General features: G+C 38.2%; 2 protein-coding genes across 4 annotated transcripts; both read left to right on the forward strand.

Annotated features, from left to right (window-relative positions):
• Positions 1–20,846: 20,846 nt before the first annotated feature.
• On the forward strand, positions 20,847–26,205 carry ARL14EPL (ARF like GTPase 14 effector protein like). Of its 2 annotated transcripts, none has more exons than XM_081232003.1 (4): positions 20,847–20,990; positions 21,244–21,361; positions 23,151–23,290; positions 25,597–26,205. In XM_081232003.1, the coding sequence occupies exons 2-4, from the start codon at positions 21,266–21,268 to the stop codon at positions 25,817–25,819; spliced, it is 459 nt and encodes a 152-aa protein (XP_081088129.1). In that variant the 5' UTR covers positions 20,847–20,990; positions 21,244–21,265; the 3' UTR covers positions 25,820–26,205. The 2 variants fall into 2 exon arrangements, with proteins under 2 accessions (XP_081088129.1, XP_081088130.1); XM_081232004.1 differs by having other exon boundaries at positions 23,154–23,290.
• Positions 26,206–41,389: 15,184 nt separating this feature from the next.
• Positions 41,390–217,477, forward strand: COMMD10 (COMM domain containing 10). 2 transcript variants are annotated; one of them, XM_081233749.1, is made up of 7 exons: positions 41,390–41,474; positions 42,882–42,972; positions 51,760–51,870; positions 54,129–54,284; positions 72,546–72,656; positions 210,665–210,724; positions 211,447–217,477. In XM_081233749.1, the coding sequence occupies exons 1-7, from the start codon at positions 41,434–41,436 to the stop codon at positions 211,483–211,485; spliced, it is 609 nt and encodes a 202-aa protein (XP_081089875.1). In that variant the 5' UTR covers positions 41,390–41,433; the 3' UTR covers positions 211,486–217,477. The 2 variants fall into 2 exon arrangements, with proteins under 2 accessions (XP_081089875.1, XP_081089876.1); XM_081233750.1 differs by lacking the exons at positions 210,665–210,724; positions 211,447–217,477 and adding an exon at positions 72,969–73,961.
• Positions 217,478–288,358: the final 70,881 nt, after the last annotated feature.

Consider the following 288,358-nt stretch of genomic DNA (forward strand, 5'->3'; position numbering starts at 1 on the left):
ACCAGAGCATAATCTTTATAGCTTTGCACTCCACAGATTAAGTTTGAAATGTGGTTTCATTTGGCCAAATTGACCCTGCTTGTAGTTTGGACAACTTTAAACATTTTCATCAACCACAATGTACGGAATTAGCTTAGTTTTGTTGCCCCTGATTTAATCAGGACAGCTAAGGCAAATCATCCTACTCTAGATTTTGTGTGTATACCATTTAATTCTTGTTTTCATTTTAATTTTGTTTTTACAGAATGGGGGTAAAACTACAGATCTTCTATCTACCTCAAAGTGGTACTGTAAAGATTAAGGATGATATCAATGAAAAGCCTTTAAATATGTCATATAAACTCAAGGCAGTGTGATCTAAGGGTTTTTTCCTATTTCTTCTGTAAGTTAATGTACCCACAAATTAAAATGCAAGACAAAAGTTCACTTTCATATTTGCTTCACAAGAAGATACTCCCTGAGAGGGAATGGGAGGACAGACCAAAGCACAGCCTGCACAGACTTGACCATGGGTCATAGGTCAGAGAGATTTTTCTTTAAATTTAGCAATTTAAAATATAAGCAATAAAACGTCTCCATGTCTTCAAATTGTTATGTGTGCAGTATCGTCCTGTGTTTTCATAAACGTGCGTTCTCTGTTGCCTGTATCTCCTCCAATCATCCATCTCATCTTTTGATAACCATGTCACGTGTCCTCTCAACTGCTTTCTCCTCCTTTCTTTCTCTCCTCCACTTCCACTCCCTCCCCCTCCCTTGTGTTCCCCTGTCTTCCTTCTCCCTTTCCAGTAACCTCTGCCTTCCTTCTGCCTGGTTGTCCATGTCCCCTCTCCTTGATCTTCCTCCCCTCCTGTGCTCTCATTCGACCAAGTGTGCTTGGAGGCTGGCATTTGGGATGCTGAGCGGACTCTGATGCCTGTTATTGGGTGATGCCAAGCCCTGATCCTACGAAAGGAGCACATTGGGCTCTTCAGACCATTTGTTGACAATTAAATTTCCATTATATCTTAGCTTCTGTAGTAATTAAACAGCACCAAAAATGTTTATCCAAAATCAAAAGCCCAAATATTTGGTTAATAGTCCTTCCTCTAAATACGAACAAGAATTTTGAATAATGTACATTTTTTCTTACTTGGATGAAGCCAGTTACTCCAGATAAGCATTATATTTTATTATATTGTACCTTATACTTAGTATAAAAAGAAGTAATTATTGATTGATTACTGTGATAACAATAAGTCAGGGAGTGATACTGAGTCAGATTTGTCTAAGTGGTATAAATACTTTATTAACCAATAAACCGGCTTATTTATTAGCATGCCAACTGTAACACAATATTTTCGATCCATCTAGTTTATACTGTTCATCCTAAAGCAGGTTAACAAGATATACAATGTATTCATGATTTTTTAAATTTGATAATTAGAAATTAAAGTTTTCCTTATAATCTTATGCTTTTTTCCTCCTCAGACCTATTCAGTAACTTTTCATTGTTGACCTTAAGTGAGAGAACAAATGCCTTAGTCTTGAACACTCTAGATGCTTTGTAATTCAGAGCTCTGGGACCAATCTGTACAGCAATTTATTCTGAAGAATGAATGAAGAAGCAAAATGAGCTTTAAAAAGGATTTCTACTTGATTACTTTTCTTGTTTACTCCACTGAATGCTTTTTTTCCATCCAAACTCTAGCAGATTAACATGTCCAATCCCAAGCCTTAAGGGAGGTTTACAAGTGAATGTAACTGCTTCCCCAGATACAAAGAATTACATAGCATAGTCAGAAGCATTTGAAACTACACGTATATTGCCTCCAGCTCAATCTTCTCACCAATTCAACAACATTCAGCAAATATGTTCTTCACAGCACAACTCTTATGTAAGAGTTATTTGGACTCTTCCTCTTCCCTTCCCTTTATAAACAGGTCGGTCCTAAAGGTGAGGCAGAGCAAGGTAAGCGTCTACACCAGTGGGAGCTGAGGGGCAGCTGAGGAGGCCCAGGACCTGGAACGAGGTGTAAGAGCTTGAGTGGGTGAAGAGGGAGTCCACACACCAGGGAGCAGCTTGGCACAGGATGTCAGAGCCCATGAAGGGTGAGTAGAGTGGCCCTACAGTGCAAGGAGGGAGCTTACGACATGGACAGTCAGAGCCCAAACAGGGTGAGAATGGGCAGTCCCATAGTGGGGTGGAGAGGAGGCTCAGACTGGATGAGGGTTCAACATAAGGTATCAGAGCCTGAGGCAGGAGAGGACGACATCCACATAGGGTGGGGGAGAGGCAGAGATGGGAGCTTGGTTACCACAGGGGGTATGGTTCAAATAAGAAAATTTACAAATGATAATAAGATTCAGGTTTCTCACTGCTGGAGAAGGGAGTTGCAAATATTCAAAAAGAAAAACTAGAATGAACCCTTTTTTGTTGGATTGGAATTAGAGGTATTGATGTTAGCAGTTCTCACTGTTCTCAATACATGGATAGATTTATACATATAGATGTAAATGTGTGTTTGTAAACATATCTTGCACTTTCTCTCTAGATATATATAGACATAGATGCAAACACAAATATAGATATAGATGTAGATTATAGATATAGATATATACTTTAACTTTCTTTTTTTTTTTTGCGATATACGGGCCTCTCACTGTTGTGGGCTCTCTTCATTTCTTTTTCATTTATTTCTGATCTGATCTTTATGATTTCTTTCCTTCTGCTAACTTTGGGGTTTTTTTGTTCTTCTTTCTCTAATTGCTTTAGGTGCAGGGTCAGGTTGTTTACTCGAGATGTTTCCTGTTTCTTAAGGTGGGATTGTATTGCTATAAACTTCCCCATTAGAACTGCTTTTGCTTCGTCCCATAGGTTTTGGGTCGTGGTGTCTCCATTGTCATTTGTTTCTAGGTATTTTTTAATTTCCTCTTTGATTTCTTCAGTGATCACTTCGTTATTGAGTAGTGTATTGTTTAGCCTCCATGTGTTTGTATTTTTTACAGATCTTTTCCTGTAATTGATGTCTAGTCTCATAGCATTGTGGTCGGAAAAGATACTTGATACAATTTCAATTTTCTTAAATTTACCAAGGCTTGATTTGTGACCCAAGATATGATCTATCCTGGAGAATGTTCCATGAGCACTTGAGAAAAATGTGTATTCTGTTGTTTCTGGATGGAATGTCCTATAAATATCAATTAAGTCCATCTTGTTTAATGTATCATTTAAAGCTAGTGTTTCCTTATTTATTTTCATTTTGGATGATCTGTCCATTGGTGAAAATGGGGTGTTAAAGTCCCCTACTATAAGTGTGTTACTGTCGATTTCCCCTTTTATGGCTGTTAGTATTTGCCTTATGTATTGAGGTGCTCCTATGTTGGGTGCATAAATATTTACAATTGTTATATCTTCTTGGATCGATCCCTTTATCATTATGTAGTGTCCTTTGTCTCTTCTAATAGTCTTTATTTTAAAGTCTATTTTGTCTGATATAAGAATTGCAACTCCAGCTTTCTTTTGATTTCCATTTGCATGGAATATCTTTTTCCATCCCCTTACTTTCAGTCTGTATGTGTCTCTAGGTCTGAAGTGGGTCTCTTGTAGACAGCATATATATGGGTCTTGTTTTTGTATCCATTCAGCCAATCTGTGTCTTTTGGTGGGAGCATTTAGTCCATTTACATTTAAGGTAATTATTGATATGTATGTTCCTAGTCCCATTTCCTTAATTGTTTGGGGTTCGTTATTGTAGGTATTTTCCTTCTGTTGTGTTTCTTGCCTAAAGGAGTTCTTTTAGCATTTGTTGTAAAGCTGGTTTGGTGGTGTTGAACTCTCTCAGCTTTGCTTGTCTGTAAAGGTTTTAATTTCTCCATCAAATCTGAATGAGATCCTTGCTGGGTAGAGTAGTCTTGGTTGCAGGTTTTTCTCCTTCATCACTTTAATTATGTCCTGCCACTCCCTTCTGGCTTGTAGAGTTTCTGCTGAGAGATCAGCTGTTAACCTGATGGGGATTCCCTTGTGTGTTATTTGTTGTTTTTCCCTTGCTGCTTTTAATATGATTTCTTTGTGTTTAATTTTTGACAGTTTGATTAATATGTGTCTTGGTGTATTTCTCCTTGGATTTATTCTGTATGGGACTCTCTGTGCCTTCTGGACTTAATTAACTATTTCCTTTCCTATATTAGGGAAGTTTTCAACTATAATCTCTTCAAATATTTTCTCAGTCCCTTTCTTTTTCTCTTCTTCTTCTGGAACCCCTATAATTCGAATGTTGGTGCGTTTAATGTTGTCCCTGAGGTCTCTGAGACTGTCCTCTGTTCTTTTCATTCTTTTTTCTTTATTTTGCTCTGCATCAGTTATTTCCACTATTTTATCTTCCACCTCACTTATCCGTTCTTCTGCCTCAGTTATTCTGCTATTGATCCCATCTAGAGTACTTTTCATTTCATTTATTGTGTTTTTAATCAATGCTTGATTCAGCTTTATTTCTTCTAGGTCCTTGTTAACTGTTTCTTGCATTTTGTCTATTCTATTTCCAAGATTTTGGATCTTGGAAATAGAATCTTGGATCAGCTTTACTATCATTATTCTGAATTCTTTTTCAGGCAGACTGCCTATTTCCTCTTCATTTGTTAGGTCTGGTGGATTTTTATCTTGCTCCTTCTCCTGCTGTGTGTTTTTCTGTCTTCTCATTTTGCTTATCTTACTGTGTTTGGGGTCTCCTTTTTGCAGGCTGCAGGTTCGTAGTTCCCATTGTTTTTGGTGTCTGTCCCCAGTGGCTAAGGTTGGTTCAGTGGGTTGTGTAGGCTTCCTGGTGGGGGGGACTAGTGCCTGTGTTCTGGTGGATGAGGCTGGATCTTGTCTTTCTGGTGGACAGGTCCACGTCTGGTGGTGTATTTTGGGGTGTCTGTGGACTTTTTATGATTTTAGGTAGCCTCTCTGCTAATGGGTGGCCTTGTGTTCCTGTCTTGCTAGTTGTTTGGCATAGGCTGTCCAGCACTGTAGCTTGCTGGTCGTTGAGTGAAGCTGGGTGCTGGTGTTGAGATGGAGATCTCTGGAAGATTTTCGCCGTTTGATATTATGTGGAGCTGGGAGGTCTCTTGTGGACCAGTGTCCTGAAGTTGGCTCTCCCACCTCAGAGGCACAGCACTGCCTCCTGGGTCCTCAATTTGGGATGATTCGTTGTCTATTCATGTATTCCAGAGATGCAGGGTACATCAAGTTGATTGTGGAGCTTTAATCCGCTGCTTCTGAGTCTGCTGGGAGAGATTTCCCTTTCTCTTCTTTGTTCTCACAGCTCCCGGGTCTCAGCTTTGGATTTGGCCGCACCTCTCCGTGTAGGTCGCCGGAGGGCATCTGTTTTTCGCTCAGACAGGACAGGGTTAAAGGAGCAGCCGCTTCGGGGACTCTGGCTCACTCAGGCGGGGCAGGGAGGGGCACGGAGTGTGGGTGGAGCCTGCAGCGGCAGAGGCCGGCGTGACGTTGCACCAGCCCGAGGCGCGCCGTGCGTTCTCCCAGGGAAGCCGTCCCTGGATCCCGGGACCCCGGCCGTGACGGGCTGCACAGGCTCCCCGGAAGGGGGGCGTGGACAGTGACCTGCGCTTGTACACAAGCCTTGCGGCGGCGGCAGCAACTCCAGCGTCCCACGCCCGTCTCTGGGGTCCGCGCGCCGTGGCTCGCGCCCGTCTCTGGAGCTCCTCCAAGCAGCGCTCTTAATCCCCTCTCCTCGCGCACCAGGAAACAAAGAGGGAAGAAAAAGTCTCTTGCCTCTTCGGCAGGTCCAAACTTTTTCCCGGACTCCCTCCCGGCTAGCTGTGGCGCATTAGCCCCTTCAGGCTGTGTTCACGCCGCCAACCCCAGTCCTCTCCGTGCGCTCCGACTGAAGCCCGAGCCTCAGCTCCCAGCGCCGCAGACAAGCCTCTCGGGCTGGTGAGTGACGGTTGGCACCGATCCTCTGGGCGGGAATCTCTCCGCTTTGCCCTACCCAGGTATGTGGGGAGTTTCTTGCCTTTTGGGAGGTCTGAGGTGTTCTGCCAGCGTACAGTAGGTGTTCTGTAGGAGTTGTTTCACGTGTAGCTGTATTTCTGGTGTATCTGTGGGGAGGAAGGTGATCTCCGCGTCTCACTCTTCCGCCATCTTCCCCGGAAGTCTCTATTTAGACAGATTTTTATGGAATTGCAAATGTTCTAAAAAAACTGGCTTCATGCTGTCAAGTCACTATTTGTTATGGTTTATAATTGCATTTTGAAATATAGACTGTAAAGGAAGTACAGCTTAAGGATACTTTATTGATATAAGTAAACTTTATTGATACAAATGAATATGCTTATATTACCCAAGAATATGCTATATTACTCATGAAAGCTAGCTTTAGCTGAAATGCTGAGTTCCTATAGTTTGCATAAACCATAAAAAAGATTGAAAAGGATTTTTAAATCATAAAAAGGATTTAAGTGAATCCTAAGTTAAATATATCAGAAATTTAATTCAACATAAATTCTAATTGCAGATGTCAAATGTGTGGAATCTATTAGTGTTGAATTTATTGATGCATTTTGAATGTCCTTATTGATGTTTTTCTTTTAAAAGCAATTAATGACTTTTTTTGTTGGCTTTATATATGTTCTCATTTCATATTGGAAACTCTCCTCCTCTGAGCATCCCTTTTCTCAGCAGCAAAGTGAAAGTATTGCACTGCATTAGTGGTTTTCTCTAGGGCTTCTTAGAATTATTTTATGGATTGCATAGCTGTTGATTAAGTACAGCCAATTCTCGATTATGTCAGCCACGGGTGAGGGTGTGGGTGAGGGTTGGAGAAGCTTGGACAAAGAGAATGTTTGGGATGGCTCTTGTCCCCAATCCCCACTTCAATTAGGATAGCTCCAGTTTTGTTGGCTTCATATATTAGGGTTTATTTAGAGAAAAATCTAAAAAGCAGTGTGTGAAAACTGATGGACTCTATGATCTGCAAAGCCCTTTGCAGGTGCGACATCACGTTGACACTACATAAATCATCCTGGGCTGCAGCCTCCACACGTCCCCTCTTCAGAGTCCCCTTATTTACCTCTGAAATGACTCACCTTTGACTGTAGAAGTAAAACAAATTACATTCGATGAACACAAAAATTCTAGAGCCAGTGTGCATTTTGACTAATCCTTGGTCACTAAGAAACATCCCCTCTGCGTGGCATTTTTGCAGTAGTAAGGGTTATTGTTTTTTAAAACTATTTTCATTCTAGATTAAGGTTTTGCGCCATCTGCTGGAAGTATTTATTTTTGCAATACTACGAGAGAACTGTACATTTATTCTCAGAAGTATCTTTAAAAATATTAATACTTTAAAAAATTGTAAAGTACATGTTTATTACAGGAAATGGATAAGTGTAGAAAATAATAAAGTGTAAGACAAAAATCCGGAGGTACCTACTGTCAATAGCTAGCGTTTTTTCTTTATACATACAAGAATATGTTATCCTGAGGTTTGGTTTGTGTTTTGTGTTTGGGTTTTTTTTTTGCTGAAGTATAGTTGGCTTACAATGTTGTGGTAGTTTCAGGTGTACAGCAAAGTGATTCAGTTATACATGTGAGATATATATATATATATATATTCTTTTTCAGACTCTTTTCCATTATAGTTTATTATAAGATATTGAATATAGTTCCCTGTGCTATACGGTAGTTCCTTGTTGTTTATCTATTTTATATACAGTAGTGTGTATCTGTTAATCCCATACTCCCAACTTATCCCTCCCCCCCCAGTTTCCCCTTTGGTAACCATAAGTTTGTTTTCTATGTCTGTGAGTCTGTTTCTGTTTTTTAAATAAGAAAAACACAAGTTTGAGATCAACACTATGCTGATTTAGGTTACAGCAGTAGTAAAAAGAGAGGACACATTACAGATATGAGATTCTTTGGGAGGGAGTGCTCTCAGGCCCTGTTGTGTGTGAACCTTAAGGTTTGCTTTGCCAATTATGCAAGGCTGGGATCTTACCCTCCAACTTAACTGGGCAGGGTGGGATAGAGATAGGGTTGAGGGAGTGGGTTAGACCCTAGGAAAAGTGCGTTATATTGTTCAGATTCCCAGGAAACAGATCCCCAGATTACTATTTCCAGCAGTAAATGTGGCATTGCTCCTTTCTGTAGTGTCCATGTATTGAACACCAGTGTGCTAGTTGCTGTGACACATGCTATAGAATGAAGAAGTCTTATAGATGCTGATTTGAAATGAGAGAAGTCTATCATGAGAGATAAGTATGTAGATAATTAACTACAACACAAGCTTGGAGACATAGAAGCGGGGTGCTTACCCTCATTGGGCAGGGAAACTGGGAGGAAAGCATAAAGTGGGTCCTGGAGGTGGGAACATTCCTGTCATTTAGTGTTAGGTTAATGAAGGATGCAGTGACAATGAGGCTGGGAAAGTAGACGTAGGTTATGTCATCAAAGGCTGAGGATCACAAAGCACCACCAAGTTGTTGGAGGAGGAAAGTGACACAGTGTAAGAGGATTTTAGGAGGACAACCGTGGTAGCAACATGTGGAGATACGAAGAAGGACAGAAGGCAGAGAAACCAGGTTAGGATCCCAAGTTGACCTGCTAACTGTGGGGGGTCTGGAACAGAGATAAAAATTCCTTATTCGGTGTACTTAGGAGACAGAGCACAGTCAGAAAACCACATCCCATGAATAATTACTGCTAAATAAAGTAAAATTTGGACCCAATTGTGAAAGCAATCCGAGAGCGAATATATGTTTCTGTGGATCACTAACAATAGGCAGAGCCTTCCAAAGTGAAGTAGCAGACCCTGAGGGAAACTAGAAGCACTGTCCTTGGAATTGAAAGCCTCAGACAGGCTTCCAGCGCGTCCCTGGGGCCTGAGTGACAGAGAAAATGGGGCAGAGTTTGGTGACACACAGACAAGCTACACTTGCTGTTGGAGTGGTAGGATGGGGGAGACAGGGTGGGTGGCAATCAGCCCTGCCGGTACTAGTATTGATCAGTAAAAGAACCAGGGACATTCCAAGCTGAATCGCAAGTCAGGAGCACATGTGAAGCCAGAAAGAATGGCCTCCATGTAAAGACCAGAGATAATCAGGAAGGATCAGAATGGAACCTCTGCAAAGACACTAGGAAGAAAGCAAAACCAAATAACTGATAAAAAATACATAGCAGAACAAATACACCATAAAGCAGAAGAAAATATGAACAAAGTTCTCCGTGGAATAAAAAAAATTAGGAAACATTTCCTCTTTGAAACAAGAAATAAAATCAGAGATAGGATTCAGAAGAGATATGATAAAAGTGAGGTGAAGAGAAAAAGTAAACTGAGCTGGCTGAGACAAACCTACTGAGATTTATGTCCAAAAATGCTTATATTAGAAAAACAAGGAATCAAAATAAATGAGCTAAGCATACATCTTAAGACAATGGAAAAATAAAATTAAAATATACCCAAAATAGAAGGACATGAAATAGAAAAGAAAGAAAGAAAGAGAGAGAGAAAGGAAGAAAGACAGACAGAAAGAAAGAAAGAAGAGAGAGCTTTTCTTTGACAAGATGAGAAGTGTTTGAGAAGTAGTAAAACACTAGTACTAGGAATAAAAAGGGAGAGATAACTACAGATGCTGCAGACATAAAAGAAAACTGGATGCTATTATGAAAAAATTTATGTCAATAAGTTTGAAAACTTTGGAGAAATGGTTAAAGTTAAGGTCCTAGAAATATGTGACCTACTAAAACTGTCTCAAGAAGGAGAAAAAAAAATTCTTCTAGATTCTCATTTGGAATCTACTTCTTTAACAGTAAAGTATGTGTATCTTCTGTCTTATTAACAAATACAGTTCCATAATATCATTTTAATGGCTACATTGTATTATATAATTTTGTTTGATAATTAAGTCATTCAATTTTTACTCTCCCAACCTAGGAACTCTATAATCTAGCAGTTATACAAATGTGAACTTTTGCAAAGAGCTTTGTCTATTCTTAGAAGAAATTCCCCAAAGAGGAATTGCTGGGTCAAAGATGCCTGTTTTAAAGCTTTTGTTACACAACAAATGTCTATAATTTTTTTAAGGTGTGATGGGAAGGCATTCCTGGAAGAAAGAGTAACAGGAACAAATTTAGGTACAGCAAATATGAAATGTGTTCTGAGAATGAAAGAGTTCACGAAGTGCCCTATGATGTTAGTAAATCAATTTAGTAGAGCAATATTAGCATAATATTAATTATGTTCTAGTAATACCAAATAAAATGCTAATAACAAATAATAGTAAATATATAATAATAGTAGTAAATATAATAGTAATATGGTAAAACAATTCAATGTTTTTAAAAAGAAAATTGTTCACCTGTACAACATGTGCACTTATACTGATCTCTGTTCAGGTAAGAAATTGTGTAAAACCATCTTTCCAAAACGGAGCTGCTGGGGGTCCTGAAGTTGCATAACTCTGCTAATTCTCCTCTCCCTTGCCTTATTTCATCTGCCCACCAACCACCCTATTTTTGTCATTGGGAATGACATTCATTAGAGTCTATCTAAATACACAGATGCTATTGCAGTGCACTTGGAGTTCAGCCTTACCGTAGCCAGGACAACCCCTCCCACCTCCCACTAGTCTCTTCTCCTCCTACATACAGCTTTTGCTTGGAGCAGCTCCATCCTCCTAGAATACACACCCCACTCCCTCTCTACCTGAGTTTTCCCTGTCCATTTTTTTAAGATTAACTCAATTGCCACCTCTCCTTGGGAGCCCTTCTTGATACCTCTCTTTCCAGGGAAAACCAGCTGTTCCTCCACTCCCTCCACTGGCCCTGGCAGTGTCCTGAGCACGTGTGATGCACATCTTGTATGTATGTGTTTACATATCTCCTTCTACTAGACTTTAAGGAAAAGAACCATGTCTTATTTGTCATTTTATTAGTGCCTACCAATAGAGGTATTTAATCAATGCTTGCTAAGTGAATGATTTGAAGAGTAGTCGTAATAGATCCCAGTGAGCACCTCCAGTGATGGAGCCACTGGTCCTAGTTCAGATTACCAGCTTCATTCACTTCTGACCCTTCATGGTGTTTCCCAGTAGGAAGTTTGTCCTTTCAAAAGTACAACTCACTAGAGCTTCACAATGTAACAGTACCTTAATCAAAAACCCCAGTGAACCTGTAATTCACCAGACAGTAAGGATTTGTCTCTTTGAGATCTTTCCAGTAGAGGGCTGGATAAGCCCAGTGAGAGCCTGTTCAGTAGCTGCTTAGAAGGCTGCTAATGCATTTAAGAAGTTAAACTAGAGAGCTTCCTACCACAGCCCCTCCCTAGATTTTCATGACTCTCAAAGTCAGTGACTTTTTAATTATTTTATAAGCCACACCCTACATCACATTAAGTTTATTAAGATTATTTGGCTACAAGTAACAAATTTTCTTATATCCCCTTCTTTCTTACATGAGGGTAGTATACTTTCTTACATGAAGGCTAAATACTCTTTTTACTATGTTATTTTCATTTAATAGTATACTCTGGAAATCACTCTATATCATTTCATAGAGATCTTCCTTATTCTTTTTTCACAGCTGTAAAGTACTCTATGTTTATGGTACATGTGGATGTCCCGTACTTTATTCAACCACTCCCCTGTGTCTGGGCATTCCAATATTTCACAGTTTAAAAAATACTACAATAAATAAGCTTATGAGTAGTGTTATTTTTAAAGTAACAGTTGACCCTTGAACAATGTGGGGTTTGGGGCGCTGACCCACTATGACAGCAAAAATCCAAGTATAACTTGTAGTCAGCCCTCCATATCCAGAGTTCCTCTGTGTCTGAGGTTTTTCACAATCCACAGATTCAACCATCAGCAGATTTAACCATCTGTCGCTGGTGTAGTACTGTAGTATTTAATATTGAAAAAAAATTCCGTGTATAAGTGGACCTGTGCAGTTCAAACCCATGTTGTTCAAGGGTCAACCACACAGTATGTTATAAATTCATATACAGATAGCTACAAACTGACAAATTAAATTATATAACTCATGAGCATAAAGAATTTTACTTTCCCGGAATTAACAGGTAACTGAGGAATGTTTTAGTATGTGAATCCTTAATTTTTAAAGAAGCAACCAATTTTTTTGTGGTACGTGGGCCTCTCACGGTTGTGGCCTCTCCCGTTGCGGAGCACAGGCTCTGGATGCGCAGGCTCAGCAGCCATGACTCACGGGCCCAGCCACTTCGCGGCATGTGGGATCTTCCCGGACCGGGGCACGAACCCGTGTCTTCTGCTTCAGTAGGCGGACTGTCAACCACTACGCCACCAGGGAAGCCCTAAGAAGCAACCAATTTTAAATTACATCAACTTAAGGTCTAGAAAACCTGAGAACATCTGAAGAGGAAAAAAAATTTTTTTTCTTAGTCAAAGTCATGTCAAAGTGCAATAAATTCAGCATTAGCAAATTTAGCAAGGTATTATTAACTTTAAAAAATACACTTTTGGGCTTCCCTGGTAGCACAGTGGTTGGGAGTCCGCCTGCCGATGCAGAGGACGCAGGTTCGTGCCCCAGTCCGGGAGGATCCCACATGCCGCAGAGCAGCTGGGCCCGTGAGCCATGGCCACTGGGCCTGCACGTCCGGAGTCAAAAACTCTTACATCTCTTAAAATTATACTGTTATCTTTTTAAAAAATGATGTAAAGTTCCTCTGAAGATTTGCTACTTAAATCATTAGTTTGAAAAGCTATTAGATTTTTTTTTTTTTAGCCAGGTCTCTCCTTTATTTTTTTTTAATTGAGATATAGTTAACTTACAATGTTGTGTTAGTTTCAAGTGTACAGCAAAGTGATTCAGTGATGCATGTATATATATATATGTTGTTTTTCAGATTCTTTTCCATTACAGGTTATTACAAGATATTGAATATAGTTCCCTGTGCTATAAAAAAAAAAAGGCCATTAGATTTTACTTGAGAAACTTGGAAATAACACAGGAAATTATTTTGCATAATGTATATTCTTTTTTTCTTTTTTTGGCCGTGCTGGGTGGCATGCAGCATCTTAGTTCCCCAACCAGGGATTGAACCCGTGTCCCCTGCATTGGGAGCGCAGAGTCTTAACTGCTGGACAGCCAGGGAAATCCCCTATATTCTTTTCTAAATTGAAGAAATAAGAGGAAGTAATAACTTTCGAACTTGTGGCACATTTATTTCTTAGCACTCAAATTTTTTAAAAAGGTTTTCAGTTGGAACTTTTCTTGGCTGGTCACAATTCTTATCCTTTAGAAGATTTTCCTCCAGTTTTAAGAGGATTACTGCCTTGTATTTGGCCCTTGATATGTTTGTTCTTTCTGTAGCATCTTGTGTGGTAAGATCCGTGAAAAGTACCTTCTCCTGTTAAGTGTGTAACAATATTATTCAGCCATAAAAAGGAACGAAATTGGGTCATTTGTAGAGACATGGATGGACCTAGAGACTGTCATACGGAGTAAAGTAAGTCAGAAAGAGAAAAAATATCATATATTAACGTATATATGTGGAATCTAGAAAAATGGTACAGATGAACCAGTATGCAAGGCAGAAATAGAGACAGATGTAGAGAACAAATGTATGGACACCAAGTGGGGAAAGTGGGCGGTGGTGGGATAAATTGGGAGATTGGGATTGACATATATACACAAATATGTATAAAATGGATGACTAATAAGAACCTCCTGTATAAAAAAATAAATTAATTTTTTTAAAAAAGAAAAAGAATAAAGCTAAACATTGGCCAAAGCATGTATTTTTGTAAGGTGTGATTGTGGAAAAAGTCTGGTAGGTTTTTTACTTGATTTGAGGTTTATCAGTCCTTACTTGGCAAGATGGAATTGGCAATTCTTAAATGGCAAGATGACAAATTTTTGATGAGTAGAATTTACTGTGTAATCTCAAAAATATAGCCTTTGCCTAATGGTTATAAAGTTCAGGTCAAACATACTTAATTCTGGTATCCCCTTAAGGTTTTGCATCACTGCCAGATGGATTGCAAGCTCTTAAAACTGAAGGTTTTGTTTCCTTTCCTTGTTTTTGCTGCAAAAGTAATTAGGAGTGAAATGGCGGTTTTTACCCTATAATTCACAAATGAATGAGGTGGGTATTAACCTGCCTGGGACGTGGTTTTAATGGCTCACAGCACAATAGCTGAGTCCTGGTGGCAGAGGACAATGATTGGAGGGCTGTAATTTAGAGATTAATATGTCTTAGTCACAGCTTATAAACGTGGTTTAGTTTTCTCCTGGGACAACCCAGTTTTTTCCTAAATGGTTTTTAGTTTAAATATATATATGCAATATCATATATATGCAATATCGTGTATATTTTTTATATGCAGAACTTACAGTGTAATCTCAAAAACATAGCAGTTACTTAACAGATATAAAGTTCAGGTCAAATATATTTAATTCCGGCACCACCTTCAGGTTTTCTATCACTGCCTGATGGGTTGGAAGCTCTTGTAACTGACGATTTTGTTTCCTTTCCTTGTTCTTTGCAAGAATACTACATATATGTATCTATAATGTGTGTGTGAGTGTGAGTGTATATATACTGGGCTATTTACACTGAAGTATAAAAATAGCCAGGCAGCAATTGGCTGTTAACATTAGTTGAATATCTGAAGTCGAGATATGACACCGAGCAGTACAGTCAAATCGTAAACTCTAGATTCATTGCTTATTGCAGATGAAAGATGGATGAGCAGACGAATGATCATTCCCTGATTTCATATGATTTTAGATAGACTCATGGTGGAAGAGAGAGTTAACAATTACACCCACCTCCTACCCCCTCCGTTTTTCCACCTCTCCTCCTCTCAGCCACTATTACAAGAGTTAAGGAGCACCTTAGGGGCCTTCTGACTTCTCCTCCGGAGGGTTCTATGGTTTCTCAGCAAAACAAAGGAAACAAGGCACTACAGTTTCTCTTTTTGTCCAGTATTCTTCCCTTCTTTGTCAACCGACTTAAAGGTATGTGTACTTTCTCTTTACAGCCCACCACTTCAGCTTGGCAAGGCAAGTCTCATTAAGAAGTAGGCACTAACAAAACTGTGAAAATCATCATTGGAAAGACGCTCCTTTTCAAAGGATGCACTTAAACTTGATTTCCTCTGAGGCTGGTAGAGAGAGAAGAGGCAAAAGCAGGTCACGGAATGTTGACTCTGAATGATATTGCCATATTAATGTGTTGTAGTTAAGAGCAGAAGAAAGTTGAGGTTCTTTTTGTTGCAGGCATGAAACTGAAAACTAAGAACTGAGCATAAAAAGACGTTAGGGATCTAGAAAAAAGGACCTCCACACTTGAAATATGGGATGAGTGGTTCTGAAGTATATTTATCAGGACAATGCTAAATGTATATTTATCAGCATAAGGCTGAAATGGCCCAGGCTGCCGTCTCATAAAAGAATTTTCTTCCTTCTCTGCTTTCCATCGATGGGGCAGAGTAAGCAGACAGGTTTCTGTTTTTCATAATCCTTAAAGCTGCAAGGAAGAATTTAAATGTATAATTCAAGAGATCCAGATTATAAGTGAGGTGTGAGTAGAGAGGCCCTCGGGGATGCTGATCTGTAACTGACCCAGAAGAGCCCTGCAGGTGCTTTGGTTTCAGAGCGATCCCAGACTGTAGCCTTCCTGGCGTTAGCAAAAAAAAAAAAAAAAAAAAAAAGCAATGATATGGTTGCATAGCTTATCAGATTCTCTGCTGAGTGCATTTCAAATTATTTTAAATCTATGATAGTGTTTTCACATTATTTTACATTGAGCCACAGAAGGCTGTGTGTGTGTGTGTGTTTTGGCAAATCCAGCAATAAAAGTATTCCTAGGAATCTTTACACACTGCAAATAAGTTGTTTCTAAAGCATTAACATTGTTTATCTAAAAACACTCTCAAAGGCTTGGATCAAAATTACTTTTAATTCTCACAGACAAATGGCAGTGGAGATTTTGTTGGAGGTTACGGAGTTTTGTGGCTTTGAAAACAGTTGAATCATCTGGGAGGGAGCCGCAAGGGAATGATTTAACTGATCACCAGCACAGCAGTTGTTTCTCTTCTAAATATGTCCCTGGTGGGATTTTGCTCACCTGCCAATTATCTCAGTGATCTGTCATTTTTACCAAGGATGGGAACTGAGGCTAGAGACAGAATGAGATTGAAATAGCTTGACTCTCTACTGCAAGGGCTTTGAACGAAAATATGTGTGTGTGTTTTACTTCTAAATATTTTCTGAGGGGTGTCTGACAGGTAGTGTCTCTGAATAAACCCCTTTATCTGCTACTGAGTAAAAGTGGAGACCAACTTTTGAGCAAGAGTTTAAACTGAACGCTTTTCCTGTTTTGATAGTTTGCTAGCGTCCTTAGGGATAAAAGTAGAAAAAACACTCCACCTTGTGCAAGATACCATCAGCTTACATAAATTCAACCTTACGGTGCTGGAGGCATCCTGAAGATAAGGGTAAGTGCTTACAGTGTGAGTCATTTTTACTGCATTTCCCTGGATGACCTGTGCCTCAGAATGAGCAGGAAGGTGGGGTTCTGGACCCAGTGCTGTTTCTACGGTGACCTAGTTCCTGAGGCCTCATAGAGCATGGAACTTGCCAGGGTGTATAGATCTGGGGTTTAAAGATAAACATAATTCAACCATGCTGGCTCCTCTATGTGTGTAAGTAAGTCAACTACTTCATCCAATTCCTAACCTGAGAAACTGGAGAAAGGCCTGACTGTATAGGGCCTTTCCCAGGCAGCATTTTCTGAAGGCATTTTCAAGGGTGACTTTGTCTATGTGTGACTTTGTTCTTTCCAGCTGACTTCCAAATCCAATCCTGAGGTCAGATGTGGCTCATGTGTCTGAGCTGGGAACCTTTTTCCCAGCGCACTTTGGAGGTGTGTGCTATGACAGAGGAACTGGACGAGGCAAACTTGAGATGATCATCTAAATGCATCTTCCCCTGTTCCTAGTCCAGGCTTCATTTTGAACAAGCTCTGTGTGGCTCGGGTTGATTATATCCCGTCACTTAGCAACAGCCTATGTAGAGATGGTGGTCATCATTAAAATCAGTCTTGAAGCAGTGTAACATCCCCAAAACAGCTTAGTTTGGGAGGTCAGACAAGTCTGGATTTTAAACCCCTGTGGCCTAAATGATCTTTCTGGGCCTCAGTTTTCTCGTCTGTAAAATATTCAATAGAAATAACAGTACCTAGTTCAGAGTGTTGCAGTGGAATTAAATGAAATAATATATGTAGAATAGTTAACAAAGTATTTGGCACATAGTAGGTGCCTAATTAGCATTATTAGCATAATATTTATGAGATATGAATTGAGTACTAACAAAGTAGTAGTTCTAGGGGGAGATAAAGAAAGGTATAAGACTGCTTCCAGAGCTAAATTTCTAATAGAGGTAGGAACTTGCACGTGAAAGTTGAACTAACCACAGAAGGAAGATGAGTGTCACAGCCGAAATGTACTCCAGTGCTACTCAAAGTTCCTGTTCATGGTGAATCAAGGTTGGGCCAGAACGGAAATCAGTGAACTGCCTCCTCCAGATAGATAGTCTTGCTCTGGAGAAAAACATCAGCTAAACTATCCAATGTACCCAGTGAAGTGGCTGACATCCATTCTGGCCCAAGCCTGGTGTAAACTGTTGCCCCATCCTTGGGCCATACTTTAAGGATGGCTGCTCTTGGAGTCTGTGTTATGTCTGCCACTTGGGGGAGCTGCTTCTCTTTGGGCTAGACTATATCGTGGATTTTTACAGGCAATCTGACATGCGTTAGGACAAAACAGAGAGCTGGTTAATTCGATGTCATACACTTTGTGTTTCATTAAATGCAATTCCCCAGAATATACCATATTGCTTCCAGCCCTGTCCTTGAAAATGAACATCTTCTACAGCCAGGAGCTGTTGTTTCTCATCACCATGATCAATGAGGCGGCAGCAGTGGGTTCTCCCTGCCTCTTTGCAAGGGTTCTTAATCTTATTTTCGTGTGTCATGGACTCCTTTGGTCAGCTGTTATATCTATGGACCATTTCTCAGGATAATTTTTTTTTTCAGAATGATGGTTTTAATCATATAAAATAAAATCTGTAAGGTTACAAAGGAAACCAGTTATATTGAAATACACTTACCAAAATATTAAAAACAGGCTTCCCTGGTTGCGCAGTGGTTGAGAGTCCACCTGCCGATGCAAGGGACACGGGTTCATGCCCCAGTCCGGGAAGATCCCACATGCCGCGGAGCGGGTGGGCCCGTGAGCCATGGCCGCTGAGCCTGCGTGTCCGGAGCCTGTGCTCTGCAACGGGAGAGGCCGCGACAGTGAGAGGCCTGCGTACCGCAAAAAAAAAAAAAAAAAAAAAAAAAAATCGGTCAAAAGTGCTACTCAGACTATTGTGGTTTGTTGGTTGCCTTATAATAAAAGGCAATGCCAGAATTTCAGTTAGAGCTTAGTGAAAATAAATATGTGTTCTTTATTCATCCGAGTTCAAGGGCCCCCTGCTACTCCTTCTCTGGTTAAGAACCCCTGCCTGGGAAATGCCAAGCAGGGAAAAAAGGGAGTTCTGAACCATTTTATTACTTTTCCTGGGACAGATATTTTGGGTTCCTAATAAAATCCAATTACAGTTTCAGGCCCTGGTGAAATTCTATTATAATTTCCATTTGTTTTATTCAGAATATGAATAAATACGAGTAATTTTTCCCCCAAATCTATATTTGGAGACGTACATTTCATGAAGGACTTAACCAAAGGCATCTTGGGTGGAGGATTTGCATAAAATATTCATTTCTCCTAATGCAGTTAAATGGATGCTCTTTGAGAAGATTTTCTTGCTTGCAAAGATGATCATAAAGTCATATCTATTCCCATGTGGAAGAAAATTTGTTACATGAAGAAGCTAGAAGGTTTAGGGCCCCGCTGGGGGCAATTTTCTTGAGGAAGCTTCAAACAGAGCCCAAGAGAGAAAGGAATCTTCAAGGATCAGAGTGATGGGGAGGCTTCTTGGAGCAGAGAGATAAACCAGAGTTCAAAGGGGAAGGAATGAGTTAGGTAAGAGATGGGAGGGATGGTAACAGGAGTGGGGAGGTCAGTAGTTTTGGCCCAAGGTAAGGAATGCAGGGAGGTGAGCCTAGACACGTTGCCGGAGTCGGTTTTGATGGACCTTCACTGATACACCAGGGATGTGGGATGTTATTGGGAGAGGGGAGTCACGGAAGTCCTTTCATAGGAATAAGATAAAGACATTTCTGGTTTAGGAATATCAACATGACCACAATGTTTTGGATAAATTTGGGGTAGGAAGAAATTATGGGCAATAGTTTTAGGATCAGATGGCAAAACTGGATGAAGAAAATTATACCTATCCTAATATCTCCCATAATTGCCTAAGGATAGCATTCACCTGGAGAACTTATTAATTTTACAGATCACCACGATTTTCCTCTGCAAATGATAACTCCACTAGGGCTGGCATTTGACAGGGAATTTATCATTTTTAAAATAGCTCCATGTGATTTTATCTCCAGACAACTTGGAAAATGCTCCCTGGGAATGTTTGGCTGATGAGATGTGAAATTGCATGTGACAGTGTCCAAGCAAAAACTGCACCAGATCAAGTGAAACAGGCAAAGTAGATTTTATTCAAGGCTATCATAGGGAAGGAAAGCCAGAACTCAGTCTGAGCTCAACTCCACTGAAATAGAAGGTGGGAATAAAATACTAGAGGACTTTAGGGGAGAGATTGATCCCTGGGACGTGTGGGGCACATGGAGTAATTCCCGAGCTTGCAAATGTTTTTCTCTGTGATTAGGTCACCTGTGTTTGCTAATTGGCACTCACCAATCCACCAATTAGCAAGTTAGGCTTCTACCTTCCCACAGAGACTGGCAAATAGGAGCTCAGTCTTTCTGGCTGATTACATTTCAAAGGGATGGCTCCTAGCCCTTGAGAAAGACCTTCTGGGGTTATAAAACTGGCTGAGGCTGGGAGAAGATTTACATCTCAGTGGAGCAGAGAAAGAATTTACCGATGACATGTTTTCTGAAGTAAGGGATCTAAGAAAAGGGAGGTCAAGGCAAAGAGTCAGGAGAAGGCTGAAGTTTAGTCAAACTGAGGGGAGTGATAAGCCCATCTTGGTCAAGGGTAAGGTACTACTACTACTACTATGACTACTGCTATCTTTAGGGTGGCTTCTCCCTGATACAGAATGGAAAGGAAGAATCAATGCCAGGAATGTTAGGAAAGACAAACCAACACGTCTTCCTAACCTAATGTTGGGAACTGGAGCGGAAGATACAGAAGAGTGAACAATCCGTGTCTAGCGGCCCTAGACATAGGGAGAATGGAGAGGCATTGGTGGAATTGGAATTTCCAGTTGGCAGGCAGAGTGGCGGTGCCAGATGAACTGGTCAAGCCTAACGCCCTGGTCCTTTGGTAGAAACAGTGCCCTGCACTCAGCACAGGTAGTTGACAAGAGACGGGAGAGGCGGCAGGGCTGCGGAAGCCTCCTCTGGATCGTGGTCCTTTCTGCAGTGGCAGAGAAGCCTGGACTGTGCATTTGTGATTGTCAACCTGTGTTAGCTTCACCTGACATGTACGCATCTTGTATGTGTGTGTGTGTGTGTATACATATATAGAAGTATTTAAAAGTAAATTACAGACATTTAAGCAGCTGAGTTTTATGGGAAACTGATGACTTCCATTTAGCACAAGTTGTGTTAGAAATTTGTCAGAAAACTTGTTTGAGGAGGTTGGAGCTTTTAGAGGCATCCTGGGCAATGATTTCTGAAAAGGTTATAATGAAACCATGGGAGCGGAGAAGATTTTCACAAAGTTACTGGGGATGTACTACAACATTAACGTGTCTTATTCTCTTTCAAGGGACTAAGTGTAAAGGAGGAAGAACGGCGGTCTAAGAACTCCTAGTCCTCTTGGGCAGGAGTGGCTGGTCCCAGGGTTGTGTGCTCCAGTGAGGTCTCTGATGCTAAGAACTGTAAAAGGTACAGTTGACTTGCTCATGGAAGTTGATTTGCTCATGGAACACCAGGCTGAGAAGAGCATCAGTAAAGTGTTCTGGGGGAGTCAGATGCAGGATTTAAGAGTGAGTGGTTAAAAAAAATGAAGTCAGGGGAGCAAATGGCTTTTCTAGTAAGTCTGGTTTTCAAAGAAAGTAAGATGTAGGGAGAGAGCAGGAAAGTCACAGGATTAGGTTACTTGGGATATGTGATATTAATGTGTTTTACTTTTTTCCAGTTCCTTTTTTTAGTCATCAGAAATGAGTGAACAATCAGAAAAAAACAATTCCATGCAAGAGAGACATGCAGGTCAAAGTTCTCCTGAGAAAAACTGTCAAATCGGACGGAAGCAACTGGTATGGCTCGTGGATACTATGATTCCATGGTATTTGGGGAGTTTGCAACTTGGGGATCTCTGAGATGCCCCAGATTTGGGTGGGAAGGTAGGCCCCATCAGGAATCCACAGGAAGGATCTCTGCCGCTTAGTGCTAATGGGGCTTCTCCTCGTGTTCACCCCGCTTTCATGAAGCTGGTCTCATCTTACCTAGCTTCTGGTACCTCTCAGTCCCCAGCATCCTGTGCAATAAAATCCTACCCTTGGAGTCGAAAATTTGTAGAGAATATGGTCAAATTTTTTATTTTTTTTTTGCGGTACGCGGGCCTCTCACTGTCGTGGCCTCTCCCGTTGCGGAGCACAGGCTCCGGACGCGCAGGCTCAGCGGCCATGGCTCACGGGCCCAGGCACTCCGCGGCATGTGGGATCTTCCCGGACCGGGGCACGAACCCGTGTCCCCTGCATCGGCAGGCGGACTCTCAACCACTGTGCCACCAGGGAAGCCTGGTCAAATATTTTTATTTAACAAATCCTTGGGGTTTTTTTCCCCATGATATGCTAGTACCTGTTCTAAAGCTTGGTAAATGTTAATTCACCTAACCCTTATCCAAGACACTGTTGTTAACCCATTTTGCAAAAGAAGAAACTGCTTAGAAGAAGTAGGAACTTGCTCAAAGCACTCCAGTAACAAGTGGCAGAGCCAAGATCTGAACAGAGGCATCTAAACTCTTGCTTTGCTACTGAGAATAATAGTAGATCGTGCTAAGTTGTGTTTATTGCACAGCTATACCTGAATACAGAATCGTTTCATAAGGTTGTTTGTAAAACAAACTCATACACACAAACCAAAATGAAATTTTAAAGAAACATACCTATATTATTTTAGACTGACTAGACTGTTATTAAGCTAAAGAAACTGCAGAGAAGCCTGAGATTCTGTTACTAATTTGTTACCTTGAAATTCATACATTGAAAGTTTCCCTTTGGTTTCGAAATGTAGTATTTCATATATGTGTTAGCCTAAGTGTTTTGGGGCCACTCAGATTATTTTCTTCTAAAATCCTTCAGAGGAGCATTCCCTTCACTCCTGACATGTGCTGCATGTTCAAAATTAATTATCAGGACTGATTGAAGTATCTTTATTGCTTGTCTTTCCAATTAGGCCCCATTTAATTTCAAATTATAAATATCCCAAAACAGAGACTTGTGAAAATTTCCACTAACACGCTATTTTGTCATTCAAGCCAGATTTTCTTCTTGCAATCTGACTTTGACTGAGAGGGGATCCTTCAGGTGACTGCATTCTGCATCAGAGCCCTGATGGGGTCCACACTCCCAGGGCAGTGAGTGCTGAGATGCCCTAGAGCACTGAAGGGGAGGGTTGTGTGTATTGTGTGTTCTCACTGTGTTTAGAGATACTTTACCTGGGCAGAAGGGCTTTTACTCCCTTGTCATTATCCACCATAAAATGGTAATTCTGACTCATCCCCAGAAGATTTGAGAAGCCAGGGGGCGGTTTGCAGGTATAAAGGGAATTCTTCTGTTCCCCCTTGATTGTTTTTATTTTTTTATTATACATAGTTTTACACTATGTATTTGTTTATTCAGAAAGAATGACCTAATTTGAAAAGTTTTACATCATCTTTTGAAACTTAATCTGATTAAATTGTTTATTACTCTAGCTAAAACAACTAAGCTTTCATGCCGTTATGGTAAAAGTTACAGCAACTTCATTTTGATGCTGTGTAAAGCAGATAAAATTATCTGGTTCTTACTACTAATACATTTTATTTGTTTATTTGTTTCATAGCAGCAGATAGAGCGACAGTTAAAATGCTTGGCATTTCAAAATCCCGGACCACAAGTAGCAGACTTTAATCCTGAAACAAGGCAGCAGAAAAAGAAAGCACGAATGTCAGAGATGAATGAGTATTTTTCTGTAAAGTACAAGTAAGATCATGATTTATTATATTTAATCTGTGGGATTACAAAATGCATGAGTTCTCCTTGACAAAGCAATTAAATGTTGCCACTTTTATATTATTTAAAAATGTATTTTCTAAAGTACAGTATCACCCCTTATGTCTGGAAGTTAGCAATTTCAAGAAATAGACTATAATCTCCAACTAGACATCAGGTTTTTCTTTTTCTTTTTTTTTTTTTTGCGGTACGCGGGCCTCTCACTGCTGTGGCGCCTCCCGTTGTGGAGCACAGGCTCCGGACGCGCAGACTCAGAGGCCATGGCTCACGGGCCCAGCCGCTCCACGGCATGTGGGATCTTCCCGGACCAGGGCACGAACCCGTGTCCCCTGCATCGGCAGGCGGACCCTCAACCACTGCGCCACCAGGGAAGCCCTGTTTTAAAACAACTTGGCATTACCTATGTACCTTATGACCTAACATATTCACTTCTGGGTGTATATCCTGGAAAAACTCATACATGTACAATAGGAGACATGTTCAAGAAATTCACAGCATCCCTGCAATAGCAAAGAAAATAAAGTAGTAATAACCCAAACACCCACCCATAATGGAAAAGTTAAGTAGCTGGTATATTTGTACAGTGGAATACATATAGATATGAAAATATCTGAATACATCTACGTGTGCCACCATGGATGAATCTCAAATCATGATGTAGAATTAAAACAAATTACAGAAGGGAAAATGCGGTACGCTTGGAGATACATACACATATGGCATAATGAAAAGTAAAACAAGGAGATGATTTTTATGATATCAAGGTGTGTTTCCTTTTGGCCGAGTGGAGGGATACAGTGGATGGAGCGTGAAGAGGCTGTCAAAGGCACGACACCCCTTTATTAATCTGGGATACGTGGAAGTGTGTTTTATTCTTTATCTCTGCATGTATGTTTTGTACACTTTATGTACCTATGATAGCTCAGAACTATATAGCGTATAGCATCAGATGGGCAGGAAACTGTAAGATTTGTGTCTTGATGTCTGAGTAAAGACAGGGAGTATTTGGGTGAAGGCACAGGGAGAAGGACCGAGTCTGACCTAGGCTCTCTGTTGGCTACATGACTCCCCATTCCCATCATTCCCATAATAGATTTCACATCTCCTTGTCTGTTGACACCTGCATTTCCTGGTGGGTGTAGGAGCTCTCATGCTTCAGATGAAGTGCTTCAAATGTAAATCCTCATGGGAAAGGCTGTCCTGCTACAGTGAGATAATCAGGCAAGTCTGCATAATGATCCTTAACCTTCCCCGCTTTATTGGGAGAGGGAAGAGGATGGAATAGCATTACCTAACAGGAAGGGAAGGAGGTGTTATGCCTGCTTGGGGGCCAAGGGTGCAGAAGGTCATAACTTCACAGCCTTTTCTGACTTCAACTGGTCCTAATGGATACAGGCTCTGCACAGGTACTTTTGTCATTCTCAGGGTTTCAAGCAGCTCAGTACTGAAGGATTTATTTCAAGATGGTTTGGTTTTGAGAAGGTGGCAGAATCCTGGTGAAAGCCTTTCGCTTTCTGGACTTGTAGAGGCCGACGGGCAGTGTCGGGGCACAAAGCACGGTGTACTCATTGGTACAGAACTTCCTGCCGCCAGTCAGCGTTTATGACACCTTCTGCCCCCCACACTGGGTAAAAAAAATCAGAATCAGAAAGGGACAGAAGCAGTGGTCTGAGGAGACTGTCAGCAGAGGAATTTTCAGTTTGCTTGTTTTTGTTTTTAATGATGTTGGTATAGTAACGGACAGTTCCAATGCTTCTCTTGAGTCATTCAAAATGTGACTATATTCACTGTAGTGCTTCTTCTTTTCTCTCTTTTTTTTTAAAATTGAAGTATAGTTGATTTACAATGTTGTGTTAGCTTCAGCTGTATATAGTGCTTTTTCTTAAGAAAGGAAAAATGGATGTAATTTATCAGGGGAAATTCCATCAAGGATGGTTATATTTTTAAGTAAAAACTTGTAGAAGGAAATTTTAATAGCCTTTAATCAGCTATTCCTCAAACTTTGCTTAGGTGGGATATTACATTCCCCAGCATGATGGAAAAAATGAAGCCTTACTCTAGGTGACAACCCTGACTGCCTTGGTAATTGGTGTCTATTGACTGAATTTCCCAGGACATGTTGCCTTATAGCGTTCTGAAGTGTTGCTGGGTCATCTTTAGGGTGCTGCTTCCTCAGAGTAAAGGGAGCCTACTTGGGAAGATTGCTACACAAAAATCTATTCTCCATGTTAAGGAAAACTGCACTGTCCTGTCAGTGTCATTCTTTTCCTTTGCAGAGTTATGAAGAAGTATGACAAAAGCGGCAGGCTCATCTGCAACGACGCTGACCTGTGCGATTGCCTGGAGAAGAACTGCCTGGGCTGCTTCTATCCCTGCCCCAAGTGTAACTCCAACAAGTGTGGCCCTGAATGCCGCTGCAACCGCCGCTGGGTCTACGACGCCATCATCACTGAGTCGGGGGAGGTCATCAGCTCACTGCCCTTCCACGTTCCCGACTAGGAGCTGCCCTCGTGGTCTGATCGGTTTCTTCTTTACATTTAAGGCAACCTCTTTCTCTTGGGTGAATTTTAGGGCTGGGGGAAAATGTTTAAAAAAATGTACTTAAGACTCATGTTCTGCGAAGCCATAGAACAGTATGGAATGGGCCATCCTTCTCTCACCTTCCTGCTGTGACCTCTCAAATTCCTCTCCTTGTAACCCAAGAGAGTGCCCATAGATGGATATCAGCACCGACACCTCCATCACTACTTGGCTCTCAGATTAAAAGTCCCTTTCCTCTTTGCTGGTATCTTAGGAAATGGGGTCTGAAGATCTTCAGAATTCTGTAGCTGGCAGCTTGACATCGAACATAGAATCATACATTTATAATAGCTAGTTACCCTTAGAATCTTACACGTCACTAATTCTAAATCAGAATTGTTACTTGGCTTGAAAAAAACAAAACCTTATGACTTGGCATGCATACCCACAGTCTCCTTTTTTTATTGTTGATATTTTAATAATATTAAAATGTAATACTTGGCAATATTTTTATTAAAAACTTGTATTTTATTTATGAAATGGAAACATTAGGACTTGAATATCCTAAAACCCAGTGGTTTACATTGTTTTTTATTTCAGGATCAGTATTTCAGAATATATTTTCAAAAGGAGGAAACTTAAGTTATTATATGAAAGCACATTGTTGTGTATTGGCTAATTGAGTGCATTGATACCTAGCTGACTAGATACATGATGTGGTCTTTTTCAATTCTGATACATTGTAGGAGGTTTATAGAAACTTCCACTCAGCCTTCTTTGAATTTGTTTTTATGAGTCCTGTTTACCCTAACTCAGTGGTTCTCAACCTTCAGTGTACATCAGAATCACCTGGAAGACTGGTTGTATGGTAGATTTTTCTGCCCCACCCACAAGAGTTTCTGATTAGGTCTGGGGCAGGGGTCAAGAATTTTATTTCCCAGATGATGTTGATGCCACTGGTGTGGGGACTTGAAATGTTAGTTTTCAGAGTTTATTTTTCCTGCCTAATCAGTTTCAAAAGCACTTATTACTGCACAATCTGCATGCCGGGGAAGGTTCCTGATAATTCTAGACTTGTAACTTGACAGTATGTTTTGGGACTAAAGTAGCAAAAATCCTGCAAGGCATGCTATGACGGCACTATTCCTGTATGTGCAGCAGGAGAACTGACTCTGTTTTTCACAGAATTTACTGAGTTTTCCAGACTCAACTTTGTGCTACATGTTTCCAATTCACTACCTTTAACCATCACAGCCCTGGGAGGAAGAAATCAAATCACCCAAGTCAGATCCTTTGAAGTACTCATGAGGAGTGTGCAGCCCTAAACCCGTCCAAAGGAGTAGGAGCCTTTTTTCATTTATATTATGTTTTGTTTTAAGAATAATTGTTATTTTTTAAATGACTGACCAAGTGAATTCTTTACTTATTTATTTTAGAATCATATAATTTTAATGTTGAAAAGGAATCCTACAGGTTGTCTAACAACAAATAATAACCAAGAGGCTGTTCTGTGCCAGGCTCAGGGATGGAGCTGTGAGTAAAACTGAGCTGGTCCTGGTCTTCATGGGGTTTATAGACTAAAAACAGTCTTGTTGTTGTTGTTGTTGTTTTTTTTTTTTTTTTTTTTACAACTGAGGTAATTTGGACCCAGTGAGATTAAAATGACTCGGTTAAGGACAAGCAGAAGCCCTGGCAACCTTGGTGTTTTGAACCCTAAGACTAGGTCAGTGTTCTTTCCATGACACCAAGTATGTCCCTAATTGGCCTGATTGTAAAGCTCTTCCGGGTGCTTTTAATAATATGCATTGCTGAGCCCCATCCCAAACTTCAGAACCTCTAGGGATGAGGCCTGGGAATCCATACTTTAAAACAAACACCCCCAAGTAGGTCTCATGATCAGGTAAGTTTGAGAAACACTGCCTTATCATAGCTGTCTTATTTTCATATTAAAAAGCAATCAGACAAATTGACATTAAAGTGTATTTCCCTTTTGTCTCCTCCTACAGTCTTAAACATTAGATGAGAGGATCTGATTTTAAATGTTCTCATTTAAAACATGTGTTGGCAAATTACGTTGATAAGTTTTCCAAGTAAAGCAAAAAATAAAATAAATTCACCTATTTATTAAGCAGACACCTCATACTGCTTTTATGGAAGCCTAGTAAAACCTTTGATGACGTCCTTTTTTTATAAACCAGCGTATTTCATCTTGATCTACTGCCAATTCAATTCATTTTTAAAAAGCCTCCTGCACTAAAATGATTCTTGCAAAAATTAATTTATGTGAATTGTCAGAAACTTATTTTGTAAGTGTCTAGTTCTATCACAAAGTGAACAAAGCTCTTTAGTTATTTGAACTAAATTCAGATTAACAAGGAATATAGCTGTACTATCTGATTACATTAAGGAAATTGTCTTAGTGTAATCGGATTTTTTTCTCTTTCTGCGTGGCTATCTTTCTTTCAATGTTGACAGTGTGTCTTCATGAATATGTATAGAAATTGCAAGGAAAGCTATTTCACAGAAGGTTGTTTAAATATAAACTGTTATTTACTGAAGGATTTAAACAAGTCACTCAGTAATCCTTTACACAAGGATTTACAAGTGGAATGCTGTTTGACATCAATTTGCAGAATACTTTATCTGAGTCTAATTTGTAAGGGAAAGAATCCATACAGCGTCTGAGACAATCGTTAGGCACTTCCCACCCACCCCCCAATACAGTATCCTGGATCCATTACAGGTATGAACCTTGGGATGCTAACTCATAGAAAAATCATTTACGCTCTCCTTTATATATTTATTTGCTTTTCCTGGAAAGTGAACACTGCCAACTTGGATATTTTGTGGCTATCATGGATTGCAGTTCTATAATGCCTCAGAAACATAAACACTTACGTGAGCAGGACTGCAGTGTTTGGCTACGCAGGCTATTGGCTGCACCTGTCCAGGGGTGCCTTTCACATGGGCTACAATGCCACCAGTGCCCCCGGGAACACAGCAAAGTGACTCTGCTAGCAGGTGCCATTGATGTGTGGATTTCTTTCTTTTTTTACAACTTTATTGGAGTATAATTGCTTCACAATGGTGTGTTAGTTTCTGCTTTATAACAAAGTGAATCAGTTATACATATACATCTGTTCCCATATCCCTTCCCTCTTGCGTCTCCCTCCCTCCCACTCTCCCTATCCCACCCCTCTAGGTGGTCACAAAGCACCAATCTGATCTCCCTGTGCTATGCAGCTGCTTCCCACTAGCTATCTACCTTACATTTGGTAGTGTATATATGTTCATGCCTCTCTCTCACTTGATGTGTGGATTTCTTGATTGTCTAGTATTTATGGACACTTAGTATATGCTAGGCATTGAGTGCTTTACACTAGCTTATATCTTGTATAAAATGATTAAAAGAATATCCCTACATCTTGCTTTTTCCCCTTCTAGTGTTTCTTTTTCCTTCATTCTCTGTGGTGTCTATAACCGCAGACTACAATTTTCAGGTTAGTTCGAACAGTGCTCCAAATATATTATCTAGCCAAAGCAGTTTTCATACTTTGATTCTTTTTCATAATCTATATTTTAATCCTAGATTTGGAATATTCTTTTTCATATTCACAGATTTCCTGAAATTCTGCTTTTTCCATAATAATTTTTTTTTCACTCTGTGCAAGGGATATGACTCTCTTATCATCACTATTCATGTCTAACAAGTAGTTTATTTTGTGTTTATAGTTTGTAGTTTCGGAAGAATTTCCCTCCTCACTTTGTATGGTTCTTTTAAAATTGGCTGATGCTTAGGTCAGATATAATAAATTCAAAGAGATCAGAGACTGACTTTGTTTTTCCTTTGAAAGTGAATTCAATGGCCCTGAATGCTTAATAGATCTACTACTTAGTGACCATTCATTCGTTCATTCATTCATCAAGCACCTCCTATCTGCCAGCTACTTTACTAGGTGCCAAGGATACAATGAGTAAGAAAAAAAAATTTTTTTAACCTAGGATACATAAAGTAGAAAGAAAACCCAGGCTACTTAAACTGTGTCATTCCTCATATCCAAGGTCCCTATCCTGTCCGCCTTCCTCTCTCTATTTTTCAGAGTCATCTTGTGTATGTTTTATTTATCACGTCTAGCCTTTTAACCTGTACTTACCGAAATAAATGGAAAAAAGTACGTCTGAAACCACTAGGTGGCGCTCTGGGGGGGGGCGCTCCAAGGAGCTCCAGTCTCAGGGCAGAAAGAATTCAGCAAGAGGCAATGTGGTAAATAAGAACTGATTTATTAGAATAGGGACACTTGTGAGGCTCACAAGTGGGCGGGTGCGAGGGTGCCGCACCCCGAGAACTTAGTGAGCTACAGCTTTATAATCAAAGGAAAAGTAGGGAGACGGAAAAGGCCATCTTCCTCATTCTTGAGTAGATGTCATGCTTCCACCATCAAGTCCTCCTCCAGGTTGGGCAGGGGAGTTTTCTTCTCCTTACATCGTCAAGCCAGGACTGCCATGGCACTATGGAAAAATTATTTTAGGTTTCAGTACAATGAGAGTTTTTCACTTTGAAATATCACCTTTCAATAAATTATTGTTTTTTATGTGTGCAGAGAGCATGTCCTAGGGGTCATTAACTTACTGAGCTCACTGGGCAGGATGTGATTCTCATGCCACCATTGTTTTATTGTTTGGGAGCATGTCTGATGCTTCTGTTGGATGGTTTTGTTGCTAAGCAGACCTGCTTTCTTGAGTGATCATTAACTTACAGGGGTTTCCCACACTTGTTTCTTTACTTACAATCCCCTAGGGGGATTAACCACTTAATTACCTAATTTGTCCCTTTACTCTGTCCCTATCACATCTACCCCATCTTTCCGGAAGTGGAATCCCTTGTGGTCTTTGATATCAAGGTAATACTCGTCTCACAAAAGGAGTTGTGGGGCCTCCCTGGTGGCGCAGTGGTTGAGAGTCCGCCTGCGGATGCAGGGGATACGGGTTCGTGCCCCGGTCTGGGAGGATCCCATATGCCGCGGAGCGGCTGGGCCCGTGAGCCATGGCCGCTGGGCCTGCGCGTCCGGAGCCTGTGCTCCGCAACGGGAGAGGCCACGACAGTGAGAGGCCCGCATACCGCAAAAAGAAAAAAAAAAAAAAAAGGAGTTGTGGATTACTATCTCTTTTTTCGTCTCTGGAAGGCTTTGTTTCAGGTGACTTTGGTTTCCAGATATTCCTTAAATATTTGCTGGAACTTGCCAGTGAAGCCATCTGGGTCTGAGGCTGGTTGGTTGGTTGGTTGGTTGGTTTTTATAAGAAAGTGTTTAATAATACACGCATTTGTAAAAACAGTTATATTCTATTTTGTTCTATCCTAATGTCAGTTTTGGAGAGTTTATTTTTTCTAGGAATTATCCATTTAATCTAAATTTTCAAATTTGTGAACATAAGTTTGTTCAAAATAAACTCTTATTATCATTTTTCATTATAAACTATTTCCCCAAATTTTAGTTATAAACTATTCAAAGGATAGTATAAACCAGCATCCTTTCAATAAATTCCTTTCCCCACTAAGTTAGTCAGAATTGGATTTTCTTGCTTATAAAGAAGATACCCTAACACAGGTATCATGCAGAAAATGGAAAGACACTTCTATTTAGTGGCAGCAGTTTTTTAAACAGACTTCCACGAGAAATGCGTCCCTTCTCTTTCCTAAGTTATACCTGAAGCCTGACTTAAGAGGTCTGAGCCAGAGCTTCTTGTCCTGTTTCTTGTCAACACACCTGTAACAAGTATGCTCCCTGTAGCAGGAGCTGAACAAGTGTTGATGCAACTCACAGAAAGTTTCCACTGAAATAGAATACAAATGACCTAGCTTTGGGGAGTCACTACAAACCAGGCCCAGAGAGAAACAGAGAGAGGGATGGAGGGAGGAACGCTTCTTTTTTGAACTACTTGAGATTCAGAATCCCCTTGTAGCTTTGAAATTTTCTCTAATGTACTTGGCATCAGAGTAGCATTAAATTATATGATTTCTGTAATTTTTGCATACATTCTTGGAAGATGAGGTTCATTTGCATTTTCAGTTTTTAATAATCCACTTTCCTAAAAGCTTTGTAGAAAAGTTAGATGCATGGTTTTGGCTCCCTCAGCTGGCCATTCATATGTACTTTAAGTTTTAGAGAACAAAACCAAGACACCACTATTGAAATAGATTTGGGTTTTCCTCCCAAAGTTTATTGCAAATTTAATGCTTCCAAATTTATGACAATCTTTCAAGTTTCATAAGTACGTTTTTATTCCGGTGTTTTTTTCTTTAAAGTTATAACTGAAAGCAAAGGCTACATTTTAGCAAAAACATCAAGTTTAGAAAATATTTCAGATAATATGTGTAATTCCTTTATGTCTCTTTCTCAAGCTGTCTGTGGTGAAGGTACTAGTTAAGGAGACTGATGCTGCTGCCTGTTCCCATGGCAATGCCTCCTTTGGTCAAATGAGCTCCTCAGCTGTTCGCCACGGCAACCTTGTAACCTTTAGCCTTTTATTTATTTTGAAGTTTTGAATTTTATTTATTTTTTATACAGCAGGTTCTTATTAGTCATCTATTTTATACCTATTAGTGTATATATGTCAATCCCAGTCTCCCAGATCATCCCCCCCCCTTTCCCCACCTTTAGCCTTTTAAACTCACCACCTCTTCATCCTCTCAGCAATGTTTCCTCTTTCTTAGAAATGATAGAGGTTACCCAACACAAATAACTTTGACATCCTGATTACCTCCCCTGCCCCAAGTCTTCAGACAAATCTCTATCCTTTTCTTGCCTCCGTGTCTCTAGGTTCAGTGAAACAAGTTTCTCTCATGTCAAGGACCAGTCAGTTGGAATGACCTCTGGATCCCTTTTCCCCTGATTCTTCAGGAGCCTCACTCTATTCATCATTGTTATTTCTCCTCTTTCTTTTCTATATCTCTGCACTCTTAGTCGTTGTAGGCTTTTCATGATCAGCATACAGACATGCTTATGTCAGCTAAGGTTTTTCAACTGCAAGCAGTTCTGGCTAATTTAAGCCAAAAAAGGGCTCACCCCATGTAAGGAAATGTACAAGAGCCCACCTTGGGAAAAGCAGGTACCAGGACAGCTCTGTGGAGTGGGGAGCAATGCACGGTGGACCGTGTCCTCAGGACCGGTTGTCGGGAGCTTAGCTGAGTTGTCAGGTGTCACAGCAGCCGATTAAAGCAAAGAGCCAAAAAGGAAAGAGTTAAGTCTTTAATCACTTACTGCGATCATATAAGTAAGAGGCTAAAACCAAACGATGCACCACCACCCCCAGCCCCGTTCCTTTTTCCCCATGGTGGAGGGTCAGGTAGAGATCAGTGCAGTCATGGCGGGCATCTTACTGTTGACAAGCCCGGAACAAAATGCTCCTGCAGTTTTATGGACCCTGGGATGGGGAGGCCAGGGGTGAGGGCTAGGAATGGATGAGTACTGGGTATTGAGTCAGAGTGGGGAAAGATGTCTTCAGAATTCCCTCCTCTTCCTGATAAGGAGGGCTCAGCAGAGGTCTGCCCAAGGCCTCAGATAAAGACACCAAGGATTGATGAATGCAAATGTGCAAAATGCAGGTCTGAGAGGCCCAAATCCTTGACTGCAACACCTCTCAGAGATTACAGTGCCCTGGCTGTGGACCGGTGTGGGGAGGGCAGCCTTCCCATGAGGCGTCCAGGGAGACCTCTTGTAATGGCCCATGGTCAGGCCTGAAAAGTAACATGTAGGTTTTTTAACCAGGAGCCAGACTCTTCATCACTGTGGGGGTGAATCAACTCTAACCATTTTTTGTCCTGGTGAAAATCAGTCCCTGGGAAAGTGCTGAACGGTCCTATGGTAAGTCAGAACCCTCCCAGATTAGCAGTCTCACCAAGAGAGCATGGAGTGGGAGAAGGGGATTAGCCCAAATAAAATCAGGGGCTGTTACAAAGAAGGTGGAAGAGAAGTGAGGCAAGTCACCTCAACAGCCATGAACTACCCATGCTCCCTTCTTAGAAAAACCAAAGCAAAACCAATTGTAGAAAGGTCTCTCTTTAAACCTGTGTCTATTGACCCCTCCTCTTTTCCGAACAGCCAAGCTTCTAGAAATAATATTCAACACTCACTGTGTCCATTTCTGTCACTTATTTACTTATTTCTCAACTCACTGTGATCAGCTCCGCCTACCCCCTAGTCAACCAAAACTTCCCTTGCCAAGATCCCCAAGGACCGCACCGTGGTTAAAGCCCAAGGACCTTTACATCTTTATTTTGGTTGACCTTCTCTTGGTATTTGACTCTGCTGACCATGCTCTGCTTTTTGAAATCATCTCTACCCTTGTTTCTTTCCCCTCCTTCCTCTCTGAGTGTTTTTTCCCAGTCTCTTTTGTGGTCTCTTTGCTATTCTTTCATTACAGAGTTTCTGTTTTCAGCCCAATCACACACTCCTCGTTAGATTCAGTCATTCTCCATCCCTCAGCAGGACGGTGGTTAGGAGTTCTAGGTCTTGAGTTAGCACATGGGGTCCAAATCATGGCTCTACCCACCACTCGTTGAGTCACTGTGGGAAAGCCACTCAGACTCTCGTTGTGAGTTTTCTTATCTGTGAGAGTGGACCTGTCGACAGGATTGTTGTGGGATTTAATGAGACAATGCTTGCAAAGCATTTAAAACAATGCCAGGCACACAGTAAGCATAGCTTGATAAATGGTGGCTATCGTTGTGTATTCAGATCATCTACCCGGCCTTGTGCTCACATCAATCATGGCACTTTTTTGCTCTGTATTGTCCTTTTTCAGACCTCACATTAGTTAGTAACTTCCTTTTGGGGAGGACTGTGTTTTTTGGACACCAGATCCTTAGCACAGAGCTTGGCACAAAGAAGATGCTGGATAAAAGCACATTGGTTGAAGGTGAGTGACATCATGGATCACGTGTTGAGGGGAATGTGAAAGTAAAGTGGACGTGGTTATGAAAGGTCCTCTGGGTTTCCTAGATGGTAACATAAATTCTTTTCATTAAGATGTTTGGCTATCATTTTTATTTTTTCAGTCCCACCTGACAAATATCCTGAATCCTTGTTCAAGTAAAATTCAAGAGTCTATCAGACAAAAACTTTTCCTTTCCTTCGTCTTCCCATCACCATGACCACCTCTACCATCATCATCACCAACATAATTGTCTTCAAGTTCCTGAGGCAGTCATTGAGTAGTAATCTTTTTTTTTTTTTTTTGCGGTACGCGGGCCTCCCACTGCTGTGGCCTCTCCCGTTGCAGAGCACAGGCTCCGGACGCGCAGGCTCAGCGGCCATGGCTCATGCGCCCAGTTCGCTCCGCGGCATGTGGGATCCTCCCGGACCGGGGCACGAACCCGCGTCCCCTGCATCGGCAGGCGGACTCTCAACCACTGCGCCACCAGGGAAGCCCTGAGTAGTAATCTTGATCAGTTTGTCCAGTAAGAATCCCTGTTGCAACTTGGGTTCCCCAGTAAGTGGAATCTGAGTTGAAATTAGCATGCAGGAAGTTGGTTAAGGAGGGCTCTCCCTCTCCCCCTCCCCTTCCTCCTTCTTCTTCTTCCTACAGAAGCTAAAGTGAGGGAAGCGGGGACTGAGCACTTCTTGATGGATTTAATTTTCGCTGTCTCCACTCTGAGGTTCACTTAACTGTTCTGTATCAGGATTCACTCCACTTGGTAGGGACATGCCCAGTCCCTGAAGGGGGACAAACCTTCACTAACTGTGGTGCCACAGAGCCTCTGATTCCCCCTGAGTCAGCCCTGGTTGTTCACACCCCTATTTCAGTCTTTCATTTCCATGTAGTATGGGGGAAGGATTGGGGTGCCCATGGGTTTCACTCAGTGTTAACAGTGAGGTGGGGAGGTCGGGGTGGAAGAAAGGCTATTTTCACTGCACCTCTGATGTAACCTTTTCCACTGGCTTTTTCCCTTTTCTTATTTTCTCTTCAGATTTCCAGCTCCGCATTCATCATTTGGGATATTAGATATAGTCTTGCTTTTTCTGCCTTGTTCTACTTTTCCCCTCCCCCAGGGGCACCAAAAGATTGACTCTTGGAGGTTCCTCCACCCTCCGTGGCATCCTGCACCTGGCTTCACAGACATACATTCTCCAAGGATGTCCCATGACTCCCCTTGGGCTGACTATTTACACCCCCCCCAACTTCTGCTCCTCTTTAAGGTACGGGGTAGAAGGAGAATTCTCCTGGCTTTGTGGACGCCTTCTTTTCCTAGTACTGTTTCAGCAGTGCGGGGATCACCTTTAAGATACAGCTTAGCCAAAGCAGACATTCTTTTTTTCCTTGGCAGATGCTTTTTCAAGTGTGTTGTTAACCTATGCTTCTTCCTTTGTTTGCTGTCAACAGGTAGTTTTTTTTTTTTCCAGTTGCCTATTTGTGGTGTTTACTGTTTTTATTTCCTTTCCTAGTCATTGGGTAAAGGGGAATCTGCAATGGTGCCTCTGTGGACATGTCTATAAGGGAAGCACCATTTAATTCTTTTCAAACTCTGCTCACCGGTGAAAATTACTGAAGAAACCATTCAATGTTTCACACATCCTATGTGTAAATATCAGTCCTGTTAATGGCACGGGCCTCTGAGAGGTTGAGTGAAGGAAATTAGGTACAAATTAATATGGAAGGGTGATAATTGGAGATGGTTTTCAACTTTAAGTTAGAGAATAGATTAGAACAGAGATCTGTTCATATATCACAAAGTATTTTTGTTACATTTTAATAAAAGTTTCCCTCCCATTCCCTTCCCCACCCTCCATTCAGTTAAGGGTGGGTGAACATAAATACTGTTTGTATGGACAAATGTGGCCTGCACCCTTGATACCATCCCTTCTTTTCTTGTTTTCTAAGCTTCTTGCTTCCTTTCCACATCACAGCCTGGTATGCAAATACTCAGAGAAGACTTTATGTTTATGCTTTCTTGATTCCTAATGTATCTCACATTAAACAGGAACATTCACATAACCTACTCTTAAATTAGAATATGTGATTTTAAAACTTCATTCCCCTGAGAATCTGGGGAGAAAATGTGGAACAATTACACGTTTACCACGTAGAAGGCTGTTCTTCAGTTACACCCCAACTGATTCACTCACACTTACGAGGTAAGTGCTGACAACAGAGCTAAAAACAGGGCTGGAAAGTGTGACTGATGCTGGTGTGGAGACGGGGAGGTGGAGGGAAGGAGGAAAACTGGGCCAATGGCTTCTGCAAGCGAGTGTGACAAAGCAGCTGAGTGCGACTTTCGTATTTTCCAGTCATCTGGGTATAGGCCATGAGTGGCAGGCAGTTCTAGTCCTCTGCCCTGATGTGACTCTAAACTACCTTTGATAGCTCACCTGAGAAACTCAAGGTGAGTTGTAGGACTGCAGACTTTCATAGTGTTAGGGTCCTGGGCCTGACACTTAGCTAACCCATTGCCAGAATAATCTGGGTATGTAATAAAATCCTTTACACCCGGCCCCCCCCACCCCCCAATTTGACAGTATGTATCAAGAGCTTACTTAAAAGGTCATTTCAGCTGGACTAGGTTGCTGGGGCTCAGATACCATTCTGATGGCTGAGTAGGTGTTACCTTTCCTCCAAAGATAATCATTTACATTTGTGGCTGGAATGTTGAGGAATGGATTTGGGCTGGGTTCCTTGATGTACCCAGGGTTTTCTTAAGCGTTGGAGGAGACTTCTGGAAAAAATAGGCCCAGACTTTGGCTCTACTTCATTGAGTGTTAAAGATATAGATCATGCCTAGTAGGGAGAAGGCGGGTGCAGACGGAGGCCACATTGCTGGATACTGCCATGGGGCCCTTGGGAAGGAACCCATCAAAAAGGAGGGGCTCCAGGGACTTCCCTGGTGGTCCAGTGGATAAGACTTTGCCTTCCAATGCAGGGGGTGTGGGTTCGATCCCTGGTTGGGGAGGTAAGATCCCACATACCTCGCGGCCACAAAACCAAAACATAAAACAGAAACAATATTGTAAGTAATTCAGTAAAGACTTTAAAAGTGGTCCATATCAAAAAAACAACAAACAACAAACTTAAAAAAAAAAACACAAAAAGGAGGTGCTCCAAATGGGACAAAGTTCACACCTAGTTTTAAAGACAGAGGGGAGGGTGGTCACCAAACTCACTCCAACCTGTGTTCTGATAGACTTTGGTAAAACAACTAGGCACACGTGAATTGAAAAAGCTCCATCAATTAAGAGCTGAAGCATTCAGGGCCCAAGCAATTCTTGTGTTGAGATTCCACTTGAGGAGAAAAACTGTCTTCAGGCTATGTACCTCCCCAGATATGCTCACCCCACTGCATCCCAGGCTTCAGCCCGTTGCTTGACTTTCCCAGTAAAGTGACCCCTGGGAATGCTGAATTATTCCCATGGTCTTAAATTTCCTGTCACTTGCTGCCAGCCTTTGTGGGGCAGGGATTGGGGAGGAGACATCTGAGGTGGGTGCTGGCAGGGACTGAGCTGAGGGCTCTTTTTTTTACAGCTCCAGACTCAGTTCCTACTCTACCCGACTCATGGAAGCTCCGGATTTTCCAGTGGCTGCCTAGAGGTGCCAGGTGATATACCCCAGGAGTTCAGGGGAGGTGTGAACCATAGGACAAATTTGGACCAAAAAAAGACAGCATATTGGAAAGAGTTTGCAGACACAATTTTCCCCCGTACTGCTATCTCTTTGCTGTTGCAAGATACAGCAACTTGAAATAGTCTCTCTGAGAAATAAGCTGGGTTTTGAAGCTGTAACAATTTGGATAACATGCCACCTTTTATTTGCTTTCCTCCCTTCATTCCTCCTTTCCTTCCCTTTGCCCTCACTCCTACTTCCCTACAATTACAGCCCCCAATGAAACACCAGCATGCAACTCAGGTTGTTTTCTAGAGAACCCAGGCTAACACAGAATATAAAAAAAGGTGAATTTGGCAGAAGTTTGCAGTAAAGGCAAGGGTATGGAAGAAACTTCAGGGCACTGAGCATGTTTAGTAGTCCTAATAGATCAGGGGCAACAGATCTGGGCTCTGGATCTATCATAAAAATGGGTTGACAAGTTGGGGTGTAGGGGTAAAGTGTGGTTATGGAATTATGCCTCCAGGAGGTACATTTCCTGCCCTCCAGCAGGTGGCAACAGGAAGACAACTACAAGGACTTGTAGCTTTGGATAGGTATGTCTGTACTCCAGAGACTACAGAAATATTTGGGGTAATAGTCTCATTTAGGGGTTGAAAGTATTCACTGCATCAAGCCTTTATAGGAAAAAGTAGTAATAAGAAGGGATCACCCCGGGGCTTCCCTGGTGGCGCAGTGGTTGAGAATCCACCTGCCAATGCCGGGGACACGGGTTCGAGCCCTGGTCCGGGAAGATCCCACATGCCGCGGAGCAACGAGCCCTGTGCGCCACAACTACTGAACCTGAACTCTAGAGCCCGTGAGCCACAACTACTGAGGCCCGCGCACCTAGAGCCCGTGCTCCACAACGAAAGAAGCCACCGCAATGAGAAGCCTGCGCACTGCAATGAAGAGTAGCCCCCACTCGCCGCAACTAGAGGAAGCCTGTGTGCAGCAACGAAGACCGCAACACAGCCAAAAATAAATAAATAAATTTATTAAAGAAAAAGAAAAAGTGATCACCCCGTCAGTGAAAATGAAGAGAAATATAGTGAGAGGCCCTCTGTGTCCACTGGACACCGTTTTGATAAAATCTTGGAAGTCTGCGCTTTGCTTTATAAGGGAAGGTAGAGTGATTCTTGCACATACACATCAGGCTGTTTAATTCTCACCACAGCCCAGGGGAGCAGACATTATTCTCACCTCCATTTTGCAGATCAGGAAGAGGAAACTTGGTGAGGTAGAGTGCTTTGTTCCAGGTTACACAGATTCAGGGCTCAAACCACCCTGAGGTTCTTTGGCTCAAAATCCCAGCTATAGTTTTGAAGGGAACTGAAGAGGAGGTAAACTTCACCTCCTCCTCCTAGAGATTCAAAATAGTTCTACCTGGTTAGTGGCTCTACTTCAGGCAATGAGTCAAGACAAAAGGGAAATGATTCAAAAGTTGAGTGAACTGGGACTCTATTAATGTGCCAGGTAAGGTAATCTGTGTTTGTATCAGACGCCTATAATTTATGTAGATCCACATACATTTTTTTCAGATGCTGCACAAATTGGGAAATGTGTGGAGTGTTGTCGAACCATATGTATTTGTATATGTTCAATACACTGTATAATTGACTCAATTATCCATGTGGGGATTATTCACTTTTAATTTGCAATCTGGCTTCTCCGTTCAGTTAGGATGTTTCAGGGCTGCTCTAGGAATGCCAACTAATGTAAATAATAATTTAAGTAAAACATAATTGGGTACGAAAATTAAATCCAATCTTTTCTCAGCTCCTGAAGATTCTACAGCTGAAATGTAACTCTAATTCATCCACTATCTTTTCATTCTCCAATGCCATTTTACTACCAAGGATTTTATTGCTTTCCATAGATGATTGCAATAGCGCCCTATCTGGCTTTCCTGCTTACCTCTTTCCCATCCAATAATCATTCTGCTTACAGTAATCTTCAACAAACAAACACAGTTCTCACAAAAATTTCTTTGCTTGAAAACACTTAATGGCTCCCCATTTCTCACCAGACTAAATGTACATGCCACAACCTATCATTCAAGGCTTCTTCAGGCCACCTGTCTCAGGAAGTTTTCCTGATCCAACCTCGGATGCCTTATCACTGTTCCCAGCTCTGAATCCCCTTAATGCACTACATGCTTTTCTCTAAGTGAGACAAAGGTATTTCTGAACCCGCGTTGTCTGTCTATTCTCCTGAGATGTCCTTAATTGCAGTCTCTGCGGCGATTCATCTCCTCTACTCCGCAGTACCTAGCTCAGTGCCCGACCACAAAGAAAGGCACAACGCACATTTGCCCATTTACCTGCTGGAAAACCTCAAGGGCAGGAATTTTGGTCTTTTGTATCCCGAGTGTCTAGCACAGTGCCTGGCACACAGTAGGTGCTCAAAGAACACTACTGAACGAATAAAAGTACAAAGAGCCCAGGCTCCGCGTGGGGCACTGTAGAGCTCCAGGGATGTAGATACAGGAAGGGCTGGTGGCGCAGGGCACAGGGTGGAGCTGGCCCTGGGCTCCTTCGGGGAGCGCGTTCCACCGCCTGCCCATTTGCAGCGCAGGCCAGACACCGCGGGCACAGCTTAAATTTTTTCTTCCAAAAAAAATATGTGTATATGTACGCACGCGTAAATGTATATGTTTATACACACACACACTACCTACATAATACATAAAAATAGCCACACCATATCCAGGTATGCGTATATATATAAAATAGGCAAATATGTACATATAAACAAATTAATATATGTACAGCCTTAACTCGGAACGGCGGGAGTGGCGGGGAGGACGACGGGGACGCCCCTTCGCCCCTCCAGGATCGCAGGACCGGAGCGGCGCGACCCCTGCGCGGCTTGAGCCTTACGGCTTGCCGTCCGCCGCTGCCGCCGCCATTGGTTGGACTCCAGGCAGCTGATCCTGGCGGCGGGCTTAGGGAGCTTTGAGGATGGCGGCGTCCGCGGCGCTGATTCTGCGGGAGAGCCCCAGGTATCCCCGGCTGAGCACGGGGGCAACGCGGGCAGGGCAGGCGTAAGGATGCTGCTGTCTGTCGCCGAGGCGCGGGTGGGGGCCCGGGACGGAGGGGCGGGCGCGGGGCTGGCAGAGTCGCAGCGCGGGCCCCGCGGGATTGCGCGAGACTGCGGGTGCCTCAACCTGCACGGTAGTTCACCTGCGTGGGCTTACAGTGGGCCTGGGCAGCTGAGGTCAGTACGACAGGGTGTGGTCAGTGTCACCGTTCCCCGAGGCTGTATCTCAGGTACCCAAGCCAACCTGGAGTAACACTGAAATCACGTGGAAGGTATTCCGTTTCCGTTTTCAGTTCTCTTTCAGACCTCCTGAGTATGAGAAAGTCTCCCATTGGTCCCGGATGGTCTTTAATACCTAACACGCGTTAATACACCTTTTCAATCAAGATACACTAGGCCTCAGGCCAGGAGTTTTGGCTTGTAACAGTATCTAGCCAGAATTTAGTAACATTGCTTTTGTTTTCATTTGATTTCTTTTGAGTTCATTTGTTTATTTAGTTCATTTCTATTTATGATAGGTAAGTAAGGTCGGCTGTCTATGGTGGTGAGGTAAAGTTATGTTTTAAAATAAAATTATTTAAGTAAAAGTGACTCCATTTAATGAAAAATAATAGTGCAGGTGGTGTGTGGATGCAGAAAAGTGCGGAAGTATACAGGCAAATAATTGAGGCTGGAGAATAACTGTGTCTAGATTGGAAAGGAGCCTTTTTGAAGAAGAGAGTTGTCATTTTGAAGTTTTTCCTTTTTTGATTACTTGAGTTCTGACAGCCAGTTCCTTTTCTCACCCCAGTGTCCTGGGTAACACATCACATCAGTAAACCATATTCAACGTGGTGCAGTAGAATTGTTCTTATCACATAATTTAAGTTGATTATTACCATTGAAACAGGGTTTAAAAACAGCTGTGTACTTAGTGTCCCCAAATGATAATGTATGTAGTTGTTTTTTTTTTTTTTTAACTCCATTACCTGGCATGCAGCAGTCTTTTCTTTCTATTTTTGGTGTAATTGCCAATTCCCTCCTCCCACTCTTCTCAAAGTTCTGTTTTGAGTTAAGTGGATACATAAACTTTCACTCCTAAATTAATACCATTCCCCACAGAGTGCAAGCTTCTCCTAGTCGTTTGCCTTGCCCAGAAGAAAGAGAAAATTTGCCAGATAGACCTTTTCAACAGAAATACTTTTGGGGGTATCTTTTGGAAACGTCCTGCCTTTGCTGGTCATCATCTGTTTTTCTTTATTTTACTCAGACTTACCTTGTAGCAAGCAGAGTTGTCGAAATGAAAACTTACAGACAGTTGTACTTACAATAACTACAGTACCACTTGGGGAAAACTCATTTTAAAACTTTGTTTTATGAATTTATTTAGCATGAAAAAAGCAGTGTCGCTGATAAATGAAATAGATATAGGAAGATTTCCACGATTGCTCACCCGAATTCTTCAAAAACTTCACCTGAAGGTTTGTATGTTTGTACTTCTATAGATTATAATATATTCTCGTGATTCCACTGCAACTCTAGGTTTCTACTTGAAGTACTTTTTGCGAGCCATTGTTCTCCAGCAGGTCCTCAGGAACACCGGGTCTCTAGAAAATTTGATAATATCCCACGGTCAAAAGTTTGGGAACTTCTGTCTTCATTCAAATTAATTTTTTTAAATCATGGAACTTTTCAGAGTATATTTTATGGTAGTGTTAATAGTAAATATTTAAGCGTGAATGTTGTGTGCAAAATTTTCCAAATGTGTTTGACCAGGGAACTGTTTTATCATGGTATTTATTTTGGGACCAAGGCTCTGTGGAACACGCTTTAGCACAATTCTGATATCATGATTTCATTCTTTGTCTTAAAAATAACTGTAGTTTTGCTATCAACCAGTATGTAATTTTTCATTTAATCTTTCTCTTCCACTTTTATTTTCAGGGTGTGGTTATCTTGGATATATTGATGCTTAGTAATTCATTACTTGGTTAACTTGCTAACATTACTTAGTTAACGTCTTTATCAGGTTAATAAAATTAATTCCACTCAACATGTGTTTAAGGAGTGCCCATTAACTGCTCTGCCTGGTGCAAAGTATCACCATTAAATGAGAACCCAGACTCTTACCTCTTCTTTTTCCTGGCCAGAGGCCAGTCCCAAAGCCCTGCCCTTTCTCCCTCTGAAGTATCTCTCAAATCCAAGTTCTCTTCGTAATCCTAGTTCAGACCCTTATTATTTCTCCCTTGGACTACAACAGTTACCTTCAAACTGGTACTGCTGTCTATAGTCTTCTGCCTTCTTATCACTTCTTCATGGTGCTGTTCCATTTATCTTTACAAATATTTTTTTCCTAAAAAAAAAAAAAAGTTGATCATATCTTTACAGTGTTCAAAGCCGTCAATGACTTTCCATTGCTCATGGGAAAAAGTTCATATTCCTTAACATTGTATTATAATAACGTTACAATATAGGTACAGTCTGTGTTTTCCCCACTTTGCCAGTGTTTCAGTTACCCTGGACTATGCTCTTTTACTGGAACGTACTGTGAACTTTTTCGACTTGGTGTCTGTAATATACTCTTTTCCTTACCTGAAATATCTTCCCTTCTTTAGTGAATAAACTATTCATCTTTCAAGGATTTGGCAGTCCTACTCTCAGCAGCTCATCCTCTCTTCTTTGCTTCTAAAACAGTTGGTTCATCCTCACCTCACTTTAGTACTACATCATAAGTATTTGTTTCATGATTGCAGAGTCTTTCTCTGACCTCGAATACTTTAAGTATCATGTCTTACTCATCTTTATATTTCTCACACTTGTTACATTGATAGTTATGCAGTTGGCACTCAATAGCTATTCTTGGAGTTCATTCTTTTCCTTGCCATGGGAAGCACAAAATGAATATAGGTTCTCTGAATTCCTGCCTATAAGGAATTTGTGATGTAGAAGGAGAAACAGGAGGAACAACCACAAAAACAATAGCAGCTACATTCTGTGGTGTTTGCTATTCACAGTTCCATTGCTCCCTCTGTGACCAGTGCTGTTCTAATGGCTTTGTGGTATTAACTCATCTGATCCTCACAGCACCCTTAGGAAGTAAGTACTGTTGTCATCCTTATTTTATCCATGAAGAAACTGAGATAGAGACCAGTTAAGTAATTTGCCCAAGGTCACACAGCTAGCTAGTAAGGCAGTCTGGCTCCAGAATCCATCCCTCTGACCCATTACAGTAAAGCTCAGGAAAGAGTGTGAAACGGTATATAAATCAGTCCAAAAGTGAATGATGCAGGCAGTTGATACAGAGTTTCTTTGATTGTCTGAGTTGGTGGCTGCCTTCTTTTTTATTTTTATTTTGTTTATTTTATTGTATTTTTCAATTGAAGTATAGTTGATTTAGAGTGTTGTGGGTGGCTGCCTTCTTAAACACATACAAAGTGATATGGGACACAAAACTCTTACATACATCTTTTGTTCTTCATACTGAGGTAGGATGGAACATCTGCAGGAAGCTCGTGACCCTCTGGAGTTTGTCTTTGACCCTCTGGAGTTGAGAAAACATTAATATCTATCTTAGAGTAACTGAATGGCCAGAGCATTCCACAGAGGTGTTTGAATGCTGTGCCTTCAGAGGTGGGGAGTGGAGGTGAGACGGTGTGGTTGTTGAGAGCTGAAGCAGCTGAGGACAGAAACATCTGTATTTGGTTACTTGCCTGCAGAAAGTCAGGAGAGAAAGTCAGGAAAGGGGCAACCCATCCCCACTCCCCCAGCCCGCCCAGACAGTTTTAGGGAATGTTCTTCCAGAGGGACTCCAGTTGTGATAAGGGCTCTTATCAAAGAGTTTGCAGCGATATCTCAGATCTGCCAGCTTTCTTTTATGTACTCTTGGTCTGTCAAGTTGGCCTTTGCCTTGGGACAAGCAGAGTCCTGAGAGTGGCGAAACCGCATGCAGGTAAGTTGGTGAAGAGGTTTAGGGATTTGGTTGCTATTCTTAATGTTATCAGCTTGACACTTTGATTTTACCAAGTTTGATCTGGTAAAATGGGATTGTGGGCAGAGGGTATCTCTTTTTGTCCAGACTGGTTCCTTGAAATCTCTAGTAGAAATAAACATGGGGAGAATAAGCTTAGGTATAGAATATGGGCATGCCTAAGTATGGGTCTGGGAGTCCTCTTTGAACTGGCCCTATTCCTGAGCAATCGTGGCATATAGGAATACTTGGGAATTTTGGGTGGTTTGTTACCAATGTGTGGAGGGTGCTGGTGGCATTTAATGCCCAGGAACTTTGGTTTTTTTAACTTTTTATATTATATTGGAGTATAGTTGATTAACAACGTTGTGTTAGTTTCATGTGTACAGCAGAGTGATTCAGTTATACATATATACAGATCTATTCTTTTTCAAATTCTTTTCCCATTTCGGTTGTTACATAATATTGAGCAGAGTTCCCTGTGCTGTACAGTAGGTCCTTGTTGGTTATCCATTTTAAATATAGGAGTGTGTACGTGTCAATCCCAATCTCCCTAACTATCCCTTCCCCCCTGGTAACCGTAAGTTCGTTTTCTAAGTCTGTGAGTCTGTTTCTGTTTTGTAAATAAGTTCACTTATATCTTTTTTTTAGATTCCACATATAAGCGATATCATTTGATACTTGTCTTTCTCTGTCTGACTTACTTCACTCAGTTTGACAATCTCCAGGTCCATCCATGTTGCTGCAAATGGCATTATTTCGTTCTTTTTAATGGCTGAGTAATATTCCATTGTATATGTGTACCTTTAAGTGTCTTGCAGTGAGTAGGACAATCCTGCACAAAGAATTGTCTCATCCTGCATGCTAATAGAGCCTGCATTGGGAAACACTGAAGGAAATCATAGTAACTTCCTTATCTGTGAACTTAAAAACAAACATTTGTGGCCTCTAAGTTTTAAAAATAGCTGTCACAACTCATGCAATTAAAAAAAAAAACCCTCATATACCTTGCTCCAGAGACCCTTAGGCCCTCCCACAAAGCCTATTGATGTTACTATGTTATATGTCTAGTTCTGCGAGATGAGGTGTCTGGATTTCTGGCCATGGCCGACTAGCAACAGCAAACTGGGGGGTGAAGGCACTCCTGTGATGGGGCATGTAGGCAGTTTCAAGAATCGACTGCTGGGTATAGATTGAAATGGAAGAATTATGAAAATCAGACACAAGAAATACAAAAGCAAAGAAATCTGAGGGTTTTTTCTGAAGTGAAAAATCATCAGTGTATCTTAGCAGTTCTTTAGGAAAGTAACTGCAGCACAGAACTTGGATGCTCATAATTATGATCTGACTTATTGCAAGAATCTAGTGTAATCCAATATACTTTGTTTACAGAAGTCTAGAATGGGTGCCGTACATTTCAGAAAGATTGCTTTTAAAAGTTTAAAATAAAAGTTCTTTTATTTGATAGATTGACTTGTGGGTACCACCATATTTCCTCATTATGACAGATAGAGAAGTCTCATTATATTAATATAAAGGACAGTCACAGATGTAAACCCCAGCATACAGAAATGCCTGAGGATTTTGTTATTGTTGTTGTTACAGTGTATGGAGGGTGTTGCTGGCATTTAATGCCCTGGGACTTTAAATGTCCTAATGATGTGCAGCACAGTCCTGTTCAAAGAAGAATTGGTCTCTGCTATGTGGACAAAAAAAGAAAAGAGTAGCTTATCTCTGAAAATGCATTTATTTTGTACTTAATATAAGCTGGAGGGCTTCTTACAACTTAGTTTATAGGTTAAAATGATATATATATATACATTTTAAATTATGGCATATGCAGACTACTAGGACCATGTGTTCTTCCATTGTGGTGTTGGTGTGTGTATGCCTGTGTATGTGAGTCAGAGCTTGAATTCCGGACCACAGGCCTCTCTCGTCTCTAAAGCCGTGCTCTGAGTTTTTAAAACCTAGTTGCCTTCATAATTATTTAGATAGTATACTGTCTTCATAGAATAGAAGATCTGTATAACTTTCTGAGGAATGTGACCTGATTTCAACTATATGTGGAATTAAGATGAGTTCACTCATCGTGCATGTTAAGAAAATAAATTCTTCAAAAAAAGAAAAAGTTGGAAGAATGGATTTTTTGATTTGTTCTTTTTTATGCCCTTAAAGTTCAAAATAGAGTGCTTAAGTGAAGTGTTTCAGTAACATTTTAAATTTCACAAATAGTTTATGAGTAAGTTTTTGTTTTAAGACATTTAAACAACATGGACGAACTGAAATGCCCCCCTTGGCTAACTCTTGCCCCTTCCTCCATCTTGATTCTCTCCTGTGTGAGTTATTTATTGCTGAATTGCAAATTTCCTCCAAATTTAGCAGATTAAACCAACAATAAACGTTTATTATCTCTCACCCTTCCTGTAAGTCAGGAATTTAGCAGTGGTTTGGCTGGGTGGTCCTGGCTTGGGGTTCTCATGAAACTGCTCTCAGATGTTGGTTAGGGCAGCTGGTACCTGAAGTTTTGACTGGGGTAGAGGATTTCCTTTTAACATGGCTAGATGGTGGCACCAGTTAGTTCCTTGTCACATGGGCCTTTGCTCCTGACATGGAAGTTGTCTTCTTCCAGAATGAGTGGTCCAAGAGAGGGAGGTGCTGTCCTTTTTATGACCTAGGCTTGGATATCACATACCTTCACTTTTACTATATTCTGCTGGTTCACTTTCACTATATTCTACTGGTTCTACTGGTTAGAAGTAAGTCAGTTAAGTCTGGCTCATATTCAGGGGAGAGGAAACTAGGCTCCATCTTTTGAACAGAGGAGTGTTAAAAGAATTTGCAGATATGATAAAACCACCACACCTCCCTAGAAGTAGTCTTTGTTGTCGATTTGGTTTTCATCTTTCCAGGTCTTTTTTTCAAGTATTAATAAATACAGATGTGCAAACATGTGCACGCATATATAAATAGAAATTTTTGATTTTTATATAAATGCGTTTATAAGTGGCATTATACTGTTTACCTTTTTAACTTATCACTTGTATCAAAGATCTTTCCATGTCAAGCCATACAGCAGTTATTCTTTTTAAATACTGTTTTTCCTTTCTGCCTGTATATATATATTTATGGCATATGCTTTTTAAATACATAGAAAAAATTAACATCCATTTTCCATTTAAAATATAAGTTTCGGGCTTCCCTGGTGGCGCAGTGGTTGAGAGTCCGCCTGCTGATGCAGGGGACACGGGTTCGTGCCCTGGTCCGGGAAGATCCCACACGCCGCGGAGCGGCTGGGCCCGTGAGCCATGGCCGCTGAGCCTGTGCATCTGGAGCCTGTGCTCCGCAATAGGAGAGGCCACAACAGTGAGAGGCCCGTGTACCGCAAAAAAAAAAATAAATAAATAAAATTTAAGTTTCTTGGACACTTGCTCTCTAATTTTATAAACATGGGCCTTAAATTTTTCCCACTGAGAGGGTAAAAACGAATATATCTCCTTTACTTTCTCTTCAACACCCATATATGTGTGGGTTACTTTTGGTACCTAGGAAGAAGTTAACCTGCTGCTGTCTGGAAGCAAATAGAGTGACTTACATTTAATATTGATCTACCCAGGGTCGTTGCTGGAGCAAGATATTGACTATGGATTTGGAACTTTGTTTCATGGCTGTATTTTATTCTCCATTTGTTGTTCTGCTCACATATTTTAAGCGCCACCTTATTTTAAGGGTGCACGTTTCATGTACCAGTGTATGGGGGGAGATACATGTTCCCTTGTCCCCCTTCACTCCAAACCACTTAATTAATATGATGCCCTTGAAGATCTTGAGAATGTCCCTTTTCTTGCTTTTTTTTAAACAATGTCTCGGGACTTCCCTGGCGGTCCAGTGGTTAAGAATCTGCCTTCCAATGCAGGGGAAGTGGGTTCGATCCCTGGTCGGGGAGCTAAGATCCCACATGCCTCATGGCCAAAAAACCAAAACATAAAGCAGAAGCAGTATTGTAACAAATTCAATAAAGACTTTCAAAATTGTCCACATCAAAAAAAAAATCTTAAAAAAAAAAGAAGTCTCACTTTCTTGTACATATTGAGGACACTAAGTTTATTTTTCTATGTGCTCAATCACTATTTTTATTTTGTCAAAATATCTCATTGGTGTATATTTAAAGGAATCAGATCGACAAACTTGGAAGTTAAATTGTACATATCCATTGAATTTAGTGCAACATGTGGTTCATTGATTGTACATGAGTAATATTGTTATTCTCTCCCTCATATTGATAAAGTCTGGTACTGTAGGTCATTATTTCAAGAAGGTGTATGGTAGTCACAGAAATTCTGGAACTTTAAAATCAAAACATTGCTCTTGAGGTAAGTGATTGGCATTTTGGCCAAATTGGGTTCATGCTTTTCTCAGTCATAAAACAGGTAGTAGATGCTGGGAGTTCTGGTGACTAGCCTCCCCAAACCAAAAATATGCCAGCTTAGAGTTCTAATGCTGCTTCACTTGAGCAATTGTAAAGTTGTACCTCATCCTAAGCTGTTGAGGCATGGACTTCTGAAACTTCTCCATGTAGCAGTTGGGGAGAGGCAGCAACAGGGAAAGTTGTTTTTGGTATGTGTAGATAAAGTATTTTTATTTGAAAGCAGTTCTAATAGTGTATATTTTTCATACTTGAAAAACCAGTCTTTAGATCAAGGAGATTATTTTGAAAATGAAAGGAGACTAGCCAGAACTTATACTCAGATGGCTAACTTCTTTCTTTCATATATTGCTTATAAAAGTAATGTGTGTTATGTGTAAGTTTTGGAAAATATTAAAATTATCAAAAAGACTTAATTTCTCGCTTTATATATGCTTTTATAATAATCCATACTTTTGCAGAACTCATTAAAAAGGGAAGTTATTGGAACAGTTATTTGTTTTTAATTTGTCTTTCTAACTAGAGGATAGTACTCCTGAGGACATAAACTGTCTATGTAGCACATAATAAGTACTCAGTAAATATATATATATATGTGTATGTGTATATATATATATGTATATTTTTTGTACTTCTGCAGTATCAGTTGTGATTTCTCCTCTTTCATTTCTTATTTTGTTTATTTGGGTCTTCTCTCTTTTCTTCTTAGTGAGCCTGGCCAGAGGTTTGTCAATTTTGTTTACCCTTTCAAAGAACCAGCTCTTGGTTTTATTGATTTTTTTTCTATTGTTTTTTTAATCTCTATTTTATTTATTTCCTCTCTGACCTTTATTAGCTCTTTCCTTCTTCTGAATTTAGGTTTTGTTTGTTTTTCTTTTTCTAATTCTTTTAGGTGGTGGGTTAGATTGTTTGAGATTTTTTTTGTTTCTTAAAGAAAGCCTGTATCACTGTAAATTTCCCTCTAAGAATTGATTTTGCTGCATCCCATAACCCATTGACATTTAATAAAATAATCCTAAGGGTTAAACTAGTTGCCACCTCTCTATCTGATGGGAATCCTGGTGCTAGGTAATGGAGGATGTAGATAAAGGTTCTCAAGGTTAACAGTTTTTATCTGTTTAATGCTTCCAGGGTAGTCTCCCTCTTATTAAATGCCTACAGAGGCTTAGGGCTAGGTAAGGTCATATACTGGCAGAGGTTTTGGGGTGAGTTGGGGGGAGGAAAGAGCTACCAAAGGAAAGGAGCCCCCAGGTATTTTCTATCTTAAAATGCTGTTCTCTTAAATGGAGATTTTGCTTTGGGCTCTTAGAAGAGTTACTGGGGCCCGTTATAATTGGATAGTATTATTACAGAGAAGGTGTTCCCCCACCAATGTTTTTTTTTTATTTTCTTTCTTAATTTTTATTTTATACTGGAAAATAGTTGATTATAATGTTGTGAGTAAAGATGGAGATTACTATTAATTATTGTTAACATTTTGGGGTTTTACCTTGTAGTATTGTTTTTTCTAAATGTCCATTGTTAAAAAAATTTTTTTTATACAGCAGGTTCTTTTTAGTTATCCATTTTATACATAATAGTGTATATGTTAAATGTCCATCGTTTATGTTATTTACCATTATTTTCCACCTCCTATAAATCATAGAATTGAAAATACTGGGGTTTTTTAATGAAATTTATTTGGCAAGAGCCAGGTAATGAACTGTACTATGATTTTAAGATATTGAAATTTACAGACACATCAGTTTCTTTCTAGGATGGATTTACTTTCTTTCTTTCAAGTTCTCATTGTCATATGAATAAATGAATTTTCTGTTGAGTATCTGAGTTTTGAATACCTGAGTGTATGCTAATAGATTGCTTTCTGTGTTGTAGGTTGAGAATAGTTTCAGTGAAGAAGAGGAAGAAAAACTTCAAGCTGCATTTTCTCTGGAGAGACAAGATCTTCACCTAGTTCTTGAAACAATATCTTTTATTTTAGAACAGGTATTTTTATCGCCCCAAACTTCCTAACCATGGTTTGTTTACTACATGTTTGCATTGCTGTGATATCTATAACATTTTATCTTATTTTTCTCAAGTATACAGATGGAAGCTATGAATATGTTTTATCAAACAATTTTGATGTAGTAAAAAAATTTTGAATGTGTGATTTTTTTCCATGGTATTGCGTTCTACTAAAACAGTCTTAGTGTTGAGCAGCATGAGTAAAGTATTTGACAATATGAATCAAAATTTCGTTGACTTGAGACCGTTAAAAAAGATTCAAATTTATTGTTACTTGGTATAATAATTTGGAAAAATGATTTGGGAAAATGAACACATTTTATTTAAGAAATTTAATAAATGATTTTGGAGGATTTATTTGACTAGGTTGATAAATAAAACATTTAGAAAAGAAATATTTGTCAAAGGACCTTTTGTCATACTATTTCTTCCTACTGAGCTGTTCTTCTGCATCCCTTCTTTACATGTAAATTCAGTTCATTGTTCAAGTTCATTGTTCTGTTCAAATCACATCTCCTCCCACTGCAGCCTTGACCCCTTATACTTGCAATCCTCCCCTTATTTGGATTCCTTTTATGCTTGGCTCATCATGGTAGAGCACATTGTTAGTCTTTTCATTATTTCATGTATGTCAGTTGTGTCTCCTTCACTAGGTTTTGAATTTGTATGGGGCCAGGATCACATTTTCTGTGCATCTTATGTAAATGTAGCACATTGCTGGGCTAAAAATAAATTCTTTTTTTTAACATCTTTATCAGAGTGTAATTGCTTTACGATGTTGGGTTAGTTTCTGCTGTATAACAAAGTGAATCAGCTATACGTATACATACATCCCCATATCCCCTCCCTCTTGCGTCTCCCTCCCACCCTCCCTATCCCACCCCGCTAGGTGGTCACAAAGGACTGAGCTGATCTCCCTGTGCTATGCAGCTGCTTCCCACTAGCTATTTTACACTTGGTAGTGTATATATGTCAATGTTACTCTCTCACTTTGTCCCAGCTTACCCTTCCCCCTCCCCATGTCCTCGAGTCCATTCTCTATGTCTGCGTCTTTATTCCTGTCCTGCCCCTAGGTTCATCAGAACCTTTTTTTTTTTTTTAGATTCCATATATATGGGTTAGCATACGGTATTTGTTTTTCTCTTTCTGACTTACTTCGCTCTGTATGACAGACTCTAGGTCCATCCTCCTCACTACAAATAACTCAATTTTGTTTCTTTTTATGGCTGAGTAATAGTCCATTGTATGTATGTGCCACATCTTCTTTATCCATTCATCTGTCGATGGACACTTAGGTTGCTTCCATGTCCTGGCTATTGTAAATAGTGCTGCAATGAACATTGTGGTACATGACTCTTTTTGAATTACGGTTTTCTCAGGGTATGTGCCCAGTAGTGGGACTGCTGGGTCATATGGTAGTTCTATTTGTAGTTTTTTAAGGAACCTCCATACTGTTCTCCATAGTGGCTATGAAAATAGATTCTTAATAAATTCCTGTTGTTTGATTAAGTAGAATACTTGTGAAATAAAAGTTTATTTCACAATAAACAATACTGTAGGTTTCTGGGCATTCTAGTGAATAGATACCATTAGGAGGACAAGCTGCTAGGCATCTACTACATGCAGCCTTATACAGATTACAGATCATAAAGATGATTATGGTTCTTATCCTTGGTGAACCTTCAGTAGAAGAAAAGGATAACTGAATAGGGCAGAGCAGCCTGGGGTTTATGAGGAAGTTTTTTCAGAATAATGTAAAAAACAACAGGTATCACCATGAAAAAGGTTTTTCAATTTTTTATTATATATTATCTAGGAAGTTGGTAGATGAACGTGGTTTTGAGAAAGTGTTTCTTGGAAAAATGTTGATAGTTGGGAAACAAAACCACTGTGTACTTATTTGAAATAATGAAGTGAAATAAGGAAATGAACTTTTAATTAGGATACCATTTACATAGCCAAAGCAAAGAAGTTTTTCTGTTAAGTAGATTTAGTATTACTTAAACTACAGGCAAAAATGAAGCAGTTTAGCTTGAATAATTTAGGCCATTTAATTCTGAATCTTCCAGCCCTTGGTTGAGTATATTATTATTTGTAAAATAATAAAACAATCTCTGCAGCAGAAATATGAAATTTTCTAAATTTAAATCATTTAAAATAATGTTGTATTTGATTACAGTTCAAGGTCTCTGTATGAACAGTAGGGATATATATAATTTTTTTTTCTTCTTTTATAGGCAGTATATTACAGTGTGAAGCCAGCAGCTTTGCAGCAGCAATTAGAGAACATTCATCTTAGACAAGACAAAGCAGAAGCATTTGTCAATGCTTGGTCTTCTATGGGTCAAGAAACAATTGAAAAATTCAGGCAGAGGATTCTTGCACCCCACAAGGTATAGTGTATACTACTCAAAAGATATTTTTCAATATGTATGTATGGCATAAATTATTATATCTGAAAAAATCCACTCTCCTCTTCTATTTTCTGGAAATATTTGTGATTAGTGTTTTTTTGCATTTTCACCAGCATTATATGAGCGTTCCAGTAGTTCCAAATCCTTGTCAGCTCTTGGTATTGTCAGTTGTCTGTATTAAAGCTATTCTGTTAGGTTTTGTAATGATATCTTGTGTTTTTAATTTACATTTCCCTAATAACAGATTATGATGATTATCTTTTTATGTACTTACTTGCCATCCATATGTCTCCTTTGGTGAAGTGTCTGTTCAGATCTTTTGTCTAACTGTATTTCCACACTGTGACAGATAATTATAGTAATATAAAGGACAATTAGAAGTGTAAATCCCAGCATATAGAAATGCATGGGTTTTGTTTTTGTTCTTGTGTTTTTGGTTGTTAAAATTTATAGAAGGTGTTTGTTTTCTTTCTGTTGAGTTTTGTGAATCTTTTGAGTCCTTTGTCAGATATATGATTTGCAGATATTTTCTCTTAGTCTGTAGCTTTCCTTTTTAGTTTCTAACAGTGTCTTTTGCAAAGTAAAACCTTTAAAATCTGATCAAGTTTGATTTATCATTTTTTTCTTTTGTTGATACTGCCTTTGGTTTTGTATCTAAGAATTTGTAGCTTAATGCAATGTCACAAACTTTTGTTTTCTTCTAAGTGTTTTATAGTTTGTGTTTTACATGTAAGTCTAACATCCAGTTTGGGTTAATTTTATATAAGCCATGAGGTACAGGTCCAAGTTGGTTTTTTTTTTCTGATATGGATGTTCATTTGTTTCAGCATAATTATTGATAACATCCTTTTGTTATTGAATTGCCTTAGCCCCTTTGTCAAAAATCGTTTGACATATTTGTGTATCTCTTTCTAGATTCTCTTTTTGGTTTCATTTATCTATTTGTCTATCTTTATGCCAATATCATGCTGCTTTAATTACTGTAGCTTTGTAGTAAGTCTTAAAATCAAGTATTGTTAATCTGCTGACTTTGTTCTTTTTAATAACTGTTTTGGCTATTCTAGTTTCTTTACCTTTTAATACAAATTTGAAAACCAGGTTTCTTAATATCTGCAAAAAATCCTTTAATTTATAGGTCACTTTGTAGATAAATGACTTCTTAACAGTATTGAGTATATCTCCATTTATTTAGGTCTTGTTTGATTTCTTATATCAGTGTTTTTCATTTTTCAGCATATTTTGTTAGATTTGAACACTCTTAACCTAAGTTATTTTTTGTAGTTGTTGTAAATGGTACTGGTTTTAAAATTTTGGTTTCTAGTTGTTTACTGCTAGTATATAGAAACACAATTGATTTTTATATATTGATATTGTATTCAAGACCTTGGTAAACTCACTAATTAGTTATAGCAGTTTTTTTGGTGGTTTTCCTTGTGATTTTCTTTGTAGGAAGTCAGATTGTTCATGAATATAGAGATAGTTTTATTTCTTCCTTTTCAGTTTGTTCAGCTTTTGTTTTTCCTGCCTTACTATACTGACTAGAACTTCTAATATGATGTTGAATAAGATTGGTAAGTTTGAACATCACGCTTTGTTCCCAGTTTTAGAGAGGAGGCATTCAGTCTCTCATCATTAAGTAAGATGCTGGGGACTTCCCTGGTAGTCCAGTGGTTAAGACTCCTCGCTTCCACGGCAGGGGCACAGGTTCAATCCCTGGTCAGGGAGTTAAGATCCTGCATGCTGGGTGGTACGGCAAAAATATTAAAAAGAGAGTAGGATGGTGGTTACCAGGGGCTGGGGCTGGGGTAGGGAAATGGAGGCAATGTTGTTCAAAGAATACAAATTTCAAGTTATAAGATGAATAAATTCTGGGGATCTAATGTATAAAATAGAAACAAAAAGATGCTAGCTATGGGTTTTTAGAAAATGCCCCTGTATTGTTTTCATTTCTCTCTCTTTTTTTTAACTCTACATTCTAAGAGCTCTCAAGTGTCCTCCACATCACAGCTTCATTTTTCATTTTAATTTCTGCTTTTTCCTGTACCCTGTACAGATTTTAAGTTTTCCATTTATTTATCCCTAAAATTTTTTTAACCATCACCATTAAAAAAAAAAGTCTCCACTTGCCTTTGAATATTTGCCTATTTTTTATATTTATATAATTTTCTTCTGTTTTTTTCTTGCATTTATATAAGTACAGTATACTTGTATAGTTAAAAATATTTCTTTTTTCACCTCTAATAGTAAGTCATTTTTTATTGTTTTCTGGATGATAGTTTGTTGCTTTTTTAAAAGTAATATTTCTGGGGCTTCCCTGGTGGCGCAGTGGTTAAGAGTCTGCCTGCCAATGCAGGGGACCCGGGTTCAAGCCCTGGTCTGGGAAGATCCCACATGCCGCAGAGCAGCTAGACCCGTGCACCACAACTACTGAGCCTGCACTCTAGAGCCTGTGAGCCACAACTACTGAAGCCCGTGTGCCTAGAGCCCGTGCTTCGCAACAAGAGAAGCCACTGCAATGAGAAGCCCGTGCACCGCAACGAAGAGTAGTCCCCACTCGCCACAACTAGAGAAAGCCCACGCGTCGCGGTGAGGACCCAACGCAGCCAAAAATAAAATAAATAAATAAATAAATTTTAAAAAGTAATATTTCTTCCTTATGTTGTATTACATTAACTTCTGTTTAAGAAGTAGTTTGGGGCTTCCCTGGTGGCGCAGTGGTTGAGAGTCCGCCTGCCGATGCAGGGGACACGGGTTCGTGCCCCTATCCCGGAAGATCCCACATGCCGCGGAGCGGCTGGGCCCGCGAGCCATGGCCGCGGAGCCTGTGTGTCCGGAGCCTGTGCTCCGCAACGGGAGAGGCCACAGAAGTGAGAGGCCCGCGTACAGCAAAAAAAAAAAAAAAAAAAAAAAAAAAAAAAAAAAGAAGTAGTTTGATCAGTTGTCATATAAAATGCAAAAAAGTAGTTGGATATGATTAATTGGTCCCTACGACACTGGTTCCTTGAGAATGTAGGAAATTATCTTTTGCCAATACAGAGTATATGAGAGGGTAGCTAATACATTTTTATTTTTATTTATTTATTTATTTTTTGCGGTACGCAGGCCTCTCACTGCTGCGGCCTCTCCCGTTGCGGAGCACAGGCTCCGGACGCGCAGGCTCAGCGGCCATGGACCACGGGCCCAGCCGCTCTGCGGCATGCGGGATCCTCCCGGACCGGGGCACGAACCAGTGTCCCCTGCATCGGCAGGCGGACTCTCAACCACTGCGCCACCAGGGAAGCCCTAATACATTTTTAATACCTTAAATGCTAATTAAGATCATATAATAATAGCAAACATTTCTTGTGTTTACGGTGGGCCAAAAACTCTACTAAGTGCATTATATCTTGTAAGATCCATTAATAGTTCTAGTTTATATTTAAAATTAAACTGAGGATTAGAGAGATTAAATATCTGGTCCATGGTCATGCAGCTAAATAAGTGGTAGAGTTGGGATTTAACAAAGTAGTTACACTCCTAAGCCACTGTGCTATACTACCACCTAAATGTTAGCAGCAGAATTTTTCTGTGTCAGGCATTATGCATGGTGGTTTACATAGTTTGTGTGTGTGTGTATACGTGTGTGTGTGTTTTATATCTTTGAAAAAGAAATAAAACTTTCTAAAGTGTACCTTTACCGTGTTAACCCAAGTGGTCCATGATGAAGGTGAGGTGGGAATCAGATTGGGCTCTCTCTCTCTCTTTTTTTAAAAAATTTTATTTATTTATTTTTTGGCTGCATTGGGTCTTCGTTGCTACATGCAGGCTTTCTCTAGTTGTGGTGAGTGGGGGCTACTCTTCGTTGCGGTACGTGGGCTTCTCATTGAGGTGGCTTCTCGTTGCAGAGCACGGGGTCTAGGTGCGTGGGCTTCAGTAGTTGTGGCATGCAGGCTCAGTAGTTGTGGCACACGGTCTCTAGAGCGCAGGCTCAGTAGTTGTGGCACACGGGCTTTAGTTGCCCCGTGGCATGTGGGATCTTCCCAGACCAGGGCTTGAACCCGTGTCCCCTGCATTGGCAGGCAGATTCTCAACTGCTGCACCACTAGGGAAGTCCGAGATTGGTCTTTCTCTTAATTGAGCCTTGTTCCTTTTATGTCATGGTACCTCTGGCAACTATAATGTTATCTTCCTTTTTTGCCCTGATGACTGTTACAATATGGTGACTAAAATAGCTGTGGATGAAAATAGATCATGTCATTTAAATTGTAACAAAAATATATGGCAGTGATTTATTATATAATGAACAAAAGTTGTATTTGCAGTGACTGTTTTACAGTCATTTAGAGGTTAACATAAACTGTGTGGTGCTTGCAGTGGAACATCTGTGTAAGTAATTCTGAATTCAAAGAGGGTCAGATTCAATTAAATAACAAGTTAAAAAATCAGAAGGAACTTATTTTTAATTAAGTTTTTAAAAACACCTCTTTTTAATCTTCTATTATTTAAATCTAATAAGTGAGAGGCAGATTGAAAATTGATTGGATAGCTTTTTACAGGATATGATTGAAGGGATTTAAAAATTTTATCCTGTCTCACTTTTTCTTTTTTTAAATACACTTTATCTTAACCTCTTTGGACACTGAAATGTTACCACTGCTTATTAGAATTAGTAGTCTTCCCTCTTTTATCAGTGTTGACTGTTAGCAGTGTCCTTCTAACAGGGTTTTCTGTTTGATTTTTGTTAAAATGCCTGTGTGGTTACAACATTTATTAAATTATGAATACCCTTTCAGACAGACCTTGAATACTATGTTTAATTTTACTCCTAAAATTCTGGTTAGAGTTCCTTTATGTATATTCCTGCTATACAAAATGTAAAAACTTATATGTTAAATATTACTGACATATTGATAATCTCTTTTTTTCTGAGACCTTAAGGAAAAGAATTGTGTTTTTTTTATATGATATTTTTTCTAAAATATTTTTACATTTGAAGTTCACCCTATTCCTCAGTAACATATGATTATGAGAAATATACATAAGGCATATTTTTAGCACTCTGAGTAGCCTGCTCTTTAAAGGTTACTGATTCCTTTACTGATTCCTTTTCTTAAAATGTACTTGTATGTTTGTTAGGAAGATTTTAAAGATAAAGGTGACAGTTGTATTTGTTTTGAATGCTCAAAATGTGTGTATTGTGATTTCGTCCTATTAAGAGTGTTCTTAATTTTACCAGTTACATAGCAAATTTATTATTTCATTATGTAGTGAAAATTCATCATGTCTCATATGTTCTTGAGAAGCCTGCATTTAAAAATGGATGACTAACGTTCTTAAGATAATAATGTTCCTAAACAGTCTTTTAAAAAAATCCTCTTTAAGCCATTATAATAAGATTTACTTTATTGTTAAGTGTAACAACTAATTGTTTGCTTCATTAACTGTTAAATATCTGTCTTTTATATGTAATATAAGAAATTTAGATTTGACATTTTTAAACCTTAGTGTATTCTTTTGTTTTATTATTTTCTTTTATATTCTAATTTCATTTCTTTTGGAATTCTAAGGATGGATGAATGGCTTTATTAAAAAGAGAACAGAAAAAGCATACTTCATATAGATAAATCTAAATACGTAACTATGAATACATATCTGAGTGCTTTTTCAAGATTTAAACGCTTCTTAACATTATCATCTGCATTTATAGGAAAGGTATTTTGTTATAATTATATCCATATACAAGTCAAATTTCTGCCTCATTTGTTGCGTTAGTTGTTGGCATGTTAAGAATGAAGTGAAATGAAGATGGTATGTTAAGAATGAAGTGAAAGCCAAGTTTTTCCATATGCTGGAATTGACTGAATGTAAATGTTTGTGAGGTTTAAATGCTGTTATATTCATTTACTGTTTTTTTATTGAAATATAATTTACCTGCAGAAAATGCAGAGATTTTAAGTGTGCTCAGTTTGATGAATTTTAGAAATTATATATACCCATTTAATCATTCTCCTTAACAAAATAGAGAAAATTTTCATCACCTGGAAAGTGCCCAGTTTTAATTCCCTCCACCTTCATACTCAAATTTCCATCACTGTAGGTTGTTTTTTTTTCTGTTCGTAGAGTTAATATAAATGAACTCAAATAAAAGTGTCTGTCTACTGTCTCTCAACATAGTGTTTTTTTGGATTCATTCATGTTACTTGTATCAGCAATTCTTTTGTTGCTGAGTAATATTTCCTTGTATGAAAATAACACAATTTGTTTATCTGTACTCCTCTTGATAGACTTTTGGGTTGTTTCCAGTTTCTGGCTATTAGGAATAAGACTGCTATTTGACATTTGTGTACAAGTCTTTTTGTGGACATATGTTTTTATTTCCCTTGAGTAAGTGTCTAGCAATGGGATTGCTGACCCCTTAAGCCAAATCTTAGGCTTTGTATTTGAGTTTTAGCCAGTCCATGCTGCACGGATTGGGAAAAAGTCATATAAATGTAAAAAGTCATATAATTGTGAATCTGTCACCTTGTGTGGTTCCCTTCTTTTACGAATCTGTCACCTTGTGTGGATCCCTTCCCTTTAACTTCTTCTGCTTTTAGTCATTCTCCAATGCCTTCAAATCACTGTTTTTAAAATATTTTGTTTAGAGGTTATACTTTTTTTTTTTTTGCAGTACGTGGGCCTCTCACTGCTGTGGCCTCTCCCACTGTGGAGCACAGGCTCCGGACGTGCAGGCTCAGTGGCCATGGCTCACGGGCCCAGCTGCTCCGCGGCATGTGGGATCTTCCCGGACCGGGGCACGAACCCATGTCCCCTGCATCGGCAGGCAGACTCTCAACCACTGCGCTACCAGGGAAGCCCTAGAAATCATACTTTTTATTTGCAAGGGAAGTTGATGTGATATAAACTACTTCCTACCATCATCAGATTAGGAACTCTAAAAGTGCTTCTTTTAAATTGTAAGTCTTATTCTGTCCTTGCTCCAGATCCACCAAGTCTTTCCGTGTTGTTTATAATGGAAGTCAAAGTTCTTACAATTGCCTTTAAGACCCTACATGATCAGTAACCCCTTTTGGTCCACTATCTTGTTGACCTCGACCTGGCTCACTTTGGATAATTCTATTCTCTTTACCTCAGGAACTCTTGGATGTTCATGTGGTTGGCTTCCTTATCTTTTTCAGCTCTTTGTGCAAATATCATACTTATCAGTGAGCCTTGCTGTAATCATCATAGTGAAAAGTGCTTCCGCCTCTATGGTACATTCTTACTTCGTTTTTCTCTATAATACTTATTATTCTTATCTGGCTTTCTATATATTCTACATGTTCATTTTTTTAAATTGTCTGTCTCTACTACTAAACTATAAACTCCACAAGGGCAGGAATTTTTGTCTGTTTTGTTCACTACTATATTTTCACTACTTTAAATGGCCCCTGGTAGATAGTGTGTTCTCAAAAAATAGTTGTTGATTAAATAAATGCACAATATTCCTACTTTACTAATTGTGCTATTTTGAGGTTCAGTTTATAGGGTTTTCTTATAAAGAGGGATATTTGTGTTTATTGGTGTTAGAAACAAAAGTAAAGAGAGGAGGGTATGGATTATATTTTGTATTTCCTAGTGTTCTTTTGTGTTTTCATTTTGGTTGTACTTTAAGCCTTTTGAGGTTCATTTATTTCATGACTCGAGTTTTGCTGGAATACTAGATTCAGTCATTTACATTTTTCCTCTTTGAAAGTGGGAATATGTATAATAAGAATTGCTTTAGCTTGAAATGGAAATTCTCCAGGGGAAAAAAGGTGATGTCATTAGCTGTTGATGCAGCAATCAATTTAAAGAACTTTAGATCTTAGAGACCCTTAATCAATCTAATTTGAAGTAGAAATGTATTTTCTGCTTTATAAATAATTGACTAAAACCAGACCATTAACAAATTAAATAAAGATTTTACCAGTGCCAAAGAACTGTGCTGTTAGCATAATTACTCTTATGTCATAGTAGTCAAAGATGTGCACTTGCTAAATAGAATTGATGTACTTTTTCAGAGTGTTGTCAACTGTGAGAGCATTAGCTGAATGACATTTCGGTGTCCTCAAACTTGTACTATGGTCTTCATATATTCATGGTATGCAGAGGTGGTAAGGAGTCTGAAGGATGATTCATTGATGTTTTCCCTCATCACTTTATAACTTGGATATGAAGACCAATTAGGTATTTTGGCCAAGTCCGTGGGTCAAGGAGTATAATTTTAAGTTTCACGCCACCCTAGCAAGGACACTAGGTTGACTTTTGTGGCATCTAAACTTGAGGGTATAGGTTAGAGAGTATCCCTAAGTTGTGATATTTGTAATAAAGCATTTATACCTCTTGTAATGTGGATACTGTATTGCATAATAGTCATCTCTGAGATCCTGACCTTGTCTTTGTATACTTATAGATGTCACAGTATAGAATTCTTTCTCTGGGAGGCAAGTAGTAGTGTGGCTTGTTCCTTTGAGGCTTACTGCCTCCTGTTCTTGCCCATGACTAGAGGATGGCAAAGAGATTGAAGATGTTCTCTTATCGCACCTATACATTCCTCTGTTACAGCCTTTAATATATTGTATCTTTTTAAAAATAGCATTATTAAATTATAATTTACATAGTGTAATCTGTATCCTTTTAATTGTACTATTTGGTGAATTTTGATAGCGTTATATCTGTGAGATCATGGTCATAATCAAAACACAGAGCATTTTCATCGTGCTAAAAAGTTTCCTCATGGCCCCCTGGCAGTTCTTTCCTCCCTAAACTCTGGCTGCAGGAAACCACTGATCTGCTTTGTGTCACTATAGATTGTGTTTAGTAGGATTTTATATAGATGGAATTATACACATGTACTTTCCTCTGGCTTCTTCCACTGAGTGTGATTTTGAGGTTCATCTATGCTGTTGAATGTATTAATGGTTTGCTCCTTTTTATTGTGGGTTGGTATTCTTTTTTATTGCGTGGTGGTATTCTATCATACGGATGTGTCACAGTTTGTTTATCCATTCACTTGTTGATGGATAGTGGGGCTCTTTCCAGCTTTGGGCTATTTTGAATAAATTTGTTAACATTCATGTACACATCTTTTTATGGACATATATTTTTATTTTTCTTGAGTAATTTCTTAGGGGTGGATTGACTGGGTTGTAGGGTCAGTGTATATTTAACTATATGAGAAACTGCCAAACAGTTTTCCAAAGTGGTTATACTATTTTACATTCCAACCAGCAGTTTCTTCATATCCTGGCCAACACTTGGTGCTGCCATTCTTTAAAGTTTTAGCCATTCTAATGGGTATAAGGATGTTGAACATAAGGATTTTGAATATCTTTTTATGTGTTTATTGGCCATTTGTTTATCTTCTTTTGTGAATTATCTGTTCCAATCTTCGCCCTTTTTGTATAGATTTCATTTTCTTTTTTTTAATTTATTTTTCTTTTAACATCTTTATTGGAGTATAATTGCTTTACAGTGGGGTAGATTTCATTTTCTTATTGTGGTAAGAATTATTTATATAGTTTGGATACAAGTCCTTTGTCAGGTATATGTATTGTGAATATTAGTCCATGGCTTGCCTTTTTCTTAATGGTGACTTTTGAAGAACAGAATTTTTTATTTTGATGAAGTCTAGTTTATAATTTTTTTCTTTTATGGTTCATACTTTTTTTTTTTTTTTTTTGCGGTACGCAGGCCTCTCACTCTTGTGGCCTCTCCCGTTGTGGAGCATAGGCTCCGGACGCGCAGGCTCAGCGGCCATGGCTCACGGGCCTAGCCGCTCCGTGGCATGTGGGATCTTCCCAGACCGGGGCACGAACCCGTGTCCCCTGCGTCGGCAGGCAGACTCTAAACCACTGCGCCACCAGGGAAGCCCCTGTGGTTCATACTTTTATGGCTCTCTCTAAAATCTTTGCCTATCCTAAGATCACAAAGATTTCCTTTTATGTTTTCTTCTAGAAGTTTGATGGTTTTAGCACTTACATTTAGGTCTGTGATCCATTTTGAGTTCATTTTTGTGTTTGGTGTTAGGTAGAGGTTGTTTTTTATTTTGTTTCCATGTAGATATCTAGTTGTTCCAGCATCATTTACCTTGGTACCTTCATTAGAAGTCAATTGATGGGTCTTTATGTCTATCCTTTGCCAATGCCACATTGTCTTTATTGCCGTACTTTTATATTCTTCAAGTTAGGTAATATAGCTCCTCCAACTCTTTAAAAAAATTGGTTTGACACTTTCAGGTCATTTGCCTTTCCATTTAAATTTTAGAATCAGCCTGTCAGTTTCTGTTAAAAAATTCCTGCTGGGGATTTAATTAGATTGTCCTAAATTCTATAGATCATTTCTGGAAGAACTGACATCTTAATTATATTGAATCTTTAAATTCATGAGCATGGTATATCTCTCCATTTATTGATATCTTCTTCAATTTATTCCAATAATGTTTATAGTTTTTCCAGTGACCAGGATTTGCACAAATTTTGTTATCCTTATGCTATAGACTGAATGTTTGTGTCTCTTCAAGATTTGTATGTTGAAACCTCACCCCCATGGTGATGATATTAGGAGGTAGGACCTTTAGGGGGTGATTAGGTAATAAGGAAAGAACCCTAATGAATGGGATTAGTGCCCTTATAAAGAGGCCCTAGAGAACTCCCTTGCCTCCTTCTGCCATGTGAGGATACAAGAAGTCTGCAGTCTGGAAGAGGGCCCTCGCTCAGCCTTGCTGGCACCCTTATCTCAGACTTCCAATCTCCACAACTGTGAGAAATAAATGTTGTTATTACTAAGCTATGCAGTCTGCGGTATTTTGTTTTAGTGGCCTGAACAGACTAAGACTGTGTATTTGCATGATTTTGGTTGCTACTAAAAATGGAATTGCATTTTTGATATTTTCCAATTGTTTGTTTCTAGTATATTGAAAACTATTGATGTTTCATATTAATCTTTTGCCATAACTTTCTTAAAATTGGCCACTAGTTTTAGTAGTTTTTTTGCAGTTACTTAGGATTTTCTACATATGTGTTATATCAAAATTACTTTTGTATATGTTTGTCTTCATCACTAGACTTGGAGCTTTGGGGACAGAGATTGTAAGTTTATTGATTTTTATGTCCCCAGCATCTATGACGGTACAAAAGTCAAGGTCCGTGCTCTTCTGGTTTTTCTCCTTTCTGGCTGCTTCTTTTCGTCAGTCATATTTGCTACTTTCTTCTCATTTCTACAACCTCTAAATTTTGTATTGTGCCAGGAGTCAGTCCCTGATCCTCTTCTCTTTTCTTTTGTACTTCCCTGGCAATCACATCTAGGCTTCTGGGTTTAAAAACTATTTTCTAATAAAACATTTTTTCTCTAGCCTACTTGACAGTTTCATTGGATATAGGATAGGCATCTCAAGCTTAACATTAAAAAAATAAACTGATCCTTGGATCATTCCTCTTGAAACTGTTCCTGTAGTTTTCTCATCTCAGTTAATGGTAAACTTGTTTTTGTTTGTTTGTTTATTTTTGTTTTTTCATTTGCACAGGCCAGTCTTTATATCATTGTGCCATTATTATTTAAAAATGGATAGAAGACTAGGATGAAAGTCTGATTCTACTGATAAGAAGTGTAAGTTTCATCAGCATACAACTTGTGGTGTTTACATAAAGATGGGAATCATTAGTGTCCTGAAAGCAACAGGCTTTTTCTCAAATTATATGCTTGTTGAGTTAAGGCTGATATCTATTGTATATAATAGTTAAGAAAACCACATATATAAAATGCTGGAAATTGAAGATTTTTCTTAATGCCAAGGTATTATTTGTTTTTAGCCATTTAGGACTGGAATTTATTATTTTTTGAGTTTTAGATATTCCTCTAGTTAGGACATAAGTAGGGAACCACTTGCATTCCTTCTGTTAAATTACTTGGTAATTTAATCACCATTTATAATTTTATTATATTTGCAGATTTGTTCTAAGTCCCAAACAAATAGATTTTTTAGAATCTGATTTTATAAATTGGGCACTGCCAGCTTAAAAATGGGGAATAAAATTTGGCATCTCCCGGAGGGCCTCCAAATGACAGCCTGTTTAAATTTTTGCTGATTTGATTAATGAACCTATTTGAGCAAATTACAAATACCTTCTTCGTTTCTTCTACAGCATTTTCTTTCCAAAGGAAAAAGGTGAAAATTTGAGGTATAAGCATCAGTGCCTTTATTGTTCACTGGTAAATAGAATGTTTCCAATGAAATGTACTCTTAACTTGGTGCTGTCATCTTGTGTCCTTTGGCAAACTCTATAGATACATGTATTATTTAAGAAAATAGATCTCTGTACGTTATGGAAATAGTAGAAACTTCTCTATTTTAGACAAATGTAAAATTACTCTGAATCTATTATTTTAAAGATTTTATTATAACATATACACATGCAATAATTGAGGGATCATACGTATGACCTCTTATACATTCATGAATTGATTTTTCCAGCAGGTATTCCTTTCTTGGTGATACAGGGTTATAATGAGAAATGCTTCTAAAAGCTAACCTTATTAAGCAGATTACATTGAATTGAAAAATGCTCTTCTCCCCTGTATGAAAGATTTAGAAAAAGTTCTTATATCATGCTTTATTCTCTGTGTATAATTTTAGAAAACAAAGAATAAGCCAACTAGAATTTTTTTAAGTTGGGAATTTTCTATAATTAGTCAGTAGATTATATACGAAGAAATCATTGAAGTCAAGAGAAATGGTCAAGGAAATTATAGAGCAAGTGTTTAGCTAAGCCTTAAAAATAGGTAGGTTCATGCTCTTTTTGTATTAAATGTTTAGTTAACTTCCTAAGTTTTATATTTCATAGGCATAAATAGTAATGTATAGTTTGTGTAATAAGCCATATATATACAGAATTTCTGCTTATAGTATTTGCCAGTTACAAAATGAATGATGGATTATAGCAACAAAATATAGGTACTGTTTTCTCTTTTAGCAGTTATAGTTCTACTTTGTGTTTTCATGACATTATAATAAATAATAATTGTTTCATGAATATCCATACACATAATTCCTAAAACTCATTCAGTATTTCTGAGCAGTATTTTTTCTAACTATAGATAGATAGCTTGACCTATTAGTGGTTTAGTAGGTAATGAAATCAATTTGAAGGGTTTTGAATTAGTATTTTATTATTATTTTTAATTTTTAAATTGTTTAAATTTCATTTTGTTTTATTTTTAAAAGTATTTATTTATTTATTTTTATTTATTTATGGCTGTGTTGGGTCTTCGTTTCTGTGCGAGGGCTTTCTCTAGTTGTGGCAAGTGGGGGCCACTCCTCATCGCGGTGCGCGGGCCTCTCACTATCGCGGCCTCTCTTGTTGCGGAGCACAGGCTCCAGACGCGCAGGCTCAGTAATTGTGGCTCACGGGGCCAGCTGCTCCGTGGCATGTGGGATCTTCCCAGACCAGGACTCGAACCCGTGTGCCCTGCATTGGCAGGCGGACTCTCAACCACTGCGCCACCAGGGAAGCCCCTATTTTATTTTTAAAAGTATTTATTTATTTATTCGGCTGCACTGGGTCTTAGTTGCGGCATGCGAGATCTTTTATTTGCAGCATGTGAACTCTTAGTTGTGGCATGTGGAATCTAGTTCCCTGACCAGGAATCGAACCCGGGTCCCCTGAATTGGGAGCGCAGAGTCTTAGCCACTGGACCACTGGGGGAGTCCCTGAATTAGTATTTTAAAAGTGAAACATAGTAGAGATTCTGTATTACTGCTCTGGGTAAAAATTGTTTTGTGACACTTTTGTGTATGTATATCAGTTTGAAACATAAAAAAGTGTTTCTTACTATGTGATATGATCCAAGCAGAGGCTACTTTTGAGAGATCCAGTAGTTAAAGTATGGTGATTAACTTTACATTTTCTTTTTCATTTTAAAAGAGTTAATATTATTGTAATTTTGGCTAATTTTGCATATGCTTGGAACTGTGGTTTACAAAGCAATTACGAGAATTTAAGCTTATGCTGAATTTTTTTATGTGGAATTAGAGGGAGCATGAAGTCCTTATATTTTGACTGACATGTTAGTGACATTGTCAGGTAATAAGTAATGTAAGTGAGATGCCTAAGAACTATCATGTAAACAGTTTTGGCATGGGTTGGAAAACATTAAAAATATTAGTGGCTCATTTTCCTTGTGTTTCATGTTATTTTGATGATATTTAAACTTAAGATGTTGGTTAAGGTATAAACACCCTCAGATTTAAATTTGAATATGAGATATCAAAACAAATTATATTAAAATGGTTCCTGGTATTTTAATGTACAGATGCCTCATATACACTATACAGAATTTTCTTTTAAATAGAATCAAATGTAGTTTAGCTAACTTAAGTCAAAATTCTGTGCTAGATTTTGTTTCCTATGTAATTGAAATATTGATGACTATCATATTTGTTTCTTAGTTAGGAGTCTCAGAGGAATAATTAAATAGTATACTATAAGATTTTCACCTTGGCAAAGGGCCTTTGTTTTATTCATATTTGTATTACCAGTGCCTATTATAGACCCAGAAAATAATATATGTTCTAAGCAGTTTAAGGAATTCCTTCTTTCTTCAGCTTTTCTTTGTCTTTTAGGACATTGATGTTTTTCAAGTGTACCTTCCACTTGTTTTATATGTTTCTCTGTTTTTTCCTGTCATTTCTTCATGATCAAATTTAGTTATGATTCTTGGCTAGAAAGTTATGTAAATGATGTTGTGGTCTTCACAGGATATCATTTCTAGAGGCACCTGCTGTCCATTTGCTACTTTTTGGTGATGTTAATTTTGATCTCTTGATTAAGATGTTGCTTTTTTTTTTTTCTACTGCATAATTATTTTCTTCTTTTGCAACTAAAAAGGAATTGTGGGGGCCTCCCTGGTGGCGCAATGGTTGAGAGTCCGCCTGCCGATGCAGGGGATACGGGTTCGTGCCCCGGTCTGGGAGGATCCCATATGCCGCGGAGCGGCTGGGCCCGTGAGCCATGGCCGCTGGGCCTGCGCGTCCGGAGCCTGTGCTCCGCAACGGGAGAGGCCACAAGAGTGAGAGGCCCGCATACCGCAAAAAGAAAAAAAAAAAAAAAAAAAAAAGGAATTGTGGGCAGAAACTTTGTGACCGTTCATTTCAAATCAAACTTTCTCCACTTAAATTTAGTATCCATGGATGATTTTTACTTGAATCAATTTCTGTAACTTTTGATTTTGATATAATTTCAAACAGAGAAAAGTGGGAATAATAACATAAGGAATCTTCATATACTCTTTACTCCTATGCACCAGTTGTTTACATTTTACATATTTAATCTCTAGAATGGGGATAAGAGTACCTATCTCAAGTAGTTTTGCTGTTGTCTCCTAGTTTCACTGTAAATCTTTTGTTTTGTTTTTCTTACTACTCTGTGTAACTGCAAAGTACTTTTTAAAATAATTCTAGTTATCCTTTATTCCCTCTTCATTTAAGTTTTCTGAATACTGATCTTTTTCTATGAAATTTTATGTGTGGGTGTCTGTATGTGCATATACCTACATATGAGTTTAGCAATTTTTTGTTTTTACTTTTTTTTTTCTTTTTTTTTTGCGGTACGCGGGCCTCTCACTGTTGTGGCCTCTCCCGTTGTGGAGCACAGGCCCGGACGCGCAGGCCCAGCGGCCATGGCTCACGGGCCCAGCCGCTCCGCGGTGTGCGGGATCCTCCCGGACTGGGGCACGAACCCGTGTCCCCTGCATCGGCAGGCGGACTCTCAACCACTGTGCCACCAGGGAAGCCCTGTTTTTACTTTTTAAATTACTCTTTCATGGAGTCATGGGACAAATTTTTTTTTTTTTTTTTTTTTGGTGGTATGCGGGCCTCTCACTGTTGTGGCCTCTCCCGTTGCGGGGAACAGGCTCCGGACGCGCAGGCCCAGCGGCCATGGCTCACGGGCCCAGCCGCTCCGCGGCATGTGGGATCCTCCCGGACCGGGGCATGAACCCGGTCCCCTGCATCGGCAGGCGGACTCTCAACCACTGTGCCACCAGGGAAGCCCGGGACAAATATTTGTAAATCACAAAATTCAATAGAAAAGGCTCTAGAATTTAAGAACGTCAACCAACGAACTCTTTTTAGTTATGATGGTTTTAAAAATTTACCTTTCCTTGTATTTTTTTATTTGTTTCAATTCAGCAGATAGATATAGAGTACCAACTCTATTTAAAAGCTACTATTAAGAAAAGATACTGTAGGAAAAATTAGGCGGCCCAAATGCCTTATATTTATAATGCTTTGCAGTTTCCGAAACAATTTGAATATGCGTTTTCTTATTTGATATTATCAGTAACTCAGAAAAGTAGATAATTCGTGTAGATTTATTTCTATTTTTTATGAGGAAATTGAGACCTTGAAAGATTGTGACTTAACTATCAGGGTCACCTAGCTAGTGAGTGACAGCGTAAGCATGAACTAAAGCATAAGTTTTAAGTTCAGTGATCTCAATTCTCCCATTCTACCTCTGTGCAGTGACTGAGCATACATTAATTTATGCAAAGGCCTGACCATAGTGGGACCATATTTTAATTTATTCACTTAATATTTATCTTTATCATTTATCTTAAGTGCTTAAAGGACAGGGATAGGATTAGTTAAATGAGATCAAAACAGTGTCTTACAGGTCCATACAAATACCTAGAGGGTGCTTTTCAATTAAGATGGTGATGTGTATCAAAATGCTTGGATATATGAGAGTAGTTATGACATGTTCTTTCCCGTTATATTGGAGGGTCTATTGCAGGTGACTGTTGAAAAAGTAGTGGGCTGCTATTAGAGACTATGTTACTACTGTAATCAGTGTTAAAGATCAGTACATTACGGATCCTTAACATGTAGCATTAAATTGATTTCTTTACTTGTGATATTATGGAGTATGTCTCTGCAACATCTTCCCCCTTTTTACCCATAACCTCTAAAAGGTTCAGTGCCAGAAAGTACAGAATTGTATCTTTATTTTCTCATCACATCCTCTCTCGAATAGATAATACTTTCATTGCTCTCTTTCCAATTTGGCTTTGAGTCACTGCTGTGATTCTAGCTGTTGAACAGTCTTTCAAGTTAGCTATTAGTATTCCAGCTAAGTAAAAATTGTTGTGAGGCTGCCATTCTTACCAGTGTAGCTAAGGTAGTTTTACTAAATCAATTACTAGAGTCATCTTGTCAGAGGTATATGACAATTACATGTCACAAAACTTCCCTAAATATAGATACTTTAGATTTATTGGAAATTAGATTTAAAACTTCATAGTTTTGAGGCTGGAGAAACCAATAATCTGTCCTGTTCAGTAAAGCCACATTTATGCTGCTTAATATTTTGAAACTTAAGCTGTTTTAGTGTGTCTTTACTGTTTTTGCCTTCTGATTCAATTTTGCTGTTGTTAATTAATAAATTCAAAGGAAGTATTCTAATTAGTTTCTGTCATAACTGGGAACCATAGTAAGTTAGAATACTTTGGAAAGCATGATAACACCTGCTCACTAGTAGATATCAATTCTTTGCCTGGCTCTATTCCAGTCTCACTAACTGTGTCTAAATGTGTGAACCTCTTACCATCTGGGCACTTCAATTTCCCTTTAAAAAAAAAAAAAGTTCTACTGTGTTCTACTTACTGCAAAGAGTTTTGAAAGATAATAGGAGGTCATTAAAGTACTTATCACCAGTATATGCTATTTACTGGTTAAAATTGATAACTATTTAAAAACCATTGGCTTTAAAATATACTGTTTTTTGTTTTTGTTTTTTTGGCTGCACCGCGTGGCTTGTGGGATCCTAGTTCCGTGTCCAGGGAGGGATCAAATCCTGGCCCTCGGCAGTGAGTGCATGGAGTCCTAACCACTGGACGGCCAGGGAATTCCCTAAAATATACTGTTTTAAAATAGTAATTTACTATTTAAAAACCATTGACTCCTTTAGTGTAGTCCATCGCTTAGTCTCAGAACTTTTATTTTTAGAACAGAGTGTATTTAAAGACCAGTTTTACTGTTGAATTTGACAGGCATGGCACGTGGCCAATCTAATGAGCCCAAAGGGAGAATATGTACAGAGTGTGCAGGTTAAAGGAGCCCTGGAGCTGACTTTCCACAAAGTCCAGGCTATCCATGTTCATTCCTGCTGATTGGAGATTTGCTTAAAGTTGACTGTTTTCTTCCTTCTGTACCATCTGATTCCAATCTGTGCTTGTCTTTTGTAGCTGGAGACGGTTGGATGGCAGCTTAACCTTCAGATGGCTCACTCTGCCCAAGCAAAACTAAAATCTCCTCAAGCTGTGTTACAGCTAGGAGTGAGCAATGAGGATTCGAAGGTAAGAAACGGTATCCCATGGAAAGGATGTATTTTGTTTACTAGGTCTTGTACTTTATTGTTAGCAAGGTCGTTGTTCTCTGAATTGAAGATTTTAACATAATTTAATTAAACTTAAAGAAAGATGAACAAAATGACAGATCTTTGTGACAAGTTTTGATGTCAGATTTACATAGCACTTTGTTATTTATTTGAAAAAACAGGTTGTCTTACAAGGTACTTTTCTTGCGAATATGTTATAATGTCTTCTTTTAAATTCTGCAATGGAAAAAATTGGTAGTAGTCATATAAAATTATGATTTTAATGTTTTAGATAATTGTGGATGTTCCTGGGTGTTTTGTGTTTTAAGCTGCATACATATGGCAGAGGGAATAATGTTGTCCAGCCAATGCCTGAAATATGAAGGTGACCTGAGTTCTGTTTGTGTATGTATAGTATGTCTGTGTGTGTGTTTAAATCTCAGCTATTACAAAATAGAATTTTGGATTAGTTTTAAACTGCATGGTGATTTTTTCTTTAGTATTAATTTAAGAAAACTTGAACATGTTATCAAAGGTAAAAGAGTTGCTATGGAATAGTTTTTACTACAGCATATTGAGAAATGTGTATTTCAGTTGTCATTGAATGCTATTTTTATATATTTTTTTTTACTACAATTGAGTATCTTTAACAGAGAGAGAAGGGGGAGTGACTTTTTTTCCTTAAATAAATGAGACTGTCTCATTTTAAGACAAATGAAATAGAGGTGAGAATGAGGTAGGAAGACCTGAAGAAGAAGAGATTACTGTGGCTGTATGTGATCAGAGAATAATGGAAGAAATGTTATTATTTATAATGGGCATTGAAGGATGTGTATATTATTACTTCTTTGTTAGCACTTTCACTGTTTATTATGTCTTGTACATTTCTGTCTTCCATAAGAACTGGCATCAGTGCCTAGCTCAGGTTACATGTCCACAGAATTTTAGGCAATTGAATTGGATCTTAACATGTATAATTTATTAATTTATTACAGTGTTTGCAAAGAATCATTTCATTTCACACATTTTCACCAGAAAAGAACATAAACTTAGTGGTTAAGTGTCGAATTGACTGGTATATTATATATGCTCTGCAATTTAGTAGCGGTCTAACCTTGGGCAAGTTACTTAATCTTTATGAGTGTCAGTTTCTTCATGTGTAAAACAGGAATAATATCTGTCTCACAGGGCTTTTATGAAGATCAAATACTCAGTGTATGTAAAGTACATGATGCTCTATAAATGCTGGCTGCTGCCATCTTCATCATCATCAATAAAAGTTTTCTTGGGCTAATGAATAAATAAGTCTCTTTGTTTTAAAACAAAGCTGCCACTAACTTTATTTCTTGATGAAATTAACCTTTTCCCTTTTCTTTCATTCTTTCTTCCTTTAATTTTGGATCATATTTTTCATATGTATGCTTCTGAGAATAGGGGAGGGAAAGGATAGCCTGGAAAGTCCTTTATTTTTTTTTCTCCCCTTGAACTAGGGAAGGCATTCCTTTAGGTTTAGGATAATAACCTGGAACTCACTGGTGTGGACTGGGTCTATTCCATGAGGGAAAACGCACACCTATATACACACATACATATATGCGTTCTCCAGGTATATGTTCACTGCTTTATTTCTCGTGACTATCATATGTTAAGTCTGAGTAGCTAAATGGAATTTATAGCTTGGAAGGATACAATTTTGACTCTATATTTGATATACTTTAGGCATCATGACTTTGGCAGTGTTTAACTTTGGGATGCTTGAGTCCTCCCAGCTTCTTTATTATGTCTTCAAAACATGTCTCTGTGTCAGTTATGTCTTTAGGCAGTAGGAATGAATGAGTAATGCTTCAAGTAAAAGAGTCATGTTTTTAATTCATTCATATTATTCAGGAAATCTATACAGATGTGAGATCCAACTCATCTGAGATACAGGCTTGATTGAGTACATTTGTATTTTTCTGTCTGTTGCTATTTTAAAATTTTGAATGAACATTTGGTTACCCTTATGACTTGCAGAGCTAGAGAACCATTTTCATTAACATACACTTGGGAAGAGGAGCAGCAGCACACAAATGTAAAGGATATTTTCATTTCATATGCAGACTTAAGTGACCCTCTTTCTCTGTGTTGCCTATCTCCCCGGTGGCATTTTGTGGATTTGGTCCTTATTTCTTATATATTGTAAACAGCAGACATGTAATGGAATGTACAACCACGGTCAGCCTGGTTAGAAACATGCCCTCTCCAAGTGACGTGTGCCCTAGCTATAAAGGAACAGTTATCTACCATACCTCTGTTCCCCTCAGTGAACTGCTGCTGGGAAGCTTTACTTTTTCTCCATGTTTTTATGATCTGGTATTCTATTCTTTGTACTCTTGTTATATCTGATTCCTTGATGTTAATTTTTACATAACTTCTGTTATTAAGGACCACACACTACTCTTCCCCCAACCATTTGCTCTGTTCTGAATGAGAATTCGGGAATTCTAGACAGGTTAGAGTATTAGGTAAAAGGAACATGAGTATGGAACATGTTTTAAAAACCAAATTTGTTAAAGGAAGGGAGAAATTTTATTAAAAGGAAGATTAAAAGTTATCGCTGGTTAGCTTATGATGCAGAGTATCATAAAGTACAAAGTTGTCATGCTTAAGAAATTGACATTTGTTTAAAACAGGAAACAGGTAAAATTCTTTCAAATGTATGTTGTTGTTTTTTTTTTGTCAAATGTATGTTTTACAGTGTAGTTATCCTGAAAGTACACATATATTAAAATAATTCTGAGAGGATTAGAGTCAGTGCAAATTGTAAGAGAATATTTTGATAGTATTTACAATGCTTATGAGCTGCTGAACTGAAAACTTACAGTAATTCACTGAAAAGCATGGTTTCTAAGAACCTCTTTCTTCTCATTGCCTTCCAACATACACATGAAAAGTGTAGCCTGCAGTGAAGTTTTAATTGCTGTCACTTTAGATAACATTGTTGTACTGGCCTCCTTTCTGTTAGAACATTTCTGTCTCGAGGCTTTCCTGTTTTGCTACTAATTTTATCATGAAAACTGGATGATTCTAGCTTTTCCTATAGTATTTTGATAGATATTCTAGTTGTTTTCAGTTAATTTTCTTACTGTTTGTCTACTTCATTTAGCAAAGTAAGATTATTTTCCTGTTCCACACATACCTCAAAACAAGTTTTCTGAGTTTTTTGGCTTTTTTGTTTTTTTTGTTTTACTTCATTAGGGGGCAGTAGAGCTCTTTGCTTACCTAACCTCTGGCACTCACAGTGTTATTTGAAATAACATTCAAAATAATTTGTGAAGTCAGTAGTTGTGGGAAATGCTAAGTGTTTACATTTCTAATCTGTATATAACAATAGAGTTCTCTTGTTTCCATCAACAAAATTAGTGCCTATTAATCAGATATGTACAGAACAAATAAATAAAATCATTCTGATTTCAATATTTGCTAATTTGCATATGATCATTTGCCAAAATGAAATTTATTAAAAAGCCTTCTACACTGTTGATTTTTTTTGTTACATTCTGCCACCTGTGTTAACTTCTTTATGAGAAAAGAGAATACAATAATCCCAAAGATAGTTGAATGGCTGTGTTAGGTTAGAGCATAACTGGTTCCAGACTAGTCATAGACAGTTGAAATTTCTTTATAGAGAATAGCAATTTTATATGTAACAGATTTGGTAATTAGGATGGCATCAACACTTTAACTGAATATCCTAAAAACACTAAAATATTTGAATTTTACTACTAATCTTGCATTTTCCTCAATAAATTTGCTGTTCAAGACAATCATATTTTGTAAATGCAGTGATTCTAAATTCTTTTTGTTCATCCTTTAAGAAAGAATCCTTGTGTTTCATTCTTTTTTTCTTCTTCTTTTGAAACAACTGAGATAAAGTCACCTTGACAAGAGAACTTTCTAAACATTTATCTAAGTGTTCCATTGGATTGTGCTCAGGTTGCAGAAGGGTAATTATGGTCTTGAGTGAACTTAGGACTTCTAATAGCAATTTTTAAAATTAGAGGTCTTCATTCTTATTTTCAAAATGTATGACAAATTCTATTTAGATTGAGAAAAAGGGGGGGAAAAGCCTTTTTTAAATTGCTTACTCTATGTAGATATGGTATTACCTCCTTTGATATTTAAAACATCTCTTCCAGGTATGAATTCTTATTATTATCTGTATTTTATAGATAGATGGAGAAATGGAAACATGTAGTGGTTAGCTTATTTTCCTAGGTTATTCCTAACTAATAAACAGAGCTAGGATTTGAAGTCAGGCAATTTTATTTCAGAGACCTATGCTATATTTATTGCTAGGATACTGTATCATTTTGCTTATTTAATAACTTAGCAGTTATCCTGTAATATGTGTATATGTTTCAAGGTGTTGAAAGCTTTTCTAAAATGCAATGATTGTTTTATTATTGTTCTTCATAAAACTATAATTACGTGGATTCTAAATTTCCTTTTCTATTTCTTTGATTAAATTAAAACAATTTTACACTAAAGTCAATGAAAGACACTAATATATTCTTTTATGTGGTAAGTAAAGTTGTATGTTTTGATGTTGTCTCAGTTCAATAGACACTGCATTTATTAACAGAGCTTATTGTAAGGGCTATATGACATCATTGATGTTGATGTGTCGTGAACAAAGAAATAGGGTATATCATTAAAAACACATCCTTAGCTGTGTATATGACAGGTTTTTCAGTAAGAGAAAAACATACATATGCTGTTCAAATCATGAACTCTTTGTATTAGAAATTTAAAGTATTTTGATCTTCTTAAAGGTAATGTTTATATTGACTGATTCGGAAGGACCTTCAAATTTTTCTGAGCTGCTTTGATGAACAAGTCTAAAGTATACCAATGTTGTATTTTTATTAATCTATATAGTGAATATATTTCAGCATATTCTCTTGATAATTTAAATTTATTTTTCTGTGTTACAATATTTGTGTATATATTTATAATGGACATTTTGGAAAATATAGGGAAAAAAGCCAATTAAAATCAAGTGTAATTCTAGTACCCACAGCATTGTTATGTTTTGTTATATGACCTTCCAGTCATTTTTTTTCCTCTACCTCTGTTATAAGTGATTTTTTAAAAAACAGTGACGTTTGCATTTGGTTTAAGAAAAAGAATTGAAGTTTTGTTATTACTGTTCAGTACTAGATGTGGTATGAGAAGATAGTCTCATTCATCAGTCAGAACTTTTTTTTCTTTTTTGATAAATAGCAATTATTCATTTTCTAAAGTATACTATCTTATGATCTGAAAAGACATTCTATAAAGTCTTAGGCTTTCTTACTCACTGATTTTGATCAGAAATTTATAAAATTAGCTTTGTCTAATGAGCAGGTCTGTGTCAAGATACTTTTATTTGTGTCATTTGGGATGGTTTTATTCAGGGTTTAGAAGAATTTTAAGACAGGTCAGTGGTTTTTACTTTTGAAATGAAATGATTGATGAATATTGCTTGTCTTTTAAAGAAGATGTTTCTGGTTCTTTTTTTATTACCTAAGTTGTATACGTTTATTTTGAAAATTTTATAGATATGGAAAGAAAAACTCACAGATTTACCACCACTGTGCAGTCTTTTTTACTTCAGTGTTCGTTCAATAGCTACTTTTTTTTTTAATAGCTACTTTCTTTTGAAAGTCTTCTTTGATTTTCTATTTGATTTTCTATTCTGCTTTTTTCATTTAACTCTGTAACAGATCTTTTCCATATTCAGACTCATCATTAATATATTAAATGACTGACTGCATCACGTTTTGGCTATGACTTACTACAATTTCCTACCAGTTCCTCTGTTGTCAAATAATGAGTTTGCTTCCAGTATTTTCCTATTATATTGTGATAAACATCTTTGTTTATAAATACATGGTAGGTGTTCATTAAACACTTATTGAATGATGAATGAACAAATGAATGAATGAATAAAGCACCCTTGGAACTTATGGTTATTCTTCAGGAGTGTAATTACTGGGTGAAAGGGTGTAAACCAAAAAAAGGTCTTTACTATAGTTTGATAATTGGCTTTTCATAATCGTTTTAGGAGCACACACACTCAAAGGTGGCATTCAAAGGATACAAGAGCTTCTGGAGAAAGTGTAACATTACTATCTCAAAAGTAGGTTCTTTGATAACTAGTTAATTATTTTGGATAATTTTAGGAGACCAGTGAAAAGCCCTGGTATTTTTGTAAGATTATAGAGCCCTCTCATTTATAATTTCTTTATTCCATTAGTATACACATTAAAGAAGCTTTTGTTGTATGTGTTTTATTTTATTATAGAACATGTAGAAGCAATCTCATAAAATATTCTAGCAGTTAGAGTAAATAGAAACAGCCCTTATTTGGTAGACAATTGCCCATATACTTTGAAAAAAAAGCCTGGTTCTTTGCAATCAAATTTATTTATTTAAGTAATCCTAAGGCTTTGTGGCTCTAGTTTTCTGATTCTTAATTTTGTTTTGTATCCTTTTTCATTGTGATCAGTTTCTCAATGATAGTATCCTTTAAGGTGTCATGTTTTCTAAATGAGAGCAATACAAAACTGTCTTTCCTCAATTTAATGTGGTTTCTTTTTTTTTTTTAGTTTTGTGATCAGTATGACTTTCTGAAAGATCTTAGGTGTTCAAGTATATTGAAGTGTTCAGATCATACGTGTATAGCTCCTTGGTATCACAAAATGAACCGCCTTATATGCGTGTGAAGAGTATGAATGTATAAGTCTTTTTCTGTACTTTAGGTTACCTAATGGAAAGTCTGCATTTATCTATGGATAAGACTTTTAAGCTAGCAAAAATATTGTTTTAGACACTGTGTATCTTTGATGAGTAAAAACAAAATATTAATACACAGAGTGTGATGGAAGTTAGTATTCATGTGGAGAAAATGATAAAAATGACTTGGAGGAGAAAATCTTTAAAAAAAATACTCCATGTATTTCATAATTTAAAAAATCATCTTTTTACTAAAATTCTTTTCAAAAATTTTGTGAAATTTCGAAGTAGGGAAACAATATCACCCTCACTTGTCTTTCCTAGCTTCTGAACTTCTTTACTTTTTTGAAATCTGGAGGCAACTGATAATTGTAGAATTCCTCAAACATAATAGAATATGTTTAAAAGTACCTTTAAATTTTGTTTAATGTATTTTTATGGATTAGAAATGATAGTAATGTAAATGAGTGGCTTAGGTATTTTGAAATAAAAGTGTTAACAATGAATTAGACATCTGAACAAATAAAATTCAATAAATTAAAGTTCAATAAATTAAATAAGCAACAACTTTTAAAATAGCTCAAATTCAATTCAAGAAACATTTATTAAACCTTTACCATGCATGAGGTACTAGGCAAGGTATTTGTGGTATAGACGGGTTTTATTTTCCATCATGGAGCTTATGGTCTAAAAGGGAATACATACAATAAGCCGGTAAATATATTTAAGTTTAGTGACTGTTACAAAAGAGGAAATACATGGAACTGTGGAAACTGACAGCAAGGAGTTGGAGACTGCAACAGGCAGGGGAGTTTCAGGTGGAGGAAAGAACACATGAAAAAGGATAGGGACTTATCTTCTGAGCATGTTGAGTATGAGGTAGCTGAGATATCCAGGTGGAGATTGTTTGGATGGCAGTCGGTGAGGTGGGGAGTGGATTATAGACTAGAAATTGAGACTTGGAAATCATCGAGGTTTTGATTATCATTTTAGTTATGAGATGGAAGAGGTTAGTCACTTAGGGAGGAAGTATAGAAGCTGATGAACTCCCAAATTTAAAAGGCAAGTAGAGCTACAGGAGCTTATCACAGTGATTGGGAAAGGAGCAGCCAGTGACCAAAGCAAGAGAGCATTTCTTGGGGGGTGAATAATGTTACATAATGTAAGAGGTAAAAGAGAGAGAGAAAAAAAAAAGATACTAATTTAACCCTCACAGCTGTGAATTAAGTACTAGTATTTTCCCTAGCTTGTAGATTAAGAAGACTAGTCTCAGTGATTATGTATCTTTCCCTAGATTGAATATTAGAAAGTAATATGGGCAAGATTTGAACCCAGGTCCACCTGCCACAATAGCCTGAACTTATAATCACTATATAGAAGTTTAAAAAAAAAATGAACTTAGTGTCATGGAAGTCACTGATGATCACTCTGTGGGACAGGAGAAGGAGGTGTTTCAAGACGGAGGGCGGCATTGAATACTGTTGAGGGGCCAGGAAAGAGGAGAACAGACATATATATGATTGTTGGATTTGGTTAGATGGACTTCTCTGATAACCTTGGTAATTGTAGTCTCAATCACAATTTAGAGGCAGAAGAATCCTGATGGGAGTAAATTGAGGAAAGAAAACGAGGCAAAAAAGTGAAAGCAACCATATAACGTAACTCCTTTAAGAAACAGAAGCGGAATAGTCAGTGTAGGGGAATGTGGATTCAGTGACTGGAGATACTAGAGGAGGTTTGTATGCCAATTCCACATCCATTGGGGAGAAATTGACGCTGCAGGAGAGAGAGGGATATAAGTTCCATGAGAAAGAAGATAAGAGGGCCAGAGCACAAATGAAAGGGTTGGACTTTGATGAGAGTGGGAACACATTATTTGTTGTAACAGCAAAAAAGAAAGAGAATGGATTAGGTAGGTAGTTTGGGTGGTAGAAGAGGAAGCTGTGTCTGATTGCTTCTGTTTCTGAATGCAGTCATTAGTTGAGGGAGTGGGTAGGTCTAGAAAGTTTGAGAACAGGGGAGGAAGTATGAAACAGTTATTTTGGATATTGGGAAAATGAACAAACTAGTTATTTTAGGCTGTTTCACTGTTACTGACCAGTGCTTATTGCCCACTTGAGATTTGTGACCATGAATTTGAAATGAGAACTGTTGAAATGGTGTATATTTTCCTTTATCCATTTTTAGTTGCTCTGATGCAACTGTGAAGTAGGTAGATAATTGGGTTTAATCAGCATTTCATCTTTGTCAGGTGTATCAGGTGAAGGGAGAAAGGGACAAAGGATTGGCCTTGTGTACAAGGGAGTGATTTTAGTGATGGACCATAGATTCTAAATCAGATCAGTTGGAAAGTGAGGATATGGTGTATGTTGTGGGTGGCGTGATGGAGAGTGAGAATCTGGCTATAAAACTGGAACCCTAACCGCAGACTCCCTTGAGTCATTTGTGGTACAGAGGAACCTCAGACACATTAGTTCCACGGTCACTTGGGAATTTTTTATTTGAATCTTCTCCCTTCCTCTCTTCTTCCCTCTCTTTCCCCTTCTTCCTTTCTTTTTATAATCGAGCAAAAATGCAGTTTCTTTCAGCGTTATTCCATTTTATCTCAAGGAGTTCCAACCTATCCATCTTTAAAGGGCCATTTTATGCAAAGTTAAAATACTGCCACTTCCTTTGTAAGGGTAATATAATAATAACCCCAGAAATAACCCTTTTATAATTCTCAGCAGTAAAACAAGTAGAATTATTATTCATATACAACTTTATTTATGGAATGAGCAAAGGCTGATGGAATTTTCCAGCCAAAAGAGATCTTAGATGGATATGGCAATGGATTCTTAGATATAATATCAAAAGCACGAATGACAAAATAGATAAATTGGACTTCATCAGAATTAAAAACGTGCATCAAAGGACATTATGGGGCTTCCCTGGTGGCGCAGTGGTTGAGAGTACGCCTGCTGATGCAGGGGACACGGGTTCGTGCCCCGGTCCGGGAAGATCCCATATGCCATGGAGCGGCTGGGCCTGTGAGCTGGGCCTGCGCGTCTGGAGCCTGTGCTCCGCAACAGGAGAGGCCACAACAGTGAGAGGCCCGCGTACCACACACACACACAAAAAAAGGACATTATGAAGAAAAAGAAAAGGTAACCTAAAGAATGAGAGAAAATGTTTGCAAATTCCTGGTAAGGAATTGCTGTCTAGAATATGTAAAGAACTTCTACAACTGAACAACAAAAAGGCAAACAACTCAAATAAAAAATGGGTAAAGGAGGGCTTCCCTGGTGGCGCAGTGGTTGAGAGTCCGCCTGCCGATGCAGGGGGCGCGGGTTCGTGCCCCGGTCCGGGAGGATCCCACGTGCCGTGGAGCGGCTGGGCCCGTGAGCCATGGCCACTGGGCCTGCGCGTCCGTAACCTGTGCTCTGCGGCGGGAGAGGCCACAACAGTGCGAGGCCCGCGTACCACAAAAAAAAAAAAAAAAAATGGGTACAGGACTTGCATAGACATTTCTCTAAAGAAGATATAAAAATGGCCAACATGCACATGAAAAGATACTCAACATCATTAATCACTAGGGAAATGCAAATCAAAACAAGAGTGAGATACCACTTCACACCCATTAGGATGGCTATACTTAAAAACAAAAAAAAGTAAAATAACAAGTGTTGGTAAAGATGTGGAGAAATTAGGACCCTCATATATCGCTGGTGGAAATGTAAAGTGGTTCAGCCACTATGGGAAATAGTTTGTCATTTCCACAGAAATTCAAACATAGAATTATTGAATGACTCAGCAGTTTCACTCCTAGATATATACCCAGAAGAAGTGAGAACAAGGACTCAAATATGTACATCTGCATGCATGTTTATAGCAGTACATAACAGTAGCCAAAAGGTGGAAACAACTCAAATGCCCATGGATGAATGGATAAACAAATAGTAGTATACACATACAATGGAATATTGTTGAGCCATAAACAGAAATGAAGTCCTGATACATGCTACAATGTATATGAAGCTCAAAAATATTTTTCTTAGTAAAAGGAACCAGACACAAAAGGTCACATTGTATGGTCTCATTTATATAAAATATCCAGGTTAGGCAAATCCATAGAACCAACAAGCAGATTAGCAGTTGTCAGGACCTGAGGGAAGGAAAGAATGGGGACTGACAGCTTAAAGGTTATTGGTTTCTTTCTGGGGTGGTGAAAACGTTCTGAAATTAATGCACAACATTGTGAATGTATTGGAAGCCACTGAATTGTATACTTTAAAAGGATTAAAATAGTACATTTTAGAGACAGAGAGAATGAGAGAGAGAGAGAGAGAGAGAGGAGGATGAAGGAGACCAACTTAGGGAATATTTCAACCCTCTAAGTTTACTGAGAAAACTCAGGCCCAGTGAGGTTGAATGGTTTGTCAGTTGATTATTGGCATAGCCAGATGAGACCCCAGTCTGACAGAGTGAAGGGGGTACACTGGATTTAAAGTGTAAAAGTGAGATGACTTGAGTTTAAATTCTTAGACTGTGGGCAAGAATCTGAATCTTTCTGCAGCAAATTTCCCAATATGAAAATGTGGCTAGTAATACCCTTCTAGGATTATTGATAGAATTAAATATCTGTGAAGTGCCTATTATCGACAGAATGACTCTCACATAGTAGGCACTTAATGTTAATTGAATTTGAATTTGCAGTGCTATAGCTCAACGTTGTGTTAGGAACATAGGTTATTCTGGAAAATATTTTTAGGAATATATTATTTTGGAAGATAGTGGAGTACTGACTTGATGGCTTGTATAGTAGTTTGCCCTTACTAAAAAAATTGTTCAGTGTTACAGTATTCTCCTTTGTAACCAGGCTGTTGGAATTCAGATTGAATTTTCTGTAACCATCATTTTTAACAAATCACTGTTCCTTTTCTCTAATTAGTAGAAGTGATTCCCAAATGAATATAGAGGAAGAATACCACTTCCTTAATTACTAATATTGCATTGTAGGCTACTTGAACTCCCCGTGGGGTTTATTTTCACCCACAGTGACCTTTCCTAGAGTATGTACTCTGAAAGAACAAGTCCACAGGGGTAGTATGGCATTGTGCCACTTATAAATGTAATTTTCTATTATCTTAAGCCATCTTTGTTTTTATATCGCTATTCTTGATTATAATACTTTGTATTCACTCTTTTAGCCACAAATCTCAAAAATCTACAAATATTGAGTCTCAAAACACTCCAGTGAGGCAGGCATATTGCAATCATCCTTTTTAGTTAAGCAAGGAGGAGGAGGATATTATTTAATTGTTAATGTATAATAATAGAAGAAATAGTCTACCAAAAATCTGTTGCTAGTTTTACGATAGTCTTATTTTAAAATGAGAAATCAGAAGTTCTTCTGTCTCATGTAAATGATGCTCAGATTTTCATCCTCATTTTAATTTGGGTATTTTCTCTACATTTCAACTGATTTTTATGTATATTGACTTCTTTTGACTCTGAAGTACAAGAAAATATGAACATTGTAAGCATATACCTAAAGTAGCTTGAACGATTTAAATTTATCAAGCATTTTGCTGTACACAGATAAGTAATTTATAGATTTATATATAAATTTATATTTAGATATAATTTATAGATTTCTTAGCTTTGAGAGTGGGTATTGTGTATTCGTTTATAAGTTAAATTATAGTCACCTCCTCAGGTATTTTAGGTTGGCATGGTAATGACTAATAATAACACTGCTGCCATATAAGTGTATTTACACTTCTCTTTGATGGTACACATGTTATTTATGAATTAAGTACTACCTAATTCTATGTATTTCAGCTGTCTGCTTCTAAAGAGTAAGATCTTTGGAGATGAGGGGATATTATATAGGACAAGAACAAGTTTAAAAATAAAAACAAGTTTAAAAATACAGTCTAAAATGCGATCTAATTAATGGTAATTCCTAAAAACAGGTAAACATTTCTCATAATGAAATGTTGTTTATTTAAGAAATAAACCCACAAGTTGCCTTGGGTCAGTTCATATGGATTATGACCTATTTGGAGGCTGAGGGGACGTCTAATTTCTTCATAATATTATATGAAATATGCAGGTGGCTGAGATACCTCATTGTCTCTTTTGTAAGTGCTGCCACTCTGTCTTTTTCTGAATTCTAGTCAGCCTAGGTGGATGGAGCTCATTAAAGCTGAGTGTCTCGATAGCTGCAGTGCACAGAAAGTAACCACTATGCCTGATACTGCCACATTTAAACAATTAAGAAGGTAATGATAATAGATAACATTTATTGACCATTTAATATATGCCAGGTATCCTACGTGCTTTTATACTTTGTCTCATCGGACCCTTGAAATTAATAAACAATAAGTCACTTTTTTTTATTTGCCCAGAAGGACTGAAAATAATGTACAATTTAATAAAGTAACCACTGTGCTTCCACAGTGATTACTTTGCCATCTGTCTTTAGTGAGGTCCATGGCTAGTGCCTGTTCTCATAGTCTATATGGTTTTATCTTGCTCTTAAACATTTTGTTTTGATAGTCATGAAGCTCTCCGGAGGGTAGGTGATTTATTTCCATCTGCCAAGCATGAGGAGTGAGAGAATGACCTTGACAGACGATTGCACTGAGAGTTTTCCTATTCTTTTCTGGCAGGGCTGTCTGGGTGATGAAGTACTCATAGTACTAGAGAATCAGGGAGTTTCTGGTAGTAAAATAGAGTCTGTACTGGATTTTTCTAGATGATAGCTGCTCAGCTGAAGTGCAAGTAGGTAACAGGTTAGCTGAATTTTGACTGCCCTGTTCTGCCCTTGGGGCAGCCAAGCAGTGTCTGGGGGAACTGCAGGGCCCAGCCAGTCACCCAACCTCAGGCTGCCTTGTTGGTCAACCACATTGAAGTACAAACATGATCATTTTTTTTGTCAGCGCCAGATGTGAGTTAGGCTTAGGAAACATGATTTCCCTCAGAAGTGGGAAGAAGTAGAAATTGTAAAATATTTTATCTTTTTTTTTATACCTAATTCTCTCTATCCTGTTGTTTAATTGCTGGTGGGATGTTGAATTTGGAGCTTGAAATTTGTACTTAGCAGTTTAACCATAGCCACTTACATAGAAGTATAAACATTTCCTGACCAGAATGTGTCTACCAGTCAATTGTATATATTGACAGAGGGCAAACTTGACCTGTTTACTTGAGGGTGCTTTTCGCTTCCAATATTCTTTTTGGGGAAGTTTGGTTTACAAATAGTTTTAGGTAATTTTTGAAACTCTGATGTAAAAATTCTATCAGATAGTTTATAATTCATTAACTTACATTAAAAAATTCTGTCAGTTTATAATTCATTAACTTACATTAAATGATTCATATTGCAAATTGGCCCAAATCTACAAAGACTGCCTTTATTAGCCCACATAGTTTTCCCTAATTCTCATTTCTGCCAGCCTCTCCCATAAAACTACTTATTTTTCTTTTTGCACATTACTATTAAAAAGAGTGACGTCCTCTTTTTTTTTCTTTTACATATAAGGAATCTTATGGAGAGATGGGTTTTAGGGCCTCTAATGTCAGTGCAGAAGGTGATGATCTCATAGAGACAAGACTTATTCTTGGGAGGGAGAGGAAATCCCTTAGGAAAGTACCACATTGGATCCCATCATAGCATTTCTTATTAAGTCAATTTCAGCCGTATTATTTTTCTTCAGAAGTTTTTTGGAACAGTTTGCTGTTTCTTTAGTTGAACATTTAGATTTACAGTGCATGTATGTCTTTTAGCCCTAGAATCACCTTAGTACATGAGGCCTCAGCACGCATCGACTGAGGAAACAGAAGATTCACATTTTCCGTCTCACACTCACACTGACTCCAGTAGTTACACTCGTTCAGGGAATGGTGGGCCTCATTGCTTGTATTATTTAATTAGTATTCTTTCTCTGTGTGCAGAGTGTATAGTTGAAGTCCATATATATAGTTGAATTTAACTGAATCACAGTTAAATTCACATGAATTAAATATGTCACTTGTATTAAGGGATGACTTGTTTGTGCTTTGGTCCCTCTTATGTTTTACTAATTTATGCCTTCAGAATCTTCAAGTTCTCTTGTCTTAGAATTTAAAAGTACTAGTGTGTTCATTAAGAAAGTCTCCTGCCTATTACCAATCTCTTACTGATTTATAGGATTAGAGCCTGTTAGGAGAGAGAAAAGGTTCTTAAATATAAACTCACTGGTATTCTGTATTTGTCAGGGAAGTATATTCTTGTAAAAATCTTATAGGTAAACAAACATTCTGTGTGTCCTAGTGAAAAAAGGAGGGGATAAGATAGTATAGATGATAGTTCCTAACTTTTAAATTTGACAGGGAGGAATGTGAGTATATTGACCTAGTTAATGCCAATTTGAAGAATTCTAATATGATTCCCTATTTTCTTCAAATTGTATTGAGCCGGGTTCTGTTGGTACCAGCCATGTTATTTTAATTGGATTTAGATTCATACATGACTGTCTCCCGTGGCTTCCATTCTTGTACGCTCTACTTATACTGCTTTGTACAGTAGGGGTTTGCCTTTATTTATATTTGCAGCATTAATCACCTATTAACTTTTCATTTTAGGTCACTAAAATATATCACATACATTAGTATAAGAATTATAAAAATCAATTATCCTAATAAATTGCGGAGCAAAAAAAATGTGAACAACTGTGATTTTAATTTCTTATATTTTAAAAGGTCTGGTTGAAGATTTTTATTCATGGTTTCTTCCCCCCTCACCTCTCCCATGTTAATATTGTTGTAGAGAAAGTTTAGACTTTGTTACTGAATACACACCTTATTAAATAGGTGTTTGTCCTGGGACAAAGCATTTCTCTGGTTCCTAGTTATTTCTGCCATTCAGCTAAAAAAATAGCTCTGTATTACATTTGACAGACAATAGAGAAGAATGTAAAGGACTTTGAAGGTGGCCTTGGTATGTAGTAAAAGCAACACAGGCTTTGGAATCACACTGTTTACCTCTTGGGAAATAGCTGAAGAATCTCGAGCAGGTTACTTACCTGATTGAGGCTCAAATTCTGATCTGAAAGTTTGGACAATAATAGCAACCTTCCAAGGTTTTTCTGAGAATTAAATATGATAGGAAATTTAAAAGTGTCTATTACAGTACAGCACATTGATATCTTCATTACTTAAAGAGGTCTTTCCAGTTTAGAGCAGGAAAATTGAAATGCCTAACTCTTTATAAGGCCATTATTAAGTTTTGCCAGAAGTAGAACTAGTTGTGAAAGTAGAAGACATAAAGAAGATAATTCCTTCTGTTTTTTTTGTTTTTTGTTTTTTGGTGTTTTTTTTTTTTTGTCTCTCTAATATCTTTAGGATAAATTTAGGAAGAAAATGTTTAAAGGAAGATTAGGTCTATTAAAAGACCTTACTGAATTTTGTTCTTTAATGCTAGTGACCTTCTTTTCCTAGATGTTTGAACCAAGTGAAAAAGGTTAATAAAGCTCTACAATAAAACAATCTAGGGGCTTCCCTGGTGGCGCAGTGGTTGAGAGTCCGCCTGCCGATGCAGGGGACACGGGTTCGTGCCCCTATCCCGGAAGATCCCACATGCCGCAGGAGCGGCTGGGCCCGCGAGCCATGGCCGCGGAGCCTGTGTGTCCGGAGCCTGTGCTCCGCAACGGGAGAGGCCACAGCAGTGAGAGGCCAGCGTACAGCAAAAAAAAAAAAAAAAAAAAAAAAAAAAAAAACAATCTGATTAAAAATAAAGCTGCATACTTAATAAAAAGCCTGTCCCTTTGCTTACAAAAAGTGGGAGAATATAACTTTGAATGTTTGATGAATGCAGAACTTTAACAAGAGTTATGAATAAACCTGCTCAATTTTAAAATAAAAATGAAAAGAAGTTTGAAATATACAGATCACCAGATGAGAGTATAAATTATTATTGGGAAGTTTATATAAAATAGAAATTAGATTATGGGCATCCTAATCTCACATTATTATGACGATATGAAAAATTAAATGAAGTGTCTTCAAATTTTGTATTTTTAACCAGAGAAAAGTTATTTTCTGAGTACTTCTATTTACAAAAAACAGCCACTGAGTTGGTTCTAAAAAAGTTAGATTATTTAAGTCCTGTAAGAATTTCATCTGAAATAGTTTTAGCAGCATGCAGTATCAGTAATTATACTATGAAGTCAGCATGATATTTGGATCTTCTAAAACTGTTTTGAAATTTGCTTAGTGCAGTTTTACCCAAATGTGTTAGTGACCTTGAGAATTTTTTTTAAAACAATACCAGTTACAGTGGTGTCCTGTGAAAGAGGTTTCAGTAAACTGAAGTTAATTTAAAATTACTTATGATTGTCACTTGGTCAAGAGAAATTATTTAACATGGCATTTCCCTCAATTGATAATAACATAAACAAAGAAGTAGATTTTTAAAATATTACTGATAAGTTTGCTTCCATAAAACCATGAAAGTAAACTTAAAACCTTCTGTTGTTGATATAAATAAAATACTTAAACTGTTATGAATTTCAATTTCTCAATAATGTTCTGGAAAAATATTAACCATTAAAATATGCATTAAAATGTGAATGGGAGCATGCTTTTTTCCTTTAGTGTCAAGTTCCAGGCACTGATAAGAACTTTACAGTAGTATACGTTCATTCCTCCCAACCCCTGGCCTTTTGCTTTTATTATCACATATTTTTCTTAAATATGTTATGAACCTTACACTATACTATTTTTGTTTAAATAGATAATTATCTTTTACAGATTTAATTAAAGTCCCAAGTCAGTTGGTTTAAGATATGGAGATTTTTCTGGGTGGGCTTGGCCCAATCAGCTGTTCACTTTTTTTTTTTTTTTTTTTTTTTTTTGCGGTAGGCGGGCCTCTCACTGTTGTGGCCTCTCCCGTTGCGGAGCACAGGCTCCGGACGCACAGGCTCAGCGGCCATGGCTCACGGGCCCAGCCGCTCCGCGGCATGTGGGATCCTCCCAGACCGGGGCACGAACCCGTGTCCCCTGCATCGGCAGGCGGACTCTCAACCACTGCGCCACCAGGGAAGCCCAGCTGTTCACTTTAAAAGCAGAAAGTTTTCTCTGGCTGGTAGCAGAAGAGAAATCAGAAAGATCTGAAGCGTACAAAGGACTCTGCGTGTTGCTGGTTTGAAGATGGAGACATTGGTGAGAAAGAATGAGGGCAACCCCTAGGAGAAGAGAGTGTTTTCTGGTTGACAGCACGGAAACAGGGAACACAGACCATTAGCTGCAAGAACTAGATTCTGCCACCAACCTGAATGAGTGTGGAAACAGATTCTTCCCCAGAGCCTCCAGATAAGAGCCCTGCCTGACTGACATCTGATTATGCCCTTGTGAGAGGCCAGCCAAGCCTGTCTGAACTGCTGACCTACTGAACTATGAACTAATAATTTGATGTTGTTTTAAGCCACTCAGTTTGTGGTAATTAGTTATATAGCAATAAAAATACTAATACAACCTATAAGACCTTTTGTCAACCTGAACATTTCTATGAGGCTTTGTCTTAGCTCTTTCTGAAGTCTTAACACAGCATGTTACAGCCCTACTCTGGATTTGATCTTTACCTGAAAGCCATTTCATTATTTGAGAGTCATTTTGTCATCTGGAGGTCCTTGTAACTTCACACACTTATTTAACCCAGCAAGTCCTTGCTCTTTTGGAGCTAATAGTTCATTCTTTGGCTTATCTCTTTCCTATATGCAACGAGAAGAAACCCAGTGGCCCTTTTAGTCATTGAGTTCATTAGGAACATTTACCATTTTCAATTTTTCTGCCAACAACAGTATTTCTAAACTTCCCTCCAAAATAAAACAAGGAACCCCTTTCCTGCAGCTTCCAATCACATTTCAGTACTTTTAAACCCTTACCAACCACCCCTTCTGGTCCTTTTAGGCTTCCACTAACACTATCCTCAGTTCCCTTTAGGCTTTAACCTGATTCCAGTGCTAATGGCAGCTAAATCCAAGAGCATCCTAAGGCAGAAGTGCATGACATTTTTATGACCTAGGCTCGTAAGTCACATAGTGTAATTTCTGTTGTCCTCTATTGGTTGAAGCAATCGTAAAGGTCTGCAAGCTTCAGGGGGGAGGGATATTGACCACACTTCTCTATAAGAGAAGTGTTAAGGTCATATTGAAAGAGGGGCCCGTGGGATAAAAGATATTGTGTCTATATTTGGAGAATTAAATCTACCACAGATCTCAACATTTTAGCTTGTATTTTAAAATTGCATTTTGTCTGATTTGTAATGCTCTTTCAAAATATAATGCTACCAACCCTGTAGCCCATTTCACAATTATAGATTTATGGGAAAATCTAAGGTTTTATTTATAACAGTCTTATAGTATATCCAATACTGACATCAGCCAACTGGTACATTCTTTAATTTAATTTAAAAATTAAAAATTAAATTACAGTTATTAGCTAGTGATTAAAGCTGATTTTTTTTCTTGTTTAATGAGTTTAGATTTTTAAAGAAAAGTATTTTCTTAACTGAATCAATCTGTAACCTCTTTTATACTTTGTGTTACAAATTTCAGAAATGGTGTAGCAGTAGAATATGAACTGGACAAATACAAGTAGTGATGTATGATTTTTCAGCTTTTTTTTTTACAGTAGTGCCATTTTCTTTAAGAGAAGGTTCTAAGTGTAGCATATTATTATTTTGTGTTATACATGTCTCTGCTAGCTGATCATCAGCTGTGATACATACTGAAGCCTTGAGGGAAGATTCTCCCATCTCTTGTGGCTTCTCTCATCTCTGCTCTTTCCCTGGCAGAAAAAGTCTAGGACTTTGCTTTCAGCTGTAATGGGGCTAGGAGGCAATTCTACTCAAACGTTTCTCATCACAGTAAAATTTCACAAGGAACTTCTGAAGAACAAGTAAATAAATGATGGAGGAATAATATTTTATCAGGACTTTTTGAATCGCTATTGAGCACACATCTTAAAAAACTATTATTGAGGGACTTCCCTGGTGGCACAGTGGTTAAGAATCCTCCTGCGAATGCAGGGGACATGGGTTCGAGCCCTGGTCCGCGAAGATCCCACATGCCGCAGAGCAACTAAGCCCGTGTGACACATGCTGAGCCTGTGCTCTAGAGCCCGCGAGCCACAACTACTGAGCCCGCGTGCCACAACCACTGAAGCCCGCGCGCCTAGAGCCCATGCTCCACAACGAGAAGCCACCGCAATGAAGAGTAGCCCCCGCTCGACGCAACTAGAGAAAGCCTGCGCACAGCATCGAAGACCCAATGCAGCCAAAAATAAAAAAAAAAATTTTTTTTTAAACTATTATTGAAAGTGAATGGTGCTCCTGATGAGAGACGGTGACAGTTCATCTCATAATATAGTACCTGCTAGATTTTATTGAATCATTAAGCAAACACAGGGAATCCTCTTTTCCCCTTTAGTCTTAAACAGGCTGACAGAATAAATCAGTGTTGCTTTGATTACATGAATTGAATAAAATCTCAGCAGAGCATATCATTTAAACAAAATAGTTCTGTCTAAAGTGCTTTTGAACCTGGACATGTTCCTAGTTCTTTGGCTGCCACAGTCCTGTGGTCTCACTGATGCACATCTTTTATACATGTTAAACTATGTATGTACAGAAAAGTGCATAAAACACAAATGTACAGTTAATCACAAAGCTGACATCTGTGTAACTACTACACAGATCAAGATATAAAATATTGCCAGCTTGCCAGAACTCTCCTTGGCCTCTTCTGAATAGTTTCCCCTTCTTTTCCCTCTCATGTAGTCTACCTTCTATGATAATATTTTCTTTTTGTTTTTATATTTTTACCCCTTAATCATACATCTCTAAACACCACAGTTTAGTTTTAACTGTTTTATTTTTGACTTTATTTAAAAGGAATTATATTATTTTCTTGTGTTGCTTGCTTCAAAATTATGTTTTTGCTATTCATTTTTGTTGCATATATAGTTTATTTTCATTGCTGTATAACATATTATATGAAAGAACACATTTTATTCAGTACAGTTTTAAAAAATTTATATTCATATTCATTACAATGTTGATAGGCATTTGGGTTGTTTCCAGTTTTTAGCTATTATGAGTATTACTGCTGTGGACATTCTGGTACATGTCTCTTGTTACATATGATCATCCATTTCTGTTGGGTATCTGCCTGGGAGTAGAATTGCTGGGTGTTATTATATGGGAAAAGTCAAACTTATAACTGTTTTTGAGACACACTTTTTCTAGACTTATTTTGGGTGTGTCAGACTTCTGTGAGACAACTCCTTTAAGACCATAGAAGGCCTTTTATTTAGCTGAGGGGGTCTTGTAGGCCCCTTCATTATTCTTTTAGAGACATTAATGAGGGGGTTTTACATCTTGATTTGGTCTACAGTCCCAGACTATACATTTGGAGAATGTTTTGCCAGCTGAGAGACTGGAGATGAGAAGCAGTTGTGTTTCCCAACCCAACAAGTCCTGGCCCTTCTTTATTCCTTCTAAATCTTACTTGTAAACTGATTACTTTTTTCTTCAGCTCATCTCTTTTTTGCCCTGTTACCTTAGTCGTGCACAGCTGGGAACAACTAGCTGCCTTAACATTTGCCTGGAAATCTCAGACAAATCTAAATGTTTATTAAGTAACTTTTTCATCTTCTGAGTACTATAGAGAACAAAATTTTGCCACATATTTTGTTACTACATGCACAAATTCCCATTTTTTCAGCGTCCAGTGAAAATTTTCTTACCCTTTTCCAGCTTTTGCTAAGAGTTTGCTCACCATTTTTCAAGCCTTTGGCCACTGTTTGGTTTCAAAACCAATATTACATATTTTATTTTTAAAATTGTGGCAGTACCTCACTTCTGATACCATCAGTTAGCTATTGCTGTAGAACGAACCCCTCCAAAACTCAATGGTTTAAAACAGTAACCATTTATTGTTGATCATGGGTCTGTGTGTGGGCAAGGTAGTTTGCTGGCTGGGCTTGGCTGGTCTCAGCTGGGCTTGCTCATGTGTCAGCAGTTTGCTGGGGCCACACTAGTTTATTAGGATGGCTTTAGTCACTGGGGCGACTCAGGTAGCTGGGCTTCACGTCTTCCATCATTTGGCAAGTTAACCTGGGCTTGTTCACTTTGTTCAGAGGGAGCATGAAACGCAAGACGCAAGGCTTCTTGAGGCCTATAGGTGCGAACTGGCATACGGTTGTTTTCAACACATTCTGTTGGCCAGAGTAAGTCACACGTACAGGCCAAATCCAAGGAGTAGGGAAATAGATTCTAATTATGGATGAGAGATGCTACAGAGTCACATTTCAGAGGTAATGTCTATAGTAAAGGGTGGAGAATTGAAGTTATTTTTACAGTCTTCTAAAGTATATATATGTTTAATTTTGAAGTAGTTGTACAGTTTACACTCACACCAACAGTGTATAAAAGTTGTATTTGTTCTGCATTGTTATCAGAACTTAGTAATGAATCTTTTTAGTTTTAGCTATTTTGGTGAGTGTCCAGTGGTATTTTATTGTGGTTTCAATATTTATTTTCTTAAATTTCTAATAAGATGGCTTTCCTTTTTTCCCCTTTTACTGGCTATTTGAATATCTGCTTTTGTTAGGGGGAGAAGTACCTCCAGAAGAGAGTTTACTTCTGGGCTGCTCCTGACCCTCAGCTGTAAGTCATTACTTTGTTGTTAGCTATCCAGTGCCTTCAAGCAAATGTTTTTAAGTTTTTGCTTTTAATTATTTCTTGGTAAGTTTTTCTAGTTAATCCTTAGTGGGAGAGTTGGTCTTAGGCTCCCATTCCTGGAAGTAGAATAATTCATTGCTATTTCTTTGTAGTTTTGACTTTCATGAATCTGAGAGATTTGGGGATGCACATCTAAAGATTTAAGGGTTAATGTACATTATGGAAAGACCTTTGTAAATGAAATATCATCTGCCTTGCAAACAATGATTATTTTTTTCTGAGGCCTGACTAATCTGTTAGCAAACAATTTTGTTGTGTTTGACATGTAACAGGTGCTAACATCTTTTACAGTCTTGTCACAGGGAATAGAGGGTCTAGGTCATCATGTTCATTAATTAAGTCCAGGAAATCTTATTTCTCCTGTGGCTGATCATTTATGTTTGACATGAATCTGTCATTTGTGCCTCTAGTTTCCCTGCTTCTGCCTTTGTTCTGTGTAGCTTATTTTTCACATGGCAGTCATAATTTTTAGACATAATTCAGATTATGTTATTTCTCTGCTCAGTATACTCTAAGGGCTTCCCTTTTCTATTTATTTATTTATTTATTTTTATTTATTTATTGGTTGCATTGGGTCTTTGTTGCTGCACGCAGGCTTTCTCTAGTTGCGGCCAGCAGGGGCTACTCTTCGTTGCAGTGCGTGGGCTTCTCATTGTGGTGGCTTCTCTTGTTGCGGAGCACGGGCTCTAGGCGCGCAGGCTTCAGTAGTTGTGGCACGCGGGCTCTGTAGTTGTGGTTCACAGGCTCTAGAGCGTAGGCTCAGTAGTTGAGGCACACGGGCTTAGTTGCTCCATGGCATGTGGGATCTTCCCGGACCAGGACTCAAACCCGTGTCCCCTGCGTTGGCAGGCAGATTCTTAACCACTGTGCCACCGGGGAAGCCCTAAGGGCTTCCCTTATAACTAAAAGTAATACTCAAAGGCCTTAGCATAGCCTGTAAGATCCTACTGGATATAACCCCATGCTGCCTGTTTAATTAACTTTATCTGATACCTTTTCCCCTCTGTTCCCTCTGCCCTATCCATAGAAGTTGCCTTGTTTTTCCTGGAACACTTCACGGCCTTTGCAGTTTCTATTTCCTCTTCTAGAATGCTTCTTCCCTTGATATCCACACAGATTGGTATTTCCCCTCTGTTAGTTTTCTGTTCAGATATCTTTTCAGAGAGAAGCCTTCCCTGAACACCTTACAAATAATTGTAGCATCTCTCCTGTCACTCTTTATCCCCCTTAACGTACTTTGTTTTTCTTCATATAACTGTCATTTCCTAACATATTATTTATTAATATGTTTATTTACAGTTCTCCTGTCCTAGAAAGTAAACTCCATGAGAGCAGAAACATGCCTAAAACAGTGCCTGGCACACGGTAGACCTTCAGTTATTATATTTTTAATGAATGAATATGTGGCTAGTGCAGTATTTTTATTTCACACTTACAGACTGTTCTAAATTGATGAGCTAAATAACTAAGTTGAAAGGCAGTAAAACATAGAAACTAATACCAGCAAATAGGACTGAGAACTTTGTTGACATAGTAGAAGAGCAGCTTTGAGCCCTGAGCACATCTGGCCATGGTGATAATGTCAAAGATCTTTCTTCAGGCAGTGGCAGTGTTGACAGGGCATTGTCCTTCTGATTTTATAAACCAATAAACCCCAAATTAGGAATAGATTATAGAGAGAAAATATTTTTTCTGCATCTTAAATCTCAACAAGGATTTAAAAACAATATAATTATTTTAATTAAGCATTTATTGCTTAAGAGAGCTTGTTGTATAAATAAATGTTTAATAAAATATGTCTAATGGGAAATAGAAAATTCAAATTTGGCATTTTAACAAATCCACCATTTTAACTGTTAGTAAATGGATTTGGGAATGGACTCATATAAAAGGTTTAATAAATTTAATATTTAGTGATTTCAACTGTGATTTCAAAGACATTGGGGGATAGTTTTCTAACTGTGTGCCTATACCTTACTTCCTTTGTCCTTGCACCAACAGCAAATCTCAGAATGAGGTGTGGGATATAAATTATATTTTTATCAGTTACACAGGTATTTTTTGTGTTCCTTGTTAGACACATCTCTTTGAGTATCACTGGTTTAAAGTAAGACTGTAATCATTGCTGGGTTAGGGACAAATCTCTATCACAGGGACAACAGCTGCATATTTACTGAACGTTTAGTATGTGCCATTGCTTAAAATATATTATCTAATTTGCTCTTCGCAGTAACTCTATGAAATAGATAACATTTATTATCTCCATTCTATAAAGAAGAAACTGAGCAAGATCATATAGCTAGTAAGTAACTGAACTGAGATTTAAGCACAGGTCTGTCTGACTACAATTTAATAAAACATTCAGTGAATGACTCTCCTGATTTAGAGATGAAATTATTTCAGCACTTCATTTTCTATTTAAAATGGAAAAAAAAAGTCAGAAATGAGGATATGACGTGGAAAATATATTGATGCTAAGCAACTATTTATATCCGTTTCACTTGTTGAAGAAAATCAAGAATCAAATTTTGCATTAGAATAATAAAACTTGAAGATTCTGATCAATTATAGTCCTTATATTTTGGGCAAATACAATTGTATATTTCTGATAACAAAATGTGTACTCTTTTTTTACTAAAGTGTAGTTGATTTAGAGTATTATTTTAGTTTCTGGTGTTCAGCATAGTGATTCAGTATTTTTGCAGATTATACTCCATTACAGGTTATTACAAGATACTGGTTATAATTCCCTGTGCTATACAGTATATCCTTGTTGCTTATCTATTATATATATTGACGTTTGTATCAGTTAACCTCAAACCCCTAATTCATCCCTCCCTATTCCCCTCTCCCCTTTGGTAACCACAAGTGTGTTTTCAGTGTCTGTGAGTCTGTTTCTGTTTTACATATACATTCATCTGTATTATTTTTAGATTCCAGATATAAGTGATATCATACAGTATTTGTTTTTCTCTGTCTGACTTATTTCACTGAGCATAATATTCTGTAGGTCTCTCCAGGTTTCTGCAAATGGCAGTATTTCATTCTTTTTTATGGCTGAGTAATATTCCTAAAATGTGTATTCTTAATAAAGTATGAACATTTATTCAAAACCTATTATGTCCCAAGCTCTGTGATAGGTGCTGAGTGGATAAAAATGGGTATTAAGGTTCCTCTTCTGGACAGACTCACAATGATACGATAGACAAAGACTTGGAAACAATGCAGTTAATTGGGAAATATGTTAAACACCTGAAATGGTGCCTGACATACTAGAAGCTTATAAATAGTAATGAATTATGGATGTTTATTCACAGTGCAGTGTGAATATACAATATGGTATTGATTTTATGTAGATTCATAGGAAAGTGTCCACAGTGGAGTACATATTTGATTTAGGCCTTAAAAAGTGAGTGAAAAAAGGAATGGATAGTCTGAGTAAAGGGAAGAGTATACAAAACCTAAATATATTGCCCACGCCTACAAAGATACTTCATTTACCTCCCTTGTAGCTTTAAAAAAAAAACAAAAACAGAAGGTGTTTCATTTACTGTATGAGTAGATTGTTCCAATAATATTGTATTATGACAGGGAGGCATTGACAAAATCAGGAACATTTATTTTTATTTTTTATTTTTTTATCTTTGAGCAATGTAGATACATAACCTAACTGTACCATATAAAGTACAGTAGATCAATCAGGATACTATTTAATCCTTAAAAGAGAGGATTGCCAAATATGTTGGCCTCAAAGAGTTATTTCATAAAACTTTGAACTTTATTGCCAAGTGATCATTTAGAAGCTTCAGGTGTCTAGTGAGTATGCTCCATTCTTAAGACTTTTTGGACAATTCAGGGTGGAATAGTGATGGAGCAGGGACCTAATGTTATGCCTGATACATTAGATGCTCATAAATGGTAATGAATTTTAGAGGTCAGTTCCAAGTGCCATTGGACAGCACACAGCAAGTTGTTTTCTGTCTGTCTGCTTCCCATCCTAGACTCTTGAACCCATCCTCTGCCTAGTAAGTAGATGAAATTAGAAATAGAGATATGGAAGAGACTACAGTATTTAGGTTATATGTGTCTCAGAATTGTTATGACTTTTCCTGTTGGTCACTGTTGGAAGACAAACTATGAATTTTTTAAAATGTAGACTTATTACGAAATTTTAGCTCAAATTCACACTTACTAATGTTTTACACTTTTTCTGGCATTGAGCTAATAAAGTCATTGTAATTGACCCTAAAATAGTAACTTAGGATCCTAATATCAGATCCTGCATCAGAAACATGAGAAAGACAAGGTCCTTGCTCTTGTTAATTAAGTGTGATAGATAAGGCTGGAAAGACAGGAAAGCAACTGAAGACGGATGAGTCTCTTAGGTGTGAGGTAATAGATCTGTATTCTTTAACCACGCTTTTGATTGCATCGATATAGATTTTGTTTGAAGGAAAAGCCTAAAGAAGGACTGCTATCTGTGAAAATACATAATAATACTGGAAATGTTGATCTGTTGATAACAGAAGCTTCCTTAACTTATATTTAAGCTTCTGAAGTTGTCTTTGTCCTCAGAGCCTCAGCATATATATAAAACTTTGAGAAAGCCCATGGCTTTCTTTAGTCAAGAAAATATGCATTCTTTTCACCTTTGTACTAAAATTAGTAGGAGTAAATAGAGTGTTTTAGGTTCTGTATTCTACTTCTCTCTTATGGGAAACAGCGTGCTTCAGTGCCTTTGTTCTCATTTGCCCCTTGGAGGACCTGTTCTGCGGTGGAAATATCTGTCTTTTCTTTGATATTGAGATTGTCTTTCTTTTGATATTGTCTTTCCTTTCTTTTTTTTTAATGTTAATATCCTTTTGTTTTATAAAATAATGCTGATGGTAGATAGTAGGGCTTAAAAAATATATAATTTCTTAGAAAGTAAAATGTTGCCAGCCACATGAGGACCACCAATTGTGTGTGGGTGTGTGCATGAGTGTTGTTCTGGTTTGTAAAATCTAAAAGTCTGGAAAGTACTGACTTAAGGGAAAAATCATAGGCTTTGGATTCAGCAAACCTGGTTTAAATTTTTTCTCTGCTATCGTTATCTTCTTTATCTCTAAAATGGGATGCGAATACTTATCTCTTAGGGTTGTTGTGAGGATTCACTGAGATAATGTAAGTGTAAATGTAGTGCCATGAGTATAATAGGAGCTGAATGAATTTAGTTTCTTCTCTTCTTTCTTAAGTGGTTGGGGATAGAGGGAATCTCAGGTAAAGTTACCATTTAAATTGAATATAAATCCAAGAGGAAGAAATGAAGAAAGGAAAGGGCCTTGGCAATCCACAGTTTGATGAGCCTCTTAGTAAAGGGATATGACATAATGCCTTGTACATATTTGGAATTTAATAAATATGTATGATTTTAAATTATTTGAAAATGTTGGATAAGGGAGTTAATAAAATGTTTGAGTCATAAGACAAAGAAAAATAAATCAAATTTAGAGAAAAATTGAAAGATTAAAAATTTTATTGTTGTAGTAAAGTGAATCAGGCAATGAACAAAATACTGTGGTGAAGAATCCACCATTTTTACATTACACATTTTAATGAAGTGTTAAAAGTATTAAAAAATTTTCCAATCTCATTATACTTATAACAAAATTTATAATAATTCAAAAATGTGTTCTTTTTTGTTTTAAAGTGTTTTCACACATTGTGCTGTCAATGTTTCTATGTATGTACTATGCATATTAATATTTTATTAAGTTTAATAGATGAGAGAAAACTGAAGGTAAGATGGTTAAGTGACTAGCATAGTTAGTCATGGTTAGTAAGTGATAATCAGACCAGATCTTAAGATAGCTAGTATAATTGTCTTTTATTTTTGTTGCTATTATTATGACAAAGACAACTTTATGAGGACCAAGTGATTTTAAGTATTTTATTTTCCCTTTTGCCTTCTGTGAAACATTTTAATACTTACTCTTATACATTCAGAATTTAATAAAAAGGAGGATGATTTCCCCAGGGTCACATTAATGACCTTATAACTCTGAAGCAGAATATATTCACTGAACTCCCTTGCTTTTGCTGAATTACAGTGACAACAGTTGATGCCATGGCAGTTGGATAAAATCAGCCAAAGAAAATATTTCTTGGTGTAGATACTTGGAATAGATGATCTAGATACCTTTTTCACGTTTATAAGCAACTATATTTTTTGGGTTTAAATATTTAGAAAACTTTTTCAAATTGCTTTAAACACCTGCAGATTTCTGTTTAAAATAATTTACCTGGACCAAACATACGCAAACCAGCTCTCATTTAGTGACATATATATACATACACACACACACACATATATATATGGTGTCAACTGTGTCATATATGATATATATGTATCTTACATAAATATAGTATATATATGTTTAACACTTTAATTGAGCATGCGCTGTAACCTTTGGTAGCTGTTGTCTCTATAATTAGATACCCATATAGGCTGTGATCTAACCCAGTAGCTTTTGATAAATTTCTTTGCTATAAGAAAGAATATATTTGTTGGAGGTAGAGGGTAACCATGCCCCAACCCAGCTGGATGGATTATGTATATTCATCATTCTCCATAATTGAACTTGGTTAATTTAGAACTAATTTCGGTTAAAGACTTTAAAGTATGGATAACACAGCAGTTTAATGAGCAGCAAAAATGTGCACCTTGATGTCTGAAAGGACAGTTGGTAATATCTCTTGTCAAATCTGTGAGACTAAGTTAAGAAGCATAAGTCTTTTGGAAGAGATACTGGTACATGTCCCAATCAGTGTTTAATTATCACAGAGAGGACACCTTATAGGATCTAATTTGGAGTAATTTTGGAACTATTTTAGATGCAGCACCTTTTATCCCGGTAGTCATTCAGCTTCCCCCCACCCCTTCCTCCCTCGCTCTCTCTCTGTCTGTCTGTCTCTTCCTCTCTCTCTCTCTCTCTCTCTCTCTCTCTCTCTCTCTCTCTCTGTGTGTGTGTGTGTGTGTGTGTGTAAATATTTGACAAAAATTGAGCAACTCTTGTTGGAGTGAGGGAGCCAGGCATAGTTAGTTTATTTGACCTGCTCGTACTCCCCCCCCTTAATTCCTAGAAATCTCTCTACCACCCTTAGGGCTCCTTACCACTTCTTTAGAGGTTCAAATAAGAGGAATCTTTTGACTTAAAGAATAAGCTGTAGGGAAATAATAACTTACCTTAGTGAGAAATTTTTAAATAATACAGCAGTTAACTAGATATATACAAATGCTTTTAATGTCAAAAGATAAAACATATCTGTTAGTACCTCTTATCTAGATCTGCTTAAATCTTTTAAAAGTATCTTCCTAAGCAGCCTCATAGCACAGGGAGATCAGCTCGCTGCTTTGTGACCACCTAGATGGGTGGGATAGGGAGGGTGGGAGGGAGGGAGACTCAAGAGGGAAGAGATGGGGATATATGTATATGTATAACTGATTCACTTTGTTATAAAGCAGAAACTAACACACCATTGTAAAGAAGTTATACTCCAATAAAGATGTTAAAAAAAAGTATCTTCCTAAAGTTTATTTTTTAAATGTTGGCTTTTTCTTCTTGAAAGCATCTTGTAATTTAAAAAAAATCCTCAAATCAGTGTGAGAAGTTCTTGATTATTTTGTGAATAATTTATAGTTTATGGTTGGATTTATTTTGTGGCATAACATTCTTGAATTAGTCAGATTACTTTCACCAAATAGTGCTATTTTACTTTTTAAAGCCATTTTTTGGTATAGAACACTTTTTATGTTTTCTAAAATACATTAAATGATATATTTATTTTAATTTAAAAACTAAATGATATACAAAAAATACCCCACCCAATTTCCATTTGAATGAAATTTCTGTGTAAGTTTCTGGTTATGTCTTTTTTTTTTAAATTTATTTTTATTTTTGGATGCGTTGGGTCTTTGTTGCTGTGCACAGTCTCTCTCTAGTTGTGGCATGCAGGCTTCTCGTTGCGGTGGCCTCCCCTGCTGTGGAGCACAGGCTCTAGGCACACAGGCTTTAGTAGTTGCAGCACGCGGGCTCAGCAGTTGTGGCTCGTGGGCTCTGGAGCATAGGCTCAGCAATTGTGGCACACGGGCTCAGCTGCTCCGCAGCGTGCAGGATCCTCCCGGACCAGGGCTCGAACCCGTGACCCCTGCATTGGCAGGCGGATTCTTAACCACTGTGCCACCAGGGAAGCCCTCTGGTTATGTCTTGTATGTGAGTAAATAAGCCTAGTCTCTTTCCCTTCCCCCACTGAAGTTATGGGTTTATAGCTACACGGGGTGATTGAGATTACTTTGTGTAACTGTTCTCCCTAGCCAATAGAAACAAACTCTGGATTAGTCTGTATTTCAAATTACTGGTTAACTTTTGCTCTACCTCCAAGTAAGTGTGGGTAGTAGATAATTGTTTGTTCAAAGCTTTGGATAGATCTATGATGAAATTTCATCAATTTAGAGTAAGTCCTAATGAGCATGCCCACGTTGTCAAATCTTCATGCCATAACTGCTAATGAAATAAAAACATTAAGCTAAAATAGTACCCAGCTAGCTTTTAAAACTTTAATTATAAAAGCTAACTGTCATGGTTTACAAATGACCACAGATATCTTTATTTCAAGGAAATTTTGGGATACTTCATTTATTTACACATAGTATATGAAGTAAAAAAAGAGTGTGGTTCTGGGCTTTACCACTTACTAAGACTCAGTTTTATAACTTTGGGGAGAGGGAAGTGTATATATTTCTTAGAAGGGGTTGTGTTGTACAGATCAAATATGATATTTGACATATAGCCACTTAATAAGCTATAATGTGCTCTTGGCAAAATAGAGTGAACAGGAGTTATAGTCTGAACCCTGGAATCTATTTCAAGTCCTTGGAGGCTAGAGTAAAGCACCCCCTAAAGATTTGGAAATGAAGAAAATGCTTCATACAAGATAAGTCCCTCTGAGACTTATCTTATATGTACACAAAATGAATCATGGCTAACATATGAAAAGTCACTGATAAAGTCAATATTTATCTTAGTCTGTAGTTATAGCTTTTTCAGTTTATCAACATATCTAAAGAAGTATGTGCTTCTCTGAAGCTGTTTAAATGGCCTTGTGCTGTTGAAGCCCAAAGTGATCTCTGAGACAAGGACCAGAATTGGCAGTGCATGAAGAAAGGAAATTTAACTCAGAAAATTCTGAATAATCTGGTTCCATTGTTGAGGGAGTGCCTGTGGTGAGAAGGATATTTCAGGCCATTAAAATATCCTGTTCATCAAACTCCCCTGGTTTTGTTTCTTGGCTCCAAGCACAGTTCTAACAAGGAATACAGTTAACCATATCATATTTTTGGTAAGTGTACGTATTATAAATTAATAATTAGCTATTCTTACAGGTCTTATGTACATAGTGTATTAGTTTGCTAGGGCTGCTATAACAAAATACCCCAGACTGAGTGGCTTAAACAACAGACATTTATCTCTAGCAGTTCTGGAGGCTGGGAAGTTCAACATCGAGGTGCCAGTAAATTTAGTTTCTGGTAAGGGTGCTCTTCCTGGCTTGTGGACGTCTACTTTCTCACTAGGTCCTTAGATGGGCTTTTCTCAGTGTGTATGCTCAGAGAGAGCAGGTTAGCTCTCTGGTGTCTCTTCTTAGAAGGACACTAATTCTTTCAGATTAGGGCCCCACTTAATAACCTTAATTACTTCTGTAGGGGCCCCATCCAAATACAGCCACACTGGGGTTGGGCTTCAGTATGTGAATTTTGGGGGGCATAAACATTTAGTCCATAACACTTGGTTACCATGTATCTGTCTCAGAGAGGTGACCCCCCCGCCCTTGTACCTTTTTTTTTTTTAAATCAAATTAGTATCTGGGGACTTGTACTGCTAAGAGCGGCAAACTTTGGTGGCAAACTCGCTAAGCATATCATTTTTTGCTTTTTGGGAGCTATTCTGTGTCCCTTGTGTCATACTTAAACATTGTATGGTTGGCTGAAAAAGCCAGCACATTAAAAGATTTCTGTGTTTCAGGCTTGACTGGTACATCTAGCTCCGTGGACCTGAGTCTGTTTCTCTGTAAAATGGCAGTAATAATTGCTCCACAGGGTTGTTATTGGTCATGATTCTTTAAGAGGAAAATATGTTAAAAACTATAATAGGATACAAAGATGAGGTTTTTTTATAAAGATGTGCAGTGCTATTTTATTATTATTTGCAAACTTAAGAACTTGAACTCAGACCTCCTAATTCCAAGGTTAGGACTCTATAAGTGGCCAAACATGCCCATTTCCCCAGAAAGAATTGTAATTCTCTATGGCCAAGTCCTCTGGGGAAAGTCCCATAAAGTTTTATTTGCACCATCTCGTGCAAATAAACCAAAATGCTGTGCTTTGTTTTGTGAATTTTATCCAAATTCAGCTGCTAGTGGTTGGTGCCCAAAATAAAAGATTTTTCTTAGTGATATGTCTAGAGCTTACAGAAGAATAATCCAAAACTGGAAAAATACATCTCTTAGCCCAGCCACTTTATATGTTACATATTGAGAAGTCTGTAAAATGTTAAGGAAGTATCCCATATTGGCTTACCAGCTGGTACTTTTATAGAGAGAAATCTGATTTAAGTTAGTATCTAAGGCTGGATGGAGGTGGGGAGGAAAGTAGAGAAAAGGTTTTGATGATTATAGGAGTAGGAAGGATATTATTTACACTACCTCAGTGACAGCAAGGGGGTAAGAGCTAGAGAGGTAGGGAGAGGGAGAGTAAGAGAGATTATATGAAGAAAAATTCTGTTCTGATGCGAATTATATTTTGTAGGAAGATTGATGCTGCCTCTTTTCCCTCTAAATTTGCTGCCTTGAATTATAAGGCCTGTTTAGCTTTTTGATTCTACAAAACCATAGGACGTCCCTCAAACTTGAAGCATTTGCTCAGACTAATTGCTTTATGGTTATCTTTCCTAGGTAGGAAATATTTAAGTGCTTTTTCTTCAGTCCTACAGAGTTTTAGGCTGGTACCTTAGAAAGCAGAGCTGAGTTCCCATTTGGAGAAAAGCTTTACTTGTAGTGTTCTGTGTTGTGAAGCCACGTCTCTGGGGTGTCTTCTTCTGTAGCCACAGCCCTGGACCAGGCCAGGAGCTATGGAGAAGACGTGCACGGGGACTTGTGCTCCTGAGTCCTGGCTGTGCCTGTATGTAGGTTAACATTAAAAATACTAATTTACGTCACTCATTTGAAATAGAGAGGCTTTGGAGCTTGAACTCTCTGTGCTTTTTAACTTTTTGAAAAATTGTTTAATGATATTTCAGTGGTATTATTGTAAAACCTCGAGTAATAGAGTAATACATCCTAGTTTGAATTAGGATGAGAGAACGCTTTTAATAATTTTATGTAATATGGTCAAATCTTTGTCTTTTGCTCTTGTAAAGCTTATAATATTTAAACTATCTAAAATTATGACACTATTGTATTCTTCATTGAAGTTCATAATAGTGTAAATGAAATACATTTGCATTCATGTTTTCTTTTAATATACAATGAAAATATTTAGATAATAAGTTAAGGTCAAGACAAAGTCATATAATTTTAATTCATCTAACAGCTGTCTCTTGTCCCCATTTATTCCCTTTTTAAGGTAGCTTACAAATAAAAAAAGCTTTGGTATTAAACTCTGTTTCTTAGAAGTCAGGAAACTCCTAGGTTATACTTCCTATAGAATCATATTTCATATTATTTCTTTGACTATAGTAATTTTCAGTTTTCCTGTTATACGTTCCTTTTAAATGCTAAGTAAGCCAAGTTAAGCAAGTTAATATTAGAGTGGAGTATAAACTTTGGAATTTCCTGGCTTTTAGCATTTAAACTTTTTACTTTGGTGGGCTGGATCATGCAATTTAATTTATATAGTTAGTATAGATATATTTATATTCAAAGAGTAGTGGTTATTTTCTGCCATCACACTGTGAGTAGCTTAAAAAATAACTAATTTGCATCCTACATAGTGAAGTACTTGGTGTTTGCCCTTCACTTTTGGTAGCTTTTAATTTTCACCTTTCTAGCTATGATCAGAGATCTTTCCAAAAGTTCTAGTACGTTCTTTGTTTTCGGTAGAGGAGTTAGAGTTTCATAAATCATCCACTTTCTGTAGATATATTTCTACAAATGCAAATACAGTTGTATGTGCTACCTGAGGAAGCCAAAGTATTGGGTATTAATTTCCTTGTTAATACATTTTAACTGTTTCTCTTCCCTCCCCTGCAATGAGTACAATCAGAATACTAGTAATAAGAATTCGTTCATTCATTCTGTCATTCAACAGACATCTATTGAAAGTATACTATGTGCCAGGCACTTCTAGCTATTGGGGATAGAGTAGTAATCAAAGCCAAGTCCCTGTCCTCTTAGATATTTTTTTCTGGTAGGTGGAGAAAGAACATAAACAGATTGAACAGTGTATATTCTATCAGGTAGTGATAAATGCTGTGAAGAAAAACTAAGTGGAGTATGGAGACAGAGTAATAATGGGGTACTATTTTAGATAGGGAAGACGTTTCTCTCAATAAGGCAGTATCTAACTGGAGACCTGAAAGAAGTGTGCACATCTTGAGGAAGAACAATCTAGTAAGCAGGAACAAGTGTCAAGGCCCTGAGATGGAAGTGTGCTTGTAGTAGTCCCAGAATATCAAGGAAACTGCTGTGGTGGGGTAGAGTGTGTTTGGGAAGAGAGTTTCAGATGATACGGTGAGAGTAATAAGGCGGGTGGAGGATGTGGAATCCTGTAGTGCCTTATAGGCCGAGATGGATGATCTGAATTACAGTCTACAAAGATAACTATGGCTACGGTACAGAGAAGTTGTAGAAAAGCCGTGGTAGAAGCAGAATAACCAATTAGTAGATTTTAATAATAATTCAATCAAGAGATGAAAGTGGGGCTTCCCTGGTGGCGCAGTGGTTGAGGGTCCGCCTGCCAATGCAGGGGACACAGGTTTGTGCCCCGGTCCGGGAGGATCCCACATGCCGCGGAGCGGCTGGTCCCGTGAGCCATGGCCGCTGAGCCTGCGCGTCCGGAGCCTGTGCTCCGCAAGGGGAGAGGCCACAACAGTGAGAGGCCCGCATACCGCAAAAAAAAAAAAAAAAAAAAAGATGAAAGCGGTTTAGACCAAAATGGCAGTGGTACAGGTGGTGAAAAGGGGATTCAGGGACTTTGAAGATAAAGATGGTAGGATTTGTTGGTTAGGTAGAAAGTGTGAGAGAAAATGAGTCATTAAGGATGAGTCCAGAGTTTACCTGGATAATTTATGTCTCTCTCACTTGTCTGTATTTGCAGGAACCCTTTCCCAACCATTCTGCTTACCCCCAAAAGAGTAGCCACTCTGACTCAGTGTTTATCAAAACTAGTAATCTTCCTTTAAGTCTGTTGACGTGTCCTTTTTTAACTTCTCTATAAAGAAGTAGTCAAAATCTAAATGTTTACTAAAAGTTTGAAATTGATTTAAACCATTTAAAATAGTAGATTAACTTTTTTTTTTAATACTTGTATTTTATGGCAGGTAAGATAAAATACAGCCTGCCAATGCAGATATGGAGGACTAGTTTGCTGGGGAGCAAGTCTGTTTTGCTCTTTTCAGTCTCTCATAGCTATTTCCTTCACTTCCCTCAGTCCTCTTCTTAAATGTCATCATTCAAAGAGGAATATCTTAACACCCCATATAAAACACCTGCTCATTACTTTCTGTCTCCTTAACTTGTTTGTCTTCCTTGAATTTATCATTATCTGATATATACTTGTTGCTTATTTTTGTGTCTATCACCCCACTGAAATATAAACTCCATTAAGCAGTGGCATTTTTTTTTTCACTGCAGTAGTCACAGGGGCTAGAACAGTACTCAGCATGTAGTAGTTACTCAGTTAATAACTACACATGAATTGAATGTATGAATGGTTTTAAGTAGATGTCCTTATGTGAAAACATAGCACAGTACATGGCACAGAATTAGGGGTTTATTAAATGGCAGAATGAAAAGAAAAATGAGCATCGTTGTGGATTGCTTGTGGGAATGTAAAACAGTGCAGCCAGTGTGGAAAACCACATTGTGAGTCCTCAAAAAATTAAACATATTACCATATGATCCAGCAGTTACACTTCTATGTATGTGCCCAGAAGAAGTGAAAGCAGGGACTCAGGTATCTGTACTCCCATGTTCATAGTGGCATTATTCACAATAGCCAAAAGGTGGAGGCTACCCAAGTGTTTATCGACAGATGAATGGATAAAAATATAGTATATACATACCATGGGATATTATTCAGTGTTAAAAAGAAATGAAATTCTGACACATGCTACAACGTGGATGAACCTCGAAGACATTGTCCTAATAAGTAAAATAAGCCAGTTACAAAAGGACAAATACTGTATGATTCCACTTATATGAGGAACCTAGAGTAGTCAAATTCATGGAGACAGAAAGTAGATAGAATGGTGGGTGCCAGGGGTAGGAGAGGAGGGAAATGAGGAGTTAGTGTTTAATGGGTACAGAGTTTCAGTTGGGGAAGATGAAAAAGTTCTGGAGACGGATGGTGGTGATGATTGCACAATAATGTGAATAGAATGGTAAAATTTTTATTATGTATATATATATATATTTTTATAATTAAGATTTAAACTTTTTTTAAAATTTATTTATTTATTTATTTATTTATTTTTGGCTGCATTGGGTCTTCGTTTCTGTGTGAGGGCTTTCTCCAGTTGTGGCAAGCAGGGGCGACTCTTCATTGCGGGGCGCAGGCCTCTCACTATCGTGGCCTCTCTTGTTGCAAACAGGCTCCAGACGCGCAGGCTCAGTACTTGTGGCTCACGGGCCTAGTTGCTCCGGGGCATGTGGGATCTTCCCAGACCAGGGCTCGAACCCGTGTCCCCTGCATTAGCAGGCAGATTCTCAACCACTGCGCCACCAGGGAAGCCCTATTATGTATATTTTACTACAATTAAAAAAAAAAAACAACAACAGAAAGAAAAATGGACTTTGAAAGCAGGCTGTTCTGCATTTGAATCTTACCTTGACCTTGTTGGCTTTCTGGACTTTTTCATGGTTCTACTCTGGGCTTTAGCAAATAGAACCTAAAGTATTTAACATAATATTCATTGAATTGGCAACATGCCAATTATTCGGAGGCCTTTAATTTTATATTTCCTCATTTCTAGCTACTCGGACTCAATTTTATTTATGGTTATTTTTCAGTATTTTTTAAAGTTTATTATATATCTCAAATTCTTATTCTAAAGACTTAAATTCTTTATTTTCTGATGTCTAGGTCCTGTGTTGTACTCTTAATAGATGGTTTACTTTCATTTCCTCCTTTTATTATTTATAAAAAATATTTCCTGGTTATTAGTTCTCATGTTATTCATTCTTGAGTAATAGGTTATTTATTTTTGACCACTGTTGTCTTTATTTCTCTGGGTTGAATCAGGAGACAGAAACCACAAAGTAATTCAAACAGGGGAAGTTATAAAGAATTATTAAGCTATGATAGGTGAGAAATTTAGAGGTCTCCAAATATCATTTTCTTCTCCTTTGCATATTTTGTCCCTTCTGCTGTCCCTTACTCCCCTTGCCATCTGGAAAATATCTACTCATCCTTTAAGACTTAAATGCCATCTATTCTTTCCTTATTTGCCCAAGGCTTCCTTAGTGCTAGGTGACCATTTTTCTTTAAACATGCATCTATTTGTTTATGTACGTCTCATTTCACAATGGAACTGAGTTTTTTCTTATGTCTTAGTGCATTTGGGCTCCTATAACAAAATACTGCAGACCGGGTGGCTTATAAACACAGAAATTTATTGCTCGCAGTTCTGGAGAGTAGAGGTCCAAGATGAGAGTGCCAGCATGGTTGGGTGAGGGCCCTCTTCTGAGTATCAGAGTATCATCACACGGCAAAAGTAGCTAGGAATCTCTCTGGAGCCTCTTTTTGTAAGGCATTAATCCCAGTCATGAGGGTTCTGTCCTCATGACTTAAGCACCTCCCAAAGGCCCCATCTACTAATGCTATCACTTTTGGGGGTTAAGATTTCAGCATATAAATTTGAGGGGGCACAAACATTCAAGCCATAGCACCCTATCCATCTTTTAACCCTTGGTATTTAATGTACCACACAGCACATAGTAAGTGTTAGATGTTTTTTAGATGAATAAATAAACTGTATCCATGCATTCTTGGCTTTAAATAGTTTTTTATTCAAATAACATAATCACCTGCCATAACTTAAAAAAAATAGAATTCAGAAGGATACATGCTATAATTGAGAATTATCTGGGTTCCGTGTGTTTATACCTGAAAAAAAAAGCACCTTAATTTCTATAGTTCTTCAGTTTCCCTAATGCTTAAGAGTATATTGTTATGTGATAGGTAGAGCAAATTAGAGATGAAGAAAATGAGGTGAAAAGGAGCTAACTGCTTAAATGATGGAGTTGAAATTAGGAACCACCTCTTTTTGGATTATCTTCCTTTAATCTTTCTAGTATTAAAAATCAAGTAGATAAATATTTATTGAGCTCTTCACTATGTGATGTTGTGTTAGATCTGTGACTCTAGGTTCTCTTCCACATCTAAGATTCTGTTATTACTTAGTAAGTTTGAAACCCTAAAGAAAACTTATTTAAATATTTTGCTAAAGTAGTTGGTTATGTCAAATACCTGAAATAATTATAAATTACTGTAAAATTATCACATATTAAATAAAATACAATAAAGTTGTATAATATACAGCAAACTCTATGCTGCGCTACCCAAAGATATCCTAAAATGTATGTGTTTATGTTTGCATATGCATGTTTACTCACACCTATGTGTACATATTTAGAATTTCTTAAATTGGTACATAAATTTATAATTTTTTAAATTGGCACATAAATATAATATGGGTGATGGTACCCCTTTTTTGAATTCCTGTCTCTGAAAAAATTGTACCATTCTAACTCCTAAGAAGTGCTTAAAATGACAGTACCGGGAAATACAGCCTCTTTGGTAAAGTTTGTTTTCTAGCCGATATAAGGCCTTTTGTAGTTGGTTCTGCTTTTTCTAGTAACCTTAATGAAGATTGGTTCGATCATAAGATTTTAACACAAAGTTTGCCCTGACTTATTCTCAGGAGGGGTCAGGTACAGTTTATGAAATCAGCCATTAGAATGTATTCACAGAAACATCTTCCATTCCTAAGAGTTTGAAAACATAATACTGTATGTCTTAATCATTCAGTTGCGTTAGATACATGTTAATTCTGTAATGCACCTGGACGAGAGACTTACGGGTTTCAGATACTCTATGTTAAAGGGATACAAAGAAAGCATGTTTTTTTTTGTTTTTTGTTTTTTGTTTTTTTTTTTTTTTGCGGTAGGCGGGCCTCTCACTGTTGTGGCCTCTCCCCTTGCAGAGCACAGGCTCCGGACGCGCAGGCTCAGCAGCCATGGCTCACGGGCCCAGCCGCTCCACGGCATGTGGGATCCTCCCAGACCGGGGCACGAACCCGTGTCCCCTGCATCGGCAGGCGGACTCTCAACCACTGCGCCACCAGGGAAGCCCAAGCATGTTTTTTTTTTTAACATCTTTATTGGAGTATAATTGCTTTACAATGGTGTGTTAGTTTCTGCTGTATAACACAATGAATCAGCTATACATATACATATATCCCCAAATCCCCTCCCTCTGCGTCTCCCTCCCATCCTCCCTATCCCACCCCTCTAGGTGGTCACAAAGCACCAAGCTGATCTCCCTGTGCTATGCCCCTACTTACCACTAGCTATCTGTTTCACATTTGGTAGTGTATAGATGTCAGTGCCACTCTCTCACTTCTTCCCAGTTTACCCTTCCCCCTCCCCGTGTCCTCAAGTCCATTTTCTACGTCTGCGTCTTTATTCCTGTCCTGCCCCTAGGTTCTTCAGAACCATTTCTTTTTTTTAGATTCCATATATATGTGTGTTCGCATACGGTATTTGTTTTTCTCTTTCTGACTTCACTTTTTTTTTTTTTTTGTGGTACGCGGGCCTCCCACTGCTGTGGCCTCTCCCGTTGTGGAGCACAGGCTCCGGACGCGCAGGCTCAGCGGCCATGGCTCACGGGCCCAGCAGCTCCGCGGCATGTGGGATCCTCCCGGACCGGGGCACGAACCCGTGTCCCCTGCATCGGCAGGTGGACTCTCAACCACTGCGCCACCAGGGAAGCCCCTCTGACTTCACTTTGTATGACAGACTCTAGGTCCATCCACTTCACTACAAATAACTCAATTTTGTTTCTCTTTATGGCTGAGTAATATTCCATTGTATATATGTGCCACATCTTCTTTATCCATTCATCTGTCAATGGACACTTAGGTTGCTTCCATGTCCTGGCTATTGTAAATAGTGCTACAATGAACATTGTGGTACATGACTATTTTTGAATTATGGTTTTCTCAGGGTATATGCCTAGTAGTGGGATTGCTGGGTCATATGGTAGTTCTATTTTTCATTTTTTAAGGAACCTCCATACTGTTCTCCAGAGTGGCTGTTTCAATTTACATTCCCACCAGCAGTATGGTACTGGCACATACCAGTATGTGCAAGAGGGTTCCATTTTCTCCACACCCTCTCCAGCATTTATTGTTTCTAGATTTTTTGATGATGGCCATTCTGACTGGTGTGAGGTGATACCTCATTGTAGTTTTGATTTGCATTTCTCTAATGATTAGTGATGTTGAGCATCCTTTCATGTGTCTGTTGGCAATCTGTATATCTTCTTTGGAGAAATGTCTGTTTAGGTCTTCTGCCCATTTTTGGATTGGGTTGTTTGTTTTTTTGATATTGAGTTGCATGAGCTGCTTGTATATTTTGGAGAGTAATCCTTGTCCGTTGTTTCATTTGCAAATATTTTCTCCCATTCTGAGGATTGACTTTTCGTCTTGTTTATGGTTTCCTTTGCTGTGCAAAAGCTTTTAAGTTTCATTAGATCCCATTTGTTTATTTTTGTTTTTATTTCCATTTCTCTAGGAGGTGGGTCAAAATGGATCTTGCTGTGATTTATGTCATAGAGTGTTCTTCCTGTGTTTTCCTCTAAGAGTTTTATAGTGTCTGGCCTTACATTTAGATCTTTAATCCACTTTGAGTTTATTTTTGTGTATGGTGTTAGGGAGTGTTCTAATTTCATTCTTTTACATGTAGCTGTCCAGTTTTCCCAGCACCACTTATTGAAGAGACTGTCTTTTCTCCATTATATATCCTTGCCTCCTTTGTCATAGATTAGTTGACCATAGGTGCGTGGGTTTATCTCTGGGCTTTCTATCCTGTTCCACTGATTTATATTTCTGTTTTTGTGCCAGTACCATACTGTCTTGATTACTGTAGCTTTGTAGTATAGTCTGAAATCAGGGAGCCTGATTCTTCCAGCTCCGTTTTTTTTTTTCCTCAAGATTGCTTCGTCTGGGCTTCCCTGGTGGCGCAGTGGTTGAGAGTCCGCCTGCCAATGCAGGGGACACGGGTTCGTGCCCCGGTCCGGGAGGATACCACGTGCCGCGGAGCGGCTGGGCCCGTGAGCCATGGCCGCTGGGCTTGCGCATCCGGAGCCTGTGCTCCGCAACGGGAGAGGCCACAACAGTGAGAGGCCTGCATACCGCAAAAAAAAAAAAAAAAAAGATTGCTTCGTCTACTCGGGGTCTTTGGTGTCTCCATACAAATTGTGAAATTTTTTGTTCTAGTTCTGTGAAAAATGCCATTGGTAGTTTGATAGAGCTTACATTGAATCTGTAGATCGCTTTGGGTAGTAGAGTCATTTTCACAATGTTGATTCTTCCAATCCAAGAACATGGTGTATCTCTCCATCTGTTTGTGTCATCTTTAATTTCTTTCATCAGTGTCTTATAGTTTTCTGCATACAAGTCTTTTGTCTCCTTAAGTAAGTTTATTCCTAGGTATTTTATTCTTTTTGTTGCAGTGGTAAATTGGAGTGTTTCCTTAATTTCTCTTTCAGATATTTCATCATTAGTGTATAGGTATGCAAGAGATTTCTGTGCATTAATTTTGTATCTGGCTACTTTACCAAATTCATTGTTTAGCTCTACTAGTTTTCTTGTAGCATCTTTAGGTTTCTCTATGAATATTATCATGTCGTCTGTAAACAGTGACAGTTTTAGTTCTTCTTTTCCAATTTGGATTCCTTTTATTTCTTTTTCATCTCTGATTGCTGTGGCTAAAACTTCCAAAACTATGTTGAGTAACAGTGGTGAGAGTGGGCAGCTTTGTCTTGTTCCTGATTTTAGTGGAATGGTTTCAGTTTTTCACCACTGAGAACGATGTTGGCTGTGGGTTTGTCATATATGGCCTTTATTATGTTGAGGTAAGTCCCCTCTTTGCCTATTTTCTGGAGAGTTTTTATCATCAATGAGTGTTGAATTTTGTCGAAAGCTTTTTCCGCATCTATTGAGATTATCATATGGTTTTTAATCCTTCAGTTTGTTAATATGGTGTATCATATTGATTGATTTGCATATATTGAAGAATCCTTGCATTCCTGGGATAAATCCCACTTGATCATGATGTATGATCCTTTTAATCTGCTGTTGGATTCTGTTTGCTAGTATTTTGTTGAGGATTTTTGCATCTATTTTCATCAGTGATATTGGCCTGTAGTTTTCTTTTTTTGTGACATCTTTGTCTGGTTTTGGTATCAGGCTGATGATGGCCTCGTAGAATGAGTTTCAGAGTATTCCTCCCTCTGCTATATTTTGGAAGAGTTTGTGAAGGATAGGTGTTAGCTCTTCTCAAAATGTTTTGTAGAATTTGCCTGTGAATCCATCTGGTCCTGGGCTTTTGTTTGTTGGAAGATTTTTAATCATAGGTTCAATTTCAGTGCTTGTGATTGTTCTGTTTATATTTTCTATTTCTTTCTGGTTCAGTCTCAGAAGGTTGTGCTTTTCTAAGAATTTGTCAATTTCTTCCAGGTTGTCTTTTATTGGCATATAGTTGCTTGTAGTAATCTCTCATGATCTTTTGTACTTCTGCAGTGTCCGTTGGTACTTCTCCTTTTTCATTTCTAATTATGTTGATTTGAGTCTTCTTGCTTTTTTCTTGATGAGTCTGGCTAGTGCTTTATAAGTTTTGTTTATTTTCTCAAAGAACCAGCTTTTAGTTTTATTGATCTTTGCTATTTCCTTCATTTCTTTTTCATTTATTTCTGATCTGGTCTTTATGACTTCTTTCCTTCTGCTAACTTTGGAGTTTTTTTTAGTTCTTTCTCTAATTGCTTTACATGTAAGGTTAGGTTGTTTATTTGAGATGTTTCTTGTTTCATGAGGTAGGATTGTATTGCTATATACTTCCCTCTTAAAACTGCTTTTGCTGCATCCCATAGGTTTTGGGCCATTGTGTTTTCATTGTCATTTGTTTCTAGGTACTTTTTGATTTCCTCTTTGATTTCTTCAGTGATCTCCTGGTTATTTAGTAGCATATTGTTTAGCCTCCATGTGTTTGTATTTTGTACAGTTTTTTTCTTGTAATTGATATCTAATCTCGTAGCACTGTGGTCAGAAAAGATACTTGATGTGACTTCAATTTTCTTAAATTTACCAAGGCTTAATTTGTGACCCAAGATATGATCTATTCTGGAGACTATTCCACGAGCACTTGAGAAGAAAGTGTATTCTCTTGTTTTTGGATGGCATGTCCTATAAATATCAAGTCCATTTTGTTTAATGTGTCACTTAAAGCTTGTGTTTCCTTATTTATTTTCATTTTGGTTGATCAGTCCATTGGTGAGGGTGGGGTGTTAAATCCCCTAGTGTGATTGTGTTACTGTTTATTTCCTCTTCTGTGGCTGTTAGCATTTGCCTTATGTATTGAGGTGCTCCTGTGTTGGGTGCATAAATATTTACAATTGTTATATCTTCTTGGACTGATCCCTTGATCATTACATAGTGTCCTTCTTTTTCTTTTTTAATAGTCTTTATTTTAAAGTCTATTTTGTCTGATACAAGAATTGCTACTCCAGCTTTCTTTTGATTTCCATTTGCATGGAATATCTTTTTCCATCCCCTCACTTTCAGTCTGTATGTGTCCCTAGGTCTGAAATTGGTCTCTTGTAGACAGCATATATACAGGTCTTGTTTAATGTACCCATTCAGCCAGTCTGTCTTTTGGGTGGAGCATTTAATCCATTTACATTTAAGGTAATTATCGATATATATGTTCCTATTACCATTTTCTCAACTTTTTGGGGTTTGTTATTGTAGGTTTTTTCCTTCTCTTGTGGTTCCTGCCTAAAGAAGTTCCTTTAGCATTTGTCGTAAAGGTGGTTTGGTGATGCTGAATTCTCCTCGCTTTTGCTTGTCTGTAAAGGTTTTGATTTCTCCGTTGAATCTGAATGATATACTTGCTGGGTAGAGTAATCTTGATTTTAGGTTTTTCCCTTTCATCACTTTAAATATGTCCTGCCACTCCCTTCTGGCTTGCAGAGTTTCTGCTGAAAGATCAGCTGTTAACCTTATGGGAATTCCCTTGTATGTTATATGTTGCTTTTCCCTTGCTGCTTTTAATAGTTTTTCTTTGTATTTAATTTTTGATAGTTTGATTAATATGTGTCTTGGCATATTTCTCCTTGGATTTATCCTGTACGGGACTCTCTATACTTCTTAGATTTGATTGACTATTTCCTTTCCCATATTAGGGAAGTTTTCAACTATAATCTCTTCAAATATTTTCTCAGTCCCTTTCTTTTTCTCTTCTTCTTGGACACCTATATTTTGAATGTTGGTGTGTTTAATGTTGTCCCAGAGATCTCTGAGACTGTCCTCAATTCTTTTCATTCTTTTTTCTTTATTCTGCTCTGTGGTAGTTATTTCCACTATTTTATCTTCCAGGTCACTTATCCATTCTTCTGCCTCAGTTATTCTGCTATTGATTCCTTCTAGAGAATTTTTAATTTCATTTATTGTGTTGTTCATCATTGTTTGTTTGCTCTTTAGTTCTTCTGTGTCCTTGTTAAAAGTTTCGTGTGTTTTCTCCATTCTGTTTCCAAGATATTGGATCATCTTAGTATCATTACTCTGCATTCTTTTTCAGGTAGACTGCCTATTTCCTCTTCATTTGTTTGGTCTGGTGGGTTTTTACCTTGCTCCTTCATCTGTTGTGTATTTCTCTCTCTCCTCATTTTGCTTAACTTACTGTGTTTGGCATCTCCTCTTTGCAGGCTGCAGGTCCGTAGTTCCCATTGTTTTTAGTGTCTTCCCCCAGTGGCTAAGGTTGGTTCAGTGGGTTGTGTAAGTTTCCTGGTGGAGGGGACTGTTGCCTGTATTTTTTGGTGGGTGACACTCCATCTTGTCTTTCTTGTGGGCAGGAACGAGTCCGATGGTGTGTTTTAGGGTGTCTGTGAACTTATGTTTTTGGCAGCCTGTGTGCTAATGGGTGGGATTGTGTTCCTGTCTTGCTAGTTGTTTGGCATGGGGTGTCCAGCACTGGAGCTTGCTGGTCCTTGAGTGGAGCCGGGTCTTACTGTTGAGATGGAGATCTTTGGGAGAGCTCTTGCCAACTGATGTTACGTGGGGCAGGGAGTCCAGTGTCCTGGACTCAGCTCTCCCACCTCTGAGGCTCAGGCGTCATACCTGGCCGGAACACCAAGACCCTGTCAGCCACATGGCTGCTAGTGCTGGAGGGTCTCCTGCAGAGGCAGGGGGTGGCTGTGGCTCACTGTGGGGACAAGGATACTGGCAGCAGAAGTTCTGGGAAGTACTCCTTGGCGTGAGCCCTCTTGGCGTCCAATAAGCATGTTTTTAAATGTAATTCTGGCTTCATGTTTATCTATGTAATTTTATAATCCCAGAAACAAAATAAAATAACTGAAAGGGAACCAATATAAAAATGAACAGTATTTTGCTATAAAAGTTCCTAAAAGGCTGAGCTAGAGTTTGCCACTCTTTCCAAGAGTAATTATCTGAAATACTGAATATAGCTAAGTATTACCAAACATATTCTTATGGGCTTCCTAAAAAGAAATTCTCAGATCCTGTTTTATCTTTTGCTACCTAAAATAACTGAAGAAAAGAAAAGAAAAGGAAAGGAAAAAAATAGACTTCCCCTCATACCCTGATTTCATGATTTTGAAATTATTTTAAGGTTTTATTACTTAAAAGAGTATTACTTTATTTATCTTGCTTGATATAGACAGAGGAGTTGTCAGAGTTAATCAGTCACAGGTATTAAGGATCTACATATCAAACACTGTGCTGTGTCTTGTTGAGTTTGCAACTAGTTGTTACCTCAAAAATCTGCCCAGAGTCACACTACTGGATAATGTCAGAAGCAGAGTTAGAACCCACGTTTCCTGACCATAGCGGAGTATTTTCTGTTTGTAAGCACCTATGAGCATATGTGGAGTGGGCTTGATTCAAGACACGTGGAAGAAGTGAGATGTTGAAGGGTATGAACAGGTGGTGGGGAGAAGAGCTGGTGCTCTATGAGGGAGAGAGCTTAGAAGCCTTGGGGAAGAATAAAGGGAGCAGCCTAATGAGAGCGGAAGGCACATAGTAGGAATTGTTAGTAACCTGCGGTTGGATTAAGGAGATCCTTGCAAACCATGTACTTTTTATGTTGTAGGCCCTGGAGTGCTTTTATAGATTTCTCAAACAGAATGACTTGATAAAATTATATTTTGGGAAGATCATTCTGTGATGGTGAGCATGAAGGATTGAAGTAAGGTAATACCAGGGGGCGGAAAGGCAGGATAGATTGAGCTATCAGGTTGTTGTAGTAGGAATGAAGTAGAAAATTCAAACCCACAAGGCATATCTAGGGAGAAAAGCAATAGGACTAGATTTTCGTTTAATACAGAGAATGAAGGGAAGAGTGTAGAAGAATTGTGATCCTGATGCTGCTGGTCCAGGAACACATTTTGAGAGCCACTGTTACAGATCTTGACAGATGCGTTTGAAGTTATCCAGATGAGAATGAGAAGGAAGATTTTTTAATTTAAGAACGTGATCTTTAACTTCTGGCATCCATGGTCTTATTTACCACAATGGTAGTGTGTTATGAAACTGACCAGCATCTCAGCATTTTTTCATCTGAACTTTCCATTATTTATTCATTTATTCAATAAATGTTTACTAAATATTTAATATGTGCTAGGCATATTTAGAACTGGAGATAAAGAGTAAGACAGACTTAGCTCCTGCTCTCATGGAGTTTACATTCTTCTGGGGGCCATATATAGACAAATAGGTAAACAGGCAAATTATGTAGTTGCCAGTTGAAGTATGTCATGTGAAGGGCACAAACAAGGGAAAGAAGAGAGAGAGAGGGCTCCCCTGGTGGCTCAGTGGTTGAGAGTCCGCCTGCCGATGCAGGGGACACGGGTTCGTGCCCCGGTCCGGGAGAATCCCACATGCCGTGGAGCGGCTGGGCCCGTGGGCCATGGCCGCTGGGCCTGCGCGTCCGGAGCCTGTGCTCCGCAACGGGAGAGGCCACAGCAGTGAGAGGCCCGCGTACCGCAAAAAAAAAAAAAAAAAAAAAAAAAAAGAGAGAGAGAGAGTATCAGAGACCAGACTCTGTTAGGTATGGTGGTCTCTGAAGAGGTGACACAGAAGTTGAAACCCAAAAAAGAGAAGAAACTAGGTCTGTTGAGAGGAGGAAGCAGGAGTATTATCTTAGACAGTTAAATATTTATAGGCCCTAAGGCAAGATGAAAAATCTTTATTCTAGGAACTGAAAGTAGACTAGCTTGCTTATAAGTTTGCGGAAGGGAGGCAGGGGAGAGGTGAGGGAGAAAGAGGAGAGAAATTAAGGGCAATCCTTGGCTTTCTGGTTTATGTAAATAGATGAATAGTAGTATTGTTTACGGAAATGGGAAGAGAGAGAGAGAGAGAGAGAGAGTGTGTGTGTGTGTGTGTGTGTGTAGGGTTAGGGGGAGCTCAGCTGTTTTTTGAGAGTTTGGTCAAAGAAGCAGTCAATGAAGGTGATTAAAATCATTACTACATTAAAGTAAGATTACACAGTAAGATTAAGATTACACAGAGAGGAAACTTTCATTATTACTAAGAAGATTAGGAGATCCTCTAATTTTGGGGGTGTTTAAAGTAATATTGGTACCCACAAAGATTAAAAAGTTAGAAAGTCAAGTAAAAGGTTAAAATTCTTAATCAAATGGAAAAAAGGCAGATTGTCCAGAAGGGAAGTGAAAATAATAAATTAATATGTAATCATAAAGGTAGATTGTTGGTCAGAGAGGCCATTGGCTCTTCAGAGAATACAGAAAATAATTACCATGGGCTAGAATGTCTAACATTATCGTTGAAATATGAAATGTTAGTATTCATAGGGGTTACTAAAGGGACAGTGTCAGAATTGAAAGGAAAAAGCAGTTTCTAAGACCTAAAACCTAAAAATCATAGCAAACTCCTTGAGAATAAAATTTAAATGCCTAAAATAGTTTTTAAAATCTGGGTTTAGCTAGCTCAATGCCCTAGAATTTCAATGACTACAAAGAAAATTAGCTCATTAAAATGAAAGTCAGTCTTGTTTTTATTTTTAATGTGATATTTCCCAGGTCTCTAAGGGACCATCGGAAGGATTTAAATATTCCGTATCCTTATGAAAGTGAATTATATAGGCCTCCTTGAATTAAAAAAGTGTAAAGACTTTCCAAGTAGTGTTCAATTTAAACTTGTGGCTTTCTTTCAGAAGGAAGCTCTGTTCTGAGAGAATACGGTTTTCTTTACATTTGGAAGAAATAGACATTGGTGTTTTGTTTGCCACTTATGTATTCATCATACTTACCACAGTGCCAGACACATAGTAAACATTTAGTCAATAGTTGTTGAATGAATAAATGAATGAATGAATATGAATTTTAATTCAGTTTTGCTTTTTCTGGAAAGCTGATAATCTACAAAGCAGTTCATTTGTGCTATGTGAGGAGACCTCTCTCCCATTAGTGCATTCAGGTATTGTACAGTAGCAGGACTATACCTAAATAGTGTTAGTGTTGATCAGAAATGGGCTAGAACATTTTTGAGATTGTGTTTCCATGCATTACAGAGGAGACTGATGTTATCGTTAAGCCAAATATAAATTCCTTTTCGAATTTGTGAGAATTTTGATCATTTTGATCAGTCTCCTGTTTACAGCTAACAATCTACAGTCAACTGTGTCGTGCCTCAGTTCCAAATATGAAAGGATTGAATTCATGGTGCTTTTGAGAAGAAATACTGTAAAAGAATATTGGAAACAGTTATATGAATAATGAGATATGCCAGGACCTCATTTTACTTGGATTATTTTTGAAAGTTTAGTAGATGTACTTATTACTCTAGCCACATGTAGAAAAATGACAGATATTTCTATCTGGTCCATAGTTCTCTATTCTTAAAAAAAAAATCTAGCATGTTCTTTTGTATTTACTTCCTAGTTATGTATCCATACTTCCTTTATTTTGCTTAGTTATGTATCTGACTTTTTTTTTCCTGAAGCTCTTAATTAAAATCAACTTTTCCTCTACAATACTTAAAATTAATTTGGGGTCCTTTTTCTCATGATCCTGTTACTCAGTGATTGTTTTCTCAAATACTTGTTTCCAAGACCTTTGTTAGTTTTATGTAAACATATTTTAGTTGTTGGCGTTTCATCTCCAGCCAACCTTTCTGGGTTAATAATACTGCTTTACCCTGGCTTCTAGGATAGAACCTCATCAATCATGTAGATGTAGAATAGGACATAAGGAACACTAAAGAAGCAACATCATCTTTTATTCTAGCAGCAGTGGAGAGGATCATTATTTACCAAAAGGAAACAGATTGAGCAGAGATTTGACTATGTTAAGTGCTATTATTATTTTTAAAAAGTTATATGATAATTCTCAAGGGTTGAGCTGTTTTTAATGTTTTTTATGCAAAAACATTTTATGGGCTTTTAGCTGGAGAATTTTATATATAAATGGTAATAGAGGGACAGCATAACATTTTTGAACTTGGAGGCAATGTGATGTAATGGACTTGGGACTTTAGGAGCAGATGCTTTGAGTTCTGACCCCTTCACTTAATAGTTTTGTAACTGTGGTCTAGTTACTTGACCTCTTTGGGCCTCAACTTCTTGTTTTGCAAAATGGAAATAATATGATTTATTCTCCAGAATTTTGAGGGAGTTGAATGCAAGTATATACACAAAATGCCTAATGAAACTTTTGGCACATTAAGTTTTTCTCCAAAGACAAATAGATCCTATTGCTAAGTATAGAAAGGAAGACATAAACAAAGTTTCCTCATGATTTGCTAGAGCTTTGTGCCCATAGATCTCTATATTGTCTTAACCTGTGCTCCATAATGATCCCAACAAGGATGAGTGTTTTAAGAAGGCATAGAAATTTTACTTTTTTGTTCACTTTGAACAAAAAGTCAGTTTGCGCTCTGAGGTCCTAGGTGGCTGCTAGATACAAGGATATGGGAAGATGGAAGATGAGCAAGGGGAGTTTAATGGGCCCCTGGTCCTACTTCCACCTATATTTTTCTGTTTTAGCTTTTGTATTTATGTGGACAATATTGTTTGAACAAAAGAATCGGTGTCTTTCAAGAAAGTTTGGAAAACCCAAGAGCAGGCTCAAGCATACTATTCCTTGACTTCCCTTTCTCTTGGGTCCCACTCTGCTTTCTCCTTAGCCTTGGTAGGGCAGAGAGGAGGGAAGAGTTTTCCAGGCTGTCTTCTTGGTAGAGTTCTCAGCCAACAAAACATCACAGAAGAAGGGTCCTATGCAAAGAGGGCACTCCTGGTAGAAAAGTTCCTTGACCTGCTTAGCTCTAGGATTGATCTCTACCCATACAGAGACACATTTTGGGCCATGATCAGAAATTTTCCAACTTTGAAATAACAAAAACAGACATCTTGCCTCTGATTACTTTCTCCTATTTGTCCTTATTGAGAACTCTTTAATTGACCTTTACTATTTTCGTTTTCTTCTTTATTTGTCTAAGATTCTAATCCATCATTTACTCTCTTTTCAGTGTCCTAGTCTTCCCTGAACCCACCAGCAAGAACTGTGCTTCTGGATAAATCTATCTGACTTTACTCTGCCATCAAACATTAAGCATTGTTGGAGAAAATAACACACTGGCTGACGAGTTGCCTAATAATTTCTTGAGCTCTGAGTTCCTTCTCTTTCAGTTGTCTGAGTGACTTCTCTCTCCTCCATCATCCTCTCTGTTGGCCTCTTACCATCAACACGTAAGCATGCTCAAATGAATCCAGCATCAAATAAAAGTAACAAATGAATCCATCTGCTATTTGAGGTGCCACCCTCTTTCTCATATTCTCACAAACTTTTAAAACAAGTTATTTATTTTCATGGTCTTTAGACCGTTCCAGTACTGTTTCTGCTTTTGTAAATTTATTTTACCTTCCTGCTTAATAATGCTTAACAACTTTCTCATTACTTTATGAGAGTCTCATATCCCCAGCCTTACATTCATATCATTCTATTTCCCCTTTTCTTGTCATATGCACTCCCTTCATTTCATCATAAATACCTAGTTTTTTCTTCTCTCTCTGGGTTTTTACAGGTTCTGTTTCTTTTATCTAGAAAACACTCTCCTTGATTTCCCCAACTACTCAAACATACTGTTCAGTTATCAAATGTCATTTCCCAAGAGATTTTCCCTGACCTGAGTTGACATGCCTTAGTCTTCCTACTTTATACGTTATCTTCATAGCACTTGTCACATTTTTAGTAATTTATTTAATGTCTTTCTTCCCATGTCTTTTAGTGTTAGCTTCTAAAGAGTAGGGATTTCATTGGTCATAGGGCCTGATACTTGTAAGGAGCTCAAGACATATTTGTTGAAGAAATGACTGAATAAGTGAACAACTTTATTTCTCCATAGCTCTGTAGATCAGTGTGTCTTTGACCTTATGAAGCTTCTTTTCATTGGCAGTGTATAATAATAAGTTTTAAGTGGAGGTGCAGCAATTAGTTCCTCTACTAGAGTTATTAAGCAGTGTACTCAATAGGGCATAATAGCTGTATAGCATATACACTTTTTCTTTATTATCCACTGCTTTTTGCTTTTTAAAAAAGCTAGAAATATATAATAATTTCAAACTTTTTTATTAGGAAGCTGAGTATTTTGTTTCTTATGGCATTTTAAATTAAATCACATATTTATTGACTACTATTTATGAAATAGTAAATGAAATGAAATGAAAAACTAAAATATAGGTAAAAGATTTTTATCAATTTTCCAAAAAAATTTTTTCTAAAAATAAAATACACCTTAAAAACAGTTAAGGAATACATATATCCAAAAGAGACACCAGAAATTCTGTTTTCTACCTAAATATATTAGACTTTTCTCAGCTCCTAATACTCTAGTAAATATAATGTTACAAAACTTTTATAATGAAGAACAATTTGACAGCTGAAAGTACAGCTAAAAGTATAAGGTAAATTAATGAATATATAAAGGAGTAGAGAGCAGTGACATTGTACTCATTTTGTAGATTTCTCATTTCTACACAAAATAATAATGGTATGTGCATTTAAGTACAGTCAAATATTGCACATATGTACAGAGATTGCTACCATGTTTTATGGATTAGTAAAGAGTGTTAAGTGGAATTCTGAAGATATTTTAGGGTTTAAAAGTAACCTTTATATCATTTGTAGAGCTACTTTAGTGCTGTAAAAAAAATCCCTGTCAACATATCTACAGGTGAATATGACAAAGAAGAATGACAGAATTTGGTTTACCACTAGGAAGCAGATTAAATGATCTCTTAATTACTTCTCATATTAACATTTACATGTAACTATATTCCCAGCATATTGTAATTCAAACTCAAATTTAGAAATGAATGTAGGTTATATTTAACTGAGTTGAGAAAACATATGGTAGTAATTAAATTCTGCCTTTTTTTTTTTTTAAACAAAGCTTTTTTGTGAATAAAATTGCTGGCTTCCAAGTACTTGTACTTTAATTAAAACAACAACTGTACATTGTAATCCAGATTTTCCTCTTAAATACTTCCTTTATATCTTATACTTTATTTTCTTTAAATTATAGCTCTGTGTCTTGGGTAGAATTCTAAGAGAGTAATAATGGACTTTACCCTGCAATCAAAAAAGCAGTGTGGTAATATAGGAGCCAAGTGACAGTTTTTTCCCTCTAAGTATATAGATCCATAGTATGGACAGGAATCTTTAGGAGTGAGATAACACATCTTTCTGTCAGTTTACAGCAGAATATTGACTGTCAGTTTCCAGTAGCTGTCATGGAAACTAACCTAGATGAACATCGCTACTTACTTTGCAGTAAGTGACTGACTACTTGACCCATTATACTCATGGTGGAGAAAGAAGTAACTTGTTCATGACCTGCCATAATCTACCCAGCAGGTCAAGCTTTGATTGCCTCCTGTTTATTGATTGCCCTAGTATGTCCATTTGAATTAAATTATGTGGTAGAGGCAGGATATATCTGGGGGGAAAGGAGATGGAGTTTATTTTTAAGGAATTCTTTCTGCAGGAATTGGAGCCAAGAGTTGGTTCAGAATAATCAGTTTTTGCTTATTTTCTACCAATCATTGTGTGATTTGGTAAATATCTTTGTTGTGTTTTTTTTTTCTTTAATGAAAATGATCTATCGCTCATATAGTATCACGGTAAAAACATTATTTGCCACATAATTACTTAAACCATGCTTTTATGAGAATAATAAATTACATTTATTAAGGGCTTATTATATGTTAGGGTTTATTCTAAGTGCTTGAAGTCCTAGTTCTACTGTGGAAGCTATAATGCTGCGATCATGCCTCTCATACCTCTTGATACAGCTTGAGTTCAGGCACATGATTTATGCTCAACTGGTTAGAAATCTCTGCATCAAACTTCACATCTGAAAAAAGCAATACAAAGGAATAGGGGACAGTTACAAATGAGGCACTGGTCCCAGCAGTGGTAGTGGTGCCAACATTCTCAGCAGAGGCTTCCTAAGCCAACTTTTCTTTCCTTCAGCATGATTTTCTTGGCATTTCTGGCCTCCTAGTGCTCTTTAGTTCCAGCTTGTTTCCTAAGTCTGTTTCTTCAGCTTCATCATTTATGTGTCCTTTTCTGCTTAACTTAACAGATTGCACCTGCTCCTGCAACCAAGAACTCTGACTGGTACAATTATTAGTGGCAATAATTGGGCTTAATCTCTATCTGGAAATATATCCTTTTTTTTTTTTTTTTTGGTAGCTACAGCTGTCAAAACCCTGAATTTCAGTTAACGCTGTAAAAGGGAATTTGAAAGGGGGAAAATATAGGTTTTAATTATTTCAGTAGTGGCATCAGAAGGAAACAACGAACATCTAATTAAGAATACTATTTTCAAGAAATTGTTCATATATTTCCACTCTAAAAAACTTAAAACATTTTTTTGTAGATGTTATTTTTTGTTCACATAATTTTTATTATGAAAAGATATAATTTGTATTGGGCGTGTATTCCTGATATTATGGAAAACATCCCTTTGATTTTCTTTTGAAGAATCCACCCCTTCCTCGCTCATAGGGTAAGGCCACACCCACCAGCCAACTCAGAGATGGTGTATGTGACCTATACCTAAGCAATCAACACATTGTGTCTCCTTACATATATGGATTGGTTCAGATTGGGTGAGTATATATCAGTATATACTGATAGAAAGATGGCTGTAGCAGCTTCAAGTGCTACAGCCTCACACATCACATGGAGCCTGAGAAGGAGGCCAACATATCAGAAAGTAGAACTGAGAGGATGGAGAGAGAGAAACTGAGTCTTGATGATATATTTTGAAGCCTAAATCCAGCTATGCTTGAAGCCATTCCTACTCATACATTTTAATCCTTTGAGCCAATACATTACCTTTTTGCTTATGCTAGTTTAGGGCGTAGGTTTCTGTTGTTGGCAAGCAAGAGTCCTAGTTTCTTTGGGATGTAAATGATAAATCATCTTGAATTGTCATCATGGATTATTGCCACCACATTTTTAAGGTTAGCTTTGTATTTATATTTTAGTTATATACCTTTTATACATGAAATATTAACAAGGAAAAGCAACTGATACTTGAAAGTGAAGAATTAATCCAGAAAGAGATGAGAATTCAAACCTTGAATTCTATAAAACTTTAAGATAGCTGCATTTTTACTTTCTGTATGACTTAAATCTGTAAAACCCAAGTTGAGAAACAAAACTTAAAAAGAATATTATATAGTCATGTAAAACGTGTATTTTAAAAAGTCAAATTAAACACATTATAAACATTTGCTGAATTGTATTTGATTTGTAATAAGCACTTCCCTACATTTTATACTGTTATTGCCTTATTATATAACTTTCTGAAGTTTTGATGTTGAAACATTGTGATTTTCCATCAAACATCATGACTGAAAATATGAGCGTGCAGATGAGAATTATGCTATTTCCAGATTTTTGTACATAAATATTTTAAGTAGGAAAGTATATTTATTAATACTGCCTTTAACTGCCCCAACATCATTCAGTATCCCTGTATTTTCCCTTTACCAATCATTCTTGGTCTGAAATTGATTTTCTTCATTTCCTTCTTGCTTGGAATGGATAAAGAAAAGAACCAGTGAAAGCACTCCAGGGGGAAGATGCCCTCAAGAGCAAACTCTCAAAAACCTGTTAGTCAGGATTCTTCTGGGTGTGAATGTCAGAGATCTAACACAAATTAACTTAGTCAAAATTTTCTGGCTCAAATAGCTACTGTGAAACAAGAGGTGAATCTCTAACCTCAGTCATGGTGGAATGCAGGGGTTCAAGCAGTATCACCACGGCTTTGTCTCTACATTGTTCAGTTTTACTACTCTTCTGTGATGGCTTTATTCTCCAACAAGTACTCTCTATGGACTGCATGTGTCCAAATGTCTATCATTCTTATAGTTCCAGACTTCAGATAAGTATGAATGACTGTCGTTTTCCCCAGTGACAATTTAAAAAAATCTCCAGTGGGTGGGGGAACCCCAAAAACTATTGGCCTTGCTTGGTTCTCATGGCCACCAGGGTTTGGGGATGGAAGGCCACGTGATTGATAGCTCTATCAGTATCACACTGAATGGAGTTGTGATATTTCCAGAAAAGAAAAGATGCCAGTGAGACAAGTATAGAAGTCCTCTTCCAGTAGGGCAGATTTACTTCCCATTGCAAGCTGTTCTGCTTGCTTTTGTTTCACTATCTAATATATCATTCTTGAATTCAGTTGAATTCAATTACCTCCTTTTGAAAAGATGCAAATGCTACTTCTGGTAGGATTTAGTTATTTATATCCAGTGCAAATTAGATCGGAAAGGTTTCTTCTAGTGTATAGCTGGGATCGCCTGTGCTTAAGGACTGGAAATTTTGGCTCTGGAAAGGAAAGTAGGTATTTTGAAGGTTGGCAGTGTAGCAAAGTGGTAGACAGCATGGACTTTGGAAGCCATGTGGACCTGAGTATGACTTTGCCACTTCCCAACTATATGACCTTAGGCAAGTCACTTAATTTTTCAAGTCTTCATTATTTTAACCTGTAGGATGAAAATAATACCTGTATCACAGAGTGGCTATGAAAATTAAATGAGGCAAAATATGTGAAGCATTTATCACAATACCTAGCATGTAGTGGGTACTTGGTAAGTGATAGCTTACTGGATATTATGATTCGCACTGATAATAACAATAATAATAAACACTGTCTCTTGCCACCCTTGTTCCCAAATGCTTCCCAACTACCTAGGATTAAGAGTTTGAAAAGGTTCTGTAGTTCAGCTACATTAAGTTTGACATCAAATTTTACAAGTGAGTCTGGAAGTCTGATTGCTGTTCATAATGTTGGTTCTATGGGGAAAATTTTCTTGAACTTGAAGAAAATATATTTTTGTAACATAAGTGATTCTTCAGTGGAATTTGCTTCTCTTTGCTGTGTTATTGTTGTTTTTTAAAATTATATTTAGTTTTTCCTTTTATGAGGGTCAATCAAATAAGTAAGGGTCAGAATCTATTTAATAAAATGCTAGAATTAAAGTATATCCTAGCAGAATAAAATATATTCGCAGAGGCTGCTGATGGCCATAAGAAGTTGTGTCATAGCCATGTGACTTGTTGCGGGGAGAGGTGCTTAACTTAGAGCCTAATTAAGCCACAGATGAAATTTCAAGCGTTTTCATTTTGTTTTTGTAGTCAGATATTTAACATTTCACTTTAAAAGTCCTGTCATAACTTGTGGCCCTTTACAGTGGTGGGCTGACTGACTCAATATGAAGAAATGTGGTTATGGTAAGCAGGCACAGAAGTCAGCTGTTTTGTTATTAATGAGAATAAATTCATGCATAAATAATCTTAGACACACATAGCTAAAATGATGACTTTCTAGTATAAAAAACTTAATAGCCAACTGTGTTAACATTCCCATACCTGCTTTGGTGAATGTAGGTGATTATCATTATATTAAGAAGTCAGAGTTATGGAGTTGATATTGTACTAGCTTACCTTTAAGAAAATTTATTTATGACTATAGACAGTGATACTTTATTCAAACATCCCTCATGCTATTATTAGTCACAGAAATACTAAATCTGTGTGTATGGATGGCTTGTCACAATCTTAATATAATGATTAGGAAAATAATTAATATAGTGTACTCTAAATGATGAATTTTTATCTTCATATATAAACAATAGCACAGATTTTCAAATTTATCAGGAAAAGGAGACACTAAGCAAAACCTAAGAAATAATGGATATTGTTTTAGTGTGACATACGATTTTCTAAATAAAGCTTAGAAGCACTTAGAATATACCTGTATTCCTGTTCTTTCAGCATGTGCAAAAATAACGTCTTGATAATAAAGGTTTTCTTTTTATAGATTGTCAGTAATTTTTATCAGAAGTATATAATCAAGAAAGGATAATTGTTTCTGCCAAATAAATATCTGTCCTTTTTAATGTTTTCTGCAGTAAACACTTGTGGCATTTTTAATATGTGGGGTTGTTTGCCACATTTTGCAGAGTCTAGTTCACAGTCATAGTCTTCAGTTTTGGAAGAGAGCATAAAAAGGTCATTCCATTTATTCCCCCATCCACTTGATGGTAATGGTAATGTGCTTTGCAGATATAATATGAAATTAACACCTTAGGCACCAATTTTTACTTTCTAAAATGTCATTGTATTTCATGTAAACAGTTGGGGTTTTTTATCTTTCTTGCCAATAAGAATTATAAGTAGAGTTGAGGACAATTTTATTTTTATAGAAATAGAAAATCTGTGGAAGAACTCTGCTACTTTTTCTATCTTTCTGAAAGTGCGATAAAGTGTAAATTACCATAGGCCCCCATGGAAGGAGCCAGTTACCATTTGAGTAGAATCCAGTTCAGATACTGAAGCACAGGGAGATTACATGACTTGCCTATGTTATATACTGAATTAATAGTAGAGGTAGAATTGAAGTACTAGTGTTTCAGAACCAAACTTGGGTCTGCTCGCAATAAAGCCAATCTGCTGACACCGGGCTGTGGTGAAGAGAAGTGCAGCATTTATTGCAGGGCTCCAGGCAAGGAGTTCAGCACAGCTAGTGCTCAAAGCACCCAAACCCCCCATGGGTTTCAGCAAAGCATTTTTAAAGGTGAGGTGAAGGAGGGGCATCCCAGGGAATGTGATCAGCTCGTGCATAATTCTCTGATTGGTTGATGGTGAGGTAACATGGGTGGTATCACAGGGGTTAACATTATCAGTCCTTAGGCACCAGTACGTCTGGGGGCTATGTGCTCATGATCATCAAGTAGTTAACTTCTTACATTTGGTGGTGGTTTTAGCATCTGTAGAACAACACAGGAAATGTGCATCAGATACTATTATCTAGATACTTCAAAGAGGAGCTAGAGCAGAGGATATGGGGCAGGGAGTCTGTCCTGGGAAGGCCCCATAAGGTCCTGCTCTGTTATACGAGGCCCTAATTCTCAAGTCAGTTCAGCCCAGAGCCAGAGCCGTGGATGTTTTCTTTGTGGTTATTATGTGAAAGGCTTGACAACCAAAGATGTAAAGAGAGTGGTCTCAGATGCGTCTCCCCTCCCCTCCCCTCCCTTCCCCTCCCCTCCCCTCCCCTCCCCTCCCCTCTCCTCTCCTCTCTTCTCACACACATAGTCTTAGTTAGCTTGAGATAGATATACATATACCTGTATATATAAATCTAAAACCACATATATATACTGCCTGCTACAATTAAAACTTAATTTCATAGTCTTAAGTTATCCTCAGAAAGGTCCATTGTTACCCTTAAAAAGAAAGACTTTAATATTAGTCACAGCTGGAGAGAGAAGAGGAAACTTAAAAGAAGCAGTTTAATTTTGAAGTACATTTTGGTTTTCTCCTTGCTCTGTATTAGAGATGCATGCTTTTAGTAGACGTTCACCTTTAGGAGCCAGTCTCTTGCCTTTGACTGAATAGAAAGAATTATAAATACTGTATTGATAGCAACTGGTTGCTGTGGAAATCATTTTAACGTTATAAACTGACACCCTGACCACACTGCAGCATTAAATGAAGAGAATGAGAAGTTGCTGTTTGGTTTTAAGTCTGTAAAGCAAATGCTGGGAAGGTTTTTGGTTTACCCAAAGTTACACAGCCTGTAAATGACAGAGATGGGACTAGAACCTAAATATTTTCACTCTCAATCAAATTCTCTTTCTACTGCACTAAATTACATTTTTCTGAAAAGTAATATGAGTGGTTCATATAGGGAAATGTTGCAGTGAGGCTTAAGTTACTGTTTCTTATCTCATGTTCACTTAGGTGTTTTCACCCCTTCTTTTCTGTACCTTCTGCATTAATTTTTCTTTTGGATCTGGTTCCTGTTTATGTTGAATATTTAGAGAAATACCTGCCATTTTTGAGGAGAAAATATCTAATAATGTTACCCTCATTCTCTACTTTATATTATGGGTAGAAGGAGAACTAGAGCACAAATTTGTCTTCCCTCTTATTCATTTGAATTACAGAATATGTTAAAAATAACTGTAATATGCAAACAAAAACATCACACAATGAAACTACTTATATGCTTAGTAAGAATTCAGCACCATAATTAAATTGCAAAGTTTAACATCATTGTATTCCATTTTAATGTTAATATTTGTTCTTACTTATAATGGATGTCTGCATGTAAACTTTTTATTTACTATAGAGGTTGTAGTATAGAATATTAAAGAAGACATTCAACTAGACCTGGATTTTTCTTATGAGCTCCGAGGTTCCCATAGCAATTTTAGACAACACATGCTGTTTTACTGGAAGAGTAACTAGAGGATATAGTCTGATCACTCTCTACCTCCCATGGTAAACCTTCTGTTTGTTTTGTGAATTTAGTAGTTAAAGGTGCGTGATAAAACTTGTCATCTCTGTTAGATGCTGCTAAGTCAGATGGTAATAAAATGGCTGCCAAGCTCCAGCAGCTCTTCTTTTTATGCCATTAAACATCAGTTTCCTAGATGGTCATACATCTGGTGTGTTCAAAACCTTCTTACTCTGAAAGGACTAAAATGTACAACATAAGTTTTAAATTCCAAATTAAAGGGAGGAGGGGGATTCTTCATAAGTGAAAACGTTCCTCAAACATATGAAAGAACACAGAGTTTTTCGTGGAAATTTATTTTCACTTTTCTGACCATTATGTGATTTTCCTAGCAATACAAAACAATTCCCTGCAGTTCCTCCCATTTACTTGTTGAAGTAGAAAAGTACATTAAATCTTAATTAGCCATACTACCTATAGTAGCATCTGGTGTTACTGAATTTTTGCAGGCATCTAAAGGCAGTGTAGTAATCATTCCTTACCTGGAGGAAAAGATTCCAGCATTCTGTTTCATTAGGCATTTTTTCTAGTCTTTCCTTCAGTTACATTATATGTTGGGGAAAAATTATATATTCAGTTAACATGATTTGTTGAGAAAATACACATGTGCATACACACACATATGCATATATGTGTATTTGTATATGCACATATGTATGTATGTATATATATACATGCGTATGTGTGTGTTGTGTTTGTATGTATATATTTATGTTCCTTTCTCAATAGTATTCTATTTCATACCTTGGAAAATATAAATAACAACAAAAAATATAAGATCAAGATGGCTTCTTTTAAGAAACTAAGTTGTTATTCCACTTTTTTTTGCCTTCACATCACAGATATTAAGAAAACTAGAGGACTTAATTTGGCTTAGACATTTTTTAGCATCTGTTTGGTTTTTACTTTGTTTTCTTGACTCACTCAGTTATAGTGGGTTGGCCAAAAAGTTCGTTTGGTATTTGCTTCCGTTTATTATAAGTGTTTCTTATTTCCTTAAAACACTTTGAATTCCCCCTCCACTGATTCTTTTCCCTCCTTTGTTTGTTTACATGCCTCACTTATGTGGTAGTATCTGAAAGTAAAAAAGCAGTTTAGAAACAAAGTTGAATAAAATTTCATTGTTCTTAATTCTGGAGATTGTTTACTGAGGTTTTTATCTTGTTGATGAGTTATCTTCACATCAAGCATTCAGGATATCAGTTACCAGACACATCATATTCAGTTATGGTGGGCTTATGGTGGTGTATTGTGCAGAATTCATGAAGGCTTTTTCTACAGATTTATCATGAATTTATGGCCAATGGAACTGTTTAAACTTCCTAATCCATTTGTTCCACTGAGTAGCCTTAGAGTTAAAACAGCAGTTTCCATTTCCCTTATGGGTAGGTGAACCCATGCACACATTTATCATTGATTTCTAGCACTGGAAAAATGTAGAAAGTAGGTGAGTTGCTCTATATTCAAAGGAGGGAGAATATTTGGGAGGAGTTTTCCTGAAAATAGGATTGGTGAAATAAAAATAAAATTTATATTCACCCTAAGGGAGATAAACTACCAGAAGCAAACCTCTTTGGTAGATGTTTGAATCAGGGATATAATCCAACCATGGTAGAGTATTTGGTTTGACTTTCCTTTGAGAAGCAAGGACAGCCCATGGTGTTGGGCTGGCAGGCATGAGGAAGCAATCACCCTTCTCTCCCTTCCTTCCCACCAAATTATAAATAGAAACATTGTGTCCAAATAACTGCAAAGATACAATCTAGCTTTTTTCTTTTCCTATTTTAATAAGCCTTTTTATTTTTTAAGAATTAAGGTTAGCAAACTTGAGAGAGAACCTAAAAGTACTCTTTCAAATGTTTCTGATCTTCAGTTGAGTTACCTGAATTAGACAGATCTATTAATATAATTATTGCATTACTACGTCCATTTTATTATATGCAGTCTAGAATACTTGGTCTTTTTACTCCTATAATCCTGAAATAAACATTTAATTTTTAGGCATTACAAATGCCCAGTAGCTGTGTTTTTAATTAATGGGAATTGTATTTTTTTATTAATAGTTTAGATGAATCTATATATCCAAGTCTTGACCCACTGAAATGAGTAATCCTTTGTATTAGGGAAGGACATCAGTAGGATTAGAGATTTCTTGACTTTCTCGATCCTTCTTGTTAGTCCTTCAAGAGACTGCATAAAGATGATAATAGATGTTCTGTCTTATTCACCAAGTTTTCTCCATTGATTTCAGAACATTACATTATCAGAGAGAGAGGAGAATATCAGTATTTTTTTCTGTATCACACTCCCCACCCTTAGCACTGCTTCCCATTCTTTCTTTTAGCCATTATTTACTGAGGACCTACTGTGAACCAGAAGTTGTACAAAGCTCTGGCAATATGTGACCTTAATCATTCTGACCATTATGGAGTTACAGTTTAGTAGAGAAGGCAGAAAAGAACGTGGATTCCTGAATCACACTGCCTGGGTTTTACTCTTGGTTGCACCACTTCCTGGTGAAGCTGGACAAGTCACTTCATCATTTGTTGCAATTTCCTTCTCGCTAAAATGAATATAACAACTGTACATTAAGTGAGAAAATACGTGGATTAAATGAGATAATGCATGTGAAACATTTAGCACTCACGTTAGGAGAGGAAACTTCTAGGCTACTATCTCTAACCCTGTTAAAAAAGTGATTTGACCGGCTTCGTTTAGTTATAATATTTTTATTTAGCTTTTGGAGCCTTTTCCCAGTCCTAGTATAATACAACCTCTTGAATACACTCTGATCACCTTTTGTTTTCTCCTTCAAAAGCTCCTAGTGTTCTGTCATTTCTTGGAAGCGTCCCCATTTAACAGCTCTTGGCTAGACATGCCTATCCATGTAACACTCATGACTCCCATTACATGCTGTGCAGTAATGTGCAGTTACTCCTTCCCTGTACATGTTGCTAATGTGGATTATTTATTTACTTATTTGAGGTGTGACTACTGGGTATCTTTTTAGTTACTTAGTATCTGTCTCTTGTTTTAAACACCTAGAAGGGAAGAAACCATAGCAATCTGCATAGTGGGCATTTAATAATTGAAATAAGTGAAAACAATTTCCATTCTCAATAGAAGACATTATAGCTTTCTTTCACCAGGCTGTTTACGTGGTTGAGAACAAACAGGACTGTCAGAACTGTCCATCTTATCCTTTAGATGCAGAGGTGTATCAAGTTCTGTTGAACCCTTTGTAAAATGAATTACCTTTTTCATTCTTAAGTTTTTACAGTTTTAACTGTGTATTTTCCAGTTTCAACTGTGTACTATTTCTCCATTGTAGCTCATTTGTTAGATTAAACTTTGGTAATGTCTTTTATTGTGAATAATAATTTTCTAAATTTTTACTTTTGTTTTGCTTTTTGATTCTTTGACTATTTTCCCATAGCCATTCACACTCTTCCAAGTCTTACTCAGAAGCCATTCAAAGCTCTACAATTAGATTACGTTTATTAACCACCCTATGATTAAGCCATGTCTTCTTTTTTATTTGCAGTTTGCATATTATATGCTGTACTTTGACTCGTTTAATAAATAGTTACTCTCCTTTCTTCTTATAATTCTGTCTGGAAATTTTCATTTTCATTTTATTTTCTTCCTTCCTTTACAAAAACTAGAGATCAAGTGTAAAACTTTCTGGATAAGTACATATTAAGGCTTTGTGTACCTAGCCCTTAATATTTTCACTGTTTTACAAGAGAAGAGGTTGTCAGCTGACTGTTAACCACATAAGGTGTCAGTTTGATGTGACAAATCTGTCCATTAAGACTGATTTTCCAAATAGTATTTCTTGGAAACACAAAATCAAAGCTGTGGAGTACTCTGTATGATTTTTCGTTCTAAGGATGTAGCATGCAAGTATTACTGTTCTCATTTTGGAGAGCAAAAAGTAAACTAGGAGAATTAAAGAGATTTATACATTATTTCTCCATTCATGTGGTTAGTGTTGGCTAGTATGTGTTGGTATTACTGAATCTGAACCCAAGTTCCCTGTCTCCTGTTGAATTGTTGTAAATTCAGATGAAAATGCTAAGAAGAAAGTCAACATTAAAAATACAATAGCAATTGGTAATTTAGCACAGGGCATGAAATATTACCTCAAGTCATAGTATGCTCATTAAAACATTTTAAATTAACTTGCTCAAGGCACCTCTTAAAGGATTTAGTTTTACGTACTTAAAAAAAATTTTATTGACAGATGTATTTGTCAGTCTTCTTTAAGATATTGTTAGCTACTCATTCACTGAAATAGTGACATACTAAATAAAAGATAACTTTTCATATAGTCACTTGCATTGTTAAACTTAAGCATTTGATGTTAAGATTATGTATATACATATATATAAACACACACATATACAGACATGCTCATGTTTATTTGTGTTATTTATAAATCTTTTTCTCTAGGAAAAATAATTATTTATTTATAAAGTTATTATTGACATTGTTGGGATGACAACAGAGGAAGATTTGAAATACAATCTAAGTATTATTGTAGAGGATGTACTCAGTACTTTGAAAACTGCCTAAAAACCACCTAATAAATGAGTGTGCATTTGTTGGCAGGTAGTAGATCATGCTACAAACTTACTATCAGATAATGTTATTCATCCAAATATTTATGAATAACGATCATAATCAGTGTACTCACACCCCATATCAAATCCATCAACAAATCCTGTTATCTCTTCTTTCAGAGTATATGCTAAATGTAATTACTCTCACCACCACCTACTTCAAAATTAGATTTCACCTTTTGAGAGACACCTGCCCCATGCATTTTATCTAAATTGGGACCCTATTTCCCAACTCCACATTCTTTCCCTCTATTCCACTTTATTTTTTTTTCATAGAACTTTCCACTTTTTGATATTATATCTTTTTTTAAAACTTACCACCTGTGGTTTATTGTTTGTTTTGCCATTAGATTGTAAGCACCATGAGGGTGAGGATTTTGTCTTTCTCATTAATCCAGTGGTCACTAAATGTAGAACAGTACCTGGCACACCTTAGTTATTCAGGAAAATGAATGTAGGAAGGAATTAGTGCTGTGGAGATATTGGAACTTGGTACAAGCCATGTAACACATTTTTGCTTAACACATTTTAAAAAAATTAGGGAGTGAGTGAATAAATGAATGTAAAAATTAGGCTTTGGTAGTCCACTTCGGAAAAATATTTTTCATTATCTACTGAAATTGAACATACTTATACCATGTAACTCAGAAATTCCACTTCTAGGGTTATACCCCACTGAAATGGAGATGTATGTTGCAGACAACCGTGTTCATAGTAATACTATTCATGAGAGCTCCAATGTAGAAACTGCCCACATGCCCATGAATAGTAGAATGGATAAGTAAATTGTAGTATGGTCATACAACAAAATACTATACATCATTGAGAATATACAAACCATAGCTGTATTAAACTATGGATGAATCATATAAATATAATGTTGAGTGAAAGAAGCCAGAGGCAAAAGAACACATACTGTGTAATTTTACTTATATAAAGTCCAAATCTATGTTTTTAGATGTCAGGATAGTGTTTATCCTTGAAGGGATGGCACTAGAAGGGGACATGAGGAGGTACTCTAGTGTTTTATGTCTTAAAGATAGTACAACATGACAATCCTAGTCTTAAAAGAACTAACTTAATGAAGGAGCAACAAACTAACATTAGACTGACTAAAATAACTAACATATAAAGTACTTTGAATGAGCAGAGGATGAAATAATTAATTCTGTTGAGGTGTGTGTGGAAAGACAAAAATAAGTAGTTTTAATACCTCTAATAGTTTTAATAACCTTTGTCATAAACACCAAAAATTTTTTTGAATTTTATTTTTTTTATACAGCAGATTCTTATTAGTTATCTATTTTATACATATTAGTGTATATATGTCATTCCCAATCTCCCAATTCATCCCACCACCACCCCTCCCCCTGCTTTACCCCCTCGGTGTCCATATGTTCGTTCTCTACATCTGTGTCTCTATTTTCTGCCTTGCAAACCAGTTCATCTGTACCATTTTTCTAGATTCCACATATATGTATTAATATATGATATTTGTTTTTCTCTTTCTGACTTACTTCACTCTGTATGACAGTCTCTAGGTCCATCCATGTCTCTGCAAATGACCCAATTTTGCTTCTTTTTATGGCTGAGTAATATTCCATTGTATATATGTACCACATCTTCTTTATCCATTCATCTGTCAGTGGGCATTTAGGTTGCTTGCATTACCTGGCTATTGTAAATAGTGCTGCAATGAACATTGGGGTGCATGTGTCTTTTTGAATTATGGTTTTCTCTGGGTATATGCCCAATAGTGGGCTTGCTGGGTCATATGGTAATTCTATTTTTAGTTTTTTAAGGAACCTCCATACTGTTCTCCATAGTGGCTGTATCAATTTACATTCCCACCAACAGTGCCAGAGGGTTCCCTTTTCTCCACACCCTCTCCAGCATTTGTTTTTTGTAGATTTTATGACGATGCCCATTCTAACCGGTGTGAGGTGATACCTCATTGTAGTTTTGATTTGCATTTCTCTAATAATTAGTGATGTTGAGCATCCTTTCATGTGCCTCTTGGCCATCTGTATGTCTTCTTTGGAGAAATGTCTATTTAGGTCTTCTGCCCATTTTTGGATTGGGTTGTTTGTTTTTTTTAATACTGAGCTGCGTGAGCTGTTTATATATTTTGGAGATAAATCCTTTGTCCATTGATTCATTTGCAAATATTTTCTCCCATTCTGAGGGTTATCTTTTCATCTTGTTCATAGTTTCCTTTGCTGTGCAAAAGCTTTTAAGTTTTATTAGGTCCCATTTGTTTATTTTTGTTTTTATTTCCATTACTGTAGGAGGTGGATCAGAAAAGATCTTGCTGTGATTTATGTCAAAGAGTGTTCTTCCTCTGTTTTCCTTTAAGAGTTTTATAGTGTCCAGTCTTATTTAGGTCTTTAATCGATTTTGAGTTTATTTTTGTGTATGGTGTTAGGGAGTGTTCTAATTTCATTCTTTTACATGTACCTGTCCAGTTTCCCTAGCACCACTTATTGAAGAGGTTGTCTTTTCTCCATTGTATATCCTTGCCTCCTTTGTCATAGATTAGTTGACCATAGGTGCATGGGTTAATCTCTGGGCTTTCTATCCTGTTTCATTGATCTATATTTCTGCTTTTGTGTCAGTACCATATTGTCTTGATTACTGTAGCTTTGTGGTATAGTCTGAAGTCAGGATGTCTGATTCCTCCAGCTGCATTTTTTTCCTTCAAGATTGCTTTGGCTCTTCAGGGTCTTTTGTGTCTCCATACAAATTTTAAGATTTTTTCTTCTAGTTCTGTAAAAAATGCCATTGGTAATTTGATAGGGATTGCATTGAATCTGTAGATTGCTTTGGGTAGTATAGTCATTTTCACAGTATTGATTCTTCCCATCCAAGAACATGGTATATCTCTCCATCTGTTTGTGTCCTCTTTGATTTCTTTCATCAGTGTCTTATAATTTTCTGAGTACAGGTCTTTTACCTCCTTAGGTAGGTTACCAAATGTTTTTATAGCATAAAACTTAGAAGTTCTTTTCTTTTTAATTAATAGAATCCTCAAAACCAGATAATATTATGATGAAGAGGCCAAGCACTTTTTAACAGACATTGTCTTAATTTATGGCAAACTAGAACATTCCTTAAGAGAGAGAGATTTTATTTCCAGACTTAAAAACTGAGTTTTTAAATGTTTTGAATAACAGAAAGTTGAAAATGATTAATAAAATATGTAAACACTATCACAATACAGTGTCAGCCCTAAGAAAAATAAAATTTTATATCAATAATAAATTTCACTGATGAACCAATGGAATATCAGGTAACGAACATGGATGAGATAGCATTGGGACAACCATCAAACTGACAAAAGTGTGAAGGTCTGGTAGTTGCCAAATATTTATATAGGGAAATGAGAACTCTTTTATACATTTCTGGTGGCAAAGTAAATTGGTACAGCCACTTTGAAAAGCAATTGTATAACACCTAGTAATCTTTGAGATGCACAAACCCTATGGCTCTGCAGTTCACCTCTCTGGATGTCAGCATGAGCCAACATTGTACATGTATAGTGGAACCAAGCAGAACCCTGCAGGACCCCCACCCCCACCCCAAATACAAACGCTCATCTTTGTCCCCTGTCTTTTGCTTGTAGAAAAACTGAAGTCTCCCAGTCATCTCTGAGTCACGAAAGAGCAGGCTCAAGCAGTTAATGATTAGCATAATAGAGTCACAGACTCAATGTCTGGTGCACATTCTTGAGTTGTTTTGCCGATACTATAACTCCCATTAGAGGGAAAAAGCTAACTGCATGATAACCAAATTGTAGCCATGACATAAGCTGCTCCATCTTGAGCAGTACTGAATCTATAGCTAGCACTATTTGAAGAACTGGCCTTAAGAGAATGGGATTAACACTGTTGCTCAAAATAATCTATATCTTTGCGGTCATCAAAGGAAGTAGCTTGTTCTGCCTGTATACATAACAGGCAGCTAAAATTGTCGGCAAAGAGGTGCTCCAGACCCATCTTCCACTCTAATTATATGGCACCCTATGTAAGTATGAAGAAGTTATGGAAGACAGACCTTGGCCCCTAATCCCATAGAAATGGAATGATGTCCGACAAGTGGGGATTTGTAAGCAGCTCTTTTGCCCCTTTCCTGTTTTTGTTCCCCTTAAGCCTTAATTATAAAAATGAGATCACGAGGTAACATTTAACCTAACTCCTGACTTATGTTCTACTAAATGCATACAGTATCTTGCCTAACCTATTGATTCTTTCCCTAGACTAAAAGAAGTAGGAATGAAGAATTAAGTAGTTAAAGAATGACTAGCTCTGTAACTCTAGCAGCCCCCTTAGCAATCCTGCAGCCAGACCACATGGGCAGGATAACATCTGAGGAAAGATCATTAGGAGTCAGTCAGCCTTCATGCAGTGGAAAATGACACAGAACCTAAACTTCTGTCTCAATGATTAACTGAGATCACTTCCCCCTTTTCCCTTTAAAAATCATCATGGCTGAGAAGAATCTTCAGAGTTGTTTTTTGGGGACATGAGTCCACCTTTTCCCCAGACTGCAGGCTTTCTGATTAAGCAACTTTCCTTTCTACCTCTCAACTACTGGCTTTTGAGCAGTGAGCACCTGAACCTGAGTTCGGTAACAATAGGATGATTGTTACATTTGCAGTAGTGACAAAGTAAAACAGTATCATGGCCTATTCTAGCTGGGTAGTTAAGCAGGTTTCTTTGTAATGTGAGACATCATATAGCAGTCAAAATGGAAACATTAGACTTCCATTTTGCCAAGATAGATAAATTTCAAAAATCAGTGCAGATTAAAAAACAAAAAAACAAGTTGCAAAATGAAGTGCACAGTAACAAGAATTGTATAAAATTTTAAAACAGTAGTATGCATTTTTAATGTAATGAAAATAGAAAGACTGAAATATTATCATAACTTGTAAAGTATCTCTACAGAGAAAATACTGTAGTACAGTTTCTTTCTTCTGCAAGGATTTAACTAGAGGTTTGAGGGAAGAAAGGTGAAGTATAAAAGTTAATGTTATTTGAAATTGCCATTAACTAAGCAAAATTCCAGTTTTGCTGCCTGATAGATTACCAGGAGGTCATGTTGTTAAATGAAAGAGTTTGGTAATGGTTATTATTTAGCTTGCTATTTTTACTCATTAGTGTATTAATATAAATTTGTGTAAAGGAATTTCTAGTGAGGCTCAAATCACATATATAGATGAAATTTTTCAGTTGCTTTTCAAATATATGGAAAACTTTAAATACATGGATTCTAAAGGTCAGGAAAGTTCAATACATATCTGTTTGTAACTGCATTTTACACACACACATGTACTCAACAATTCATGAAATAAGATTATATTATACAGTGATATTTAAAACTTGAAATACACATACAAGATAATGAAGTGTAGTGGCTAAGAGCACAGACTTGGATCAGATAGAACTGCATTTGAATTCCAACCCTGGCAAGTTAACTTACCTTTTTAAGCCTTGGTTTTCTTAGATCTTGTTAAATAGTGATAGTTCCTACTTCATTTTGTTGATTAAATGAGAATCTGTGTAAACTACTTATTAGTACAGTGCCTTCATACACAGCATACTCAGGAAACCATCAATATTTTAATTCTAACTTCTTTCTCCTGAAAAACAATTTGATGAGTATCATTTGAAGTTTATGGTTCAGCTCTCAAAAGTTTATTTGATTCATAATGTAACTCAGAGTAATATAAATAGTACCTAGAGTGAAACGACCATCTGTAGCAGTGGTTTGATAGAAAAGTATAGTCAGACAGTGTTCCAGTTTGAAAAGCTGGGAGCTATACAGTCATCCTTTAGCATCTATAAGGGATTGGTTCTAGGATTTACTGTGGATACCAAAATCTGTGGATGCTCAAGCCCCTTGTATAAAAAGGTGTGGAATTTGCATGTAACATACACACATCCTCCCATATACTTCAAATCGTCGCTAGATTACTTACAATACCTAATACAACGTAAATAGCTATGAATACAATGTAAATGCTATGTGAATAGTTGCGGGTATGTGGTAAATTCAAGTTTTGGTTTTTGGAACTTTCCGGATTATTTTTTCCAAATATTTTTGATCTGGGGTTGGTTGAACCCACAGATGCATTACTTGCTCATACGGAGGGTCCACTGTACTTTCTCCTCTTAAAGTTCTAGGAATAGAAGTGATAATCCTGTCCCCAGCCACCCTTCTATCTTGTGAGGAGTAGGAATGAATATATATATATATATATATATGTATATATATATATATGTATATATATATATATGTGTGTATATATATATATATATATATATGTATATATATATATATATATGTATATATATATATGTAAGCCTGTGGTAGTAGCTCTGGTTGCCTGGGGCTGGGGCTTTTTGCGGAATGGGGCTTACAAGGGGAGTGAAGATTGGAAATGAAGTTCCGATGACAGAAGGCGCTGGAATGCCATGTTGTGACGGGGAAAGGGGTGTTGGGGTGGGGAGATGGGTAGTGGAAGATGTAAAATTGTAGGCCAGGGTTACAGGTGCAGTAGAAATTCTGAGTTTTAAAAAAATAACCATGCCAGCTGTACACTATTTCAAGAAATACTCTTGGCATTTCGTTGAGATAAGATAATGAATGTATCACATTTTATCATCCCAATCTTCTTTATTTTAAGAAAATTAACTGGATTTCCAATTGTTTGTCTTAACGTGAGATTGTTATAGAAGTTAGTACAGACATTAAAGGCTATCAGCAAACCCATGTTAGAACTTTAATGATTATAAGAAATAAAGAGTTTTGTAAATATATCTGACACTTAAAACTAGCTGTTTTAGGGTGTCTATAATAAAACATCCGTCACATGGTTCTTTGTGGTCAGTATTTTCAGGAATAAACTTGGTGCGTAACACTGAATGCTCTTAGAAGATTATCTCTGTAAACTACACTATGACTAGCGTTCCTTCTACAAAATGGGAATTAAATAAATATGTTAATGAATAGCTGTCTGTGGAGATAATATACTTTATTTCTTTTATTGGTTTGTTATCTTTGATAAGCCTGCTTTCTTTTAGAGAATCAGCATGATATAACTTGCCCAGGAGACTTGGTATATGAAAGCACAGTGGACCGTTTTGAGTATGAGGAGTTCAGAGACCTTCTGAATATATTAATGATTACCACCAAAGCACTTCTTGATATTTATTCTTCTAATAATGAGTTGTAAAGATGCCAGAGTCAAACTGAGAGGTGAATGCCAGACTCCCTCACTATCTGGGTGACTTGCTGTTTCACATCCGTTTTCCAGCTTTATTTTAGCATGATTCAAATGTGTGCCTCTGCAAAATGATTAATTACCACAAGCCCTGAACTTTGGGGTCACTGTGAAAATAGTCACTGAATATCAAGGGTCTATATAAGGATTCTTAACCTATATAGATTCTGTCTTCAGAAGGTCTATGAAAGTCCTGAAATTGCTACATTTTGTGTATATGTGCATACACATTTTTTCCCTAAGATGTCTATAGCATTTACGAGCACTATCAAGTCTGTAACCCAAGAAAGGTTAAGGACCAATCGGTTCGAAACCTCTTCAGAAGTCTTTTACATAGAGTAAAGGTTTGCCATCTCATTTCCTTGATATACAGCATGTACCTCTAGAGGAATGAGGATACAATGTTTGTTTACTTATCAATCTTACTTTAATTTTATAGTCCAGAAAATTTGTGGCCTTTTCATAATACAGTGGTATTTCTTTTTTATGTGAATTCATATTTTAATGCAAATGCAGTGTCACTGAGTGAATGTGATTGATAAAATGTGAATGATGCTTTACATAGTTTTATTATTATTATTATTATTATTTTTTTTTTTTTTTTTTTTTGCTGTACGCGGGCCTCTCACTGCTGTGGCCTCTCCCGTTGCGGAGCACAGGCTCCGGACACACAGGCTCCGCGGCCATGGCTCGCGGGCCCAGCCGCTCCGCGGCATGTGGGATCTTCCAGGATCGGGGCACGAACCTGTGTCCCCTGCATCGGCAGGCGGACTCTCAACCACTGCGCCACCAGGGAAGCCCTACATAGTTTTATTATTTACATATCTGAATTCATTATTAAAGGGGGAAAGAAGGAATTTTTCTTATTTTACATGTAGTTTGTTTTATGGAGTAAAATAATTTAAAATAAATTTTGGATTGAATTTAAAATGTTCCTATTCAGAAAACACCTGCCTTTTTTTTTTTTTAAGAAAATACCTGCTTTTATGGAAATACTAAACCCTAACACATTCTGTAGAAATAGGATCTTATCATGCAGAAAATGGTAGTATAATATATAGACTAAACCATAGTTGATTATTATGAGTGTATGTGAATATTTTGTCCTATTTGAATTGGACTTGACAATAGAGTCAAAATTCTTCTTTAAAGTTTTAGCTATTGCTTCCTGGATCTTTGTGTTGCCCAAGGGAAGCAAACTTCCTAGAAAGTGGAACTGTAGAGAGAGTTGAAAATGAACAAGAGGGTTAGAAGATGTAATTACAGTCTAACCTTAATTAATATTTTTGAACTAGACAATGAGTAATTTATTTGAAAATTCCAAAACCCAAGATCATAAAATTTATCACCTACATTAATGAGCAAATGTGGAGCTATTTTGCTGACTTAGGAATTAAATTTTTGAAAACAAGAAATTTTTATTCTGTCACCAAAGAAAGGAAGCACAATGGTTATGTTAATTAATAAAAATACTGGAATTAATAGCCATTTTGGGGTGTTTCCTTGTTATAGACACTTTTACATATTACCTCATTTGATCTTTATAACTGTATGAGATAAATAATGCTGCCATTTTGATGAGGAAACTGAAACAGCGTAGCTTGTTCAAGGTGTTCAAGGGAATAATAGGTGCTCAATATTTGTTAAATTGAATTGCATTGATATCTGTGAATCTCTTATCCTTTCCTTTTTTAGTGTTTCCATTTCCCCATTTATCTGTGGTTAAATTATGGCCTCAGGACCCCAGGCCTTGATACATCTAACATGGAAATGTCCCCAGTGAAATGTGTGCTACCCTGTCAGCAAGATTGTTTAGGAGAAATATGACCTATTTTATATAATCCTATGTAAAAGGTTAGTGAAGTAGATTTCTTATACCTTCACTCCTTCTTATTAATCACCAGTTACTGGACTGGCGATTGGGTGAAATACTGAAGGTCTTTTCTGTATAGCTTTTTTTGCCACTAGAGATGGATCCTTATTTTTCTTAATAATTTGAGTAGTTAAACAATCTGTAATGTAGTTTTTGCTTACTTTGATTTGGTTTCTTGGGAAGGAGAGTATATTTTATGGATATACCATAATTCTATTTTTCCTCTCTCTCATTTTGCTATCAGCCTCATTTTAAAATAGTAGCTAATTCTGTGAATGATAACAAATTTGTGTGTTGTGGAATATGAGAAAAAGAAATGAAAATTTATATTGTATAGTCAGCATTTTATAAAGATCTGTGTATATGAGGAAAGTTTACTTACATTAAATATAATTCCTCAGCATATTTTAAGTGTTAATAGCAAGTATTGGTGCATTATGGTCAAGTTCATTTAGTTGGAGGGAATATGATAGAAAATAACATTAAGCGATGTCCTACTACATCTAACTTTTATAAAAGGGAGCAATTTTTAAGAGTCTGTGAAGATTGTATCAAATATTTTGTTTATGCAGGTGTAGTACTATATTTAAAAATAAATGGCTTTTTTCCTTATTCTCATTTGTTTATAATCACTGTTTTAATATTGCCTAATTATTTAGATCAATCCAGAGTGTGTGTTTTTTTTCAAATGAAGATTTGCTTTGTGAAGAAAATTTTGGTATGAATATTAGAAGATATTCTAATATCTTCTGAGTACGTAGAAGAAAAACAATATTTTTCCTTCCTAATATAGAGGTCAGACTAGAAAAGCAGCTCTTGAAGTTGTCCCTGTGGGAAAGGAAAAGCCTTATCATTTACAGAATTTGATATCAAGGGGACAGTTGTTTTGAAGTAAGACAACCCAGACCATTACAGCACTGATAATTTTCTCCAAGTAGATTAGAGGTTTAATCATAAAAGAACACAATGTCCAGTATTTTTTGATACAGTGTTTTTGCATACAGAAGCAGCATTTTTAACTTTAAGGAAATTCTTTTTCCTTAGATTTATATTTTTTAAGCATTATGTAAAGGTTTATATTATTGGAAAAGGAATAGATAGCAAACTGATCAGAAGATTTTACATTGAGGAGAAAATTTGAATTTCTACATAGTTTTTATTAGTAATATTTTCTGTTGTGGTTCTGTTGATTCAGAAGATTATTTTACTTCTCAATGATATACCTTACAGGAGTGAGGAAAAGTTGATCACATAAAATGCACGTAGCACGTATGTAATATTTACATGAGCCAGAAAGTTTTGTTCTTGGGCTTTCAATAGAAATATAAGACAAATCTGATGTTCTCATAGGAACAGTTTCCAAAATTATAGTTTGGTTTTTTATCTAAGACCTGTATTTTTGCCAAAATTATTACAAACTTCATAGTTAATCACCAGTAAATTTTACACGTCTAGATAGAACTTTCCAAAGTGGATATAAATTAAACATAGCAGTTCTAAATTATAATTTTTTTCAAGTTTTTATTATATCCTATAATTTCTGTACTATATCTTTAGTACTAAAAAGATGAAAACTTTCAAATTGGGATTGTAGAATTCAGAAGGATGGTGGGGGCAGAGGGTAGATTTTAATAGATCCTTTTGAAGATCCTTTTGAGTAAACGGAATCATTAAATAGCCATTTAAAAAAACCCAAAGATTTATGTATTTTTATGAAAGGGTTTTTAAATTTTGAAGGTAACAGATGACCATTATAGATGATATGGAAAATACGGAGAAATATAAAGAAGAGAAAAGAAATCACCCTGATTCTACCACCCAAAATCAATCGTTTAATAGTGAACTCTTCACAGATATTGACTACTATGTAGATTTGGGGTTGTTTATAAATTTTCACAAAAATAGTTTTGTCTTGCACAATTTCTAAGGATACTTGCTAATGACAGCACAACACAGTTATTCTAAATAACACGACTTGGTAAACAAAATCAACAGTTCTTTATTCAAAAGTTCAGGAACAGTACATGGGCTAGCTGTAGGAGGGAGTTTCTCTAATCGAGGTTTGGCATACATTTTCAGAAAGCAGGGAAAGTGGAACCGTATCTCCAGGAAGTGGTCTCTTGGCGAGACAGGATAGAAGAAAGAATAGATATTGTAAGAACCCTTTAGGCCCAATCTTGGGTAGTAAAGAAATAAAGACTCAAACAGAACTTATATTCTGTCTTTTGTCATTAGGAAATTTCAACTAGCCTTGAATAGGGTCTTGAGTCCTCCTTGACATGAACCTTCTTAGAGAGTGTTATGGACTGAATTCTATTCCCCCAAAATTTATATGCTGAAGCCGTAGCCCCTAATGTGATTGTATTTGGAAATAGAGCGTTTAAAGGGTTAATTGGGGTTAAATGAGGTTATATGGGTGGGTCCCTAAACCAATATGAGGGATGTCCTTATAAGAAGAAGACAAGACACCAGGATTGCATGCACACAGAGAAAAGACCACGTGAGGACAAAGGGAGAAGGTGGCTATGTGCAAGCCAGCAAGAGAGGCCTCAGTAGAAACCAGCCATGCTGGCACCTTCATCTTGGACTTCTTCTAGAACTGTGAGAATGTAAATTTCTGTTGTTTAAGCCACCCAGTCTGTAGTAGTTCGTTATGGCAGCTCTAGCAAACTTAATAGAGAGTAAAGCTTTTTTTTTTTTTTAAAGAATAATGGGTCCCCAAAGATATCAGGTGCTAATCTGTGGACCCTGTAAATGTTACCTTATAAGGAAAAAGGGTCTTTGCAGTTTTGATTAAGTTAAATATCTTGAGATAGAGAGATTATTCTGGATTGTCTGGATAGGCCCTAAGCACAATAAAAAAATGTCCTTATAAGAGAGAGAGGCAGAGGGAGATTTGACACAGACATACATAAGAGAAGTTGATGGTATCCCTAAGGTAGAGACCAGATATGGCCACAAGTCAAGGAATACTGGCTGTCACTAGAAGCTGGAATAGGCAAGAAGTAGTTTCCTAGAGGGAGCATAGCCCCGCTGACACCTTGATGTTGGCCTAATGTAACTGTTTTCAGGTTTTGGGAGTGAATAAATTTCTGTTGTTTTAAGCCATCAAGTTGGTGGTAATTTGTTACAGCAGCCATAGGAAACTAAAACAAATAGCTACTAAAAATACCAGATAATTTTCAGCATGTGTTGAAGGAATCTTAGGATGTTGTGTCATAATGAGATTTGCCTCTTATTTTATGAAGTTATGAATTATGTTGATTATTTTTCTTTTGTTGAGCCATCATCTTATTCTTGGATAAACTCACTTAATTCTGATTTTTTAATATACCAGTGAATTTGATAATATTTTGATGATAGTTTACTTAGAATTTTTTTTTTTAATTAAGGAATGAAATTAGCCTCTAGTTTTCCTTTTTCATACTGTCTTTGTCAAACTTTGGTCATAAGGTTATGTCAAATTTGTTTGAATGTGTGGCTGGAGCCCCAATTATGCTAACTTTGAAAGCCAGGCATCAAAGCTAAAGCTTCCTATGTAGACAGTTGGGAGCTATTGTTGGTTCTTAAGCAGTAGAAACCTCATGAAAGGGGTGGTTTAGGTAATAAGACATAACAGTGCATTTAATAGTCATCTATAGTTACCTATAAAACATAATCAGGTATTGCAGTCTCAGATAACAAATCCAGGTACTGAGTTTCTCGAACATATTCCACTCCATGCATGTTCTTCAGCAGTGAAGGCTTATGTGGGTTATGGGACATTCATAACCCACATTGGGAAGTAAAGGCACGCTAAGCCACTAAAGAGTGAGTGACTGAAAGGTGACCATATTTATCTTTGCCTTTTGATTCTTTTATTCCATTTTGTTCTTGTTTGGAAGAGAATCATAAGAATTGTAGGCATCATAGAAGCATAAACTTTGGGAATGTTAGTGGATGATAGGAAAATATCTGTGTAGATCAGAGTTTCTGAACTGTGGCTTTGGATTCTGTGAGAAAAAGGAGTGGAGATATTACTGAGGATCCATGGACCATGTGCAACCCAAGCATTATCTAAACACTAAAAAAAAAATAACATTCATCTGTTATTCCAGATTTTCAGTATACTAAATTATCTCATTAAAAAATCTGTATCATCAACTGAACAATTATATTTTTGAATTTGTAGTACATTTGTTTGGCTTTTAATGTTTTCAAGCAACATTAATCTACCTACTATTCCATGGTAGTCTGTAATTTTTTTGTTCATTTGTTTGTTTTAAAGGGACTGTCTTTTTTTAAAAAATATCTTTATTGGAGTATAACTGCTTTACAGTGTTGTGTTAGTCTCTGCTGTACAACAAAGTGAATCAGCTGTATGTATACATACAGCTATATGTATACATATATCCCCATGTCCCCTCCCTCTTGAGCCTCCCTCCCACCCTCCCTATCCCACCCCTCTAGGTGGTCACAAAGCACTGAGCTGATCTCCCTGTGCTATGCAGCAGCTTCCCACTAGCTATTTGTTTTACGTTTGGTAGTGTATAGATGTCCGTGCTACTCTCTCACTTCATCCCAGCTTTCCCTTCCCCCGCTGTGTCCTCAAGTCTATTCTCTACATATGTGTCTTTATTCCTGCCTGCCACTAGGTTCATCAGTACCATTTTTTTTAGATTCCATATATATGTGTTAGCATACGGTATTCGTTTTTCTCTTTCTGACTTACTTCACTCTGTATGACAGACTCTGGGTCCATCCACCTCATTACAAATAACTCAGTTTCAAAGGGACTATCTTCTAATCAAACACCAATCACTTTCTCTTACGGCTGAGGATATTCATGATTATACTGTTAGTCATGTTTACACATCTGGTTAGTCAGACTCCTGGTCAGAGCCTGTGTTTTCAAGATTCCTTAGAAATTTTATGAAGAAGAGTTCCTAGATTTATAGCATTAATTACTGGTGTTTAACTGAAGAAGTATAGATACCTGCACCTTTTGACCTTGAGCTGTGCATAGATTGAAAGTTATATTGTTGTATTTTGAAAGTTAACAAGATAGCTCCTGTTTTTATAAAATTGTTCTTAAATCAAAAAAAATTTGGGGGGGCTTCCCTGGTGGCGCAGTGGTTGAGAGTCCGCCTGCCGATGCAGGGGACACGGGTTCATGCCCCGGTCCGGGAAGATCCCGCATGCCGTGGAGCGGCTGGGCCCATGAGCCATGGCCGCTGAGCCTGCACGTCCGGAGCCTGTGCTCCGCAGCGGGAGAGGCCACAACAGTGAGAGGCCCGCGTACTGCAAAAAAAAAAAAAAAAAGAAAAAAATTTTTTGTACTTTCAATTTAGTAAACTATTTTTGAGGTGGTCCCACTGATTGTTTTGGACGTTATGTTTTAGTTCTAGCCACCATTCTTTGTTCAAATGGGTAGTAAGTCAAGAAGAAAATAAGGGTGAATTTTTGGAGACCTTTGTTTGTTTTCCACAGTTTTTCTTACCAGAGGAAAAATAACTAGATAGGAAGACAGACAGTTCAACAAGAAAAAATAATAATAATAAAAACTGTGTAGCAGGTTTGTGAGAAAATGTGCTGAGTCCATTGATCCGTGCATGTCCTTTAGTGAGCAGGTGGATGTGAGTAAGCCTCAGCATCAGCCAGCACTGGTAAGTGTGTGGTAATTCCAAATAGAGATGTGGTGAAAGGAAGAAAGAAAATGTTAATACTCCCTGGGGTATTAAGGAGTTGGGTGAGGGCACAGAGCACAATTAAGAAGAAATTATGATGACTTACTCTCTAGTGATAGTTAAGTCCAATTGAAACCTCTTTGTTCTCATGAAAATATTCCCAAAGCTGTAAAGAATAAGTAGTAAGACAGTTTATGTGGATCTTATGAAAAGTTAGTTTTGGGTGTTGGAATTAAATTTTAATAGTTTAATTTGGAAATCTGTTCATCCTGAAATCTGTCTTTCTTAGTAAAAACAATTCTAACATGGGTTAGAATTATTTTGGTTAACAATTATAGTTTCTGTATCCATCAGGCTATCAAACTCTTATATTCCAAATGATATTAAATTGACTCATTGACTCATCTAGTTAAATGGGAGTATGTTTTTAGAAGTGGGATAGTAGAATGGAAGTATAAGAGTCTACTTGTAATCATAAAGTTGACACAGGGTTTAATGAGTGAATTTATCCTTCTATTCAGGAACATGCGGCTGGACAGAAAGAGACTCATAAGAAATTACCTTGGGTGTTCATTTTGACCTTTTGTTCACAGAAGAAACTAGAATTCAAAAGAAAACAACATTTAGACTTTTTTTTTTACATTATGATTATTTTATTTGATTGGTATCTGCAGATTGCTCTTAATTAGACTATATAAAATATTTGATAGTGTTTTGTGTTGTTTTAGTTTTATTTGTCTGTGTTTCTTATTTCTTTTAAGTTGACATATTTTACTGTATTTTTACTGTCCATTATACATTGCCAGTCTTTAAAGGAGTCATATATTCTATATTAAATATTTTTCTTAAAAAGAAAAAACAAGATAAAATGTGAAGAAATGAAATCTAGGAACTACTTTAGAAACATCAGTGGATTTCTACTTATTTAGTAATAAGGAACGTAAAATAAGTTGAATTTACATACCAGAGGAAAAAAGTTTTCACTGCAAAGTAAAATGTGAAGCAAGAAATGAGTATGCTTATCCATATTTTACCTGAATGTAATGTATTCAGCAAATGACAGTTGAGTTCAAAACTGGTGTTAGAGTCTTTCCTAGGCTCTGAGAATATATTTGCAAACATATTGGTAAATCAGACATTACATTTATAATTGGAAATTTTAGGAGTTCTCTAAGAAGGGAAAGGTCGTGGTGTGTGCAAAGCACAGTTTAGGGAGCTTAACCTAGTCCAGGGAACCTCAGGAAAGATACAAGCTGAGACATGAGCTGAAACTGTAAGGTTGAGTCAGAGCCAGCAAGAGGGAAAGGGTTTGGAGAGAGTTGTAGGCAGTGGGAATTGCATGTTCAAAAACCCTGTAGAGACAGTAACTCTAAACTCTAAACTCAGAACTCTAAAAGATGAGTTCATGATTACTCGAATGGAGGCAGTGAGATGAGGTGAAGCCAGCCAGACTGGAACGATTGAAAAGGCAACACTTGAAATCATCTGATTAAAATAAGGTACTCAGCATAGCCGTAAGAATGCAGGTATTTTAATTGGTGCTCCTTGCCTAATTGCTTAAAAGCATTTTTATGTTTCTAAGTGCTGAATTCATTTTACATATTTTTTAAAGGAAATCATTTATTAGAAACATCATTATAAGTCTATGGAAATGGTTTTACTATTAATCTCCTATTTTGTTGTACTTTTTTTTTAACATCTTTATTGGAGTATAATTGCTTTACAATGGTTCACTTTCTTTTTTTTTTTTTTTTTTTGCTGTACGCGGGCCTCTCACTGCTGTGGCCTCTCCCGTTGCGGAGCACAGGCTCCGGACACACAGGCTCCGCGGCCATGGCTCGCGGGCCCAGCCGCTCCGCGGCACGTGGGATCTTCCGGGATCGGGGCGCGAACCCGTGTCCCCTGCATCGGCAGGCGGACTCTCAACCACTGCGCCACCAGGGAAGCCCTACAATGGTTCACTTTCTTATAAAGCAGAAACTAACACACCACTGTTGTACTTTTTAAAGAGCAAAACATTTTAAACTTCCGTCTCCAGGTCTGTTCCCTTAATTATGATCTTTTCTGTCCTTCAGTCCAGGTCCTGTAAGGAAACGAGTTTGGAATTTAACTCAACCCTTTTTTACATTGAACCAATATTTTTTCACTGAGAAATAGTCCATAAATTCTTGCTGCTCAATTAAGTGTTAATCTATATAAGGACTTTGGTAGGGAAATTGCTTTTTTGTTGTTGTTCACTAGAATTAGGAAACTACATGTACAAAGGAACCATCTGTGTTTTTAGTCATCATTGTATCTCCAGTGCCCTTCATTGCCTGGTATCTTATTGATGCTGTATAAATATTTGTTAATTGGATTAATACTAAATTTTATTTTTAAGCCCTGCTATTTGATAGTTCCATGGTTTTGTGATTAAAATCTAGGCCTGGGTGAATGAAGTATTATAGTTGATTTGAGTAATCTTTTAAATTTAAATATAAGATGGGAGAGAATATTATTTTAACATTTTATGTATCATTTAAGAAACTATATGTGAATCTTTAGTTTATGAGGCTCCTTTTGAAATCAGTGTGGGTTTGATATTAAGAGGACATATAGAATAAAAAACAAGAATTGGATTGTTCATGAATTTTTATATTTTAGTTTTATTGGGAATTAGACAAAGCAATTATATACTTGAAACTACCATATTTTCATTTGTAGGGAGACTATAAATTTTTCTAGTCATATCAAACTCTTAAAAAAATACTTACATGCCATAAAATTTATCCATTGTGAGTATAAAATTTAATAAATTTTTGCAAATTTATGTAGGTGTGCAGCCATCACCACAGTCCATTTCTAGAATATTTGCATCATCCTTAAAAGTTCCCTTTGGAACATTTGCAGTCAGTCCTTACACCCAACCCTAGGCAACGACTGATCTACTTTCTGTGTATATAGATTTGTCTTTTCTGGAAATTTCCTACAGTTGGAATCATATATGGTCTTGTCTGAATTCTTTCACTTAGAATAATATTTTTGAGGTTCTTTGAAGTTGTGGAATATATCAGTGATCGGTTACTTTTTATTGTTAAATAGTTTTCCATTGTCCAAATGTATCCTATTTTGTTTATACATTCAGCAGTGGATGGTCATTTGGATTTTTTCCTATCTAGGACTGTTATTCATAATGCTTCTGTAACATTCATGTGCAAGTCTTTGTAGGGAAACATGTTTTCATTTCTTTATGTTAAAACCTAGGAGTAGAATTGGTGGGTCATATGGTAAGTTTATGTTTAACTTTTTAAGAAATTGCTGAACTCTTCCAAAGTGGCTGTACCATTTTACATTCCCACCAGCAAAGTAGGAACCTTTCAGTTTTTCCTCTTCCGTAACACTTGATACCATCAGTCTTTGTGATTATACCCATTCTAGCAAATTTGTAGTGGTGTCTTATTGTGGTTTTGAATTTGCATTTCCTTAAAGACCAGTGATGTTGGGAGTATTTTCATGTACTTATTAGTCATCTTATGTTTTCTATTGTGGAATGTCTATTCAAATCTTTTGTCCGTTTTTTCTTGTGCTGTTTGTCTTCTTATTAATGAATTGTTAAAGTTCTTTACATATTCTGGGTACAAGTACTTTTATCAGATTTGCAGATATTTTCTCCCAGTCAATGGTGTGTCTTTTTGCTTTCTTTATGATGTCTTTTCAAGAGCAGAAGTTTTAAATTTTGATGGTCCAATTTATCAAATTTTTCTTTTACAGATTATGTTTTTAGTATCATATCCAGGAAACTTTTGCCTAGCTCAAGATCAAAAAGATTTTCTCCTATGGATGTTTTCTTCTAGGCATTTTATAGAGGAAAAAGTCTTCAACAAGGAGTGTTGGGACAATTAGATGGCTATATGGGTTTTCCTTTCCTCCAGATAATTTCCTGGTGGCTGTTTTGTCTAAAATCAAATTGTCATAAATGAAAGGCTTTGTTTCTGGATTTTTCTCTTCTGGTGCATTGATGTATATGTTCATCTTTAGACCAATACCACACTGTTTTGATTATTGTAACTTTATAGCAAGTTTTTGAAATTGGGTTGTGTAATTCCTTTGACCTTGTTCTTCTTTCTCAAAATTATTTTGCCTACTTTACTCTCTTAGCATTTCCATATATAAATTGAGACCAGCTTGTCAATTTCTACAAAAATACTTATTGGGATTTTGTTAGAGATTATGTTTTATCAGATGAAGTGGGGAAAATATCCACTTTAACAATTTTGAGTTTTTCAATGTATAAACATGGAATGTAGCTATGTGTTTATTTACATTTTCTTTAAATTCCTTAAAGATGTTGGGTAGTTCTCAGTGAATAGCTCTTGTACTTTTGTGGCTAAATTTATTGCTAAGGATTTTTTCTTAGAGCTCCTATGAGTGGAATTATTTTCTTAATATTACTTTTGAGTTGTTGGTGGTATATAGAAATATAATTTACTTTTTTAAATTTAATTTTTATTGGAGTATAGTTGATTTACAATGTTGTGTTAGTTTCTATTGTACAGCAAAGTGAATCAGTTATACATATACATATATCCACTCTTTTTTAGATTCTATTCCCATATAGGTCATTACAGAGTATTGAGTAGAGTTCTCTGTGCTATATAGTAGGTTCTTCTTAGTTATCTATTTTATATATAGTAGTGTGTATATGTCAATCCTAATCTCCCAATTTATATTTTTAATATTGGCCTTGTACCCTGTGACTTTGCTAAATGCATTTACTAGTTCTGGTTGTTTGCTTGTTTTTGGAAATTTCTTAGGATTTTTTACATATGTCTGAGAGTACAAACATTTTATTGTTGTGTTGTTGTTGTTGTTTTAAAGATGATTTTGTTTAATGCTAGGATTTCTATTACACCAAACAATTCTTCAGAAGTTGGAGTCACGATATAATCACTCTTATATTACCTTATGTTAGTAATTAAATTTTTTATAAACTTTATTTTTAAAACAATTTTAGGTTTACAGAAGAACTGAACAGAAAGTACAGAGTCTCCATCTATCCCATCTCTCCCTGCATAGTTTCTCCTATTATTAACATCTTGCTTTAGTGCAGTACATTTGTTACAATTGATGAACCAATATTAATACATTATTATTAACATAAAGTCCATACAGTGTTACAACTTTTGCTTTAAATAATTATATATTTTCTTTAATTAAGAGAAGAAAGGAAAAGTTTTACATACTCTTTATGTTTACCCATATATTTACTCATACTCTTCTGTAGACCTGAGTTGCCTTTAGTCATTCAGACTGAAGAATTTCTGTTAGCATTTCTTGTTATTCAGGCCCACTGACAATATATTCTGTTTTTGTTTATCTGAACATGTCCTTATTTTACTTTTATTATTGAAGGATTGGACTTCCTGGAAATAGAATTCTTGGTTTCTGTACTTTGCGTTGTTTCACTTTATTTGGCTCCATAGTTTCTGAAGAGAATTCAGTTTTATCATTTTCCCCTTTATTGAATTTCTCTGGCCCCTTTCAAGATTTGGTTTTTATCTTTGACTTTCGGCAGGTTTTTTTGTTTGTTTGTTTGTTTGATTTTTTAAATAAATTAATTAATTTATTTTTTGGCTGAGTTGGGTCTTTGTTGCTGCATGCAGGCTTTGTCTAGTTGCAGCGAGCGGGAGCTACTTTTTGTTGTGGAGCGCGGGCTTCTCATTGTGGTGGCTCTTCTTGTTGAGAAACATGGGCTCTAGGCATGTGGGGTCAGTAGTTGTGGCTCGCGGGCTCTAGAGCGCAGGCTCAGTAGTTGTGGCGCACAGGCTTAGTTGCTCTGCAGCATGTGGGATCTTCCCAGACCAGGGCTTGAACCCACGTCCCCTGCGTTGGCAGGCGGATTCTTAACCACTGTGCCACCAGGGAAGCCCTTTCAGCAGTTTGACTGTGTTTTTTTTAGTATAAATTTTCCTTGTGTTTATCCTGCTTAGATTTTATTTAATTTCTTGGGCCTTAACCTACTATTTTCCATCAAATTTGGGAATTTTTCAGCCATTATATCTAAGGATATTTTTTTCTTGTCTTTTATCACCTGTCCTGCTAAGATTCCAATTACATGTGTTAGATCATTTCGTATTGTCTCATATGAACATCTCTAATGTTCTGATCATTTTACTTTGGTCTTTCTTCTGTTTTACCTTTGGCTTGGGTAATTTCTATTAATCCAACTTCAATTTTTCTGATTCTTCCCCTACCATCTCCACTTTGTTGTGCTCATTTGGGAATGTTTTATTTCAATTACTGTACTTTTCAGGTCTGGAGTCTCCTTTTTTTTTTTTTTAGCTTCCATTTTTCCCTTGAGATTTCCTCTATATTTACTCACTAACAGCATGTTTTCCTTATATTTTTTGATCATAGCTTCTTTGAATTATCTTATCTGCTAAATTCAGCATCTGAGAACAGAGTGCACCTTTTTTCCTGAACATAGGTAGCATTTCCTGTTTCTTTGCATGTCTAGAAATTTTTGGTTGTAAACTGGACATTGTAGATTATATGGTGAAGTAACTCTGAGTTCTGTCATATGCTTTGTTTTTAAAAAATTTTTATTTGTTTGTTTATTTATTTATTTATTTGGCTGTGCCGGATCTTCATTGTGGTGTGTGGGATCTATAGTTGCGACACATGAGATCTTTAGTTGCAGCTTGTGGGATCTTTTATTTGTGGCATGTGGGCTCTTAGTTGCGACATGCAGGATCTAGTTCCCTGACCAGGGATCAAACCTGGGCCCCCTGCATTGGGAGCGCAGAGTCCCAACCACTGGACCAGGGAAGTCCCTGTCATATTATTTAGAGGTCCTTGTTTTTTTGATTCAGTAGGCTTCCTTGAATTGAAACTACAAATGTTGTCTCCTATGCATTATACAGCTTATAGCTTCCCACTAATGTTTTCTTTTTTTAGCCTGAACCCTTGTAGGTCTCCCTTGTGCCTGCAAAATTTGGCCATTAGCCCAAGGATTTAGGCTAAGATGGTGTTCATGCTTTGTATTGTTTCTTTGCTTCTAAGGATTCCCTCCTAAATGATAGTGGCTCTGGTGACTTTGGGCTCTCTTCTCTGACAGTAAAGTCTGTCCAGTCATCTTTTTCCCACTCAAGCTGTAAATGATTGATGAATTAACTCAGTTAATAATAGCATTACAAATAAAAATCTGATTTTTTTTCCTCTTCCTACTTTTTCATCAGGCTTCATGGGTCTCCTATGTTCATGTGTAATTTTGCCATCAGCCAGGAATTTGGGCAGCTTATGCTCTGCATTTGGGTCTTCATGCCTGCTGAGGTTGACTTGCTGCCAAGATTTCCTCTTTAAATTTTCAGCTGCTTTTCCAGCCCTAAACTCTAATTTCTAACATCTTTAGCCAGTGTGGCTGCATTTTTTTTTCTCCATTTTCTGCAGCTGTAGCTGTAGCTATGGAGCTTGGTCAGTGCCTTGGGACCAGTAAGCCATGAACTCTTACCTATTCCACTTTCACTTTTCAAAATTAAAATTAAACTCTCTTCAGCCTTATATGTGCTTTTGAATACTTTCCAGTGTCATAATTAGTTTGTTTGTATTAATCTTGTATTTTATCACTGTTACCTCTGGCATTTTGTGTGACCACTTCAGTCATCCACCATGACCAGAAGTTGAACTTATTCATCTCTATTGATTTTAATGATACTTTTTTTTAAAAAGCCTCTAAACATTCAGTAAAATATAAGTGAAGTTTTTAGGTATTAACTTATACCTCAGTTCTCCCAGGTTCATGTTGACAGTTTATACTGTTTTTAGGGGACAGCAAATTTATATTTTAGCTGATAGGCTCTTCAGTTTCTGTAAGGTGTGTGTGTGTGTGTGTTTGCGTGCATGTGCAGGTGTGTGCATATGTGTGTGTTTAATAGTACAATTAAAGTCACTGTTCATTCTTCACACCTGTCGGAGTTTTAGGCATTTGGTTGGGAAATAGTTTGGCATTGAACTTAGTGATGTTATTGGGGAACTTAAAAGACAGTGCAAATATGTTTATTCTCAAAGGAACATTTTATGTTATTACTGTTTTGTAGAACACTTTCTTCTATTGTAATCTAACCAATTTTTATATTTTCTCTAATGGCTAGCATTGTACCTACTAATGTGCAGTCAATTTATTGAATTATTCCCAGTTTAAATCAATAAAAATATGTTACTCTCCTTTGTATTTTATGTGGATTAATACCCCTCTTTACATGTGGGAATGTGCTTTCTCTGATGAAACTGGAACTTTTGTCTCTCCAGCTTTTCTAACATATTAACCTCAATTGTTAACTATTCTAAATATAGTTTCATAAAACTGTTAGGTTTTAGAGCTGGAAGAGAAACAAGTGATTAGTACTATGACCTGCTTACTTTATTGGTGAAAAACTAAAGTACAAACCGGTAAAGTAATACTTTACTTGGTTGATTATTAATATATAGTATCAGAACTAGTTCTTGAACTCAGGTCTCCTAAACCTTACTTCATTAACTATTCTTCTACATCTAACCCTACTCCCTCCTCAAAAAACTTATAATAATGTCACTTTTAAGAAACTTTCATGTCCCTTTCAAGAAACCATCCCACCCACAATTATAAAATTTTCTTACTCAGATTTGATTAGCACATACAGCTTCCCTTTTTTCTCCCTCAGGTTTCAGAGCATTTATAAGCAGCAAATTCATATTTTAAACTTTTACTTAGAATGGAACATCAATAAGTTTGTAGGTGTGGTTTTTGTAACAACTGTAGAAGAAATTAATTCCAACATGAGTTTTCATTTTAGAGTGTGCTTATTTTATGCAAATTATCTGTAAATGGAAAATAAATATGGAGATGGGCAGGTAAATAACAAGAATCAGTTTAGGCATGTTGTACAATGCCTTATCTAGTGTTGTGAGGTATGGTTGGGATATTGGAATGCCCCTAATAATGGCAGGGATTCCCACTCTCTCTCTTTCCCGTTTCTCTCCCTCTCTATCTTCTTCCCTCCTTTCCTTCCTCCTTTGTCCCCTTTCTTCCTTCCTTCTTCCTCCTTTTCATCCTTCTTTCTTTAATTAGTAGGTTATTTTAAATACTTGTTCTACATCTTAGCTCCTTTTCTAAATGACACTTTGAGTGTGCTAGGACTTGGATATTTGTCTTGAAGAACTTTTGGTATAATATTACCTTAAAATTACTCAAGGCAGGAACCTAGGATTTGTTCCTTAAGTCCTTTTTGGCATTCCCCATTCATTTCTTAGCTTAATTGCTTCTGTCTTCAAATTCTGTCTTGAATCTACCCTCATCTCTTTATATCTCCTGCCACCTATTTCAAAGTATCATCATCCTTTAACTTTATTTACTAACTCCTGCTGGAGCCCCTTTAATCCATTTATACACAGTTTATACACAGTTTAAAGCCGACCTTCTTAAAATATTATTTAGATCACATTACTCCCTGCTTAAAACACTTTTCAGTAGCTTTCTGTTGTACTTAGTATAATATCCAGATTCTTTTCCATGGCTTATGATACCTTGTCTGATTGAGCCCAGTTCTCTAGCTCTCCAGCCTGATCTTGTTCATTGACCACAATCACATTGATGTCCTTGTAGTTCCTCAAATGCTAGTGTTTTTCTGCTGTGGTTTACTTCACATCCTTTTTCATCTGCCTCGAACTCTTTTTCCTGCTTGCACATAGCTAACTTCTCTCACTTTATCAACTCAAATATTATATCCTTGGAGCGGCACACCATGAGCACCATGCCCATCCCAGTTTATTATTAGTTTCCTTTTTAGTGAACAGCTTGCAGTTATTTTGCCTGTTTTCTTGTATTTTTGTCTGTCTTTCTAAAATTTAAATTTCATGAGAGTAAAAAGACCCTAAACACACTGTCTGGCTCATAATAAGCATTTGGTTTTTACCAACTGCTTGAGTAAAAGTTAAAGTTTTTTGGACAAGTAGTTCAGCTTAAGCTAGAGAGTCTGTGGGGGAAAAAAGGAACTTGTAAAATGTAATTAATTAATTGAAAGAACCTGTAAAATGTTATCATCTAGTCTTACATTTTGGATGTAGCCATAAATTTATTTTGCCACTATTAAATATGGCATTCAGAATGTAACAGCAGACTGTAAATGTGTCTTAAAGATTTAAGTGCTAGTGTTTCAGACTACTTATCAACTGAAATTTTTTTTTGTTGCTTAGAGGTAAAAAATTTATCATTTTTAAATGATTATGCATAAATTAGCTTGACCATTTTGTATTTGGTTTTCTCATTTGTGACATTTTGTGTCATTTATGCTTTTCATTTATTACTTATTTTGAGTGTATCATGTAGTCTATTTCCTATGGACTACAAAAGAGTTTTTATAATTCAAGTGGTAAACAGTTTTCTAACTTTCACTTTTTTAGAAGCTGAGTGGTGGTTGGGTTTGAGGTGCGGTACAAACAGTTGGGCATATTAATGTGTTTTGGTTGTGGGGAGGACCTTGAAGTTGTGGGATCCACACTCTCATTCATTCATTCATGATGTGGAATGTTGAGTTCCTAAGGTTTGAGGGGAAACAAGAGATAAGCCTGATAAGACTTAACTGATCTTCATTTCTTACCCTCACTCCAAGCCACTTGAATTTGAGGAAATTCATCTTCTGCAGTTATTCTGAAAAGCAGTGACTCTTCTTCGTATGGGTAGAACAGTTGGAGAATTCCAGCATATTATGCAAACACTTTAAGTACTACACAGCCCTATGCAGGGTACTTGAATTCTGTGCCTCCTGGTTAGCCTCAAGAAGGAGACTGAGGACATGGTTCATTGTCATATCCCTTTATTGCTGCTTCTAGCCTTGGCTAATGATACTCTCAGGTTTCCACTCCGTGCACTGTCCTAGGAGCTGCCAAACAACGCTTCTGGGGCAGAGGTCCTGCCAAAATGCCCCTAAGCTGCTGCTACCACCACTTACCTTTTATGTAAGGTAAATTCTACGCTCAGTTCCATTATTAATCAAGCAAGTTTAATCATAGCAGCACCTACCCGATAACGTTATTGTGAGAATTCTTTGAGTTAATGAATAATAAAATATTTTTCACAGCAGCTAGTACTAGGCAAATATCATTTGTTATGGTTGTCATCATCATTAAGGAAACCACCCCCCACCCCAGTACCATTAAGGATGCTATAAAGACGGTCATAGGGGAGAAGACTACTTTTCTAAGCATTCTGGAATAATAAGTCTATTCTAGGATATGTACTCTTCCCCTAACCTCTATTCTTTTCTAAATCATTCTTAACTTTGTCACGTCTATCAGAATAGAACATTCCCAGAGTCTCAAGACATGGATTATGCCCAACCTCAGTTTCGCCATGCCTCACCATTCCAGAGACCCACATGCAGTCACATTAATGGTAATTACTCAGTTATTTTGGCTCATGTCCTACCTAAATGATACAAGGCCTCCACCTTCCTGTAAAGTATCCCGCAGTTTATTCTGGTAGTCCCCGGGGCCATATCACTAGTGCACACAGGCTCTACTTGTTCCTTTACTCTTGTCTTCTCATTCAATCGCATGAGGGCAGACCCTCACCACCACCTCTGTAATGTACACATGTAGCTGCTTCCCTGTTAGAGATGCTGTCCCTTGCTACTCTCACAGATAAAAATCTGGAGTGCGTAAAATGGCATTACATTTACCATAGTCACCCCAGCTGTGCTTGGACTCCATGTTTCACAGAGTCCTTTCTGAAAACAACTTGTGCTATGGGTTCATAGACATAAACATATGTCCATAGACACAGACATTTCCATAGGTCCAGCCTAGTCTTTTCTCTCCCCTCCTCTGCAACCTCCCTCTCAAGTCAGCATCCCTTGGGTTTCCAGCCCCTGTGCAAGTCAGGTCACGCACACAACTTAGATACGTTACCAGCTTGACTGTAGTATCCTGCTACAGACATCCAGGCACCTTTGAATTCCAGAGTAACTTTCACACTTATATTCTGTGTTTATTCATAAAAGTAGTAGCTATATGGTTGGTTATAATCCCTAATATGATATTAGGAGTTTTACATATAGGCAAATTGCTGATCTTGATAGTTTAAAACATTAAACACTATTTTCAGATTTTCTCTAATTTCACTTCCATTTCACACAAATTCACATTATTTCTGTGCCCCTGGGCCAAAATCTAGGTAAATTTATTGCCCTAATGCATACTCTGTCTGACTCTCTGGCACTCTCTTTTGCCTTCCTGGTTCACAGTACTGGTAAGCAGGATCCGCTTCTATCTGTATTACAATTTCACTTCTCCTTGGCATAAGTTAGAGTGAGACTTTAAAAATATCACTAAGTACTGGATTCAGCCCACTAACAGAAATTTTTTCTCTTTGTCTCAGGCCGCTGAGCCTCTTACCTAATTTTCTTCTTAATGGAACTTCACACTTTCAATCAACGTGACTTGGATTTCTTTGAGCAGACATTATTATTCCTACTAATAATTTTAATAACTTCTGGTAAATTGTAATTACCCATCCTCTTTATTCTCCAACAGTTTATTATAGATATTCTTCTATTTCCCTTTTTCTGTCTTTCACATTATCTTTGAAAGACACCTTTAGTTTACATCTTTAATCTGGTACTATCTGCAAAGACTTGTTGTTCAATTCATGCTCCATGATAATTTAACATAGAATACTACTATCCTTGAAATTCCATATTTATGTTTTGTCTCATATACCTCCCAGCTGCCAGTCTACTATTACTTGCGGGGAGTAGGGAATGTGACCCCAAATACTAAGACCACCCACTTATGTGATTTCGTTTCTGTTATCTTCATTTCCCAAGGTGTTGGCTTCAGGATTTTTTTTTTTTTTTAACCTTGTGTTATTACAGGGTTTAGTTTTCTGACTTGATTGGTGATACTGAACATTCACAGCTTTTCACTTTTTCAGTTTATAAGCAAGAAACTTTAAAAGTCACTATCAGTGCCTTTTGTCATGAAAAAGACAAGTAGAAGGAATTAGTCTTTCTCACCCAAGGATGTCAGTTTGTGTATACCAGTGGGAACCAGACAGCATGTCTAGGTAAAATCACTTATCACAATGCAGCTACTTCTTTACTATGGTAATTTTAGCTCAACTAGGTCATGTTATAAATGTCAGCAAGGCACGAAAGGGAATAAAATGTCATCAGAATAATACACATGTGCTTACATTTCAATGGAACTTAAAATCTTTTATAGGAACTAGGATTAGCAGGATTTTTTTCTCATTCTAGTGATAAATGTGAATACAGTTACTGTCACTATGACTCTTAAGTGTTCAATTTGGTCTCACCCCTGGTTTCCTTAAATTAGAAAGAAAATCTCAATTTTGTTATTGGAGGTTAGTACAGATAAGAGTTTTTCAGCTAAGTAGATAACAGTCGTTGTAGTGGCTTGATTTAAAAATACACTTCCAATTCACCTTTAAAAACTGGGTTAAGAGGAATGAGATATAATGTAAGCCACAAAACCACCATTTGATACTAACATTATTCATATTCTAGGCCAGAGTTTTAAAATTAAAAAAAATAATAAATTTTTATTCATTGTTGTTGATTTTGTACCTCACAAACTAGATGTTAATTTTAATTTAATTTAGGCAGAGTAATTGAAGAAAGGAAATATCACATTTCTCATGTTTATATATAGTAATTTTTTCCCTTACTTCAAGAGAAAGAATTATAGACATAAAAGATGTAACAAAATAGATTTGTCAAAGAACCTTTAATAGGCTGCTGCTTTTTTTTTTCTTCAAAGTTTCAATTAAACCTGAAGAGATAACACAGTCCTGCTGTGATTTTAAATGACTCTTTTCATGGTTGCATAAATTGTGATTTGTCATGAATTGTAGATTGTGAATGACAGTTATGTCTGGATTCTGATCCTTTTCCTTTTCTGATTCATGCTTGTTAAAACAGGACCTTTAGGATCACTGTGACTATCTCCTTGTTTGTTTCATATTATAACTTAGCCTTGATTACAAACAAGCTTTAACTACTTCTTAATTCAGTTTAATCTTTCTGCATTTGCAAAGAAAAAATTCTTCACTGCAGTAAGTATTAAGACATACTCTTATATTTCAAAGATTAACTTAACTTGAGAATCATACTTTTGATTTTGACCCCCAACTTGTGATAGGATTAAGGTAGATTATTTTATCTTCTTGTAAAATAGTATAAAATAAATATATGCTTATAGATGTTACAGTGTAAAGTAGAAGAATTTCACTTTATAAGAAACTAATTTGCCTTCACATTGGGCATAAAAATGCCAGTATGTAGAGGACATTTATAATTTATCTACTTTTAAAGTATTTTAATTATTTCCCTTTTTACTATTTTTTTTATTCCCACTTATGGAATGAAAGATACAGGTAGTGAACTTATATTTAAGATTGATCATTTGTTTTGAATCAGGTACAGACTAATAATGACTCAGTCTAATATAATATTTGGGGTTCAGTCTCTAGGTGACAGGTATTCGTGTGTAATAAAACTCACCACTTGAATTGGCATTGATTGTCATTGTTGTTGATAATCCTGGTAGGAGCAGCATTGATTGAACAAATGTGAAGATTGAATTTGCCTTTTCCTAGCAAGGTGGTCACAGAAGCAGGATAAAGTATAAAAGCTTGCAATACCACAGCATTAAATCTATTCAACTGTACTTCAGAGAAAAGAAATGGCAATGATTAAGGGTACTGTTCAATTCAACAAGCATTTATTGAGCAATTCTATAGCCCAATACAGTGTTAGCTGCTAATAGATACAAAAGGAGAAGATAGTATGATTTGCCCTAAAGGAGTTTATCATGTAATTTGGGAGACAAATGATTCATATATGAAACAGCTGGAGAACATAATATGACAATATATAATCAAACAAAATACAAGCACAGTTATTTGTCCAGCAAATGAAAAGACATATCTGTATGATTTGAAATTCTTTGTGGTGACATAAAGTAACATAGCCTGGGGTATTTGAGATTTTTCGTTATTTAACGTGAAAAAAAAAAGTAATTTAAAAGATGTTTATTTAAACTATCCTTTAGTCCAGTCTAAACACCAGTTACGTACATGATCACTTCATACATGAGACACTAAATGAATTCAAGAATACTTTGCTTCCTTTTAATGGCTGTTTTGCAGTGTCTTCTATATATTCTAAATACAGTTTATTTTTCCAATGTCCAGGTAGTCTGAATTGTATTTTTTAAAAAGTAGGTCTCAAAGAGCAGTCATCTGCTTAGCTTTGTGTAAGGAGGCCATGTGGCAAAGCAACCTCACTACGTTCTGTTTATGTTATTTTTTTCTCCACTGCTTGCTCAGTGGTAATGGTCTAGAAGATTCCTTTTTTGTTGTTATTAATTGTGGTAAGAACAGTTAACATGAGATCTACTCTCTTAACAAATTTTAAGTTTTTAATACAGTATTGTTAACTGTAGGTACAGTGTTGAATAGCAGATCTCTAGAACTTAATCATCTAGCACAGCGGTCCCCAACCTTTTTGGCACCGGGGACCAGTTTCAGGGAAGACAATTTTTCCATGGACGGGGCGTGGGATTGGGGCGGTGCGGGGGAGATGGTTCAGGTGGTAATGCAAGCGATGGGGAGCGGCAGATGAAGCTTCGCTCGCTGGCCCACTGCTTACCTCCTGCTGTGCGGCACCGTTCCTAACAGGTACCGGTACTGGTCCGTGGCCCAGGGGTTGGGGACCCCTGATCTAGCATAACTAAAACTTTATGCTTATTTTATAGCAACTCCCCATTTCCTGAGTCTCCCTCCCCACCCAGCCCCTGGCAACCACCATTCTGTTCTTTGCTTCTACTTGTTTGACTCAACGACTTAATCTAAATGGAATCATGCAGTATCTGTCTGTGATTGGCTCATTTCACTTAGCATACTGTCCTCAAAGTTCTTCCGTGTTGCATGTAGCAGAATTTCCTTCTTTCTTTCTTTTTTTTTAAAGCTGAGTATTATTCCATTTATGAGTATAGCACATTTTCTTTATCCATTCATCTATTGATGGATATTTTAGGTTGTTTCTACATCTTGGCTATTGTGAATAATGCAGTGAACATTAGAGCAAATGTCTCTTCAAGGTCCTGATTTCAATTCTTTTGGATGAATACCCAGAAGTTCTGTTGCTGAATCATATGGTAGTTCTATTTCTAATTTTTTGAGGAACCTCCATACTATTTTCCATGGTGGTTACACCACTTTACATTCCCACCAACAATGTACAAGAGTTCCAGTTTTTCCACATCCTCACCAACACTTTTACCTTTTGCTTTTTGATAACAAAAAAATAACCATTTTAACAGGTGTGAGGTAGTATCTCATTGTGGTTTTGATTTGCATTTCCTTGATGACTAGTGATGTTTACATCTTTTTATATACCTGTTGTCCATTTGTAGGTATTCTTTTTTAAAAAATTAATTTTTATTTGAGTATAGTTGATTTACAGTGTTGTGTTAGTTTCTGCTGTGCAGCAAAGTGAATCAGTTATACATATATGTATATATATACAAAGTTTTTTTTAGATTCTATTCCCATATAGGTCATTATAGAGTATTGAGTAGAGTTCCCTGTGCTATATAGTAGGTTATTCTTAGTTATCTATTTTATATATAGTAGTATGTATATGTCAATCCCAATCTCCCAATTTATCCCTCCCCCACCCCTTTCCCCCTTGGTAACCGTATGTTTGTTTTCTACATCTGCAACTCTATTTCTGTTTTGTAAATAGGTTCATTTGTACCATTTTTTTTAGATTCTACATATAAGCGATATCATATGATATTTGTCTTTCTCTGACTTACTTCACTCAGTATGACAATCACTAGGTCTATCCATGTCATTTGTAAGTATTCTTTAGCAAAATGTCTATTCAGGTCCTTTGTCTATTTTTTAATGAGTTATTTCGGGTTTTGGGGATTTGTTGTTTTTTATTTGATTGTTTTTGCTATTGAGTTGGAAGAATCCCTTTTATATTTTGGATATTAACCCTTTATCAGATATGTGGTTTGCACATATTTTCACCTATCCTGTAAGTTGCTATTTTCACTCTTTTAATTCTTCCCTTTACTGTACAGAAACTTTTTAGTATGATGTAGCCCCATTTGTCTATTTTTGCTTTTGTTACCTGGGTTTTGGGTGTCCTATCAAGAAATCATTGCCAAGACCAATGTCACGAAGTTTTTTCCCTCTTCTTTCTTTTAGTAGTTTTACATTTTCAGGTCTTACAATTAAGTTATTACTCCATTTTGGGTTGATTTTTATGTATAGTGTAAGATAAGGGTTCAGTTTTATTCTTTCACATTTGGATATCCAGTTTTCCTAACACCGTTTACTGAAGTGACTATTGTTTCCCGTATGTATTCTCGGTACCCTTGTTGAAGATTGGTTGAGCCTATATACATGGGTTTATTTCTGGGCTCACTGTTCTGTTCCATTGGTCTATATGTGTGTCTTTATGTTAGTACCATGCTGTTTTAATTACTGTAGCCTTGTCATATATTTTGAAATCAGGAAGTGTGATGCCATCAGCCATGTTCTTCTTTCTCAAGATTGTTTTAGGCATTTGCGGTTTTTTATGTTTCCATATGAATTATAGGATTGTTTGTTCTATTTCTATATAAACTGCCATTAGTATTTTGAAATGCCATTGAATCTGTAGCTCACTATGGGTAGTACAGACATGTTAACATTATTAAGTGTTCCAAGCCATGAACATGGGATTTCTTTCCATTTATTTTGTGTCTTTTTAATTTGTTTCATCATGTTTTGTACTTTACAGTATACAAGTCTTTCACCTCTTTGTTAAATTTATTCCTAACTATCTTATTCTTTTTGATGGCATTATAAATGGGATTGTTTTCTTAATTTCTTTTTTGGATAGTTCATTTTTAGTATATAGAGATGCAACTGATTTTTGCATGTTTTTTTTTTTATCTTTCAACTTTACTGAATTTCTTTATTAGTTCTGTCCAGTTTTTTCTGTGGAATCTCTGGAATTAAGTGTATATGAGATTATGTTATCTGGAAACAGAGATAATTTTACTTTGTCCTTCAGTAAACTCTTAAAATACTCTTCAGATTCAGCCTTGGCTGGGAAGCTTTCTCTTTTCTGTGTCTCTCCTTAGGTATTTCTTCACTGTACCTCCAGACCCATTGCACATCTATCATGACATATGTCATTGTATTTTAATTTATTTTAATAAATTCATTTGTCTGATTCACTAGATTGGCATTTTTACCGTATCACCAGGACTTCACATAATTCTTGGTGCATTGCAGATTCTTAATAAACACTTACTGAATGAATAAACTATATGAATTTGTTATATATCACAATACTAGTGAAAATTTGTTATTGCATTTAGTTCTTACAATAAACATGGGGTACATCCTACCATTAAGTGTCCAGTGGGTATGGATCTTTAAGATCCAGTGATGTACACAAGTTTAAAATTAAAAAGTCTACCTCTTTTACAGCCCCACCTCTACCATATAATTTTCTCTGAAAAAACTGATACGAAAAGCTGTGATGTTCATTTCTCCACACCATGGACAGTTCTTAAAGTTGCTTGAATCAGTCCAAATATAGATGTGATGTATAGATATATTATGGGTGTGTACACACACTCATCCTCCTTAGAAACAGCTTTTGTTAACTGACATTGCCTTCCTCCCAGTTTTCCACTTGACTTAATTATTTCAGATACAGTTTTAAATTGCATTAATTTTTTTTTTTTTAGCATTTAGTCTCTGTTTATTCTTTTTTAAGGTTATTTCTAAGGCTGGCTTGGAGTAGTTCAAATCCAGAATAAATACAGTTTGCTCCCCGTCACTCCATACTCTTAAAATGGTTTTGCTAGCTCTTAGAACCTCTTAGATACTTATAAAATAAGGTCAAGCTGATTCCACAGCCTATTGGTGGTATATATTAGTGCTATACTTTTGGCTAAATGTAATTGACATGAAATACAATAATTAATACAGTTAATAAACTTATTGCTTGTTCACCTGGAATTTTTGGTGTTGCAGTTTTTCATAATAGAGTTTTTTAATGTTAGCTAGTTTATTTTTGGCCAAACTATATTTTATTTCTTAAGTCCTTAAACCCAGACTATTTGGAAAATCATATACTCTCTGACAAATGAGAATTCTTGTATTTTATTGTTTTGAACTGTTTTCTTCAAAGTCATTATTTCAGCGATGAAGGTATTGAAGTTTTCACTTCTGTAGGTGTTATTTCTTGGTAGTGAATACAAGAAATTCTCCAGTTCAGTTTAAAAGAGTAAAATTTGAAATTTGTGGTTTTGTTAATTAGGCTTTCCATGAACACCTGGTTTTTGGCTTTCTTGTAACTATAGTGTAGTAGCCTTAAAAGCACTGAAATCATATCTAGGATTTTATATGTTGCAGAATGTAGTAGCTACAACTGCACTTTTCTACGTTCATACATAGTATGGTCAGTATTTATCATAATTTTAAAATGTGACAAGTTTTTTTTTTCTTTTTTTCCTGTAAGTAGTGCTTCTTGGACATCACAGTCACTTCAGGCTGTGCCCTTAATTCCTGTCCATAGCATTATTTTATAAACATAAATGAGAGGATTAAAGGAAACATTTTAAAAACAAACATTTTAACTAGCATTTGAAAATTCAAGCAGTTTCATCAAATGTGCCTCCTGATAAGTTACTTCAGTTTAATCAGAATTTTATCAGCTTGTTAAGGTCCACCTCAGATGGACTTTCAAACATTTTTTAAAGGCTTTCCATTCTTTTCTCTCTTCTTCATTCTGTTTTCTTTTTGCCCTCCTAACCTCTCCTTTCTCTTCCCATGTTTTTCTCCACTTATCTATCTTCCTATCCCCATGTTACCTCTTCCATTTCCTCCCCTATTTTTCTTCATTCACCTGTATTCAGTTCCTTTCTCACATTTATGTGCTTTATCCACTTGCCATTCTGTCTTCCCTTTATACAGTCTAAGAAAGGACACACCCTGGCTCATATAGTGATTTCCTGTTGTCTGCCTGTCCTTCCTGTGCTCATTTTTATGAAACAAAGTTGAAGGGAAATAAGAGTTTGGATGGGCGAAATAGAGGTTCATTTTTAAAAATATTTGTTATTAACTCCAACAAATCTTGTGAGGATTGTTGATTAACTACGAGTGTATAAAATCTACTCTGATCTTAGTGTGAAAAGAGTTATGTTAGTATAGCATTCTTGGTTGAAAGCCATGATTCAAATTGAGTATACGTTTGTGATTGGCATTTAAAAACAAACTTTGCTGTTCCCTTCTCTTTAATTAAAGAGACAACAGTGAAGAACATTGATCCCTTCAATAGAAGACATATTTATTAAAAATCAACTTTTTGATGCAATATGTTGCTATAGGATGCTAGAATTACTTTAAGCTTGAAGCAAAACCAAAACCCAAAACTTGGAAAGCTAAGTGCAAAGGCTTCAAAGCAGTTTAGGATCATCCAAATTGTTAGTCTAAATAATTGAAGACATTAAACAGATCCATATTTGTAAATGACAGAAATGATTACTGGTTTAAGTATTATTTAGTGGTACTTTATCAAAGCAGAGCCCCCTCACATTCCTGGTTCTGTGCTTTGCTGGACTCATTCTCTGGGAGTTTGCCCCATGTAATAAGTTTTGGTTTTCATATTGTTGCCAGTAGAAATGGGTTTTTATGGCTTAAGTAGAGTTGATATTGTTTGGTTGAATATGAACGCCTAGGGAGCCTACACATTAAAAAAATTTTCAAAACCAACTGTTAGATTAATGTTGAAAAACACTACTAATCTTGTTACAGTATAGTGGGTACTTACTTATGAGGTTCTCAGAGCAGAATCTTGAGGTTTCTTGAATAAAACTTAATGGGAATTTAAGCTGGTTTGTAACTGTTAACAAATGTAACTTAGAAACATTTTCAAATTACTTTAAACTAGTTAAAAGTGGTCAGGACAATCATCAAAGATTTGAAAGTTGCTCAAGTTAGGTTCATTGAAAACTCCTGACTTTTAATCTCTTAATCATAAAAATGTTCTGTTCTTAATTGTCATGTGGTCCAGTAAGTATGAGCAGTTTTTCTATGTCACCAATGCTGTGAACAATCAGGCTGACGATTTCCTGATAATGTTCTATTACGGTAGTGGCAAGTAATTCTGGAAATAGTGTTTTAAGAAATGTCTTGCTCAGAAGCATCATTTCTTCCAGGAAATAGCCTTTCATTTTGGTCTAGAAAGTTCAAGGATACGGCATCCTGTTGGAGCTCTGGGGTATTACTATTTTCAGACCTTGTTTGTGTGCAACATGAGCCATATTGATTTCCAGATAATATGAATTTATTCAAAACAGGGGATTGTAACATTCTAGGAGCAGATTGTTTTTAGTTTTATTAAATTTACTTTGATTACAACCAAGAAAATTGCTTTGAAACAACTAAGACATTATATTCTGACCCCGTAGCTTTGCTGTCATTTAATCTTTCCCAAGGTTTCTACTGTTATCCTAACTCTTCTCAGTAGGAGATGATGGTATTGGTACAAATCAAGAGATGTAAGATTTAACATCACTGTTGACTTAGCGAGAAATGCAAAATATATTTAATCCATTTTTTTCTTAAATAAATACGACCAAATGAACTTTGCTAAGTAATAATTTGACCATATAATAAAAAGCAGATTAGAGATAACTACTTATATGATGGGAATATTTTCTAAGAGTACTTCAGCCTCAAATATTGCATACAATTTTTGTTCTTGTAACATCTACAATTTAGAATAAAAGTATGGTGTGGTATTGGTTTTTTTCAAAATTTCTGAAATTATGATAGAAATAAAGTAAAAATAAATCATGTAATTTTTATGACTGGAACATTAAATCTGTTTTTTAGTAATACTACCAATTAAAGGGGGAAATGCTCAGATTTAACTGTTACTATTCTACCATGCAAAGGCTTCCCAGTTTACAGACTGGGGAGTCTCTACATTAGCCTACAAAATCCTAAATGATATGGCCCCCTCCAGGTTTTCTCTCTGATCTTATTTTCTACCACTCTCTCTCCCTCACACAGTTCACTTCAGTCACACTAATCATCTTACTGTTCCTTGAACATTCCAGGGACTTTCTGCTTTAGAGTCTTTGTACTAGTTGTATCTCTACCTGCAGTGTTCTTCTCTCAGATGGCCGTGTAGCCTTTCCTCAGTGCTCACATGTCAGCTTCTTAGGCAGGCCTGTGTTTGTCATCCTATCCAAAAAGCCTTCACTCCCCACACTCCCCACAGCACCTGAACTAACTTACTCTGCTCTACTGTTTCATTTTCAATAGCATCTCTCACTTCCTAACAAACTATAAAATTTGCTCTTATTTTTAAAGAACGTAATGTGTGAAATATTAACACAGAAGTGTGTTCAAAGGTAATGATGTATGTGTAATACAGAGAGGAAGTTCAGGAAATAATAATTACAGAATCACAAGACCTGAAGAAAGGTATTAGTCTTTGAATGGAAGGGCTGAGCAAGTATCAGGCAGAATGAATGAATGTAAAATACTCCCACATAAATGCGTACTTTTGGCATTTCAGTCCCCTGATCGTAAAGAAGGAAATCCTGAGATTCCAAAGAGGAAAAAAAAAAGTTACCAACGGAAAAACATGAATCAAACTGGTATTACACTTCTCATGGGTGACCCTGAATTCTAGGGCATAGTGTAGAAAATGTTGTTAGGGTTCTGTAGGAGAATGACTTTGAAACTAGAAGTTTATATACCAAGCAAAACTGTGCTTGAAATGTGAAAGCAAACAAAGATAGCTCATACTTGAAAGAACTCTAAAAGTGCATCTCCAATAAAATCATAATAGATGAAGAGGTGAGAGTTAAGAAACAGTGACTGTAACTCCAGAGTGTAATAGTATAGTGAAATACCCCAAAAAATATAAGTGAGAGCTTAGCAGTTATCCAAGAAGGCAACTAATTCAAATTGGAACTCAAAATCTTAACAAACAAGCAGCAGTCCTACAATTAGCAGTCAAAGGGAATTACAGCTTTTATAGTTCTGAACCCTGAAGACCCAGAAAGACTCCTCAAAGGAATTAAAACGTATTCATTATCAACCTGTTCTCCATTTAATCTGTTTTTAACTGATGAGCTGCTTCTTATTAGCCCACACTCTCTCTTCTTAATTGTATCGGTGTTCTTCGTTTAAAAAAAAAGTAGATGAGTAGATTCTGGCACATTTCACAAATGGAAAAAACTGCAAAATATGTAGGAAAAGCACAGATCTGCAGTTATAGAAATTACTGACTTCTGTGTCCTCTTACAAATAGTACCTTCAAGGTGGAAGTTCATAGGTAGGATGTAGACTGTTGGATAGACTGGGTGAGGGTTTTTCCAGCAAAATGAAAAGTCTCAGACCCTCCGAGACTGCTCAGACCCGGACTCTTTTCTGAGTGACTGGTTAGGAGAGCTGTTGCTCTTCTTCCCCCAGCACTCCTGAGGCTCCACATCAGCTGCTTCCTGTGCTCTGCCAACCATTTATACTTTAAAGGATCTCTTCACGAAAGGGACTCTGAGACCCTTTAAAAATCTGACCTTGGAGCCAAAATTATCCTATTGGGTATGTTTTTAGAACTCATACTGTTTTTTAGCTAGTTCATAACTCGATCTGTGTGTAAATTATTTACAGATGAATGCAGTTCCAGCCAAATTGCCTTATTTAAATGTATCATTACGGACACTTCAATAGCTTCTACATTTGAACACTGAATTTTACTTCATTTCAAATATATTTGCAAAAGCAGTTTATATCATTCCTTACCATCCATTTTACAGTGTTAAAGTAATAATTTTACCCATCTTCAAAACCATATGCATTAGATTATTACTACCATGAGAACTTATATGTGAACTGTGGGTATTTTTTCCTCTTTATGTGACCTTCTTTTAATGATTATTACAAAATTGAAATTGTTTTCCTTTCAGCGCTATCTAGCACTTTTTTGTTTGTTTTCAAAGCGGGCAAGTCTTTTAAATGCCTGATTTGCAAGTGTCTGTTAGCTAGCAAAGCTGGCTAGTTGATTGGTATTGCTGTCCAGTGACATTCTCTTGTCTTTCCCTGTGAGTATTTCTGTGAGGAATTCATTTTTTACTCTAATACTGCTGAGAATTTCCCTACCTTCCTTTGTTATGTCTGCCTCCACTGTCACTTTGGCTTCCCTAACAGACGTTAGTTCAGATCCCATTCTTCCCCACCACAATGCCGGTGAAAATTTTAGCCTCTTGCCACTTCCTTTCTCTCTGCCAATAGAGACCCCGACCCTTCAGAAATGGTAACCTCACTGATTACAATCCTCCTCTTTTTGTTTATTAATTTCATCTCTTATGTTAATGCAAAACACTTCTCCAGTTACCACAGATTCTTCTCGAACCCTTAAAGCCCAAAATTCTTTGAAGTTTTGGTTGTCTGTGGGACTGCCTCAAATGGCTCCCCATCTGAAAACAATAGCCAAGATCTAACAGTGGCTTTATATAATTTGTCCCACTACTACCTCTCTTTCTTAATCATCTACTAATCTCCCTCTCACTTACTTTGTTCCAGTCATACTGTCTCCTTGTTGTTTCTTGAAGATACCATGCACAGTTTCTCCTTAGGAACATTGTACTTGCTGATTTTTCTGTCTGGAACGTTCTACTCCCAGATAGTCTCATGGTTTACCCTTTCACTTCTTGCACATCTTTACTCACATTTCACCTTATCCATGAGACCTTCCCTTTCCACCCTAAGAAATAACAGGGTACCATATGTCCAGCATATCCCATGCCACATAGCTTCAGACAAGCTATCTGTTTTATTAGACAAATTATGTATTTTACTTATTTATTGTCAGCCTCCACCAAAATGCAAACTTCCACAAGAGCAGGGAACTTTAGTTTTATAAACTGTTGAATTCTGAGCCCCTAGAATAGTGCCTGGCCTGTCATAAGCATTCAATAAGTATTTGTTGAATGAATGAATATTATAAATGTGACTCTGTCCAGTATTTTATACGGGTATACATTTTAGCTAGAGTTGACTGGTCTCTTTCATTATGAGCATGAAATTACAATCCGATTGCCTGGGTTCAAATACCATTTTTGTTACCTTGCACACAAGTACTTAACTTCTCTGTGTCTCATCCTGTATCTCATAGGTTGCTTGAGGATTAAGTGAATTGATATATGTAAAGCAATTTTAACAGTATATGGCACACATAGTATTCTACAATTTGATGTCTACGGAAATGTTCAACATCATCAGATTTGCTTTAGTCGTTTCTTTCAGCTTACTGAGAATTGTTATTTCTGAATATTTATGCTAAGGTTCTTTTGAGGTGGAAAGTACAAGCCCCAACACCGTGGATTGAATTTTTTTCTAACTCGTTTGTTTATCTTTTTTTAATCATGGTTTTGATACTTTAACATAAAAAATACTTTCTTTAGGACAGAGATATTTAACTTGTATGTGTACAGTATTATATATACCTACTTCTGGGTCCCCACTTGTAACAACATCTCAAAGCCCTCCATTTCTGATCAGAGCTGCTTTGGTTTAACCCAGTTTGGTTCAATTCAAACCATTATGACAATGGATAAATCACAAAGGGCAGCTTAAGCTTACTTGCTGCTGGTAACAAAACAAATATGCAAATATAACCTGTACTTCTGAAATATAGTGTACAATCCTGACATGCTACATAGTGTCAGAAACAGGGTTTCTGACCTTCACAATGTGGCAGTGAAGCCTGTGGCTCTCCAGCTCCCATATACAATTCAGCTCAGTATGAAGTGGCTCTTTAGCCTGACACAGTTGTGTATCACTGATTAAGATAACCTCCCTACCTTGGAGGGAGTGTGAAGTAGTATCCTTCGGTTCAGAAGTAGTTGTTTTTCTACATATCTCAAACAGCTCTTTAAATACAACTTGACTTTTCTTTTATGTTAAAAACATTTCATTTGTATATTCATCAGTTAGTTTCTGGATTGTACGGAAGTAATTACTCCAGTATTCATGTTCAACTGTTATTTCCCAGTTGGTTTCTTTGAAGCCTTTTAAGTTTTCAGTGACAGTTACATAGAAATTAAAATAAATAATACATTTGCTAATGATGATTTTAAAAGAATGAGGACATTTTAGCTATTACACTAAAATAATTTTTACCCTTCTTCTTAGTCAGTAGGATTCTTTGGTTAGGAGAAAAATTGGCCCATGTTTAAGAAAATAATAAATTTATCTTCAGACTAAAGCCGCTAAAGTTAGTCTTTGGTCTCCATATGTTTTAAAGAAGTATAACGTTTATACAGTTAAATGAGTTATCACAAAATGAACACTCCTGTGTAACCACCAACCATTGGAGAAGGAAAGTGTTATCTGCATCCCCAGAAACCCTCTTACTGATTCCTAACCACTGCCCCTTTCCTGCTCCCCAAAGTTAACCACCCTCCCACCTATTCTAATATCATGGGTTAGTTTTGCCTTTTTAATAAACTTTGTATAAATTGAATTAGTCAGAATATACAGTTTTCTCTCTGGTTTTTTTTTGCTCAACATCACATGGGTGCAATTCCTCCATGTTTTGTGTTGCAGTACTTTTGTTCCTGGCTGCATAGTATTCCATCGTAGGACCATACCGCAGTGTGTTAACCATTTTTCATATGGATAGAAATTTGAATTTGTACTATGATTGATGCACATGCATCTCTGTTGAGCATATACTTAGGAATTGTTAGATCACAAGTTCAATTTTAGTAGATAATCAGGTTTCCCAAAGTCACTATACCAATTTGCTTTCCATCAGCTGTATATGAGAGTTGTGGTTGCTACGCATCTTCTCCAAAACTCGGTATTGTCCTTGTTTTTAATTTAAGCTGTTCTGGTGAGTTTGTAGAGAGGCATCACATTGAGCTTTTAGTTTGCATTTCCCTCATTATTAGTGAGTTGAGCACTTTTTGACATGCATATTGACTATTTAGATATCCACTTATATAGAGAGCTTTTTCAAGTCTCTTGTCCATTTATCTATCGAGTTGTCCATTTTTCATATTTATTTGTAGATATTCTAGATACCAGCCCTTTGTTGACTGTATATGTTGAAATTATTGTTTCCTACTTTGTGGCTTGCTTTCTGTCTTAAGGCATTTTGGGGGGAAAAGAAATTTTTAATTTTAATATGATCTTATTTCTCTGATTTATTTCTCAATCTTTTCCTTCATGGTTTCTACTTTCTGTGCCATATTTAAGAAGTAATTACATTCTTATGTCATGAAATATTTTCCAGTGTTATTGTTGGAAAATTTTATTGTTTTACTCCAGCCTTCCTGTATTATATAGCCTAGCAATAAAAATTTAGGTGTATGCACCCTTCTGTATACATATAGTTTATTTATATGTATCATATGTGTACAGTATACTCATTTTTACATAAAACAAACAAAAAAAGAAAATAGAAAATAATTAGATAAGTATGTAAGTAGATAAGTGTCCTTTTTGCACACCCCAGTATTATGATACACCCAGTATTGTGCATTTTCCGATTTATACACACTACATTTTATGTCAACCTTTTTAGAATCAAATAATATTGTCAAGTAAATTACTTAAACTGTCAAGTAGGAAACTTAACTCATTGATAAGTCAGAAAGCTTTTATTTGGAAATTTTCACTTGATATCAATTTGAGAAAATATGTTTTCTATAAGGCAGAAGTTATTCCCACAATTTTCACATACTATAATTTAGGAAATATAGTCTCAAATTAGTTAGGCATGTGACTGTCAGCAAATACTTGATTTTTTCCAAAATGCATATTTAATCATTTTATTTCCCTACTTTAAATTCTCAAATTTAACAAACATCTCCTTACGTTATATATTTGTCTGAAGATTTTCTTATTCTTATAAGATTTGCTCAGATAGAGAAAAGGCTTGAACTAATCATGAAAAGTTAAAGAAAACAAATTGCACAGTTTTCCTTTCTTTTTTATTTAATAGCTAAACACAGACTTTTTAAAAAAATAATTGTTCTGGTTTTCAGTAAATAAGTTTGTGGTTTAAGATGGCTTTAGTCACTAAGCCCAGTAAATATCCTCCAACTCTTTCTCTCCCTCTCAGAAAGCTTCTTATATGTGAGATCAGCAGTCCCCAAATTAGACCATTTAAATGGTGTTTTGGAATAGGATCACATATTTATCTGTTTTCTGCGAGAATTGACATATTTTAAAAGAAATCTTCTCTCAGTTAAAAATAAACTCAGATTTACCTGTTTATCTGACCTTCTAATCTATTCATAGCTTGGACAACTTAATTTGGAATCTTTACCAAAAAAATAGAAAATAACGGGTTATTTATGACTCTAAAATTATTATCCTTTTAATGTTGGAGTATTCCTCTGTGTCAAAAATAAAATCTTATGAACTTTTTCCTTAACCTATATGTGAGGGTAAGGTCCAAAGAAAAACAATTTAAAGAATATCTTCCTATTAATTAGGTTTCAAAACAATCAAGAATGAAATAGGTTTCCTGGAATTATTTAAGCATCTGGTTTCCCAATAACCTCCACTATGTAGCCATAGTTTTTAAAGGTGGTTACAGGGACTTCCCTGGTAGTCCAGTAGTAGAGAATCCACCTTACAGCACAGGGGACATGGGTTTGATCCCTGGTCAGGAAACTAAGATCCCACATGCCGCGGGGCAACTAAGCCTGCGCGCCACAACTACTGAGCTCACACACCTCAACTAGAGAGCCTGCATGCTGCCAACTACAGAGCCCACGTGCCTTGGAGCCTGCACACCACAACTAGAGAGATAAAACCTGCATGCCACAACTAGAGAGAAGCCAGCGCGCAGCAGTAAAGAGCCCGCATGCCGCAACGAAAGATCCCACATGCCTCAGCAAAGATCCCGTGTGCTGCAACTAAGACCCGACACAGCCAAAATAAATAATAAATAAATCTTTTTTTTTTAAAGGTGGTTACATAGTTACCAGAAAAATTGAATTCTGATGAGGTGCAATTTTAATGCATTTGAGCTAGAGTAAAAAGTTTTAGGTTTGGATATAGAGCGGACAACAAAGGCAAAAGTCTAATGTAGTTAAAATTTATTGTACTAAGGGCAACTTCTAGAGTATAATGCACTTTGTTAATATGCATACACAGACTGAAGGTTGGTAAATTGTGTATGTTAGCGTCATAAGATCAGTAGTTGTTATTAAGATAGTCAGTGAGCTTACTAATTGCAAAATAGGTAAGAAATTACAAATTACTAAAGTAAAATGAAGTCTGTTTGAAAAGCATTGTATTTTTTAAGATGTTCAAAAATGTAAACGACGATTGGAAACATAAATTTCAAACTGAACCGCAATGCATCTAACCACTTCTAGGCCATGTAATCTATTTAAAGAGGAGTACCATGAAAGGCCACTGCTAGAGATCCCCTGTAATAACTGATGAAGCCTTCATTATCCCTGAGAGATTGCTTTTGTTCAAAAGATTATCATTTTTTTTTCCTTCAGATTGTTGAGTTCCAAACCAACACATTTTGGGGTACTGAAATCTGCCAGGTATAAACTGATCTGTCTTTGAATTCACCTGCACAGCTTTTCACCAGAATCTCATGCTTTTTGTCATGTGTTGCTTTTCATGAATAAAGGATTAAAAACCTCAGTATTTTTCCCTATTCTCTGTACTACCGTGTGCTCCCGTCAGAATATTCATTAAACAGTTATACTTCTGTGACCTTGAATTCTCCTTAAATAAAAATTTAGAGTGCATAAATAGACTTCAGTGTAGCTTTCGGGTAACACTGAAAGTTTCAGTGATACAGATGAACTACAAGGCGACCCTGTGAGGAATAGTTAGAAAAAGTATAACACGAAAGTTAGGTAAACTGGATGACAAAGAATGGAGATTTTTACAACAAAGACTTGGGAAAGTTAAGGGAAGAAGGTAAGCTGTGCCAGGTGTGCCAGATCCTAGTTACACATCAAAATAGCCTTTTGTGGTTTTGTTTTTGTTGATGAAATTTTGCTTTGTTTGTTTTAATACAGCTGCCCTGGCCTCAAGATTCACAGAATCTTTGGGAGTGGCTCTGAGGATAGAAATTTTTTTTTTTTTTTTTTTTTTTTTGCGGTACGTGGGCCTCTCACTGTTGTGGCCTCTCCCGTTGCGGAGCACAGGCTCCGGACGCGCAGGCTCAGCGGCCATGGCTCACGGGCCCAGCCGCTCCGCGGCATGTGGGATCCTCCCGGACTGGGGCACGAACCCGTGTCCCCTGCATCGGCAGACAGACTCTCAACCACTGCGCCACCAGGGAAGCCCTAGAAAAATTTTAATAGAGGTCCCTGTTGGTTCTATTAGAGCCAAAGTTGAGAACTACTGTGGCATGGCTGTGCAGATCATCTTATTTTTTTTACTTTCCCACTGATCTTTTAAAACAACACTAAGATAAAAACTAAAAATAGTACAATATCCATTATTACAATTTTATGCTGTGGTAAATTTCAGTAATGCTGTCTTTAGCAATTTTTATTGTTTTTAATGAAGGAATATTTAAACTAATTAGTTCACTTCAAAGCATGGTTACCAGTTATCTTCTTCCTTTAAAGTCAAAATTTTTACCATATATTCTATTTACCTTAGTATATTCAGGACTCCTGTGATTAGGGCTGTTTCAAATATATGAATGAATACAAGTAAGTATTTACTTTTTATTGAAAAATTCTTTACTTTTTGTTTCATGACAACAGGTAGGTTCCCAAACATTATTCCAGTGATTATTGTGCACTAGCATTGGTATCTTTCATCTGTCAGACATGTGGGTAAATCAGATGACCTGGCCATGGCAGACTGCTGAGTCTGAGATTCTAGTGTTCATTTGTCTTAATGTAGGGTTTTAATTCTAAACACATTTATCTAATGTAGGATTCTGAAGTTACTGTGATATAAATGAAAAGCAACTTTTATTTGTAATGGTAATAAAGTATTAAAGTATTAGTAAATAAAAAATTGAGACTGTGAAATTGACTAGAGAATTTTGAAATGAGAAAAGATAGTTGAGGTCAGTTTATCCCCTCTCCCTACTTCTACTATGGCCCTCCTCCTCCACTACATAAAGTTTGAATTCTAAAAGATTAAAAGATAATGCCAGCATGGCTGAGACGTTCTTTGGGTTTACATCAAGTAAACTATACTATTTTGTAATTTTAAAAAACAGTTTTCTCTTTCTGTAGTTAATTAAAATCTTAACGTGTATAATACAGTGCAGATTTTAAGCTGCCTTTAGATGACTTGTGCTTCTTATTATATTTGTTTCTTTGGGGATTCTTGGCTTGAGACCAGTTCCACATCTGATTTTTTGAACCAGCAATAGACAATGGCAGTAAAGTAATAAATCAACATAATGATTCAATTAATTGTGCTTCACATAAGTCACTTAACAGTCATATTTGTTACTCAGTGGTATGTTTGTCACAAAGTTAATATCTGTTTCCACAGTTTTTAAGGATTATATTATTGCTGTTTTTTCAAATTTGATCTTATGAATAATAATAATTTATATTCCCCCCAAACTTCCAACTATTGTAGTTGATCCTTTTTACTCATGCCTTCTTTGGGGGGAAGAAAAGCATATTCTTACTTTCAGACATCTAGTTTTCATTATCTTGCAGCTAATTGATAATTATTCAGTTGCTGAGATAATTGGAAAAAATACATTTTATCTTTTAGTTTGTAAGGAATCCTTTGAACTTGAAACAGAAACTGAATCTTTTTGAGATTCACTAGATGGATTAGGTTTTCTTAATTAAGCATTGGATATCATAATAGTAACTTTTTATCCTTCAGGTATAAAAATAACTGATTTCCCATCCATAAACAATTTATATTAAATTGAAATGCTGAGGAGTTTTAAATTTTGTGTAGATCTCAGGAAAGTTAGCTGTTCTACAAGTTAGCAGGTAAGATTTTTGTGTACAATTATATGCACTAGATGGTAGTAGACTGGTTAAAAAATTTAGAAAGTTATCCCACCTGGTGTAAGATAGAGGCCTGCGCATACATGTTGATTTCTTGTCCCTCCTGAGACATCACTAAAATAGAAGCATAGAAGCACATAATAGATTGATGCAGCAAAGAAAATCAGAGAGACTCACTAGTACTTGTAAGTTTTCAAGAAATTACTGGGAGAAGGAAAGATGGGAGTGAGAAGACTGATGAAACAAGCTGTGAGGAGGTGAGAGGAAACTGATCGCCTATCTGAACCCGAAAGAGCCTCTGGACTGAGAATCTGCCAAGTATGAAGTAAGGGAGGAAGATGTAGAGCTGAAACAGGAGGATTAATTAAAGGTCTGTCCCTGAAAGCAGAACAGTTGGCTCCCCTATCCCACTTCTCCATCCCCAGGCCAGAAACCAGAGCCTCATCTCAGAAGAAAGGCAGTGAACCATATGGGAGGGAGTAAGGTTTCCGTTGTGCATCTTGGCACTCTACAAATAAGTCTACATTATTCTGGCCTTTGAAGGGTTGCAGCCTGACAGCTGGCTTCCTGCATGCTCACTACAGCTCTTGTCTAAAGTGAAGCTTGCCTATGTTCAAACATACCAGTGTACACAGAGATCTAGTTAATGCTACCAAGTAGACACATGAAACCTATTTTCATTATTATGCTTGTCTATTGTTTCTGAAGCCCTCATATTATTACAAATGCCTAAATTTCTATTATGTTCTTATTATCATTTTGATTGTTCACTGAGTATTTGTCCCCTATTTGACAGATTTTTCATAAATGGAAGCAAATTCTGTTTTCAAGGGTAATTCATTTTGGTAGCCCAATCTTAGGAATCTACCAGAAACTGTTTTTTCCTCCCAAGGTGTTTTCATTTGCTAATGTATTAGTGGGATATGATTTAGGAACAATTAGTCTTTATTATTCATAATCTTAGTTTGAATTTAACCGTAGCATAAGCTCACCCTGATATTTAATAATGTACACATATGCTAACTGCAAATTCAGATTTATTTAGCCTCTTGGGTTGTATCTTTTTTGCCTGTAAGAGATACAGAATGCTTTATTAAAGCAGTGAGGAATGTTATCTCATTAAGTGGAAGAGAAGAACATATTTCTTGTCTTTAAAACATTTAGTAATGTGAATTGAGTTGTAGTGTTCAGAAACATTGCAGTTAGACCCAACCCTAATTTTTCTCTCGTTTCCTTACATTTTCATGGATATGCATGTGGAACTATTTTTGTATTTATTCTCAGCTAAATAAGTTAGTCCAAATATGCATGACTGAAATTACCTTCCATAAAAATTTCTGAAAGCATTTGAAAAATTTCCCAAGGGTGGCAAATCCATAATATTTTACTTGATTTAAATGTTGTGCCTAGCTTCTGGATGGATATATGATCAGAAGAACAAATCTAAAATGTAATGAAAGTTAACCATACTGTTGTAAAGTCCAAAATGATCTTGTATCACTGAATGAGACTGACCTTGGAGACTAGTGGAAACTTCAAGTGGTAGTTTCCAACTTCTATTCATTTTGGAGTTATTGAGTATATGAAGAATATATTATACCTGTTCCTGAAGGTCAATAGCATGGACATGATTATGCTGAAGTATATTTTGGATATTGGTTTTAATCTATAAAAGACTTTCATATTTTGTACTTTGGGTTCTATAGAAATTACCATTCCCATGCATCCTTATGACAGTTGAGATCTGAAAAGTCTTAATTAATGGTCCTTGGTTTTGTGTTTCAAGAAGTCAGAGGATGGGCATTTCCCCCCCTCTGTCTCACTTTGACATTAGAGACAAGATACAAACAAGCTTTTTAGATCTTGTAAAGACCCTTTATAGATATCTTAAATATACAGCTTATTGTTGTCTACTGAGTAGAAAGATCGAGTTCTTTTTTCTTCTATTTAATATTTTAAACTTCTGTATTAACCCATTTCCAGATGCCTTGTGCTGTAGAAACATTTAATTATTTTCCTCTGAAATTTATGAAAGGAATGTGCACAAGAGGGCATTTTAGCAAAACAATGAAGACAGAACAGCTTTTGACACTTGGTCTGCCCTTAATGAGTTCATTGTAAATTGAAGGCTCCTTTAGACCTTCAAAATTAACTTTCATGAGCATTCTTAGCAGCAGGCCCTCTGCCTGAAATCACGGTGCCAGTTTAGGACTTAATGTTCTTTTTTGTAAATACCAGTTCTTTTCAAAATTAGGTAAACTTCTCAGGAAGAAAAATAGACATCAAACTTATTTACTGAACAAAATGAAAACTATTGTGGTTCAGGTCAGTTCTAATTGGAACATTGTAAGAGATAGTTTGAATATTCTCATGTATGGACTGTTTTTACATAATGTAACTCCAATATAAAGCTTCTGTGGTCATCTGAACTTTGGGGGAAGTAATTTTCCAAGAATTAGTACTGAAACTTTCTGAGTTACAAATTCATATACCTGATTTCATTATTTGGTTCCATTCCATATGGACATTCAAAACTATATGTAACCATTTTTGTCTAATTAGTTTTAAAGAGCATTCAGAACCTCTAGGAACAGTGCAGTGGTGATGTTTACACACCAGTAAGGGTTTATCGATGTACAAGTGTGGGTATATGTGGAGAAAAGCAAATTCATATTAAGTCTAAAGGTGCAGAAATCAGATCCTTTTTCCATTGTCAGGCATCTCTTTGTGTAAATGAATGAAAGGAATATTTTGAGGACATCCGAAAGCTTTTCTCTTACTGAATGTTTTTATTCTTTTCTAAAAATGTCTAGAGTTTTTTTAGTATATATGTATTTCTTCCTCCCTGACAGTCATTCTAAAATACTTTTGTACTTTATTTTAGATTGTTATTTCCTTTTAATATTATGCATCAATGATGATATAAATTTAGTTTTACTAAATTTAATTTAGTAATTTAGTAAATTTAGTTTTACTGCTTTTGGACATCACGATTTCTTTTATTTTACATCTTCCTCACTATTTTTGTTTGTTTTACTAGAATTGATCATTTAGTAATTCTTTTAGATTATACCTGAAGGTGTTGAACTAGTCTGAGTCTTTTCCTGACTATGTCTATTTAATCTCTCACTTGTTTGCTAATTGGGCTTGACAGAGTTCTACATATAAATAGTTTCACCTGGAATTTTGAAGACTGTGCTTTATTTATTTTTAAAATATTTATTTATTTATTTGGCTGTGCCGGGTCTTGTTGTGGCATGCAGGATCTTTGTTGCCACGTGCGGGATCTTCAGTTGCAGCATCTTCAGTTGCGGCCTGCGGGGTCCTTTTAGTTGTGGCATGCAGGATCTAGTTCCCTGACCAGGGATCAAACCCAGGTCCCCTTCACTGGGGATGCGGAGTCTTAACCACTGGACCACCAGGGAAGTCCCTGTGCTTTATTGGCTTCTGTTATCTGATTTTGCTAAAAAGAATTCTGATATAAAATATGATTTTCATACCTTTGTAAATAACCATTTTCTCCCTCCCTCCATCTGTCCCCCTGCAGCCAAAGATTTTGAAATGTATATCTGTAGAGTCCTGATATTATACTAAGATGTGATTAAGTGTCTGTTTTTAATTATTAGTGTTCTTCTGGTGCCTCTACCCCTGAATCTATCTTCAGCCAAGAAGGAAATTTTCTTCTTTTATTTCTCTGATTACTTTTCCATCCAGTTCTTTCAGTTTTGTCATTCTATTAGGTAAATACTGGAACTTGTAAATCTGCCTTCCATTTCTCTTTCTTTATGTTTTCCTAATTTTGCATTGGGTTATGGAGAGTCTTGTCCTTCTTGTCTAGCTCAATAATTTTTTCTTTAGCTGGTCCCTTTAAATTATCAGTCCATTTTTTTAGGTTTTGTTTTATCATTTTTTTTATCAGGCATGTTTTTAATTTTGTAGAACTCTTTTTCAAAATAGCCTGTTCTTTTGTTGTTGTTGTTGTTGTTGTTGATGTACTATCTTTTCATTTCACTGAGAATGTCAATTATATTTAAAGTTTTCTTTTTCTTCTACTCTGCCTGAATGGTATTTCTTCAGTTTAAATTCAGTGGCTTTGTTGCTAATTTTTCTTCAAATGATTGGTGATTCTTGGTTATTAGTATGTATGGTTGAAAACATAGATGGAGGAGTTTTCATGGCTGGAAAGTATTTATTCCCCAGCCCAGGTGAGACTCCACCCCTCTTGGGGGTAATAAGATTCTTATTACAGAAGCCTTCATCCAATGACTGCATGGCAAGAGGAGGGAGTACCGCTGGGCAGGGTGTTCCTTGTTGCAGGATTTTGTCCTCTGGGTTTGGGAGTCCTTTCCCGTAAATTGCCTGTCGTCATGCTCTGTTTCTCTCATCCCCCTGTCCACTCCAGGACTCTCCATAGATATAAATCACATTTGAGAAAATATACACCTGCTTTTGTTGACCATGAGCTTTATGTTTCTCTGGGCCTCTACAGCAGCTTCTTCTTCGCTTGTTTAGATTCAGTTTTCTCATTTTATTATTACTTTTTAATCAAATCTCTGATTTTTAGTTTATAGAACTTCCTCAGATTTTCTGGCCTGCAGTGTTATTCTTTCTTATTTTCCTGCACTGTTAATGTTTCTTCTTTTAAAAAAATGTATTTTTTGTGGAATTTGAAGGGAAGGGGAAGAGGTAAATGTGTCCTTATTTGCCATCATGATTCATTTTCTCTTAAAAGTATAGATTTCAGGGGCTTCCCTGGTGGTGCAGTGGTTGAGAGTCCACCTGCCGATGCAGGGGACACGGGTTCGTTCCCTGGTCTGGGAGGATCCCACATGCCGTGGAGCGACTGGGCCCGTGAGCCATGGCCGCTGAGCCTGCGTGCCCGGAGCCTGTGCTCCACAACGGGAGAGGCCACAACAGTGAGAGGCCCGCGTACCGCAAAAAAACAAAACACACAAAAAAGTATAGATTTCATTAAATTAAGAGAAACTGAAAAGATGATGAAACTATTTAATGGAGGTTTATCAACATTTTAAAAGAAGGAAAGTGTGCTGAATGTTTATAGTATGTAATGAGTTTATAAAAGCTATTTATTTATCATTAACCTTCCTCATGAGTTCATTTTTTTCCCCCAAGAAAACAAATTGAAGCTACTGACTTTGGAGCAATTTCTTGAGCAGTGTTTATTGTTAGTCATCCTATTTAAGAAGAACTTGCTTAAGTGGTATTTTTATTTCATGGTAACGAATGGATTATTTTGATATATTCAGTACTCAGTATTGATCCATTTTATTAACGTAGACATGTTATATTCAAAAGTAGCATGTCAAGTCAGCATTTTGGTTGGTAAATTTTAACTTAGCAATATTAAAAGAAGTAAACCTTAGGTACTTTAATGGGGATTATAAAATAACTTCACTGTCTTGTTCCAGGCAAGATTCAGTAAAAAGCAAAAATCAGATATTATATTAATAGTCATACAAAGCAATAACCAATCTGTACAAGTAAATTACCTACCTGCTAAAATGGACAAATTGATTTTTTATAACCTCATTTTAATTAATTACATTTTTGGAAAATGAATGCAATTTTAAATTAGACCCCAGGCTTGAAAGTCATATTTTTCATAATTGTATTTTGAAACAAAGTTTGCTAATAAGTGTTTAGAAGAGAATAAGGAAATATTGTCATTTACGTAGTTCTGGTTTATTTATGGTGTAAGTACTATATGTTTTTTCATTAAACTCTTCAAAAATAGGAAGACACGGAACAACACATTCTCTTTGTGAAAGTTCGAAATTATTAACAAGTCAGTAAGATTGCTTTTGTACATGAACTGCTTCATGGAGACTTACAAAATTTGATTTCGTTTTTGTCTTTTACTTTTTTCTAGAAAAACCAATTCCTACTTTAGAGACATGAGTAGCCCATAGAAATTTGTTGCTTTTCTTTTAAAAGTGCACCTGCATCCAAAACTGATTAAAAACATACTGAAAAAGAAAGCTGCCATAATGAATTATATTTCTCAGTACTACCTAATTTGCCAATATGACTAGTTTTGATTAAAAAGAAGTTGATTATAATGTTCAAAACTGTTTATTGAATAGAAAACCTGGATGCAATCAGAAATCAGAGGTGTACCTATGGAGTTACTGATTCTGAAAATCTTGATGTGACAATTGCTGTTTCCTTTTAAGGTTTTACTGATCTTGCCAGGGTAATACTAAGTAGTTCTTCTACAGGCATCAGGAGGATTTTCTTGTTGGGGTGGGGAGATGGTGATGCTTTTATTTTATATTTATTTTTTTTAGTAAGGTTAGAGTGATGTTACAGTGTATTCTTATCATATTTTAGTAAAACTCTTTTGTCAAATTGATCAGTGTAACCTGTAGCTGGGTATTTCTAAAAATACATTATCATGACTAGAAGTTTTCATTTCATTGCATTTATTTGACATCTTTCTGGTTATTATTGACCAAAACACCTGACTCTTGCCTCTTCTTCTCTTCTTTCTGTGTGTCCTTTTCTCATTTTTATTTTGCAGCCTTTTGTATATGTCCATATCTCTGGCTTCTTCATTCCTATCAACCAGCACTAATTTTTTAGTGCCTGACTTTTATCTTCACTTATCAACTAAAATTGTTCCTGTTTATGGTTTACCAACAGGCTCAATTTTCCTGTTCTGCATCCTCTTGATCTCTCATCAACCTTTGGTATTACTGGCTAGCCATTCTTAGTGTTTTGACTTCAGAAATATTCTTTTTCCTTAGTTTTATAATAATTTTAGGTAACATTTATTGAGCACTTAATTTGTGTCATTCACTATGCCAAGCACTTTTCATGTCATATGATCTTTACTACAATCCTGAGATTAGTTACTATTATTATTCCCATTCACAGAAAATGAAAGTGAGGAGCTGAGAGATGAATTACTTTGTGTGAAGCCACACAACTATTAAGTTATGGAACCAGGATTGAAACACAGGCAGTCTGACTCAAGAACTGGTACTTGCAACTTCTAGATGCTACATCGCTTTTCTAATCAGTGTTTCCTCTCATCTTTTTCAGTTTGAGTCTAGGTTTTTATGTTTTCCTTTGGCCCACTCTTACCTAAATATTATGTTAAATATTTCTGTATTCCTCAAAACTGTCCAAGTATCAGTTAATGTACTTTTCAACCCACTAGGAGTTTAATACATGTTATGGACAAATTTCTTTTTGTTGTCCTTTGAAATTAAATTTAAGGAGAACAAATCATTACAGGGTTCAAAGTTAGACCTAAAAGGATGTAGAAGTGACCTACATAGGTGTTTTTATCTTATCCATAATTCTTCAGTTTCCTAATTGCCAATACTATAACAAGACATTATTATACTTGGATTTCATCATTAACAATTAAGATATGATTTTCTTAGAGTTTAAGACTGAATTTAAGGCCAGTTTTTTCCATGTTAATTATTTGAAAATGTGTAACTCTACTCATTATAAAACGGATTATTGTCTATGTATTGGTTGTCAGGTCCTAGTCTATGCATTCCCATGTCTTTTTACTCTAATAACTAAGCTAAAGATAAAATACCTATGAATTTTGTTCTTTACATTTTGTACCAGCAGAATGAAAATAATTTTTTAAACTTCAGTACTCATTTCCAAAATAATTTGAGGTACAAGTTAGGCCCATTTGTACAATATTTGGCAGTATTTCTATGTCAAATATTGTACAACCTTGCATTTAATATGTCCCATGTATTATCAGGAGCCATTGTTTCCTTTTTAAAAATGAGTATAAAATTAATAAAAAGTGCTTTGGAAATTATTTCTTTAGTGACTGTAATAGGAATAGTTCATCTAGCAAAGGAAAAAACTTGAAATAAGTTTTCCTATTTGGTTGTCATGACTAAAAATTTCTCTGGTTTTATAGAAGTTTAGTAATATAAGCAAGTTTTTATTTATATGCACATGTTTTAGAAAGTGAATAGTTCCTGTTTTGCTCTTTGAGAACTTTTCTTAAAAGCGTGTTAAAAACTAGGGCCTCCCTGGTGGCGCAGTGGTTGAGAGTCCGCCTGCCGATGCAGGGGATACGGGTTCGTGCCCCGGTCTGGGAGGATCCCATATGCCGCGGAGCGGCTGGGCCCGTGAGCCATGGCCGCTGGGCCTGCGCATCCGGAGCCTGTGCTCCGCAACAGGAGAGGCCACAACAGTGGGAGGCCCGCATACCGCAAAAAAAAAAAGAAAAAGAAAACTAAGATGTATTTGACTTGCAGCAAACCATAGTTCCTGAGACGATTAAGAGTTAGAGAGAGCTGGATGTCATCCATAGTGTGAACCTGTACCCTGTTGTTTAAAATGCCAGCTTGAGAGCCTTTAACTAACAGTGAGGCCCCTACATCAGATGAAACTGTTTCTGGTCCAAACCACCTCCTGCCATTCGGGATCCATCTGGCCCTGCTTTCTCAGGTGTACATTTTCCTTAGATGAATCCTAGTGATTAAAATGCAGGACATGGCTTCCCTGGTGGCGCAGTGGTTGAGAGTCCGCCTGCCGATGCAGGGAACATGGGTTCGTGCCCTGGTCTGGGAAGATCCCACATGCCGCGGAGCGGCTGGGCCCGTGAGCCGTGGCCGCTGGGCCTGCGTGTCCGGAGCCTGTGCTCCGCGACGGGAGAGGCCGCGGCAGTGAGAGGCCCGCGTACAGCACAAAAAAAAAAAAAAAAAAATGCAGGACATGGTGCTGGGGGAAAAGAAGGGTTTTATTTTGCAGATTTATTCAACAATAATTCAGGTCAAATTTTCAATGTATGTTTGAAACCATGATATTGTTTAATATTCTAGTTCCCTTTAGTATTTAAAAAATTACTGCTTAGTTAAAGTTCAGCTAGTCAGAATATTCCTTCACTAAAATCTAGCTCTGTCATTTTATAATTCATTCCACAGCACCTCACATCACTGTTACCTCCACTATAGCACTTAGCATGCAGAGATTTGATTTTCTACAACTCTCAGTTTCCTCTCTTATCAGGAGATAAGAGGGCATTAGCTACAGTGCCATGTAAAAGACAAATCAAGGTTTAATTTGAAAACAGAAGCCTGCAGTTTGGAGGCCCACCTGTTGACATAACAGAGACAGCATTGTGATCTCCTTTATGACTTTTGGATCTGGGCCTTGCATCATATTGCTAATTTCTCACTGGCCTTTCTTAGCATGTTTTTTTTTTTTTTTTCCTAGTTAGGAGCTTAGTGGAGAGAGAGAACATTTCTGTTAGATTTTGCACAATGTCTTCAGTTCCTTGAAAGACATGTCATCTAAGTGCAAAACATGGTCAGTCCTTTTAGTCTAAGACTTGGTTGAATTATTTGCCTTGCCACTGAAAAGAATATTTACTTCTTTAAAGCAAGTCTATACTATGTAAATGACACATAGTGCTTACCATACATGAGTTCATGTCCTGAAAATCTAAGATACTATGTTCAGAGTAGTTGGCATTCATTTTGTGTCACATATTCATGAAAAAGAGTAGTGAAAATATTTCTGATACTAATATTATGTTTTAATCTCTGGATTAGGTCACCAGTGAAAATGGACCTAATAGACTCATTTTATTAAAGACGTTTTATCTACTTCACAAAATAGTAACATACTTTTGCATTATTTGGTAGTCTGTGCACAAAAGACATTACATCCAAAAATAGCTGGAAGATGCAGTTTTAGTGTGAAGCAGTGTCATGTGGGAAAGGAAACCAACCCTCTGCATGCTCTCTGCCTAAAACATAATTCTCTACTTACTGGCTTTTTTTCACTGCCTTGGAAAGTCAGGATTTTTCATGCAGTTCTAATAGTACTATGGAAATGGACCTTCATTATAGTACAGTTGTCTCTTGCTATCCGCAGGGGATTGGTTCCAGGATTCCTTGTGGCTAGCAAAATCTGCGGATGCTCAAATCCAACAGTCTGCCCTCAGTACCCGTGGATTCCACATCTGTGGTTGGCTGAACCCGCGGATGAGGAACCTGCAGATACGAAACCTTCTGATCGAGAGGGCTGACTATATTTATTAAAAAAATCCATGTATAAGTGGACCCGCTCAGTTCAAACCCTAGTCATTGAAGGGTCAACTACTGTATTAACGTATGTAAATGTATATGGAAAGGCCCTCTCTGACAACCCATAGGTATGAAAACACTTAGTTTTCAGAATCATAACCCACATTTAGCTTAGATCTAAAGGATGTTACATCTTTTCTGGAAAGTAATTTATTTAGGCAACATTTATATAACTCTTTGTATTTAATTATTAATCTACTACTTGCTCATTTAAAATGTTACATTTAAGAGAGATTTTGTTTATGGTTTTCCCTGCTCAGTATTTTCCATGCGGCTTTATTTTCCACTTGATTTGAAAAGCCAAAAAAGATTCTATTCAATTTACTAAGCATTTATTAAATATTTGTTATGTTCAAGGCCATGGGCTAGGTGCATGTGGAGCATAAAAAATGATGACTATGATGATGATGACAAGGATTGTAAACACTTGCAATCATTGATTACTTACTGAATACCAGGCCAGGCAGCTGGCCTAAATGCTTCTACACATAATACCTATTTAATCCTCCTGTCCCTGTCAGGTAGGTGCTATTATTATCCCCATGTTACAAATGAGGAAACTGAGGCATAGAACATTTCATAATTTGTTCATGACAGTGACTTGTGAAGATGGGTTTAAAAAACAAGCAGTTTGACACTCAAGATCCTACCATAAAGAAGCTTGCGTCCTACTAGAAAAATGATGGTATATTCACAAGGAAAATGCAGTACAAGGTAGAATATGTTAAATGCCGCACTACTAGCTGAAGTGTGGGAGATATTGGAGCTCAGAAGGAGACATGCATTTCTTTGGGGAGATGGGGGAAGGCCTCATGGAAGAGGTGCCTCAGCTGAGCCCTGAAGAATGGCAGGGTTTTGCCATGTGTAAGTTAGAAGAGTACATTCCCATTGAAGGGGGAAGTGGGAATAAAGGCATTGTTTTGAGAAAATACAGAAGTGTTCAAGGGTAGTAATAAGCAAATTTGTATAGCATCCTTCTAGAGGTAGCAGGGAGAAGATAATTCAACTTGCATTGTAGAAGGATTAAAGTGGCAACCTGGGGAATTTAAACTTCTGCCAGTAATGAAGAATCTTTGAAGGATCTAAACTCTAGAAAAAGAAGTTCATGATCAGAATTGGATGGACTGAAGGGGGAAGAGAAGAACGGCCATGAGACTTTTTAAAACTTGGGCAGAGAGCATATTTAGTAATTGCATCAGATATTTAAAATATATTTTACTCTGTAACTAATGAAAACTAGGATGGCTGAAGTTAATTTGAATACATGGAAAAGAAAAATCTTCGTGCTTACACAGACCCTTAAATATGCCTAGGTTTTCATTTAAACTTGAAAACTCAATTTTCTGGTATTATTATAGATTCAAATTATAGATTATTTAAAAATGGAATTGTTATATTTTCTTTTTTAACTATAGGAGACTGTTTCAATGGAAAGGGATTATCCAAAATGGAATCTGGGCAAGGTTTAACATCTCTTTCTTATCAAGATGTTATAAAATATTTTATAGATTTTAATGTTTTACATCTAATCTAAGAAGATATCCTCTTAAGCTGAAGTAATAGGTCTGAGTTGATGCAACAGAAATAAATCTGTTGATACCTTCTAAAGAACTCCTCCTATTATTCTTTCATTTAAATCTCTTTCCATAACCTGACAATATTTAAAGTACAACATTAAAGAGAGTTGCACTCAAAACGCAATTTCATTTTTAGTCATGTGAATGGTTACATGTGAATACCTTACTTCATAGCACTGAAATAGTATTCTCTGAACATAGTATTTCTAGAGGAAAGATTTCCTATCATGGCTGCCAGGGGAAAGCTGATACACTTGGAGAAATTTTGGGCCACTCACCAAACCTGTGATTTCCTAACCCAGTTTGTCAACCAAGTTAAACTGAGGTCATTATGCAGGCTGTGATTTCTCCTTAATGATTTTCATATTTTACTTCATAGGTTATGTTGACCTTTGGATTTCAGGCAGTAAATAAAATTTAAAAATCTTAGTTTAAGTTAGAAAAAATTTAGTTATTCTGTACCATATTTGTTTTTACAACTTTATTGGAGTATAACTGCTTCACTGTACCATATTTTTGTCCAGTATCTTTTTTCAGGCATTTTCATGTTCATGATTTTTATATAATAAAGTGATATATTTTTAATTTTAGATTTGTCCCTTGTCCTTTTCTAAAAACAACTCTAAATATACTGATTCTTTTTGGTTATTTTAGCCTCTTCCTAATAATCACCTCCCTCCCAACTTTCCATGCATGTGCTATGTACGGAGAATGATTTTTTTTTTTTTTTTTTTTTTTTTTTTGGTACACGGGCCTCTCACTGCTGTGGCCTCTCCCGCTGCGGAGCACAGGCTCCGGACGCACAGGCCCAGCGGCCATGGCTCACGGGCCCAGCCACTCCGCGGCATGTGGGATCCTCCCGGACCAGGGCATGAACCCGTGTCCCCTGCATCGGCAGGCGGACTCCCAACCACTGCGCCACCAGGGAAGCCCCCGGAGAATGATCTTTAACCATTATTTTGGTTCCTTAGATTGTAAGCCGTCTTAGCTTACATACATATAGGTTATTAAAGAAGACAATGGGCTCTCATGTCTTCTGATCTGTGCCTTGCCAGTCTTAGTTCTTTATCTTTTATTAGAGGAATAAGGGATAGACATGGGAGAAGTAGTGAATACTCTTTATCCCATTTCTGCATATTCAAATCCCATCTTCAAACACTAGGTCTAGTTTTACCTCTATTACAAATTTGAAATGAAAGTAAAAGAGATATTAGTTGCCATTTTTTCCCTTTATTTTCAACTTTCTAATCTAAGGTTAATAATTGGAGGGCATTTAAAAAATCATTAATCTTGATGTAGTTAAGAATGATATTTGTACATTTTTAAGTCTTTTGTTTGTTGTTTCTCATTTCCTTCTTTGAATTTTTATTTCTAGTAAATCTTTATCCTTCTACTAAAGGGAAGGAGACAAGATGAGTGGTGGCAGACGTAACTGTATTCTTTATTTACTCTTTTTAAGGACAAAATGTTAACCTGAATTATATCTGGGTATTGGGTTACATGCGTGTCAGCTCTGTTAGTCTTTGTAAATTTTTAATATTTTAAATATTTCATAATTAAAAAGGAAAAGGTAGACTGGGAGAGGTTTATGGAAAGCTTTGACTTCTAGCCAAAAGAGGTAGAACTTCAATTGTTGGTAATGGGGGAGATACTATTTTTAGTAGAAAAGCAACTTGATGAAAGTGGCACTTTAAAAAACTGAATTTGGCATCTGTATTTAGAAGAATCTAGAGAATAATGAGACTGAAGAAAAGAAATTTAAGCAAATTCAGCATTCTAATTTTTGAGGAATTTGTGCTTAGGCCAGGGGGAATAGGAAGGAAAGGGCAAGAGATGCTGCTTTGTTTAATAGTTTTGGTAAGCATTCCCAAATGAAAGCGTAGGTGTATTACTAATGCTGCATAATGCATTTCGTGTGCTTGAGAGCCTATCTCAGATCTAGTTCCTGCTGCATAACTACTAGTGCTCTCCATGAACTAGGCTAACATTTCAAACTAAGACCAAACCGAGAGCATGACCAGTAATATGGTTCTTACTCCCAAGCCACCCACGTGGAAGATCATTTTTTAAGAAGGGCGTCAGTTAGCTCTGTTACCAATAATACTGTTTTCCAATTAGTCTGGCCCATCTAGAAGTAGCCTTTGTCTATTTGGAAGAGGTCTGATTTGCGACATAGTCATTGGCTGCTTCTACAGGTTTCCACAGACTTTTATTTTAAGCCAGTATCTTCATAAATGGCTAAAAGAGAAACCTTTAAACCATTATTTCACCCCACTTTAAATAACATTGCTCCACACAAACACCCTGTATTTTTACAAAGTGATTAACTTTTTCCAACTCCGTGACACAACTGAGTAGTTTTTTCACAACTATTTTGGGTAAATCCCACCAACCTTAATCAATTTTATATTTAACTCAGATGTGACTTGAAAGCAAAAATTACTTGTAATCACTTTGGGGTTACACAGATTTAACCTGTTCTTAAATTAAGTTGTATTCCAGTCATCTGTGGAATAATCTATGTCTTAATTCCTTGTTACCTTTATCTGATTTTAAAGCAGCCCTATGTGACCTAGAATCGAAGAGTGATGTTTGATGGATACTTTTACCATTCTGTCATTTTTTTCCCATCCAGGTTAGGAAATGTATTGGAAACCCTTGTTTATTTTCTAGCAATGTAAAATGCTATAAATTCTATAAAGCAATTTCAAGTTCAAAATTATTATTGACAACTTTTTAATAGGTTATTTAAAGATTTGTTTTATTAACTTGGCCTAGGTCACAAAACTCATTAATATTAATGACTAGGCTAGAGAGGCTTATAGCCTCTCTAATCATCAACAGAAACAAAACGTTAAACCAAATTGTGTAGCTTTATTATGTTATGAGTCATTCTAGGCAAAGACCACATATAACAAGCAAGAGCTGAACAGTCCAGTTTTAATGTTTCTGATTCAAACCTTTGGCTTTTTATTACTCTTTGAAGAGGAACTAGAGTTTTAAAATAGACACGCAAACAATTTTTTATGGACTTCGTATGAATATATAATTCATTAAAATAAAACACTTGGAGCTAATCATTCAAAAAAGTATTTTTTATTAATAAACTTCAGAAAAAAGATAAAGCTTGAGGCACAATTTACTTTTTTAAAAATACCAATTTTAAAATCACATTTTTCTTCTCTTAAAGAAGTTTGCATGATAAAAGGCCTTACTATCGTTTGAAAATTTATATAAATGTGAGCTGCTAAGTGAGGTATTCTATTTATTCCAAAGATCTAACAGCCTCTGCAGCTGTCTCTAGGCCTTTCCTATAAAACAGCAGTGCATCAAATGATAGTGAAGAGGGCCTGAAATTTCCACCTTGACATGAGTATTTATGCTGTATTCAAGACAGCTGATTTTACTTACTTCCACTTACATATAAACAGCAGGTCCTTTTAAACTGGTAGTAGTGAACATAATGTGCAATATGAATGCTTATTAGATCACTTTAGTTAAGTAGAACTAATAATTTGTGATGTTTGTGTACAGTAGGGGTTGGCAAACTTTTTTTCTGCAAAGGGCCAAGTAGTAAATATTTTTTAAAAGCTTCCAGGCTGTGCAACTCCACTATTGTAACACAAAAGCAACCACAGACAGCACATAAACAAATGAGTGTGTCTGTGTTCCAGTAAAGCTTTATTTATGAACACGGACAGCAAGCCAGGTTTAGCCTGTGGACTGTAGTTCACCAACCCCTGGTCTACATTCATTTGAATTCCTCACTTTCTACTCACCTTTTTAATCTACCGGTATTGGCTTCTCCCTACCAACCCACCAAAATTACTGCTGCCATTGTCAGTGGCATTCTCCTTGTCATCTAAAATAAAAACTTACCAGTCCTTTTCTCAGTTGGTTTTGGGGAGCCTTGACACTTGAATCACACCTTCCTTCTTAAAACTCTTTCTTTAGGGTCTGTGATAGCACTTGTATAGTTTTTATCCAACCTCTCCAGGCATTCCTCAGGTTTTGTTTTTGCAAAGCTCCACTTTTTTTATAGCCTATTCCTTAAATATCAGTGTGCATTAGGGATCCATTTAAATTTTATATTGTTTCCAGAATAGGCAAATCTATAGGCACAGAGAGTAGGTTGCTGGTTGGGACAAGGAGTTAGGAGGGTTGGTGGATGATGGTGAAAGGGCATACAGTTTCTTTTGGGGGTGATGAAAATGCTCTAAAATTAATTGTGGTGATAGTTGCACAATTCTGTGAATATACTCAAAACCATTGAACTATACACTTTAAATGGGTGAATTGTATGGTGTATGATCATCCTCATAAGGCTGTTAAAAAAGTGTAAGTTAAATTCTCCAATGTCAGTATTTTTCCTAAATTAAAAATCAAACCTACATTCCACCCTTTACTCAAGTACCATAGTACAGACTGAACTATCTCCCAGTGCTGTTCTGAATTCATAGTAGCATGACCCAGACACTACGTTTTAAATGTAAAATGAAAATCTTATTTATAAGCTCCAGATATATTCAGAATTATAGCAAAATATCAACTTGTTAGAACCATTTGTTTTTTAGAATATGCATTATTAGTTCATTTGATGATTCCAAGAGGAATTTGCAAATTATAATCAGGTAATTAGGTTAGCAGGGAACTAACGTGGATGGAGAAAATGAGCTCAATCTTCATCTGTCACCATTACAAGTTAAAAATTTGTAATGGAACAACATGATTACAAGTTAACAATTTCTTCTAGATGGTTACTGCCTTAAATTAACCCATAATCAAATTAGTATTATAGCTGCCTGTCTTTAGGATTTTGGGTCCATGTGTGTTGAGGGTGAAATAGGGAGTTCCCTATTATTATATTGCAGGTTAACAGTGGATTTTCAGATGCCGCTTACATGATAAATTCAGTGCCCTCCAGAACATGGAGCAAATGTTGAACTTACCCTTTTTATTTTGCAGAAACAGAGCTTCCAGTCAGCTGATAAGAAGCGTAAATTGTAACTAAATGGTGAAATTAATACTCATTTAGGTGCACATACTCGTTCTCTTTTCCGTGAAGACTGACCTGACAGCACAATGTGGAAACAAATGAAACTGACTTACGTTTTCAATCGGTTTTTTCTTAACACTGCGAATTACATTAGGCTGTTTAGTTCAGGATGCAAAGTACATAGTGGCTCTTGAAAGTACACACACACCATCCAAATTTCTATGAATTTACCATGAGTACAGTAATGTGATTTTATGAACAAAGGAGAAACCCAAACTTGGACACTGAGCTCATAGTCTTTAAAACTACGCATTGAAAACAGAGTATGATTTCAACTTGCTCTCTGTAGTTTACCCGGAATCCCTCAGCTGGGATACTAACACATGTTTTGAGAAGTTAAGTAATGCAGCTATTCCTAAATCTGTAATGATAATGCTTCAGTAATCAGATAAGTATTTATAGTTAGAATGAAGTCTAATTTTCAGAAAAAGATAGCATCACTTATAATATTTATACAGGAAAAAACTCCATTTTTTTTGCTGTCAGTGCTCTTCTTAACATAATTTCTTACTATATTTAAGGAGCTTCATGTAATCATATTCAAAACCTCTTATCTTGCTGATTATATTCAGCAACCATAGCTAAATATTTCAATACCAAAGCTGAAAATCATAATGACATATCAGCATACACATAATAAATTATAGTTAATGAATACTATAGAAGGTGCATTTTGATTGGCTCCAAGTTTGTGATCTGCTCATGCATAGCACACTGTTAATTTTTAAAAGGACAGAAAATACGGTGATGATATGACTGCCAAGCACATTGTTTTGTCTACGCAAGAATAAAGTAATATTTTAGCCAGAATGAAAAGAGCGTACACAGATAACGGAGTAAATGTTCTAACAGCTGAAGTATATATCCCAGATTAAACATATAGTGACAATACTTCATACACACGTTTACACAATTTTTATATTGAATAAAGATTTCTGGCCAAAAGTGGTTTATTGTTATGTTGACAGCCACAACTACTCTATTTTTAGCTAAGTATGTACGACACCCCGAATCTTCAGCTTTCACCAGTTTGAGGCAGGCACCTTCAAGTATGAGAAGCCATTTTTCAAGCTAACTAGAGAATCAATACTTAGAGTTTAATTTTTGTTCTATTTAGCCTACATATTTACTGAGTAATAAGCAAGAGTTATAAGACCTGTAAAACTACTGTCAGCATTGGGGCAAATGCTATAGAATACTTTGAAAACGTTGTCATCAGACAAAATCCATTTATTCTGATACTTTCCATATATAATATTTTTCCCCCAGTGGGGTGGGAGGGAACATATTTAAATTTACTTCTTAAAATTAAGCTCAATAACCACATATTGTTATTAAGTACTATGATCAAGTACCATACTAGGCTATTAGACTACAATAAAGAAAATAAAGGCTAGCCCCTCCCTTGAAGAGCCTACCATCAGTGGAACAAATGTAAGTAATTCCATACAGTATAATAGGGAAAAGAAAAGATAGAGGTATGCAGCGGGTGCCGCAGTGGCAACTGAGCTGAGTATTAAAGGATCTAGCCAAATGAAATAGCTGGCATATGCGCATGTGTGTATGTCCATGCACACACAAGAGCAGTTGGGAGCATTACTGGGAGAAGACAGGGAGCAGCATGAACAAAAACCTGAAGTATGCAGAATGCCACTGGTACTGCTGGTGCATGCAGCACATTAGGAGGGCATTAGGAGATGAGGCCATAGGTGGAGTCATGGGCCAGGTATTGGAAGTCTTGAGTGCCATGTTAATGAGCTAGAAATTTGCTTTTGCTGTTTATGTACTGCCTGTATTGTTAAACAGATAAACATTTTGTCAAACTGTACTTTTCAAAGATTGAAAAAAGACAAGTTATAATTTGGTTGATTTGACCCCGGGGAAATGCCTTTTGTGGCTTGTATTTGTTGCAGTCGTCTTTTTATAACGTCTATCAAACTTTGACATAAGCTCAGGGTTTTCAATTTGCCCACTGCCCTCCTCAAACAGCAGGGCCAATGCCTGTGAGGTTTTGGAGCCTGCTAGGCTAGACAGTGTTTTAATGAAGAGCTTTTGGAATCATAGTGCTTGAGGGAGCAACAGAAATCAGCTCCATATTCAGGTGAAAGTAGTAATTTTCTTGCTCCGTTTCTCTGTATGATGTAGTATATTCATTGGGCTAACAGTTTTGTTTATATATTTGGAATTAGAATTTTAAACATGGCAATTGTATTATGTTAACCTTTGTGAAATTTTCACAGTAGCTTTTTTTTAAAGATTAATGTAACTGAGCCAAAGAGAGTTGCTTATATTTTTTTCTGAAAATTTTTGAGAAATTTAAGACCTTAACCTGACATTTTACATCTTTTATTTGGCATCTCATCAGCCATATTTATCAAACTATTTACCCTCAGCAAAGCTTTTATGTATTTCTGTGTATAATGAGTTAGAGAAAGGGAAGCAATTGTGCAAATTTATGGGAAGAAATTTTTTTCTATAAATTAGCTTGATATGCAGGTGAAAGTGTTGTTTTATCTTGAGTTACCATAATAATGCAGTAGAAAGAACAATGACTAGTTCCACTGCTGTATACTTTATATGAGTTAGTTCATCTTTGTAAGACTAGTTTTCTCATCGGTTAAGTAAGACGGTTGAACTATGTTATTGCTAAAGCTCTTTCTTACTGGCATTTTGTGGTCCTCTAACTCCCTCAGTTCCCCAGTTTACTTTGCTTATAGAGGTGTGCCTTTCAACATCCTTGAGTCATAGAATTGAAAAGAACCTTGGGAGATTGTGTAGTCCAACTGCCTCGCAGAAAAATGGAAATTTGCTCTTTCCCTCTACCTAGAATGTTTTGCTTGCACCTTCTCAAGCTAGCATCCTCTGAATCAGAGCTGGTTGTAACCCCTTTTGTTGCTAGGATTAATTCCATTGATCTGACAATAGGCAGAGAATCCCTTCTTTCTCACTGTTCCATGTACATTCTTCTTATAGTTGGAAGCTTAGCTGTAAAGGACAACCTGCCTACCTAGAAAAGGATCTTTCTTTGGTCAAGAGTGTATGGCTAATTCGTCTCTGTATCAGTACTGTTTAGATGTTTATTGAATAACTGAATGTTATTGGGTGGCAGAAATGGTTAATGTTCATGTACATGAGTAGAGTTTCACTAACTATTCAGTAATAGTGAAGATAGTCAACAAATAATAATAGAAATACTGGAATATTTTTACAATGATCTGTAACTGTATATAGGTACAGTTGTAGATAATATAATTTATGGATGTACTGATTTAATAAATGGTGCCTAATGATTTCTGTTTTATAAACCCATTCAGTAGAACTTGAAATATTATTTAAATTTTGTATCTATCCTTCATTTCTGTAAGTGAAAAGGAGAAACCTTCCTCTCTAAGTCCCTAACAAATTATTTTTAGATTTAACCAGATTTAACCAGGATTCTTTTACTGGAATCCTCTACTCCTGATTTTCTAGATGAAAAGATAATTGTATGATTTCTAATTCTAATATCCTACTTAATTTTAAAAGCTAAGCAATGTAAATTTGGTTTAATTCTTATCTATTTATATCTATGTTATTTAGAGGTTATTTCTGCTTCGATAATTTGTGATGAGGTTAATACATTTCTCTCTTGGAAAATGTATACGTGTTCCTAATTTCTAACTAATGGGAAAGCAGACGATATTTTTACTGTCAGCTTTCATCAAGTTAGACCTCTCTGAAGACCTTACTAAATTCTATTTCCATGGGAATTTTGCTAATGGGTATTTGCAACATTATCCAGGTGCTCGCAGACAGAATTACAAATTAAAAATAAAAGAAATGGGTGAACAAATGCATCTTTCTTCTCTTTTAAGAAATTGGCAGAATGATAATCTTTGGACTTTCATTTTCACTTGGCAGTGTTTTCAGATAGGGTGCAGAAAGTCTGTGTGGTATTAATGCATGTGACCAGCTTAGACAACATAAGTAATGAATTTCCTAAATGGGTTCTTGGTTGCAATCTTATATGTATAAGGCAGAAGAAAGAGAGTAAATCTTCCAGTCTGTGTATATTTAGTTCACAATATTAGTGAGTTTAATGGGTCTTACTGGAAAATGGAACATTGAAGGCAAGCCACCCAGTTTTATTGCCTGTGTGCCAACTTACTAAATTATTTTGATTCATGTCATAAATGCCATACATTTCCACATACCATGCAGAAAACATTATGGACCTGGTGATACTCATCATTTATGAAACACCTACTTACCCTAAATATTGGAGTTCCGCAGGGTTCTGTCTCAGGCTGCCCTCTCTTCTCATACTGCATTCTTCTCCTGGGCAGTCTCATCCAGTTTTAAATAGCAATATATCAGTAACTCCCAAATGTATATCTCTTATCTAATTTCCTTTTCTGTCTTTCCAGACTTATTTCACATATTTTCAGGGAAATATCACAGACATATCAAGCTAATTGTGTCTGAAAGTGCACTTTTGATTCTCTTTCTTCGCATCTACCTCCTCTAGTTTCCTATCTCAGTTGCATCCATCAGTTTCTCTTGCCAGAAACTCGAGAGTCATTCTTGACTCCGCCTATTCCTTCACCTCCCCCTCCAACTCAAATCTTTCACTAAATGCTATCTCTTCTACCTCTTAAACCATTTTTCAAGTTTTTTCACTTTTCTCTATCACTGTTGCCATCACGTTAGATCAGGTCACTATCTTTTGCCTAGACGAATGCAATATAGCCTCCTAACTGGTTTCTCCACATCTAGGTTGTCCAGCTCTAATCCATTTACAAATAAAACCCAAAGTGACTCATTAATATGTAAATACAATTACATCATTCTTAAAATTCTCCAGTGGCTTTCCGTTGCTCTTAAAGATCTTCTCTCCGTCCCAGAAGAGATGATGGGGCCTATTGTTCGTTTGCTGGGGCTGCCATAACTGTACCACAGACTGGGTGGCTTAAATGACAGAAATTTATTTCCTCACAGTTCTGGAGGCTAGAAGTTTGAGATCAAGGTGTCATCAGGATTGGTTTCTTCTAAGGCCTCGCTCCTTGGCTTGTAGATGGCCATCTTCCTCCAGTGTCCTCATACAATCGTTCCTTTGTGTGTGTCTGTGTCCTAATCTCTTCTTATAAGGACAGTAGTCATATTGGATTAGGGCCCACCCACATGGGTTTGTCTTTTTATTGTTGAATTATAGGAGTACTTTATATATTCTGGGTGCTATACTCTTATTAGATAATGAGTCACAAATGTCTTCTCCTATTCTGTGGGGTTTTTTTTACTCCTTTACTTCTTGTAAATCTTAACTCAAATGTTATCAGCTCAGTGAGACCCTTTTTGACCATCTAACCTTGAATCTCCACCTACCTACCCCCAAACACACATTCCCTCCCCCTGCTTTATTTTTCTTTCTAGCATTTATCACCAACAAACATTTCTATATGTATGTTGTGAATTATGATGATGATTTTATTATTATTGTTATTATTGTCTTTATTACGCTTCTTGTTTATTGTCTGTTTTTTTCAACTCGAATATGGGGGATTTTGATTTCTACTGCTCATTGCTCTTTACGTAGAACCTAGAACAGGCCTGTAGGCCTTTAATAAAAGTTTATTGAATAAAAAGGAATGAATTTAACACATAACAGTGCCGGGTTTTTTTAATTGGGGAAATATAGCACACATACAGAAAAAGAGCACAGTAATTTGTCAAAAAAAAAAGACATCCTTTTACCTACCACCAAGATCAAGAAATAAATTATTGCCTAATTTATAATAACAATAATAAGAAATCAGAAGCCTCTCTTATGCCTCCTCCCAATTACTGCCTCCTTTCTGCAGTCACCCGGAGGTGATCAGTATTTTGGGATTTCTGGTAATATTTTTGTTGCTTTACTTTATACTTTTACCACCTAAGCATTTGTCTCTAAAACCTTTTCTGTTGTTTTTTTAAATATTCATATGCATGAAATTAATCATACATGTTGTTCTGTGCCCTCCGCCCTGACGTTCAACTTTATTTTGTTAGTCATGCATGATATATTGTATTTGGCTGTAGTTTATTTTCATGTCTGTATAACATTCCATTGTATTACTATACTACAACTTACTTATATATTCTTCTGTTGAAAGAAATTTTGGTTACTTCCATTTTTAGCTTTTTTTTTTTTTTTTTTTGCGGTACGTGGGCCTCTCATTATTGCGGCCTCTCCCGTTGCGGAGCGCAGGCTCCGGACGCGCAGGCTCAGCGGCCATGGCTCACGGGCCCAGCCGCTCCGCGGCATGTGGGATCCTCCTGGACTGGGGCACGAACCTGTGTCCCCTGCATCGGCAGGCGGACTCTCAACCACTGCGCCACCAGGGAAGCCCCCATTTTTAGCTCTTTTTTTTTTTTTGCGGTACGCAGACCTCTCACTGTTGTGGCCTCTCCTGCTGCGGAGCACAGGCTCCGGACGCGCAGGCCCAGCGGCCATGGCTCACGGGCCCAGCTGCTCTGCAGCATGCGGAATCTTCCCGGACCGGGGCACGAACCCGTGTCCCCTGCATTGCAGGCGGACTCTCAACCACTGCACCACCAGGGAAGCCCCCCCCCTTTCCTTTTTATCCTACACACCTAAGCTCCATCCTTACTTCCCTAAACCTAAAAAACAACTGTCACTGGCCACCCCTTAGGTAAACATAGATTCTCAAAATTTAGGATAAGCTCTCTACACATAGACATGAAACACTTAAAACCACTCCCACACTCTTTCATATTCTCATGGTCTTCTCTAAGTCATTCTGAGTTGAATGGGAAATGATAATGAAAATAGCTACCAGTTATTGTGTCAAACATAAGAAATTTTATATCAGGTATCAGTTTTTTTCCTTCGTGGGGCTAAGTATTTCAGTAAAGTAAGACACTAAATTTAGTTGACCTTTGAACAACACAGGTTTGAACTGCACAGGTCAATTTATACTTGGATTTTTGTCAATAAATACTGTGGCCCTACTTCATCCACGGTTGTTTGAATCTACGAATTCGGAACCACAGATCCGGAGGGGCATTTATGGGACTTCATCCAGAAAATTCAGTATCCACAGTGGGTCCTGGAACCAGTCTCCCGCAGATACTGAGGGATTACTATTATGGATGGATGGACAGGTGTGTGTGTGTAAAATAAACATATCCATATATATGCACACAATCATGCACACACACACATTATTTTAGCTATTATTTTAAGAAGTATTTTTTTAAAGTTACCTTCTTTCCCTTTCCTCAGTGTAACATTTTAGAAAACACTACCCTGAAAGAAAGCAAAGCAAAGCAAAATACAGGAAACAAGAGGCTAGCTTGGCTGCTACCTCTAGGGGTACATCAAATGAGCTGTTCACATACTGATTCAGTCTTCAGTCTCTCCTAACTTTCGGCTGGGAAGGGGGTGGTGAAGAAATGAACTTGCTTTGCTTTTCCCTAGGGTAAACCTAGGCTTATCATTCCCCTTTAACTGCTGGAAGGAAATATAGCACTGCTAGATAATGCCGATTCAGCCTTTGAAGGTTTCAGGATATGTGCCAGTTAACCAACTGATTCTTCTAATATGATTTGAAAAATTCATAGTTTTTTTTTATCATTCGTAAAGGATAAGGCTTTAAAGCTGGTGTGCTTCTTCATTCATTTTAAAACTTACATGGGTGTATAAGAGAAAACAAAGAAAGGAATTTGAGACTATGTGCTTAGGCTTCATGGAAAGGGAGGTGCCATTTCTGAGCAGAGCCCCACTGACTCTCCTAAGATGAGGAGAAAACTTGTTTTGAAAATGTTGGCTTTGTGAATGGAAATGGAATCATTAAAACAAAGAAAACAAAGAAAAAAGTGAGCATAGAACCTGGGAAATAGAATTAATACAGTGTTGGAAATGACCATAGGCAATTAAGTGCATGAATCAATGTGTTGCAACAGTTTTCCACTTCTTCAATTCATGGTGCCTGTTGTATGTCACGTGAGCATGACAGTATGGTCAGAGCGGGTGACACATTCTGGGTATTCTCTCCCCATTAACTTTCACTTCCCAAAGGTACGTTGAGTAAAATAAACATGTTTGAACAATTTTCAGAAACAGTGTTTCCTCAGTTTACAAAATCAACCAAAAGCGGATTGGGGTGGGTTGGGTTAATGTCACACTTTACTGCACTATCATGCATACGTACACAATATTACTTAGCATCTGTAGCATCCATAAAGATTTCTCTATTGCATTTGAGGTGAAAGGAAGGAGCAGGTTTAAGTCCCAGCTTTGAAGATGTTGTGTTAATTGTTAACTTGTGCTGAGTCTGTACATTACAAAAGGTAACAATCTCAGCATGTTAAGATCATAACTGTTAGATTAATGCTTGGAGGCAGCAGCTGTGCTGACGTGAGGCATTAACGGCTGGATGAGTTCAATCAGATATGCTGCCTCCAGTGTCTTTGTGTAATGGTATTTACTAGATTTCAAATGGACTGCTGAGAAAGATGAAATATAATCTCATGTATTATCTCTGCCTTGAAAAAATACATAATGAAATTGTTCTCTTGTTGGAACATATTTTATTAACCTTTGTGGAGTCAGCTTAAAGAACAGATACCCCTATAGAGTTGAAACCTTTTGCTAAAGTGGAGTGTTATTAAATGTATTTTTGAGTTTTTGGAACAATGGGGTTGAGTAGAGGAGGTAAGTTTGGTTTGTTTGTTTTTTTTAAACCACTCAGAATAATATGGCATATTCTGAGGCTAGCTGGAGAGGGAAAAAAATGCAATGTAAATTGTACACAACTAAATTATTTTCTTTCTTTCTTTCTTTCTTTTTTCTTTACAGAGCCTGAAGAAAGTTCTTGTGGAATTCAGTCACAAGGAATTGTTTGATTTCTATAACAAGGTCTGTATTTTTAAAATAATTTCTGATAATGTGGGGTTTTTCACAATGTTTCCTCTACTTTATGAATTCTTATTTTTAAATGCCCATTACAGAGTTGAGTTCTTTAAACTTCCCTTATAAACATCTTATGTTTCACAGTAGGAAGCATTGCCAAGATGAAGAGACTCTGACAAACTAAATCAGGAAGAGAATGGATATGGTTTTAATTAAAGCAGTAGGATTGTTGTTTTAATGTAAAGCATTAAATAATAAACTGTGTGGTATTTAGCCACACTGGCACTTTAGAGATAGGTAATGTTAAATATTTTAATTTCTGGGCCCAAGGGAAAAGGCAGATACCAGGCCTTTAAAGATTTATCTTTGAGGATATTTCGTGTTTCTTTGTAAATACTGATTTTGCAATCCAGGAAAATGCACTGCCCCCTCTACCACCCTCCCCCCTTTAAAAATCTAAAATGAAAGAGCTGGGTGCATTTTAAACAGTAGTATTTAGAAATCCTCTTTTACAAATTTGAAAACAGATAGCAAGCTTGAATTCTAATATCCATATAAAAAGAAAACTTTTCTAAGTGGTATATTTATTGCTTATGTGAGTGCATTTAAAATACATAGTTACCAGTTACATTCTTTTCTTTCATTTGCATGTTTCTAAACAGCACTTCATATGAATTTCTCTCCCTTCACCAAATTTCTCTTTTTATTTTTTTTGTCTTTGTAAATAGCTAGAGACCATACAAGCACAGCTGGATTCCCTTACATGATGTTCTCAAAGACTGGTTTCTCTATCACACTCCTGCCACCTCATTGTTTTGCATTGAAGATAAACTGCCAGGTTGTGTTTTCTGAAGGATTCATTAGCTTTCTTCTTGTAAATTATACGGTTTATTGCTTCTTATACAAATAACAGCCAAGGAAGATCATTGTTTTGAGTACTGAAGTTCTAATATACATTCTCCAGTTCTGTGAGCCAACAGCAAGCAATTGTTAAGAACATTTTTGGTTTTTGTGTGGGTTTTTTTGTTTTTTTTTTTTTGCGGTATGCGGGCCTCTCACTGTTGTGGCCTCTCCCGTTGCGGATCACAGGGAGACGTGCAGGCTAAGCACAGCACAGGACGTGCAGGCTAAGCGGCCATGGCTCACGGGCCCAGCCGCTCCGCAGCATGTGGGATCTTCCCGGACCAGGGCACGAACCCATGTCCCCTGCATCGGCAGGCGGACTCTCAACCACTGCGCTACCAGGGAAGCCCACATTTTTTGTTTTAAGGGGAACAAAAGTGAATATCATATTGTTTTTACTGTCCTATTTTTGCTTTATTGCCTGACCTGTTTATTTTTTACATACTTGATGATACTTCTGTGTATCAAGAAGGGTCCATGGATACAAAGTGTAATATGTACCTTAGAACACAGAACTTCTTTAATTACATTAATAAAAATAAGAAAGTAGCCACATTCAATTAAATACATTATGGCCTTTGTTTCCTTTAATATAATGAGTGTATTTTGCTTGGGAAATAATATAGGAAAGAAATTTTAAATAGAGCTAGTACTAGTACATCAGCCAACTCCAGTATGAGCATCTCTGTGCACTTTAATTGTTTCTCTGAGTTTAATGATTTAATAACAGTTCAGGTTTTTGTGTGCTTTTTTTTGTACTGAAAATAATGATTCATTTCAAGGTATGGGAGACAGATTCAGATCATGAATAAAAATAGTTGTAATGAGTGCTAAATGATTATCCTTAAAATTTTAAAACAGAATGTAAAACAAATTTTATGTTCTCTTTTTGTAAATATGTTAATTTCAGCCAAGAAGATTTTTATGTCTTAGAATTAGTTGAACTGAAGTGCACAGTATTTTATGCTACGGATCTATATAAATGTGAGTATGGTTGCCTGCAGAAAATAATATCAGTTGAATTTTTTATGAATGAAATGTCTGCACTATATTATTTCCAGCGAGAAAGACAGAGAGTGAGGGAGGAAAGGAGAGAAAGGGAGAGAGGAGGGGGGAAGAAAATGAGAGAGAGAACAGAGAGAGACAGAGAGAGATTCAAATATGACTTCACGTGAAAGACTTCGATTTCAGAAATATCCTATAGTTAAACAGAACCACTGGATTTAAATCACATTCTTTATATGAGGTATCTAAATAATATGAACGTTAAATGTCTCCCAAATAAATGTTCAGTATATGGAACTTATGCCCTTACTTATTTATATGTGTGCTTGTATGTTGTTGCTTAGAAGGATTAGGTGTTTGGATTATTTCAGAATGTAAATATTATAGTGGCTGTCCATACTTGGTTGATTTGAAAAGTTTTTAAACTCAAACTTCGATTGATAGGATATCTAGAAGACGTGTTTATAATATAATGGGATTTGTTTCCATATGTAGCTTGTGGGATCTATCTTATATTTTTACGCTCTGTTCTGCTGGTCCCCAGAGGAAAGTACCTGACTACTGTAAACATTTTGGTAAATATTCTCTCGGACTTCTTATGTACAAATAAACATACATCATTTCAAGTTGAATTTGTTGGGCCTTCCCAACAGTGACCATATGAATAGGTAGAAGTTTTCATTGGTTTGATGCCAACTTAACTCCCAGTGTAGGTATCTAAGTTAAATGTGACACTTCATAATGAAATTTCCTATTTGTAACTTAAAATAGTGGTAAATAGTTTTCTCTCCATCAATCTAGTTCAGGAAAGTCTGACCAAAGGCATTGAAGGAAGGACAAGTAAGTAGTAGGTCTAATTCTAACTAAGAACATAATTATTCCTGAAATATATTTAATTCCAGATAATTGTATTTCTTAAGCTACCACCATTGTTACAATACACAAGTAAAAGAAGATATCATTCCCAAAGATTATTAAGGTGTGTGTTACATTTTCATAGAAATAAGGTGGGTGGAGCCATAAGTGGGAACTGAAACCTACTGTCTTAGCAAATAAACATGTTTTGTATGAGTGCTTGTCATGAGGATTGAATAAAAATATAAATTACTTGTTAGAAAGGAGTACTACAAATAATATTTGCAATTCTCCAATTATAAAATATGATTATTTTTAAGTAGGAAACACCAAAAAAGTCTTAAAGGAGTAACCTAAAATCATGGACTCTCAACATCCAGAAACAGCTGTTAATGACATTTTGGTAGATTTTATTGAAGGTTTTTTTTTTTTTCTATTCATATATCTTTCTCTACTATCTTTAAGTAGTCCTTCATTTGAATGAGTTACACTTTATTTATTCAATCTGTTGTTGGACATTTAGATTATTTCTAGTTTCTTAAAATACTAAAGAACTCAACTGGTAAAGATCATTATAAATAAACCCTAAACCACATTTCTCATTACTTTATTAATACGGGTTCCCAGAAGTAGGATTATTATGCCAAAAGTATGAAGATTTATTTTCTGTTTTTACTTTTTTTTTTTTTTTTTTTTTGCGGTATGCGGGCCTCTCACTGTTGTGGCCTCTCCCGTTGCGGAGCACAGGCTCCGGATGCGCAGGCTCAGCGACCATGGGTCACGGGCCTAGCCACTCTGCGGCATGTGGGATCTTCCCGGACCGGGGCACAAACCCATGTTCCCTGCATCGGCAGGCGGACTCTCAACCACTGCGCCACCAGGGAAGCCCTGTGTTTTTACTTTTACTGGGATTTTATTATAAATATAAAATTGCCTATATTTTTTTAAAAGTGTTTTTAAAAAAGTCTATTTTGCTCTCTTACTCCCTAGAAATACCTACCTAACTAGTTAGAAGCATTTGGTTTATCTTTTCAGACATCTCATATAAATTCAAATACACACACATCCCTCTTTGTATATGTTTTTATTTATTTACTTTTATTTATTTATTTTTTATTTTGGTTGCTCTGGGTCTTAGTTGGGACAGGCAGACTCCTTAGTTGCAGCACATGGCCTCCTTAGTTGTGGCTGGTGGGCTCCTTAGTTGTGGCTGGTGGGCTCCTTAGTTGTAGCATGTGAAGTCTTAGTTGCAGCATGCACGTGGGATCTAGATCCCTGACCAGGGATTGAACCCGGGCCCCCTGCATTGGGAGTGCAGAGTCTTAACCACTGTGCCACCAGGGCAGTCCCTATTTACATTTATTTTAAGGCCATTTTTGCATATTGATAAATTGTTTTCTCAAAGGTTCATAACAGTTTATACTCTTACCAACAATAAATGAGAACTCACCTGCCTCAAGCCAACTCCATTACCCTCTTCCTCCTACTGTACATTTTATTCTCAACATTTTTTAAAATCTAGGAATGGGTTTGGGAAGAGTGTGGAGTGAGAGTGGGTTGGAGATTGAAGCATCACTAATTACTTGGGGTATGTTATGTTGATAATTCCAGAGGGATAGAAGAGAAAAATTTCTTCTAAAGTCAGCAAATGTGAAAAACAGTTGCGCAGTGTTTAAGCGTAAAAGCACTGAAGTCAGACATTTACTTCCTCAACAAATATTCAGTGACTGCCTATGGTGCCAGGAACTGTGTGTATGCTAGACATTATGTTAACAGTGATGAGCAAAATTAATATAGTTCCTGGCATCTTGAAGTGTAATGTGTTAGACAGTTAAAAAACAAGCAAAATGTAACAACCTAATTGGGAAAAGAATTTGAAAAAGAATAGATACATGTATATGTATAACTGAATCACTTTGTTGTACACCCGAAACTAATACAACATTGTTAATCAACTATACTCCAACATAAAATGAAAAGTTAGGGGCTTCCCTGGTGGCGGAGTGGTTAAGAATCTGCCTGCCAATGCAAGGGACACGGGTTCAAGCCCTGGTCCGGGAAGATCCCACATGTCACGAAGCAACTAAGCCCGTGTGCCACAACTACTGAGCTTCTGCTCTAGGGCCCGCGAGCCACAACTGCTGAGCCCACGTGCCACAACTGCTGAAGCCTGCATGCCTAGAGCCCGTGCTCTGCAACAAGAGAAGCCACCGCAATGAGAGGCCCGCGCACCACAACGAAGAGTAACCCCTGCTCGCCGCAACTAGAGAAAGCCCGTGCGCAGCAACGAGGACCCAACGCAGCCAAAAGTAAATAAAGTAAAATTTTTAAAAAATGAAAAGTAAAAGAAAAACAAGCAAAATATAATAAATTGTGAATAAGTATGGGATGAAAAATAATTGGATTCTCTTAAGAGAAAATAAAAGATAGGACGAAACTTAGATGGTGCATCAAGGAAAGACTCTCTGAGGAAGTGAGATTTGGGCTGAGTCCTGTAAGATGAGTTAGAATGAGGCAATAGCAGAATACAGTGAAAAGCATTCTAGATAGAATGGCCAGTGCAGAATCTCAGAGATTGGAAAAGGCTTGGCGCGTTTCAGGAACCAAAGATCAGTGTGGCTAGAGTGTCATGAACAAGGGAATAGTGGAGTGCTTTTCAATTAGAGAGGTAGCCTGTCACTTCTACCACCTAAATATCTTGCAAATATATCTCTAGGATACTACCTTTTCCAAGCTACCATCATCTTTGCCCTGGACTACCTTGCCTCCTCTAGCCCCACTTCAGTCCAGTCTCCACACACAGCTAATATTTTTAAAACATTAATCATATTAATTACACTACCTCCCTGCTTTAAACCCTTCAAAGACTTCCCATTACACTTCAGATAAAATTTAAGTGTCTGGACCCTCAGGAAAGACTAAGAGTCATATACTAGTTCTGCTGCTTTTTGTGTTGCTTAATTCACTAAAGCTCAGTTTCCTCATCTTTGTGGTGGGAATAATAATAATCTAAATTACATGGGAGTGTTATGAAGGTTAAATGAGGTCATTCATGTTAAACATTTAGCATAATTCCTGATTTGCAATAATCATGTAAGTGTTAGCTGTCATTTTCATAATCACTAAGAAAATGACCAGGTTTTCTGTTGAAATTATTCAAGGTAAAGTTTGAATTGAACTAAAATCGGAGAAAGCTTGCTATGAAGCCCCTTCACTTTGAATTTAGTTAGAGTTCCAATAACAACTCTATTTTATGATAAATAAATTCGAGCATAATGCTCATCTATCCCATTCTTAATTTTTCATTAGCAAGGTAATAGGTGTATTATGGGATAGGACCAGAATCTGAAATGCATTTTTTCTATGACTGTGTTTCTACAAAGCTCCTCTGTCTCTGAGGGTTCTTTTTCTCTAACTCTATTCAATTAATTTTTATCTTTTCTTACCTTAAACAATGGCTTCTACACCTTATTTATTATGCCAGGGGTCTGTAAACTATGGCCTGTGGGCCTAATCCAGCCCACCAGTTGTTTTCATAAAGTTTTATTGGAACACAGCTCTGATGGACAGACTCCCAATCATCTGTCAAAGGTAATGGAATGTCACTCCCGTGACTTACATTATGTGAAATTCTGTCATGCTACCAAACTCACTCTAGAGACTTTCTCCCCTCTTGGCTTTGAAGAAGCAAGCTGCCATGTTGTAAGAGGGCCTGTGGACAGAACCACAAGACAAGGAACTACGGGTGGCCTGTAGGTGCTGAGGGCAACCAGTAGCCGCCAGGAAGCTGAGGCCCTAAGCGCTCTGCCCTACAGCCACAAGGAGATAGATCTGGAAACAACTTGTGTGAGTTTGGAAGTGGATTCTTTCCCAGTCAAGCCTCCAGAAGAGAACACACTCCAACTGACTGTGACTGCAGCCTTGTGAGATCCTACGTGAAGACCCAGACTCCTGACCCATGGTAATTGTGAGATAATAAATGTGTGTTGATTTGAACTTCTGATGTTAGAGTCATTTGTTATGTTGTGATAGATAACTAAAACAACAGCCATGTTCTTTCGCTTACTTATAGTCATACAGTCTACGGCTGCTTTTGCACCACAACAGTAGTTGCAAAAGAGAGCATATACCCAGGAAGCCTAAAATATTTACTACCTGGCTCTTTACATGAAACGTTTGCAGACCCATTCCTTATACCGTGCTGCTCTAGGGCACCTCTAGAGGAATATAGCAGTTGGTAGATACATAAATCCATAAGACAGGTGTGGTATATATTTCTGTAGCATCACCTTTATTTTAATTTTTGCCAGCCACATGGCCATCCAACTGGAAATTATATTTTTCCATGCTCTGTAGCTACTGCAGCCATATGACTAAGTCTCACCAGTGAAATATGAGTGAAAATTATATTCATCTTCACTTTTCTTTGCCCTTTCTATGACTGAAACATAGATTTGAAGCTAAGTTAGGTTTGACTGAGCAGATAAGGATAATGCCTTAAGGGGTAGAGAGCAACAAGATGGAAGGAAGCTGGGTCCTTGATTATCCTCATGGAGCAGTACTGCTGATACACCCTTGGCCAGCTGCTGCCTCCAGACCCTTACATGAGAAATAAAACATCTTGTTTAATGACTATATTTGGTATCTTTTTAATATAGCAGCATAGCCTATAGCCTAACTAATATGGGAGGTAACATTTTAATTAGCCAGTAATTTAGAGCATGTATATTTTTAAAGAGAGATGAATATTTTACAGCATATAGTTGGAAATACATACAAAACTCAAAGAGAAAATGGGAAACTTCAAAAAAAAAAAAAAAAAAAAAAACACTGTGCTTGCAGGCTGCGACTTCAGGCTAAACTCTCAGAGCTACTGAGAGGATATATGAATCCCCACCCCCAGTGTTGCTACTTGGAAGGGAAAGTTTAAGAAACCATAGGTGTATGTTGTAAATTTCCCCCAACATCTTTACATACTGTCTTTTCCACTGTTGAGGATAAGGGCCAGGATATTTCTGACTTGTTCAGGCTCATTAGTCAGAAGCTGCTCAGGAATTAGAATTTAAGTTTCAAATGAATCAATTTTGCTTCTCTAAAACTTTGATTTTTGTCGTCATTATGCAAATAGTTCTACTCAATACACCAGCCTCATTTAATGCTAAAATTAGAAACACATTAATTTGAGGGATTTTATAGTAAAGCTTAATGGCATTTATAATTTGGGAGAATTTCAAGGATTTTATCATTGCTTCCTTCCCCCTCCCGCCCCCCTTCCCCTGTCATACATACTCTTGAATCCTATTAAAGGTCTTTTGCTTTTGTCTGAAGTGTGAGGTTGTACTAGCTGACCGAAGACCTATGATCCAAATCCAAGTGATGGCTGTTCTCAAACTTGCTTTGTTTTATTTGAAATAGAAAGTTATTAGTTTTTATTTGAAAAGAAGTAGTCTGCAAAGACAAGAAAGTTGAAGCAGGTCCAGGCTATATAACAGTAAGGAAGAGGATGCTACAGGATTAGAGAAACTGTTTTAATCTCCAAAGCAGGAAAAATAATGAATATATAATAATGTTCCCTTAGTAAAACTAGAGTTCAGTCATTTTTAGCTTCTTTTAATGGGAGTATGAGAATCTCATTCTATAAATGACTTGTTTTTTTTTTTCAAAACGGATCTGTTTTATTATTTTTTTTCACTGAAGTAAAATTGCTATACAATGTTGTATTACTTTCTGCTGTACAATGAAGTGAATCAGCTATATGTATACCTATATCCCTCCCTCTTGGACATCCCTCTCACCCCACCCCCCCATCCCACCCATCTAGGTCATCACAGAGCACCGAGCTGAGCTCCCTGTGCTATACAGCAGGTTCCCTCTAGCTATCTATTTTACACATGGTAGTAATCTTCCAATTCGTCCCCCGCTCCCGTTCCCCACCAGTGTCCACATGTCTGTTCTCTACATCTGTATCTCTATTCCTGCCCTGACAATAGGTTCATCTGTACCATTTTTCTAGATTCCACATATATGTGTTAATATACAATATTTGTTTTTCTCTTTCTGACTTACTTCACTCTGTATGCCAGACTCTAGGTCGATCCACATCTCTACAAATGACCCAATTTTGTTCCTTTTTATGGCCGAGTAATGTTCCATTGTATATATGTACCACATCTTCTTTATCCATTCATCTATTGTAGGACATTTAGGTTGTTTCCATGTTCTGGCTATTGTAAATAGTGCTGCAATGAACATTGGGGTGCATGTGTCCTTTTGAATTAAGGTTTTCTCAGGGTATATGCCCAGTAGTGGGATTGCTGGGTCATATGGTAGTTCTATTTTTAGTTTTTTAAGGAACCTCCATACTGTTCTCCATTGTGCCTGTATCAATTTACATTCCCACCAACAGTGCAAAAGGGTTCCCTTTTCTACACACCCTCTCCAGCATTTATTGTTTATAGACTTTTTGATGATGGTCATTCTAACCTGTGTGAGGTGATACTTCATTGTAGTTTTGATTTGCATTTCTCTAATAATTAGTGATGTTGAGCATCTTTTCATGTGCTTCTTGGCCATCTGTATGTCTTCTTTGGTGAAATGTCTATTTAGGTCTTCTGCCCATTTTTTAATTGGGTTGTTTGTTTTTTTGATATTGAGCTGCATGAGCGTTTGTATATTTTGGAGGTTACTCCTTTGTCCATTGCTTCATTTGCAAATATTTTCTCCCATTCTGAGAGTTGTCTTTTCATCTTGTTTATGGTTTCCTTTGCTGTGCAAAAGCTTTTAAGTTTCATTAGGTCCCATTTGTTTATTTTTGTTTTTATTTTAATTACCCTAGAAGGTGGGTCAAAAAATATCTTGCTGTGATTTATGTCAAAGAATGTTTTTCCTATGTTTTCCTCTAAGAGTTTTATAGTGTCCTATCTTATATTTAGGTCTTTAATCCATTTTGAGTTTATTTTTTGTATGGTGTTAGGAAGTGTTCTAATTTCATTCTTTTACATGTAGCTGTCCAGTTTTCCCAGCACCACTTATTGAAGAGGCTGTCTTTTAATGGGAGTATGAGAATCTCATTCTATAAATGACTTGGGTTTAAAAAATTTTTTTTTCTTCAAAGGAATCTAGGTAAACGAAAGAAGGGATATAGTATTATATCCCTTCTTTATAGTATAATATATACTATATATATTGTACTATATATATATATATATATACTATATATATTATTACTATATACTATATATATTATAGTATACTATAATATAATATAGTATTAATAGTATTTTTAATAGTTGTATTTATTTCTGAAACTGAGTATTAAAGAACACAATACATCCTTCCTGCATTGTTTAAGGAAAAGTCAATAGTAAGGTTTTTCTCATCTTTAATAAATGTAGATTTGCTGTGAGGCGTGGAGCTCAGTGATGTCTCAAGGTCTTTCCCCATGTCTCCTTGCTTCTAAGATAAACAGATGTTCTTTGTGCTCTCTTTCTAGTCCACAGTTCAGATTCTTCCTGCAGGTTCAACCAGGCTACGTATGAACAAAGCAAAAAGCTGTCCCCAGAAACAGGCTGCTCTCACACTTTAGCATTAGAAGGTTCAGTGTTTCTCCCCATCCAGGAATGCAGTTTTGCTTTGGCAGCAGAGCACAGGAATTTTCCAAATGGTCAGAGATAGTAGTGACTCATAACATCCCAGACCATGTGCTCCATTTTGCAGTCCAGCCTCTCTGTTATGTGCTGATGTAAGTAGTCCTGTGAACATCGGGGTATTTAAGAAATATTGGCTGAACGAATTAATGGAGTACATTAATAGTTTTTCTCCCTCTGCTTCTTTTATTTGCACGGTACCATCTGAATTCTTAAAAACAAAACCATCATAAACCTAGATTTCAAATGGCTTTAGGTGTTCCACTGGGGAGGATCACCTAAAGTCACTGAACCTTTCATTCACCAATGAAAGGAGATATATATGAGTAGAATAAAAGCCTGATAACCTGCCAGATTTCTTCTATCCAGAATGCTAGAGCCGGTTCTCCCACTGCTGTGAGATTTATGGTGGTCATGAAGTTGACCTAGATATGCTTCTGGTACTGATGCTGCAAAGTCTGAAAAACAATCACGCTCCTACCAATTCAGAGTCGATGTATGTGACAGGGTCAAATGGAGTGCTCCAGGAAGGCATCAGCAGCATTCTGATATTGAGATGTATGTTAAGTATGGATAGATTTTGTGAGCTCATTACCCAGGTTTTAATTTCCTATTGAAACAGTTGTCTTGATTAAGATACACATATACACACTGCTTACAAAGAGGCTTTCCTTACTGATGTGGGTAATTCAATGACAAACTTTTAGAAAGAAGTCTCCCCTTACATGACACAGATTGTTCCAAGTCAGCACGCGTATACAGCCTGGACAAAAATCTGAAAAAGTTCACATAGATAATGCAAAATGCATTTAAAAAAACGCGTGTCCTATCCAGCTCCTCCGTGAGCCCACACACCGGCCCCCCGACAGTGACTCACCCATGCCCCCTGCCCCTCCAGTTTGCCCTTCTGACACTGTGGGTATCCCAAGCCTTCTATGAACAGTGGCATTCCCTCTGAACTGGACACATCTCGTCACTGGCTGGAGCTTACCTACCTGCCAGAGAGTTGCTTCCTGCTCTCCCAGTGACTGTAGACCAGCTCTGTCTTGGGAAAACCAACAAATTTCTCTTCTATCCAGTAGACTTCAACTACCTTCTCTAACCAGGTATGAACCCCAGCCTTGAGATGGTGGGGGGATCCCCTTCCAAGTTCAGTCTTCCTTGGGCTCTCCCTCAAACCTGTGGTACCCTATAACATTTTTTGAGAAGTAAAAAATCCTCCTGTAATTAAATAATTACTCCTTATTTCATCAGCTTTCTAAGACTAAATTACATGTGTTTCAGGCTTTCCTAAAGAAGCCACGTCTATTTCATAAGCTTCTCTGTATAGGATTTCAAATAGAGCATGTTTGTGGGAAGAGGGTGAACGTTTCATAGGGGACGGAATGTTTCTATTTCTTTACCTACTTTCCTACTGTCTCCCTTTCTAGCTCCTTCACATCTTTTAAGGGAGAATGATCTGCCATTCTGTTTGGTTAATTATAAAATATTGGTTGATGTTTACTGATGAGCAGAGTGCTACAAAAAGCCCACGTTTGTGCAGGGGTGACGCTCTCTTGCACTCCCTGCTTTTGCTCCGTGGGTTGAACTTGCCAGAAGCACCAGGGGAAGAGAGCCTAGCCATCTTTCTCTGCCTCAGAAAAGCATCACTGCTTTAGTTTTGTGCCACCTGGCTGGCAGCGACTAGGGATGGTCCAGAATTTGAGCCGAAGCTGATGTGTGTGGGGTAGGAGGGTCCTTCTCAGGCCTTAGGAGTGAACCTCGCACTCTAACCCAGCCTGATCAGGCTCTGAAAGGTAATAATAAAGTGTTACTTTGTTTCTCATTTGCTATCAGTCTTTATCCAGCTCCCTTGGTAATGTCAAGGGTTGAGGAGTGATTGGCAGGACAAGATTTGGGTGTTTGGAGGTTCTCTAGTCGAGTGCCATTAAATGCAATCACAATTTCTCCTCTGTCCCTTTTCTTAGCAAATCTGTCTTATTTTTCTGTGGTAAACATGTGTAGAGAGCTATGGACAGAAATATCAAAGGCATCATTCATATCTCAACTCTCAAATGGGCACTGAGTAACAGAAGGCTTTAAAATCAGTGACTGACTCTCTCTGAAGAAGACCAGCTTGACATTCTTAATAAACAAAATACACACTTCTGTGAAAACAGAGGGGAGCCGTTGCTAAGTCAGTTTCAAAGGCCACAACAGACCGATGAGACCAGTTCAAGGGAGGATGGAAATTGACCTCACGTTCACCACTTCCTCTATTTTTCTGAGAACTTGAACTCCAGCCTTTCCCTCAAGCTCCTTAGGAAGCTAAAGAGGTATGGAATGTACCTTTGATAGACTGACATGATTCTGTCTTTTGATCATTTGCTGAATTTGTGGAAGGAAGAGAACGGTTGAAAACTGGCCTCCTCTCTTTCCAGGCTAAGCGTTGACAAAGCAACACAGCTAAGGAGGAAACTGAGAAGAAGAGAGGATGAGATATTAATTGACTGATCAAGTTACCCTTACATGCTCCAGTAACAGATGTCCAAGCCACTTCAGGGCTACCTTTGTGCCTCCTTTTCTAAATGTGTTTAGTTATCTGCAAGTGGGGCTGATTCACATCATATGAAACCCACAGGATTTGCTTCAGGCAGGGGAATGATTGAATTAAAAGCTTCTTCCATATGTTAGTTTCACCCTGAAGTATTTAACCCTTACCAGTGTGAATCAAAAGCAGAGCAAACTGATTTTGCAATGCCAGTTGTTTCTGCCTCAATTAACCACTACCTTGTGCAAATTGATGGAAGTGCTTATTGGCTGAACCTCATCCACATTTAAAATGTGTTATAGGCAGGAGAAAAAAATTTTCTAATTATGTTAATGACGTTTAGTGTTAAAAAACATGCAACACAGTGCTTGGTGTCAGTTTATCTCTTGTAAAAATAAAATACAGTGTGTGTATGTGAAAAAAAAAAAAACCTACAAAAAACATGCAACCTTTCAGTTCCGTGCAGGGGGCTCTGAAATGTCCCAGGATATGTTCAGAGTAATTAAACTTGCTTGCCTTTTTCTGCTTCTTCAGGACTGCCATTGTGGGAGAGGAGAGGCCGATGGCAGGAAGTTCCTCTCCCAGACCAGTCAGCATGTCCTCAGATTTCATCCCCTCCAGTTGTTCCCAGCTTCCTCCCCACATGGATCTGTAGCAGCCCCAGGGTAGGCTGAGTGGAGCCGCAGACCACCAGGAGCTTACCCTTTATGCAGACAGAGACACCTCAGACAGACTCAGACCTCACACAGCAGTGCCCAGTGTCCAGACAGAGCTCTGCTCTATTCTGTGGGGGTTCTGCTCCCAAAATACAATAAATCGATGAGTCAATTAGCAGTTGCTTTGCATGCATACCCAATTTCTTCATTTATTATTTTTTTTAAAGGGAGTAATGGAGAAAGGAATGGACAAAGGATTGTGTGCGTGGGTGTGTTTTAAGGTGTTATATGTAACCAAAAAATGGATTTTAGTAACCCTATGGTTATCATACTCATACGGGCAAGACCTTAACTGGGCAACTCTGCTTTTTCATTCATTCATCTATACATCTGTTTATCCACCAACTGTTTAATAGGCTGGCAAGTGAGGTCCTCTGGAAGCTCCTTGAGTTGATAATACCATAAAGACATTGCCCCAGGGCCTCAGGAAGAGGCTGATCAGGGGGCCAAGGGGCTCTCCCTACTGACTCCTCTGCAGCTTTCTGGCCGAAAGATGGGGAAATACCAGTGGGGCCTCTTCTGAGGAGCTGCGGTCTGTCCTTGCTTGGTCAGACACATCTTTACCTTAGGCTTCAGCTCCTCACTTAATGTGACTGTCAGTAAGTAAGTAAAAGAGTACAGGTCTGGTAATAAAGACTGATTAACTGCCTGCTTTGTGCCAGTTCGTGTGCTAGGTGTCATGGATTCAAAAGAAATAAGACAAGGTCTCATGTCTTCGGCGTTAATACCAGGGGAACATCACGCAGCTTGGAGGGACAGCACATGGAATACTGAATACAGCTAACAGCCATGCCCATTGGAAACGTGAAGCGCTTTACAGTTTACAAAGCCCTTCATACTCCTCATCTTACTTGATCCTCACAGTATTGTTATTTAGTAAATTGGACAAGTATCATTTCCATTATGTAGGTGAATAAGCTGAAACTGAGACATCTAAGTCACTTGCCTGAGAGTACACAAGTTGTGCTCAGAGTTCTGACGCCTGGTTTAAGGCTCTGTTGATGTCCATTTTGGCCTCTTGGCAATAATGGTTGGAATTCCTTCCAGTTCTTCTCCTCTGCAGAGAGCACCATGTTAAGCTTTCTCAGTGGAGGGCACTGGGGGGACAGTGCAGGAGAAAGAGGCTTCTGCAGGTCCCACCAGCTGCCCCATCGGTCACCGGTGTGGGTGTGAGGGCATCTGGTGGTGCTGTGCCCCAGCCAGGGCTCCAGAGCACCCAGGCCCCCGGCAGTCTTGCAGCCTGGCGTAGCCTGGTGAGCACTCTCCCGTGGCTCTCCCAACACAGACACTGCGTGTCCTATCCAGCTCCTCCGTGAGCCCACACACCAGCCCCCCGACAATGACTCACCCATGCCCCCTGCCCCTCCAGTTTGCCCTTCTGACACTGTGGGTGTCCCAAGCCTTCTACAAACAGTGGCATTCCCTCTGCAGCTGGACACATCTGGTCACTGGCTGGAGCTTACCTACCTGCCAGAGAGTTGCTTCCTGCTCTCCCAGTGACTGTAGACCTGCTCTGTCTTGGGAAAACCAACAGATTTCTCTTCCATCCAGTAGACTTCAACTACCTTCTCTAACCAGGTATGAACCCCAGCCTTGAGATGGTGGGGGGATCCCCTTCCAAGTTCAGTCTTCCTTGGGCTCTCCCTCAAACCTGTGGTACCCTATAACGTTCTCATATCTTAGAGTTACTGTTTTATCACAACTTCATAATTCTTCATGTTAAACTTCCCCTATTTAAATCACTGTTTGGTTTCTGTCTCCTGATTGGACCCTGACTGACATACTAACTGTTGGTGTGCGGTCACAGACAAGGTACAGGAAATAGTTAAAGTTTCTAAAGTGTCTTATGGGCCGGATCTTGTCATCTGTCTCTGATCACTGCAGGCACCTGCCTACTTTGATGCCTGACACATAGAAGGTGCTGAATAAGGACTGATTAACTGAGCACAGTTGAAGTTAATTTGAACACCCCTGTTTGACAGAAGTAATAGCAGCCCACAGAGATACAGGAAGGAGCCTGAATTTATTTATGCATGTGGTTATCCACTCGTTTGTTCAATGAAATTGATCAAATGTCATTTGGGAACAGCAGCATTGACTCCAAGGGCAGGTCAAACAGCAGCATTGACCCTTAACTGGGAGACCAAGTAAATGGTTGCCTCAAGAGGACAAGCTAAAGAACATTCTGGAAGACTGAATGAAAACATGAAAAGACCCAGAAGGAACTAGGGAAATACCAAGTGTGAAGCTCAGAGAAGGTAAGTGACTTACCTAAGGTCACAGGGCCCCTTCTTGGTAGAGCCAGGAGCAGAGAGCAGGTCTCATGGTCCTCAGTCCAAACCCTTAACCATTACATTGCATTGCTTCTTCAAGTGGGGTGGGAAGGGGTGGCGATACAAACTGCCATCTCGGGAAATGGGGGGAAAATGCCCCGAAAATGGTTGTCCCTTACCTAGTAGTTCAGAAGAGTCTGTTTGGGGGATCCAAAAAATTCTCCTGCTCATGCTGTTACCTTTGGAAAAGCAACTAGCAGTTTCTCAAATATGTTGAGTTTGGGGTTTGACTCCCGTGAAGGTAATTGGCCACCTGTTAATCCACAGCATCCCAGGCTTTGGGGGCAAAGCAAAATCTTCTTTGTCCTACCCTCCTCAAAGCATCACTGGTTTCTCTGAGGTGGTCTTACACCCGCACATAAAGCCTCTCCATCACTCCTCTCCAACATCTGCTGCTTAATTGTCCTAAAGATCTTCCTTTATCATGTTGGTTTACTTAGCAGGACATTTTGCTATTTCTGGTCAGATGTTTGTCCAGGGAACCAAGGTATGGAATCTTTTATTAAGTGAGGGAGCGCCAACAGAGCCTGTTCCACGTGCTCCTCTGGAGCTTCCCCCAAAGCATGACTTCTAGCTTGAATACTGCAATGAATGTATGGGCATATGTGACATACTGTGTCATTAATTTTTCACCAACAGATGGGTCACATATGAGCCAAGGGGGAATGTGGATATAGCAAGAGCTGTGTGAATTAAGTCAAGCCATGTTTAGACTGTCTTTGTTGGCTGTCATTGGGAAGGAGCCCATGCTGATTAATTGGTTTCGGATGTGCATACACCTCTGTGGTGGGAAGCAAGAGAAAATAGGCCTGCCTTTGAGAGTCCTGGGAGAGGCCAGGTTCTCTGCAAAGAGTAACAGTGAAATGCGAGTTGCACTTTGCAGGCTGGCCCTGGCTGGAGATGCATCTTGCTGGGAATTGCAGGTACCCAGGAAATAAAATTTTCCTCACTAGGGGCTCTGTTACAGTGAGGATGGCTCTATTTACCTGGCCCAGTGAAATCAGTGAGGAAGGACACTGCCAGGATTTACAAATGCTTGGGTCATGCACCTGGTTGTACGCTTCATAACCTGGGCTTGCTCCAAGAGCCAGTACTGAGGCGCTTCCTGGCTTGATGGTTTCCTTAAAGGCCACTGTTTTGCCTCCCTCTCTCCACCCCTGACTCTCTCAGTCCTTGCATATGTACTGCTCTAGAGATCTAGGGTTTCCTCCGGGAATACAAGCATCCCTCAGAGGTATTGTGGGTTCACTTCCAGATCACCACAGTAAGGTGAATATCACAATAAAGCGAAGCACACACATTTCTTGGTTTCCCAATGCATATAAAAGTTACATTTACACTCTTCTGTAGTATATTGTGTGCAATAGCATTATGTCTAAAAAAACAATATACATACCTTAATTTTAAAATAACGCTGTTGGAAAAAAAGGCGCCAATAGACTTGCTCAACAAAGGGTTGCCACAAACCTTCTATTTGTAAAAAAAAAAAAAAAAAAAAAAACACAAAACAAAAAAACTGTGAAGCACGATAAAGCAAAGTGCAATAAAATGAGTTATGCCTGTACTCTTCTTTTACTTTTGTCTTATTTATTCAATCAAGAGGCATGTGCTAAGCTCTAGGAATACAATAGCTCTTCATGGGACTTCTTTGTTAGCCAAGTCTTCATCACCCTCTTCTAACAGCTAGGATAGGATTCTATAAACAGAGACATTCAGAATAGTGGACTTCTAGACCTGGGATGTTACTGTTTTTGAAAGGAAGGTGGTCCCAGGCCTCTGGTCCAGCAGCTGGCTAGAGTTCAGGCCTTAGAATGGCATAGCTTATTACATTGCAATGTGTCATTCTGGATGTTGAGATCCAGCTGTCTGAAAACTAAATATAAAAATAACCAAGAGTTATATTTTTAGTCAAATTTGTTGAAATTCGGTTTATGTACAATAAAATATATTTATTTTAATTGTACAATTCAATACATTTTGATACATGTATACACAAATGTAACCACCATTACAGTCAAGATATAGAACATTTCCATCACCCCAAAAGATCCCATGTGCTCCTTTGCAGTCAATCTTTTCCACCTCTGAATCCAGGCAACCACTGATTCCTTTTATGTCATTATAGATTAGTTTTGCCTATCCTAGAATTTCATGTAACTGGAAAGCATACAGGGTATACCCTTTTGTGTCTGGCTTCTTTTGTTCAGCATATTTTTTAGGTTTATCCATGTTGCTGTATATATCCAAAGTTTGTTCCTTTTTTTTTTTTTTTTTTGCGGTACGCGGGCCTCTCACTGTTGTGGCCTCTCCCGTTGCGGAACACAGGCTCTGGATGCGCAGGCTCAGCGGCCATGGCTTACGGGCCCAGCCGCTCCACGGCATGTGGGATCTTCCCGGACCGGGACACGAACACATGTCCCCTGCATCGGCAGGTGGACTCTCAACCACTGCGCCACCAGGGAAGCCCAGTTTGTTCCTTTTTATTGCTGAAGAGTATTTCATTGCATGGATATGCCACAAAATGTTTGTTTATCTATTGATGGGTTTTGGACTAATTCTAGTTTGGGGCTATTATTAGTAAAGCTGCTGTGAACATTTGTGTCTGTTTGGGAGAGCACATGTTTTCATTTTTCTTGTGGAAATGCCTAGGAACTAATGAATTATATGGGAAGTGTTTGTTTATAAGAAATTGCCAAGTTGTTTTCCAAAATAATTGTACCATGTTACATTCCCACCATACATCTATGAGGATTGTCATTGATTCACATCCTCACCAACACTTGGTATTGTCAGTCTTTCTAATTTCAGCTTTTCTAGGTATGTAGTGGTTTTAATTTGCATTCCCATGATGACTAAAGATACTGAGCAATTTTTCATGTGCTTGTTTGGCCATTCATATATCTTCTTTTGAGAACTGTCCTTTCAAATATTTTGCTCATTTTTTAAATTAGGTTGTCTTTTTAATAAGAGTTCTTTGTATTTTCTGGAAACAATTCCGTTGTCAGACATATTTATTGCAAATATTTTCTCCCTGTCAGTGGCTTGCCTTCCAAAAGCAGAGGGCTTAATTTTTAAAAAGTCTACCCTTACCAATTTTTTTCTATTATGGTTTGTGCCTTCTGCGTCCTAAGAAATCTTTGCCTTCTTCAAATTCACAAACATTTTCTTCTGTACTTTTCTTTTTAAAGTTTTTTAGTTTTAGCTTTTATGTTTAAATCTATAATTCATTTTAAGGCAATTTTGATAAATGATGTGAGGTAAGGGCCAAAGTTCATTTCTTCTCTAAATAGATATCCAATTTTGCCAACATCGTTTGTTAAAAAGAATACATATCTTTTCCTCATTGAATTATCTTGGCACCTTTGTCAAAATCACTTGACCATTGATTATGAGGGTCTATTCTAGCCTCTGTTTGAAACATGTATGTGTTTATCCTTACACCAAACCCACACTGCTTGATAACTGTAGCTCTATAATAAGTCATGAAATAAACTTCATTATAATTTTTCAAGACTGCTTAAAATATTCTAGGTCCTCTGTATTTCTCTCTAAATTTTGGAATGAACGTGTCAGTTGCTACGAAGGAAAAAAAAGCCAGTGGGATCTCAATTGAGACTGCATTTAATCTATAGATCAATTTGGGAAGAAGTCACATCTTAACAATAGTGAATTACCATTTATTCGGTTCTTAAATTTCTCTCAGCAATGTTTTGTCATTTTAAAAGTACAAGTTTTATATTTGTTTTATTAAATTTTTTCCTTAGGATTTCATTTTTACTTCTATATTAAATGGTGTTTTTTGTATTCCATTTTCTAATTGTTCACTGCTAATATATAAGAATACAACTGATATTTGTATTTTAATCTTGCATCCTGTAACCTTGATAAACTCACTTCTTAGTTCTAGTAGCTTTTTGAGTATTCCTTTGTGTTTTCTGCACATGTGATCATGTCGTCTGAGGAAAATGACAGTTTTTCTTCCTCCTTTCTGATCTCCACAATTATTTTCTAATTGTACTAGCTATGACCTCCAGGACAGTATTAGCTAGAAATGATGAGAACAAACAACATTGCCTTTTTTCTTATCTTTCAACCATTAACTATGATGTTAACTTTAAATTTTGGTATATGCCGTTCATGAGACTGAGAAAGTTCTTTGCTGAGAATTTTAATCATGAATGAATGTTCAATTTTGACAGGTGCTTTTTCTGCATTTATTAAGAGGAAAATATGTTTTTATTTCTCCCCATATTATGGATTACATTGATTGATTTTTGAATGTTCAACTAAATGTACATTTCTGGGACAAACCCAACTTTGTCATTGTGTAGTGTATAGGATTAGTATATAGTGCTCAATTCATAGAATATTATGGGTTGACAGTTTTCTCTTTCAGCCCACTTAAGATCTTACTCCATTGTCTTCTTGTTTGCCTGGTTCCTGATAAGACATTGACTCTAATTCTTATCCTCGTTTCCTTATTGATAATGTGTCTTTTTTCCTCTGGCTGCCTTCAAGATTTTCTCTTTGGTGTTTGGTTTTCAGCAGTTTGACTATGATATGCCTGGGTCTGGGACTTTTAGTTTTTATTTTAATCCTGCTTAGTCTTCTCTGAGCTTCTTGGATCTGGGTTTGGTGTCTGTCATTAATTTTGGAAAATCCTGCCTTTATTTCTTCAGGTATTTACTTTGACCCATTCTCCTCAAGGGATTCTAATTTTGCACCATTTAATAGTGTCCCACAGCTCTTTGATGTCTGTTCTAGATTTTTGTTTTTGTTTTTGCTTTCCATTCTCTTTTGTCTTTGTTCTTCAATTTGGATAAATTCTTATTTACTTATCTTCAAGTTCACTGATTTTTTTTCCCCTCAGTTGTGTCAAGTCTACTGATAAGTTTATTGGAAGCATTCTTCATCTCTTTTACTGTGTTTTTTATTTCTTAAAGTTCCATTTATTCTTTCTTGTAGTTTCCATTTGTCTGTTGAAATTATCTATCTGATCTTTTATGGTGTCTACATTTTTTATTACAGCATTTAACAGCATTAACCATAGATGTTTTAAATTTCCTGTCTGGTAGTTCCAACATGTGTCATACTTGAGTCTGGTTCCAACCATTACTTTCTCTTGGTACATTGTGAAGAGACGTGATGTGTTCATGATGAACAAAATATTGCTGAGTTTTTCATTTGCTTCACATTCCAATATAGCTCAGAACGGCACTATTACTGATCTATCTTTATTTAAAATTTTGACATTTTATTCATCATGAAATTTTCACATTAATTTTGATTTTTTAAAATAATGCATTATAATATGATTTACCTCAATTGCAGAGTCCCCTTAAATTTTGTGCCTGAGGAAAGTGCTTCACTCAGCTACCTCAGTCCAAGGACTTTTGCTCTCTATATCTTGAAGCTGAAAAAATTGAAATTTTAATAATTTACATTGAAATAAGTAACCCTAATATCAATGCAGAGGGATTTTAGGATGAAAAACATTCTGAAAGTTTCTATTTTAGACAAAAAAGCAGTAAAGCACACACTCCACCGGAGCTCTTAGATCAAGGAAATGTGTGCCTCACTGGCTTCTCACAGAAGGGCCTCATAAAGTTTTATTCCACTGTCTCCCAGAGTCTGTGAGTGAAGGCTAAGCTAGGTATAGTGTACTGTTTTTAAAGATTATCTATTAGCTTTCATTTGAATACAACTAAAAGGATTCTGGGGCCTGTTCCCCATAGGAAAAGGTACCCAGGGCTGACCAGGTCCTACAGTTGAGAGTAAAAGAACATAAAGAAGCCACTACTCTGTGACCACTTGAAGGCTTGAAAAGGTACCCCTTTTGAAGAAAGTGCTCAGCATAGTATCTTCTCAGCTCCTTCCGGTGAGGGGAACCAGGAGGAAGAAATGAGACTGAAGGCACTTTGGTGTCTCCTTTCTCTGACCTCCATGAGGTTGCCAGGCTCTCCCTGCATTGTGGGAATCACACAGAGGGATGGGAAGGGCCTGTGTGACTATGTTCCCCCAACCCCCAGAGGTCACATTTTTAACAGGGGTGTGTGCCGTCACTTATTATTTGGCTGTTTTGCTTTAGCACTGTAAATCTCAGTGTGATCTTTCTCCCTTATAATTCTTTGCGTTAGAGAATGCTCAAAGAGAAAAAAACACACCTTTTGTGTGTCGGTGCTGGTGAGGTAACTGAAAAGATGAAACTGAAAACTGAATCTTAAAGATACAGGAAGTGAATCCCAGGACAAAAAGGCCAAACGTCTGTTTATGGTTTGATCAAGGATTCTGTAAACATCGTGGTTCTAGACACTGTTCTGGGAGTTCAGAGGTAAAATGACTCTCCCCAGCCTCTGGCCTCTCAGTCAAGTGGCAAGACACTTTGGGTCCAAAGTACAAGGCTGCATGACTAGAGGATTTAAGGGGTATAGTTAAGATTTCTTTTCTCCTTAAGTGACATTCTCTATCATTAAAAGCTTTAAGTTATAGGGACAAACTTTCTAGAGCCTGATTAACTCTTCCTGTGCTTTAGGATTGGTGACTCTCCCCACTGAATGGTGATGTCTGTGGTGGCCAAATAGGCACAGGACTTAGGCTTTCCTTAAGAATTAGATTAGCTATTTTAAAAAAAAATTTATTTATTTAGGCTGCATGGGATCTTTAGTTGCTGCATGCGGAATCTAGTTCTGTGATCAGGGATTGAACCTGGGCCCCCTGCATTGGGAGCATGGAGTCTTACCCACTGGACCACCAGGAAAGTCCCTAGATTAACTATTATTAAAGTATTTTCTACAAAATTGTTTACTATTTACTCAGAATGTGTTTTTGGAAATACATAATTTTCCCTGATCAGAGCATGCTAGAGCAAAATTCAATATATCCCCTAACAAAATGTTAACTCTTTTTACCAAACGTTGCTGTTTGTTAAAATACATCACTTACCTCAGTGCCTCCCAAACATTTTTTCACATCCTGCTGCACACAGAAAATACTTGTCTGTTGGAGTAAACTGTAGAGGATTTGTGAACCCTCAACTAGGCTGCTTACTGCTTGAAAAGTTGAAAAGATGCACATGTCAGTGGGAAAGAGCTACATCCATGAAAGTATAGGGAGTTTTCACCGCAGTTAAATATGTGGGAATCTGGTTAGTTGTCAGGTACTTGCTAAATAAGTTGCTGAATCTTGTGTTCCAATCCATCAAAGAGGGAGCTTAATGCTTGCTGGGCTTCTTTGGATTCTGCAAGCAAAATTTTTCTCATTAGAGTGGCTGCTCTAGCCCATTCAATAGCTACCTGATTAAGACCTTTAGATGACCTAAATACTGAGAAGATTTTGCTTCCCTACTAAGTAATCCAAAATAAAATTCCAGCTTATGAAAAGGCACAATTAGGATGTTTGTTAAAATTAAGAATTTCTTTGTAAATTTTCAGATTTCAAAATATCAAGATAAGTTCTTTGAAGGTGAATAAATCAATAGCCCTCTCTTCCTCTGTCTCTCTCTTTCTCCCCCTAAACACATTCTTATTCTACTTAGTGGATAATCTAGCCTTCATTTCCCATGTGGCAAAAAAGCTGTGAGGTTTGAGTAGATCTTAAGGAAAAAGGGGCTCTCCAGTGGGTCCAGGCACTGGTGCTTATGACCCAGCAGATTCCAGAAGGGCTTGTGGTATCTGGAGCAACTTGGAGTATTGTTTCGATTCTGTGGTGAGGCCATTAAGATTTTGGAGCAAAGCCTTTAACAGGTAACTGTTTTCCTTTGAAACATTGCTTCTGGCTCTTTGCTGGGCTTTAGTGGATTTTGGACATAGGGCACTAAGTGACCATATGATCCAAATCACCCCCCTCCATGAATACTATCTGCTGTATCTGTAATGGTGAGCAGGCCAAGAAACATTCCATTATTGGATGGAAGGGATGTTTATGAGGCCAGAGCCCACCACATCCATGAAGCCTCATGGAGAGTTCCCTATGACCAGGTACCTGAGAGGGAAAATTAAAATTCAGACCCAGTTGCAGATGGTTTTGCTTGATATGTTGGCAGCTGCAAATGCTGGATAGATCAGCTACAGTATAATGGTCCCACTCAAGGTACCTTGAAAGACAAATGGCAGGAAAATCCGGTAGACATAACTTTGATTAATACATACTGTTGTCCACTTGTTGGAAAGTAGATGTGGCCTGAACCCAGGAACACAATTTATGTGGATTCCAGCAAGAATTTTGAATCTTGCACAAGGATTGAAAATAATTGGAGCTCCTCCTTTATATGTATAAAGTATTTGAAGGCCCTGGTATCCATATAGCCACTATTCATCTACATACATAAGCCTGAGGGATTCCCAGTCAGGAATTATGGGTGACAGATAGCAGGAAAAATATGTCCTTGGAGGGAACTGGGGTGAAGTCACTGAACCTTACTCCAAAGGCCTCAGATAAATTCAATTCAGTGGTCATTTGTTAAGCAAACGCTTACCCTGGGTCAAGCACTGTGCTAGCTACTGGGGACCTGGCAGCACACAAAGCATGGTGCCGGTCTCCAGACTCTGTGGGATATCGCCCTCCCACAGTCCAGGAACTGAAATAGTGTTTTCTACGGGCCCAGGCCAGGTCTCTATTGCATATTTATATCCTGCTAAGGTAAGAAATGGGCATGTGGGTGAGTACAGAGAGCCAGATCAGTGTGAAAAGTAGTAGGGGTTTGGGAAATGACAGATCAGTTAATGCCTAAAGCTGTATTTCTGAACCCTCTTTCCACAACTGGTGGTAGTTAAATTCATGAGAGTCTCAACAGACTCCTGTTAATGATTCAGATCCTGTGATAATCCTGACAGCCCCAGTTGAAGCATGATTTTGAGCTCATTCTGACCTCAAGAGCTGGAACAAAGGGGATCATACTCATTAATAATTAGACTCAAATTGCATACTGTCTTGCCTGGGGTGGGTGGTGACTTCGTTCTCAATTTAGTTCTCTAAGTTTTATCTACAAGCTCCTACCAGTTCTCCCCAGCATGCATGATACATTGATCAGTCATAGACTTGGACTAAGTTTACACACAGAATTTAGGTGTAATTCTCTCCAACACTCTCCTTTCTAAGGTTCCCTCTTCGTTCTTCAGTGGCTGTGGTTTTCCCATGCATCTAGCCCTGCTTTCTCTCGACAATATGTTGATGGCTTTTCCTATTGGAGTTTTAGTGACCCGGCAATGTTGCCACCATGTCTGTGGTCTGCCCTCTGGGTAAAGTGACACAAATGGAATTCATTCTGTGCCGACCACTTTTCTAAGTTTCAACTCCTTTATAACAGGCCTGTGTTTTTCAATCTTCAGAGCCTTCAGATAGTTTTTTTTCCCCTTTGTTTTATTTTTTTTTCAGGACGTATAGCTGTTATTTGATGGAGGATGGGGTTTATTAGTAGCTCAGTCCTTCTAAACTAAAAACAGAGCCTCTGAGATATTTTTTTGCAGTTCTAGAATGCCAATTTGAGTCTTTTTAAATAGAGATTCAAATTCTTTGTTATAATGCTTCATTGTTTCCATTCAGTAGTTCCATCCTTCTTCCCATTTTATCTTTATATTAATCTTATTTATTTTGAAACCCTTGTCTACAAACTTCAGTGTCTGGTTCATTTTTCAGTCTGCTTCTAATGACTGTTTTATCCCTTGATTGTCAGTCACTTCTCTGTTTCTCAACTCTACTTTTATTTTATTGTACACTAGACATTGTAGATTTTAAACATTTTTGAGGCTTTAAATGATATTATCTTTCACTAGAATTAATTTACCTTTTCCTTTGTGAGGCTTACAGAATGGGGATTGGTCCAATCAGGGACTGAGCTAAGAAAATGCTTACTTGAGATTTTTGCCAGTCTCAGTCTACCTCTGGTTCATCCCTACTCCTAGGGTATTGTTCTCTAAATCTTTTCTGGTATGGTCATTGATCCCCCCCCCCATCATGGTAAGTCTTGGGCTCTATTCTTTTGTTTCTTCATCACTGTGAGAGCACCCCAAAGTCCATTCTGTTTTTCAAAAACTTTCTGCTTAGGCTTTTTGGCTCACAAACTTCAGAATTTGGCAGAAGTCTTTGGGAAAAACTGGAGGTGTTTTGAGGCCACTCAGATTTTCAGCCCTATGCAACTGCCAAAAAATTCTTCTGGTTCCTCTCACTCTGCTCAGGTAAAGCCTGAATCAGGTGCTTGCCCTTTGGCCAAAATCAACAAATGCCTCCAGAGAAAAAGAAGTTACAGAAGGTTAGTTCATTTCTCTTCAGTCTTTCTCCAGAATCTTAACCCCTGTAATCCCCTCAGATGTCTTTATACAAATGATTTCCAAAAAAAAAAAAAAGTATGTGGCCTTTTGTTACAGGGGTTATCTGTTATCAGTGGGAGGCTTAGTATGTCACAAGCTAAAAGCCAGTGTATGGGAAAAAGTAATAGATGTATAAATGAAACGAGAGAAACCTGAACAGACCCATTATGATAGTATGCCATGAACATAGGACTATGATTCACTCTAACCTCTGCACTCACTCTTTTTTTTTTTTTTTTTTTTAGATGTTGGGGGTAGGAGTTTATTGATTTATTTATTTATTTTTGCTGTGTTGGGTCTTCGTTTCTGTGCGAGGGCTTTCTCCAGTTGTGGCAAGCGGGGGCCACTCTTCATCGCGGTGCGCAGGCCTCTCACTATCACGGCCTCTCTCCTTGCGGAGCGCAGGCTCCAGACGCGCAGGCTCAGTACCTGTGGCTCACGGGCCTAGTCGCTCCGCGGCATGTGGGATCCTCCCAGACCAGGGCTCGAACCCGTGTCTCCTGCATTAGCAGGCAGACTCTCAACCACTGCGCCACCAGGGAAGCCCTGCACTCACTCTTGACAGCTGAAACAGGAAAGAAAAGAGAAAGAGAGATACAATACTGTCACAAACATTCTACATAATCTCATATCTCCCTACCTCATAATGTTCCTTCTTCTGGAAATATCCCAGCTCTCACACAAGACATGAAGACAGGTAAACACAATTAAGACTTCACACTTTGACCATAAAGGTAAAGGATGAGTCTATGAGGGAAAACGTGTCTTTCAGAAGAGGTAGAGTGAGTGACCCATCCGGGTCCATTTTTGTCTCTTGTCCATCACTTCAGCAAGGAAAGAGGGAGCAGCACATTTTTTCTCAGAGAGGGGGCTCCCCAGGGCTCTACCACTGATCATGTATTACGTATTATGCTTCTGCTCTACCCAGCAGTGCCCTAGGCACTGAGGATACAGAGTAAAACTGAAACACAACTCTCTGCCCCAAAAGGAGCTCCCAATGCCTCATCACAGCTTTTTCTGCATTTTTGAGGCCCTTGCTAGCAGTTGCTAAGGGAAGAGTTTTAGTAATATGCTCAGTGAGATATCCTTTGTTTCTCCTCCCTACCGGTATCTTCTGCCAATTTTCTATCTCTCCAGCTAAGCAGGCATAAACTTGTAAGCAAGAGAAATGAGAAAGTGTTGTACTTCTCATAGCTTGAAACTGACCCCACAGACCACTATCCTCTGCTAAACATTAATACTATTCTCAGAGTTTTGCCACTGTGTTGAAAATGGGAAAGGAAATCTTTTATAGGGATTATTATATCAACCAGATACAGTCATGGCTGGATTCTTTTTTGATAAGGCAAATGGGAGATTACTATCTAATGGTTTCCAGATAATAATAAATTATGAATATGTATCCGAATAAAATGTTAACATGACTGGCATGCAGAGGTTATAGAAATGTAAATTGTATCAGTCCCAATTGTGTAGCTTAAAAAATACTAAATTCTACTTGCACTCTTTGCCAGAGACTTAAAATTAAGTTTCCTTCCCTGGAGTAGTTTAACTGTAAGAATGGATACTTCCATTATCTGCCCATCCAAAATTATTCAGTTGATTTAATCCCCTCAAAATTAGCGGATTTTCACCATGGGATTTAGCCAGGGGATTTTTCCAGCTCTGCTGATACCAACATTTAAAGTGATTATGTATAATCTATTTCCTTTCCACTATCTCATTTCATAAAATACTGTTTTCCCAATTTCTCTATCTTCAGCAGAAAGGAGATCAGGACTGAGTATGCTATCAGGATTTGGCTCTGTGCCATTTATTAGACAAAATAGCTTTAAGAATTGCTGCTGAGGTATCTCTGGCAGTGGATTCTCTTTCCAAAATCCTGATAGGCCCTGGCCAGAGCTGTTCACAGGTCAGAGGAGAGTAGGCTGTTGGGTTGTTGACATAAGAAGATTTGGATAACCCAAGAGACATGTGGAGATGTGGAAAGAGGTCTTTGTAATAATATAGTCCTTGTGAGCATTTCTGTTCTGAGTGATAGGAGGCAAGGGGAGGGGATGAGCAGTGTTGTTTTGTTACCCCTAAATATTTTCATTGTCACGCAGTGGTGGGAATTGACCCAACTACATTATAGAGGTTAACGTCTAAGCCCTATTCACAAAGGCATAGAGTGTGCAATAGATTTTACATAACTTTAAAAAACTGGGCCATTTATTGTACTCAAGTACTAATCCCCTTCACCATGTAATCATTGCTTTATATAGAGCAAGGGCCAGAGAACTAATGTTGGATATAAAGCAACTTAGATATGGCCCTGAATGGCTTGTTTTTAGGAATTAGGTCTAAATCTTCAAGACATAAATATTTTGGAGAACATTTATTAAAAATAAGCCTTGGTCCCTTGAATCTTAGAGAAATGTGTAGTTGAGGGCAAGGACAGTTCTGCATATCCTTCTATCCCCACTAAACATAGATAAAGCTGCTTCTGCTTCTGTCCCTGAAGGATTAATTGCTATAGAAGTGCACATAGGGATTTCGTGAGTCTTTGGTTGATTAGCAATCTATGCGTGCTCTGTTCAAAGAATTAGAAACATGAATGTAAGAGGAGAGAAATGGAAAACATCCCACAAAGTTGGACAAAGTAAAATAATTACAAGGAAACTGTAAAATAAGCAATTCCCAGAGCTCACACAGGACTGAAGAGTGTTGACTAATATCCAGCGAGAGTAATGAGACATTGTTGAATTAAAAGACATTTAGTAGAGACCTCAAAAGGGCCAAGCCTTAGAAGGGGGCAAAAGAGCTCTAAACAAGGGCTCTTCTAAGCCCTCTTAAAAAGAACTTCTAAAAGGTACTTCAAAAGGGTCAAATTAATGTGAGAGTAACTGAATTACCTGCCAGAAAAAAAAAAATTGAAGAAATTGTCAAATTTTTTTCAAATTTGGAAAAAATGTTGAACCCACAGATCCAAGAAGCTCAATAAACCTCGAGCAGAAGAAACATACTGGTTGGGTTTTACCTCCAGGAGCCCTACCAGGTTCTCATGGTGAATATTGGAGAAAAATCCCTCCTGCTTCTGGTAAGGGGAGTAGAAAAGTAACCATTTTCAGATATGCCAGAACATTCTCTTCTCAACAAAGTCTGCCCTTAAGATAAAATATTTTACCAGAGCCTAAATTATTGGGGCTTTATTAGAGCTTAACCAACCTGGGGGGAGAAAAATACCCAACTCCAGCCCCCTCTAGCCATCCTGTCCCACCTAGGAGGGGAAAACAACTGAGAAGCCCTTGTGAAGTTCACAGTCACAGGCTCATGAAAAGACTGAGACCTAATCACAGAACTATAGGATTCTTCCCCTTTCCTCATGTCTTACCGCATCATAATTAAAGGCCTGTTTACCAGAGGTTTTTTTGCCCAGTACAGCATGTCTGGCTTTCAACAAAAAATTGCAGGGCATATAAAAGACAAAAAACACAGTTTGAAGAGACAAAGCAATGTTAGAGCCAGATTCAGTTATGGAAGGAATGTTGGAATAAGCGGACTGGAAATTTAAAATGACTATGATTAATATGCTAAGGACTCTCATGGAAAAAGGAGACAACATGCAAGAACAGGTGAGTAATATAAGCAGAGATATAGAAATTCTCAGTAAGAATCAAAATAAATGATAGAATTCAAAGACACTGTAACGGAATGAACAATGCCTTTCCTGGGCTCATTAGTAGACTGGGACAGCTGAAGTAAAAACTCTCTGAGCTTAAGGATGTATGAATAGAACCTCACGAAACTAAAAAGCAAAGATAAAAATGACTGAAAAAGTGAAACAATATCCAGGAACTGTGGGATGACTACAAAAGGAAAAGAAAGAGAGAAAGGAGCAGAAGCAATATTTGAAGTAATAATGATTGAGAATTTCTCCCAAATTAATGTCAGACACCAAGCCACAGATCCAAAGTTCACAGAACACCAAGCAGGATAAATGCAAAACAAAACAACCCCCCCCAAATCCACACATTCAAAAAAACAAACAAAAAGACTACACGTAGGCAAATCTTCAAACTGCAGAATTTAAAAGATAAAGAAAGTAATCTTGAAAGAAAGCAGAGGAAAAAAAACACCTTATAGATATGCAGAGGTAAAATTATATCCAACTTTTCCTCAGAAACTATGTGAGCAAGAAGAAAATGAAGTGAAACATTTAAAGTGTTGAGAGAAATAAAACACCAGCCTAGAATTGTGTCCTGTGAAAATATCTTCAAAACGAAGAATCTCAGACAAACAAAAATTGACGGAATTTGCTGCCAGTGGACCTGCCTTGCACGAGATGTTAAAATAAGTTATTCGGAGAGAAGGAATATGGTATAGATCAGAAGCTTGAATTTACATAAAGAAAGGAAGAACATTAGAGAAGGGTAAATAATTGAAGGAATTAAGAGAAGGAATTCCATTAGAAAAGGAATAAATAAATGAAGGTAAAAAGCATCCAGAGTAAAAATACACATTACATATAGAGAAATAAAATATGACAGCAGACTTCTCGAAAATACATTCAAATGATACCTTTAAAGTGAGGGAGAGAGCTGTCAGCCTAGAATTCTAAACCTAATGAAAACATCATTAAAAGATGAAAGTAAAATAAAGAATTTCAGACAAATGAAAGCTAAGAAAATTCACTGCTACCAGATCTGCTCTAGAAAACACTGTTGTAGGAAGCTTTTCAGAAGTGAAATGGTTTCTGATGGAAATTTGAAACCCCCCTGCCATACACACACACACAAATGAAGAGCACTGGAAATGGTAAATATGGGGATGTGAGTAAATATAAAAGAAATTTTTTTTCTAATTCGTACTGTCTTGTAAATATAACTGTTTAAAACAAAAATAGCAACAGTGGGCTGTAAGGCTTATAATAGTAGTAGTAAAATGTATGGAAACAAAGGATAGGAAGAGGGAGATGGAAGCATACTGGTGTAAGATTCTTTAATCATATGCCAATTTGTACAATGTTATGTGAAGGTAGACTGTGATAAATTAGAGATATAGATGGTACACCTTAGAGCAAATACTAAAAAATATTCAATTAATCCAAAAGAAGGCAGGAAAAAGGACAAAGAAACAAAGAACAAATGTGACAAATAGAGAACAAACAGGAATATTGTAGATATAAACCCAGCTGTATTGATAATTGCATTAAATATCAGTGGTCTAAGCATTGAAATTAAAAAACAGATTATAAAATAAATAAAAATCAACTTGGTAACAGTTTACAAGAAACACACTTTCAATATAAAGACAGAGATGGATTAAAAGTAAAAGGAGGGGCTTCCCTGGTGGCGCAGTGGTTGAGAATCCGCCTGCCGATGCAGGGGACACGGGTTCGTGCCCTGGTCCAGGAAGATCCCACATGCCGCGGAGCAGCTGGGCCCGTGAGCCATGGCCACTGAGCCTGCGTGTCCGGAGCCTGTGCTCCGCAATGGGAGAGGCCACAACAGTGAGAGGCCCGCGTACTGCAAACAAAACAAAACAAAACAAAACAAAACAAAACAAAAAGTAAAAGGAGAGAAAAGATATCCCATATAAACACAAATGAAAAGAAAGCTAGAGTGGCTATGTTAATATAGGATAAAGTGGGCTTCAGGACAAGTACTATTCCAGGAATGAAGAAGGCTATTACATTTTGATCAAGGATTCAAAATATCAACAAGAAGTAACAGTCTTATATGTATATGTACCTAATTACAGACCTTTAAAAAAAATGAAGCAAAAATTGATAGAATCAAAAAGAGAGAAAGACAAATCCACAGATGAAGTTGAAGATTTCAATTAATAGAACTAGCAAACAAAACAAATTCAGTAAATATATAGGAGACTTGAAAAGTACTATCAGCCAACTTGACCTAATGGACATGTAGATAATGTGCCACCCAAAATGAAACAGGAAAGAAAAAGTTTCTATGATTTTATGTATAAAAAATAAAATTATAAAAATGTGAGAAGAAATCATATGTATTTTACTGTGTTTTTAATCTTAGGATAGAGAAAACCTAAGTACAACATGCAACTCATAGAGGTTTAAAAAAAGAGAGAAATGTAACTATAGGAAAGTAAAAATTTCTTCATGCAAAAACATCATAAGTAAATTCAAACTGTAAATAAACCAAGGAAAATATTTGCTACTCCAACCATACAAGAAACTGATAACCATTATATATAAAGTGCTTCTACAAATAAGCAAGAAAAGGACCCTAACCCAATAGAAAAAGAAACAAAAGACATAAATAGCTCCTAGAAAAAGAAATGTCCTTAAATATATGAAAGTATACTCAATCTCATACACAATATTAATTTTCACTGTCAGATGATGAAGATTGAAATGTTTGCTAACATGCTGTGTGGGTGAGGACAGTGTAAGAGCTGATAATAGCTCTTCCCAACTCCTCATATAGTGACTTCATGTTGATAGCTTAAAGTCAGTGATGATGAAAGTATTATTTATATCATGGAAATTGGCATATGCTACAAATCAAGTTTTTTCTTCCCTGAAAGTCAGTTGGTAATCATTTACCAACACACCACCAGGTAAGAGTGTAGGGAAACAGGCTCTCTCATACTGGTGTTGTTTTGAATATAAATAGCACAATCTCCACACAGCACTTTATTAAAGTCCAGCAAAGATATTAATTGCACCTTTTAAAACAACAATCCTACTTCTAGGTACATGGCCTAGTTATTTTTGCACACATGTGAAATTGTATGCTTTTTTTTTTGTATTAGCACATGTCTGTCAATAGAGGATTGGTTCTTTTAAATGTAGTACATCTCATACAATGGAATGTAAAGCAGCTGTTAAAATAGATGAGAACATCCTTTATATCCTAACATGGAATGAGATCCATGCAATATTGTTAACTGAAATAAGATTTTGAGAGAGAGAAGAGAATGTATTTACATATATTTGCTAACAAAGTCCTATTCACAAGGATTATCAGTTGCCTCTGGGGAGGAGGATGCCTGGAAAATAGGGCTGGGAGGGAAATTTCACTGTGTTTAAAAAATTTTTTTAATTTTGCTTTATGCACAGTATTTCTTATTAAATAAATAAATAAATAAATTTCAATGCCATAAAAACACTTACTGAGGTGTTGTGAGACAGGCTATTTTATACACTACTGATAATACTGAGCTGGAATAGTCCTTATCAAAAGCAATTTGGTAATACGTAATCAAAACCTTTAAGTAGTTTTTACCTTTAATAGAGCAATTACACTTTTCAGTATCTATCCTGAGAAAATAAGCAGAGATGAAAACAAAGATTTATACACAAGATGCTTATCATGGTGTTATTTATAATAGTGAAAAGTTAGAAATAACCTAGATGTTCAGTGAAATGGAAATAGTTAAATAAATTTGGTCCAGTCATACAACTGAAGGAATAGCCATTTAAAATAAAGTTTTGAAAAATTTTAATAGCATAGTCAAAACATTATAAATAGAAAAGTAAGATGCAGAGTTTCACACAAGGTATGACCCTAATTTTTCTGAAAAGCAATGTGTACACATTCACATGCTTACGTACACATACACATACAGGGAAAAGATATGCGGCATGTTAAGAGGATTATCTCTGGATGATAATATTATGGAATTTCACTCTCATCTTGATATGATTTTCAGTGTCTTCTTGATAATTATCTGTAAGAATAATTGTCAGAAATAATAATCTGTTAGAAAAATTTAAATTTTTTAATGTTTTACAGTATCTTAAACATAAAGAAATACCTTGCATCCTATTGTACAGTCACTCTGTACATTGTTACTAAATAAAACATGTGGCACTACAACACATCTCATCTATAAAAATGAAGGCAAGGGCTTCCCTGGTGGCGCAGTGGTTGAGAGTCTGCCTGCCGAGGCAGGGGACACGGGTTTGTGCCCCGGTCGGGGAAGATCCCACATGCCGCAGAGCGGCTGGGCCCGCTGAGCCTGCGCGTCCGGAGCCTGTGCTCTGCAACGGGAGAGGCCACAACAGTGAGAGGCCCGCGTACCGCAAAAAAAAAAAAAAAAAAAAAAAAAAAAAAAAAAAAATGAAGGCAAAAATACAAATATATCCCCTCTTACCAAAGTATCTTGTAAAAACTAGGGGTTCTAGAAAGAGAAGAGTTCTGTGGTCAAATAAAGAAACATTAAGCTGTATTTCATGGTCTCTTCCTCTTAGAGATATGTAATTAATATTAACGTTTCTGAGTGATCCTGCAGTAAGGAAAATTAACTCTTTATAGTTTCTTTCTCCTCCTCCTCCCTCCCCCCTCTCTAAATACCTAAATGTGGACCTAGTGTTCCAAAGGACATAGTTTAGAACATGATGAGCTCAGGAATTTTGGAGACCCCTTTCTCTGATCTCTAATTTTTGTTTGTTTGTTTGTTTCCATGGCATTTGCTCCCTGTAACAGCAGTGACAACTAGTGTGAGAGCTGTGCTGACTCTCCTCTCTTCCCCAAGGCAAAAAATCGCACCTGATCACTTCATTGTCCTGAGCACTCCCACCCCCGTAGCAGAGTTTACCTGTACGTCATCATTCCTGCCCATCAGCATGTCAGAAAGAAAGGACCAGAAAGTACTTGGACACATACTAAAACACTGTGCACTTGTCTTTCTGATAGGACAAAAATTACTAGCACATATTTTTTCCCATTCCCCAGCATTTCCATTTCCTTTAGAAGAGGAATCTGGTTTTTCAGTTGCCTCTGCTCAGTTCTTTCCTCTTCCTTGATCTCCAATGCAGTCGGCCATTTTTAGAGGTATTCTTTGGGCTTTAGAGATGCAGATTTGGGGGAAAGAAGAAGAGGTGACAGGCAAGATGTTGGGAGGAATTTTGGAAGAGAAATACAAGGGGGAGGGATCTGGAATATATAAGAGAAGTAGAAGGAAGACAAAGTGGGATTTTAAGAATTAATCTTATGAAATATGTATTATCTTTGTAGTGTTCAAGAAATGATAAATGTGTGTGTGGATGGAAGGAGGGAAGGAAGGAAGGAAGTCCAGTAGGCTACCTTGAAAATTCTGTTTTGGTTGCTAAGCTGAAATTCTTTGATTGTAACATAGCTCTTAGATGCTGTATGATCAGGCCACCCAAGATGGCTGTTTTCTTGCTCTCTGAACATCCCCTGCCGGACCAGTCCCTGCTTCACCTACACCCCACTCACATGGCTGACCTTCCCCCTAAATCATTGAGCCTAATCAGTAAATGCCTACATACTTGCCCCAGCTAGTGATTGTTCTAATCTTTAGATCAGAACCATCTCCCCTCTATCTGATAGTTTATTAAAGGGGTGGTGAGGGGCATGCTCCTCTGCTGGTTTCCCTGGTAACTGATGAGCCAACCTGATGTCAGTTCCCCCTATAGGTGGTAACCTCCCTCTCCCCCGCTTGTGAAGACTACTGCCGTATCCTGCCCACTGTCTGCCATACACGGTGGAGTGTTGCTTATCTGTTAAACTACTGATGTCTCTGTAGCTGACTCCAGGCTCTTTCTTTGGTCTTGAGGCTGAGCAAGCACAGGGCTTCCAGGCCTGCAGGGTGCAGCCCAACAGATGGACTATGCTAGTCACCTTTAATAGCGTAACAGGTTTAAATCTGCATTCTCTAAAGCCTGCACACTGTAAATAGAAGATCGTATGGGCTTGGAAAAAAACTGTCAAGATACTGCCAATCACTCAGCTTCTTTGACTAGAAAGAAGAAAAAGGAAGTGAAGTGAGCAGATTCTGGAGAATAAAGAGGGAAAAGAATTACAGCTCTGAAATTAGCATCTTAGTCACTCAGATAGCTGTATCCTAATCAGAAAATATGGTTTAGGAGAGATTCTGAATAATCCTGCATCCTGAAAGATTGCTTTCTGTTCTGAAAGGAAACAGAACCAAAAAGAATTTTTGAATTTTCCATGGAACAAACTGATGAAGAGAAAAAAGCAGGACAAAGCCAAGGCTGTATAGAGGAAATCAGCAAAAGGGAATCCAGATAGCTCACTAGACAGTAAGAGTTCAATAGCACAGTTTGAAAAGAAATGCAAATAATAATGCTCAGCACATCAAAGAAGGAAAATATTGACAAAACTCGGTGCCAAAAGGATGACAATGCATAAGGCAGTTTTATAAACTGTGGAGGGACTGTGAATTGGTAAACCTTTCTGGAATGCAGTCTGGCAATATGAACCAAAATTTGAATTTTTAAATGTATATACCCTTGATAGGGCAATCTCTTTGTAGGAATTTTCTCTGAGGACATAAATAAACAAGTACATTAAGATGTATGGCAAGGATTTTTTAAAAGCTAGTTTTATATAATAGTAAAAAAAAAAGAGGGCTTCCCTAGTGGCGCAGTGGTTGAGAGTCTGCCTGCTGATGCAGGGGACACGGGTTCATGCCCCGGTCCGGGAAGATCCCACATGCCGCAGAGCAGCTGGGCCCGTGAGCCATGGCCGCTGAGCTTTCACGTCCGGAGCCTGTGCTCCGCAACGGGAGAGGCCACAGCAGTAAGAGGCCCGCATACCACAAAAAATAAATAAATAAATAATAAATAAATAAAAATCCTGTGAATAATTTAATATCCATGAGGAGGTGCTTGGTTTAATAAGTTAAGTACATCCATACAGTAGAATACTATGCTCTGTGTATCTCTTATAAGCAAGCATAGGGTCTGGAGTCAGATTGTCTGAGTTTAAATCTGGCTCTACTAGTATGAGTTTGATCACATCATTTAACATCTCTTTGCCTAAGTTTCCTAATATACAAAATGTTTTAAAAACCTCTAAAATAGCTTCATAATCTATAAAAGCTATTTCAGAAAGTGTGACAAAGATTGAATGAATTAATACATTAAAAGCCCATGCACATAATAAGTACTCAATAAGTGTTAGATATTATTATGTAAACATTATAGATGATAATATCACAATGGAAAATGATCATGTCAAGCAAAAGTTACAGACTAGCTAGTAATATAGGTTTATGTTTATGTAGAATAATTTATGTTTGACTGTATGCATAGAATTCAGAAAAGATGTTTACTCCAATTTTAATGCTGGCTATCTCTGAGAGTGGTATTTCAGATTATTTATTTTCTTTTTCCCTATTTTCTGATTTAATATTTTTTATTAACATATAAGATAGTAACTCCTGAAATGGCAAGCTAGGAAATATAAATCAGCTTTTCTACTGGGAAAACAAAAACTCTGGATAAAATATAAAAATCACAATTTTAAAGCCATAAGGAGCCAACTAGATAGGGAGGAATTACCAAGCCAAAATCTTGGAAGAAGTTAAGTGACTCACTCAAAGCAACTTTGATTCTGAGGGCATTTGCTGATATGTTAAGAAACAACTGCTAACTGAGCTGTAGTTTTGATGACTGCATGTGACAAGGGGAAGGGAAGTTAAAGACAAGGGTTTGCAGCTCAAAATGGGAGTCTAACACTCATTCTTCCATATACGTATTAGGCTGGTGTCCTGATTGGCTTTATCCTCAGAGTAAGGATGCACTAACAGTAATTCTGTCTTTATTCAGTTTCTTTCCTTCCTTCCTTCTCTTCTTTTCTCTTTTGTTTTCTTTTTCCTTCCTTCCTTCATTCCTTCATTCCTTCCCCCCGCCTCTTTCTTTTCTTCTCAGATTGGCAGCCTGGCTTAACATCACCTGTATAATCCAAGACACCTTAAAGCCCTGAATTCAGATTATGGTGGTTCCAGACTGGTGATGAGCAAGAGCAAACAAAAATCCTCTCTGGAAGGAAGGTGACTTCATCTAAGTTGGCTTCAAATTATTTCTAACAACTTTATTTTCAAACACAATGGCCAGCATTCTTCAAAGATAAACAAACATACAAGGAAACAAGATACCTTGAGCAAGAACCAGCTCAAAGACATAAACAGATTTAAAAGATTAGAATTATCAAACACAGAATATATAACTCTTAGGCTTAGTAGTAAAGTCAGTTTGATCTACAGGAAACAGGAAACTATAAAAAGCAATACAGTAGATATTTAAAAGAACCAGATAGAATGTCTAGAACTAAGAATGGTATAATTTAAATTAACAAATTAATAAATGGGTTTATTAGGAAACTAGACCCAACTGAAGAGAGAATTGGTAAATTAGAAAATAGATTGAAAGAAATTATCTAAACTACAGCACAGAAAGACCAAAAAATAAATTAATTAAAGAAAATACAAGAAAGGATGAGAGACATGCGTGATAGAGTAAGAAGACCTAAAATAAGGTAAAAATGAATCTCAGAAGGAGAGGAGGGAAAGAATGGGATAGAGGCAAATTTAAAGAGATAATTGCTGATAATTTTCCAGAACCAAACCCACATATTCAAGGAACTCATCACATGCCAAACAGTATAAATAAAAGGAAATCCACCCCATCATAATGAAACTACAGAAAATCAAACCAAAGAGAAAATCTTAAAAAACAGGCAGAGAAAAAAGATAGATTAATATCAAAGGAACAACAGACTGACATCTGACTTTTGGTGGCCACCTGGAAGCTAACAAGCAGTAAAATGATTAAGTCAATATGTTAAAAGAACAAAAATCTACCAACATAGAATTCTATACCCACCTAAAATATTCTTCAAGAATAAAGAAGAAATAAGGACAAACATAAAATCTAGAACTGAAACAAAAAGATGGAGAGATTTTGACATTGGTATACTCACACCAAGGAAAATTCTAAAGGATGTACTTTAGGCAGGAAGATAGTGATCCCAGGTGGAAAGTCAAAGAAGGAATAAAGAGGAAATAAAGGGGAAAATATGTAAACCTAAATGAACTTTGTATAAACAATAATAATATCTTGTGGGGGTTTTATAATACAGCATTAAAATACAACTCTGTGTGTGTGTGTGTATGTGTGCACACATACATAATGAACAACTGAGGGCTTGAAAACATACTTTTTTCATTGAAGTATAGTTTTATTGAAGTATAGTATGTAATTATAAAAGTTAAAGGTGTACATTGTAGTGATTCACAGTTTTTAAAGGTTATATACTCCATTTATAGTTATTGTAAAATATTGGCTATATTCCCTGTGTTGTACAATATAGCTTTGTAGCTTATTTTATACATAATAGTTTGTATCTCTTAATCCCCTATCCCTCTATTGCCCCTACACCCTTCCCTTTCACCACTGGTAACCACTAATTTGTTCTCTATATCTGTGAGTCTGCTTCCTTTTTGTTATATTCACTAGTTTGTTGTATTTTTTAGATTTCACATGTAAGTGATATCATACAATATTTGTCTTTCTGTCTGATTTATTTCACTTAGCATAATGCCCTCCAAGTCCATCCATGTTGTTGCAAATGGCAAAATTTCATTCCTTTTTATAGCTGAGTAGTATTCCATTGTATATACATACCATATCTTCTTTATCCATTAATCTCTTTTTTAAAATTATTTATTTAAAAAAATTTTATATTATATTGGAGTATAGTTGATTAACAGTGTTGTGTTAGTTTCAGTTGTACAGCAAAGTGATTCAGTTATACATATACATGTATCTATTCTTTTTCAAATTCTTTTCCCATTTAGGTTATTACTGAATATTGAGAAGGGTTCCCTATGCTATACAGGAGGTCCTTGTTGGGACCATTCATTTCTTGATGGACACTTAAGTTGCTTCCATATCTTGGCCGTTGTAAATAATGCTGCTATGAACATTGGGGTGCATGTATTTTTTCAAATTATTGGTTTTGATTTATTTGGGTACATACACAGGAGTGGAATTGCTGGGTCATATGGTAGTTCTAATTTTAGTGTTTTGACGATTAGTGATGATGACCATCTTTTCATGTGCCTGTTGGCTATCTACATTTCCTTTTTGGAGAAATGTCTGTTCAGGCCTTCTGCCCGTTTTTTAATCAGATTGTTTTTTTGATGTTGAGGTGTATGTGCTGTTGGTATATTTTGGATATTAACCCCTTATTGGTCATATCATTTGCAAATATTTTCTTGCACTCTGTAGGTTGTCTCTTCATTTTGTCAGTGGTTTCCTTTACTGTGCAAAAGCATTTATGTTTAATTACATCTCATTTGTTTATTTTTGCTTTTATTGTCTTTGCTTTAGGAGACAGATCCAAAAAAATATTGCTATAATTGATGTCAAAGAGTGTTCTGCTTATGTAAAACATCCTTCTTGTGAGCGCTGAGACAGTATGGTGAGAATGTCATCTGTCAATGTGGGAAGAGTAGACACAGGAAAGTTGTCTGAGTTATACTTTGAGCCACAACAGTCTTAGGCAGTATATTTAGAGAGATACCAGACTGTCATCAAGGAAGGTATAGTAGGCATCACTTTTCTTTTGCCTGTAATCACCCTTCCTTTCATCTTGGAATAACACTTCGCATTTCTTTGGGAGAATTTATCCTCCACTCCATCTATATGCTTTTATTGGTACTTTCAATCATAATACCCAGTAGTCATGGAGATGGGCACATACCTGAGTGTCTTAGTCTGTTTGGGGAGGTGTATCAAAATACCAGACTGGGTATCTTATAAACAATAGAAATGTATTTCTTACCATTCTGGAGGGTAGCAGTCTGAGATCTGGGAGCCAGCATGGTTGAATGACGGGCTTCTTCCAAGCTGCGGACTTCTTGTTGTATCCTCACATGGTGGGAGGGGCTAAGGATCTCTCTGAAGCCTCTTTTTATAAGGTATAATGCCATTCATGAGGGTTCCTCCCTCATGACTTAAGCACCTCCCAAAGGCCCCAGCTACTAATACTATCACCTTTGGAGGTTCAGATTTCACCGTATGAATTTGGTGGGGGAGAACACAAATATTCAGACCATAGCACTAAAACAAGTCAATCAGAATCCTTCCTCAGCGTTTTCTTTTTTAAATTGGTGCTATAGAGTGAGGTTAATCCCTCTTTGATGGAAAGATGTGAATTGTGGGAGTGACAGATGGCCAATTTCCAACCATGTGAAGGAAGCTGATCTTAGAAAATGAACTAAACACCAGCGGGGATCAGAGAGGGAATTGGAGAAGGAAAAACTTGGAAGTATTCAAGTTCTTTGTACCATCAGCCCTGAGGGTCAGCTTCTTCCCTCCCTTTCCCTTCTGTTCCAAAAGATTTACCTTTTTGCCTCAGCCAGTTCAGGTCCTAATTGTTCTGCCAAATCAGAGGGAAGCAGCGGGGCAAGCTAGAGAACTGTGTCTAAGGGTGAGGTTAGGCTATTAAAACTAAGCTGCAGAAACCAGGGATGGAGTGGAGGCAGGTGACACTCGCCGATCAGTGGAAGATCAAAGCAGTTGAACAGCAACTGATTGGAGTTGATTCGAGGCTCATTTTTCTGGGTTGTTGGTGTAGTTTTTGTTTTTTGTTTTGCCACCTACATTTCATGGGGGCAGAAAAAACAGGCTAAGGGAGCCTCTGGATGTTACAGAGAACTCTCAATACTAAAGCCACAAGTTGTCTGTGGATAGTTATGGAGAAACGAGAACTGGATTTTAAAATATAAGGGTTTCTGAGATGATACATGGAAAAACATAAATTAAGAGGAACAGCTGATGTTAGAAAGCATTCATTTGTACCTATGCCTTCTTAGTTACTAAAATCTTGCTAGATATCCATGTTGACTTCTTAGGGGTTAAAATTAGCACTAATTTATAACATAGTTGTTAGGAAGAGTTAGGTAAGTCTGGAAAATGTTGCAGTAGATGGGAGTCAGGATAAAATCAATCTCATTTTAGCCCCGTGCTCCCTTAATGGCAGCTACTCAGTCTGCAGGCATGTCGCCCATGTTGGGCATTTGATAGAGACTTTCTTGTAGAGTTTATTGCTGAGACATGGTATTCATTCCTTGGCTTTGTAGCTTGTGTTTCTTCCCTCGTCACCTGCTGTCTGCCTCCCCCTGCCAAGTTAGGGTGGTATTATTTCATAGCTTTTAAGAACAGAGACATTCCACCTTCCACACAGTTTTAGTCGGCGAGAATTTCCTTGTAACACATGCTGCTCACAAATACATGTTGTCAAACACATGTCCTAGTGCAGGTAACTCTTAGTAAGAGTTAGGAGCCCCAGCGAGCTAACTTGGGATCAGCAGAGAATTAAAGTCCCAATCAGAAACCAAAGTGGAGGGCCAGTTGGGAAACTGGCTGAATGCCTGGTATCAGGAAGGGAGGCTGCGCTTAGGCCTCGGGACTCAGCTTTTCCTAGCGCAGGAACTGGCTCCCCTCACCAGTGGGGTGGGCAGGTCCAATATGCTGCCGTGCTGGGTGCCGGTGGGTAGCATCCCACGTCTCATGGAAGGGGCAGGCTGCTGGTCTTCATTCTTAGCAGCTGGATTGGAAGAGCTGGGATAGGCTAGGTTGATAGGTAATTTCTACTGGAAATTCTAAAATTTGAGATCATCCTTTCCCTTTTTATTATGAATGGAAAGAATCTAAAACCCATTGTCTGAGGCATGACTGTTTCTTTTTGTTTTTATAAAGCTATCAAGTGTTTCTCTTTTCATGTAAGGCTTTCAAGGACTTCTGGTTCTAAACAAGTGAACACTCTAGTAGTTGAGATCTCCTCTCCCCTCCTTGCATTTATTCAGTCCCCTACCTCTACACCCCTTCCGGGACACAGCCTGTCATTCTGGATTTGAAGCCCCATGGAGCAGAGTTGAAAATGTCTACCTGTGTGATCTCTTTTCCCGGAACTGTCTGCCTCACAGTCGGATCCACCGCAGACCAAGGGAGCTCAGTCCCGCAAGAATTCACTGAGCAGCTCCGAGGTGCCAGGCACTGGTGCAGATGCTGGACACATGATGCCAGACAAGGATTGCTCCCTGGTGTCACGGAGCTTGTCTTCATCAGCTGTTGTTCTGAAACAGGTGGCGGGCTTTACAAGAGGTTTGGTAAAATTCTGCCTTGAGTGCTGGAGTAACTTAAGGATTTAGAAGGATGTGCCACTTTCAAATACAAATGTGACTGTGCTTCATCCAGTCAGTTTAGGGTGAGTGACATAGGTGTTAGAGGCCTAAGTGGTTTAGGACCTGAGAGCCCTTCTCAGGGTCTGCCTAATGCAGAACTCTTTTCTGCATGGTAGGAAGTGACTTCTTCTTTGGCCTCAGGATGGACATGCAAAAAGAGAAAACAAGGAAGACAGAGCTTCTGGGTTATTGTTCATCAGAGAAGCCAACTTATATTTCCCTGCAGATTTACCCTATCAGTTTTTCTTTCCCACTGAACCCAAGCCACTGTCTGGGAGATCTGAAGTCCAATTTGCGTCTCAGAGCAGTGTGATGCTCTACATTTCCTGAAAAACGGACGTGCTCTTCCTTCCTACTATCCTGTCCAGGTTCTTGCAGAAAAAGACTTTTGCTCCTGGCCAGAGATAATATTTTGTTCCTAATTTCTAAGTAGCTGCTTTTGGGTGATTCAGAGTGGGATGAAGAGGGTAAATTCTGTCAGGCTGTCCACTGGAGTGTGGTTTGGGCAGCCCATTGCTGTGGAGACCAAGGAGCTAGGCAGAGGCAATTGCAGGTGGAAGCAGGAGCTGCATATGTAGGTTGGGAGGGCAAGGGGCAATCAGGGGTGGTGTTTGAGCGCAGGGGGCTTGAGGGATGAAAGGACAGCACAGTAAGTCGGGCCAGACCCTGCAAGCTGGTCTGTGAACCCAAACCAAAGAGAAGGGAATGTGCGCTTCTTGAGCCAGGCTCTGTATATACTTTACGCTACTTATTCCTTGCAGAAAGTTGAGAACTATGAGGAACTGAAGCCAAAGAGACTAAGTCCCATTCCTGAGGCCGCACAGAAGATGCTAGCCTCAAATTCAAGCTCGGGCCTCCTGATTCCAAAGCTGGTACCCTGTCCACCACCCCGAGCCCTCTGGGTGGAGAAGAGCAGCTGATCACACGCCATTAAGAACAATAACCAGTGACGTGGTCCTAGGACACAGAGGACGAAGGCTGGACTCCCTGCTGCCTTGCTGTCATTCAGGGGCTAGTCTCTGGCTGTCCATTTGTATTGACTCATCTCCTGGCGTTCTTCTGGCAACTCAGCCAGCCCATTCATTCCCTTGCCCTTGGACCATGATAGGATTATATAGGTGCATGGGAAAAGCTAAATTTTCCAGACTGAGGTTCATTGTTACACTGTTAAATCCTCCAATACAAGTGCTGTCACTTGGCCTGGTTTGCCTGGATTTCAGCAGTGTGGCTGCCCCCCTCCATCTCTCCCTGTGAGTGCTTGAGGTCCACAGCTCTGGTCGGCTCTGAGGAGTGGTTCACAGAGGATGCTGGCCACGCTCGAGGGGTGGGGGTGGGGGGGTGTCAGACCTACGGACAGAGGTTGTGACCTCCTCTGGCCCTACCATGGATGTCAGCCACATCTTTGGGCTGTCAAGACCAGCTCCTGAGACTCAGCCATGAGACTGAGCCTCCTTCAGGACCTGGGGACACCTTCCTTTCCAGGTGGAACCCACCACTTCCATGGGGCATCATCTCTGTAACACAGGGGGAGTGAACAGGAAAGAGGAAAGGCAGCCCTTGTGGGTCAAAGGCTTGAGAAAGGGGTGGGAAGCCAGCCCAGGGATCATGCAAGTCTTTGGAGATGGGAAAGAACCAGAGCTAGGTGATCATTTCCACCATGTAAATGCAGTACAGTTGATGTCTACTTTGGGCTGCTTTGGTTTTTTAAATAGAACACTTGCCCTACTAATAAGCTAGCAAAGTTCTGTTCCTCTCTTTATAAGAGGGCGCGGATGACGTGGTTCTATCAACACTTTCCTGTGTCTTTTGAACTGTAGCTTTTTCGTCTCCTCACACCTCACAACTGCAGATTTATCCTTCATATTCACTCCCCTCTCTCCCACCTCATTTCAGTAGGTGTTTAGGTCCTTCTAAAAGGCTCAGCACAAACCTGCTGCCGTTGATTGAGCCCCACCTCTGTGCCACGTGTGTGTTCAGCATCATATATGCACTTATGTCATTTAATCTTCCTAGCAACTTTAGGTGTACATCTCTAATTTACAAATGAGAAAACAAACCCAGAGAGGTTCAGCAACTTGCTTGAGGTTGCACAGCTTCTTATAAATGGTGGAACTGGGATTTGCTCTTAGGTGTGTCTCATCCCAAAGGCTGTGCTCTGAGCACTGCCTCCTGGCACTGTCCTGCCTTGTGAGATAAGAGGCGGCTCTTCAGACCTATCTTTCGTATCTGTGGTGTTGGTGGAGGGGAATGAACGCTGCCTTCAGCTCTGCTCTCACACTACTGAGGGCTCCAGGGGTTTGCTTTTGGCAAAACTTCTTTCAGGCATGCCCGATGCTCTGAGCAGGCTGTCAGGGAGCCTCCCGCCTCCCGCCTCCCGCCTCCCGCCTCCCGCCTCCCCCCTCCCCCAGGGAGGCAGCCGCTATTTCCAGCTCCGTGATTTGAGCAGGCCTCCCAAAGAAAGAATTATTGCAAACCTGGCCTTTACCCCTCCCTGTTCCAGTGATGGCAACTCCCAGCTCTAGCTGGAGGTCTAGAAGGCAAGATAAGGAAAGAGCTGGGCCAATGTTCTGGTCACTTCTTGGCACCGAGTGCTCATGTTTTTACAGCAGCTACGGGCCCTGCGTCCTTCCTGGAGACTCTAGGGTAGAACACAGGCAAACTCACCTCTTCCCACTTTCCCAGCCCTTGTCAGGCGGCTGTCCTGATTTGCTATGCTCGCAGCCTCCCTTCACTGGGCAGGGGCTTCCATATGGCCCTCATTAGAAGAGAATGGTTTCGAGGGGCTCCTGGAAATGTGTTGCAGGTGGGCTCCTGGGCACTTGGCTTGCCTACCACCTCTTCAGCTCTGTTTGCTTTGCCTAATTGGTTTTTTCTCTGCTGATTTGTCTGAGTAAAGTTTCTTTTCCCCGTTTTGTCCAAGGTGCATCTGGCACCCATTTGGCCGGGGAGGGAGCAGAAGCAGGGTTGTTAAGTGAATGCTTAGCATAGGGCTGCAAGAAGTAAACTGAGGAGAAAGACAAGATCCGGGAGAGCGTGAAGAATGTGGTTGGTTGGAGCCTTTGCACAGAGCAGAAATTCCACAACCTCCATCCTTGTACTTGGTTTCTGTCCAGAAACAGAGCCTCGAGATGGCCGAGGGAAGGACTTTGATGTGATTCTGAAACTAGATTGCAACTCCTACTTCAGTGGAAGCCTCACAAGTGGCCTATCTTTCTTTCACAGGGGCCATGGCTTCTGGGCAGGTGGCCAGGGTACCAGAGGCCCTGCTTGCCAGGAGGGGAGAAAGAAAGGGCTAGGGAAGATCACCTGTGTCTCTGTTCTTGCTTTCATCTAGTTTGCAGTCAGGCCTCTGGTTCTGCAGCAGGAATTTTGGCTCCAGACCCTGGTCTGGATCCAGAATGCCAGGTAGAAGTAAAAGTGAAGCAGCACCACTTGGAATTCCCGTTGCTGGCAAGGGTCCAGCGCCAGCCCAGCCACAGCAGGGGGACTTCGGCCCGTTTACTTGCCTGTCTGTGTCTCTGACTTTGAGAGACCGAAATGAGCATAGGCATTAGAGTCACAAAGTTTGTGACTTTGTGACTTTTGGGCTCCTACTTGATGTATGTCAACCAGTAAGTGCCTATTCATTTTGGAGCCTCAGTTTCCCCTCTATAAAACATGACAAATCACATTGTTCCGAAGAGTAAATGAAATGATTGAAAACACCTATCAGCTCTGCACCTCTCTTAAGACTCCACACGTATGACTTCATTCAATCCGCACAACGCTAGGAGGAAGTAGTGTCGTCATCGCCATCAGCATCCCTGATTTATGGAGGAAGAAACTGAGGCAGAGACGACATAGGCTGGGACCTGGGACCTGCTACCAGATTGCTTGCACCTGGACAAAGTCTTCTCCAGCAATAGAATACAAAGAAACCATAAGGGACTAAAAATAACTGCATGCCTGCACAGTTGGGGCAGTTATGAACCATAGGATACCAAAAGGCCACAAGCCAACCACCGTCTCTTAGGTGCCAGGAGCAAAAGTAGGGTACTGCGCATGGTACCACCAAGGGGGTGGGCAGACCACCTAGGCTACGCCTCCTACCCTACCCACGGACCCACCCCCCGTTGTTACCTCATTTAAGGACCTAAGCAGCTCCTCTCCAGGAGCGAGCAAGGGCACCTGTTTCTTGTTTGTGAGTCCTGTGCTGCAGCACAAGCCCCAGTAAAGTCTTGCCTAAAATTCTCATCTGGCCTTTTTTAGCAATTTCTGTTGATTAAAGAGTCCAAGGACCCAGGTTGGTAACAGAGAGAAGCTAATGCCTTGTCCATGGTCTCACATCCAGGAAGTGGCAGAGCCCAGACTCCACGCAAGGAGTCTGACCCAGAGCCTGCACGCCTAGCCTGTGCAATCCTGCCTCTAGGAAAGCGGGGAAGTTCCTGGTGCCTGGCGGGGGAAAGCACACGCTGAATACTGGCCCTCCCTCTTATTGCCTTGGGGCTGCCGGAGCTGCTCAGGAAGTTGTTCTGGCTGCTCTCTGGAAGGACAGTGACATGGGGGCTACCAAACAGTACAAGAATGAACGTGAGGAGAGGAGGCTGCTGGGTCAGGACACGCGAGGAAGGACACGCGAGGCGCTGACACAAGCAAGGTCAGTGGGGAACTCGAGGGGCGGAAGAGGGGATGCGGGAACTGGGGCCGCCCCGGCCCGTTCCCTCACGGATGCTCTTGAAATCCACATGGTCTATTTCTGCCCAGCTCTGAGGAGTTGGTGAGGTCAGACCTGACAGCTTGCCCTGGCGGCGGCTGCTGGCTTCTCTAAACATCTCCAGATTCAGGGCCCCTCCAGCCGATGGCTCCTGCCCCAGCCGCTTTCACGAGACTCGGCGGCCGTCCCTGCCTCTCCTTGATGAGAGCGAGTCTGTCACTGGGGTCCTGCCTGCAGCCCTCCCTGCTCTGCCCGCCCGCTGTCCTTGCTGTGGTGTCGCTGCTCCCAGCACAGACCAAGGTTCCCTCACGTAAGGAGGTGGCCACAGCACTCTCTGGCCACCCCTCTGGACTTCGTCCAGCCTTGCGAAGGGTGCCCCAGGCTGGGCGTTTTAGACGGGGAAGCTCGCAGGAAGAAAGTGACTTGAAGGAGAAAGGTGTGTTCCCTGGATGGGTTAGAAGGAATCACACTAGTTGGTCTGCCCAAGACACCCCACTCCCAAAAGAACAGTGAGAAAAGAAAGAACCATGGTGGAGAAAGGATGGAGGGAGAGAGGCCTCAGGGAGCGAGCTTGTGGCTGGCCGCGTCTCACCAATTTTACACACGTTAGTCAGGTTGAGCTCCCTGTTTTTTGGAAGGAGTGTGCCCATACGTCACCCCATAGGCCTCAGCCCCCCAGAGCGGAGGCACAAGGCTGACGGAGTGGGGGGCTTTACAGTCAGTCCTGGCTATGAGCTCTGGCTCAGCAAGTTAGTCCCCTGCTCTGAGCTTCTATTGCCCCTATGAAAACAGAAATCATAAAATCACCCTCACGTGAAAACAAGTCACCTAAACCACCTGACCCACAGTAGGTGCTCAGGAAAAGACAGGCCCTTCTTTGCGAAGTTAATGAGGAAGGGCTTTGGCACCCATCCCACTCCTATGGAGAACTTTTGGAACCTCTCACTTTCTTCCCTCTTACCTTGTCCCCAGGGCTGATGCCCTCGTACTCATGCTGCTCTAGGCCCCCGTTGCCCTGAGGCTGGATGACTGCTAGCCAGCCAGGGAGGGCAGGGGGTCTATGTCTGAAGCTAGGGCATATACGGAAGTGACTTTCAGTGCTTTCTTGTCCAACAACTATGGTGAACAGGCAACTCAGTAACCATGACCTGATAAGCGCAAGGCATTGAGGATCAGACCTCCTGGGGGATAAAGGTGTTTGTCACTGCCTAAAGCAATCAACTTACACCAGTGAAGTGCTGGCAGAGAATGAGGGAAATGGAAAATGGGTGGGAGGAATAGATGATGAGTATCAATCATGGCCTTGAGATCAGCTGGGGCAGGGAACCAGCGCTTGTTTCACTCATTCTCTTACATTAAGTCCTGTCAGAGGTTGCAGACTTAAATGAAGACCCAGTTGGACTTAGAGGGTCCGTGACAGATATGAGAGGGGTCCGTGACAGATATGAGAGGTGTGAGGGACATTCCATGTGCCTTTGTTCAAATCCTCTCAGCCTCACTCCTTACTTTGCAGGGAACTTTGCTGACTGTTGAAGGGAACAGGTCTGTACAGGCTTCAGAACAGCTCAGCTCAGTGACAGTGTCCCGCCCCAGGGCTTCCCTGGAGCTGCTGTGTGAATGTCCCCGAATTCACTGGGCGCTAACCCAGTGATAACCGGAGATGTGGGGCAGTTAGTGTGAGGGGCCAGCCTTGACCAGTGGAAGACAGGAGCCTATGGATAAATGCTTACCCATTTCATTTCCTGAGCAGAGAAATCTGAGCTACCTCCCATCAGGCTCCACAGCAGTTCCCACACTATTGATCATCTGTTGCCCATGGGGGCAGCCAACCCAGTGATGTGTCTTTGCTTTCCCCACTTGTCCCGTTTCACTCTTCACGGCCAGTCTCTGGATCCCTGAGATCACTTCCCATATAAACTACCTTCAGGTAAGCCTGTATCTCAGGCACAGCTTTTAGGGGATCTCAGGCTAAGACAGCCATGTGTAAAGTTTCAAGAGGGAGAAGGTGTGAAACAATCTTCACAGAATGGAAATGTAAGAACGTTACGGAAGTAGCATGAAACTGCCAAGTGTGCTGGGTTCCTATTTGGGTGTGTGCTCAAGGTAAACGCCCTAGCTCTTTTGTATCTTCTACTATAGCCTTGAGCATCTCAGTGTCATCACAAAATATGTGGATATGAATTTAATGTTGAATAACTTTTTGCCAGATGAATTTGATGAAAAGAGAAAGGCAGGAAAAATAAGGGAGTTCACAAAGCAGTAATTATAATGTTAAACCACGGAATTAAGCGGAACAAGGGGGCAAGTGAGGATATAAAGAGAAGATAGGTAGACAGACAGGTATAGATAGATATAGTCTTTGTGCACATCTTGTACCTTTACAAAGATACAAAGGTGGATGGTAGGGTCAATGGATTGATATCAGAGAGTGGTGATGCCAGGGTAAGGAGACACAAGCATGAGAGTGTGGATCAAATGGCATAGAGATTAAAGACTGTTGGAGGTGGGCTTCCCTGGTGGTGCAGTGGTTGAGAGTCCGCCTGCCGATGCAGGGGACACGGGTTCGTGCCCCGGTCTGGGAGGATCCCACATGCCGCGGAGCAGCTGGGCCCGTGAGCCATGGCCACTGAGCCTGTGCGTCCGGAGCCTGTGCTCCGCAACGGGAGAGGCCACAACAGTGAGAGGCCCGCGTACCACCAAAAAAAAAAAAAAAAGACTGTTGGAGGTGAGGAGGTCGTGAGACTCAGAAGGCAAAGTATTGAATGGGTCACTATTCTACAAGGTTGTTAAATCAGCAAGAATGGTGACAGGGACAGGGGTTGAGAGCCAGGTGCTAAGTCATTAAGGAAAGGAGGAGGATAGGTTAGGAGGTAATAGTAGCAAGGACAGATGGTAGGTGTTAAAGGCTGGCATGAATTTCAGAGAGTCTGGGGGTTTTGAAGGAGGAGGGAAGATAACTGAATTGCAAGTACAATGGGACACCTACCCCACCCTTGAGCCCTCTGGGATATAGTCACCCCTACACCCAGCATTTAGAAATGAGAATGGAGGTGGGGCCTGAATGGCCTCCACTCGAGGCTGCAGATGAGGTGGTATTTGCAGGGGACAGCCAAATTTCCATTAGGGCAAGATATGAAGCAACCTTAAAAAAAAGGATGAAAGATACAGGGTACTTGCTGATGACAGATCCCAAGTGTCAGGGTACATAGTATGTAAAAGTTGGGAACATGGACGACAGGGAGTGAGAAACAGAGATAATACTTGCCTTGTAGGATTACTGCAAATTTGAGAGGTAACTTTATGTAAAGTGGCCAGTAGGGGGTTTGGCAAAGATGATGATGATGATGGTGCTGGTGTTGACGGTGATCGCCAGAAGAACAGGTGTCAAAGCTGAATTATAGGTAATGTCAGAAGAAGCACTGGTCTAGGAATCGAGTGTCTTATGTCTCATCCTGGCTTGGCTATTCTAACTGTGTGGCCTTAGACAAACCAATCACCTCCTCTCTCTGGATCATGGTTCCTCCATCTATAAAATGACAAGGTTAGACAACAACACTGGTTGTCAACTCCAAGGTGGCAGAGTGGTCATGCATAAAAAATAGATGCTAATTTTCTGAAACACTTTCTTAAAACATGTGTATTTTCTCTCTCCTCCCCCTGTCCCCAAGAGGTCACATCTCATTTTCTGGGGTAGAGACCCAGAATGTGCATTTTGAAAAAGCCCTCTGGGTGATTTAATAAGTGCCCACTCCCAACCCTATTTTCTTTCTTTGGGGAATCGCTTTGCCAAGAAGCTAGTCTTTCCTCTCCCAAATGTCATCGCTCAGAAAGTGATAGTGAGAAAGACGTGGTTAGTCAGAGCTGGGTAGGAGCATTTATCAGAGGCACCAGATGCCCTGAGCTCTGCCCTTGGTGGGCAGATGGCCAAAGAGCAGGCAGCATTATTTTTACAGCTTGTTCTTTGGGCACTTCCCCATTCACATGCATAAGAATGAGAACTGAATCAGCATAGCTCAGTTTTGTTGCTGCTGTTTTTGGGTTTTTGTTAAATATCAGGCCACACCATGCTCTTGACTAGCCTAGGCATTGGTTATCCTTGAGAAAGGTGACCCCTTAGCCAGTAAGTGGGGGAAGCACAGGAGATATAGGCCCAGTGGTGGGGCGCGAACCCAGCACAATTAGTCACCTTTATCCACAGCATGTAGAGATGTACTCAGCACATAGTAGGGACTCAACAAATACTTGTTAAACGGAAATCTAAGGAAAAGCAATAGTAGACCAAAAAAATTCTCCTAGCAGTTTAGGGAAATTCATTGGTTTTCAACTGCAGGAAAGAGAATGGCTTCAGAGAAGTACAAATTTATGCTGAGTCAAGCTAGCATTACAGTTGAAGGACAAAATAAAATCACTGACATGCAAGGACTTGAGAGATTACCACCTACAGACCTTCTCTGAGCAGATGTACTTGAATATTTCTAGTAAGAAGAAAAATGAATTTAAGTATCAACAAGTAACAGGGAAGTGGCAAATACATAAACCTGTAAAATTAATAGTTAAATCTAAAAACGTTTTGACAGAACAAAGTAAAAAATTATTACTATAACTAAACTAAAACTAAAGTCCCAAATGATTTCAAGATGGTGCCTTTTTTTTAATAGTTTCTGCTTTATAACAAAGTGAATCAGTTATACATATACATCTGTTCCCATATCCCTTCCCTCTTGCATCTCCCTCCCTCCCACCCTCCCTATCCCACCCCTCTAGGCGGTCACAAAGCACCGAGCTGATCTCCCTGTGCTGTGCGGCTGCTTCCCACTATCTATCTACCTTACATTTGGTGCTGTATATATGTCCATGCCTCTCTCTCGCTTTGTCACAACTTACCCTTCCCCCTCCCCATATCCTCAAGTCCATTCTCAAGTAGATCTGTGTCTTTATTCCTATTTTACCCCTAGGTTCTTCATGACATTTTTTTTTTAATTCCATATATATGTGTTAGCATACGGTATTTGTCTTTCTCTTTCTGACTTACTTCACTCTGTATGACAGACTCTAGGTCTATCCACCTCATTACAAATAGCTCAGTTTTGTTTCTTTTTATGGCTGAGTAATATTCCATTGTATATATGTGCCACATCTTCTTTATCCATTCATCTGATTATGGACATTTAGGTTGTTTCCATCTCCGGGCTATTGTAAATAGAGCTGCAATGAACATTTTGGTACATGACTCTTTTTGAATTATGGTTTTCTCAGGGTATATGCCCAGTAGTGGGATTGCTGGGTCATATGGTAGTTCTATTTGTAGTTTTTTGTTTTTTTGGTTTTTTTTTTGCGCGGTACGCGGGCCTCTCACTGTTGTGGCCTCTCCCATTGCGGAGCACAGGCTCCGGACGTGCAGGCTCAGCGGCCATGGCTCACGGGCCCAGCCTCTCCGCAGCATGTGGGATCTTCCCGGACCGGGGCACGAACCCGTGTCCCCTGCATCGGCAGGCGGACTCTCAACCACTGCGCCACCAGGGAAGCCCCTATTTGTAGTTTTTTAAGGAACCTCCATACTGTTCTCCATAGTGGCTGTACCAATTCACATTCCCACCAACAGTGCAAGAGTGTTCCCTTTTCTCCACACCCTCTCCAGCATTTATTGTTTCTAGATTTTTGATGATGGCCATTCTGACTGGTGTGAGATGATATCTCATTGTAGTTTTGATCTGCATTTCTCTAATGATTAGTGATGTTGAGCATTCTTTCATGTGTTTGTTGGCAATCTGTATATCTTCTTTGGAGAAATGTCTATTTAGGTCTTCTGCCCATTATTGGATTGGGTTGTTTGTTTTTTTGCTATTGAGCTGCATGAGCTGCTTATAAATTTTGGAGATTAATCCTTTGTCAGTTGCTTCATTTGCAAATATTTTCTCCCATTCTGAGGGTTATCTTTTGGTCTTGTTTATGGTTTCCTTTGCTGTGCAAAAGCTTTGAAGTTTCATTAGGTCCCATTTGTTTATTTTTGTTTTTATTTCCATTTCTCTAGGAGGTGGGTCCAAAAAGATTTTGCTGTGATTTATGTCCTAGAGTGTTCTGCCTATGTTTTCCTCTAAGAGTTTGATGGTTTCCGGCCTTACATTTAGGTCTTTAATCCATTTTGAGCTTATTTTTGTGTATGGTGTTAGGGAGTGATCTAATCTCATACTTTTACATGTACCTGTCCGGTTTTCCCAGCACCACTTATTGAAGAGGCTGTCCTTTCTCCACTGTACATTCCTGCCTCCTTTATCAAAGATAAGGTTACTGTATGTGCGTGGGTTTATCTCTGGGCTTTCTATCCTGTTCCATTGATCTATCTTTCTGTTTTTGTGCCAGTACCAAGATGGTGCCTTTTGAATGGAGAAAAAAGTGATAGCAGACTAATATTGGAATTGTATCAAATCAATAGGTAAATTTTCAGGGAAGGTATAGAGACATTAACATAACCATAGATTCCTAGAAAAACATATACTTAAATGTATGTTAAATACAAGGATAATCAACAGAAAAATAGAAATAGGATATATAATGTCCAAACTACTGGAGGAAAAAATTCAAAGTATTCAAAAATCAATTAAAACAGAAGGTAAAAAAAAGGGAAAACTAACAGATTTTTTTTTAAAGTAGGATACATGGAAAACATAAGATTGTAGAAATACATCCAGTCATATTAGTAATCATGATACTTGTAAATGAATCAAATTTCCCCTATTGAAAGACAGAGATTCACAGATTGGGTAAAATAAAATCCATTGTGGGTCATGATATGAAAAGGTTGGAAAGCACTACTTCTAGGGTATATACCCAGGAGTGAAATTTCCGAGTCAAAGAGTATGTGCCTATTTGGTTTTACTGGATACTGCCTCACTGCTCTCCAAATTAATTGTATTAATTTACCTTTAGAGTCGTGTTAGAGTTCCCATTGCCAAATCTGATATTGTTATACTTAAAAATTTTTCCCAGTGTATCGGGTATAAATTTTATCTCATTAGTATTGTATTTGATGTTACTTTGCTTACTAATGAGGTTGAGCATCTTTACATGTGTGGGGTTTTCTGTTTGGGGGGGTTATTTTTGCTATTCCAGTTTATTATTTGAATGGCTTGTTCCTGTCATCTGGCCACACATTTATACATTTTGGCTTGTTCTTATTGGTTTGTAGGATTTCTTTATAAATTTGGGTAGTAGTATCTTCTCCTTATCTTTGATTTGTCTTTTCATTTTGTTTATGGTATTTTTGAACTATTCAAGTTTTAAATTTTAATGCAATCATATTCTATAGATTATGCGTATTGTATTTTATTATTATTGTATTATATTTATTGTAACTTGTTAAACAGTCCTTTTGTACCCTAAAGGCATAACCAGATTCCAATCAGCCCAAATATTACTCCTTTAGGAAAGTCTTCTCCACTCCCTCAAAATAGATCATGTCCCATTGTTATATGCTCTTATGATACTGTTTTCTCTCTTTGATTACACTTATCTCAGCTGTAATTACACATTTATTTGTGTTATTGACAAAAAGTCTGAATCCTCCACTACAAGGTAAGCTCCGTGAGGTCTCAGATCATGTCTTATATTCTCCCTTTCATTACAGTATCTCCAGGACTTAACATAGTTCCTGTCATATAATAGCTGAAATTTATTAAGTTCTTACTATACGCAAACATTTTTCTAGGACTTTACATGTACTCATTTAATACTCAGGACAAACACATGAGGCAGTTACTACATTAGCCACATTTTAATGACATAAAAACTGGGGCACAGGGCTTCCCTGGTGGCGCAGTGGTTGAGAGTCCGCCTGCCGATGCAGGGGACACGGGTTCGTGCCCCGGTCCGGGAGGATCCCATATGCCACGGAGCGGCTGGGCCCGTGAGCCATGGCCGCTGGGCCTGCGCGCCCGGAGCCTGTGCTCCGCAGCGGGAGGGGCCACAACAGTGAGAGGCCCGCGTACCACAAAAAAAAAAAAAAAAAAAAAAAAACTGGGGCACAGAGAAATTGAGTAGCATATTCAATGTCACAAAGCTAGTAGGTAGCAGATCCAGGATTCAACCCCAGGTTGTCTGGCTCCACACCCTCTGCTCTCAACCTTTAATGTATAGTCCCTCAAAGGGTAGGAACTCAGCAAATGTTTCCTGGATGAAATGAGTGGCAAGTCAACAATTTTAGCATGGTTCTATCAGAAATAGAAATAACATTTTTAAAAGAAAAATAGTATATTTGAGTAACAAACTACAAGCTATATCTAAAAATGTTATTTCTAACAGAATAACATATTCTTTCATATATTCATGGAGCAGTAACAAAAATGTACTATTTAATAGGATTCAAAGAATCTGAATAAATATTAATAAGCTGATTGTATTTAAATAAGTTTACTGGCTAAATGCAATAATAGTATAAACTGATAATAGAAGGAGGGCAAAAAACCACATTTTTGTTGTTGTCCTTGTTCTTCTAAGTTTAATTTACACAGTTAAATGCATAAGTATTTAGTGTACAGCTCAAAGAATTTTGATGTGTACACCTAAGTAACCGTCATTCAGATCAAGATCTAGAACATTTCCACCACTCCCAAAAGACTACTCACGCCCCTCTCCAGTCATTCCTCAACCCAGAGACAATGACTGTCTGTTCTTAAACTTGATGTAAATGGCATCATGCAGCTTGTACTCTTTTGTGTCTGGCTCCTTTTACTCAGCTTAATGTTTTTGAGATGTATCCATGTTGTTTGTTGTGTATAGCAGCAGTTCATTCCTTACTGATTTATTCATTTCCTATATATAATATCTCTTTTTGTGAATATATTATTGTTTGCTAATCTGGTTTTCAGTTTGGGGTTATTGTAAACAAAGGTAATATAAACATTCTTCTACAAGAATTTTTCTGAACCCATGCATTCACTTCTCTTGTGTATATTCCTAATAATAGAATCTCTGGTTTGTAGGGTAGGGGTATGTTTAATTTTATTAGAAACTGCCCAAACCGACCACTCTTTTCCAAAGTGGTTGTGCCATTTTATACTTTCTTTTATGTACAAGAGTTTTTGCTCCACTTTCGCACTAACATTTGATACTTTACATCTTTTAAATGGCAGCCATTTGGTGAATGTCAAGTGGTATGTCATTGCAGTTTGAATTTGCATTTCCGTGATGGCGCTGAATACCTCTTACATGTTTATTGGCCATTCAAATATCTCCTATTGTGAGTTGCCTGTTCAAATTTTGCCTATTTTATAAGGGGTTGTCTTTTTATTATTGATCTGTAGGAGTTCTTTAAATATTCTAGATACATCTACCAGGAAATTTTAGCACAGACTTTTAAGTCACTTCTCGGTTAAAGAGAAAATCGTATTAAAATTACAAGCAACTTGGGAATAAATGAAAATGTGAGTACAGCATTAAACAAAAAGTTTGTGGGATGCATGCAAAATGATATCAGAAAACATTTTATAGCTTTAAATGTCTGAACTAGACAATGAGAAAGTTTTTTTTTCAATGAACTAAATTTATGAATCAAGAAGTTAGATAAAAAAATGATAAGGTAACTCCCCAAAAAAGTAAAAGGAAAGAATTAATAAACATGTGAAAATGCAGGGGTTAATGGAGTAAAAGCAAAAAAGGAAAACTAATCAAGCCTTTGCCCTTCCAATTATGAAAAGGAAGAAATTAATGAAACATTAGAAATAAGAAAGCACATATATTCTCTTAGGAGATTTGAAACATAAAAGCATACCATGCTCAACCTCATTAAATAAATTTGAAAAACTGGATTAAAAAATGGGTGGTTTCCTGGTAAATATAAATTCTAAAGTTAACTAAAGAGAGAGAAATAATTACAGAAACATTTAACAGTTAGTCGAAGTTAGTCATAAAGCTCAGATCATGAAGGAACAGATAATTTAGGGGTTATATCACTTCTTTTGGAACATAGAATAAACTTGGAAGCTTGTCAACTCATCTGTGAGGCTTGCGTAACCATATACCAAGACTAAACAAAGCTATCGTGGGAAAAGAAAACTATAGATCAATCACTTTTATGAACAAAGATACAAAAATCCTAAATAAAACATTAGCAAATTAAATCCATTGGTGTACTAAAAGAATAATACATCTTAACTAAGTAGGACCGATCTTTGGAATGCCAGGATATTTCAACATGAGGAAATCTATTAATGTAATTCATCTGATCAAGAATTAAGAGAGAAAAATGATAACATCATCTTGATAGATTTAAAAAAATTTTGATGAATTCAACAAAGACCCATTTATGATTTTAAAAACCACTTAACAAAATAGAAATTAAAATAAAACAGCCCCATTTTAATGAAGGAAAGAAACCCCTCTACAAACATCATATTCAATGGTGAATCACTAGTTTGGAATCAGAAGAAAAGACATAACATTTACACTATTATTATTCAACATCCTAGCTAATGGAATAAAACAGTAAAAAGAAAACATAAATATTGAAAAAGAAGGGACAAAATTATTTTTACTTGCAGATAATATAATTGTCTATTTAGAAAATCCATGCAAATCAACTGAAAAATGATTTGAACTAATAAGAGAATTCAGCCAGTTGGCCAGAGACTACACCCCATTAATAAGCAACTGTGAAAATGTCATGAGAAAAAAAGATGACCTTTTTGAAACTCTAAGCCACCCAGGAATAAACTGGATAAAAAATGTGTAACACGTACATGGGGAAAAAAAGCTGAAACAACTTCCTAAAGACTTAGGGAAACCTCACTGATGAATTGCTTAGATATCTGTGTAGAGGGAGTTATGATGGGACACGTCTGGGTGAGATGGGTCCACACTGTCATATTTGACCAATGAATTCTCATCAAGACCATGGGTTTGCTTTTTCTTGTATAGATTTTGCACAATTGAAAGTAACAATTCCATCCACCTGTCAAAATTAGATATTATTTCAACCCCTTACCCTGATGAATCCAAGCTGTTGTATTTTCTGGTTTTTAATTTGATTTATAGGTTTTGCAGAACTGAAAGCTAATCCTCAAAATGACCTCTGGCCATTTATTCACTGGTTGGTTCAAACATGTCATACAATGGTTGCAGTTTCTAGAAAGGGTTGCAGGGGTGAAGATAGCCCTTGGCTGATTTTTAGGCAGCAGGGAAAGATGGATTGACTGCAACATGATTTGGAAAGACCAGTGATCACGGAGCCGTGGAGTTAACCTCATCCAAGAACGCAGGGGGTTTAGAGGAACATCCATCCTCTGGTCACACTGAGATATTTTCTCAGCATCTCCTGAGGACTGAGTTCATGTGCCGTTTTCCTCCTTAGAGAGGTGGGCTGGCATCAAGAATGGCAGCTGTCAAGCTCTCATGGGTTTATATGTGTGCGCCACACATTTGAAAGTGGCCTTGCAGATTAATCCAGGCCTAATCTTCACATCCGAGCTGGGAACTCCAAGACAACAGGGCTCGCCTTGTGGGTCAGTTGAAGTGCTGGGGGAGAAACAGTGAAAGAGACTTTGACTTTTAAGCTTCTTGGAACACTGATAATCAAGCAACCTGGGTAAAGAGCAGATGAATGCCAACCCCGAACTTTGGAGGCACGCTTGTCAGGATAGAGACTTTTCCCAAGAAGCTGGTCGCTTGCCTTGAGTTGTTGGGGAGTCATAAAAATATACGCCTTTCTAGGGCTGGTATGACCTGAAAAAATTAAATTAAAACATTCTAACAACTTCTGATTCCAGGGGGGAAACATGGTGGTACATGGCGGCACATGGCTCCTGTAGGCTTGTTTCTTCACGGGTCAGTTCACCCAGTGAATGCTGAGAGCGTACCTCCCAGGTTCCAGTTCCCAGAGCACAGACCAGGTGGATGAGTCTAGAAATCAGGTCCCATCAGGAATTGCTTTGGGCATTTGCCCATTTTTCCCAACTGCCTTTCTCTCCACGGATAATGGAGACTGTGTAGTAAGTGATTTCCTGCTGGCGGCAGGAATCCAGAGAGCACAGCTGATCGCTGCCCTGCTCTCAACTCCACTCCCGCCCGAGAGCAAAGCAGGAAATCACCTGACTACTTCAGGCCCATTTGGACGTCTGGCAGATGACACAGGCAGCAGCAGCTGCAAGAGTAGTAGGTTGTTTTCTGGTTTTAGAGCAAAGAACAACAAAATATCCTGTTTGACTAAGTTGAGGGAAGCTGGCCAGCTCTGAAACAGGTGGACTGTTGGTTTTTCTCCTTGACAACAATGAACTGAGTTTTTGTGTTCTGTTCCGAAAATCCCACATCTCCTGCCTGGTCAGGTGTAGCCAACATCCCTGCCTGACAGAGTTCTTTTGGGGACACCAAGCAAGCCCAACACAGTCTCTGCTCCACTTCGGGTTTGGCACCTGATCTCGAATTCATTCCTTCAGTCAAGTTACGATAATGACTTATATGGTCTTGGCTAGAAGGTTCCTTGAATCCTGTGGGGAAGGAGGTTGAATGAGCTAGTTTCAGACTATGATGATGAGGTCCACACAGCAGAAGGATGAGCCTGTTCTTTAGCTGTTCAGGCTCCGTGCAGGTGAAAAGGAGACCACAGCCGCAAGCTCCCAAGTGGAGGGTTTATAACAATAACATCCAAGCCCTCAGACGGATATTGGAAAGCCACAATTTAAGCTTATAATCATATATAAAAGCAACAGGTTTGGCAGTGATGAGATTTTTTTCAGAATTCTTGTTTTGTGTTTGACCCTTCATGTGTCTGCTTCACCTTCTCCTCGGAATATACATTGTCAGGCTGTTCGTAGGATTTGACATAAAGTTTATCAGGCGCCAGCCACTCTGGAAAAGGGAGGGTTTGTTTGTTTGTTTTTCGTTTTTAAGTTTTACACTTCTCTCTGGAGCATTTCGATAGTGTACTTGAGTGGAGTTCGGTATATGTATAAGACTTTTAAAAGTCAAATATCATAGGATGCAAAGGAAGGCCACAAAAAGGAAATATTGTTTGCATAAGGCTGACATTCCCTGGCTTTGCCAAATTTTGTTCCAGAGGTTAGTAACCTTCTGTTTCAAAACAGGAAAGAAGCTGAATCACAGGGAGTCACCTACACACAGGCTTTGCTAGATAATTATTCAGCTGACAGTTCAGAGAGCTTAACAGACCCTGTTCCATGGTCTCTGAAGACTGAATTCATTATGTCTTAAACAAGAAAAAAAAAATTCCCATTGGGATTTTCAGGTCTTATTGCTTTCTTTAACTATGTGGTCTACCTGTTTAAGGACTTGGCAAAGAAGATAAAAACGCCTTTCTTAACAGTTACATCTCAGGTTTTAATTATTCCTATTTTTGATCTTCTAGCTGTAGATCTAGAATTAAACAGTCTTCCTTTAATGTGGGTACTGGCTTTTTTAAAAGCCGTTTTCAACTTGTAGACTTAAAAAAAAAATTTTTTTTTCTGCATGAACAGCTTGGGTGGTCAGAGAAAAGAAGGTGCCAACTACTTTCTTTTTGTTTTCCTAGGAAGCTGGTGGCAATTATTTGGAAATGTCTGGAGTGTCTTGTGCCACACGGATTGGGAAAAATTGTGAGGAGTGCTCAGATGTACCTGAGGGGAGACAGACATATGGGCATATCCAAGGTAGCTTCCTCCACCCAGGTCCTTCACCAGCGCCTTCTGTGGAGATGGTCTTTGTTCCCACCTGCTCTGTGGGCTGTGAAGTTGGGGGCTCTGGACAGGGAGAGCATGTTATGTGGGGCCTGGGAACGTTATTTGCAGAACTGCTACCCAAGTGGCCAAAAGAAGACAGGTTTACCTTAGAGAATTCTCTTTTAATTCTACTCCTCTGTTGTTGTAGCCTTAAAAAAAAAGATAGCCGTTATATTCAGAGGAGGAAATGGCTAAGAAAAATCAAAACAGTCTCCTGTGTGCCTCCTACATTTAGGGAGAGTTAGGAACACAGCAGAGCTGCCTTTTTCTCCCATCTTGGGCCGTGGCGTAGGGCTGAGTGTGGTGGTGGTGAGATTGACATATTTGGGTCTTTTCATTTTTCTAAAATTAAGTATGTATCTGTTTATAAAATATAGATATATATTTCTCTCCGGGTAAGTGGGGCAGGGTGGGTATACAGAAACGTGAGTAAACAGATCGTTCTGGAGAAAGAGGAACTGTCCCAAGAACAGGAAGGACTAAGCCACTCTGGGATCACAAACAGGCAGAGAGAGTCCCACTGTGTGTCAAAATGTGATGGATTAACTCTGAGTGGAGAGCTGACTGGGCAGTCTCTACTCATTCTCTCCTGAGAGGAAACCTCTGAAGAACCCTGCTAATGATGAGATGTTACTGAGGCATAAGAAAGCAATAATAAAGCAGTCAACAGCAGGGTGGCTGTGTTTATTATGGTCCAGACCCTGTTCTGAGTGCTTTACATGCATAAACTCATTCCATCCTCACAGTAACCTATAAAGGAGGAGCCGTTATTATCCCCATTTTATGGTAGCAGAAACTGAGGCACAGAGAGATTAAGTAACTTGGTGAAAGCCACGTAGATAGTAATTGAGAGAGCAGCATTGAAACTCAGGTAGTGGGACTTCCCTGGCAGTCCAGTGGTTAGGACTTCACCTTCCGATGCAGGGGGTGCGGGTTCCATCTCTGCTTGGGGAGCTAAGATCCCACAGGCCTCGGGGCCAAAAAAACAAAACTTAAAAAAACAGAAGGAATATTGTAACAAATTCAATAAAGACTTTAAAAATGGTCCACCTCAAAAAATCTTTTTAAAAATAAATAAATAAATAAATAAACAAACTCAGGTAGTCTGAGACAAGCCCATGCTATTAATGACTAAAAGTTTACTAGTAAGAAAAAAAATTAAGTAAACAGTAATTCTAGGTAGGATATGCTGTGACTGCAAGTTGAAGGACATCAGAGGGGGGATGGGAAGTTCCACTAGAGGAACTGTAGGTAGTCAAGGGAGAGAGAGAAGGAAGAGGCTTTTCTGTGTATCTTATCAGATCTACCATCCCCCTGAGTCATCAAGTCCCCACCACATTCCAGCTGGCTGTGAACTCGCTCTGGGAGCACGTGATCTCTAGCAGGGATCAAGTGAAAGTGGTCTCTGCTCTACTGACTCCTGCTTCTTCCCAGGCAGACACCTGTGGATGATAGTGTGTTGGATTCGGCGTCTCTTGGGACTGTACTGCCCGTCGTGCAAGTTGGGGACCGGTCCAGAGGGAGGAATCAGACCTGTTGTCTGTGGTCTAAAGGGAAACCTGATTCTGCCCTCTTTCTCAGGGCCCTGACCCTGGCCTCTGGGAGGCCGTGGGAGTCCTGAAGCGGGAGCTCACTCAGCTCCAAGAGGAAGGAAGCCCCTCGTCATTTCCCCAAATGAAGCCTCCCACTTCCTCACTTCCAAATGGATTTGGAAGAACTCCTGAGTCTGGCCTGGGATTAAGGGTCAGAGAGATAGAAAGAGTTTGATGAGTATAACACATTTTCACATGATTCAAGATGCTACAGTACCTCAAGGTCACCATCCTAGAGCTCTCTAAGCATAGCTTCCAAGACACAACCTAGTTTAACGTTTTTCAATTGATTTTTTTTGGTCATATGGCCTTTTATGTCTATAAAAGTAGAAAGTAAAATGTCTGATTAATTGAAAAGTTTGGGTTAGTTGAATTCTGGTTAGTTGAGGTCTTTCTATACTATATGGTCTGCTCTACCTTTGTCCTGCCGGCCTCCTCAAACAAGTTGTGAAGAACATTTCATGGCATAGAAACTTCTTGAAGTTTTTAAAAATACTGTGCATTCTTCCTAGCCTAGAGCATGTTCATTGTAAAGCAAACAGAAAAAAAGATAAAACACTGAAGTGATTGACAGCCAGCCTAGAATAAGAATCGACATAACTTCCTGTAGCTTCTCATCTGTCAGGTTCTAAGAGGCTAAAGGAATCAAGCAGAACAGGGTTCTGACCTCTTCTCAGGCCACAGCTGCTGTGGTGCCCATGCTGCCCCTGCCCGGAGGGGACGTGAGAGCTGCCTGGTATGACTTCAGTGTTTTGAGTTTCCAAATGGACAGCCGTTCTGGCAGGAGAGATCAGATGCCGTCTCTCTTGCTCTGAGGCAATCAGGTTTACTCAATCTGTATAAATGGCACTGCCTTTGCCTGCCTGGATCATCCTCTCTGGGTCTGGTGATTGCCTAATACATCAGGGCTTTTGTCTTCCTTCGTTTAATCAAACAGAACCACAACAATTAAATGTGTTCTTAATATAATCACCCTTTTCTTGTTGGGCCCTGGGAAACAAGTCTCCCAAGATGTTGGTTGTGTTTTTCCAGGCTAGTTTTCAGGGAAGGAACAGAGACTCAGGAAAGGGGAACTGATGTTGAGGTATGTGTGCAGTAACAAGGAAGGCAGAAACCTAGGACAGAAAACAAGGCATAGCTCGGTCGCCTGGAAATGGTACAGAGGATTCAAAGGGGCTCCAGCAGTGTCCTCACTCAAGCACTCCTCCGCTAGGATGAAATACAGTCCGCCCTCCATATCCGCAGAGGCGGAACCCCTGGAGGCTGTGGGCCGGCTATGGGATCGGGCGGTGGGGGGGTCCTGGAATCAGTGCCCCACAATACCAAGGGACGACTGTACCTACATTCACTGTGATGGCCTCTTTCTCTCTCTCTCCCAACCATTAGTGGCTCCTTTGCTTGCCTATGGCCCTAGCTCACTCTTACTTTTGATTTCTTAAGCTCTACGTTTACTTCATGACTCTTCAGAAGTAATTTCTCCTGCCAGCAGGAAAGTCTTGTCTAATTCATGGTTCATATTAGAGAGAGAGAAAGAGAGAGAGAGAGAGAGAGAATTTAATCATTACTTCTTCCTTCTCTTTGTTTGTTTTTTGAAATATATGGGTCATAGGTCACTGGAAAGGTAATTATTGGTTCTTTTTGTGGGTCAGGTCTCCAAGCCCTGGTCCAACGAGCTGTGCGGGAGGAGTATGGATGGAGAGAAGTGGTTCAGAAGTACACACCTAAGCAGCAAGGGCTTTACGTGGACCAGCTTCCCTTTGAACAGAGTGTGGTCCAAGTGGGCATCAACTACCCACCAACATAGCCAGCATTTATGGGCATTGGAGAGTCTTTTTAGAGGAGCCATCAATAGTCATAAACTACCACTCCCATGGAAGACCTGGTTCCATAGGAGAGCGGAAAAGGCTGGGAGAAGGTGAAAAATGTGTCTTTGGCTCTAACAGTCCAACACACATTTTCCATTTAAGGGCAAAGCCATGGACCATCTGGCTATTTCAGAGTGGAATGAAGAAGCCACACCCAGAGCCTCTAGGGCTACCCTGTGCTCCCAGATCTAAGCCCGGCTCTGGAATCAGAATAAGTCTTCATCACTTGCACGTGCACACCGGGAGCCAGGGGCAGGTGCTGCGGAAGATGTGAAACTGCCCTACGGTCTTGCTGGGAAGTCTCTTGGTGCCCCTCTCTCGTTGGCCTGAACTGAGCAGTCAGCAGCTCCTGTCCTTTAGGCCAGAAATGCCTACAGAGCTACCATTGTTTCCCTCAGGTAACAAATGCCACAGGCCTGGGCCAGCCCAGCTGCTTCCGCGCCATCCAGTAAGAAGGGTGCTTTGTTTTAATTGTCACATTTGTTGTTTGGAAGAATGCTCTTTGACCACAGAGTTTTCTCGGTGACCTTTACATAAGAATTGCATGCAAATGTCCGAGCGAAAGGTTGTGATTGGTTTGGAAAGGTTATCTACATTTGTCTAGATGGCTGTCTTCACAAAGGTAGAAAGTTCAGGCACGGAACCCAGGGCTGGGGTGCAGCCGAGGAGAAAGGTCATCTGGTCTACACCCCTCAGTCCACTGGGCCGCATCTGCAGGTGGCGGCTTCTGTTTGCTTCTGGCCTCCCACGTTTTACCTCAGCTAGAATAACCCTGCTGGCTGAGGCGCCTTGCTGCTGTTTCCCCCAGATCGCCTGTTTCCTCAGAACAGGCTCTCTTTGAGCAGATGTAATACATCCTCCAATCGCCCTGAGATAGGCCATGCAGAGGAATCACCCCTCTGAACAACCAAGGCTCTGTTAATAGGTTCTTAAAGGGTTTGTTGAGGAGACAGCGTATTAATGCTTCACCCTCCAAACAACTCTATTTAAATAACTGCCCTTTCTGAACCAAAAAAAAAAAAAAAAAAAAGCTCTCTGGAAACTCAGCTGAGATTAGTGTGTTCCTTATTACCGTAGAGGCATCTGATAACCCCTTTCCCCTAATCTCAGGCTGGTGATGGGAGAGAGATGGATTTTAAATGAGAGGTACTCAGATTTAAGCTGCTGAAGAGAAAGGCCTCTGCTATGATTTATGTGTGGGGGGAGTGGATTTCTTGCCCCCCTGGCCAGTCACTCCCAGCGAAATCAGACTGTTGATTTTCCTACTGGGTGGAGGTCCGGAGGCAGCATAATTAACCTTAAAGGTCGAGTGGGGCGAGAGTGGGAGAGAGGGAAAGCCTGGAACGTGAAGCTAGGGACCAGGGTTGTGCCTGACGGATAGCAGAGAAGGTTCCAGAGGCGTGAGAGGATTGCAGTGGAGGAGTGTGACGTGCCCATGGATCACATCAGCTGTTGACGGGGGATTCACAACAAACAGCTGCGTGTGCAAGCCGCAGCCCAGTCCCTGGGGAAGCAGGTGGTGGGGACGTGTGGGCTACAGCCTGCCCCAGCCTGTCTCCATTAGCTGTAATTACACTCATGACTTGTGCTCCGGGACAGCAAGGAGCCAGCAAGGCCTGCTGGGACTACCAGAGACCTGCCTTTCTAGCAGTGGTGGTCAGTCAGCTGTAAAAATGGGCCACAGTTGGCAACAACAGAAGGAGTCTGAGGCCTGAAGCAATTTTTCTTTGAAATCAGCTTCTAAATTGCAGGGAGTCCAAATGAATGGACACACTTACTAGCGCGAGCAGCTTTTCCATTCCTGCTTCGTTGCCTCAGCCTGGCCACTCCTTGCTGGAGCAGTTCTGGCCATGGGGTTGGGGATGGGTGATGGGGGTCTTCTCCACTCCCTCAGCCTCACCCCCCGAGGCTGGAGGCGGCTCTGAGCTATCTGGAGGGCTGTCACAGGCTGGGCACTTAGCTGAGGATTCATGTGTGCGAGCCCAGTTTCATTACCAACATTACCGAGTGCTTTTCACCTTATAAACTGAAAACATGTTCCATAAAAGAAACCTGTAAACTAAAAAGCAAAGAGGTACCAAGCGTTCACTCCAAGATAAATACGTGTGGTACTAGGATGCAGGCTCTCTCCCCAGTCTGCCCTCCTGGGTAGAGAAAGCCTCTTTCTTAGGCAGCAGAATTTTCTTATAATTTACCCAGTTTAACTTCTGGCCTGTTTCTTCCCCTAATCATAACTGAAATTAAATGACAAAAGAAGGCCCTCCTGAGTTTTGATCAATCACTTAGCATTTACGGCATCTTGGTCACTAGGATTTGAAAGTGCAGGCCTGACTGGGCGGCCCTGAAGCACTTAGGGAGGAGTGGTCCTTGGTGGTCGACAGTCTCTGGGTGGACAGCTAAGGCACGGGGCTGCCGGCACAGGCATGAATGCAGATCCCAGTTCGGCCGCTTAATGGCTGGGCAAGGGACGTCATCTTTGTAAGGCTCAGGCTCCTCACCCGTCAGTGGGGATAATAATAACCATCACCTGCTCAGTCTGGGATTGAGTGACCGATGTTGGCGTACTGTAAACGCTTAGCGAGTGTCGGCTCTTCTGCATCATCCCTGAGGATCAACACAATCTCACTTTCTCTTCACAGTGCTGGCTCAGGTGGGGAGGTGGGGCGTAGAGAATCCCTTTCTGGTATCATCCTTGACGCGAGCCCTGACTTTTCATACTCCCGTCCTCTAGCAAAGTCGAAAAGCCAGCTGAGTTGGGTCCTTGCCCTGTTCCAAAGAGGCCCTTTGGACTCTGATTTCTGCTCATTCTCCTTTCTCCATCTATCTTCATGCCCTGGCTGAAGTCTCACCCCCTCTAGGAAGCCTTCCTGAAGTCACCCATAATAATTCTTAGAGTATTCCTAGAGTATTCATTAGCACTCCCTGCCTCTTACTGAATGTAATGCTGTGATATTAATTAGCTTGAGATGGATCCGTGTCACCTCTTCATCCAGCTGGCTATAACTTTGAGGTCAGGAGTGGCTTTCTCTTTCCTCGCATTTTCCGCTAGCTTAGTGACAGGCTCAAAATAGGTGCTTAGCAAATGCTTGTTTAGACTCTTGTCAAAATACAAAGAGGGCTGAAGACTTGTGCAAAGATCGGAGTTTGTTTTGATTATCTCTGGCGTTGACTCATTCAACCAAATTTGACTGAGAACCTTCTAGGCCCAGGGATATGGCGGTGAGCAAAACACAAATAGGTGTTGATGAGAACGAATGCACTGCATTGGGATTGGGATTTCTCCCACAGGTGTGGGAGAGGGATGTGGGGGTGGAAGATCACAGCTCTCTTAACAAGTATTATGGTTATTTGTACTGTACCAACTTAGCTAACTGCAGCCACAGCCTCCTGCATTCCCTGTGCCGTATGGTTCTAGGTGAGCACTGGCCACGTGAGACATTTTGAGTAAAATTTGGAAGGTGGAGGTAAAGCAGGAGCCACAGTTCTTTTTTTTTTTTTTAATTTATTTTATTGAAGTATAGTTGATTTACAATGTTGATTTCTGCTGTATATCAAAGTGATTCAGTTTTATATATATATATACATATATATATAAAACATATATATTCTCTTTCATATTCTTTTCTATTATGGTTTATCTCAGCATACTGAATAGAGTTCCCTGTGCTATACAGTAGGACCTTGTTTTTTATCCATTCTGTATATACTAGTTTGCATCTGCTAATCCCAAACTCCCAATCCACCCCCCATCCCTCTCTCTTGGCAACCACAAGTCTGTTCTCTATGTCTGAGTCTGTTTCTGTTTCGTAGATAAATTAACTTGTGCTATATTTTAGATTCCATGTATAAGTGATATAATAATGGTATTTGTCTTTCTCTTTCTGACTTACTTCACTTAGTATGATAATCTCTAGCTCTATCCATGTTGCTGCAAATGGCATTATTTCATTCTTTTTTATGGCTGAGTAGTATTCCATGGTATATATGTACCACATATTCTTTATCCATTCATCTGTCAATGGACATTTAGGTTTTTTCCATGTCCTGGCTATTATGAATATTGCTGTAATGAACATTGGGGTAAATGTATTTTTTTTTAATGTGGACCATTTTTAGTCTTTATTGAATTTGTTACAATATTACTTCTGTTTTATGTTTTGGTTTTTTGGCTGAGAGGCATGTGGGATCCCAGCTCCCCGACCAGGGATCAAACCCACACCCCCTGTATTGGAAGGCGAAGTCTTAACCACTGGACCACCAGGGAAGTCCCTGGGGTGCATGTACCTTTTTGAATTATAGTTTTGTCCAGATATATGCCCAGGAGTGGGATTACTGGATCATATGGCAGCTCTATTTTTAGTTTTTTGAGGAACCTCCATACTGTTTTCTATAGTGGCCGCACCAATTTACATTCCCACCAACAGTGTAGGGGGGTTCCCTTTTCCAGGAGCCACAGTTCTTAAGCTCTGAATGTGGGTACGAGGTGCAAGCAAGGTAGCAGTTTACATGCACCGATGCTGATGTGCTGGCTCACCCAGGTGGTACAAGTCAGCACTTGGCGCTGAAGATCTTCCCACTCCCACCAGATCTCCTTCGGCCTCTCCAAGGCCTGGGCCAGGTGGGCGTGCAGCTCCGTAGCATAGAACCCCTACTTCTCCTGCACGTCACCTGCCACGTCGAGGTGCCGAGACACAGAGCAGCATCCCCCCGGTTCCAGATGTCGTGTGAGTCTCAGTTCATATCCTAGGTCCCAATGTGTCCTTGCTGCCACCCACATCTGCTCCCTTCTCAGCGGATGGTCTGGCTGACCCAGAGTAACTGCAGATCCAACGCTAGACGTGGAAGCAGAAGGCTGCACAGGCTACGTCAGTCCACTGAGGAAGGTCTCACTCCCGTCAACTCTAACAGATCCGAATCTAAGTCATCCAGAATGGTCCTGCTTCTCTAATCAAACCCTGCCCGATCCAATGAGTACAGCACATAACATTCGTGGAGTCTCCTTGTGTGCAGGTCCAGTGGTCATACCTCGCCTAAGAGAGTTTACATGCAAATGATGTGGCAGGGACCCTTAAAACCCCCATCTCAGGGGAAGAGGCACTCACCATTCCCCTCTCTCCTGGGCTGTTCAGGCTGGCCTTGGGGTTGATGGAGAGGAGGTAGGATCTGTGCACGTGACACCATTGGAGGAACAACTGCTCACCACAAAACTGGCACAGTGGAGACGCAAAGCAGCTTCGGATTGCGTCACTGGAAGCTAGAGACGCAGCAGCTTTCTTTCAGTCCAGAAGATTATTGCTTGGCTTCTGCCAACGGGTGGTGGGAAGAGGTACCAGGAAATCCCATTTCCCAGATTCACAGGATGCATTTGCCTTCAGAGGGGCCTCAGCCGTACCTGGTCTTTGAATGAGGTGGCCCAGGGCTAGGCGGGGGCTGCACAGTGTCCCCCCGGAGCAGCACTGGACCTGCGGTTCCTGCTTCACACAGGGGCAACACACAGCCATCACCGAGCAGCAGGGCCGCAGGATCTAGGACGGGACGAGATGAGCAAAAACATCCAAATTTGAAGTCAAATAGGCGACAGTGTACACACTCACGTGAGGAAAACATGGGGACGTGGAGAAGGAAACGGAGTGGAAACAGGGAGCTTCCCCGGGGCGCACTTTTATAGAGTGATGAACCGAAGCCTCACTGTCTGTCACTGTTCAGAGTGCCATCATTTTATCATCCTTCCCACACAGTGCCGTGCTATTTTGGGTTCTGTTATTTTTTTTCCCCTCTCTCACCTCAGTATGCCCGAGTTGCCTGACAAACGAATGTGTAAGAAAATGCTTTATTTTCCCCAGCTCGGATGGAGGATTTATTACAGGATGGCCACCTGCTCCTCCGTGCTGTCAGGCTCTGCCCTGCCGAAGATTCCTGCTGAGAACAGAGGCCTGCTGCCGTCTTGTGCCCAGGATCTGAGGCCCTGTTTGCTAGTAAGATTCCTTTGCTTAGCCAAGATCCAAGCAGAAGAGAAAAGAATGCCAGCCGCCCTTTTGCAAAGACCACATACCACCCCTCTCCCTTACACACGGTGTGCCAAAGGTTTGTCTAATTTCCTTCGTTGAAAAACAAAGCAAGACAAAACCAAAACCAAACAAACAACAAAAAGAAGAAACACACAAAAAAAACTTGGAACTCTTTTGAGGACAAGGAAGGAGACGCCAGAGGAAGTGGAAGCATTTGATGTTATCTTCGTACCATCTGTTCACCTAAGTTAGCTATTTAATCAAATGAACAGTTGAGAGCCTGTATAAACCAGGAGGCTGGCAGTCGCCCGCAGTCATCCCACTCCTTCCCTCACTGCCCTTTCTGGACAGGCCTCCTCAGTTTCAGGACGGCGGAAACCCTCATCACTTGTGTCCATCTTCCCGCTCTGGATGAGGGCAGAGCCGTGAGCTGGGCCTAGGCAGGCCCTGGTGTCGCGTTACCTCTCGACCTGCATTTTCCGGGCCAGTGAGGGGCCAGCTCTCCTTGAAGTAAATCTCTCTGCCTGTAACCCTGGGGCTGGGACAGCCACGAGCAGCAGCACACCAGAGGCCATGTTACTTTGAGAACAGTATTCCCAGCAGTGGGACAAGCCACTAAACTTCAGGAAAGAAGCTACGAGCCACCTCCAGCAGGGCATGCGTTCCCTGAGACTCGGGGCACAGGACGTGGCCAGAGACCGGTCACCAGTCAGCCTAAGTAGCCATCTGCGGAGACCAAGCCATGTCTCCTTGGAACTGATGACGCTTCACCTTCAAAAGGGAACTGAGCCCATCTGGGGCATCAGCTCAGGCCTAGTCTAACCGTGCTAATAAAAAGTTAGGTTGCCCTAGGAGGGTTTTGCAGTGACAGCAGAAAGGTGACTGAGTGCCTGGGTTCAATACTCCACTGACAGGTGTCCCAGCCCCCCTCATTTTCCTAGCACCCCTAGGCAGATGCTCCTCCATCCTGCCATTTATATGCTTCTCTGTGAGGGAATCAGACCTAAATGAGCCCTGTAATTCTTGGGAGATTCGTTTTACAATATAAAATGCATGACCTCCTCTCTCTAAACCATTTTCAATTCTACCTCAGACGACTCTCATTTAACTCTTCAGCTGGATGTTTCACTGTTCTGTGTTTCTCTGTTGCTTCTAAGACCACATCATTTGTACCTGAAAAGCACCTCCAGAAGTACTAGTTTTTCAAACTCATCCATTCTTAAAGGTGAGCACAAATGCCGAATCCTCGGTGAAGCCTTGGCTGAGACCCCACCCAGAGGTTATCTCCATCTCCTCTGGATTCACATAGCTATTTACTGTAACCTATTTTACGGATCCCATTCATTTCTGCATCATTTAATGGTTGCCTAGCTTCTTGGTATAGTGGTTAAGTAGGTGGATTCAGGAGGCAGGTTTTCTGGGAGCAAACCCTGGTTTGGGCATTTGCTGTGTGGCTTTGGGCATTATTAACCAGCCTTTCTACACATCAGTCTCTTCATCTATGAGATGGGATGATAATTAAGTACCATATAGGACTGTTGTGCAAATCAAATGAGCAAATCCATGGTGAAAGTGTATGACAGTGACAGGCAGGGCTCGGCAATGTTAGCTGGCTTATTATTATTAATAATTATTACTATTGTTATCGTTATTATTATATCTTCTCCTTTAAACTTTCTGATGGCAGGGACCCATCTTGTCTATCTTTCTGCTCCACCACATGGCACTTTGTATATTGATACATGTTGATTTACTTTGTATATTGATAGATGTTTATTTATAAACAAGTAGATGGCCAAAGAATAAATAAGACTTCCATTCCTGACAAATTGATCCCATTTTCCTCCATTAATTTTAAGTTACAGGGGACTGATCGAACTGACTTAGGCTTCAGATGACAGTATTAACACATTTTCTTAAACATAATACATCAGACGGGCATCCTTTCCATCTCGGCACGTCAGCCCATGCTGTCATTGCTCAGAGGTAGTATCAAGAGTCCATAGCCCAAGACAAGCCTTCCAGCAATAAACCATTAAGAAGCAACTCACCACTGGGCAGAGGCCTGTTTACGATTGCCTGGCATTTGGCAGTATTCCCTGGCCCACTATGCAGAGGTGGGCCCAGGAAGGCCAGAGGTGTGACAACCTAGAAGTAGAAGTTGGAGATTCAGACACACCTGGTATCTAGGAAGGCCTTGGAGAAGCCATGGAATTTTTCTCTTAGACATAGAGTGACCCCCTCAAATTTTAAGAGGTGTCCCCATGCAAGTACTGTTGTCCATAGGCCTCAGGATCATTTTGTAAAAGGATGTGGTGGGTTTTCCTAAGTCTAGTTTCTGTCCCACCTCTTTCTGAGATTCTTGAGCAGGTGAGAGAAAATGTGGTAAAGGGAAAGAGAGGAGAAAGAGAAAGAGAGAGAGAGAGAAGAACTGGAGGACAATAACCACAGTGAAAATCACCAGGGAGAGAAGGAGAGATTTCGATTTTGACATCTTTTTCCACTGTTGTTACCATGAATGAAACAACAGTGGAAACTGGAAGAGAGTGAGGAATGTGTGTGCCCAGACTGGCCTTGCCGGTGCAGCCCCGGACAGGCTGCTCTGTGGGGACAGAGGAGGTGGGCAGCCAGTGAGCTCAGGTGATGGAAATGTCACGGCACCTGAGTTATACTGAAGCACTCAAAGTTCTTCTTTTCTGTCTTGATGAAAAATTTGTAATTTTTACTCTGTGGCAAAGCAAATGGAACAGTGACTTACGATTCACAATTGATGCAGTTTGACACTTCTATCATGTTTCTCGCCGGCACAAGCTTTATTACACTCAGCTTCATGGAGAGAAGCAACAGAGGGGAGGGGAGGCACTGTGCCCACTCCATCCTTGAAGTCATGTTGATGGCAGATGTTTGTTTATTTATTTAAATTCATTCACTCAACCAAGAAGTAATCTGGGAGCTAGATGGGAGTCCCGAGTTGCTTACAGAACTGTGCAGGAAGGACCAGGCTGACTCAGGAATCTGACTGGGGAAATGAGGAAGAAGAGAAAGTCTTGAATAAATTAGAAGAGTCAAAATCCTGCCCAGCAATAGCTTAGAGGTGATTGTAATGCAGCAGAAATTTCGGTATTTCGTGATGTATTCGACCTCAACAGGCACCGCAGAGCAGGGATCCGTGTCCCCTGCTGAGATGACAGTGTCTAGGAGGGGATCCAAATAGAGCCAGCCACCCCAGGGGCTTCATTTAGTCCACTTTCAAACCTGTGAATACAGCAGATTTCTGTTGAAAGCAAATACAATTACATTGGTTTAAATAATTTAAGGACCAAATAACATCTTCACAGAGTCAGTTGAGGTGTGAAGCACAAATGTCTCTCAAGCTGTAGATTAAAGTGGGAGCAGGGCTTGCATGTGTGATGGAGGAGGTGTGATCCCCAAAGTGTCTGGGGAAGATGAGGCCACTGTAGCTTGACTTCCCTTCCTGGGCAGGACAGCGGGAAGGGAATTGTGTCAGGGCTGAGCTGTGTGGCAGTCTGAATACTCCATATACCCTCCCTGGGCAGGCCCTTTGCTCCCAGGCTAGGAAGTCAAGGTTGGGTTGTATTCAGCTTGTGCTGGGAGCTGCCCACTCACAGGTTGGAGGCTCCAGGTTAGGGGTGGGAGGGTGCTGAGTCCCACACCATGGCCTGAGGTCATCTCAGGTAATAATCCCTCTAACGACCTGAAAGCTCCTCATCCAAGATGCAGGGTTCCCTTCCTGGCCCGAAGCACCGTCACAAAGAGCCCCGTCTCTGCTTAGCCAAGGGAACACTGGCCCTCTTCAGGCCTGGGGACATCCTGGTCACAGTACAACCAAGAGAAGACCCCAGACCCCTGTGGCCTCCTTGCCCCTAACCCAGCAACCATTCACACAACCCTCAGGGGAGTATCAGACAAAGCCATTGAAAGAGTAGCTAAAGTGTTTCTTACTTACTGGATGACAGACTCAGCTGAACTGCAAAATGGAGAGGCATCTGGCAAGGTCCACCTGCATTTTAAAGGAATTTACCCTTGGACCTAGCAACCCCACTTTTGGGCATCTATAAACAGATATACCTGTGCATATATTCAATGTACACAGAAGGCTATTCACTGTGATAGTACAATAGCCAAAGATTAGAATCAACTCAAGTATTTATTAATAGGGAACTAGTCAAACAAATAATGGTACATCTGCATAACGACGTACTACGCCACAATAAAAAGAATGAAGTAAATCTGTATCAGCTGATATGGAAAGATCTCTAGGATATATCGTAAAGTGAAAAAAGCAAGGTGCGGAACAGTGTCTATTGTATACTACTTTCCATATCACAGTTTCTCAATCCTTTTTTCATTATAACCCCCCACGAAGCCTTTTTAAGACATTTTTTCTAATTGCCACCCCCCATGAAATTTTAATACCGTGTATATCTGTTTATGTGCTGTATGTATAATGTATATCTGTGATTTATACATAAAAAGAGTATGAATTTTTCACTTCCAAAACCAGTTTTCACCCCCTTGGGGGTGGTATCATCCCTGTTCAATAAGAAAGGGAGAAAATAAATATATCATGTAACAAACTGGAAGGATACATAAGAAACTCATAAAAGTAGTTGCCTGTAAGGAAGGGAGAGAATAGGGAGATGAGAGCCAAGGTGTGAGCAAGATTTCTCCAGGTATTCATTTTCATATTATTTTTGTTTTTGAACTATGCAAATGTATTGCCTGTTTAAAAAATTAAATTGAAAGACATGAATTCATTTTTTCTAAAGTAAAACAAACAAATAAAGGACGTCTGAGGAAGTGCCAAACAAAACACACAAGCAAGCAATACTTGCACCTCTGCCAAGGCTCTTCTCTTAACTATGCAGGTCCTGCAGGGCTGGAGGCTGCATCTGGCAGAGCCATGTATCCGGTACCGCTGGGGACCTCCGCCCCTCAGCAAGGGACTTCAGTCCCCCCAGGTTTATTTATTCATGTATTTTTAAATTTATTTTATTTATTTATTTTTGGCTGCATTGGGTCTTCATTGCTGCGCGCGGGCTTTCTCTAGTTGCGTCGAGCAGGGGCTACTCTTTGTTGCGGTGCGTGGGCTTCTCAATGCTGTGGCTTCTCTTGTTGCAGAGCACGGGCTCTAGGCGCACGGGCTTCAGTAGTTGTGGCTTGCGGGCTCTAGAGAGCAGGCTCAGTAGTTGTGGCGCACCGGCTTAGTTGCTCCGCGGCATGTGGGATCTTCCCGGACCTGGGCTCAAACCCGTGTCCCCTGCATCGGCAGGCGGATTTTTAACCACTGCGCCACCAGGAAAGCCCCCTCCCAGATTTATTTTTTAGCACAAAAGGAACCCAAGAGTATAGTCTGCCCTCTTATAAGGGCTGTTTGGGTTAGTTTTGAAGATCGTACCTTCTACTTTAAAAGCGTCAGGATGTTTCAAATTCAGAGGAAGAGGCAGCACAGGGACTGGGAGGTAGCACTCCCAGCCAGCTTTTCGGAGAGAATGTGAAACGAACGGGGAGATCACCCGTGCCCTCTCGTCCTCCCACGGCCCACACAGGCTCTCGCCAGGAAGGGCCTGCGCTGGGGCCATGCAGCCCTGGTCGTGAGAGAGACGTAAAAGGGCAGAGATCCTGGGCTTGCTCTGGTTCCTGTCACCTGGACCAAGGCCGGGTCAGCTTCCTCCAACAGTGTGTTTCCTCCTTCCAGAGAGATCGCTCAGAGGAGGAAAGACCATGCTTAAGGTTGATTAGTAGACCAGAAATTCCACTGTGGGATTAACAAAACAAAACTAAACAAAAAATTGGGCTCACACTTCAAGGTACCAGCAACTTTGATTTGATCGTGTAATGAGGCGAGATGATAACTAAGATGTACATGATTGTGCCCTTTCTTTTGCTTAAATATCAAACGTTGCCATGCGTTTTTGGAATAAGTGGCCGCCTTTGAATGAGTTTTGTTTTTAAAATGCTCCAATATGGTACCTAGGGAAGAGAGTCAGTTCATTTAGGTCACTTCATTTGGTTGTGCCCCTCAGACTCAGTTTCCCCGTCTGTAGAATGTGTAAATAATAATAATCACATCTACATGATAATGCTGTTGTAGAGAGTGAACGATTTGATGTAAGAAATGTTTCATGAGAGGAAGATATTGTCATGGTTGACATTGCTATTTCTAGAAGAGGGAGGGAGTCTTGCTTTCTAGAACTCAGTAGAGGACACTTAATAGACTTGTTGAGCTGAATTGTTGAGCTGTGTTGAAATGTCTCTGCTCCACTGAAGGAGATTCTAGAACAAACATCTCCCTTCTGTTATTTGGATTCATTTCTCAACTTTTTCAGAAGCCACTTACGAGAGGATGGCATAGATATCCAGGGTGCTGTGTGCAAAATGACAGCTTTTGATGCTCAGTTCTATACCTTCTTACCACATCTCCCTGCGGGGCCTCAGGTCTGTCACTTAACTTTTCTGTTTTCTCTGCTCTTTCTGTCTCTG

Source organism: Mesoplodon bidens (assembly GCF_964165515.1).
Source record: "Mesoplodon bidens genome assembly, chromosome: 4".
NCBI lineage: Eukaryota > Metazoa > Chordata > Mammalia > Artiodactyla > Ziphiidae > Mesoplodon > Mesoplodon bidens.

Bases quoted from the DNA above. Each gene is read 5' to 3' on its own strand.
- ARL14EPL (XM_081232003.1), top strand. From the start codon at position 21,266: ATGAGTGAACAATCAGAAAAAAACAATTCCATGCAAGAGAGACATGCA. The intron at 21,362-23,150 runs GTATGGCTCGTG...TTTGTTTCATAG, and splicing joins AAATCGGACGGAAGCAACTG to CAGCAGATAGAGCGACAGTT. The intron at 23,291-25,596 runs GTAAGATCATGA...TTTCCTTTGCAG, and splicing joins TATTTTTCTGTAAAGTACAA to AGTTATGAAGAAGTATGACA.
- COMMD10 (XM_081233749.1), top strand. From the start codon at position 41,434: ATGGCGGCGTCCGCGGCGCTGATTCTGCGGGAGAGCCCCAG. The intron at 42,973-51,759 runs GTTTGTATGTTT...TCTGTGTTGTAG, and splicing joins TTCAAAAACTTCACCTGAAG to GTTGAGAATAGTTTCAGTGA. The intron at 54,285-72,545 runs GTATAGTGTATA...TGTCTTTTGTAG, and splicing joins GGATTCTTGCACCCCACAAG to CTGGAGACGGTTGGATGGCA.